Here is a 287,494-nt window from a genome sequence, read left to right on the forward strand (position 1 = left end):
TATGAAACACATGATCTGTCATTTGTAATTCAAAAATAAAAGTACTCTTTTAAAATAATAAACCCCTCTTTTCCTGTTTCTTTTTGTCTAGTTTCTGCGTGTTGAAAATGAATTATGTGGTTATTTTCACCTGTGCCTTCTTGATAATTTATTCCAATGAATCCCTCAAGTTGGTATTGTCCAGGTTGTTCAGGCTAATTTATTTGCTAAACTACTATAAATTGCTATTTTTTTTACAAGTAGCATACAAAATACACCAATGATCAAAATATAGTCATAGTAATTGGGCTATTTCTTATAAATTCACAAAAGTCAGTACAAATATTTGTTCGTGGCAAGGGCCAGCTACTGTGATTAATGACAAATACAAAAATAACCAAAACTCAATGCAGAAGGCGGCTTTGGTTTTGCATGGCAGATTTTGCATGGCAGATTTTGCTTGGCAGATATGGGGAAAACATTATGGATATATATACACACGTATATGTAGTTTCTATACCAATTTTCATGTGCTGGAAAACCAAAGTCAGGTGAAAGAGGGGTTGGCTAATACCTACTTATAACATAGAACCCACTCAGCTTAGATGAGATCTTACATTCCTCAATTATTTTTCCTTCCACTTTGTTGCTAGTCATCCTATGAAAGTTATGCTTCCAGAATAAATGAATTTTATTTGTTTGTTTATTTATTTAAATTTATTGACCAGCCAATTCTCCTGGAATCTAGTGGCTTAGAAAAGTAGGAAAACATAGAAACAGCTAAAAACATTGACTCGCGCAAGCAGCCCAGCCTAAAACAATTCAATCAATGGCAAAATAGGGGTCCTTGAACAAATAGTAAATATCAGTCCCAGGTCTGGGGCCAAAGCCAGGTTTCCAAAGATTTCTGGAATCCTAGGAGGGAGGGTGCTTTTCTTATCTCTGGGGAACTGCTATTCCTGAAGCTGGGGACCACAATCGAGAAAGCATGCTTCTGATGTCCCACAAGAGGACAGTGTTTAATGGAGGGGACCTTGAGTACCTCCACCAATATGATAAGTAGGTACCTCCAGTGCCTTGAATTGCTGGAAGCCAACCGGCAGCTAACGCAACTTGGGTTGCAATAGTGATGAACGGGCACCTATTACTGCCTGTGCCACTGTACTTTGAACCAGCCATAGCTTCTGGATGGTCTTCAAGAGTAGCCCCATGTAGAGTACATTGCAACAATCCAAGGTATGAATGTCTGAATAACTTTTTGATCGAAGAAAAGATGCAACCGGGTGTATAAGATGAACCAATGCAAAGGTTCTCCTGGCCACAGTTTCACGCAGAAGAAGGAGTCTACCAGCTGCTTTGCCCAAGGCATTTTGTAGCTGTGAAACATTTAGGCAGCCTCTGGAGAGCTCCTACAGCCTCCCTAGCCCATTAAAGCCTCCCCTATCTCAACATCAATCAATATCCAACTTTCCAGTATCTGGAGCACAGATGAGGCATAGAGCTCTGGCAGGCCATTGCTCCACTGGTTTCCCTGTCCTCTTCAGCAGACATAACACTAATGCTGCCTGACCTTGAAATTGCACTGGCCAGCCAATCCCCAGTATGCTCTTGCTTGTGGTCCAAGGCTCTGATATCAAACTTCAATCTGCCAACCCAACAGAGGCCAGCACAGGTCCTCCACTTCTGCCCCTCTGGATCTGGTGCTGAGAAGCCGCCATGGGCTCTGAGAATCCAGCTTCAGCCTCTACCAAGGCCTTGATCATCATCAGCCTCTTCTCGCCATCCTGCTACCATAGCGATCAGCCAGTCATCTTGCCAATGGAAGCCTGGCAGCTGGATATATAGACTAGAACACAGGTGTCAAACTTGTGGCATCATGTTGCTGTCATGTGACATTCCATGACATTTTCCTCCTTAGCGGAGCTGGGTGGCCGTGGCCTACGCATGACGCATCCGGCCCGCTGGCCACCAGTTTGACACCCCTGGACTAGAAAGTGCAACAAGAAAAAAATAAAAACAATATCCCATGGAATTCAGAAATAGAGTACTTAGACTTTCAGTGGAAATAATCTTGCTCAAAGAAGGATGGGAAGGAAAACAAAATAAAAATTGGGCCAGTCTTCTGTAAACAAGGCTATATCTTAAATGAGTGATGCTGCCGACATTGTGTTGGTTATCGCTTTCTAAGATTCTTCAATAAATAACATTTATTCTAAATTCTTGGGTTTTCCTGTGAACGTATCTAAATCCTGTTTGAACAAATGAAGTTAATAGAAAATGCAATATGCATATGAGATGAGTCTATGCATGGCTTAAGAAAACAGGTGTTTATTAAATTGGGGCCTGTCCTTAAGCAGAGTGGAGCAGCCATTTCAGAAGAAATAAGTCAGGCAGCCACAGTACACTTCAGAGAGGCAGAACACTGTGCAACTTTATTATGTCTCCTACGTGACCCGTCACTTATCACACATCAGTTAAGAATTACCAGTTACAACCTAATATGCAGTGGCAATCTAATTCTATACATATGAATATACGAATCTATATGTATATATAATACCTTTGTCTTCCAGCAGCAAAATACCTTAGACCTGCCAACAGTCTATAGAAAAAATGATCTCATGAAAACTATTTCTGCCCTTCTTGACCATTTTAAAATATCAATTTCCTATGTATTAAAGTGTATGAATTGTAAATTGGTGCTGTAATTCTATACTCACCTATTTACCTAGGAGTAAATCTGTGGAATTCGATGAATATTCCTTCTGAGTCAAGTACTCTGACTGCACTGCTATATACACTATTACTCACAAATGCTAATCTATTAAATAATTTACATAGGATCTGGACAGCATATAAGAAGAAACAAATCTTAAACCTGTGGTTCCATCAGTAAATTTTTATTTTAAACATAGCAGTAACATAAATAAACAACAGAAGAAACTGAAAAGAGAAATTGTTGAATGAAATTTAACAATATAAACCAAGTGGAAATACAAATTCTGTCAAAACTTTGAAATTGAATTTTATAAAATTCTGAACCAACTAAAATTAAACGTGATTTAAAAAATAAATTAATAACCACAAGTTCACTATTATAAATGCACACATACACACAAAAAAATCTATCAGGTTCAATTCAATGCCATTCAAAATTAATTTAAGACCAAAGCAGATAAATACCATATGCAAACAAGTGAAGTTCTCACTTGTGGATTTGAAGAAAACAAAAATAGAGATGTAAGGACAATAATAAGGCAATATTATTCAGTAATGAAAAGGCAACAATAAAATATACCTCCATCAATTGCTGTGAGCACATGAGATAAATCAATATTTACATAGAAAAGTTCAGAAAATAATTTAAAAGCATCTGTATTTTATAAAAGAAAACAGCAACAACGAACCGAGATCATAATCTAACAGTAAAGTAAGCCTGCTTAAACTCAAAAGATTAGAGAACTAAGCATCTTTAATTGTTAGACTGTGACACTCATTTTGGTTCCTGTAAAGTTTGTACATCCATTTGGTCTATTTTATTTACCATCTTTCCTTATAGGTTTAAAATTCACTCAAAAACATTTGCAGTTGAAAGCTTACAACCATCATCATAATGACCTGTGTTTTCTTAATGGTTATCAGAGGTATGAAAAACCTGTGCTATGTATTTATATCAAACACATTTGCATGGGGTAATAAGGTAAAGGTTCCCCTCGCACATATGTGCTTCCCGACTCTAGGGAGCAGTGCTCATCTCCATTTCAAAGCCAAAGAGCCAGCTCTATCCAAAGAGCGGTCCTGTGGCCGGCATTACTCAATGCCAAAGGTGCATGGAACACCAAAGGTGGTCCCTATTTTTCTACTTGCATTTTTTATGTGCTTTCGAACTGCTAGGTTGGCAGAAGCTGGGACAAGTAATGGGAGCTCACCCCATTACGCGGCACTAGGGTTTATAACCGCTGAACTGCCGACCTTTCGATCGACAAGCTCAGCATCTTAGCCACTGAGCCACCGCATCCCCTATGGGGTAATAAAGTGTAAGCTAAATTAAAAACAAGAAAAGTCAACATCCAGGTTTATATTAGCTAACATCCAGGTTTATATTAGCTAAAACCAATATAAAAATATTGATATTAAAATTTAACATCTGAGATAGATAGTATAATGCTTCCACATCGGTACCAAAGCATTTTCATTTATGTAAAGTTACATACTGCTCCCATAAAGAAATGTGGAACAAAATGGGGATCCACAGAAACCCAGTAAGGATTCGCAAATGTGAAAGGGGCAAGATTGTGCCCAAGGCTTTGTTACCCTATTATATACAATCTATGTTAAATAAATGGTGATTATATTCAAACTATTCTGGAGGGGGAAAAATACAGAATGAGGATTATCCAGTCAAAGATAAGCATTATCAAATCCCTTTGATTCAAAGGGGAGATATAAGCATCTGCTTAAATTATCTCCTGCTGAAAACAATGAGACTTAAAGAAAAAAACAAATATAACCCTGCCTGAATTGTTCCCTTATTTATACATTAATTCTAAGACCAAAAAAAGAAAAGAAAAACAACGATAAATTATTATCTTGTAAAGACAAAAAAAGGAAACTTAAAAAGTTTATTATTTAGTGCACAGTTTCCTATTATATATGTATTTATATAATTCAAACTTTATTAAATCATACTCATAAGTTAAAAAGAAAGAGTGCTCCATGCTACAAAATTTTAGTAATTGGCTAAAAGACAGAAAAAGTGTTGGGGGACAGAGAAGAAAAGCAGCTTTGTGTATCCCAAGAGATATCAGTGCAAGATACCATAGGGTAAACAGAGGCATTTTCAATAAAGTTTGCCCTCATTATTCATGTGTACCAGTGTAATAGTAATCCTTTCTTTTCTGGAAATGTGGGGGGGAGGGAGGGAGGGAGGGAGAGAGAGAGAGAGAGAGAGAGAGAGAGAGAGAATGAATCTGAAAACAGATTCCTAAATTGAGTGTAGTTTTGCTGGAGTCCATTCTTAAATTGAATGTCCCAATTTCCATGCTTACAATTTACTAAGTGGCTGTGTGCTTGGATTCTATCTGCAGAAATAAATTAACTGTGGATGCTCCAATGTAAGACCTATATCATTCAGTCACTTAGTCTTATTCACAGGCCTTAGGTCTAAAAACATCCACTAGGTTTCCAATGGTTCTTGCAGCCTGTTTAAAAGGGTGCATAAATACGAAAATATACTTTTTTTTTGTCTCCACAGGGGTTTGATTTGTATCTGAATACATCCTCTATATTTCAGTTTATGGTTTCAGTACCTCTTAACATTTCAGAAATGATTGACTCTATTGGTAGAGAAAGAAAATATTTTACTTAAAATGTAGTTATTAGAGCTGGCTGTTGTGTTGCACACAAAGAATAAAAATATGCATGCCTCAAAATAGGCTGCTCAGACTAATACCTAAATTATTTTAACAAAATATTAGAATAAACTTTACTATTTAAAAACCATGTGAAGGCACTAGAAAAAGAAAGCAGATTATTTAAAGAGCAATACACTCTTCAAAATGTTAAAATGAACTAAAATTTGACATATATACACCCACAAATGTAGATTTTAAGGATAAGAATATAAATTTTTGTGTGCTTCAATTTATGAACGTTTTTAAGCAATTTTTGAGTTTGGCCTGTGTCTTGCACATAGCTACATAATATCTTTAAGAGCTGATGATGGAAAGTCATATTGCCAAAATTTCTCAGGAAGGCAACTAAGAGTAAAAAACTTACATTTATCTCAATCACCTAATAAAACCCTGAAAAAATGATTTTTCTAATAAATATAATTATCAAACACAGGCAAATAAAAATAAAAGCAATATGAATTGAACATATTTTTCCCAAAATACATAGATGTTTTGTTTTTCTGATCAATTCAAGTATTATACTTTTACTTTTATGTAAAATGCTAAATAATTTATCATTTATATTTCACTCAGTGAAAAGTCAAAATATACACAAAGCATCATATTATATATAATCTCGGCTACTCTATATATTTCCAAAATGTGACATTTTACAGAATCTTGCCAAAATATAGCAGTTATAGTTATTCTCATAGGAAAGTCTAAATAAAATAAATTTTAAATTTAAAAAAATTGAAAATCTGAATTAAATTGGGAATCACTAGAAAAGTTTAAATAAAACAAGATTAACATCTCAAAACAAAATCCTACCAGACATTATAGCTATCCAGCAGTCCATCTTGCAATACTGAAACATAGATGTCCTTTTGCTTCATCAAAACAGGACAATGATACAACTTCAGAACAAATTTAGAACAAATTATTTCACTATCCACTCTACTATCCACTCTATTTGCTCGCAGCTGCCAACAAATTGCCCAGTATGGTTCTCAGCTACTATAAATGTTTACATGAGATATAAAAGATTTCCCACCAACAAGGAACTAAACTTCAACTAATCCTTACTATTTCTACTTAGGCACCTTCCTTTTTTCAAAAAAATAGCTTTCATATAGATAAATCTATTTGTGAAAGACCTAAAAAGTCCAGTTAATTTGTTAAAATAGGAATTAAGCCAGGGGACAGTTGTTATTTTCATTAGTCCTAGATGCCAATGCTATTCATTATCTAATGCTACTATACATCTCTGCCAAACAGTTTTATTTCACTTTATACAATCATTTTTTCCTCAAGATAAATGAAATGGGAATCTGCTTCAATCCTTGAATTTTTCAGATAAAGGTTGTGTGTACTGCCAACTAACCTATCTTATGTCAATATATATAAACTCAGTGAGATTGCTGATGTTCGACTGCTCTTCTCCCTCCCTGTCCAATAAAAACAAGGAGTCCAACAAATATCGCTGATCAAGATGTAAAATGATAGATACTTCTTTCCAAACTACGGCTACTTGCAGAAATTCTCTGTTGAGTCTGTCAGAATTTTACCCAAGCTAAAGGCCTGATTGTCTTACAATAAACCTTGAAAATTCATTACATTTGTACAATCTTCTATAATCTTTTGTTCTCTACGTGTAGATTACTGAAAAATACAAAAGCAGGACACTTGCATGTTGGCTGGAGGCAATGAAACATCCTGATGAAGAATTTGAGGATAATAAGAAAAATGACCTTGGTAGAAATATGCAAAAACCATAAGTTAAGGAAAGGGGGCTGAAACATTTTTTTTAAAAGTTCTGGAAAACAAGATATTTAACAGTGGATTAAGCAGACACTTCCCTGATCTGGTGGGGGTGGGGGGAAGGGAAGATAGAGCTGAACCAGACCCAAAGATTCTGTTGCTGTAACTAACTTCAACAAAAACTGCTTCCATTTTTTAAAATTCCTTTTAATTTTTTTAATAAAGTTATATAAAAAACAAAGTGAGATTACTTCCAGTCTTCTTGTGACACTGAGTTCTTGGTCTAGTCTACCCCACCCTAAATTGGGATGACAGGACTACAGACTATAGATACTGAGTTTGAATTTGCACAGTATTATAATTGTTATAATCATCCTGTAGCACAGCTGACTTGCCAATGTATATTTTAACTAGGACAAGTTATTACCAACAATCCCGCTGAAAACTAAACTAGCTTCTAATAATCAGACTCTTTTTTACATATGCAAGGAAAATCCTACAAGCAGTTCCTTATAGGGAGGAAAATCTAAAAAAAACACGCTTACAACTCACTTCTATAATGTGAGTTTATAACTTAAGCCATAGTGTACCTATGTGCTGTCTGCATTTACATTTTCCCCTGAATAACAACTAATGGGGGAGAGAAGTTAAGAACCCTAGATCTTATCAGCAATACCTAGACTAGAGCATTGCTAGACTTAGAGTTTTCTGTATCACTTTGGTACTGCCTTGTAGTTGTTCCAAATTTGCAGCCTGAATATGGTAATCTTACTCAAAAGTCTTTTAGATCATTCAGAAATGTAGACACAATTCAAAAAAGCCTTGCAGATCTTACCATATTGCATTATGGTGACAGGAGCAAGGAAAATGCCAGTCACTACTTAGATTTTTAAACCAAACCTTTAGAAAAACTTCAAAATTCCACCGTATTATAAACCATATTTGTCATTGAATAGATGGAACTGCAAGGAGACATTCAGCAAAAGAAAACTAAATATGGCTTCTGTGTTAAAGGTAAAAGAAAGAAACTCATTAAAAAAACCCCTCATAAACTGAAAAAACCATTAAGAGGTCAACAGGCCATCATGATGCACATTTTGCTAAAGAAAAATACAGTAAAAGTATAAACATATGGAATGAACTCAAGAAAACAACATCTCAGTATTGGCTTAATCTGGACACGGTTCCACTGAGATGCTCTGTAAAATATACATAGACAGAAATTCACCAATATTTTAAAACTTAGGGGGATGGGGCGGGGGAAGAAGTGAGGAAAAGATAACTGAGAAATTAAAATATATCCAAAATAGGTGTTCATTTCCCAGTTGTTCAGGATTGACTTTGAGAAACTTTGTAATAGCAATCTTCTGGATTGCATCTTCCTGCAGAGCCAGGTAGTCCCTGCACACCTGGTTCTCCTGGAGCTCCACGTGGGCCTTGCATACCAGTAACTAAACAAACAAACAAACAAGAAACTGCAATTAATTGTTTTAGTCAAAGATCCAGCAGTGGGTCGTGACTTTTATTTCAGAAGTTATGCATTACAGGGCAACTCAATTTAGTTGTTTTTGAATATATATATGATTGTTGTATTGTCAAGAATGGGAGGAGTTGTATTTACCTGTAGGACCAGGTGGGCCAGGATCACCTGGCAGGCCAATTCCAGGCTCACCTCTTTCACCTTTTTGTCCTCTGTAGCCTAGAGAAGATAAATACAAACAGAATAAGAGTGCCCTGAAATGACACTGTTAAAGTTTTGTTAGACTCTTTCCTCAAAGAGCATTTTAATTTATTTTCCCATTCAGGAAATTTAGGCAATATTGTACCTACTTCCTATACATAGAAAATTCCCAATGGAGAGGAGCAGAGGTTGACATAAAAGGTGCTGGCTAGATATATTTAACTATGTATTGGCATTAATTTTGCCTAATTTGGATTAAAGTGGATTTGAAGACAGGAAGGTGCAGTGAAAGGGAAAACAATGGATTCTTTTTGTTAGTATTTGAAAATAAGTTTAATGGGGAATTGGCAGGGAATTGAACAACTTTGCAGAAAGTTTAGAATATCATTAAAAGTGCTGAGCACAAGGCGTATTACGATATGACTTGCAACCGGAGATTTCAGCAGCAATGAACTGCCGAAACAAGTACAGGGTAAAATATAGCTTTTGTTTAAACACAGGAAATTTAGGTTCAAGTATCTGTGCTTAGTTTACCAAGGAATGGATAATTACAGAATGATGTAGCCATTGCATGCTTTATATGTGAAGGTTGCTGAAAAATTCAAGGTTATTCGGATATTGTATTGAGCTGGTTCACATACTGCACTAAATTCACAATATATCATATAAACATGATGGCTTAGTACAATATAAGAGCCTAACCACAACACAAGCATGGAGATCTGAATTTAAGTTTGCACTAGTATAGAGAATACCTACATCAGTTTTTCTTGATCAGTCACCGTTCTGACATATTTTATGTCCACACTGGGTGAAAATTCTGGGAGTGACAATCCCAGCACATCTGGACTGTGCTAAATTGGAAAAGGCTGCTCTACATGATCAGTGGACTATATGGAAAATAGTGATACATGTGGAAATTATTAAAAATAAGGTGGAGAAGCTGCTTCTTTGAGATATAAATAGCATTTTTTCCCTTGGGAATATTAGAATTCCATTTTGATAGACATGGAGAACATTCATAAAGATTTGGTAGGCCTGGGTGGATCTATGGCCTTAAAAATAGTTGTTTCTGAGGAAGACAAAATGGCCCTCCTGGTTGTTCCCTAAGACTGAAGTCCAGTTTTAAAGTTATATGAATATATTTCACCTTATGAAGTTGTATAAGCAATTCTGAAAAAAAGTTTCAGATGTCTTCAGTGAAATCAAGAGAAAGCTTATAGACAATTGTGCATCTTTATATTCATCCACATTATAAAGCTCCAATCTGATATTTGAAAGTGCTGTAATTTGAGATACAAAGTGGCTTTGTGAAAAAGCAGGATGTTAAAAAAAATTCCATCTTTTATTGCCAGAAAATGGGAAGGCTAATCAATGGTTCTGAAAAACTGTCAGGCACCAAAGGAATCCTCTTTTTGATGGACAAAAGGTTTAAGGGACATTACAGGAATTAAAGGATGAAGATAGATACATCAGATAGCTGAGAGAAACCAATTCTGAATTGCTTATTTCCAAATGCAGGGTCAGTTCACATTGTTGAGTCACACAATTTTAGATGGGTTGTCATCTAAAGAAGAAATATATTGAAATAAATGATAACATGGGTCAGAAATGCATATTTGAATGCATAAGTTGTAGATTTGAAAATGCCGAGGTCTGTTTTTACTACTTCTGGTTCCTAATTCTGTTTCTGACACTGAAAAAGAGGTTCAAACTGAAAATTACTTTGAATATAAAGTATGTGCGTGTGTGTGTGTACCCCAAAGGGCTTAATTTAGGAATGATTTAACTCTTTGTTCACTGTTGTTCAAAGTGATGCTCCTGATCAAACAGCATGACCACAATTTGAAAGGAGGCAAAGATGTATGTCTCCTTCTAACACACTTCTCTGCTTGCTTCTGAATAAGGAAAACAAATGTCTTTAGCAATACATTCAGAAAACACAGTTTGACTCTAATTGGGAAGCAGCATCCATGTAGGTACAATAGCATGCTAGATACTGACCAATAGAAGCCAGCTCACCCACCTACTCTTCGGCAGAACAGCCATGGTTTGCTTTATCAGTTGATTGAGTAAACAACATATATTTGAATTCATAATCATGCAAAGGTATAAATCATGATTCACAAAGGACATAGTTCACATATTTGCTAAACCAAAACTAAAGAAGCCATACCATGACTTAGAGGTAATAGGTGAATCCAGCCTGTGGCTCAAGAAAACGAAGAATTGCATCAAAAGCCTGTAGCTGAATTTTTTCTCAGCAAAGTGAATGCATGCATACATGCCAGTGCTAACATGAGATTAATGTTCTAGTGTTGTCAGATGAAGGGAATTAGAACAACACAATTATGGTTAAATGCGATTTCAATTACTGTTACCTCAACAAAACAAACATGTCAGGAAGCATGCACACCGCTTAGAAAATGACATATATTAAAAAACAAACTGACAGTGAAATGTAATATCTTCATAAATTAAAAAGTAATAAGAATCATTATCTTCATATATAATCTGGGAAACTATGTCTTGTTGAATAGAATTCCTAATGCCCTCCAATTACCATGATTAATTTAATAAACACCTTAGTCGGAAAGGTACATAATTTATTTTAATCACTACACTTTCTAGCAAGAGCATCTGTTATATTTGTTGTTTGTTATATTACCTTCCTTTATTTTACAATAAAAATCATTGCTCCAAACTAACCCTACTGAGCTGTAAGAGGCATCTTCAGGAAGGATGAATACAGTCCAGATTTTGGCTATGGCCTTGTGATTGAAATTCTGCTTTGTTTTTTTTTACAAAGGTGAGGTTTTGATTGTGCAGCCGTATCTGCCATCTTGATTATTTGGCCCCTCCTCTGCCCATGGGCACACCTGGTGCTATACATTTAAAAAGTTTTTTTCCCTTAGATATCCTCTTAGGTATCCACACTTGGATATCTACCATATATGTATCATGGCTAAATAAAACAGATAAATGAAACAATAATTTGGAACCAGAGGTAAACAAGAAATAAGGCAACCCAAAACATCTCCTGACATGAATATAAAAGTCAATTCACAATTTATGACTATGAACTCTAAAAAACAATGATCAGTCACATCCAAATTACATAAAATTGTTTTACATTGTTGAGCAGTAACAAAACATTTATGAAACATTTCATCAACGATTTGTAAATTTTGGCTTTATTTTACAGAGTCAAAACAGTAAGAAAAACACTTAAATATTGTAAGAGAATCCAGATATTCAAGAGCAATCCAAAACAAATATATGTCATTAACACAGCAGTTTTAAATATGAGGTATATTTTAGTAATTATTAAACTTCCAGAGTTTAACTTCATAGTCTACCTGAGTGACATTTTAAATTTATTGTGAAAACTATGGCGTTATTATAAGGTTTTAAACTCAAGTGAAACAAGGTATAACCCTAAAATTCTCGCAATTAATGTATGATGAAATATAGATAAGTTATTTCAGCATATATTTGATTTGTTAATTATGATTTATTGTAAAGATACAGTTGTAATATTGCAGTAATCAACCACATTGTTAGCCCTGGCAGCATTTGGGAAGTTTAGAGGCAAATGCAAAACCTGTTTAGATGAGTAGTACTTCTTTGGATGAGTAGAAGTCCAAGAAGAGACAAACATAGGCAGGAATACTTGAAAAAAAGGGATGCTGACAATAAGACATTGTATCCAATTATCAATGAATTTTAGGCTGCACATCTGAGTCTTCAGTCCTAAAGGTAACAAAAGTCCTGCTTCTTTGTAAGATCAGAATCTAGGCTTCCCATTTAGAAGACTTAAAAGGTGCAGAGTTCCTTATTCACCTACAGGTGGGTCAGCAATCTTTTCAGATGCCAGCACTCTGGCACAACTTTGAGTGATGTTGGAGATAAAAGATTTTCCAAGCTTTGGCTGTCTTGCAAGATTCTGGACATTAAAATATTACATTTTATATATTATATTATATTTGAGTTAGTACCATCTAGGAGGGCTGCAGAGGTTATGGTGCCTATGTACTGTACTATAAACCTCTTAACTCGACAAGAAACATTAAAATTGCTAGAAATTTCTAGAAGACCTTCTAATGCCAGGTGTAGGAATTCATGGCCATTAAAAAGACGCTTCTCTCTTTGATGTATGCATTTCTTTTCCTTCTAAATAGAAATGTTGGCATGTTTTGTCTTTCACTCAAAATCTGCCTTAGCATATATAACATTTTTTTGGTGTATATTTTTATTGAATGGGAAACTTATAGTACATTATAGTTCTCCACACTTGAGAAAATATTCTTCTTCCCTCCAGTCTGATGACAGGACAATAGATTAAAACTATGAAAATCATTTCTGGTTATTTATCACGGAACAGGCTATGTTTCTATAGTCCATTGCTCTGCCTTCTACTAAACTTAATAATCGGACAAGATGCATTTACATCAAGGTACTTTTTACTGAGAAAATTTCATGTTTGGGATTCAAGGTTTCAGAATATCTTTTAAAGAATTTGTTCTTTATCTTACAAATGTGGAGATCTTTGAGGAATATTATATATCATATCAGTGCATGGAACTAGTTAAGAACAAGATTGTTAAAAAAAGTCAGCCACTGAGACATGTTTTAGAAATCCATTCAGTTATCTGTTGTATTGAAAAAAAACTTCTGTAGTAATTTTACCCATTATTTTCATTTCAACAAAAGCACATATAACGTGTCTACAGAGGTAGTCCTCTGTGAACAAATGCAATTGACTATGGAATTTCCATTGCTAAGGAGTGCAGTAAAGTGTGTTGCCACATGATAAGAGTTGCCAAGCAATAGAAATTCTGGTATTCCTGGTTGACGCCAATAAGCAAATTACTGTGAGTTGTTAAGTGAGGATCTGGTCGCCATTTGTGACCTCCTGTCAACTTCCCCATTCACTTTGCTTGTCAGAAGCCAACAAAGAAGGTTGCAAATGGCTGACTTTGGGATGCTTTGATGGATGGAACTCTAAGGACTGGCTGTAAGTACCAAACATTCAGCGTTGTTGTAAGTCTGAATGGTCACTGAATGAGTGGCTGTTAAGTAAGGACCACTTACTTCTAAAATCATTCTAAATTGTGCAATTTTTCCCATTTGCAGATCCAGTTTCTGCCTCTATTTTACATACTCTGAGTCACCACCAAATGGTGCTGTTTCAATTGTACGAGATAAGCAACCGGTCACTTCCTTGGCTTTCCTGCTCTCCATCTTAAGCACATCACTAGTTGGTAGGAAAAGCATCCATCAATCATGCCACTGTTGCAGGAATAGGAAGGATGACTTCAGGTTTCTTTCTATCTTCCCTAGCTTCTTCCTGGGGTTTTCCTCCAACTCCCCATTGTACTCTGAGTAACAAACCAAAAAGTCATGCATGCTGAGCTGCAAATAGCACTTAGACTCAAGATTTCTCTCCCTTCCTTTTCCTTACACAGATAGTTCTTGACTTATAATCATTTGTTTATCCCAAAGGTGCTTTTTTCAAAAGGCAACTGGACTTTGTTTTTCCTTGAAGAAGTTTAGTTTCTCATCCAAGAAACTTCTTCAGTTCTGAGTTAGAACTGAAGAAGCTTCTTGGATGAGAAGCAAAATGTCTTCAAGGAAAAAAACAAAGTCCAGTTGCCTTTTGAAAAAAGCACCTTTGGGACAACCATGACCTGAATGACTGAGAATCCCCATCAACATTGAACTATTTGGTTAGGGTCTGTTCAAAGTTACAGTGGCATTGAAAAAAGTGAGTTATGACTAATTCTCATGGTCATGTGATCAGAATTTGGATGCTTGGCAACCAGCATATATTTACAAAGGTTGCCTAGTCCTGGGGTCATATGATCACCATTTGCCAACTTCTCAACCAGCTTCTGACAAGCAAAGTCAATGGGGGAAGCTGGATTCTCTTAACGACAGTGATCCACTTAACAACTTCAGTGATTTGCTTAACAACCATAGCAAGAAAAAGGTCATAAAATCAGGTACAACTCACTTAATAATCACCTTGCTTATCAAGGGAAATTCTGATCCCAATTGTGGTTGCTAAGTTGCAGACTACCTGTATAGACAATACATGTGCAAAAAATATTCCATATTCTGTTGAGCAGCCATTGGAAAACACTATTGTATGCATTCAGCCTTGTGAAAAGAGTTGAAGCAATTTCAATATTGCCAGCCTAGTGTTACTGCAAACTTCTGATTGGCCAGAATTTGAATTTACTGGCTTCCAATCACTTTCAATATTCTGTGGAAAATCTAAAAAAAATGACAACCTCATCTCCCATGTTATGAACTATGGGAAGATGTGTTGAACTCTTTGTAACCATCTGGAATTTGGCAGCTCAAATTGGGTAGTCCTACAGTCGTAATCTTGAGTATCCAAAATGGGAGAGGTGAACGGAGAAAAATTAGTTGGAAGCTACAGAACATCTCATGAGGTAGGGAAGGATGGATAGTGGGATTCATGAGTAATAATCTGATAAACTGGAGCTTTGTAAGAGGTTGTGTGACTTGCAACTACCATCTGGTGAATGGGAATGCTTCTCAGCAGCCATTTTGGAATAGTGTCCATTTAAATGCTCAATATTCCTAATATGCCATTTATCCCCAAAGGCTAAATGGCTTGTAGAAGCGTGAATGCAGTATTGTGCATTTAAAGAAAGCAACATTGATGGTAGATGTATTTCTCTGAGAAGCAGATTTTACAAGCTAGATCTTTTGGGAAGTAAATGAACCTGACTTAACTGAATTTTCAACTGCAGCATTAGCTCTGAATTACTGAAATGTTTACTGTGCAGGGGCACCTGGATATAATTCAAAGTACACATTTCGTTCAACATTTTAAAGCATGGCTGATTTAGGGTTGGTGCACTGGGGTAATATGCTATACTCAGCAATATTCTGCGATAATCTCTTTACAACTATAACACTAAAAGCAGCTTTTATTATTTCTGTCACTAGAAGCATTGTTTCTAGTTCTTCACATGCCAGTGGGAAATCATTCACATTATATCTTTGCTTTGCTGGTTTTTGTTTTCGTTTTTTTTACAGACATCTTTAGCTATTCACTCTGTGCATCCTGGTTAAACAATCTCAGCAACAGAGATATTCAAGTCGATTATTTACAAGAATTTGCATATTTCGTTGAGGAGCAAGCCATATTCTGAAAAAGCTCTAGTCCTCTGTAACAATGCTTGATCTTTTCATTCTGGTTCTTCTCATTCTGAGCTCTTTCTCAGTCTCTAAGCCATTATTCTTCTCCTTACAGCTTTGTGTTCCGCCCTTCTTCAGCTTTGCTTTCATGTTCTTCATTCCAGTCTGACTTGCTCTGATTCCAGAGCAGACCAAACTAACAAAAAATAATAATTAAAAACTACCTATACTTATATAGGGTTTATATCTACTACCCTAATCATAGTTTACAATACGAGCTTGAAATATCTTGTTTGTACATCTAAAATGGCAATATAGTCTGTTTTCACTGATTCACTGAGACTAATGAAATGTAATACTGAATAACTGTAAACATTCCTTTTCCCCCAGTTAATCAATATCCTGCTTTACAGAATTTTTCTTTAGATACTGTACAAATCTAATTACAAGAATATATGTATGTAGTTAAATTTACTGGAAAAGTAACAAATTGTAACATTTATAGTTTTTCATTTTGGCCCCACTTTAATTTGTATATATTTTGTAACAGATTGGATCCCTAAGATCAGAAACTCAAATAGCTGATTATGGGATAATCCTCTTATTACTAATATTCAGGTACTAATTATCCAGTTGGAATAATTGTAGATTAATAAAAGGAGCATATCAGTATCCTGATGTGATCAGTTATTAAGATTATGCACTAATTAGAAGTGTTTAATATACAACAAAACAGACTCCTAAACAAGTTAATATATTGGTCTAGTCTAGAAAATGGTAGTATGGATTTAAAAGTTAATTGTTAGAAAGCTACTACCTGTATAGTTTTACTCAACTCTGAAGATATTTGAATACTTCAAAAACAAAATATGCATATAGGAATGAGATTGGAAGCCCTACCTGGTGGTCCAGGTTCCCCAGGTGGCCCAGGTAATCCATCTTTTCCTGGAAGACCTGGCTTCCCATGAGTTTGGGAAGCTAGCATGGCAGCAGGCAACTTCAGCTGAGACACAAACTGAGTCATCCTCTCTTCATTTATTAAAAAAGCAACAAGGATAATAAAATAGCATTAAATGTCTTTTCAACACTTGGAAAAATATTTTTATCTATAAGTACAGTATTACAGTTTATAATTTTTCAAATTATAAGTGGTCATTAAAGTGATCATTTCTTTTTTTCACTTCTCCCTTTCTTCCTGGCCTGCTTTCTGATTTTTCCTGACCTGTGTATTTGAGTTTAGCAATATGTTATCTTTTTCATGTGTTTAATTGCCATGGGTGAAGGACCAATGAGAGAAGCTTTATTATTTTTAATTTTTAGCCTTTTAAGTAGGCTATTGTTGGGTGGTGATGGAGTCTCCTTGGTCTGAAACTACCTTCTAGAAGCATGAAAGGAAATAGATAAATCTATGTAATTCCAAGGGAGTTTTGTGCACTTCTCCCATACCCCCCCTTCAGCTTTCTGCCTCATCACTTATTTGAGTTCTAAGCTTGTGTGCTTTAATAAAATGATAGGGGAACTTGGCTGGGATATGAGAAGTGCACACAGTCTCTCTCTGCAATTAGTCTAGTCTGAACTGAAACCTATTCCTGTGTCAGGTATAGATGGAAGAAAACTGGGCCCTGTTATCTTTCAAAATCTTTGTGGGAATCGTGTGTGCAATAGATACGATTGCATTTTTATGACACCATAGTAATTATAACCTTTGATACAAAATGTTGCATGGAAGATATGTATGTTAATTAGCATCAACTCTTCCTAGAAAACAATCATGTATCTTAGTATTCTTTAATTCAAAGAACAAAAAGGAGTCATTCTTTAGGAAACCTCTGTGAGTGCCTAAGTGTAGGATTATTTTGTTTCATTTTGTTTATTCTGTGATTATTTTTTGGTCTCAGTCAGCAAAGAGAAAGAAAATGCTGAGAAAAGTTACAGATTGCACAGGCTAGTTACCCCCTGCATAATATTGATTGAAGAGGAGACTGGTATCAAAGACTTGGTGAGGAAGCTGGCAATATATGTTACTTTTCCTCCATTTTATTATGTTTGTGTAGCCTCAGAAACTGATGCTGAATATCCCCTCTAGCTCTATGTAGTTTCAATTGCCTCTGGTTTGGATAATTTCACTTTAGAAGAGGAAAGAGAAGAAAGTCATCAGTGGGTCTTCTTTTATTTGATTTTACTGCTTCACTTGACCCTGAGGGTTTTGCACATCAAGAACACACTAATGTGTTGCATTGTGCAGAGTGTTACAATATTTGGAAAACCAAGATTAAGACAGACCACCAAGTGCTTAAAAATATCCTTTTTTATTGTTTGTCCAGCACTGCAAGAAAATGTTTTTCAATTAACTTTTCCCTAGATACAATTCATCATATTTTGGAGGACATAGGATGGATATATAAAGGTGCTATAGGTTTCATTGCTATCTGCCTTTTAACAGGTGGGTATCCTTTGGGATTCCAGTACACATTCACCAAGCAGATCAGGGATGGGTTCTATTTACCTTTACTACGGTTCGCAATGGGAATGTGCATGCGCAGATCACCTGTGATGATGTCACGGCAGGTGGGTGAAGCCTCCTGATGGTTTTACTACTGGTTCTATAAAACCGAACTAAACCGGGGGCAACCCACCACTGAAGCAGATTGTTAGTTAAAGGTATTTTGAATGTCAACCATTATTTTTGATAGGTGACTTGGAAGGAACCTGCCTGCCTTAAGCATTTTAAATGTATTTGTATAAATGATGAAGCTCAGTGAAATTGTTTCAAATGATACATATCCAATAGAGCTATAATGCACAATTGGAAGCAAATATTTACAATGAATACATTTGCCATTTCCTTACCTTCAAAAACTCTAAGAACCTCCTGTCTGACATATTTTTTCATTTCCTCAAATGAAATTGAATCAGCCTGAATAAATAAAAATGAAATAAAATGAAATAAATGAAATAAATAAAAAAAGAAAGAGATTAAGAATAGATGGCTTGGGCTACAAAATCATCAAAGACTAAAACATATGAAGAACGGTTGCAGGAACTGGATATGTCTAGTTTAATGAAAAGAAGGACTAGGGGAGACATGATAGCAGTGTTCCAATATCTCAGGGGCTGCCACAAAGAAGAGGGAGTCAAAGCACCTGAAGGCAGGACAAGAAGCAATGGGTGGAAACTAATCAAGGAGAGAAGCAACTTAGAACTAAGGAGAAATTTCCTGACAGTTAGAACAATCAATAAGTGGAGCAACTTGCTTTCAGAAGTTGTGAATGCTCCAACACTGGAAATTTTAAAGAAAATGTTGGATAGCCATTTGTCTGAAATGGTGTAGGGTTTCCTGCCTGGGCAGGGGGTTGGAGGTCCCAAGGTCCCTTCCAACTCTGTTATTATGTTATAAAACGAATAAAATTGTCTTCCTGTTTCTATTAAGAGCTCTGCAACAATAAAAGTTATAAATATAATTCATGTAATGAAAATCTGCTAGCATCACTACCATCATAACCATAACCACCCCTGTCACCATATAAGCAATACTACTGCCTAGAAATACTTCTTTCTCAATGATTCTTTCAGTTTTATTTTGAATTTTTTAAAAAACAAAAGATGGCCAACTCCAACCAATAGACTGCATGTAGACCTGAAGGCCCAGAACTCCTTCCAACTGCAATTTCTGAATATAAAAATTGGATTTTCTTCTGGTGTAGAAAACATATACAAGCTGTTGTTTAATCTTTAAAATAGGCTTAGAATAGAAACCCACTTCATTATCTTTCCTCCTGTTGTGTCCTTCCCATTAAATAATGCCATTTTGCCCACTGTAGCTTTATCCTCTCCAAAATGTTAGGTGTGACACATAGCCAATGAAGGTTGTCCACACCCTTCCCTTCACCTTACCGGTATTCCTGGAATTCCTGGGACACCTGGAGGGCCCTTTTGACCTGGAGGTCCTGAATTGCCTTTTTGCCCTGTAGATCCAGTAGGTCCTAGGGGCCCTTGGTCTCCTGGTAAGCCAGGCTTCCCCCTTTCACCTTGTGGGCCCCTGTCTCCCGGTATACCTTGATCACCCTGTTGAAACAAACAAAAAAAAATGCTGTGTCAAATACTTTGCTTAAGCTTTCATTTATCTTAAATCTCTTGAAAATGAAAATATTAAAGTCAATTAGAGGGGTGCAGTCCTTTGTATTTCCAGCCAAAAACATGCCTCAGAGCTTTGCAAGGTGCTTACATAGCACCTTCTGCATCTTCCTACACATACTTATTTCCCCCTTAGGATTACACAGCCACACTATTTTTGGAAAAGAAGAGTAACCAGCTATGTTGGCATCCCTGCATGTTTTGAGCCATATTTTTTTTTTTTGCCTTCAAATTCAAAACACTTTACAGTCGTCCTTCTAAATAATATTTCTTTACACTATAGAATAACATTCTGTGAAAGAACCACATAGAGAAGACCGAGAAAACTGGAACCCATTAACAAAACAACCAGAAAATCCAATAAAGTTCTACTTTCTTATCAGCTATAAGGTTTTAGCACTACAAAAGAAAGAAAATATAAGAATATAGAGGGCTGAAGGACATGATGCAAAGAAAGGAAGATCCATATGAATTTCTATTCTTCTAATTACAGATTTTTTAAAATACCTCAAATGCTTAAAAGAGATCCTTCTTACTAAGTTTATCTTCTGAATTTTGGATAAAATAGGATGGAGGACACAGCAAACCCCCCCAAAAACTGCTTTTCTCTTTTATGCAAAGAAGTTTCTTTTGACAATGCCCCTAATGTGTTTATCGTAAGACTGTAAAGACAGTGTTGTCTACAATCCAAAAGAAAATGAAATAAGTCTTAGGTGTAATATTAATTATATAAAGTGGTCCATTACTCAAACTGTAATTATGAAGGTGACATATACAACTTAATTTATATATATATGTATGTATGTATATATATATATGTATGTATGTATGTATGTGTGTATATATATATATATATATATATATATATATATATATATATGTATATGTATGTATACACACACACACACACACACACACACACTTCTTCAACTGGTAAACAATGGGTAACTACATAAATCAGCCTTCTCCAAGCTCATGACCTCCAAATATACTAGAATTACAAAAATATGAAAAAATATCAAAAATATCCTGCTGCAAATTTTGGGAGCTGAATTCCTCATCCAACTGGAGGACAATGCTTTGTCTACAGTAGTATTACTGCCTGCTTATCTGAGTGTCGGCTGTTGGAGAGAATTCTAGACTTTTTATTTCCTTCTTAGCTTTTTTAACTGCCTTTTTGAATGGTGTATAAGCAATAAGCTGAAATGAACAGGATAACACTTAATAGGAGCAAATATGGGAGCAAATATATGATGGGGAAGATCTGGCTTGACAGTAATAAATGTGAAAAGGACAGATCACCAGTTGTACTGCAGCTGCTAAAAATTTCATACTATTTGGGGATGCCTTAATAGGGGTATGGAGTTCAGAGCATGGGAAGTAATATCCCACTCTAAGTCAGACCCCACTTAAAATACTGCATCTAGTTCAGGTTGCTTTGGTCAGAAACTTGGAATGAATTCATTAAGACTTCTAAATAACCTGCCATTTTAATATGTTTGATTTCAACTGTATTAATATTCATTGTAAGCTATAATACTTCAGTTTATATGCATTTATATCTTACAAGTATGCCATGTAAATTGCAAATAATAAGTTGGATAAATAGTACGACAATTGGCAAAATAACTTACGCGTTCTCCTTTGGGGCCTCTATCACCAGGTTTACCCATTAAACCCTACAAAAATGGAAAGTATTGCTAAAATATATACTCCTGCTGACAAAGGCCAAAAGCACAATTATATTCTGCATACATAAATAGTTTTCTTACCTGAGGACCAGGCAATCCATCTTTCCCACTTAAGCCCTAAGGGGGAAAAAACCATAATGATCCTCATATTACCAAATATCTGCATTTTGCTATCTGTATCTTAAGACAGAACAGAACATAAGCATAAAGCCCTCAGGATGCAAAATCTCAACTGATAAAGTGATTGAAGACAGTTGGCAGTTGCCCCAAGTCCTACTCATTCAGGTTCCAAAGGCATTCTTCAATCACATAACCACAAAGTGGTTGTAGTTGGCTGTTGGACTTAGAGTAGCATTTAATGCCTGTAAATTATTGGTAAAACTAACTTTTAAAATAATATAATAACATTACTCGTTACTATATAGCTAGCTAGGTTAGAGTATGCATTTTTATTATTGCGAGGTCAGTTTCCTTTACAGGTATGTTTAATTGCTGAGGAGAGGTTTCCCTCCTAAGTCAATGGAAAATCCCAGCAAATTTTAGTGGTTTCATTTTGAGGACCTGCAAAGGAGGAGGAAACAATAATTTGGTCGAGTAGCTTTGCAGGGACTTAATAATAATAATTAATTAATCAGATTATGGCATAAATTGTTTATGGTGGTCACAGGGATTATCGACACACTGGGTGCCATACCAAAAAATCTTGTATGGCACTTAGAAAAACTGTAAATGAATCCCTGTCTTAGGTCATACCAGAATCCCTTTTTAATTACTCACAGGTATTCCTGATGGCCCTTCTGGCCCTGGGAAGCCAACATCTCCAACAGGGCCTCTTTCACCCTAAAAGAAAAATAAAGAGTCTTTTATATTAACTGAAAACAATCAGAATACTTATACTATTATGGGAGTGCTGAAATCTAAGTCCTCTTACAGGTTCTCCAGGGATTCCTGGTGGCCCTGGAGTGCCATGCTTTCCCTGTGAAAATAAATACATAGAGAATCACTTTTAAAAATCAATTATTTAGTCTGCTTTGTAATTACAGCTGTTTTAATGTATATTACATTACACTATATTACACTGATATTGCCTGAGCAATGAATTCTTCCTTAATTATAAAAGCTGTTGGTTCCATTCTTATATATACTAAAACTATACTAATTTAGGCTATTCACGCTAAATTCAATGACACTTACTTCTGAACAGTAAAGCATGTTTTTCTAAAAATTATTAGAGATATCTTGAGATTGTTAAATCCTCTTAGGATACAAACTGACCCTCAAACACTTTTTAGATGGCATAAATTAAATGAAGCTTTAGTTATAAAAATATATCATAAAAAGAAGAGTCATGACTTAGGGGTTGCACGTGTTAGTTCTTCAACCCCAACATCCCAAAAGAAAGACAAATCCTGAAGCAAAACTGTCACATTTCTGTTTTCTATTCCCCCACACTTAAATCAAAGTAAGAATCAGAGCAGAAAACCCCCGGAAGGTGAATTCCTCCTATTCCTTACATGTGTATAAACTGGGTGAAAATGTATAAAGATTTTGTTATCACTCTTTCAACTGATAACATCACATTAATAGATGCCCCTGCAGATTCTCAACAAACCAGGAGGTTGATCTATAGCCCAGCCCATCTGAATGTACCCACTGCAGTAATACTATAAAATGGATTACAGATAGAACAAAGAAAAAAATAGAAAATATCAGATATTCATTCATTCATTCATTCATTCATTCATTCATTCATTCATTCATTCATTCATTCATGTGATTCTTCCAGGATGGATTTGTTAATTCTGAATATAAGTGTGGACTTGTTTTTTCATTGTCTTGTTATTTGTTTTAATTTCAGCATAAAATAAATAAGGAATAATTTTCCTTAAAATATTGATTTACTAACTACAGAAAATTTCCTCCAAAATTGAATGCTCAACACTTTCTAAATATGAATGGAGATCATTTGTAAGAAGAAAAAGTTAAGGTTAGCTATCAGCAGTGCAAATTGTTTGGGTATAGTCTACTTCCAGATTCTTTTGAAGATTCATAGTGAGAAGGCAAGTAATGAAGGAGGTATTTTATAGTAAGAAATGAGCATATAAGAAAAGATTAATGATTAGGTATGACAATGTTGATTCTGAATGTCCAGCAGAGTATTCGACTACAATTTCCCACAGTTTGTACACATTGTTATGTAATGCGTGTCTAGCAGACTTTATCCTTATTCCAATTATTGTGATAACTATTCACTTCCACAAAATGGAAACATCATTGTTAAGAGTATACTTACAGGTATTCCTGGAACTCCTGGAGGTCCCACTGATCCCTGATCACCCTAAAAAAGACATACTACATTGTAGTATTTCCAAAGTATATCTCTTGAGAAAATCCAGTGTCTGCTAAGAAGGCTTAATGAATTCACTCAGCATTTGAGGAAACAATTCTCACACATTACATGATCTCTTATTTATATGGGAAGCATTATCTGAAACAGCCTTCATCCTATTAAAATAAAAAGAATCTATTTGGATTTTTTCTTTGCTTCTGTCTCCTGAAATGGTGATAAACAATCACAAACATCCAGTTACTTCTGTTGAGCATGAATGATTCTCATCTCAGTTCTTTGTGGCATAAATTCTAGAGAACTGCTTAGAGAAGGAGGCAAATTCTATACATTACTCAGGACATGACACTTTGCCTTAAATTATCTTCAAGACAATGAACTTTTTACATGCAACCTTATGTTAACTGCATGTATGTATGTTACAATTATTTTGCCATATTCAAAAGGAAAACAAAGAAGTTTTCTGAGTTTTGGACTAACAGTACTGGAGGACTAGAAAAACAGGGTAGCTTATAGTCAGGGATAATATCTGTGATTGTTATAACAGGAACAACATGAGAATATTCAAAATCTTTCACCATACAATTAATTCTGTTATAATCCCACCTCGCAGGAATGGCCCTCCACACTACCGAGGGCCGGCCTCTATGACGGGTTTTGGGACCCACAGAGGTGGCATGCGAAAAAAAAGAACCTGTGGGGTTTTTTAAATAGGGAATTTTTAAGGGGCGGGAGGGGAAGGTCGGGTAATGGGGGTAGCCCGTCGGGGGGGGTTCTAAAGGGGGGGGGAGGGGATTGATGGGTATGGGAGGAAGCCCGTTAGGGAGGGTATGTCCAGTCCCAGTGCATGCTCACGGCAGGATTTCATCGGTTCCGAAGACAGGGGGGGAGGGGGATGTTCAAAGCGTAGTGTGTTATTCCATCTGTACGGTAAGTGGGAGAGGCAGATATGGCGGAGGCAAGGGGTCGTATCATTCTCGGGGAGCACGTGCTCGATGTCTTAAAGCGATCACGTGCTCCGGCCCCTCAGTCCTTACTCGTTCCCCGGATGGTCAGGATCCTCAGAGCTTGGGTCTTCGGCTGATGCTATGCAATGCCCGTTCCGTGGTTAACAAGGCTCCCTTGATTTGTGCTCTTATCCAGAGGGAGTCCGCGGACTTTACGGGCATTACGGAGACCTGGTTGGGCACAGAGAGGGGTGTTCCCCTGGTTGAACTGTGCCCGCCGGGTTTCCGTGCATTTCATAGGCCGAGGGCTCAAGGTAGGGGTGGGGGGGTGGCGGTTGTGATTAAAAAAAGCCTAGAGCCGAGGGAGTCCACTGTGCCTCAGATAGCTTGTTGTGAATCCCTCCTTGTGAAGTGGGGCCATAGGAATCAGATGGGTTTGTTGATCGCGTACCTGGCTCCTTGCTGCATGACTACAGCCCTACCTGAGCTGCTGGAGGTGCTTGCCGGGGTGGCAGTTGAGACTCCCAGACTTTTGGTCATGGGGGATTTCAACTTGCCATCGACCGGCTTGTCGTCAACGGTAGCTCAGGAGTTCCAGGCCTCCATGACGGCCATGGACCTGATTCAAGTAATTGATGGCCCTACACACACGGGGGGAGGCACACTAGATCTGATTTTTATCTCTGGACAGTGGATTAATGATCTGGAATTAGGAGATTTAGTGACGGCATCGGTGTCATGGTCAGATCATTTTCTCCTTCGCCTGGACTTTCGGACCGCCGCTCACCACCGCAGGGAGACGGAGCCAATACGTTGGTTCCGTCCCAGGGGCCTGATGGACCCTGAGAGGTTCCGAGCGGAGCTTGGGCAGTTCCCTGAGGATCTTGCCCACAGCATGACTGAAGAACTAGTTGCGGCCTGGGAACGGGCCGCGGCTGGGGCTTTGGACTGTGTCGTGCCTTTGCGGCCTCTGACCCGGCGTAGATCTCAATTGGCTCCTTGGTTCTCCTGAGCCAGGAAACCGCGTGGAGCCGACCACCGAGCTGCCGAAAGCCCTCCGCCTCTTCTTTAAGCTTTCCGGCGGCCGATGGAGAGGTTTTTGACCTCACTGGATTCTCGGCCGCCGAGAATGAGGCTGGAGGTATGACTGGGCAGCGGACGGCGGCGGCCATCTTGGGGGGTGCGGAACGGCGCTCCCTGAAGATTCGGTGGCCAGCTGGCTTTCCGGACTGCTGGCTGGCCGGACTGCAGACTTGCGGGCCTGTGGGCTTGCCGGCTGGCAGGAAACGGACGGTGCCGCTCATTTCGGGGGGGTGCGGTTCGGCGCTCCCCGGAGATGGACGGCCGGCCGTGCCGGCCCTGCTGGCTTGCGGGCCTGCCGGCCTGTTGGTTTCCGGCCTGTTGGCCTCCCGGATTGCCGTTTGACGCAAGTACCATCGGCGGCTGGAATTTTTCCGCTGGACTTAAGACCTAATACCATCCGCTGGACTTAAGACCTAATACCATCGACCTGGTCATGAGCCTGGACATCGGCTCTGTCATGAGCCTGGACACCGGCTTAGACATTGGCCCCGACATCGGCTGGACATTGGCGGCTTGGACGGTTTTTTGGCTTACGGTACTCACCTCACCGCGAAGGACATCAGCGGGATTATCATCCTAATGGGAACGACTTTGAGGGCCTCTTACCACCCCAGGCTTTAAAGGCCTAGATTATGGCTGACTTTAAGTTAACGATATTTGCCGCTATATCTGTCATCAGCGGCATTGCAGATATAATTGTTAACTGTCTGATGTAGTTAACTCCAAATATGGTCGTTCCTTACGGTGATTGCCTTGGCAGCGGTGTACCGGTCCGCTAACTCCATCAGCGGACTTCGGACAGTTCGATCCCCGTTTGAATACATCTTATACGGACAGGGGGGTCGGTTTTATTACACCTTTAGTGACCTGCCGGCTTGGCATACACTTCTCTTCCGTTGTTATCTGAACTTTTTATGAGTTACTCGGCGGTTGAGCTCTTACGGCTGCGAGGTTCCCCCGCCTCGCAGGAGTGGCCCTCTGTTTTATCGAGGGCCTACCTTAATGAAGGGTCTTGGGACCCAGAGAGGTGGCATGCATTGAGTTTGTACGCTTGGTGCGCCAGTTGCGCCCCTTCCTGGACCGGGATGCCTTATGCACGGTCACTCATGCCCTTGTCACTTCCCGCTTGGACTATTGCAATGCTCTCTACATGGGGCTGCCCTTGAAGTGCACCCGGAGGCTGCAGCTAGTCCAGAATGCAGCTGCGCGGGTAATAGTGGGAGCAACTCGTTGCTCCCATGTAACACCAATCCTGCGCAGTTTGCACTGGCTTCCTGTGGTCTTTCAGGTGCGCTTCAAGATTCTGGTTACCACCTTTAAAGCGCTCCATGGCTTAGAACCCGGGTACTTATGGGACCGCTTTTGCCTCCCACTGACCCGTATGCTCACACAGAGAGGGCCTTCTCAGGGTGCCGTCCGCCAAGCAATGTCGGTTGGCGGCTCCCAGGGGAAGGGCCTTCTCTGTTGGAGCTCCTACGCTTTGGAATGAACTTCCCCCTGGCTTACGTCAAGTGCCTGATCTTCGGACTTTTCGCCGTGAGCTGAAAACGCACCTATTTATTCAAGCGGGACTGGATTAAAATTTTATTGGGGTTATTTATATTTTAAGATTTTAAATTGTTTTAAATTTTCGGCCACATTATAATATGTTTTCTTTTAATTTCTTTTAATCTGTATATAGTGTATTTTTACTTGGCTGTACACCACCCTGAGTCCTTCGGGAGAAGGGCGGTATAAAAATCGAAATAAATAAATAAATAAATGAATAGATAAATAAATAAATAAATAAATAAATAAATATTTATTTATTTATTTATTTATTAAATTTTTATACCGCCCTTCTCCCGAAGGACTCAGGGCGGTGTACAGCCAAAATAAAATGAAATATATACAGTTAAAACAACATTTAAAAAAAGCAAATTATAAAGGCTGATAATTAAAAATTTAGATTTAAAATTTTAAAATATTAAGAAAACCCAATTAAAATTCATCGCTAATTATGCCAGTCCCGCTTTAATGAATAAATATGTTTTGAGCTCACGACGGAAGGTCCGAAGATCAGGCACTTGACGCAGGCCAGGGGGAAGTTCATTCCAGAGTATCACTGCCCCCACAGAGAAGGCCCTACTCCTGGGGGCCGCCAGCCGACACTGTTTGGCGGACGGCACCCTGAGGAGACCCTCTCTGTGAGAGCGTATGGGTCGGTGGGAGGCAAAAGGTAACAGCAGGCGGTCTCGTAAGTACCCGGGTCCTAAGCCATGGAGCACTTTAAAGATGGTAACCAAAATCTTGAAGCGCACCCGAAAGACCACAGGAAGCCAGTGCAGGCTACGGCGCAGCGATGTCACATGGGAGCCACGAGCGGCTCCCGTTACTACTCGCGCAGCCGCATTCTGGACTAACTGCAGCCTCCGGGTGCACCTCAAGGGCAGCCCCATGTAGAGAGCATTGCAATAATCCAGCCTAGACGTAACCAGAGCGTGAGTGACCGTGCATAAGGCATCCCGGTCAAGGAAGGGGCGCAACTGGCGAACCAAGCGAACTTGGTAAAAGGCCCTCCTGGAGACGGCCGCCAGGTGTTCATCAAAAGACAGCCGTCCATCCAGGAGGACGCCCAAGTTGCGAACCACCTCCTTTGGGGCCATTAACTCGCCCCCAACAGTCAGCTGCACATGCAGCTGTCTGTACCGGGATGCCGGCATCCATAGCCACTCCGTCTTGGAGGGATTGAGCTTGAGTCTGTTTCTCCCCATCCAGACCCGTACAGCTTCCAGGCACCGGGACAGCACTTCGACCGCTTCATTGGGGTGGTCCGGGGTGGAAAAGTACAGCTGAGTATCATCAGCGTACAGATGATAACTCACCCCGAACCCACTGATGACCTCACCCAGCAGTTTCATATAGATGTTGAACAGGGTAGGCGAGAGAATCGACCCCTGAGGCACCCCACAAGTGAGGCGCCTCGAGGACGACCTCTGCCCCCCTGTCAACACCGTCTGCGACCGGTCAGAGAGATAGGAGGAGAACCACCGATAAACGGTGCCCCCCACTCCCAATCCCTCCAACCGGCGCAGCAGGATACCATGGTCGATGGTATTGAAAGCCGCTGAGAGATCTAATAGGACCAAGGCAGAAGAACAACCCCTGTCCCTGGCCCTCCAGAGGTCATCCACCAACGCGACCAAAGCCATCTCCATGCTATAACCGGGTCGGAAGCCGGACTGGAACGGGTCTAGATAGACAGCTTCCTCCAGGTGCCGGGGAAGCTGCCATGCAACCACACTCTCTACAACCTTCGTCACAAAGCGAAAGTTGGAGACTGGACGATAATTTCCCAAAATAGCTGGGTCCAGGGAAGGCTTCTTGAGGAGAGGTCTCACCACCGCCTCCTTCAAAGCGGCGGGGAAAACCCCTTCCATCAAAGAAGCATTTATAATCCCCCGGAGCCAGCCTTGTGTCACTTCCTGAGCAGCCAGCACGAACCAGGAAGGACACGGGTCCAGTAAACATGTAGTTGCATGTAACCTCCCCAGCAACCTGTCCACGTCCTCGAGAGCCACAGAATCAAACTCATCCCAAATAACCTCAACAAGACGTGTCTCTGCCATCTCGGCTGGATCATCGCAATCTTGGTCCAAATTATCCCAAAGCTGAACGATTTTATTGTATAGATAACCGTTAAACTCCTCAGCTCGTCCCTGTAAGGGGTCATCCTTTTTGTCATTTATTAACCTCACTGCATTGATAGCACATTCTCTTTTCTTATATTTTTATTTCTACTACAATTAAGGCAATCTCAATTTCCTGCCAACTTGGTGTTTAGAAAACATAATAGAGGAGCCTATTGAAATAAAGTCAGTTGAATGTAAATTATTCCTGGAATATACCCATTAAGAGTCCACTACAGTAGTAATAGAACTTCTACTGTCCTGGCCACTCCTGCCAAATGCACTATAATTATATAATGTAGAGTATATAATACTCTAATAAACCAATTATCTGATTTGTTTCTCACATTCATCTCATATTGATATAGGCTTGCAGCTACAGGCAAAGTGACAATTTATGTGAATATGGATGTCCTTTATAGCACTTATCAGCTTTTCCTAATCTGATATACTGGTTTTTGAAAAGAATGCTCTGGAAGCACAAATACCCCCAAGTATAATTCAAATAGACCACAATGAAGAATCTACCAATTACAATCTCAAGACGTTCAGAGGACAGCAAGGTAGAACATGGTCACTAACGTTAGGAGAAGACACAATAGCAGCTTTCATTCTTTTCTTCTTCTTCTTCTTTTTTTTTTGGCCAGGGAAGGAACCATTCTAAATCAAAGCTATTTAATAGCAGGTATAAAAGAGTCTAACAAGTTGCTCAATAACAATTGCAGACAATATGGAAAGATAATTATGAAAGCAAAGTTTATACAGATTGAATCTACATCTTGTAATAGATGGATAAGCAATCATATGCTTTGTCTTGGTATGTTGTACTGTATGATCTTAGCTATGGTGGTTTAGAAACCAAGATTTATGTTTAGTGCTTTATGAATCCAGCCAATATTTTTCATAAAACATGGTTAACTAAGCCATGACGTAATGCTAGATATAAAATCAATATAGTCTTTTCTTCCCCCACGCTAAATTTTATCTGAATTTACAGTACATTCCATTTGGATTCATAGGCCATAGTTGCCAGCCTGGTGCAAAGCAGGTTGCCCATTGTCCAAGAATCATCAGCCAATATTTTTGTTGTTGCATAGCAATTTTTTCTTCTACCTTCAACTTATTCTGTGAAATTGCCCTAGCTAGCACAAACAGCAACATCCAATGTGCTTGGTGTTGTCATAACACTAAGGTGATATCTATTTGCTTAAAATACTCAGTTTTGCTGTAAATTTGTAATTATTTTGTTCTAAATGGAGGCATTTCCTATATGATTTTAAATATGTAAAGGAGAATTGGAAAAGAATGATTATTGTCAGTAGGTAAATGCAATCAATTTTCAATATGTATTTTTGTGATTAAAATGCTACCTTTTCTCCTGGTAGTCCTTCTAAACCTGGTAGTCCCATTGGGCCTGCTTCACCCTTGGAAAAAACAAAAAGACAATTATTTCTGATTTCAACACCCTAAGTAAATTAAGCCAGATGTATTTCACAAGCTGCTACTTGGCAATGACCATTTTTGCCCTGCTGAGCATTTTAATGACTTGAAACTAAAAAGTGTTTTCAGATTCAAGATTGCTTTCTGTGTGATGTCTGGCTATACAGTATTTAGGTTACACAGGGGCATAACACTTGTGATTACATTCTCTTGCACAAGTAAGGACTAATGGCCATTTTAGCTTCTTTTAAAAGGATCTGAGCCTAGTACTAAATTGGTTTCCATCATCACATCTGATAAGACTTAATTCCATAGTTTAACTCTATGTCATAAAGTGGTTCCTTTTATGAGGCCAGACTCTCTCTTTTAGCTTCATAAGTAAACCAAATGGTCAATGTTGGTTTCTAGTTTTGAAACTGGACAAAATGACCTCCACAAATCTCTTTTCCATCTTGACATTATGTTTTCTGGGGTCATTTGCTTTCTTTCCCCTACTGAGACTAACTATCCAGAGGGAGAAAAGAAGGTAAATGGAAACTGGAAGTGGAAACTAATGACCAAACACATCAGGGCACATTTTACAAATAAGGACACATTTTACTCATTACATACCATGGCTCCAGTCTCCCCCTTTGGGCCCTGTAAGACAGTAGGATACAGTACATCATTTATTTATGAGACTGAAACCATGAGATTGATCCAATGATTTTATGGCCTTTTATCAGAATCAACAATCTTCCACTATTGAATCAATTAGCCCATGAAATGTGATTATTTGTTTTTTCTTAGGAACCATCATTCCACAAATGTTCTGAGTCAAGGAAAAAATGGTATTTGAAAAATAATCTGGGGAATGCCTTTATTTCCATTTGCTATGACACTTTTATTCCTCAATATTTGCAGTGATCATTACAGATTATTTGTTTGTTTATTTATCATGTTTCTTAGCCTCCCATTTCCCCTCAAAGATAATTTATCATTTATCCACAATAATAAATGAATTCATGTTGATTCTGCTCTATAAATAAAACTCATGCATCCACTGGGGTTAGGGTTGGGCAAGAAACCCTGTGTGTGTGTGTGTGTGTGTGTGTGTGTGTGTGTGTGTGTGTGTATTATTTTTAATAATGACACTAACATAACTATCATATAAAACAAAACTAGATCTTTGCATCTTTATAAAATATTATAAAATATATTATTTTTGGAAATAAACAATAATCAATTTTAAAAGCCCATTTTTAAATGGAAAGAATGAGGTTGTAAAAATTTGGACAAACAGGTTCTTCAAATGGAATCAAGATTCTGAACTTCTGATATAATTTTCTGTAGTCATTTTGCACATTGATCTAAAATTCAGGGAGGGAATCTGACAGAAATCTTATTTTAAAAGAATAGAAAAGATACCTATGAATTACTCCTTCTGGGTACTAATGAGTCTGTTTAGCAATGAATAGGCTCCATCTCCAGATAAAAATTTGTATATCGTACCTACATCTGGGAAATCATTTTTAAAATATAATTTCAGAGAATACTTAAAATGCAATTCTTTATATGTTATTGCTCTCAATAAATTATTTTAAAAGGGAAACATATTTACATTTGCATCTTCCATTTAATACTTCTACAATTCAACTTTCCTAATAAATGACTTTAATATATTATGTCGGTTTGCAGTGAAGTATTTATTGAGTGTTCAATTTCTCAAAAATATTGGTTAAATAGCCTATCTGCCCTTTGAAATCACTGATAATAAATTTATATGCCATTCCTTAGTTAAATATTGATAAAAGCCATTTTTCACTTCAAAAGCATGTGTCAAAATATTTCCCAAAGCAACCACTCATAGTAAACAATAAGAAAATCAACTCTTGAGAATAATATTTTCTTGACAGGGCTGGCTTTGATAAAGATCCTAATATTTTTTATTCTTTGTAGAAACATCTCCACTGCTGTAATCAACTATTCTTATCAAATGCTTGCTTATGAAACATTACTCATTCCTGTGATTTCTTTCTTTTGAAATAAATCCTCATTTATTTTACTGTCATTAAAAAATCTAAACTATTTTACTAAAAACACATCTTTACTGCTATTCATTATCTGCTCTATCTACATGAAAAATTATGTGTTTATCTTTTCAATTAATTGTTCTCATATATATGTAGTTGGTTGGAAAACAGTATCATTAAAGAAATACTTAGAAACTGTTTGCATTCATCTCAGTATGTATCAGAAAATTAAATTTTCTCCTATAATTGTGTCAATTTTTTACTGGTTGATAAAAAACAATAGGTGATTCTAAAGGGATAATTTTAACCAGATTCCAATTTGATTTTTCATTTCATTTCATTCCTTTTTTTTTTTGAGTGATAAAAGTCTGGAGATTTCTTACCTAAGTTATCACAACTTCTTTTCAGAAGTCATTTTAATTTGTTACCGTTTTTACTTTTAATTGACAGCTTTTTCTGACAAATAATACACTAAAGACTAGAAACTCTTGGGAAATCAAAAGATGCTTAACTTCCATTATACTTTTTGATCTAGATTTGTTTTTGTCAGCATTTTAGCATTTTGTTTACCAGAAACACACCCTTCTCAATTTTCAGTCAAAACTCAAACCATTATTTGCTGAGGATAGACCAGAACCTGGCTCTCCCAGTGTGAATTCAACATCTTGAAAACAAAACTGCACTAAATTTATACAGGCCGGCATATACAATACCAGAATGCTGTGATGAAATCAGAACAATTGCAACCCAGTGAGGTTCATTGTGCACTATTTAATAATATGCTATTTTAAAAATAAAATTATAATCTTCATGTTTAAACTCTTTTGAATTTTTAAAAAAAGAAATTGAACATGAATCTTATTTCTAATTGTAAACTGGATAGACCAAGATTATGATACTCATTGGACTTGACAGGCTTGCCATCGCTAACTATGATGGTTATGATTTGATATTTTTAAAACTTTTTTTCCTTCCATGGAAAAAAAGCCAAAAATCACAATGTTTTTAAAAAAATTATAATGTCACATTGAAAAATACATTGAAAGATACCAAAATGAAGTGGAATCTAGGTACTAGTGAATATTAATACTATGCAAAATGCTATTCTTCTTCTTATCAGTCCTGTTTCTGGATAGAAACAAGAAAATGTAACTTCTACAAAATTGGATGTATATTCATATATAATAAATATCAAACTATAATAATGCCATACTTACAGGAGGCCCAGGGGGACCAGCATAACTAGAACTTCCCTGCAAAGGAAAAAATACTTCACATTAAATTAAAATTTAAGTCTTGTAAAGTGATTTGTACTTAGCTTAGTGCCGTTGGTCTTACTTTTTTAAATTTATCTTTTGTGGATTAAGAGACTTCTGTTTTATGTTATGGAATACTATATGTTTCAGATGTAAAAGCTGTAGATAGTTCTTAGAAGTTCTGCACTGATTTTTTTAAAAATGTAAATTATAAAAACTGATTGTTTCCCCATTTTGCTATTTTTACTCAATAAAAACAGGATATACATTCAACAAACAAAAAATGTTGTCCATGAAATACCTGTAGTTTATATAAGCTGCTCATGCCACTGCTTTCACTATATGACATACCCTGAAGAAAAAATAAAAAGACTATATTAATTAGAAACCTTAAAACTCAGAATAAGTCCTGATACCTTCGAAGATATCAGCACTACATATCCTTTATCTGAGGCAATAATATGAAAACAGAAATTCTCCTAAACCAAAAAACGGGATTGGAGAAATTCTGGATCTGCAAGATCAATCTTTAGGTTCCCCCCCTGTTCCTAAGTCACCTTCCTCCAATTGTCTGTTTTCTCCAGGACAGAGTAAACTATGAAGGATGATAGGAGGCAGAATGACTCTGGCTTGCATTTAGATGGCCTTCCACTGGACCATGCAAAAAGCAGTCCTGAAGCAGTGTAAGATTGACATCTCCTCCGCCAAGCCTTTTTTCTATGCAGTAGCAGATTGGAAAATATAATCCAAATATTTTCAAGGGCTATCACTGAATAATAAGTCTCCATTTGTTGCTGCATAGAAAAAAGGTCTCCATTAAGAATGAGAGGGGAGAACTTTCCTGCTTTGACTCCATGGATTATCTTTCTCCAGGAAAATATTGTTTCTGCTTATAGAAACATGTTAAGGCCAGGCGCTTCTCTAGGAATAAAGGGACTGACAACATTTGACCTACTGAAGCTGTTAGGAAATTAATTCTAATCCCGGATTAGGTTCAGTTCTTCCCTGATACAAACCTTTCCTGAGGATATATTGCCCTAACTTTGGGAATCTATTCCACCAAAATCATACTATGAAATGTTTTAGGACTTCAGCCACTTGTAAGAGAATTCAAATTACTTACAGGTGGTCCAGGCTTCCCAGGAGCACCCTCATTTCCCTAAACCAAAAAAAGAATAACATTCTGAAAAGACCTGTTCCACAGAGAACAGTAAGATTTTACAGAATATATACAGATAATACTTGCATTTAAAATGTGTAGTACAAAATAAATAATATTTAGAATTGCTAGAGCTCTTTCACTTAAAAATGTTTTTAAATGCTACCTCTTAATTCAGTGGTAATTCCAAAAGTTCTCTGCACTTCAGCTTAATAACTAAGTAATATTCTAATATAACCATGGGGACGATTACCATGCAATTTAAAAACTTAGTTCTATTCTTTTACTTGCAGTTTTTAGAATCTATTCGGAAGAAAAAGACCAAATCAACATTCTTGATGTGTGTGCTGTAACTACTTCACTGTGGGACACAGAATTTGGCAGATAGATTATTAAAGTTAATAAAGTTGAGAAAAATGGAGATATTTTATTGAAGATAAAAATATAAAAAATATTTTTCTAAATAACTGCCACCAGTTCCCTGTGACAAATTGTCTCCACAATGTAAAAAACTTTATAACAAATTGTCTCTGCAATATATAAATTCAGAATATAAAAATGAAAAGAAAGTGCATTGCTCTATCTTAAAAGATGGCATTGATGATGATTAATCTGTACTATCAAACAAATTGTTGTACCAGAAGGCACTCATTCTCAAATGAAGAACATTAAACCACAGATGGGTTATGAGAGTGTTGAGAATGCTGTTGATGTTGAAGCTCTCAGAACACTTCAAAACCAAGGTGTTTTTTTTTTATGAACTCATCTATTTTTTGTATACTTCAAAGAAATTATTTAAACATGTTTAAGAAGTCAGTTTTGGGGTTTACATGTTGATAAATGACCACATTTAGAGTCATAAACTTTCAGCAAAAAGATGAGATCAGAAGTGCTATAATTTCTGCTATCAGGAACAATCAATGTTTGGCCCCATATTTATTGAGGGTCAGGTACAAAGAATTTTGGAATTACCATTGAGATAAGATATAACATTTTAAAATACTTCTATGTGAAAGAGCTCTAACAAATCTAGTTATAACTTTCTTTGTATTGCTATGCAAACTATGTAAACCACAAATCTTTGAATTTCTATAAAATGAAAGATTCAATCTCAATAATGTTAAAGAGTGCACCTGGAATTCTTTATTTAACTAAGAAGAAATTAAGTAGAAACAATAAAAATGCTTTTAGAAGGGTATGTGTGTACTGTGAAGAGTAGCAGACCTTTTCGCCTTTTGTTCCTGGTGAACCAGGATGTCCAGGTCTTCCTATGGCGCCCTGTAAAACAAAGAAATTATATAAAACAAAAAATTCAATGTTATCATATTCAGGGTTTGAAAGCTGTGCTTTTGGAAAGTAATCTAAAAACAAATGGTTTTTGTGCAATTATTTGCTTAAACATGTATTTTATTTCAGCGGGCATGTCAGATATAAACCAAAACCAACACTGTAGTGAAACTCATTTTTCAAGTAAACCTTTTATCTGAAGGAAAGCAAATCCTAACATTACATTAATATCATCAGCATCCGACCTAGGAGTCACAGGGTAACATGTTCCTCAGGATTGGTGTAATTTTTGAGAAGGTTCTATACAGACTATAACATAACATAACAACAGAGTTGGAAGGGACCTTGGAGGCCTTCTAGTCCAACCCCCTGCCTAGGCAGGAACCCTACACCATCTCAGTCAGATGGTTATCCAACATTTTCTTAAAAATTTCCAGTGTTGGAGCATTCACAACTTCTGCAGGCAAGTCGTTCCACTTATTAATTGTTCTAACTGTCAGGAAATTTCTCCTTAGTTCTAAGTTGCTTCTTTCTTTGATCAGTTTCCACCCATTGCTTCTTGTTCTACCCTCAGGTGCTTTGGAGAACAGCCCGACTCCCTCTTCTTTGTGGCAACCCCTGAGATATTGGAACACTGCTATCATGTCTCCCCTAGTCCTTCTTTTTATTAAACTAGACATACCCAGTTCCTGCAACCCTTCTTCATATGTGTTAGCCTCCAGTCCTCTAATCATCTTTGTTGCTCTTCTCTGCACTCTTTCTAGAGTCTCAACATCTTTTTTACATCGTGGAGACAAAAACTGGATGCAATATTCCAAGTGTGGCCTTACCAAGGCATTATAAAGTGGCACTAACACTTCACGTGATCTTGATTTTATCCCTCTGTTTATGCAGCCCAGAACTGTGTTGGCTTTTTTAGCAGCTGCTGCACACTGCTGGCTCATATCTAAATGGTTATCCACTAGGACTCCAAGATCCCTCTCACAGGTACTACTATTGAGCAAGGTACCACATATATGGTACTGGTGCATTTTGGTTTTTTTGCCTAAATGTAGAATCTTACTTTTTTCACTGTTGAATTTCATTTTGTTAGATAGCGCCCAATGTTCAAGTCTGTCAAGATCTTTCTGTAATTTGAGCCTATCTTCTGGAGTGTTGGCTATTCCTGCCAGCTTGGTGTCATCTGCAAATTTGATGAGTTCCCCATCTATCCCCTCGTCCAAGTCATTGATGAAGATGTTGAAGAGTACTGGGCCTAAAACAGAGCCTTGGGGTACTCCACTGCATACTTCCCTCCATGTGGATGTAGTTCCGTTGAGGACTACACGTTGAGTGCGGTTGGTCAGCCAGTTACGAATCCATCTGGTGGTGGTGCTGTCTAACCCACATTTTTCTACTTTATCTAGTAGTAGGTTATGGTCTACTTTATCAAATGCTTTACTGAAGTCCAAGTAAATTATATCGACAGCATTCCTCTGGTCTACTAATTTTGTCATTTTGTCAAAGAATGCGATAAGATTAGTCTGGCATGATCTGTTTTGACAAACCCATGTTGGCTTTTGGTTATTACTTTGTTTGCTTCTAGGTGTTTGGTGATTCGTTGCTTGATTATCTTTTCAGAATCTTCCCGGTATTGAGGTCAGGCTGATAGGTCTGTAGTTTCCTGGATCTGTTTTTCCTTTTTGAAGATGGGAACTACATCAGCTCTTTTCCAGTCCTCTGGCAGCTCCCTGTGCTCCAGGATCTTTGAAAGATATAGTTCAGTGGTTCTGAGATCACGTCTGCCAGTTCCTTCAGAACCTTGGGGTGTAATCCATCCGGTCCTGGTGATTTGAACTCGTCTAGGGTAGACAGGTGTTCACTTACCATTTTCTTCCCTATTTTAACTTGTGTTTCTAATCTGTTTTTTGTAGTGCTGTTTTTGATAGGTTGGATTGTTTTTCCTTTTGTGTAAAGACAGATGCAAAATATGAGTTAAGTAGATCTGCTTTCTCCCTGTTGCTTGTCATCTTCTTGCCACTTTCTCCCAGCAATGGGCCAATTGTTTCCTTGACTTTTTCTTGTTTTTAACATGTTGGAAGAAGCTTTTTGTTATTTTTACTTTTGTCGCTAGCCTTTGTTCATTGTGAGCCTTAGCTTTCCTCACTTCATCTTTACAGGCTCGGGCTGTTGCTGATATTCTGCCTTAGTTATTTGCCCCTCTTTCCACTTTTTATATTTGTCCTTTTGTCTTTCAATTTGTCAGATAGTTCTTTATGCATCCATGCTGGTTTCTTTTGAGATCTATTATTTTCTTCTTCATTGGTATTGTGTTAGACTGTGCTTTTATAATCTCATTTTTCAAAATTTCCCAAGCTTCTTGAGTTGTTTTCCCTCTGAGGATTCTCATCCATTGAATCCTTCTCAAGCTCTCTCTAAGTTTATTGAAATTAGCTCTCTTAAAGTCCAAGACTCTAGTTTGACTTTGTTCTACTACTTGGATTTGCTTAATGTCGAATTCCAATATTGCGTGGTCACTTGCCCCCAAGGTTCCTGTAGCTTCAACACCTTCTATCATTTCGTCTCTGTTAGTGAGAATTAAGTCCAGTATGGCTGATCCCCTTGTCGCCTTCTCTATTTTTGGGAAACAAAGTTGTCTGCTAGGTTTGTTAGGAACCTGTTGGATCTTCCACTTGGTGCAGAGTTTGTTTCCCAGTTGATGTCAGGGTAGTTAAAATCCCCCATTACTACTGTGATGTGCTTCCTACATACCTTAGTTAGCTGACTAGCAAAAAGTTCATCTACTTCCTCTGTTTGGTTGGGTGGCCTATAGTATAGACCTATGGCAATATCGTTTTTCACCCCTTTTATATTGACCCAAATACATTCAAGATGATTTTCATTATTGTTGTGCTCTGTTTCTGTAGAGATGTAGTTATTTCTTATATATAGTGCAACTCCACCTCCTCTTTTATTTGGTCTATTTCTTTTAAATAATTTATATCCCTCTAGCTGTATGTTCCATTTGTCAGTTTCATCCCACCAAGTTTCCGTAATGGCAACAATATCATATCTGCCCTCATTTACTTGAATTTCTAATTCACCCTGTTTATTCCTCATACTCTGTGCATTGGTGTATAGACATTTGAGTCCATTTGGATTGACCTTGTGTTTACTGTCTATATAACCTGTGTTGACTGCCCCTACTTTCTTGCCACCTGTTAGTTTAGTGCACATGGTATGGCACTCACTGTTAAATGCTTGGTTTTGCTTGATAGCAGGGCTGTTAGTCTTACCCATACAGACATCTATGTTACATGCACTTATAACCCTTTTAGTGGGTTATACTATGCTACACTGCCTACATCAAAATCCTCTCCACTTGATCTGGGGATATATCTGATACAGCAAAAAACAGCCCTTCAAGTAATTTTTCCTAAACAAATGTGCAAATAAGTGCAAGTGCTACAGGATAAGTGAAATGCCACCCAAGGATCAGCATGTGCAGATATCCTTTGCACATTCAGGACTTCCTGAAGTTTCCAAAGTTTCTTCAAAGACGATCTTCGCTGTACTCCATATAACTAAAACACGCTTTATCCTTATACTTGAGGCAAAGTATTGTACTGCATCTTATTGATGCTGTACATCTTTGACATATTTTTAAAATAGAAAAAGTTGTTTTTCTGATGTCATTCCCTTTCTTTTCTCCAGCTTTGACAAATTATTTGCAATGATTCTATTTTAAAATAATGCATTTTTAAAAAAATATAACAATGCATATATGGTATTTAGCACCAGAGAGATAATCAAAAATAGTGGGACTTATGTTGGAAGTTTATGTTGGAAGTAGAAACACCAAGAAGGGTGTTCACTATTTTACCAGGTATCTAAGTTATCTTGAGGCTTTAAAAGAGGACTTTCATATTCCTTCCTTAACCAATTAACTCTTCTCAGATGCAGTACCCCAAAGTGACTGGAGCACTCAACTAGTTTTATATGTACTAACAACTGCAGTGGGTAGAGAATAATATAGAGTATTACATATACCTTTTGCAGATAATGCATTTTATACATCTCAGCATAAGATTGACAATTCTACTAAAAGAGAATTAGGGATATGACCACCATTTTATTGCAGTTACTGCAAAGCTTTCCAACATTATTTTCTCCAAAGTTATTGTATTATTTGTTTAAATTTCAATGCTGTTAACATGTTTAGGAATTATTAGATCTTCTTTTTATATTACAAAATAACATGGAAATCCTTTGCCCATATCTTCTTTTGAGGTGTTATTAAAATTGTTACAGCCACTCTCTATTCTTAGGAAGTCCTACTGATCTCCACTGAAGTACTAATCAGATCTGACCCTGCTTAGCAGGGAATCAACTAAGATATTTCCTTTTGCTGTAACCTATCAAGTACCATTATTTGCACTCAATTTAGCAAATCATCTTTTCAAGTCATATTAAGAAGAACATTGAGTGGCAGCTATCAGGTTATTAGGCTACAATATTTCATTGGCAAATATAAAAGCAAATACTTACAGAAGATCCTGGTGGTCCTACCACACCAGGTAGCCCTGGAATTCCTTGAAGGCCCTGAAATAGATCAAAATATGTGAATGGGAATATGTGAACTATGATTGTTTGTATGTGATATTTGTTTAAATCATTGCCAAAAATCTTTAACTAAATGTATAGAAAATGCAGTTATAGAGCAGTAAACATTTTCTATACACAATTAGTTCAGATAAGTCAAACATTATGCTAATTGGTAAGAAGAGTCATAAACTAATAGGAAAAAAAGCAGGTACTAATTCAAGTTTACAATAAAACTGAATATACAATAGAAGTTAGAGAATATTGAAGTAACATTAAAAAAAATCTAGAAACAGAACATATTTCTTGACACCATACTTTAATTTTCCCTTTTTGCCTGGGAAAAGAACCCATTTCTAGTACGTGTATACTCTCTCAAAATTCTCCAGTAGTGTTTATTCAAAGATCAGTGGAACCAGAAACATTTTCAGACAGGCTTAAGGTACAACCCTGCTTTGCTGATTTTGAAACTCTATTTTGTTCAGATACAATCTGCTGTCCTGGATGCAGGATTAATTTAGCCACTTGCCGTGCAATAGAATGTGAGAACCACTCAAGAGTGCTAGATTGACTAAGAAGCTTATCAGCTGTGCAGCAGTTTGACTCTTGCTCAGTAACCAAATGAGTCCTGGTGGCACCCTACCGATCTAATAAAAAGATTTGCACTCACTCTGGAGCCTCTTAAAAATCTAATTGCCAATTATAAACCAGCCCTTTTATTTGGATTTGCCATTTGCTCATGGGTTCTGAAGAGTGAGGTATTGTTAAGAAGCATTTGACGTCAGGTGTCTGGATTTTCTGCTATTGCTGCTTCTTTTACTGCACTGTAATGTAAAGGAATCTGTAAGGATATTGTGAGTCACCCAAATAAATATATAAATGTAATTGCTTTCCTGTGGTGAATTTGGAATAATTCTGCCTATTTTATTGAACAAGTTTCTGATTTAAGCTTCTGCTATATTATTGGTGCTATATTATACAATGCCATATTACTATATTTTTTTTATTTTAATCTTTGCTAATAGACATGAGAGCATAAGGCATTCATAGTTGTATACAGATGGAGATGTATTTAAGCCTCTGCCTATTTTTTTTTAAATCAATAAATATGTCTCCTCAAAGCAAATGTATTCTGATAAGCTATTTATCAAGGTATACATGATTAGCTCTTGTATGAGGACCCAGACTTGTAAGTGGATCACAAGCTTCCTAACAAACAGGAAGCAGCAGGTGAAGCTAAGCAAGATCACATCAAATACCTGTACAATTAGCACAGGGCCCCCCCAAGGCTGTGTGCTCTCCCCACTTCTCTTCTCTCTGTATACCAATGACTGCATCTCCAATGATCCATCTGTTAATGACAGACTCAATAATTCCTCTGTAGAACTGAATCAGCAGCTCCTTGGGCAGTATGAGCTTACTGAGTTGGCGCAGAAAGAACATTCTTTGTTGTCCTTTTTTAATGATGTTTTTGATGTTAGCTGTCCATTTTAGATCTTGCGATATGATAGAACCTAGAAATTTGAAGGTTTCTACTGTTGATACTGTGTTGTCAAGTGGAAATATGGAAGGGTTTCTCCTAAAGTCTACCACCATTTCTACGGTTTTGAGTGTGTTCAGTTCCAGATAATTAGAACTGCAGAAAAAATAATTGCTACCAACCTGCCTTCCATTGAGGACCTGTATACTGCACGAATCAAGAAGAGGGTCATGAAAATATTTACAGACCCCTCGCATCCTGGACATAAACTGTTTCAACTCCTACCCTCAAAACGACGCTATAGAGCACTGCACACCAGAACAACTAGACACAAGAACAGTTTTTTCCCGAAGACCATCACTCTGCTAAACAAATAATTCCATCAACATTGTCAGACTATTTACTGAATCTGCACTACTATTAATCGTCTCATAGTTCCCATCACCAATCTCTTTCCACTTATGACTGTATGACTATAACTTGTTGCTGACAATCCTTATGATTTATATTGATATATTGACCATCAATTGTGTTATAAATGTTGTACCTTGATGAACGTATCTTTTCTTTTATGTACACTGAGAGCACCAAGACAAATTCCTTGTGTGTCCAATCACACTTGGCCAATAAAATTCTATTCTATTCTATTCTATTCAGATTGTTGGGGGCAATATATTGACTGCTTAGGGAGGGCTGTAAAAGCACTGTGAAGGGTATATAAGTCTAAGTGCTGTTGCTATTTTTTTTTTTTTTTTGAATTTATATCCCGCCCTTTTCCGAAGACTCAGGGCGGCTTACACTGTATTAAGCAATAGTCTTCATCCATTTGTATATTATATACAAAATCAACTTTTATTGCTCCCAACAATCTGGGTCCTCATTTTACCTACCTTATAAAGGATGGAAGGCTGAGTCAACCTTGGGCCTGGTGGGACTTGAACTTGCAGTAATTGCAAGCAGCTGTGTTAATAACAGACAGTCTGCTGAGCCACCAGAGGCCCCTGGTTATTCATATTGCTATTCAGCTACTAAGTGGAGACATGGCCAATTACAAAATGTTACAACATCCACTGTTTCGGGTATGTTTTCTCTTTTATAGACAGAGGAGAAACAGGTGGCAAACAGAGCAAGGTAGGGGAAAAAAGAGGAAGAAAAGGAAAGAAAGGGAGAGAATGAAATGTAGAGAAAGACAGGCTGATGGAATAAAGGCAGAAAAAATATTGGAAAGAGATTTATGGAGAACAGAAAAAGCAAGGGATGTTTTATTCAGCTGAAAGCAAGAAATAGCCTTTCATTTAAATTTCCTAATTTAAAAATGTTTCTGAGGAAAAAAACACCCTCTCATTAAAAATCCCTTTATCCCGAAGATTCTTGGTCATGTGGGAATCTGTGAACCTGCAGTAATATTTTTTTAGACAGAGGAGACTTTTTGCCTTCAGTAATATGAATAAGGAAAATCATTTTTTGCAGGAGGTGGGGGAATCATGAAGTAAATTCACTTAGTGAGGAATGGATGGTGGAGAAATGCTTTCTCTATGCCAAAAATGACTGTAAGACTGCATAAGAGCACAAAAGTGCCTACCGTTCCTGTCCTATTGTTCTCTTTATTATATCTAATTAATATAGCTATGCATATCCTTTACATATATATATATTTCATGATATGTTTTTTTTTACTATGACAATGTTTATGTATACTGTTGTGACAAAATTAAATAAATAAAAAATGTCTTGCTTTCTAGGGCTATAGCGAGAGGGTTAATAGATGTGGCAGTGACAGCAGTGAGGCTTGTTAAATCAAATGCCTGAAAGCCTAGAATGAAGACTTGGAAGATGACAAGGGTAACACTAATAGGAAAACTATTCTGGTTACAGCAGGAGTAGATCTTCATACCTCATCGCCTTTCTCTCCCAGAAGACCAGGAAATCCACGTTCACCTTTGCTCCCCTTGGGACAAAGAAAATAGAGATTGCTTGGTTAATAAAACACATATATCAAAGTTTCAAGTAATGGATGACAAAATAGCACAGCAGAGATGGTAACACGCTCTGCTATTCCTTAACTCTAACAACTGCATTTAAGCCATCAATGATGGCTTAAATGCATATAAACATTTATATTTTGTAATCCAATGCACACTTGGAGTTGAATCCTACTAAATTAAAGAGAATTGTTTAATTTTCATTGAATTGCTGTATTGATGCCAAATGACAGAGTAAGAAAGATCACTCTGTATATTTGAATCAGCTCTTAAAAAATTTTGAAGATAATTTTGTACAGGAATTCTCCTTGGTACTTCATTGTTCCCACATTTTATGTAAAATTCAACATTAATTATGAAGTAAATTTTAAAAAATCATTTATCCATGATAAATCAAGGGACCAGACTGAGGGGTCTAATTATATGAAAATGAGTCCAATAATAAGCTAGTAGGACTACCACTAATGCAACTCAGAGGACTTGTGTGGCTCAAACATTGTTATTTTGAAATCAGATCAAAGTGTAAAATCTGTGAACTAGCAAAGTCTATTGCCTTGCCCAGATTCCTTTTCTTGTTTCCTTTATAAATTCTGCTCCTGTGTAGCCATCTCTTTAATTAAAAGACCAACTAGGACTGGTCATTTATTCTGAGGGGACAGTACAGAAATGTGGGATGCACATGGTCTTTTAATCTGCCAAAATGTTAATTATTTCTGGTAGTGATAACAATGTATTTACAATTTAAAAAAGCAACAACCTTGCACGTATAATTAAATAAAATCCACAAATTATCAAACTTCATTTTAAAAAGCTCACATGAGGAACTCACCTTTGACCCTTCTCTTCCTGGGATTCCTGGGGGACCTCTTGGACCAGGATCTCCCTTAATGGCACAAAGACAATGGTAGAGGGATTTTTTTTTTTAAAAAAAAGTAGCCTTGGGGAAAGTATTCACACAGGACATAATACTGGATATACTTCCTGACTTCAACATCTTGCCTATGATAAGTCTCCAATATTGCATTTTCTCCTCTGAGAAAAACATTCTGATCAAAATATCAAAAGCCTTGGTGATCACCTTCTAATATAGATCTTGATAATGTGAAACAGAGCTTAAGGGAGTGTTGCCTTATTTTGGATTTTTGTTTATGAAGTGATAAATTGAAGAATATGTCAGGGTATATAGATTTAATAGCTGTAAGCTGATTCAATGGGAATGAGGCAGCAGTGTTACTGCCATTTTAAGAAGCTGGGTAAGAGCTGTATATATAAGGGGAGCCATTAGAGGGTGTCTCTCTTCTCCTCATGTTCTCTCTCATTGTGTATCTCATTGCTCTTGTGTCAGTAGCTGTATGATAAGGTATTTACCACATATAAGTCTGTATATATTTAGCTGTAGATAAAACCACTGTTAATTATCTAAAGGCTCTGAGTGCTGTGTTTTGCTCCTGGGTTTATTTATCTCATAATACTAGTCACACTGCCTAAACTCTGACAGGTTATGGGCCCAGTCCAGAGAGAAGGCCATAGTAACTAGTGAGCCTAGAGAGAAGAGAATCCCAGTGTGAGCTTGCACCAGAGTAGGTGGTTTAAATCGTGGTTAGCAGGCAGCATGCCCTCCGTCAGTGTAATGGGAGGAGGTTTCCTGGTTAATTACCTCTCCTGGAATGGAATAGCATTAAATGTTAAATTTAAGAACTATTTGTAAACAGGGCCTTCATTACTCAGGGAGCTTCTGTAAAAGTTGCTAAAACAAAACTTTAGATAACAAGACTTTGAAAATGCATGTATATGATACATGCAGAAAAAAACATTAGTCATTTTATATTTGTATAAACGAATACGATGTTTCAGTTTGGCATAGTGGTTAAGGCATCAGGCTAGAAACTGAGAGAATGTGAGGCACAAAGGTGACCTTGGGCCAGTCACTTTTTCTCAGCCCTAGGAAGGAGGCAATTGCAAAAAACTTCTGAAAAACCTTGCCAAGAAAACTGCAGGGTCACTAAGAATTGGCCATGATTGAATGAAAGGGGGTGGGGGAAGAAACGAAATCATCCTCCACACAGAAGAGGCACTAAAAATCACAGGCACATGAAACTCTTTACCCTAAATAATAAACAATGGGTTGACTTACCATTCATGGCTAATAAAAATAGTGGATGGTGAATTATGAATAATGAGGGCCATTGATGCAGATCTTCCATTGCTTTTAATCATTGTGCCATCTACTGTATATGACTAGCAGACCAGTGCATGCCAAAGACTGATAAGACTAAAAAGGATCCAAAACACCAAGACTACGAAAATGTGTTTTTAAAAAATGAGATAGAGTGGCTACAAAAAGGCAATTACCTTTAATAAAGTACTTATATCACCAAGGAGAGGAAGAGCAACCTGTAATTAAACACATTGTTAGATTGGTGCTTACATGAACCCAAAACAATTTTTTTTCTTTACTGCATTTGTTTATTCCATCTGTTCAGATAAACAGTGTATGATACTTACAAGGACGGTTTACTTGTATTAAAATTTAGCACTTGTTTTAAAGTTAATAAGGTATACAATTTGTCCCTATTTTTGACATTGGGAAAGATGATCAAAAATTGCATAACGCAATCTGAATTTAACCTGCTGTTATATACATTGCTGTGAGATTTTATTGTTATTTAAATGTATTATTTTCTTTTAATGCTGCTTTTCAGAACTCTATTGTTGATTTTATGGGCCAAACTGAATAACTTAGGGGAAGTATCTAGGAAAGTAATTCAGTTGCTAGATAATGCTCTTCATAATTAGCTAAAATCATGACATTAGAGTAAAACAGCAGTGTCCCCAAGGAGGCTGGCTTTCAATCATCTACTAAATTCTTATAAAACCTAAATAATTGTGCCCAAGGGAAAAAAGAAGAAAGAAAAAGAGAAATGAAGGCTAGTTGTTAAGCTCTAGTCTTTGCAATTTTGACCTGGATGATTGAGAATTTTCATAGACTGGAGCCTTATGAATGATGGTATACATAATTCAGTTGGGATGCCTATATTTATTTGTTTTGAAATTTATTTGAGGGATTGTTGGCCATTCTTGTTTTTCCTTATATTCACCTTTTCAATTTTTATATCTAAAGGTTTGGCTTTTTAGTCTAATAAGTGAGCTTCTTATTAAAACTATTCCCATGGGCAAGGCCACATGGTTACACAGCTTCCCTTTATGCTTTCAACTTGTGAAGCCCAGCATTGCTACTTTTCTTTCTGTTTTATCAGGACTGAGCCTGTAGGACAAGTCCTTGGTGGAAGGAAATAACTCTGCAATTGGACTATCTTAGCAGGAGGCAGTTTATGATTATTATTTTTTTAATAGAAGAAACCTTGGAAGAGATACATGCAAGGGAGATTTTACATTAGATAACATCCTCAAAAAAACTAGGGGTTGCAGAGAGGGTGAGGAAGAAATTAAGTCTGAAATTCTTCAGATTTTCCAATTTCTCTTTCTAACCCAAACCTGAATTATTCCAAACCCTGCCCAATTCTTGGGGGGTGGGGTGAGACAAGGAATTTGACATTCTACATAGCACTAATTCTTGCAGTTGTTCATATAATATAATATATCCAGGAGACCTTTAAAAGACAAGTTATGGGGTGAGTTTATATCTTCAGTTTATATCTTTTCTAGCAATGTAGGGATCATTTAAGGAATTGATTCAAAGATAATTTCAACCTTTCAAATGTAAATAATTGACTTTTATACATACATACATATACATATACATATACATACATACATACATACATACATATATATATATATGTCTGTCTATCTGTCTGTCTGTCTGTCTGTCTTGGCATATTCGGGTCTTTTCCCATGTAAGGTTGAGAGTATCTTGGCGACGTTTTGACGAGGTCTCACTCATCATCTTCAGGCTGCTGCTTTCGGCTTTGTGCTTCTGTGAGCAAAGCGTGGTCGGAGCTTCTGTGAGCAAACCACGCTTTGCTCACAGAAGCACAAAGCAGCACCAGCCTGAAGACGATGAGTGAGACCTCATCAAACGCTGCCAAGATACTCTCAACCTTACACGGAAAAGACCCAATATGCCAAGACTCATACTATACCCGTGAAAACCTACAAAAACACACACACACACACACACACACACACACACACACACACACACACACATATATATATATATATATATATATATATATATATATATATATATATATATTTGTGTTCGTCGGTTTTCACGGGTATAGGTATGTAGGTCTTGGCATATTCGGGTCTTTTCCCATGTAAGGTTGAGAGTATCTTGGAAATGTTTCGATGAGGTCTCACTCATCGTCTTCAGGCTGGTGCTTTCGGCTTCTTGATTCTGTGAGCAAAATGTGGTCAGAGCTGCCGTCTCTCTATAAATATTGGTGGGGAGGTGGGCAGTGTTGCTGTGAGCGGGTTGGTTGGCTGCGTGGTTGCATCTTGATTGGTAGATGGAGTGAGTGTTTGCAGATTGGTCGAGGGGGAGAGTGTTGCTGTGAGCGGGTTGGTTGGCTGTGTGGTTGCATCTTGATTGGTAGATGGAGTGGGTGTTTGCAGATTGGTCAGCTGCCTTGCAGCATCCTGTGTGGGTGTGGTCCTAGTCTTTTGTTCCTGAGCTTTGGTGTTGTGGCCTCTGGAGTTCTGTGATGTGATGTCTTAAGCAGATGGCTGTGATGCAGCATCCCGGGCCCTGGCCTGGCTCCGAGTCCGAGGTCCTGTCATGTGTTCCTGGCATGTGTCAGCTTGCTTTGTGTGGGGATCGGAGGAGGGCGCAGTAGCCAGAGGTGCCAGCACGGTCTGGCTTCTGGATATATATATACAGGTAGTCCTCAATTTACAACCATAATTGAACCCAACTTTCTGTTGCTAAGTGAGACAGTTGTTAAGTTAATTTTGCCCCATTTTATATTCTTTTTGCCAGTTGTTAAGTGAAGCACTGTAGTTATTAAGTTAGTAATGCAGTTGTTAAGTGAATCTGACTTCCCCATTGACTTTGCTTATCAGAAAATTACAAAAAATGATCGCACTTTTGGGACATGGGACATTTCAACTGCAACTCTCATAAAAATGAGTCAGTTGCCAAGCAGCTGAATTTTGATCAGGTGACCATGGGGTTGCTGCAACGGTTGTAAATGTGAAAAATGGTTATAGGTCACTTCTTTTCAGTGCCATTTTAACTTTCAACGGTCACTAAAGGAACGGTTGCAACTTAAGGGCTATCTGTATTCAAATTTTAGTGATTTTAGATACATTTGCCTTCAGTGTAAGAGAGTCGAGCTAGTTTATATACATACTGGATCACCTGGAGGGCCTGGGATTCCTGGCTTTCCATCTCGACCTGGAATACCCTAAATGTACATAAAAACAGGGCAGGGTTTGTTGTTATTGTACTGTTTCTGTTCAAGAAGATATTACTACCATATATTTATTAGTACTTACATCAAGGCCAGGAGTTCCAGGAGTCCCAGGTAATCCAGGAGGCCCTCTTGGTCCCTGTGGAAGGAACATTTGGAGCATCAGGTATTCAAGGAAGACTTCCACAATAAGCACAATAAAAGTATTGACCCAGATTTCTTATGAAATAACTTACTTGGAATCCTGGTGTCCCAGGAGGCCCTTTAAGACCCTGAAAAACAAAGCAATGAGTGAATACAATCATCATCTTCTTCTTCTTCATTGTCAAAAAGAAAAAGGTGGGTTATTATTGCTATTGAAAACTTGCCCAAGTAAAAAACCCACCCAGGATTTCAAAGAGATAGAGCTGAGCCTCATGTCTGGTTATTCATCAGCACAAATATATCACTTGAGGCTAAGATTCTTCTTAGCCAGTTCTGTTGATTTCAGCAGAATACAATATTGGAAATCATGATAGGAAGCTGCTTTCACCAGTCAGCTCATTGTTGAGCCTAGTTTAGTGCCATCCATCCATCCAGATTGATAATTGCCCTCAGGGATCTTAGTATGGAGTTTTTCTTGCTCTGCTTAGAGATTCTGCAAATCTTTGCAATGAGGCACTCTACTCTGAAGACATGGCTCCTTGTAAGTGGGGAAGGAGTAAATTTTTTTAACATCCATCCATATATATCCATCCATCTATGCATTCCTTTCATATGTCATCCCTATTAACATTTTACTGTTGAGTAAAACTTCTCAAAATATTGGTCAAAGCCCTCTGTGGGTTATTAGCAACTTAGAGGATGAATGATTAAACTCCACAGACAAAGCAGGAGAGCTATCAAAATACCTATAGCTCAGGCCATCTGTCAAAATCCTCTGCTAGCAGTTTTTTAAATTATTATTTACTTAGCTATTACTTATTTACGAGGGAAGGTTACAGAAATTCATCCTTTCTTTTAGGAGGTTCTGGAATTTAAGAACTCTTGCTGAAAAGAGCAGTTTACTATCTGATTTAAGACTTAAATGCAAATGTAAAATATACAAAATATGACATTCATAACTGTATAAAATAACTAAGAATTCCCCCCCCAAAAAAAAACTACTCCTTTTCAAGTGACATGCTTGGGAGAATAATATGACCCAAAGGCATCTTTATCCCTAAGTAGGTATGTGCAGAACTGTGCTTCTGGCTTAGTTGCACTCTGGAAAGAGACAGGAACAATTGCCTTGCTAGGCAGCAATATATAATTCCTTTCTCTCTATTCCCTTGACAGTCACAAAACCCAAACAGCAACAATTCTATTTAGCCATTCTATTCAGACATGCTAGCAAGTGCAGTAGTGGGATCAGCCAAGACCCATTTTATCATTTCTTTACAGAGGAAAAGAAAAATACACACACAAAATCATATATTACAGGTAGAGCTGCCATCCGTGTTGCATCTATCAAGCAAATACAGAATGACATCCATATTAATAATAGGGTGAAAGGAGCACAAAACAAAATTTATACTTACAGGTAGTCCTGGGGTTCCATTCCCTGCTGACCCTATCTCTCCTGGAGGACCTTGCACTCCAGGGAGCCCTCTTTCTCCCTGATAAAAGAACAAACCTTTGTTTTTTTAAAAATCTTTGAATCAAAGCATAACTCCAAACAATTAAAACACAGGATCAGAATAGGCTTTCCTTACCTTAGGCCCTCGTGGACCTATTGGCCCAGGAATGCCAGCTAATCCCTAAAATAGGGAAAAAAGATGAAGAAAGTTTTGTATATTAGGGCAGAATGAGACCACACAAGCAATTCTGGATGCCCCAAGAAAGGTGAATGAAAATCTTTTGCTTCGTGAATTGTATTGGGTGCCAGTTTGCTTTTGTGTCCAGTTGAATGAGTTGGTTGTGACCTATAAATCCCTACATGACACAGGTTCAGGTTACTTATGGGAATCATCTTTTTTCCAATACATCAACCCATCTGTCTGGCAGAGAAGGTATGAAGGTAACTTTACCTGGTGGGGTGTAAAAAGACAGCTTTCTCTGCCCTTTCCCCTGCCATATGGAATATTCTCCCCCCGGAACTGAGACATGTTTCCAACTCTTATGGCCTTCCAGGAAGGAATTAAAACATGGCTCTGCTCATTTGGGGAGCTAAGAGGAAAACAGAGCTGTGGCGCTGGTTGGTGCCCTGAGAGCCCTCCTTCACCTTTTGAACTAGTTTATAACAAATCTTAATCATCCTTGCCTCATTTTAAATTCTAAATTTTCTAATTTAAGTTTTATATGCTGTTTTTATATTTTAACATTTATTGCACACTGCTCACAGACTCTCCCTGGGGAAGATGGGCAGTTCAAAAATGTGAAACAAACAAACAAACAAATAAATAAATATATTTTTGTGTAATTAGGAAATAATAAGAATTCTTAAATTGACAGGAAAAAATTCAATTTAAGACACAGGTGTCCTATTGTGCAAAACCAAATAAGATATCTTATAATGATAATTATTCACTTCTGTTTTAGTTTCACAATAATTGATGAGATAATTATTTATGAAAAGTAACAAAGGGAATCATGGTGGGGGAAGACTAGAAATGTGTAGAATTGAATAACTTACAAAATTGAGTTATCTGCAGCTGTTTGCCTCAGAGAGATCTTTTCAAAAAGCTCATTACTTATGGCTCTGAGCCATACAAGCACATCTTTGAAAATACTTAGTGCTAGGTAAAAGAACAATGAGTATTGTGTTTATGGAAATTCTCAATCATCCAGGTCATGGCTATCCCAAAGGAGCTTTGGGACATCAAAAGGCAATGCAAAGGAAATGTTGTATGGACATGGTGGAAGAAAGGATGATTTGCAAGAATAGAAAGGTAGGGAGAGATATAATAAATAGTGTTGGTGAAAACTAGTTTTAGCTAGGTTTCCTTTTGTGTCCAGTTGAATGAGTTGGTTGTGACCTATAAATCCCTACATGACACAGGTTCAGGTTACTTATGGGAATCATCTTTTTTCCAATACATCAACCCATCTGTCTGGCAGAGAAGGTATGAAGGTAACTTTACCTGGTGGGGTGTAAAAAGACAGCTTTCTCTGCCCTTTCCCCTGCCATATGGAATATTCTCCCCCCGGAACTGAGACATGTTTCCAACTCTTATGGCCTTCCAGGAAGGAATTAAAACATGGCTCTGCTCATTTGGGGAGCTAAGAGGAAAACAGAGCTGTGGCGCTGGTTGGTGCCCTGAGAGCCCTCCTTCACCTTTTGAACTAGTTTATAACAAATCTTAATCATCCTTGCCTCATTTTAAATTCTAAATTTTCTAATTTAAGTTTTATATGCTGTTTTTATATTTTAACATTTATTGCACACTGCTCACAGACTCTCCCTGGGGAAGATGGGCAGTTCAAAAATGTGAAACAAACAAACAAACAAATAAATAAATATATTTTTGTGTAATTAGGAAATAATAAGAATTCTTAAATTGACAGGAAAAAATTCAATTTAAGACACAGGTGTCCTATTGTGCAAAACCAAATAAGATATCTTATAATGATAATTATTCACTTCTGTTTTAGTTTCACAATAATTGATGAGATAATTATTTATGAAAAGTAACAAAGGGAATCATGGTGGGGGAAGACTAGAAATGTGTAGAATTGAATAACTTACAAAATTGAGTTATCTGCAGCTGTTTGCCTCAGAGAGATCTTTTCAAAAAGCTCATTACTTATGGCTCTGAGCCATACAAGCACATCTTTGAAAATACTTAGTGCTAGGTAAAAGAACAATGAGTATTGTGTTTATGGAAATTCTCAATCATCCAGGTCATGGCTATCCCAAAGGAGCTTTGGGACATCAAAAGGCAATGCAAAGGAAATGTTGTATGGACATGGTGGAAGAAAGGATGATTTGCAAGAATAGAAAGGTAGGGAGAGATATAATAAATAGTGTTGGTGAAAACTAGTTTTAGCTAGGTTTCCTTTTTCTTTTGTCATGCTTTTGAATTCTTTGACATATTATTTCTTTCTCCTTTCTGTACTCCGCAAAACATTGTTTGCAATGCAATGCTGGTAATTCCACTTGCGATTGGAATTCTTCTGGTTGACCTCATAGTGTTTTCTGCAATAGAATACTTAATGGTACTTACCGGTTTTCCTGGAAGATTTAATCCTGGAGGTCCTGTGTCACCTTTAGAACCTGGAGGCCCAGGTGGGCCTATTATTCCACCAGAGTCTCCCTATGTAATATAGATCAAAACAATGTTAATTTGATAGAAAGTTACAAGAGCCAGATTAATGTATCATATTTAAATTAACTGAATTATTTTATCTCCACATTCTTCCTGCATTGTCAAACCACTTGTCAACATAGGTAGCACCACCTCTGACTGACCCCACCCCATCTATTCTCTGCCTCACAAGTCCCAGTTGATCAGGAGGAAATGGGGATTTTGCAGTAACCTTCCTCTGGAGTGAGGAGGGAATGGAAATTATGTAGTATTCTTCCCCTGCTATGCCCACCAAGCCACACCCACAGAACCGGTAGTAAAAAACTGAAACCCACCACTGATGACCATGCCTTGCTTTGCTAGAAAGTCCACTCCCAAAATGAATAAAAATCAAAGTGATAAGACAAAGTGATGGCTGATGCTAGACAAGAAGTAGATTTAATTTCATTTTTTAAAAAATCAACTTCCAATAAATGTAATAATTTTCTATTAATTTTATTGTAACCATTAAAATTACAGTATGGTGGAAATTTTTGGAGTGCTCCTTTTAAACATATAGACAACTGAATGAAGTCAGATATTACTTTTGCTCTCTTCAGTTGATAGGTACTAAACTATCCCAAAATTTACCATTCAATTTGCCTCAGTTTAAAAATATTCAATGCAGTCATTTTTTTTTACAACAAATAAGATAGCAAAATATAGAATACTGAACCTATCTGAGGTGGACAAGATAAAACTCATACAGTAACTGGAACAGATATATTGAAAATACATGCAATTATTTGATATTGATTTAAAAATTACCTTTTCTCCTTTAATCCCTGGTTTTCCAGGTATTCCATGTTCTCCTGGTAAACCCTAGTTAATTAAAAAGAAAAGTATGTTGTCTTAGACTTTATAGTTAATTATCTATTAAAAGAGGAGTAATTCTGGAAAAAATACTTCTAATATATAGTGGACTTCATTAAAATTTTCCTTTCTTGTAATGACAGGCACAATTCAAAGAATATAAATTCCATTAAAAATATTTATGCTGTATAAAACAATGGAAGAAGAAGAATTATGTTTATCTGTGGCTTAGGAAAGTGGAAGATTAGCAAGATGGTTTCCATACATTTATATATTATGCAGCAAGGCAAATATAATTGTTTAGCATACAGTATTTAAGAGAAAAAGAATTGACTAAAAGATTGAAATCTGAGACAAGTAAACCATTAACTAATATTTAAGGTGTCAAAGAAAGTAAAGTGTGTCATCTTTATACATTATTTATCTCTATCTATCTATCTATCTATCTGTCTGTCTGTCTGTCTGTCTGTCTGTCTATCATCTATCTAATCACCGGAAATAGCAAAATGTGTCATACGAATTTACCAGAGAAAAAGGAATTATTTCCACTATAAGAAGAACACTTTTATTTCATTTCTGTGTAAGGTGAAACTCACAAACTTTGATTTCTTGTTGAAATCATTTATATATGCATAGGAATGTTAAAGAAACTAGTTCATCATATGAGGAAAAAAACTATGTTTCATCCTCTTACAATGAACCCAGAATAGCATACCAAGATATGTGTACCTCACTGTTTTTAAAATTTGTGTAAAATAGACTAGTGTGGTAACGTTTCACTCACCTAAAATTTCTGAGTGAATTTCATGAGTTTCTGAATTCAACTTATCTTGGCAGCTACAACCTCATAATCCATTTCTACAGATGATGAACTAGGAAGTCTAAAAACAAAATCTCTTTCTGAGATTGACTCCTCTTGGAACTGTAGCTAACATAAAAAATAATGGTGAGACAATTGAGAAGATATGGCCTTTAGACCCAGCTCAAAGGCTGTAACACCTGAGAAGTATCTTAATTAAATGAGTAATGCTTAATTATTCAGAGGCTGAGCTGTGACCGATCATCACATGTATGAATCATACATGTGAACTCCATATAAATATATTTATACAGGGAATCACAAATTTATATAAGAAAATAGGGCAGGAATGCGATTCAAGGAAATGAAAGAAAGTCTCTGGGCTTGGAAATGAATGCAACAAATGGAGCAGGAAAAGGAACAACAGGTCTAAAGGCCAGATGAACCCAAGACTGAATTTGGCATGTACATGCTGAATCCAATATCAAAAGAAAAAGGCAGCTACATAAATTCAAGGATAGTTATACAATTCAAATAAATAACACAGAGAGATCAAAAGCTTGAGTGTGGGAAGTGAAAAATCTGAAAAAAAGTGAAAAAACATCTTAGCAATGTGATTGCACAGAAAGAAATGAATATTTCAAAGTTATGTATTTAAGAAGCACTTTTTCATTTAGAAGATAATGTGTAAAGGGAAAAAAATCGTGATAAGCGATACCAGAAATATAGAAGTAGGACATTTCAGAATTTGTCTACTATTCCTGCCAGAAGTAAGAATTGGCCTCATGGCTTGTGTTACTGGAGTAGTGAATAGGTAGTAGATGAAAGGAAGTTGACCTGAAAACCAGGTAAGTGTTTGCATATACTTGGAGTTACATAAAATCAGTTTTAATTAATCACTAATGGATAGGCATAAGCCATTTAATATTGGTTTTCCATCTGCCAAGCAACAAACTGGGGATCTTAGCAACATTCAAGCCTCTAGCTGCATTCTTCTGGAAAAAATGTTTTTTGAACCAAAGTGCTAATAAAAATAGGCCAATCTATATTTATACTGTAAACTGTTAAAATAATGATTAAGGCTGACCTTCTTAGTAACAGTACAAAGACACAGAAATAGAATAGTATATTCATAACTACCCAAAGGTATAGCCATAAAGCTACTGAGACCTTCTACAATTTTACAGGATCACTAGCCGTTGTTGTGGTGATATAAAGACTGTCTGCCTTAGTGATTTATTACCACACTTGATGGGATGAGTGAAAGTGTGAAACCATAAATTGTTATCATGGAACACCTCAGTATGCCTGGTTCTAAATCTTTGCACATTGATTACTTCTCTCACATACCTTGTAAAAGGAGAACACCAACAATTTAATATTATTGGTTAATATTTTACTTGAATAATTCTTACAAAGAGAAGTATGATACTTGCCATTTCTCCTGAAGATCCTCTGGGGCCAGGTGGTCCTGGAAATCCCTAAAACATTATGATAAGTATGAAATTTTTAAGAAAGGGAGAGAAATAAAAATAACCCTCCATATATTTATACTGTTTTTTTTAATAAAAGGTTATATTTGAAGAAAATACATGAAAATGCTAGCTTCTGAATAACAGATATAAAATTCTGTACTGTTTAAAGATACAAAAAATCAATATACTGAAATTGGCACCAAAATAGTCTAATATTCTGAATTTGCTAATGTCTACATGCAAAAGGGAAAAACACTGTTCTAACTAGAAGACTACCTGATTTCCAGAAGCCACACCACTACATGTAACAGAAAATGTAATACAGGTAAGTCCTCATTTAGTGAGTGCCTTGTTTAGCAATGATTCAGTTACTATAGTAATTAAAAAGTAACTTTTAACCAATCCTTGCATTATGACCTACACAAATCTGTTAAAGAAAGTAACACTGAAATGAAATCATAGAATCATGACGTTTCACTTAGCAATTGCTTCGCTTAATGAGCTGCTGGTTACTAAACTAGGACTATCAGAGCAGGAGTGTCAAACTCGCATTGTCACAGCGGCGTCATGTGATGTATCATGACTTCCCCCCTTCACTAAACCAGGCATGGGTGTGGTCAGTGTGTGACACAACTGGCCTGCAGGTTGTGAGTTTGACAGCCCTGATCTAGACTTAGGTGTTCCTCTATGTCTGAACTCTAAATTCAAGGATAGTTATACAATTCAAATAAATAACACAGAGAGATCAAAAGCTTGAGTGTGGGAAGTGAAAAATCTGAAAAAAAGTGAAAAAACATCTTAGCAATGTGATTGCACAGAAAGAAATGAATATTTCAAAGTTATGTATTTAAGAAGCACTTTTTCATTTAGAAGATAATGTGTAAAGGGAAAAAAATCGTGATAAGCGATACCAGAAATATAGAAGTAGGACATTTCAGAATTTGTCTACTATTCCTGCCAGAAGTAAGAATTGGCCTCATGGCTTGTGTTACTGGAGTAGTGAATAGGTAGTAGATGAAAGGAAGTTGACCTGAAAACCAGGTAAGTGTTTGCATATACTTGGAGTTACATAAAATCAGTTTTAATTAATCACTAATGGATAGGCATAAGCCATTTAATATTGGTTTTCCCATCTGCCAAGCAACAAACTGGGGATCTTAGCAACATTCAAGCCTCTAGCTGCATTCTTCTGGAAAAAATGTTTTTTGAACCAAAGTGCTAATAAAAATAGGCCAATCTATATTTATACTGTAAACTGTTAAAATAATGATTAAGGCTGACCTTCTTAGTAACAGTACAAAGACACAGAAATAGAATAGTATATTCATAACTACCCAAAGGTATAGCCATAAAGCTACTGAGACCTTCTACAATTTTACAGGATCACTAGCCGTTGTTGTGGTGATATAAAGACTGTCTGCCTTAGTGATTTATTACCACACTTGATGGGATGAGTGAAAGTGTGAAACCATAAATTGTTATCATGGAACACCTCAGTATGCCTGGTTCTAAATCTTTGCACATTGATTACTTCTCTCACATACCTTGTAAAAGGAGAACACCAACAATTTAATATTATTGGTTAATATTTTACTTGAATAATTCTTACAAAGAGAAGTATGATACTTGCCATTTCTCCTGAAGATCCTCTGGGGCCAGGTGGTCCTGGAAATCCCTAAAACATTATGATAAGTATGAAATTTTAAGAAAGGGAGAGAAATAAAAATAACCCTCCATATATTTATACTGTTTTTTTTAATAAAGGGTTATATTTGAAGAAAATACATGAAAATGCTAGCTTCTGAATAACAGATATAAAATTCTGTACTGTTTAAAGATACAAAAAATCAATATACTGAAATTGGCACCAAAATAGTCTAATATTCTGAATTTGCTAATGTCTACATGCAAAAGGGAAAAACACTGTTCTAACTAGAAGACTACCTGATTTCCAGAAGCCACACCACTACATGTAACAGAAAATGTAATACAGGTAAGTCCTCATTTAGTGAGTGCCTTGTTTAGCAATGATTCAGTTACTATAGTAATTAAAAAGTAACTTTTAACCAATCCTTGCATTATGACCTACACAAATCTGTTAAAGAAAGTAACACTGAAATGAAATCATAGAATCATGACGTTTCACTTAGCAATTGCTTCGCTTAATGAGCTGCTGGTTACTAAACTAGGACTATCAGAGCAGGAGTGTCAAACTCGCATTGTCACAGCGGCGTCATGTGATGTATCATGACTTCCCCCCTTCACTAAACCAGGCATGGGTGTGGTCAGTGTGTGACACAACTGGCCTGCAGGTTGTGAGTTTGACAGCCCTGATCTAGACTTAGGTGTTCCTCTATGTCTGAACTCTAAATTCAAGGATCCTTTTGTCAATTGCTGAGATGAAAAAGGAAACTAAATCTCCAGACTGATCATGGATTAGCTGGAGATTTCTTTTCAATTTTTAAGAAACATGGGGAATAGGAAGTGATGGAATTTATCCAGTACAGGTAGTCCTCAACGTATGACTGCAATTGAGCCCAGAATTTATGTTGCTAAGTGAGAAATTTGTTAAGTGAGTTTTGCCCCATTTTATGACCTTCCTTACCACATTTGTTAAGTGAATTACTACAGTTGTTAAATTAATAACCTAGTTGTTAAGTGAATCTGGCTTCCCATTGATTTTACTTGTCAGAAGGTCCCAAAAGGTGATCACATGACTCTGGGACTCTGGAACCATCATAATTATGAGTCAGTTGCCAAGCTTCTGAATTTTTACCACATGACCATGGGAATGTTACAACCGTCATAACTGTAAAAAATCATCATAGGTCACTTTTTCAGGACTGTTGTAACTCCAAATGGTCATTAAATGAACTGCTGTAAATAGAGGACTACCTGTATTAATTTTCAGAAGCTGTCCTCACACTTCTCCACTTTATGAGGAAAAATGGGTATTAAACAAAAAAGGCTTTTCAGCTGTAGTATCATTCTTATAAAATGTTCATGCCATGGAGCCATTTCTGCCTCTGAAATTGATGCCTCCCTGCATGTAATCTAGTAATCTCTAATAATATGGCTGACATTGAATTTATTATTTCAACCTGATGTCATATTTTTTGTGCATTTTTATAAAACAATTTCAGTTTTATTTTAATTGGTGAGTTTTCTGTTAACTACCTGTGACTACGTATGCAAACTGAAGGTTAAAATACACATTATTCTGTAAATAGAATGAAATAAAATGAATTTTCTTCATTTTGGGAAGAAGTAGCATTCTAAACTTCAGTTTGGGGTGGAAAATCTGTGGGCCTCCAAATATTGCTGAAATACATGGCATTATTGGATGGCATATTTGGTTACTGTAGTTTAGCAGAACACTTCTCTTGATAAACTTTGAGGATTTCTGGAGGAGTTATGACAATTTAAAAGATTGTAGGAGAATAAAGTTGTCACTATCTTTAAAAAGTCGAATGAGAAAAGCTTGGAAAATATAGGTATCGATATTGAACAACAATCTCAAAGGTATTTCCAACTGTGCAATTATATAAACATATGTTCAATTACAATCAGGTTGGATTTTAAAACTGTTATGGAAGATCATTATGAAATTTTATACATTTGCTATATTATTTCAACTATTATCAGATTGAATTTTTAAAATGCTAGTAGGAATACTATGAACATTTATATATTTTAAATATATTTTGGCATTTTGTACAGGTGTAGTTAGGAAACATACAGAGACAGAAACATACAGGAGTTTAATTCATTCATAGGACAACAAAACTGGCTATCAATGGTTCCCATTACTGAATTGTAAGAGAAATTCATACACTGTTCATTGAATATAATTTACATACCGGAGGTCCTGGATTTCCAATAGACCCTGGAAGACCAGGCTCTCCTACTTCGCCCTAAAACAACATTTTAAGAAAGATAACTTATAAATCTTTAGAAATGAAACTGTAGAGTTGATAAGTATATATACTAATGACACACTGCAGTATGTTTCTAATGTCTATAGATCAATTTTATTCTAAAAATGGATGTGAAATCACTTGCAAGCCAAATAGTTTAACTCCTGAACCTGTTGGTATAATTTCTTTGCAATATGTTCCCAATGGTGATATACTAGTGGATGATTTCTATTTACATACAGCAGCGTATCCACTTATGTAAAAGTGGCCCTTGTGATCCATGGCTTTGCATAAATGTGGATGACAAATCAAGATCAAGACAAGCTTATTATCTATGGTAAAGGCTTTTGTGTATCTTCCGTTTTTGGTTTGTAGTTCTGCTTATAAGATAACTTTTGAAGTGTTTTCTTTGCAAATGTTACATGTGTACTTTTGTCCAGAACGTGTTATCTAAAAGTGGTATCATCAATTAGTCATAGTTCCCATATGGCTAAAATTTAGCTTTTGGGAACTACTATAAGCATAGGGAACATGCCCCAGAATAAGGATAATATTGGATATAATTCATCACTTTCACTGGAAGTAACCATGATCAATAAGTATCATCAGAAGAAAAGAATCCTTGAGCATTTGCTCAGATCAGTAATTAAGGAACTGTCATTCCTGCACAAATACTTCTAGAGCAAATAAATGCTTTGATCTGTAAATTTGGCAAGATGAAATTAATTTATATTACATTATAATTGAATTACATAAAGTAGTGATAACAAATTCAGCCGCCAAATCTGTCAGATGTATATACCTTATAGGTATAAGGCCTATACATTTAAAATCCAAGGCACAGAGTTCCATGGATGAAAACAATATAATTTCACAAATATTGGCATAACTGGAATCTAAGCATAGATCCTTATGCAAATGTCTCATTGAAAAAAAATATATATGAAAGAATGCAAGTGCAACCAATAGGTAGGTCATGAACTGATTTCTCCAAGTTATGGATCTCCTCCAGAGATAATTGTCCAAACTAGATTACACCCTATCTTCCTATAATTGCAATTACTTGGGTATGTTGATAACACATCAAGATCAAGACAACCTTATTATCTATGGTAAAGGCTTTTGTGTATCTTCCGTTTTTGGTTTGTAGTTCTGCTTATAAGATAACTTTTGAAGTGTTTTCTTTGCAAATGTTACATGTGTACTTTTGTCCAGAACGTGTTATCTAAAAGTGGTATCATCAATTAGTCATAGTTCCCATATGGCTAAAATTTAGCTTTTGGGAACTACTATAAGCATAGGGAACATGCCCCAGAATAAGGATAATATTGGATATAATTCATCACTTTCACTGGAAGTAACCATGATCAATAAGTATCATCAGAAGAAAAGAATCCTTGAGCATTTGCTCAGATCAGTAATTAAGGAACTGTCATTCCTGCACAAATACTTCTAGAGCAAATAAATGCTTTGATCTGTAAATCTGGCAAGATGAAATTAATTTATATTACATTATAATTGAATTACATAAAGTAGTGATAACAAATTCAGCCGCCAAATCTGTCAGATGTATATACCTTATAGGTATAAGGCCTATACATTTAAAATCCAAGGCACAGAGTTCCAAAGATGAAAACAATATAATTTCACAAATATTTGCATAACTGGAATCTAAGCATAGATCCTTATGCAAATGTCTCATCTGAAAAAAAATATATATGAAAGAATGCAAGTGCAACCAATAGGTAGGTCATGAACTGATTTCTCCAAGTTATGGATCTCCTCCAGAGATAATTGTCCAAACTAGATTACACCCTATCTTCCTATAATTGCAATTACTTGGGTATGTTGATAACACACAAACTTCACATTTTATCTACAAAGAAATTCTAAATGTATTGTTAAGTATTAGAAATACTTACAGTTTCCTGTAAACATAAAGGGAATTTTGAGCTGTACTTACTGAATCCCCCTTTTCTCCTTTTTCAGAAGATTCTCCCTGTGACAGAATACAAATTAAACAATTTTTAAAAATCAGGACACTTTTACTCAAATCCAGATTTATTCTCTGTTTCTAAAGGTTTTGGCAAGAATGAAACCCATTTTTAATTTCCAGAAATTCCATATAAAAAATAAGCTAAACAATCATAACTATCAATAGCAATTGATTACTTACTTTTTCTCCTTTTGCACCTTTTAATCCCTTTTCATCTCGAAGACTCTTTCCCAAAAAAGAAAATAAAGATAAATTCTTTCTAATTTGTTAACAAATTAGAGATCAATTTCCCCAAATCTTCTTCATAATGGTTATCTAATATTCCTTTCATGAGCAATTTACACTATATAATTGCAGTCTAAATACTGAGGAATCATATTTAGAATAGCAATATATGCATCTCTGCATTTCCGAATGAATGTAGCTGGCATATTTCAAATTACTTCGAATTGAAAAACTGTTTTAAAAGTCAAGGGTAACATGCCAACAGAGTTCAGTATTGCTCAGTCTCGAAATATAAATGTGTATATGTAAGTATATGATATGCAATAATTGTGTGGGAAGGGAAGGGTTGTATGAATGATATATTGGTTCAAAGTGTGGTGCCCTGGATGGAGTAACCTACTTTGCAGAATAACTTCTATATTGATTGCTGATTATCTTTTCTGTTCAATTCAAACTGGTAATGTTTTTCTATAAGGTACAACAACTATAACTCACTCCCACTTACTTTGGGACTGTCTTGTTTGATTAGAAGCCACCTATCCTGTGTGATCATTCGATAGGGGTTGTTCAGGATCCTCACCCTATGGGAAACCAAGGAGATCAGGGACCAGAGGCAAACCATCTTTGTGGTGGCACTGACACTATGGAAGAGCTTAGCTTCTCATTCATTTTTGGCATTTGGAAAAATGAACAATCTTATCCTGTTTAATAGGTATTTATGAGTTAATGGTGATGATAATGGTGCCTTTTGTTTTGTCTGAATCTGAATATTATTCAGTGTTGTTGCTGTCACAGTTGTATGAAAGGAGATTAAAAGATGCTAGGATTTTGTGTTGTATATAGTCTATATACTCCTTGCAACTGGGTAGCATACAAATTCATGTAATAAAAATTATGAATATATGTATGTGTGTGTCGAGTTCGGCTGGCAACCCTGACAACACGGACTCAACAGTGTGTATAGAATAGAATAGAATAGAATAGAATTTTATTGGCCAAGTGTGATTGGACACACAAGGAATTTGTCTTGGTGCATATGCTCTCAGTGTACATAAAAGAAAAGATACGTTCATCAAGGTATAAATACGTATAAATAACATAACATAATAACAAAACATAACATATTGGCAATTGATTTCAAAGTATTACATTCATTTAATCTTTCTTCCTGGCATTTTCGCTTTGAGAAGTCTGGTTCTGTATGTATCTATGTTTTGTGCATATGTGCACTCTCTCCCCCATGTGTACAATATATACATGGTTTTCATGCACATATTTGTTATATATATTTTTTAATCTCCCAAATTGATTTCAGTTAAAACTGATACCTTTAATTGTCATGCTAGGTAAATCAGATTACAGTATAAACTATTTTTAAGAATATTAATAAATTTTCCTATCTGATCTTCCTGTGAATAATAATCATGTGGGTGTAACAGTTTTTAAAATTCAGGGGTGTTTTTCTTTTAGGTAGTTGCAACCTGAAACCCTGGTTCCAGCAAGTCTAAGTACTTAAAACTGAAGTTTAGACTGGTAAATCATCTTCCTAAATACTAAACTTAGTGCTTCTTTTCTGGAAAGCTGTTTGCTTGAGAATAAATCATTAAATATTTTGCATTGGACAGCTGAAGGAGTGTATTTGTACACTACATGAGGGTTAAAAGATGATTAATTTCTTGAAGGCGAAACAGCTGGCCCCCATGTTTTGCCAGAAGATATTAACTGGGAAACATGATAAGGCATAGGAATTTGAAAGGTCTTATAATTGTAAGAAACATGAATCTGGCAGACAGATGCATATCATATCCTGAGGACCTCAACTCGGGTTCATGTCACCTGCCACAAACTTAATCTTAAATAGAAATTAAGAGGCTACCAAAATATGCAAAATATACCAAGAATGATTGCAAGAAGTAAGTTATACATAACGAAGAAAAAAAATGCTTGGATATAATTAATTTTCTAGGCACAAAAGATTAAGAAAAACTGAAACATGGCAGTTCAATCTATTGCTCAGTCTCGAAATATAAATGTGTATATGTAAGTATATGATATGCAATAATTGTGTGGGAAGGGAAGGGTTGTATGAATGATATATTGGTTCAAAGTGTGGTGCCCTGGATGGAGTAACCTACTTTGCAGAATAACTTCTATATTGATTGCTGATTATCTTTTCTGTTCAATTCAAACTGGTAATGTTTTTCTATAAGGTACAACAACTATAACTCACTCCCACTTACTTTGGGACTGTCTTGTTTGATTAGAAGCCACCTATCCTGTGTGATCATTCGATAGGGGTTGTTCAGGATCCTCACCCTATGGGAAACCAAGGAGATCAGGGACCAGAGGCAAACCATCTTTGTAGTGGCACTGACACTATGGAAGAGCTTAGCTTCTCATTCATTTTTGGCATTTGGAAAAATGAACAATCTTATCCTGTTTAATAGGTATTTATGAGTTAATGGTGATGATAATGGTGCCTTTTGTTTTGTCTGAATCTGAATACTATTCAGTGTTGTTGCTGTCACAGTTGTATGAAAGGAGATTAAAAGATGCTAGGATTTTGTGTTGTATATAGTCTATATACTCCTTGCAACTGGGTAGCATACAAATTCATGTAATAAAAATTATGAATATATGTATGTGTGTGTGTCGAGTTCGGCTGGCAACCCTGACGGATCCCCTGGGCGGCCAGGAACATCTGGAATGTAGAATAGAATAGAATAGAATTTTATTGGCCAAGTGTGATTGGACACACAAGGAATTTGTCTTGGTGCATATGCTCTCAGTGTACGGACTCAACAGTGTGTATAAATAACATAACATAATAACAAAACATAACATATTGGCAATTGATTTCAAAGTATTACATTCATTTAATCTTTCTTCCTGGCATTTTCGCTTTGAGAAGTCTGGTTCTGTATGTATCTGTGTTTTGTGCATATGTGCACTCTCTCCCCCATGTGTACAATATATACATGGTTTTCATGCACATATTTGTTATATATATATTTTAATCTCCCAAATTGATTTCAGTTAAAACTGATACCTTTAATTGTCATGCTAGGTAAATCAGATTACAGTATAAACTATTTTTAAGAATATTAATAAGTTTTCCTATCTGATCTTCCTGTGAATAATAATCATGTGGGTGTAACAGTTTTTAAAATTCAGGGGTGTTTTTCTTTTAGGTAGTTGCAACCTGAAACCCTGGTTCCAGCAAGTCTAAGTACTTAAAACTGAAGTTTAGACTGGTAAATCATCTTCCTAAATACTAAACTTAGTGCTTCTTTTCTGGAAAGCTGTTTGCTTGAGAATAAATCATTAAATATTTTGCATTGGACAGCTGAAGGAGTGTATTTGTACACTACATGAGGGTTAAAAGATGATTAATTTCTTGAAGGCGAAACAGCTGGCCCCCATGTTTTGCCAGAAGATATTAACTGGGAAACATGATAAGGCATAGGAATTTGAAAGGTCTTATAATTGTAAGAAACATGAATCTGGCAGACAGATGCATATCATATCCTGAGGACCTCAACTCGGGTTCATGTCACCTGCCACAAACTTAATCTTAAATAGAAATTAAGAGGCTACCAAAATATGCAAAATATACCAAGAATGATTGCAAGAAGTAAGTTATACATAACGAAGAAAAAAAATGCTTGGATATAATTAATTTTCTAGGCACAAAAGATTAAGAAAAACTGAAACATGGCAGTTCAATCTATTGCTCAGTTGGTATAAAATACAGCAAAAACTATTGAGTTGTATAGGTGCCTAACAACCCAGAAATATAGTGATCTTCGGCAAATTTGTTTGCACATAGCTAGTCATAAACTGTTTTTCCACAGACTGAGGAAATGAGCTCATTCATACAAATGTATGATAAAATAACTCAATTTTATTTAATACATTTTTTAAAAAAATCTAAGGTTAGTCTATTGTTGTAATTAGTAAAGCACCATTACTAACAGTGGTGAAAATAGAAAGAGGCAGAAAATTAGAATTTGCCAAAAAGGAACGATGAAAGTACTAGAAAAATAATGAAACGGAGATTGGAAAATTATAGCTATCAAAGTTTATTACAGTTTTGATGGTACTGAATGGATCAGAGGAGCAGAATGGTTAAAATTGCAGTGATTTTAAGAGAAAGATGAAAAAGTGCAAAGGGAATAGATAGCTTATTTTGGAATACCCACTGTCCAAATCAAAGGAAGTATCATTCTGGTTGATTACCCATCCTTAGATATTCATGCAGGATATAGTTTATCATTTAGGAACAGACTTTTGGTCAAAAATTTAAGTTAGAATAGTCACCTTAGTTTAATAAAATTTGAAGTAAGGAGTTACCCAGAACTGTTCTGAGTCAATGATATAAAGTCCAAACTGGCAAGCTATTGTTATGGATTTTGTTGCCAAACATTGATAACAAAACTGAATTTGTAATAAGTAAAAATAAAAAGCCTTAGAATTCCAATTAATTTGAGATAATAATACAAAGACGAGTTAGAGGAAAAAGATAAGTGAAATTGCCAAAGTGTGTAGAGCAGGGGTGTCAAACTCGTGGCCCACGGGCTGAATGTGTCACATGCTAGCCGTGCTCACCCCTGTTTTAGCGAAGGAGGGAAAAAGTCACAATACGTCATGTGACAAAAAACATGATGCCGTGAGTTTCACACCCCTGGTGTAGAGTATATGATTAAGTTTGTCTAAAATGTTCCTGAAAAATTTTAGCACAATGCCCTGGGATCTCAAATTTACAAGTGAGTGAGTGAGCGAGCAAGCACGCTAGCTGCTAGATTTAGTCTGCAATACTTAACAACATAAACAACTCATACCATTCTAGGATTCTGAGAAAAGGTCAACAACTTCAATATCATCTTTGAATACACTCACTCCTTATTGAATGACCAAATTTAGTTCAACAACCAGGATGTTAAGCAAAATGGTTGCTAAGTGAACATATGAGGGAGAGAGAGGGAGAGAGACTGGGAAGATCATTGGTTGGTGCCATCTCATTTAGATAAAGTTTTTACATGCAGCTATGCCAGCATTACTCCCACTCTGACATGCATTTTTGTCAGGTGCCTGAAATATGGTCATAAATGCACACAGTGGTTGAATTTTTTTTTAACTACTAACACATTTATGATGGTCACTAATTGAAAATTGTCACAAATGACTAAATGAGGAATGGGTGTATTTATAGTTTTGGAGAACTGAGTTCAAAATATAGCTGAGAAATTGAATGCATTTGTATGACTTTTACTACAGAATGAAAACTGTTAAAAAAGCTTCCATGGAAGAGCTCTATTAAGGCTCCAAAGAAAGAATACAGAAGCGGAACAGATTTTTTTTCATAGAAATATGATAAGATCATATGATCTTTTGTCATAGAAAGCAAGAGAGGTGGTTAAACATGGTGAAAAACAATCCTTTGGTTCTGGAACATGAGAAACAGACTCATGTCAGAATGAAGCAAACCCAAGACAGTGATTGAAGATGTGTCACACAGTTTATTTAGATAGGCAAATGAATAGTAAAAGTTTGAATTCACTATGGCAGTAACAGTTGTTAATCCAAGAGATGACAAGAGAGCTTGTTTTTTAGAAAATCAAAAGGCTGCCAGCTGTTTCAATGAATTAAAGCTAGGTGATTAAACATTACAAAAACCCTATTTCTGAAAGATTAATTTAGCTATACAGATTAAAGGTCATATCCAAATGATGTAACGTGTTCACTTATTTTGTGTTAAAAATACAAAATAACAATTAGATCTTGTTTTCCATCAAAGTTCTAATTTGGCCATTTAAAAGGAAATCTTGTGAATTGTCAGGATGAGACAAAGTGGTAGTCAGAAAGAAATGAATATTTCATCTGTAATTCCCAATTTTCTCATACTGCAGCAGGACGTCTAATTTAATTATCAAAGATGAGCAAATTTCTGACTTGTATAATCTACTTTGTTCCTTATTAGAAACTCAGAGTTACCCAGGAAAGACCAGCACCAAATACTGAATCCGTTTGGCAAGCATATTTATGAATTTAGTAATTTGTCAATAGTACCGGAGCTAAGTTTTTAACTCTTTTCATATAAAAAAATTAGTTTCCTGCCACCCATTTCTTTTTAACAATGTTATTTCAGGACAATGATTGAGAAGCACCCAAAGAGCTATATCTTTTTAAAAAAAAAGTTTTATTGGATTTTTATTTTTAAATATACACCAGTATCAATCCATGAACAGTGTGGCCTCTGGGTATAATTAATTTTGTTATAAATAGCAATAGCAATAATAACAACAATAACAACAATAATAACAATAATAACAACAACAACAACAACAATAATAATAATAATAATAATAATAATAAACAATAACAACAATAATATTGGTTACATTAATCAAATTTATGTAATCCTAGTATTAATATACATGTTTGTTTTAGAGTAGTTATTCAATATTTCATTGTTCCACTTTAACGCCAATGATATTATTAAGCATACATAGTAATACCATCTTTCAACCTCTAATCTTTCCATATAGTTATTACTTGTATTCTATTATATAAAATTATATCAGCTAATATTCCCCCCATTTCTTATTTCTACCTCTATTCTAGCTTCTAGTCAGGCTACCATTTCTAATCCTAGTGTTAATACACATGTTTATATTAAGACATAGTGCTTAATTATTTGGTTATTTAATGTCTCAGTACACAATTCTAGTACCAATCATCCTATTATTTAAATATACCTAATAGTACAATCTTTCAACCTCCAATCTTTCCATCTAACTATAGCTTTATATAAAGGTGTGTATTCTTATTTCTACTTGTATTCTAGTTTTTAATCAGGCCATCATTATATTAGAAAAAAAGAAAAAATAATTCCTTTCTATCCATCATCTCTTGCCCATTTTAATACTTCAATTCTTATTCATTTTTTAGCTTGCCTCCCATACTCCTCTCTTGGATCTTTGTCTCTATCAGCATCTGTGTCTTCACCATTCAGTCTGAATATTTCTCCCACCTCTATCCTCCTAAGCTGCCAAGTCTCCAGAATGTTCACCCAAGCCCCATCTCCCTTTCAAAAGTATCTTCCAGGTTATCCAATTCCATTTTTAAATCTCTTAAGGTACTTTTCTTTTGGTTTATTTCATAATTCATAATTATCTTTATCATCTTCTCCTTCTCATCTTCTTGCTTTATTTGCTGGTTTGTCTGTTCTAACTTTTCCTCCATTCTTTCTGCTGTCTCCTCTCTTTCCTGGACTCTGATCTTCATTCATTATCAGTTGTAGGATATTTTCTATTTTCCCATTTATGCCTTGCAGTAGGTTCTTTATCTCTCTGTGATTCTTTGTCATAGTATCCCTAATGCTTTAAAACATCAGCACGATTTCTTTTGAAATCTCACTCATTTCCCCCTGGTGGAGCATCTTGTCTTATTTTAGTAAGTCCCACTCTTAATAGTCCCAAAACAATATATTCAAGTCCAATGTTGCTCCTTAGAAAGTTCAATAATCATAGTTCTTTACATCTCAGGATTATTAATCAGTTCCATTTAAGTAGTCCAGGCAGCTTTTCTCAAATCAAAAGTCACTTTACTTTACTTAAGAGTCTTCCTTATTCTCACAATAGAGTCTCCAATAATCATAAAGTAGATAGTTATAGAACAGTAAGTATCACCACAGTCCTCCAGATGAATGTTTATTTTTCTTATCAGGAATTTTCCCAGGCTTGTAGGGGTACAGTATATTTTCTATTCACCAGTAGATGGCACCCTCAGCTTAGGTTTCAGCATTGTTTCAGGTCTGATAAATTGATTAATCCAATTTTAGTTCAATTTATGGAAACAAAGTTGGCTATTCAAGTAGATAGTTCCAGCATTTTATAATGCCTTTCAAAAACAACACCTACCCAGTTGAAAAATCCAATTTCTATGTTTTAAAAGGTCTTTAGCTTTTCTCCCCTTAGTTCCTTTCGTTCGGGTTCGAGGGTTTTTATCTCTATGGTTGTTCGCTGCTTTAAGAAATAGTTCTAAGAGTCTCTTTTCCTGGATTTTCCTCTTTTCTTTCTTTTAAAGTTAGGGTCTCAATAAAAAAGAAATCTTCTCACCCAGCTCCAATCACTGTTCAACTGTACCGCTCCTGTACATTTCTTTGTTGCCTCCACTGCCCCAGTTTCTTGGCAGCCATGATAGCTGCCTCTTTTCCTCATCATGGATGAGAGGGAAGAAGCCCTAAGTTGAGCAGAAGAGTTGCTGCTCTCCGTGACCTGCAGGGTGCTTCTTCTTTCTTCACCATCCCTACAGGGTGGCTTTAGCTCGTTTCAGAGCCCTCCAACGAGGTGAATTTGATGCGGGAGTGTGGAGACCCACTCCTCATGTCCGATCTTGCTGTGACATCAGCTGGAAGTCCCCAAAGTTCTATCTTAATAGACCCAAATATATATCCTGTCCACCCTTGTTTTCATTCACAAAGAAAGACACAAAATATGTGTCTTTCTTTGAAAAAGAAAGACACAAAGTATGACTATAACTTGTTGCTGGCAATCCTTATGATTTATATTGATATATTGATCATCAATTGTGTTGTAAATGTTGTACCTTGATGAACGTATCTTTTCTTTTATGTACACTGAGAGCATATGCACCAAGACAAATTCCTTGTGTGTCCAATCACACTTGGCCAATAAAATTCTATTCTATTCTATTCTATTCTAAATAGATGCTCTTTGAAATATAAAAATGCAATTAATATATTCATGTTAAAGCCTGTTCCTTCTACTTTCTGCAAAACTTTCATCACATGGTTATTTTCAAATTCATGTTAATTACACTGTGGACTTGGATAAGGTCACTAAAGTACCAGAATATCAATTGCATGTATGCAAAAGTTACTGTAGTTATATTCTCAAACATGACCTATTATTTAGAGACAAAACCACTTAACTCATTGGACCTTCCTTCTAACTGACTATTAAAAATCTAAAGAGAGTGAATTAGACAAAATGTAATTTATCACTTCACTGAATTGATTCAAAGCAGCAGATTGTCCTACAATTTATTTAATTTTCTATGCTCCTTTTGCCAATGAATTGTTGCAGTTGTATATAATCAAACATATTACTACATTAGTTCACCTTCATCTTTATATGCAAGCTAAAAGTCAAAATAATTATCACAAACAACAACAAATAAATTAAGATAGATCTGATTTCAGAAAATAGGAAAGAACCTACTTAAAACCTATCTAGCTAAACAAATCCTTGTCAGGGAAGGTGGGTGGTATAAAAATTTAATAAATAAATAACTTAATAAATAAAAGGTGCCTGTCCTTCAGTCAATTTTAATTAAAAGGGTTAGTATTGTTATGGAAACATCATTAATAAAATAGATTAATTTGTATTTGTATTAAATATGTGAGTTAGTAATTATCTTCAAAAGAATTAAATCAGTATTTTTGTAATACAGAATTTGATTTTTCACATGCAAAAGATATAAGTATCTGAAAATACTTCCTGAAGATAGGAAGTTGCTGAACCGCATAATACTGAAATACCCATAATATACCTGATAATTCTGCCCTTTAAAGGAATATTGAAATCCTGGAACACCTGGAGAGCCCTAGACCAACGCAATTATTAAATTTGCAGATGATGCGACAGTGGTGGGGCTCATTAATAAGAACAATGAGTCTGCTTATAAAAGAAGTACAAGGGCTGACATTGTGGTGTAAAGAAAATAATCTTATACTTAACATCAAAAAAACTAAAGAACTTATAATTGACTTCAGAAGGAAGAGAGATGTACATTTACCATTTTACATAAATGGTGAGGAGGTGGAGAGGGTTGGTAGTTTTAAATTTCTGGGTGTTTATATCTCAGAGCACCTCTCATGGACTATGAATGCTGATATGCTTGTGAAGAAGGCACAGAAGAGGCTGTACTTCCTGAGATTGCTTAGGAAGATAAATCTATCTTAGCCTCCACTTCTGTCCTACTATCGCAGCACCATTGAGAATGTCCTGACATACGGCATTCTTGCATGGTATGGGAGCAGCTCTGCAGTGGACATAAAAGCTCTACAGAGAATTATTAAAACTGCCCAGAATATTATCGGGCTCCAGCTACGAGCCCTGGATGACATCTTTGCATCTCGCTGTTTGAGGAAGTTGCACAACATTCTCAGAGACTCTTCCCATCCTGCTTACAATCTTTTTTGACTGTTGCCTTCTGGCAGAACAATTAAAACTCGGACCACACGTCTTCCGAATAGTTTTTATCCCAGAGCTATAATTGTACTCAACAATGACCTAAAGGGCCACCATCAATGAGCTGTTGGATGGCATTATTTGGTCTGCTGTGTGGATGCTTGGGTGGTTTAGGGGTGGGGAATTTTTGATGGGTGGGGGTGTTTCCGGGGATTGTCATGTGTGTTGGGCTTGGTCTCTGGGTGTTATGTGAATTTTATTGTATGGGTATACTATGTATTGTATGGGTATACTATGTACAATGAGAATAAACTTTATATATATAGAATGGGGGGAAAAATCAAGAATATATTTTGTCAGGTTTGAAGATTATTTTTCTTAGAAATATACATTCAATGAATCTGTTAGTTGATTAAGATACCTTTAAGACAAACAAACACATATCATTTTATTATTGCTTATATTTCATGGAAAAAACATATGTATGTATTTATGTATTTGCTACATTTATTAGCAAACCCAACCATTCAACTCTGATTGGCATACCACAAATTAAAATAAATAAATAAACAAACAAATAAAAAACCCAGCTAACACTCCCTCCCATAAAACAGAAAAGGAAACCACATATAGTTGTACAAATACCTAATTGGAGGAATCATTATTTTTAACCAATGAATAGAACTAAGGGTTTGATGAAACAAGAAAATTATTAACAACGTTATGAAATGAACTGTCTGTTTTAAAAGGTTGTCTGTTATGGGGGGAAAGGATGGTTATTCCCTCTAAATTAGGGAGGGAAGTGCTGGAAGTTTTGCATGAGGGGCATCCTGGTATTCTCAGGAGCTATGTCTGGTGGCCCAAGATGGACCAGGACATTGTGGAACGTGTAGCCACCTGCTCTCTGTGCCAGGAGCCCTGACTGACCCCCCCTGCTACCCCAGCTAAAACATGGGAAACACCCCAGGCACCTTGGGCCACGGTGCATATTGAGTTCGCAAGGCCAGTAAAAGGGCAAACATTTCTTATTGTTGTTGACGCTTACTCTAAGTGGTTAGAAATAGTCCTAATGACTTTAACCACTGCTGAAGCTGTCATTAAGGCACTTAGGAAACTGTTCACTATGCATGGCCTCCCTGTCGTGCTAGTTTCGGACAATGGCCCAGAATTAATGGCCATCCTCTTTGAGGCCTTTTTGGCTGACTTGGCATCAGACATGCATTGGTGGCACCATTTCATCCGGCCAGTGAGATTAGTGAAATTTACTAAGGAAGCTTTGGCCAGAATGGGCCCGGGGGACTGGCAGGCCCAAACTGATAAATTTTTACTAATTCAACATATCACCCCTTGTGTAGCCACCATTAGAAGCCCCTTGGAGCTCCTCATGGGACAGAGAATCTGATCACAATTGGACTGATTGCATCCAAATTATATTGCTGACAGCCCCACCCCCGATTTCTGGCATGGTCGTGAAAGTATCTGGTCCTCACTCCTACAAAGTTGAGCTTGAGGACAGGAGACTGTGGCATCGGCACTTAGACCAACTCTGAGGCCGAATTTCAAATTCTCCACTTCGCACACCAGACCAAACTCAATTCTACAAGCGGCCAGACCCTGACTATCCTAAACTGTTAACTCCGTTGTCTAACACTAACTCAAACCCGATTGTGCAGCTTGATTGCCCATCTATGGAACCAAGACTCCAGCGCAGACTTCTAGAGGGGTTGGGCCTTCTATCTCTTACCACACCCCGCAACATGTTCCAGGAGGTTCCATTGGTGGGTTCAGAGACTGCAACTAATCCACCCACACAAGGCAGCAAACTGAACTGCGCAGGTCAACTAGGGCTCACACCAGCCCTGCCTACCTGCGGGATTACGTCTGTAAATATGTACATATATTAAACTAAGTAAATGTATTCTAGGAGGGGAGCGGGGTTATGTACCATATAAGGAATGAGCTAAAGGCTTCACTCAGAACCTCCAAAATGGCGGGAAAATACTTAAAGCTCCTTTGTTAAACTGTCTGACAGCCCTCTATAAAAAAGGATGCTGCCAGACAAGCAAGTTGTTGGGTTGTACTGCTCTACTAATAAAGAGCTGTTGTTACTGAAAGAGCTTTGTCCGTCTCTTCCATCATTCAATCTAACAGTATACATCTATGAATGTAATGAAAAGATAGATCAATATTGTTTTGTGTGGTTAAGGTTTAAATGATCTGCATAAAAGATACCTGAATTATTTCTTATAAGCAACATAATTTATCTTCATTCTTTTTGCTGGGTTTTTTGAGCGTTTTTCTTTTTCCCCTTCTTTTTATACATTAAGATAATGGCATCTAAAAAGAGCTCAATAATTACTCAGATATAAGTATTTTGAATTAATACCACCAACTACATTAAAAAATACTAGATATCATTGATTTATTATAACATCTGAAAATACACTAGCACTTCTGGAATAAATGGGTTTTTTGCCTGTTTATGAAAAAATGGATCTACATGATGTGTATGTCTATAAAAAAAAATCAGATCTATATTTCTAGAGGTAGAAGACACCAGGAAATACTTTCTTGCATACAGCAGTAAAATACAAATAGTATTAATATCTCTCAAAATAATTTGTCAGAATCAATAGACAAAACATTTATTAAAAATTAAAACCTTCAACATGCAGAATATTATTCTGGGGAAAAAGGGAGACAAACATCTATTAAGTTGAACTATATTTACAAACTTGTCGGTGAAAAACATTTATATATATTAGCACAACTTAGTGCTCCACATTCTCAAAGTAGATTGGGCCATCTATTTTAAATTATTTTCACTAACAGTCACTCAAAAGGATAGGTTGAAGTTAGGCCATTATATATTGCAAGATGCTCTGTAATTCAGGAGTGCTAATATGGCTAATACAGCTCATGAAATGTACTTAATGACACTAATTGGTACCTGAAATTCCATTGACATAGGTCTAAGTCGGAAAAAAACCCCATATGGTCATGCCATTTAGTGATAGCAATTGTTGCAGTCCTAGTTGCTTTCATTAAGTGAGGACTAGGCAGGTTGTTAAGCAAGGTCCTCATGTAGCTGTGACTTGCAACTCTCTGCCAGTTTCCCCATTGACTTTGCTTGTTAGAAGCCCACTAGGAAGGTTACAAATGGCAACTATGGGACCTTAGGGACTCTGCGCCAGCCTTAAATATGAGGACTGGCTGATCACTCGTTGTACAATTAAAGTGTATTATAATAATGCTTTCTTTAAGTGGAACTCAGTGTTTTATTTCCATGTCCAGATTAGCTCTTGAGCTTTTAATACTTTTGAAACCATATTAATTCCTGGGGGCTACATGGAGATGATATATATAGCAACGATATAGAAAAGATTTGCTATTCTTTTTTTCCAAAATGTTTTTGATTTCCCAGTCCAATGTATAACTCTGATACTTTCTAATGGACTCTATTCAATGGCTGTAATTTCTGGTCTAGAAAAACAATTTTTGCATTTTTGTTTTGTTTTGTGGTATTATCTGGTAGCCGTCCAAGCTTACTCAGCTTTTTGAAATCAGCCATCTTGTTTGATTTAAATCGAGGTGGGTTTCAGCAGGTTCTGACCAGTTCCGGAAAACTGGTAGCAGAAATTCTGAGTAGTTCGGAAAACTGGAAGTAAAATTCTGACTGGCCCCACCCCTATCTATTCTCTTCCTCCCAAGTCCCAGCTGATCAGGAGGATAATGGGTATTTTGCAATAACGTTCCCCTGGATTGGGCAGGGAATGGAGATTTTACAGTATCCTTCCCCTGCCACGCCCACCAAGCCATGCCCACAGAACCGGTAGTAAAAAAATTTGAAACCCACCACTGATTTAAATAGTATATTTTTTATATATATTTATGCTCAATTAATCAGAACTGGAGGCACCCAGATCGAGAATTCTACATAGCGGCTTTCCGAACAAATATTATCTATATACAATAGATTATGTTCAAGTGAGTGATTATATGAATAACACCAGCACATCATTTTCTTTTATTTCTATGGAATGCAGGTGAAAGCATTGTTAAATCAAAATTAGTTAAGAACAGGGACTAGTTAAAATTAGTTAAAAACATCCAGTTTTTCATCAGCTAGCTAATAAGAGGCAATACTATCGTGATATACTTTGCTACAAATTGCAGATCTCAAAATCTAGACATTTCATTGCTTTAATATTTGAATAGTAGCATGTGGTATGTCTGAAAAAAATATTGAATAAAGCCGAATTTGGTTTAATATGTACTGCAGAGGCTTTAGAATGAAAATGCCAAAGGTATTGAAATATAATTTTGAGCTTTAATCTTTCTGCTTCTTGTTTAGCACTGTAGCCATGTACTGGTTTATTGTATTAATATATAGAAAAGCATAGTTACATTATAAAGTGATTTTCAAATCATTATCTAAATCATTTTTTAAAAAGAGATACCAAACCAACATTGAATTGTTGGTTTTCTTTTACTGAGAATGCAAATACAGTGGAAAAAAAATTCCCCTTAATAAAAACTTGGCAAATTTATTAAAATAATTAATTACTATAATAACATTTATTCTTTCTTACTTGTGAGATAACTAATGAAGTTCTAAGATCGCTTGATGGTCTGTTAATAAAGATTTTTCAGCACCACATAAGAGTTTGAAGGGATATAAAATCACTAGAGGGAGCTGCTGTTCCATTCAAAATGAGGTTCTTGAATAGTTTTTCAGCTTAAATGACCCATACATTGAATAGAATAAATTCACAGCAATATAATAAAGGGACCACCTCTAAAACAATATAAGTGACACTAAAATAGATTCCCAAAATGTTGTGCTAGAAAGAAAATCACAAATTATGGTGATAATTTCTCATTCTTACAGGCATTTGAAGAAAAGCATAAAAGTAAACAGGGGAAGTACCACAGTTTTGAACAGAAACAATTATATTGTTTATTCCTTCTATGGAACCTAAACTTAGTCGAGTGAGAATTAGAGAACTCTTACAGAATGGATTAAGCAAAGTCACCAGGTCTGCTTACTAAATTATCAGTTTGCTCTTAGCTTGTTAAGAGGGCTGGAAATTAAGTACTTTCCCCTGCAAATGATGAAATGGTTATAAAACAACTTAGCATTTGTCAGAGCCAGAGTTCTGGGCTCTGAATTTCAATGGGAACAAAATAAGAGTATACAATACTCTGGCTTTACTACAAAACATGTCAGACAAACTTCAATATCAGGTAGCTTTAGCAATAGCAATAGCACTTAGACTTATATACCACTTTACACTGCTTTACATCCCTCTCTAGGCGGTTTACAGAGTCAGCATATTGCCTGCAACAATCTGGGTCCTCATTTTACCAATCTCGGAAGGATAGAAGGCTGAGTCAGCCTTGAGCCTGGTGAGATTTGAACTGCCAAACTGCAGGCAGCTGGCAGTCAACAGAAGCAGCCTGCAGTACTGCACTCTAACCACTGCGCCATCGTGATGCTGTGAAATTGATGTTTGTTCTGCTATCTATTGTTCTACACAGTCACTTCTGAAACCATGAATTAATTTAGTGCTTGATAAAAATTTCCCATCCCAGTTGGATAATTATGAGGAATAATAATTACTCCCATAGCCTTAGGTTCATCAACCTGCACTGAGCTCAGTAAAATATATTTTTACTTCCCTTGTAACAACTTACCACCCACCGCTAGCAGACTTATTCACTGAAGCCTGTGATTGCAGATGGATCTTCCTACTCTGTCAGGATCCAGAAAAGTCTATTTTTGAAGTGGGAGATAAGCATAATGACAGCTGGGGCAGAGAAACCTTATATGAGATATATTTGTTCATCTTACTTAAAGCTATACCTATCATAATATGTCTTCCATCAAAACAACTATTTATTTAAAACATGTATACTGTATGTAATTATTAATCAGGTTGATGGGACTCAGCTTTTTCAAAATCAGCTTAAATGGGCTAGGTGTTACCAACTCTTATTCTATATTGTTCCATCCTGCCTGTGAAATGCTTTATTACCTTGATATAAATGAATACTGCATATTGCCATACAAACACTGTCACATTGGATAGGGACATACAATAGGGCAAACAAGAAGCCTCTGAGCATCTTCTTTTTCTGCTTTCCTTGTATTTTAATAAAGCCATGTATCAGGATGGAATATTTCTATTCTTGGCGTGAGCAAACTGTCTCCAATTATTTTCCTGTTTAATATAAACATATTCACAATCCAATGTTTAAAAAAAAGAATCAGAAGACAAAGGCAGCATCCATTGTATGGCTTGATACTTAGCTCTGTAAAACCTACTCATGACATCTCAACCAAAACCCCATTTAATGCTAAATGCAAGTGCCATGTTTACAATGTTCTTAACACACAAAGAAGTCTGGTTACTTCATATATTCCAGTTGTAAAAATTACAGTACAATAAGATAGGCTGCTAGTTAGTTCAAGTTCAAAAGACTCCAGAAAGTTTAAGAGGGGTATCTTGTATAAGAAACCTCAGTGGAAGACTATTCTTGTATGTTTAGATATTCAAGCTAAATATTCAACAAAAATATGTTGGGGTCTATAGGACACTTCTGTGACGTTAGAATAGGTGACACCTGGCTCAATTGTAGTAACTACGAGAGCCATACAGATGCAGATTAACAGAGCTGGAAGGGACCTTGTAGGTCATCTAGTCCAACCCGCTACCCAGCAGACCCTACACCATTTTTGATAGATGGCAGTTCAGTCTCTTCTTGAAAGCTTCCAGTGATGAAGCTTCCACAACTTCTGAAGGCAAGCTGTTCCATTGGTTGATTGTTCTCACTGTCAGAAAGTTCCTCCTCATTTCTAGGTTGAATCCCTCCTTGTTCGGTTTCTATCCATTATTCCTTGTCTGGCCTTTGGGTGCTTTAGAAAATAGCTTGACCCCCCTCCTCTCTGTGGCAGCCCTTCAAATATTGGAACACTGCTATCATGTCTCCCCTGGTCCTTCTCTTCACTAGATTATATATGCCCAGTTCCTGCAACCATTCATCGTATGTTTTAGCCTCCAGTTCCCTAATCATCTTGGTTGGTTTTCTCTGCACTCTTTCCAGAGTCTCAACATCTTTTTTATAGTGTGGTGACCAAAACTGGATGCACTACTCTAGGTGTAGTCCTACTAAGGCTTTATAGAGTGGTATTGATCTTGATTGTATCCCTCTGTTAATGAAACTTAGGATTGCTCTGGCTTTTTTTGTCAGCAGTGTGCTGCAGCTGCTAAAAAAGCCAACACCATCCTAGGTTGCATTAACAGAGGGATAGAATCAAGGTAATGTGAAGTGTTAATAACACTTTATAATGCCTTGGTAAAACCAACTCTTGGAACTCTACCTGGAATTCTACATCCAATTTTGATCACCATGTTATAAACACCTTTGTAAGACCATACTTGGAATACTACATCCAGTTTGGTCACCACAATATAAAAAAGATGTTGAGACTTTAGAAAGAGTCCAGAGAAGAGCAACAAAGATGGTAAGGGGACTGGAGGCTAAAGCATATGAAGAATGGTTGCAGGAATTGGGTATGTCTAGTTTAATGAAAGGAAGGACTAGGGGTGACATAATAGTAGTGTTCCAATATTTGAGAGGCTGCAGCAGAGAAGAGGGAGTCAAGCTATTCTCCAAAGCACCTGAAGGAAGAACAAAAAGCAATGGAAACTAATCAAGGAGAGAAGCAACTTAAAACTAAGGAGAAGGTAGAACAATTGATCAGTGGAACGGCTTGCCCCAAAAAGTTGTTGGTGCTCCAGCACTGGAAGTTTTTAAGAAGAGATTGGACAACCACTTGTCTGAAATGGTATTGGATTTCCTGCTTGAGCAGGAGGTTGGACTAGAGCAGGGCCCCCAATCTCGGGCCACAAAATGGCACCGTCCCATGGCCTGCCAGGAACCAGGCTGCGCAAGCGAGCGAAGCCCCATCCATGCACATGTAAGATTCAGTCTGCAAAAAAACCATTTCTATGGAACCAGTACCTGGCACCCAAAAGGTTAGGGGATTGCTGCACTAGAAGGCCTCCAAAGTCCCTTCCAATTCTATTATTCTGTTTTAAGAAGAAACAAGTAGGTTCAGTTAATTTCCTGGAGATAAGGCATTCATAATCCAACATTGATTCATATGATAAATTCATGTGCTGTAAGAAATCTGTTTTGGACAGAAACATCATTTGCTTGACCATTTTTGAAATCGGGATTGCAAGTACCGTACCTGTTTATTACTATGTAGGAGACACACTATCATGACATACACTCCTACACACTCCTACTATGTAGGAGACACACACTATCATGAACTTAAGAACAACAATAAGAATGATGTTCAGAACACTTCTCTATCACAATTTCATTTCATTAACGAATAATATGCCCCAATCTGATAGTGATTCTTCATTCTGAAGGTTTTTCATTTTCAATATAACTATGTCAAACCCAATTGTTACATTCTTATCCTATTTTTTCCTATCCTATCCTTTCCTTATATCCCATACCTCTCTATATGCCTTATCTTTGTTTCTCTGTAGAGAAAGCAAAAGAATTGTTTACACAACCTCCTCAGGGTATCTGGTATGGATTACAGACTAAGCTGAGTTTGATGCTATCCTTGTGAATACTCACAGGTGGCCCTGGTGGTCCTGCTTTTCCAGGGAGTCCTGGTTTGCCTCGTCGTCCCTAGATAAACAAAGACATATAAGATCAAGAATTATTGGGACAAAGAATTATTTATTTGTTTAAAGAACATGGTTTTGAAAAATATCAAGTCTTTAAGACAGAACTATTCTCTCTATCAAGGAAATTTTCCAGGACAACCATTCTAAGAACATTACTGGAAACGTACGGTCCCTGCATCTTACTCCACACTTTTCTTCTGTAGAAACAGATTTGAACAAACTGGCTTAGTGCCTTGCACAAATTATTCTGAACAGAATGTTTCACTTTAAATGAAAAAAAATCATTTTAAAAAAATGATGTTAAAAACATCATTTTAAAAAATTGCTCCAAATAAAGTTGAGCTTTCAAGATAAGTTCAACTTTACTTGCTCAGAACTGCAATCTGCTACAAGAATGAAGGCAAAAGTGTTCTTTTTACCAGGGCTGATTTATTCAGGGAATATTAATCTGAATAGATGATGCCTTTTTCATATGAAAAAGGCATGTTCATATTCATTTTACAATCTTCTGTTGGCTATTTTCATCCACATGGCCAATACAGAATGTTAAATAGGATTTGAATTTACTCAATGACACTAATAAAATGACACCTAAGATTTAGCCAGCTAATAGAAAATGACAGTCAAAGAATTGATTAAAGTCAATATTGAATTCTGGGGAGAAAAATCAAAAAGCTTTACTTTTAATCCTTTCAGTGGACATTCCTAGCAAGGACCTATTTATAGTTTTCCCAGTCTATATCAAAACTCTCTGAAGGCACAATTATGTACTGTATATTTGAAAACTGATACAGCAGTAACTGTGACAGATTGAAAAATCTTCCTGAACCAAAGCTGGAAGTCCCAAAGAATTGGCTGTAAAGCAGAAATGATAAATGTCATGAACAATGAAGTAACTTTAATCATTTTAAGATTGTTTTCCCCCAAAACAAAAAAGGTTTGCTTCATCAAAATTTTTAATTAGCACTTGTTTTGCAAGTTATGGATCATAGATAAAAGCATTTTCATGTGATATTTATCAAAATACAGCAAACTCAGATGAATTACCATAAAGGAACAGACAGGATTGGCAGTGGAAGAATTACAATACGCTTACCATCCTAAATCTTAAAAATAGGCTGTGCATTACAGATTTACAGATATCCTGCCTCCATTTTCTAGGCTGATTTTCAATTCTTCTGTAGCTGAACTGAATTATGCACTTCTTACTTATTGATCTCCATTATTCAAATCAAAACTATCAGAGATTCCCTGTCAACTAATCTGGACTTCATAAATTGAGCAATTCTATGGGTCCAAGATCAGGAAACAGTGGATGACAATGTTTCAGAAGCCATGTGTCTCCTAACATTTTTCATATGTTTCACATACAGCATCCATATTTAGATCAATGTGCTTTTTGTTAACCTAACTATAGCTATAGCTTTTGATGATTTTGGTTTGATGTCTTCCACATGTGCATTTGTATTTTAGGAGTAAAAATATGTGAAATATGTAAACATTTTTCATCCAGATGTTTATTGCATCCCATAACTCTAAACACACTGAGTACAACTTCTTATAAAATAGGGTTGTTATTATCAATATTAATATAGTCCTTTGGGGTATTCAAGGTGCACAGAACGTCACAACACACATTTGTAAAAAGTAACTGGCTGAAAAGTATTTACTGTGGGTTTTTTTGATATTGCTTAATATTTCTCTATAATGTAAAAAGCTTCATGTGTCACAGTGTACATGCAATATTAAGTTCAGGTGAGTCTTTCAGAGAAAAATGCTTTGCTACATCACTAAAGTGAAGGAATATGCTCGTGTAGGCAATGGAATCTATTGGTATGCATGATCAGGGCTTCTAAATCAGAAATTTTATTATATGAACCTTGGTTTCCCATCAAAGTTATTAACTAAATGCACCATTTGAAGTACAGAATGAAATGTGAGATTTCCATTCAAAGCAATTTGAATTTGTTAAAAATTTAAATATTGATGAAAAATCAGATTCTCTTGATTACCTTTCCAGTTTCTGACTGCTTAACATTTTAAGTACCGTATATACTCGAGTATAAGCCGAGTTTTTCAGCACGTTTTTTGAAAAACGTCCCCTCGGCTTATACTCGAGTCTACGTCTTCGGGAACCCCGCACAGGAGGGGGTACCGAACGGACTCCCATGGGAGGGACGGGGAGCGGGCCCGCCGAGGTCTCGCGGGATTTGTCGCCCCCAGGCCGGCCCCCATTCCCGTGTCTGGTGGGCGGACGGCGCAAACTTGGCGGGCTGTGCATTGGCGCGGGGAAGCCCTGGTGGTGCAGTGTTCCCGTTCGCCCTGGCCTCCGTCCTCCGATCTCCTGCGCTGGGAGGCGGCGGCGAGCCAGCGAACGGGCACCGCGGACTTTGGCAAGGAGGAAGGTGGGAGGGAAGCGGAGCTGCCGGCTGTGGGGGTTGAGGCGTGCAAGAGAGTGGCGTGGAAAGGCCTTTTGTGTGTGTGTGCGTGTGTGCGCGCCTGTGTGCCTAGGGAGGGAAGCGGAGCTGCCGGCTGTGTGGGGGTTGAGGCGTGCAAGAGGAGCGAGCGTGGAAAGGCCTTTTGTGTGTGTGTGTGTGCGCCTGTGCCCTAGGGAGGAAGCGGAGCTGCCGGCTGTGTGGGGGTTGAGGCGTGCAAGAGGAGCGCCTCCTCCTCTTCCTCCACGCCGCTCCTCTTGCACGCCTCAACCCCACCATCCCCCACCCTCTCCGCGCGTGAAGGTCACCTCCTCCCTCTTCCAGGCGGCGGCGGCTTGGTCAGGCGGGCGGGGAGCCAGCCTTCTCGGCTGAGGAGGAGGTTTCCCGAGCGGTGGCGTCGGCCGAGAAGGCTGGCGGCTCCCCGCCGCCGCCGCCGCCGCCGCCTGGAAGAGGGAGGAGGTGACCTTCACGCTGGAGAGGGTGGGGATGGTGGGGTTGAGGCGTGCAAGAGGAGCGGCGTGGAGGAAGAGGAGGAGGCGCGCTCCTCTTGCACGCCTCAACCCCCACACAGCCGGCAGCTCCGCCTCTCCCTAGGGCACACAGGCGCGCACACACGCACACACACAAAAAGGCCTTTCCACGCCGCTCCTCTTGCACGCCCCTCAACCCCCACACAGCCGGCAGCTCCGCTTCCTCCCTAGGCACACAGGCGCACACACGCACACACAAAAAGGCCTTTCCACGCCACTCCTCTTGCACGCCTCAACCCCCACAGCCGGCAGCTCCGCTTCCTCCCACCTTCCTCCTTGCCAAAGTCCGCGGTGCCCGGTTGCCGTTCGCTGGCTCGCCGCCGCCTCCCAGCGCAGGAGATCGGAGGACGGAGGCCAGGGCGAACGGGAACAGCCCACGCTCCGAAGAGGGAAAGGGAGCGAGTGGGTGGGTGGCTGGGACGAGACCCCCACCACAAACACACACACACGCCCCGTGAGACGTCTTGCTTGCATGTCACACACGCACCACTCGCTGGGAAAAAAAAGGATGGATGGATGGATGGAAGTAAGGAAGGAAGGATGGATTGATGGATGGAGGCGACCGCTTTGAGCGCAACCCTTCTCCCGCAACTAAGGGGGGTCAATGTTTTCCCCAATCCTAGGGTGTGGAAACAGTCATTCTTTCTTCCCCCCTACTCTCTCCCGAGATCGCACTGCAGCGCCCATCATCCCCAGCCGGCAATCTGAGCTCGTGCCATGGCCGGCGTGGAGGGTGTGGTGGTGGTAAAACGGCCAGGAGAAAGCTTTCGCTCTTTTCGAGAGGTTCTCTTGGAAGGCTGCCTTGGAAAGGGAAAGTGGGAGGGGCAGAGATTTCTCCTCAAGGTCCCTTGGAAGGCTGGGTTGGAAAGGGAAAGTGGGAGGGGCAGAGATTTCTTCCTCGGGTCCTTCTAGAGTCCTTGAGAAACTGATATCATACAAGGTTAATAAATTATACTCCTCCTCCTCATTGATGAGTTTTCATCCTGAAATTGATTGAAACATTGTACCATCATATGCTGCCATAGTATAGTGTTAACAACATCTGTAAAGATGATATATGAGCATGACACTAAGTTTTTTCTATATTTCCCCCTTTATTGAAAAACTTCCATCATGCTTCTTTCTGAAAACAAAGGTCATTATAATATACCTCATTATATATTTGATTTGATGATATTTCAGTTAATAAATACCATTTAAGGTGTTAAGCTTCTTTTCTTTTTCAGCAGCAAAGTGAATTACAACTTTAAAGAACTTTATTACTTTATATTCATTTATTTTAAGTATAGATTTTAGATTTTTAAACAAATATGTTTAGAGCTTTTATATCTTTCAAGTTATTCAAATTATCCCCTCAGCAGGTATATAATGGCATCCAATTCCAATATCATGTTGGGGCTTTTGAGCAAGGGAGGAGGAACGTGAGCACCGCCTTTCGCGCTGGCATTCCGGGATTTCCCTTTGTTTAGAGCTGGGAATCCTCCTTCCCCCTTTTGCACTCTCTCCTCCTCATTGATGAGTTTTCATCCTGAAATTGATTGAAACATTGTACCATCATATGCTGCCATAGTATAGTGTTAACAACATCTGTAAAGATGATATATGAGCATGACACTAAGTTTTTTCTATATTTCCCCCTTTATTGAAAAACTTCCATCATGCTTCTTTCTGAAAACAAAGGTCATTATAATATACCTCATTATATATTTGATTTGATGATATTTCAGTTAATAAATACCATTTAAGGTGTTAAGCTTCTTTTCTTTTTCAGCAGCAAAGTGAATTACAACTTTAAAGAACTTTATTACTTTATATTCATTTATTTTAAGTATAGATTTTAGATTTTTAAACAAATATGTTTAGAGCTTTTATATCTTTCAAGTTATTCAAATTATCCCCTCAGCAGGTATATAATGGCATCCAATTCCAATATCATGTTGGGGCTTTTGAGCAAGGGAGGAGGAACGTGAGCACCGCCTTTCGCGCTGGCATTCCGGGATTTCCCTTTGTTTAGAGCTGGGAATCCTCCTTCCCCCTTTTGCACTCCCTCCCTCCCTCCCTCTCTCTCTCTCTCTCTCTCTCTCTCTCTCACACACACACACACACACACACAGACTTCTAAAGTCGATTGGCACAATGAAAGGCAAAGACCACAATTGTTTTAAGAAAGAAGCTTTAGCAGGGAGGGGGGATGGGAGGGTGTTTTAAGTTTTGGCAAACAGCCAGGCCAACTGTATTGGAGAAGGTCACACAACTGGCCTTAACATTTTAGCTGCTGTCTTTTTCCTCACACTTGGGTTTAATGATATTAGAGACCCTTATTGCCCTGCCAAAAAAAAAAAAAAAAGAGCCACCCCAACGTCTATGAAAATTAACCTTCTCTGCCAAGAGACACTGTGCAGGGTATTTTCACTATTGGTGTGCATACAGGCTTAGATTTGTGCTGGGTTCTTAGTGCTTAGAGCACTGACCTTCAGAGGCACCCTGGTCCCTTGGAAGCTAAAGGAGGACTCATTTTCATGCTTGCAGTTGTATTGTCAATTTCTGTGAGACAATGTTGTTGAAGTAACTCACTCACTCATTCATTCATTCATTCATTCCTTGTGTGTCCAATCACACTTAGCCAATAAAATTTCTATTCTATTCTATTCTATTCATTCATTCATTCATTCATTTTATTTTGTCAAATACATATTAAATAATTATATAAATATAAGCATGAATTGAATACATAAAAGGAATACAACTAAAGGGAACATTAGGACAGGGACGGTAGGCACGCTGGTGCTCTTATGCACGCCTTACAGACCTCTTAGGAATGGGGTGAGGTCAATACTAGATAGTCTTTGGTTAAGGCTTTGGGGATTTTGGGAAGAGACCACAGAGTCAGGTAGCACATTCCAGGCATTAACAACTCTGTTACTGAAGTCACATTTTCTGCAATCTAGATTGGAGAGGTTCACTTTTAAGTTTGAATCTATTGTGTTCTCGTGTATTGTTGTGGTTGAAGCTGAAGTAGTCATTGATAGGAAGTACATTGTAGCAGATAATTTTATGAGCTATGCTCAGGTCATACCAAAGGCGGCGTAGTTCTAAATTTTCTAAAGCTGGGAATCCTCCTTCCCCCTTTTGCACTTTTATTGTTTTTCGTTCAAATAAATATTCATGTTATTTTACTTGGCTCTATCTTTATTTTTTACATTGACCAGTAGCTGCCTCATTTCCCACCCTCGGCTTATACTCGAGTCAATAGTTTTTCCCAGTTTTTGTGGTAAAATTAGGTGCCTCGGCTTATATTCGGATCGGCTTATACTCGAGTATATACGGTAAGTACAAAATAAAGAAATATTAAGCACATAGTAGGATTTGACCTGGCATGGACAAATGTCATTTAGGTGCAGAATGCAGAACTGAATTTTCTGTAACTTATATTTGTAAAAAGGTTTGCTAATATAATTTACAAAGTATAACATTTTTTAAGATTGTTTCTATACCAATTACTGCCATTGCCCATTGTAGATCCATTGTGGACTTCAATTCCCAGAATTCCTCAGCCAGCCATGCTAGTTGGGGAATTCTGGGAGTTCACATTCATATATCTTAAAGTTGCCAAATTTGGAGACCCTGAGTTACAGTACAGTACAGTACAGCCTGTTCATCACATTTGTCTAACTTTTTATGACTCGCAGAAAAGACATCGTATAAAAAAAGTAAATCCATTAGTAGTTGATCATACATAGTACATTCACTAGACATTCTGTGAGAACTATCATCAAAATAATTAGGTATGCATGTCTTGTTCCTTATTAAATAATGAATGGTTGGAAAAATACAAAACCAAATGTAAGGTTTCTCACAAGCCTTGTTCCCTACATAACCTACATATCAAATACCCTAGCATTATGTTCAGATCACCTCTCTAAGTAGAATGCTTAGTCGTCCATTCTTATAAGATTTGTGCTATAGGAAAAATCGATCCACTGAGCTCTATTAATAACAAGAAATGTGAAGGTATTTATTTAGGAGCAACAGGAGATGCTAGCAGTCCAAGATATTCTTGTGAAGTGATTGCATCTCTTTCTACTTACAGATTATTTGTAACAAAGAAAACAGTGAGGAAAAATAAGGGAGGGTTGTAAGCCGCAGGTTACTCCTGCAATAATCAGTAAATAAAAGATGATTGAATAATGGTAGTATTATCTAGAAATTCCCCAGGTGCAAAGGGTATGGATGGGAAGGCAAAGGCACCAGAGCAGGGCTGTCAAACTCCTGGTCCATGGGCCGGATGCATCACACGTGGCCATGTCCACACCCAGTTTAGCGAAGGGGATAAAAATTATGTGATGCCACCGTGACAATGTGAGTTTGACACCTCTGCACTAGAGCATCAAAAGCCTCATGCTAGATAAATATTTCGTCTTTGCTATTATGCTATGTTGAGGATTTGAAAATGGTTTGAAACCCTAGTTAATTGGGATAATCATAGGGTCCACAGTAGTTGGGTGGCAAATAAAATAAAAATGATATTGTTGTTCAATCACTAAATTGTGTCTGATTCTTTGCGATCCCATGAAATATAGCACACGAGGCCCTCCTGTCCTCCACTGTCTTCCAGGGTTTGCCCAAATTCATGTTCATTATGTCAATTACGCTATCTAGCCATCTCATCCTCTGCTGTCCCCTTCTCCTTTTTCCTTCAATCTTTCCCACCATCAAGGTTCAATGAGTCCTCTCTTCTCATTAGGTGGCCAAAATATTTGACCTTCAGTTTCATTATCTGTCCTTTCAAAGAACAGATAGGTTTGATTTCCTTTCAGATAGATTGATTTGATTTTCTTGTAATCCAAGGGACTCTCAAGAGTCTTCTCCAATACCACAGTTCAAAAGCATTAGGTGATATTAACATTTTTCAGTATCTGCCATAACATTCAATGTTTGCATCAAGATGGTATGTGTGCTTTCCTGAATTCAATTTCTTTTCCATTTATGTCTGCTGTTTTTCAATAGTAAAATGTTTACATATCGGCAATCTGAAGCTCCACATGATTTCAGTATGTGCAGTTTCTATATTGAAGGGGAAAATACTCTGTTGTTCTTGTTCCTCTACAAATGTGTATTAGGTAGTTTTTAACCCATGAAAGTCAAGCTATAGCTTCTCTTTTAAACCATTAAGTTTGTGAGATGTGTCTAGTTTGGCTCTTTGGGAAGGAGGGGGAGGAGATGCCAAAGGGAATCAAAACGTTTCCTTCTGGAATCAAGAATGCTCTGGGAGAGTTGGGCTTTATTCTTGGAGAGCTGTGCTTGGGACCATGAGGGCAGCTCTGTTTTGTTTTTTTGTTTTCACCATGAAGCCAGCCAGCTCTAATACTCCAGGTCTACCCGGGAGCATGGGAAAAGGGGCATTTTAAGATGCCGCTGCTGAGCAGCTGCCTTTAGCATTTTTCTTCATCTTTGTAAAGGGCCAGGCTGGGTGGCCTTGTGGAAGGTACAAAATGATGAAGATCAGCAGGTGTGGTAGAGTGCAGGGCAGCAAGGGCAACTGGGATGGAGGTTGCTTGCCAGGCATTCAGTACTTTATGGGGTGGGGGTGCTTTGTGCTGTGGTGGACTCTTGGATCTCCCAGGAATTTGGAACTTCCTGTGGGGCAGCTCCTTTGTACTCTGCTGTGAAGGCTTCCCAGATATCCAGCTCTTTGTGTGAGAAGGTGCAGCTGCTTTGTGTTGTGGTATTGAAACTTCTACTTCATTTAAGGGCATAGATGTGGGGGGGGTGTTACATAAGCAGGTGGGGGCCAGTCATAACTGCAGGTGGAACTGCCAAGTTCCCAAACTTTGATGACATGACTGCAGCAGGGCTGAGAATCATAACTTCAGGCACAATTTAAAAGTCCCTTTGTATAGTACCATCATAATTTTCAATGTTCACTAAACATATCTTCCCAGATATGACTGGTTTATCATAGGTATCGTTGCATCACAAATATATACTCCAAGCAGTCTAATAAACATTGTGGTGGTGGTCATGTGGTGGCGCTTTCTGTTAAGCCAAAGCAACCATTGGATTAATTTAATAATTGATTCTTGGAGGGGTTTGGGGACAGAAGGATTTTTTTTTATAAGAAGAGTCCTTTTCATTAACAAGGACCTATTAAATGGATCTAGAAAAGTTTCTCATTTTTCATCAGTACATGTACTAACATCTCTGCTTGATTTCGTCTAGGGTATTGCAAGCTTCATTTCAGCTGTGTCTAAATGAATCTGAACGGAGATAATGCGATTTGAAAGTTCAGTGCAATGAAAGTTTCGCATACTTGGAGTTCAGATAAAATAAATGCTCTTTCATGTGGTTTCCACTAAAACTGCAATTGTTCCATTACTTCTCTAAATCGGTTTCCATGTTCATTTTACTTACAGTAATTTTAAATGGGGAGAGGTGGGGGGAGGATTCATGGAAATGGCCACGCAAAATGAAGAATGCTTCAAATAACATCCTGGCTCAACCCTGAAATCCCTGAAAGCTAATTAGGCTTGAAACTACTAACATGTGTATTAAATAATGCACATGCAACAATAGAAAGGAGGATATAAGCTATTTTAAAATATTTTGCCAAAATGTATTATTACTTGGTGTTGCCTCACTTCTGTGCACCTGTTTGCTATTGTTCGCCTACACAAGACTCTCTGAAAAGGCAAAAAATTATGTAGAATTAAATTATATCTTCTTAGTATATTCCACATTCTTAGGCAAGGACTGTTACTCTGGCTGGGGATGTAAGAACACTGTGGTTATAAAACTGGTTTAATTATATATGACCAAGGATAAAACATCTACCTCATGCCAAGGCCTAGCATAAGGCTGTGGGGAAATTGGAGAGCCATTTAACTGGGACTTTACTCTTAAGTATGCTAATTTATTTTACTTAAAAATACTCAAGTTGCATCTTTACTTTCATATGTCATAATTTTTAAATTTTTTATTATGACTAGGGGCCTCCAAAGTCTGGATCATTCTACCTTTTCAAATGTAATATTTAAACATATGCCCACTCTTCAAGTAAAAAGCTAATACTAAAATTGTAAACAGTAAGACAGTGTTATTTCTTCTTCCCTTCAGAAGTTTTAATTAGAAGTTGCAGTATTATTTGAACAGAATCTAATCTCCTTAGAATCTGGTGCAGAATAGAAGATGATTACTTTCTTTAACACTATTTTTTTCTTTTCCAAAGTGATAATAATAGTGAAACTAACTTTGATAAATTCAATTCCCAGGGAAATATTGCTGTAATATTCATATATGCAAAATAGTAAGAACAGCAAGCTGAATACTTTTTCCAATCAAATCAAAGACTAAGCATTTAAATGCCTCCTAAGAAAAAGTTCCTTATTTTAAGTTTCTTGCTAAACTGTAACACATTGATAGGAAGAACATTTCAGAAAATAATGTTTGCCTGACTATTTTTCCTGTTGGCACTGCATTGACCTTTACATTTGTTTTCATTAAAAATAAATCTTCCCCTTAGCTAGAAACATCAAATTATGTAAACTTTAAACAATGCTTCAGGTGTTTCACATGACAATTATAATATATTTAATAGGTTCAATCTAAACATATTTTTCATGTTACCAGTTTCATATGTTTCAGTTACCAGCAATTATTGCATACTTTTGCAATATTTTCCTTGGCCACTTTAGCATTACATAATTTGAACAGCTACTTGCTGATTTATGTTTTTTAAAAGAATGCTGAGAGAAGTCAATGGGTTGTTCATGCATTGAAAGTTACCTGGAAGAAATGCTTTGGGCCCAGTGTAAGTCTGAGGAAAAAGGTAAGTGATAAGTGGATTCATTAAAGTAACTTCATCCCTTTTTCAGTCTTGCCCAGAAGCCTCAACCATATTGAGCCACTTTAAAGAAGAGGGGGTCAACCTATTCTCCAAACTCCTGAAGGCAGGACAAGAAGCAATGGTTGGAAACTAATCAAGGAGAGAAGCAACCCAGAACTAAGGAGAATTTTCCTGACAGTTAGAACAATTAATCAGTGGAACGGCTTGCCTTGCAGTTGTGGGTGCTCCGTTACTGGAAGTTTTTAAGAAGAGATTGGACAACCATTTGTCTGAAATGGTATAGGGTCTCTTACTTGAGTATGGGCTTGAACTAGAAGGTCCTTTCAACTTTGTTATTTTGTTATTCTGCAGTGTGCTGTTACATGTGTTTGTGTTTGAGGTCCAAAGGTTTTTCTAATAAACCAGTTTTGAAGCACAGACAGCATGATAAATTAGTATCTGCCAGTTGCTGCCATATTTACTTACCCGCTGACCTTCTTTTCCAGGTGGGCCTTGAGGACCTTCTATTCCTGGCATACTCTGTAAATATAGAAAGTTTTCAAATGTTACTGCCCTCATTAATATAGCTTAAAGTAGCTGCTCATATTCCTAAAACAGTAAGCAAACTTTCATAATTAAAGTTTAATTTCAAGCAGTATTCATACAGGTTCTTATGGCTCTGGCTAGCAGATGTTAAAGAACATAGAAAGATCACACTTTAATTTGAAAGGTAGTTTCAACTCTGGATTTGAGCAGTTCTTGCTTGATATTTTTTAAATAAATGCTACAGGCTAAGTTTTGAACTGGATAGACTTGATGAAAGAATATGTGTCTGCTTTATGGTAACCTCAATATTGGAGGGTTATTTTGTATATTAATTTTTGCACATGGACATTTCTATATGGTCTCCACTATGCTGAACGATGAGAGGGCAGTCTTGACTATCCAGATGTCTCAACATGATTGCAACTTTCATCATCTTCAGTCAGCATGACCACTGATCCAGAAACTAGCATGCTTGCTGAGATACACAAAAGCAGAGCACACATAAAAATGATGAAGAAATTGTCTGGAAAGCAGGTTACCTTTCCACTTGGGAAAGTATTTGAAAAGATTTCAGGCTTTGTTAACAGACATTTCAAATCTAAAAAGGAAACTGCAGTCACAGAAAAAGGAGGAATGGGAAGGAATGCTATAACAAACCAAATTCAAATTCCGATTTATTTATTGCAACCCCGGGGCCATATACAAACAAGATATTGAATAAAACATTGAATAAAATAGATATTGAATAAAATGAAATATTCACACACACACATACATAAATGTATGTTAAGAGACATAGGTGGGTAAAAGGAAATCAGTAACTATAATAATGGAATCTAAAAATAATGAATATAACTACTAAAATAAAATCAAATAAAATACTATTTTAAGAAGTTCCAATCCTAAGTAATGGCACAGCATATCATAGAAATGATAGCACAGAACTGAGTAATTTAAGAGTTTATTTTCGAGTCATTGTCTCAGGGTAGTAGCATTAAATAGAAATCACACTCCCCATTTAAAAATTTCTTCAAGACAGGATATATATATAAACAGAAGAATGGGGATCTGTAAAGCAGGGTGAATTCCCTCCAAATTTCTGGGATAAAATAAAGCTTAGGACAACTCTATATAATAGGGAAATGCAGAAGAGATATTAAATCAAAAACTATAATTATAAGAAATCAAGACTTCTATAGACAAGGACACAAGAGCTATAGAAACCTATATTCTTAATTAGTAGAGCCAAAGGAACATTGTGCACCTATCTGCTTGTGTAGAAATAAATGTGTGTAACTTAGAAATGATCTTTGTGAAGTGGTTCATTAATAGTTTGGCTTCAGTCATTTTCAGTTTTTACCTTGCAATATTTATGAGATAATTATGATCTTTGGGATGAATATTTAACACCACAGACAATACATCTATCATTCAAAAAGACCTTGATCATCTAACCGCTTGATCTAAAACTTGGCAACTCCAAATCTCAACCAGCAAATGCTCTGTCTTACACACTGGGAAAAAAATCAGAACATTAAATACAAGCTTGATGGACATTACCTTACAGATGACCCCCACCCTGTTAAAGACCTTGGAGTTTTCATATCCAATGATCTAAGTGCCAAAGCCCACTGCAACTACATCGCAAAAAAGGCTTTAAGAGTTGTAAACCTAATTTTGCGTAGCTTCTTTTCCAAAAACACCACACTACTAACCAGAGCATATAAAACATTTGCTAGACCAATTCTAGAACACAGCTCGCCTGTTTGGAACCCTCACCACATCTCTGACATCAGTACAATTGAACGTGTCCAGAAATATTTTACAAGAAGAGTTCTCCATTCCTCTGAAAACAACAAAATACCTTATCCCACCAAACTTGAAATCCTAGGCTTAGAAAACTTGGAACTCCATCGCCTTCGACAAGACCTAAGTTTAACTCATAGGATCATCTATTGTAATGTCCTTCCTGTTAAAGACTACTTCAGCTTTAATTGCAATAATACAAGAGCAACCAATAGATTTAAACTTAATGTAAACCACTTTAATCTAGATTGCAGAAAATATGACTTCTGTAACAGAGTCATCAGTGCTTGGAATACTTTACCTGACTCTGTTGTCTCTTCCCATAATCCTAAAAGCTTTAACCAAAAACTTTCTACTATTGACCTCACCCCATTCCTAAGAGGACCATAAGGGGCGTGCATAAGCGCACAAACGTGCCTACCATTCCTGTCCTATTGTTTTTCTTTTCTTCTTCCTATATATATATATATATATATATATATATATATATATATATATATATATATATATATATATATATATATATATATATATATATAGGTCTTTGGTTGTTCGGGTTTCTCCCGTAAAATTGGAAGTGTCTTGGCGACGTTCGGACGAAGTCTCATTCGTCATCTTCAGGCTTCAGCTTCGTGCTTCTGGGAGCAATGTGTGATCGCAGCTGTTTCTTCCTTTTAACTGCTAGTGGGGGTTTGAACTGATTGGGTGGGAGCTTGGCTGTGCTCTGATTGGATGGGGTTTTTCTGTGCTCTGATTGGCTGGGGTGTGTCCTGTGTTGGTGGGGGCTTGGTTGTGCTCAGTCTAATCTGTGCTGCAGGGGATTTGAGCTGGTGAGCTGCACTGCTGCTGTTTGGCTTCGTGTTCGTGGTCGTATACATCTTCATAGTGGGTGTCAGTCTGCTGCATGTATGGATTGGAGGGTTTGAAGTGGCTAATGTTGCAGCTGCGGTCTGGCTTCTGGTCCTGGTCGTGCTTCCTGATCAGTGTGGGTTTGGGTCTGCTTTCTGGGTGGATGTGTGGTGGTGACATCCTGTGTGGACCTCGTGAGTGTGGGTCTGGTGTCATTCCTCGTGTTAGGGACACGTTTGTCAATAAGGGCAGGTTTCAAATGGCTGGTAGGCGGAGGTATCATCTCGTTTGTTCATGCTGTGTGGGCGTTTTCTATCCCAATGGCTTCTCTGATTATTCTGTTGTTAAAGTGTTCAGTTTTGGCGATAGTTCTGGTCTTTTTAAAGTCAATATCATGTCCTGTGACTTTAAAGTGTTGGACCAGGGAAGAAGTTGGTTCCTCTTTTTTGAATGAGTTCTTGTGTTCTTCAATGCGTGCACTTATTTTTCTGTTGGTTTGTCCAATGTATGTGGTGGGGCAGGCGGTGCATGGGATTTCATATACTCCTTGATTTTCTAACTCAATTTTGTCTTTGGGGTTTCTTAGGATGGTGGATATTTTTTGGTTTGTGCAGAATGCTGTCTTGATGTTATGTTTGTGGAGGATCTTGCTGATTCTGTCTGTGGTGCCTGTGGTGCCAGTTCAAACCCCCACTAGCAGTTAAAAGGAAGAAACAGCTGCGATCACACATTGCTCCCAGAAGCACGAAGCTGAAGCCTGAAGATGACGAATGAGACTGAAACGCGTCGCCACGACACTTCCTATTTTACACGGGAGAAAACCCGAACAACCAAAGACCTATATACAAACACCCGTGAAAACCTCAGAAAACATATATATATATATATATATATATATATATATATATATATATATATATGCTTATACCTCCTAATATTTACTCATATATATGTTTGTATACAATATAATCTTTTTGTATGATACTTACATATATTGTTAGGACAAAATAAATAAAAATAAATAAAAATAAGGAGGTATCTTGGTCTCATAGCGCTACATGTTGTCCTGAGTAATCTCAAACCAGTAACTTGAGAAATCTCTAGCTGATTTTAATTAAAGTCTATTACTTTGGATGACATGGCTTTGGGTTCATGTCTTCATTTGACTTTGTTTTCAAACTTTAGATCAATACACAAGATGCATAACCCATTTTTTCCTCTTTTAAATCAACTTAGTAAGCTATGTGACATATATTTATGAAGCCAACAAAAACGTTGAGAAGGGAATCTTTTTATTCATAACTACAGAGCTGTTTTCTGTCTTATTCATAGATACATAATCAAACCATTTTTTTTAAAAAAAAATTCTCTATAGCCAAATAAGTTTTGCATATTTTAAAGTAAAAAAAATGGTGGTCAACTTTAGATGATTTATCACTCCTACCAAACAAGACCAGTTCCTTTATCCCTGGAACAACATTTCTCTTTTATCCAAAAGAGAGGTATAAATTAGTCCCTGAAAAAGCAGATTCTGGTGGAGAATGGAGCATTTAAATAAAATGCATAGGTCATACATGATAACTTTCTTACATTAGTATATCTCAAATTCTTCCCAGCTTGACTAACTTGATCTCTTAATTTCAGACTTGATTTCAAACTGTACTCATACACCCAATAATGAAATTGATATAAAATTGAAATGAGCTTAAAAGATGCTTAAATAAAACTGCCAGATGATCTGTCTTAGCTGTATAGTACAGCTGGATTCAATTAATATTGTAAATATTTTAATAAAGATTATTTATTTCATAGAGTTCCTTATCTCAATTTTATATTTTTCCCTCCCTGACTTACATGCTTAAGAACATTCTTCATGCTTAGTCCATTAACCATAAGCTACCTGAGTCCTTCGGGAGATAGGGCGGTATAAAAATTTGATTAAATAAATAAATAAATAAATAAATAAATAAATAAATAAATACCTACATTATGAAGACATGTAATATGAAATCACAGAATTTAAAGTCTCCTCTGGGGTCACACACTTCCTACCTTCCTATTTCAAATTTGGCTAAGGGGAAACTGACAGTCTCTGCTTCTTTTTTACATCACTAGAAGTTTAGCGTATTGCCCAAAATTTATGACACAAAAACTGCAATTCACAATGTCCCTTTTCTTTCCATGTGCTGTTTCTCTAGCTATTGTCTACTTAGCTGCTCACTTACCATCTCTTTCGCTCCTTCTACACATTCCACCATCTCTCCTTCTGGCAAATTTCCAGATTTCCACATTCATCCCTGCTGAGGAATTGGCTTCAAAGGGGTGAGGGAATTGAATATTTACCAGATTACAACACCCTTCTGAAGATTTGCAAAGCAATTTCCATCTGAGTAATTTCCATCTGAGATAGCAGTGAATTTGTTATCTGTAATGGTATATGGGAATGAGCTTGAGAGACAGGAGGAAGACATTTATCTAGACAATAGTCCAATAAATGATTGAGTGTGAAGGAAGAGAGGTGGAGAAAGCATCTCAGAAGGGACCCTCCCTAGTTTTCAGCAGAGCAAAAGTAGCGGGTGAGAAGTACTTTCAAATTTGCCAGATTCTCTTAATCTAACCATACAAATAGGATAGCATTAGTACTCATGGTTGTGCTTCTTGTCTGGAGTATCACAAAGGGGTAAGTATTTTATTTAATAAAATAATTAGGTTATAATTTGGTAATGAAAGCAACAGACAAACTTTTCTGGACTTCGGTAAATCAATTACTTCATCTTTTAAGCCATGTTCTACTCTTAAAACTCACATCTGTATTAGCGGTGCTTTCCTTTATTTACAACATTTCATAGTCTATCCAGGTGATGTATATCTTAGCAAACAGGAACATGTTATCTTGGCTTGAAATTAAGCAGGGTCAGGTCTAGTTAGTACTTGAATGGCAGACCTCAAGGGAATACCATTGGCTAGACTTGTGGTAAAAGAACAGTCTGGGAAAGGTACTACCAAACCAGTTACTGCTAGCAAGAAAATTCCATGAATCAGTCCATAAAGTCACCAGTAACTGAGCTTGATTAGATTAAGAATTTATCTGTATATAATCCATTTTCCTTTGCTTCTTTGTTCTTTTGCTTCTTTCCAAAAAATCCTTTCAGAAAGGAAAGTCAAGATAACTGCATAATATGTTTTAATTACTAAATTAGGAAGCACTTGTCTGGAAACACACTACTTTATGTATAATGTGAAGTAATTCTATTTTTGAAAAAATATTTGTAAATATACTTAAGAAAAAGGAGGAAGGAAGGGTGGGTGGAAATTAGAAAAGTTTTATAAAACAGAAAAAATGGGGAAAGTCTATTATTATATTAAATTATAAATTAGAAGAAGGTATAATCATAAATTAAATAACCACATATCTCTATGACCCTTTAAAAACTATTAATAGAATTAAGTCAGAGATTACAAAAAACAGGAATAAGAATTATTAGTCAAAATATTGAAGAAATAACAAGAATGTCTAACTCCTGGTAATCTGAAAAAAATTCCGTCATTTTAAGTTTTTGAAAACCAGACAGAATCTGGTGTTTTAAGACCTTATTATAAGAGAAAGGCAAACCTGAGATGTGGTAAAAGTCTATGTACAGAATTACAGTCCATAATCCGATATAACACCTTGTTAAAAATGTAAGAAGATTTATGGCCTACTTTTAAATCTTTAACAAGATTTGATGTAAAGCATTACTTGAATTAACTAAAGCCATTTCATCTGTGAAATTAAATTAATATCCAAATAAATGTGATCATATCATAACAGTTTTTGAAGCATGATAAGTAAATCAACCATTCAGACTTTTTTCTTAGAGAAAAAATGTTTAAATCTATATATAGTCAATTTATGTTCAACTGTAGAAAGTACAAACTCATGCAAAGGATAAACAGAGAACATAATGAAGAATATTACTTCAATAACATCTAGAGAATTATAAATCCCTTTCTCTAGATTAGACTTTGATTCTTTTCAATCTTTCTAAGCTTTTGGTGCACTGCTTTGCATTAGATCCAATCCTTACTTTTGGGATGCATCTAGAAATGATGCTAGGAAATTACTGTCCAACCCTACTTTGTTAAACTATGGTGTTCCATGGGACGTTATCTTGTTTCTATGTTGGTTTACATTTACAAAGCTGACCTTTGGGACTGAAGAAAAACCTATTTGCCATGTGTTTGTGTTCCTTCATATAGACCAGATTTCTTGATCCATAGTGGTTACTGAATTCACAGATGATAGCTGTGGCAAAGAGTGTCTTTGTACAACTATGTCTAGTGAGACAATTGGACCCTTTATGAGCAGGTGAGATTTTCAATTGTTATCTATCGCTTGATCATATTCCATCTAAACCATCGTAAATGCTTTACATGTGTCTGACTCTTAAAAAATGTCTAGAAATTGCAGTTGGTGCAAAATGAAGAGTTTAAATTGCTGATGGATTATATGATGCCTGTAGTGAAAGACCTCTACTAATTGCCAGTTGTCTACCAGACATAATTTAAGACAAGGTATGGCCTTTCATTCTATGAACCTGCCCAGTTACTCAGATCAGTAGAAGAAGCACTTTAGAAGAGGCCCTTTTTGCCAGAAACTCATCTATCTGGACCTACTTCTTTGTGAACTCAACCTAGGATATGGAATGAATTCCAAACAATGTTAATTTGGCCCCTATTTTCCCAGTATGTGGAAAAGAACAATAGTAAAAATCTTTTTCGTCAGACATTTAACTATTAGTTGAATTAAGTTTTTATTTTAATGATACTGATTTTAACTTTACCTTGATTTTAATTGCCTTGATTTTGTATTCATACATTTTATAATTTTTATTAATTGTGGTAGATTATTTCTGAACAGAGATAGAAATAGTGGAAAGTTGTGCTGGAAGAAAAAGAAAAAGAATTCATTGATTTTATTTCTCTCTGATGATATCCATGGTACCATTTACACAATTACAGAGGGGTTTCAAAATTCTTTAGAGCAAATCTTTTGAGATGGAGAATCTGGAAAAAAAATGGCATCTATGTCTTCCAGACACAAGAGTGGAATTCTGCTGAAAAAGCACCTTTCTTTGAGGGTGCAAGGCAGAGGGTAAAGCACAATGTCTGCTTTTTCTGTAATTATACAGTACCAGCTTGATCAATAAAATGAGGAGGCTATCTCTGATTCCAGCTATGGAATATAAAAGATCAACAAATTGCCATTGATCCATGTTATTATACTATCAATGATAGGAAGAGGTGTTTGTGATATTCTAGGGTCACATGTGTTAAAATAATTACGATGCATTTAGATAATCTGCACTTGGCTAGAAGGGTAGGAGAGTATCATATACTGCTTGACTTCAGGCAACAAAAGTATCTTGGGCTAGTTCTGTCTTGAAACTCCATAATGCCACTTGTTAATTGTATTTATATGTAGCAGTAACCACAGAACATGTCTCGGTCTGAATGACTAACTTCTTCGTTCTGTTTGCTTTATACCAAATGTGTTATCTGATGCTTCATTTAACCAGGTCTCAAGGAATATAGAACCAGTATTTCAAGTATCTGTTTAGTAAGCACATTTAGGTACTTTTGCTTGTGACAGACTTAACCCTTGGCTTCTGCTTAAGAATTTGGTGCCATCTGGATGAGTATTTTATAACTCCCCAAAGGGATAGGCCTACAGGAACGTAAAAATGGATGCTCATTTTCCTGGAGAACTAAAAGCTGTGGATCAAATGTCAAGAGGAATAGTTTTCATATACTTTATGAGAGAGATCACCATACCACCTTCCTTCACCTGTCACTCTTGTGACATGACATCCAAAGGCTTAAGCTCTGGATACCAGAAAGGAGAGAGAAGCTTAGCCAACTGTATCATTTCAGAGAAAAGCCCCTTACTCCTTCTGCCAATTCAGCACCTTGACAAAACTGTGAAGATAAAGCTGTCATCCCTGAAGTTCAGTCATTGCATTGCTCTTGCAGGATGTGAGAACAACATCAACCATTTTAGTCCATTATGTTATTTTATTAGTATTATGTTATTTTAACATTAGAGAAACAATCTGCATTATGTGGAAAATTAATGTTTAAAGTCAAGATGTTATGCATATTAAGTAAGGAATTACCCTATCTTACAGCCATGTTCATGTGTCTCTATGATTTTTTTAGGGCAATTCCAAATACTTTTCTTAGAAAATAATGTCCATTGAAACCTTTTTCAATATTTCTCCATGCCCAAATAAAGAATGGACAAAGCCAACTCTTATCACATTCCCAGGACCATTAGTTAAAGTTTAATTGACTTATTAGGATTGTAAAGTGACAATAAAAACAAAGTTTTCTCCATAAGTGCCCAAATGAAATAGTCACTTCTTATTGGGCCTCAGTTTTCAAAAATATGACTTTATGGAGGCAGGTTTCAAGCCCAGTGTTTAAGAAGCAATTCGGGAGTGAATGTAGGTTCCGATAAATAAAATGAATCTTAAATCAGGATATTGCCAGACATCCGATAGCTCTTTGCAATTAGTCTACGATTGAGCAAGGATTGCTAGACTCCAATGTCAGTTTCCCATCTCATATTACATCTGTCATACCTATAGTGACCAGACGTCCCGCTTTTGGTGGGACAGTCCCGCTTTTTAATAATTTGTCCTGCATCCCACTGCATTTCAAAAAAGTCCTGATTTTTTTAAAAAAAAAAAATTTAATTTTTTTTTAAAAAAAAGTCCCACCTTCAGACGCAGACTCCATTCACTCCTATTCTGAAAATGGGAGGCAGCAATGCAAGAGGAGGAGGAGGAGCTGGAGAAGGGGGAGTGGTGGAGAAGGGGGCGCGAGATTGCCCTCTGGAGGCTGCCTGGAAGAGCCGAGAGGAGAGCTGAGGAGAGCCGAGCCTGCCTGGAAGAGCCGAGAAGCAGAAGCCACTCCTCCTCCTTCAGCCAGGTGGCGACACTCAGCGCGCATGCGCAGGTCCCCCCCGGTCAATGGTGTCCCGCTTTGCCATTGTTGAAATCTGGTCACTTTAGTCATACCCCCAATAAGCGCTGAGAGATACATTTGGCTGCTTAGGGGAAATGCAGCATAGGGGATTGATTTTCTAGATCTTTTCAGGTGTGTCCATTCTCCATATGACTAATTTTAATGCCACAAGGGAAAATGATCATCTACTTCTGCTAAGAAAAAGGCACTTCAGTGTCCTTTTGAACACATTACTGCACATGAAAAATGATAAACAGAGTGACATATTCTTTTTACCTTGTTTTGCAAGTGTTTGCATGACCTTATGTCACACAATGATATAGCCAGAATACTTTTGAAGAGAATGAAAGTAGACTGTGTTCAGCTGAAAAAAAAATCTAATATTCCTTTCACAAATTGTATAGGTTGCTAAATGTACATTTTGTGCAACTGAGGAAGTATGCATTTCATTTAGATAGGTAAATTATCAATGGAAAAAATCACCATCATATATACAAGCCAATATTTGGAAGAATCCTTCATTGTTTTCAAATACTTACTGCAAGGGCAGCAGGTCCTGGAGGTCCCACATCACCCTATAATATTAGAAGGGAAGCAAAAAAATAACAATTTTGTATTAGTGCAATTTTTCAAAATGCCACTTCACTTAAAATACTTAACTTGACAACTATGGTCCACTTAGCTTCATTTGAAATACTTAATTCAATATATATAATCTCTATTCAATTTACTTTAGAGAAATATGATGATATAGTGAAAATTAAACTGCTGAACAACTCAAGGTCAGCAACCATCATCTGAGGGAGATTCAGGCTTAGAATGGGTAGCTCAGTTTTCATGATATTTTGGTTAAAAATTCAAGGGTTGGCTTATCTGCAAATAGGCTTATACATGAATATATGTGATAAGTCTGTTCAGTTCCTTTTCTGCATTAATTTCTGTAACAGTTTCTAAAACGTCTGTCATGAAACTTGGTTTGCATTTCTTCTACAATATTTTTGTACTCTTTTTCATCACATCCTTCTATATGAAGGTTTCCCCCCCTAATTTGTACATTTTTTGGCAAGTAAATTTCATAATGCTTTATTGAACCCACTTGGTAAGCTGTATGTTTTGTACATTGTGTGTGTGTTTGTGTCAGACTACATTTGTAAATTCAGAGAATTGAGTCTGTCATCAAGGAACGATGCCTCTGCTCATGTATACTGCTGGGATACCCCCCCAAAAAAGTGAACAAACAAACAAAAACTCTGGATGGAGATGAGGGGAGGGGAAAAAGTAGTTGCAGAAAAGCAAAAGAGACAGTTATCCTGCTTAGGTAAAACTCAGCAAATAACATTTTCCAAGCAGTTGTAATATTCAGACTCATATTCAATGGCATCTACACTAGAGCACTGGATGCAGCCCCTTAGTAGTTCTTCTTCGTTCTTTTATTGTCAGCAATTTCTCCTCTTCTTTTCATTACTCAGGTTTTTAATTTTCAGCTATCAATTCAATATAAGTGTTCACATGTGGACACATGTGCATACCTTTTCTCCCTTTGCACCAGTTATTCCACAATCACCAACATCACCTTTTAAGCCCTATGGAAGAAGGAAAAAAAGATAAGGAACCATGTTTAATATGTATTAAATTCTGTAAGTAAAAAATATAGTGGTTAAGCTCCCAGACTACAAATTGGGAGACCATGAGTTCTAGTTCTGCCTTAGGCATAAAGTCAACTAGGTTATCTTGGGACAATCCCTCTCAACCCAAAGGAGAAGCAAGGACATGCCACTTCCAAAAATTTTAGTCCAGGCAGTTGCCAGGAGTCAACAGTGACTTGAAGGTGCATGTGCTTGTCTGTGTGCATGCATATGTGTGCGCGCACACACAGAGACAGCCTTTTTCAAATCAATCTCAACTCTTTTTGGTATCATGGATATGTTTTCTTGGCAACAAAGAGTGGTTTGCCGTTGTGTTCTATGTGTTTTCTTCAAGTTCCAATCTTATCTATAGGCCTGCCATTTTATGTATATTTCTCATCCACATAGTAACCAGGTCTGAATCTCGCCCCTGGTTCAGATACAACAAGCACTAAGATATCATTTAATAAACCTGTACACTATTACGAACATCATCAAAATAAAGCCTTGGAAATTCATATATAAATTCTATCAAAGTAGAACTGAATAAATTACCTGACATAAAATAATTATACTTATGGAAATATTATGACATTTAGGAGGAAATTCATCTCAGATTATTTTTACACAATTTTCTGTTATAACGTTTATTTTTGTAATGTTTTCTTTATTTCATTTTTAAAAAATAAATGGAATTAAAGTCACTCTGGAGACAACTCATAACTGTGGTTTGTATCCAGCTTGTTCATTCCCAGTTTTTGAAACTGGGAATTTGACATTTTTGAAATGTCATTTGTTTTTATATAAATAAAAATTCACAAATGAAAATACCTCTATATCTGCTGAAACAAACATGCAATTCTTAAAAGTAGACTCATTAAATTTGCCATCCATCTAAAGGTTTCCCTAAAATTACTACTTGGTTTTCGTGACAAATTTAATTGAGAAAAAATTGATGTTAAAATGATAAGCAACATCTCTCCCACTTCAGGCCAGAAACTTTGACAGAAAGTATTCAAAATACTTATAATTGGACAAATTCACTTTTTACAAAAATTACATTAATTCAACATTTAGAAGAAATAGTTACAGCACATTAGCATTTAAGTAGCCATTTCAAATTAAATGATGGATTTTAATAAACTTGATTTCACATTAATGCCTAAAAGCAATCAAAGAGTTAAATCTAAAGCAATATTTGTTCTGTCTGAAGAAGACAGACCAGGCAAAGAGAAATGATTAGGAAAAAAAATCTGCCTTAATGCTCATGCTTGAATAGCGTAAATACAAATTATCCTATTCAGTTTTCTGAATGGATTCAGATTTCCAACTGATTTTTTGTGGACTATAAACAAAAATGGTTATGAGATTTCAGAAAGCAAATGGAATATTTATATAAACATACATATTTATCATGTTATTCCCTTTCAGGGTGTGCAGTGTTATGCAGTGGGCATGAAAGAAGTAAAGAAATAAAAGAAAGTAGTTGAAACTACTTAATACCAGCACTATTTATATATCTTTCTATCCTTGCAAAACATCCTTGCTTTCTCCACATCCTTATGCTTCTTTGTACCTCACATAGATCATTTCTCTCATTCTGAGGTTCACATTAATTTCATTCCATCACTGTATTCTTGGACTGCTTCTTTCTCTCAACCCATTCATATTTTCTGCATAGATTTGTTAAGCAATTCATTTGGTATGATTAATTCAATGTTTGTACCCAATGCACATTTACTCCAAACCCATTCCTTCTTGACCTGATTTCTTCTTCTTTTACTATACTGCTTTAAAAATATTCCCACCCTATTCATTTTATTTGTTTCTTTTGTGTTTCTTCTTACATAAAATCGACTCATGTCTATATACACAGGTAGACAAAAGTATGCTACTACGCACAGCCAGTTTTAGTTCTCTGAACATTTCCCTTCTTTGCAAGAAACTATCTACTACCTTTCTACCTACATTTCCTCATCTCAAAATTTTTCCATTCATTCAGAGTATATGACAAATAGTGCTAAATAATCATGGGGATCAGTCTGCATTGCTTTTGAAGTGCATTGTATTGTATTGTATTGTATTGTATTGTATTGTATTGTATTGTATTGTATTGTATTGTATTGTATTGTATTGTATTGTATTGTATTGTATTGTATTGTATTTTTTACTTTACGTATGTATTTGTATCCTGCCTTTATAACTTTTACAAATAACTCAAGGCAGTGATCATATCTGATAATCTTCCTCCTATTTTTACCACAATAAGAACCTTGTGAGTTGAGTTGAGAGAGTGTGACTAGCCCAAGATTATCCAACTGACTTTCATGGCTAAAGTGGGATTATAATTCACAATCTGCCGCTTTCTAGCCTGGTGCTTTAAGCACTAGACCAAACATTTTATGTAGTTTTTTTCTGGGATTACATTTTTTTGGTCTGTGGACATAACAACTTAAGGAAAGTTCTTTATCTTTAGAACTAGAAAGCAGGATTTTTTTTTAAGTTTTCCATCAATCTCTTTACATAAATAAATTATCTGAAAATAACCTTTTCTCTCATTCTGACAATGGATGATTCCACTGGATTAAGCAGCCTTGTTGCAGGAGACTAGAATGACCTGTTTCTTACAACTAAAAACACTTAGGCTAATTGGTGAGTTATCACATTTTACTAAAAAAATGAAAGAAAGAAAGAAAGAAAGAAAGAAAGAAAGAAAGAAAGAAAGAAAGGGAAAAGAAAACTACAAAGGATAGGAGAAATAGATTTTCCCATTTCTTTTTTTAGGTGATTGCTTAACCAAATGGTCCAACTGTATAAATTTATTAAGCTGTTATTTCTTCATTAGGATTTAATGTACAATCACTCTTTACCTTGTGATTATCCACAAAGAAATTAAATAAAACATACATATCAACTTACATCCCTTCCAGATATGCCATCTATTCCTTTTTCTCCTTTTTCACCCTAAGAGGAAATCAAGCAAACACCAATTAACATATGTGCGTAGAGAAATTATCTTCTTGACTTCCGGTATGGCTCCGCTTCGTGGAGAAGCAGCTATAATTAGGCTGCTAACTCCCTAGTCTGTAGAGCTGTCAGGACATCGTAAATCTTGGTCCGACAGCTTGGAATTCTCTCCCTCGGGCAAAGAGGGAGAGATGAGCATTCAGGCTGAAGTTGAGACACCCAAATATAGCCACAGAAGCTTCTGAGGCTGACGGGGAGTTCTCCTTCCATAGCCTGATAAGCTCCTGGCTGGGGAAGGCATCTGCCTTTATGGCAGACAAACGAAGCGTCCAATTTCCACAGCAGGAATTGATTTATGATGGATTGTAACGTGGACGGAGCAGAAACTGGAGTTCTAGCATTTGTTTGTAAGAAGATTGCAAGCCCATGAGGATATATTTGTTGCGAAGATAGGAGAGAAGAAAGCAAATGGCGGTTTTGTGGAATGTGTGTACTGAAAACGAAAGTTAAAGAAATGCTTACTAACAGCTAGTGTCGAAATAGAAGATATATAGGAAGGTATTGAATGGAAGAAATGAGAATTTTATGATTTATATTTCTTCTTCTTCTTTGGGATTATAGTGATTTAGAAGAAAAGTTTTTTGAATTTTTCTTTTCTAATTTTTCTTTTTTTTCTTTTTCTTGGTCCGTTATTAAGTTATATTTTTTTAAAAAATGGCTTTTAAGCAAATAGTGCCAAAAGTCATTAAAAACTTTGAAATTTCTTCAGTTCAGATTCAAAAATTAAAAGAAGAAATCAAAAAGGAATTAAGAAATTCTTTACAGGAGTTTTTGGAGAGTCATTTTTTAGAAATAGATCAAAAATTTGATGAAATAGAGAAAGAGATGTTGGATTTTAAGGAAGTGGTGGAAGAGCAGAAGAGGGAAATGAAAATGGTAAAGGATGCAATTGCGCAAATATTAAGCTCTTGTATTCAGATGGAGGATGATCTTGCAGAAATTAATAAAACTAATTTAGAGTTGCAAAGGAAAATAGAGGAAATTCCAAAAAATCAAAACAATTGGAACTTAGATAATAAGATGGAAGATATACAGGCAAAGGTAGATAGGGCAGATGAAGAAAGAGTAATATTACAATATAGATTAATGGAATATGCTATAAGGGTGAGGGGTTTGAAGCAAAATAGGAAGGAAAATTTAAAAGAGCTTTTTACGCAAAATAAAAGATAAAGGGTGTGGAGCCGGAAGATTTTGAGATTAATATTGAAAGAATTTATCGTGTTAATTCTTGGTGGGCAAGACAAAATAGAGTACCGAGGGATGTGGTTATTTATTTTACAACTAAAAAGGCTAGGTATGAAATTTTGCAAGCCTTTTATAAAAATAAATTTCAAATATTGGGACAAGATATAAAAATGATGAAGGAAATTCCTCCTAAAATGTTAAGAAAGAGAAGAGAATTTGTTTTTTTAGTGGATGAGTTTAAGAAACATCAGATATATTTTAGATGGGAAGTTCCAATGGGTTTGTCAGTGAATTTCAGAGGCAGAAAGTATTTTCTTAATTCAGTTATGAAAGCAAGACATTTTTATATTAATGTTTTAAAGAGTGGGAATCCTTTGTTGTTAGATACTAAGTTAATTGGTTTGGAAATGATGGAAAATAGAATGGGAGAGGGGAGGAATGTTTAAGATGTGAATATGATGATTATGGTTAATTTTTGGAATTGATTTGTTTAGGATATAAATTATAGGATTTTTATTATTATTTGTATGGTATATTTTATTATATACCATATTATTTGTATGGTATAAATCTATGGGATGATATTATTTAATTGTGACGGATGGAAAGTGAAATTTATGAATTTAGATAATGTGGATGTAATGATATTAACTGTTTACTGTTATATTATGGATGTAGTTTAAATGATTATTTGTTTTAATTGAGTAGTATTGGAAGATTGGATATTAAATGTTATGACAATTGAGGAAATATATAAGTGATGAAAATTTGAATTTGAGAAGCTGGATTGTAATTTAAGAAATGGACTTATGAAATTTGAAGGAATATACAAGTGGGCGAAAAAAAAATTGAATTTTAGAAGATGGACTAATTTTTAAAATGGACTGTAAGAAGAAATAATATGTGAAGTTGGTATTGCTTCTTTTCTTTTTTTCTTTTTATTATTCTTTTCTATCTCTTTATTTTTATTGTGAGGGGATCTAAAGTTTTAAATTTTTAAAGGTGGGAGGTTATGTATATTTTGTATACTTTAGCTTGTGATTGTTGGTCATAATACCCGGTATTTGCTCTGGGAAGTCTGGGGGGGGAGGAAGGGGGAGGAGGGGGGAAAGGGGGGGAAAATGATACATGGATTGATTATTAATGTACAGTAATTTTTGAAGATATGAAAATAAAATTTAAAATGATATTGGGGATGCTCGACTGCCATTTCAGAAAGAAAAGGAGAGAGAAGTAGAAGGAGGGAAGAAAGTAGGTAGGAAAGAGTAGAGAAGGAGGAGGGGAATAAGAAGGTTAGATAGGGTAAGAAGGGAGGAGTGGAGAAGGAGGAGAGGAAGTAGTAAAGCGAAGGAGAAGAAGGATGTAAAAGTAGTAGAGGGTAGAGAGGGAGGTTGTGAAGAAAGGAAGTGACAATCGGGCAGGCCTGAATCAGTAATAAATGAAAATTAATGATTAATGATGGATAATAGTTTGCACATAAATATGATGTTGGAAAATGGAAATAAAAATTATTTATATAAAAAAGAGAAATTATCTTCTTGGAGACCATTATAGAAATTGAAACTTCAGCATAATTTGTACTCATCACCTACAATACTATGTTTTTAATTTTCATCAATTTAATTCTGCATATTTTTCTCATGGAATTAAAGTCAAGGAGTTAACAAAATGATTAAACAAAAGTGCAGCTAAATTTGTTAATGATGTTTTCATAGATTGTAAAACATTTGTTTCCATCTTCCATGGCATCATTCTCACTTCTGAAAAATAAGACTCTAGTCCAGGGGTAGTCAACCTTTTTATACCTACCGCCCACTTTTGTATCTCTGTTAGTAGTAAAATTTTCTAACCGCCCATCAGTTCCACAGTAATGCGCCATGTATCGTCATCTGCGCATGCCGCTCGCGCATCGTGGATTGGGTTTGGGGGGCGCCGGCTACCAGCTCTGCTTGTCTGTTACAGCTGGGTGGTGTGGGGGAAGATGTGCAAGCTATTCTGGGATGAGGCTCTTTTGTTTGCGGTTGAACTATAGCACCATTAAGTTTCACTTACGTAACGTGAACTAAACTTATGTGCGGGCGATACAAATAATATATTTTCAGAATTTTATGAAAACCTAATGAAAATGTTTTTAAATAATGCTATGAAAATTTTTAAAAAAGTCAATTAAATTTAAAAAAAGGAAAGTGCTTCAGTGTCAGACTGAAGCAGACAGTATCAGACAAAACCCCCACCATGAAAGCTGGAACGCCCACTAGTGGCAGTAGGGACCAGGTTGACTACCACTGCTCTAGACCATACAAATATATGACACCAAAAGATTCAGTGATTTTATTATTCCAATAGCACCTGATAATATTTCATTAATTCAACTGAGATGTATTCTGTATAATCAAAAGAACCTTGAACTGCAGAAATGGTAGCAGACTATGGAGCCGTGTCTTATTCAAATGATCTTTCTTTTATGTACATTTCAGCCTTTATTAGACAGTTCATTTAATTCTTACTCAAAGACAATAAATCAAAACACATGTATCAATGCCTTAAGAGGAGGATATAATGTTCTTCTGTGATAGTCTTGCCACATAATCCAAGTCACCACTAAAACAAAAAAAATCAAAGCAGATATCTAGGGAGAGAATGTACAGCATTTGAATAATAAATTAAATGAAACAAAGTAATATAATCTTGAATGGCTTTAATAACAATCCTCTTATTTCCCCCTTTTCACCCTTCTTGTAAAGGTTAAGTCCTTGGCACCCATAGGCAAGTATATACACCCGAAGTATGTGGGTACACCCAAATGTATTCACTAGCCCAATATATGAAATGCCACTTCCCAAGATACAAGGGTGTGGAAAGTTGATATCTAGAACGGTTTGCTTATTTGAAAATTCAGTGGATGACATTGTATCTTAATAGTAAATCAGTGAGACTTATTGAAAATTAAGTGTACCTAGTACCATAGCCTAAGAGTTCTTCAGCATGTATTGGGGTGATCCAATGAAAAGGCCATAGTTAAGAACTGCATGAAACAGCATCATGTGGAAAAAAAATCCAAAATCTTAGCTGCTAGCTCTCTGAAGTAAGATTCATATTTTGTAGGTCAATAGAGTGAGCCTGGACACCCAGATAATCAAGAAAGGTTGTTTGGGTTGAATAAATACCATGCTGCTCAGAGAGAAGATGATCCCAAATTTAAGATGACACTCATAGAAGGAAGAGTAGACAGATAAAAAATAGAGACAAAAATCCTGTGTAATTCCAGCTTCCTCCCTTTGTCAACATTTTATACAACCCACTAAATACCAGGTTTATGAAAAGGGCAAATTTATAAAACACCAATAGTAGTGATTTCTAACTATTTCAGACTGATGCACCACAAATGTGGAATCCTAGCTTTCATTTTGAACCATCCAATAACTTGTATGAGAGAAAAATCAAAGGAAAATGAGAACAATATGCTAGGGAAAGAAAGAGAATAATTGGGGGGGGGGGGGAACCAGAGAACAATGAAAGAAGAACTGTTAGAAGCTCTATGTGTCCAATAAATATTGTGCATTTTCCTTCCTTTGTTTCATTAATTCTTCAAACAAATCCAGCCTCTCCTTTCCTTTTTCTATACATAATTCATAGTTTAAAGATCAAAGTGAAACATCTTTCCATAATTTATTATTGAATTCCTGTATTGTTGTGTAGTAAGAAATAACATAAACAATACAGCTTTCTCACAAAAGATTTTTTCCCTTCCTATTTCCTATGCTGTACAAGTCACCCCATTTATTAATCACACCAAGAATATGTATTTTTACATTCAATTCTCATAGTTCATATCTCATATCACTTGTAATGCTGGTCTAAGCCATTGAGTCTTCCCAAAGTCTACAAACAGGGACAAAGAACACCTGCCCACAACCTGATTATGACAAACAGATGGACTACTTGTCATTTTAGGTCACTTCCAGGACTAAATTCTATTATAAAATTGGCATTTTCAATATTATCAATTTACAGCACTGAATTAATTGGAACCACATTACTGTAATACTCAGTATTCCCCTCCAGATGTTCAAATTTAGCAAATTGGATTACTGAGCCGAAGATATAGGCCTTTCAGCTTTTGTTCTGGTTTACAGACAGAACTCCAATATGTAGACATTCAAGCTTGGAAGAATCTTTGGATGGTATTCATGCAATTTGGAAACATGTTCTCTCATTAATAAAATTGAAGTAAAACTTGAAAGTAAAATATTAAGATGGACAATGTTTCTTTTCCCTTTATATTAGCAAAATACCAGGGAATGGGCAGATATACAGGTCTTTGAAAGTCGATGATATAATCAGTCTCCTAGAGAAAACAAGTTGAAGTGGTTCTTATAGGTTCACACCATAGGGTCAATATTTAATCTTATCTATAGTTTGATTTTTTATTTGATTTTTCTCTAGCTGGAAAAGATTGAGATGGAAGAGAACTAGCTCATTCCCTTTTCTTTTTATAGCTAGTGAAGAGCCAATTTTTTTTTCTGTCAGCAGATGACAAATGGAATTACCTTCGTAGAATGCATTTTTAAGACATCTATACTTTCTGGGGCCTTAGTACAGCGATATTTTTTTTTAAAGAGGCCAGCATGTACCATGCAATCAGGGATTACAACCATGTCAACTAGGCAGTAGACTGGGAAGTTGTATTCAGTTCATTCTGACTTCATAACTTCAATTTCATTTCATAACAGATTTGCTACTACTCTGCCTCTCAGTTCATATTCTTCACTTGAGTATTTTTACATTTTTATCTCAAACTTGGTCAGGGTGGGGTTGGGGAGCAGTTTTCTCCCAGTGGGAGAACAGCACATCTTCAGGAATATGTGGGTGTGTTCTTAGATGTGTAACAACATCTAAGTCCAGCGGTTAGAGATATAATAAAATATTTTGTCTCTAGTACACTGAGGAAGTGGCCTTATAAACAGGTAAATAGTGTTATTTCAAACATTTGTTGAAAGTGTATAAAGACTGCTGTAAGCATAATCTATTCATCTTTTATTGTCATTTTCCCCAGTGGTGAGATTCAAGTAATTTAACAGCTGGTTCTCTGCCCTAATGATTTCTTTCAACAACCAGTTTGCCAAACTGCTCAGAAAGTTAACAACCGGCTTTCCCGAAGTGGTGCGAACTGGCTGATTCCCACCACTGATTTTCCCCCAAAGAAGTAAATTCTTGCAGTTATTTAGCTAATATACTGGACTTTTTAAACATTGAAGTCCTAGGTTGACACAACTAATAACATTAGGGTTTGTTTCCAAATAAATATGAAACAGGCTTAGCCTATGCTTTTCTTTTTAATCATTCCTTTTGATTTAAACCGAAACCCCCATAGGCATTTCTGAGAGCAAAAGAGTTTACTGTATGCTACTTTTCTTTCTCTATTTTATTTCAATTTTTATTTTCTCAAAATGTTATGGATTCCATTATTCAGGAGTGGAAAATCAATATTCTGCTTTAAGAGTATTGTGCAAGAAGTCATGTTCTTTGCTAGAAGTACAATCTTGGATTTTATATAGATTGAATTATTTCTCCAGAATATTTAAACCTGGATGTTCACTTTTCCTTTTTCATCCATTTTCAGTTCCACAACATCTTTTTCCATATCACTTTATAATCTAACATTTTAAAAACTCCAAATCCACAATCAGTTCAGTCTCAGTGTGTATTTTATCCAATAAAATCTATCATTCTTCTATATCCTTTGCTATTGTATCACATGAACTTGTAAGTAACTTCTGAGTAAATTGTTCCCAAGCAGCCTTAATTTCTTATATAGTTAAATAGTGTTGCTCCATTGTATTAATGGGTCTGCTCTCCTTTAAGAATAATCCTTTGTTCTCTCTGGTTCCCTGTAACCAGACTTCAACATCTCCTCTTATCATCTGTTTATTTTCCAATCAAAAAGGCTTTCCCACAGGAGGATTTTTTTCAGTATCAAATATTTTATATATTGTTTTAGAAATTTTAAAACCCCCATAGGAAATATTTTTTTCAAATCCATCCATCCCTTAATTTTCCAAAATCAACATTCCAGATCCCATTTTGCTGTTTTCCAAACTTTAATGTTTTTCTTGTTAAACTTACTTAGAGATTCTAAGGATAGAAGAAAACTCTCCCAGTGTAATAAGTAACTTCCTAAAGTAACTAACTGTCAGAATAGGTTTCAGGCAGTTTGGGAACTTAGCTATGAAGGTGATTCAGTCCACAACCAGACATTATTCTTCTACATAACTAACATGGTAGGCATTTTCTGAAAGTGAAATGGGGTGGGTATAGAGCAGTGGTAGTCAACCTGGTCCCTACTGCCCACTAGTGGGCATTCCAGCTTTCATGGTGGGCGATAGGGGTTTTGTCTGATACTGAAGCACTTTCCTTTTTTTAAATTTAATTGACTTTTAAAAAAAATTTCATAGCATTATTTAAAAACATTTTCATTAGGTTTTCATAAAATTCTGAAAATATGTTATTTGTATCGCCTGCACATAAGTTTAGTTCACGTTACGTAAGTGAAACTTAATGGTGCTATAGTTTGACCGCAAACAAAAGAGCCTTATCCCAGAATAGCTTGCGCATCTTCCCGCACACCACCCAGCTGTAACAGACAAGCAGAGCTGATAGCTGGCGCCCCCCCAAACCCAATCCACGATGCACAAAAGGCATGCGCAGATGACAATACATGGCGCATTACTGTGGAACCGGTGGGCGGTTAGAAAATTTTACTACTAACAGAGATACAAAAGTGGGCGGTAGGTATAAAAGGTTGACTACCCCTGGTATAGAGCAAGGACAGATATAACATGAGACAGAGAAAAATGTTAAAATTGTTTTCCAGGGATAGTCTCAAAATAAAGTTAAGAATTGGGTCTCAAAACCCTGGAGCAATGTTTCTCAACTCAGCAACTTGAAAAGTGTGGACTTCAACCCCCAGAATTCCTCAGTCAACATGAGGCATCATCTGTATGCATGAGAATATACAATGAACAAGAGAATTAAGCATAAGAACAAATAAATGGAATGGAAGAAAAAGCAGACAAAAACCTAAATAAATAATTTGTATACAAAATAACAAGAGATGGATATCAAATAAAGTTGAAAATTATTACACAACATCAAGCAAAATCAATTTGCAAAAGTCAATATAATTTACCTTTTCTCCCATTTCACCTTTGTTCCCTTTCAAGCCATGTTCACCCTACATTTGAAAGAAATATAAAAGTCATTATTGTTTTTAAGTTGCTATATAGTATTTAAGTGAAAATTCTGCTTAAAGATTGTTTTTAAACAATGACCAAATATACTTTTAATTCACATTAAAAGAGATAGACTTCTTTCCATCTCTTTTTTTATCATCTTCATCTGGAAAAATGCTAAGGTTATACACTTTTTGCATTATTAAAACAGAATGTTTCAAAACATAATCACTTTGAACAGAAAACAAATCAATTTCACAGAAAATTTCCACTATATTTTGATAACAGAAAGTTTTCCCTGAGTAGATTGAAATTTTTCAACATGCCAGAAATATACCCTCTAATTGAAAGAGCTTCCATACTACAGTCCAGTAGCATTTCACTATTTTCTTTCTCAGTAATTTTTTTAGCAGAAAAAGAGAGAAAAGGAGTTATGGAAAAACACACAAGGATTCTCAATGGAAGATGGCAGAACTGTGTCCTCTGTAAAATTCTGTGAGGGAGGCAGAGAGATTTTACAATAAAAATCTCATCTAGAAGGCTATACTGTTTTACTGAAGTTATCACAACAAATAGAAACCTTTCTTTCTCTGGGATTTTAAGATGGACATTTTAACTTGAATGTATACAACTTCTACAAATAATAGAATGAAAAGTTATCTCTTGTTGACGTTTGGACTACTGTAACTTGTTCATTAATATAAATAATTGCACAATAACTATAAATGTAGTGAAGGAAATGGAAGAAATAAGAATGGAATCTCTAAAGGCGATAAATTGTCTCCACAGGAAAAGTACCCTTCCTGATAGCTACATCAATGAGTAATATTAACATAGCTTGCTCCTATATTATAGCAAATGATGCTATTTAAACATTTTTTTCCAAATCTTTTTAATAAAACTGTGATATTGAAGATGGTAAAGATTTTGTTCATTGTAGATAAATCAGGTATTACTTGGTTTATTAAACTTTAATGCTATAATTCGGCCAGTAATCCTGGCATGAAATTACAAATTATTGATCCTGTAAAAACTACTTTCATATAGGCAGTGCCAGGCTTGGATAAGATTAGATTACCAAAAGTCATCTGAGATATACATTCACATAAACTAGAATTGGCAGAGGTGTCTGAAGTTAGATGAGGCTTTCAGTTTGATGCCATGCAAATTGCTATAGAACATTTTGGCCAAATATGGATTTCCTCCTTTTTTAATTGGATTAGAATGTGATATTCTAATTGAATTAGAATTTGATATTCTAAACTTTCAGCCAAAGTTATTAGAAATTAAATGATTGGAACTCATCCAGGATACCATTTATTTTATGCTATATTTAATTTGAATTTGGACCTTTGGTTTATCTTAGCAGGCAATCAGAATAGATTTTGAGCAAAAAATAGTGGGAATTGAATCACACTTTTTATTACATAGTAACAATGTTATACCATCAAAAATCTGTCTCTCTTTTACATCAAAATAAATCAAGTGATGAGAGTAGATTGTGCACCATCACTTGCATGTTTATTGGAGAGAAACCTTGTTCAGAATATTGATTTCAAAAAGCATTTATGGAACAGGTCACCAATAAATTTTATTCTCTGTTCATAGATAAATTTGAAGCAGTTGAATCTGGCTAGCTACATTTCTGGCATATAACCAGCAAAAATATAACTATAAAAATCTTCCTGCTATCTGCTTGAAATACACCCCACATTTATGCGCTTGAGACCTATTTTATACCCCATTGCTGGATATAGATTTCAGTGCTCTCCCCAAAATCTAGCATCACAGGAAAATTGAGGACAAAAACTGCTGTTTTGCCCTGGAGCCTAAAGTGAAAGAAGGGAAGTTCTGGATATTAGAGAACATTTGTTATGTTAAATGTTTGTTCTTCCTAAAGTCCTGTCGTTCTGCCTCATTGCAGTGGAGTTAGGAGGTGTAACACTGAGCGTAGCAACTCAGCACAATGAAGATCATCCCAGTTACTCAGTTAAACCAAGTATGCACCTATATCAGAGAGCAGTGATGGTGAATGAGGATGATCACTTTCGTGACCAAAAAAAATAAAATAAAAAATGATGCCAAAGCATTATTTCATAATGCACAGGAGAAGAGATTAGTAAATCACCCCTGAATTTAACCAAGAAAAGCACATGGGTGGATAGGTATTGGTTCATGATATAGTACTGAATGATGGGCCCTCTAGCTACAGAGTTTGGAATCATGCAGGCAGAGGGTTTTTCTATGATATTTTATGGAAACAAAATCTGGATTTGGCAGAATGGAATGGAAGTGATGAGGCTTTTGAACTTTGATATTGGAAAATATTCCTGAGACTATGATAAACAACCAAGAAAAGAAATAAATCAATTTACAGTTCTCACTTGAGGCACAAATGTTTTTCCTCAGCAAGCTTGATTTTCCTTTTTTAAATAATTGTGACATTGTTTTAATTACTGATTGTATGCTGCCCAGAGGCACATTCAATGAAATGGGTGGCTACATAAGTTTGTTGAATATTCATTGATGAATGAGCTCAGATTATCGTATTTTGGACACATTATGTGAAGAACTCTTCAGCATCGATAATGCTGGGGAAAATAGATGGAAAGCAAAAAAAGAGAACAACCAAAAGAAAGGTGGATGGACTTGATTATGTGGTGATGGAAGCACTGTTGGACGATCTAAAGGGCCAAGTCAGGAATAGATCATTCTAAAGAAGGTTTATCTGTGGAGTTACTATGAGTTGATATCAACCTGGTGATACATAATTATAAAAATCATGAATGTATTTGTATTTTCTTCTTAGTTTACTTGGTATTTGATAATGTTAAATAAATAGAATATATTTCCTATATAAAAACTTGTGGTAAAAAGGGAAGATGTCTGCTATTCTCACAGCCAAATGCAAACCATGGACGCAAAGGTTATATATGTACCTTTTCACCAGAAGTACCAGGAACACCAGGAACACCAATTAGACCATCTTCTCCCTAAAACAAATTGTAAATGGCATCAACTCTTATTCATTGGTCATTAAAAGAAGTATTGCATTATGAATAAATAAAAATAATTGTCACAATAACAAAATGTTACAATTTCTTATTATTATGGACTATTAATATTTTTAACTAAGAAAACTGTCACGCTAAGTAAGGTTAATGATCTTCATGTTTGCCAAATAGATAAAATATTTTACCTATTTATGACAGAATTTGGCCTGTTTTTCAAGACAAGCAATTCTAAATAAGAATTTGATAACTAATACATAATGTAGCATCTGTAACATTCAGTATTTGTATTACTCAGCTTGCATTTCAGGACATTTAACAATGTTTGTCCACTAAGTGAATCACATGTGGAGATGTTGAAAATACAGTGCAGGGCTCGTTATGTGACTTTACAGGTGTCCTGATGAGGATGCCTTCTATTTTAATTCTCTGGTGTTTTTCCACTGCTTATACTGTCATTTTTCTTACTACAGTAAATCTATTGTGGAAGATAAAACAGAATACTTCACAATAACTAGTACTAGCTGCTATTCATAACCCCTCCTATCTTAACAACTGAGATTTCTTTCTTTCTTTACTCTTCTTTAGGAAACAAAGCCATATAGTGAGGATTAGGAGTTAAAGTTCTTCCTGTAGCCTTCCCTGTCCTTTGCTTTCCAGCAGAATATCAAAGACACAGCAAGGTACATGGTATCTCCAGGACAGAGAAGAAACATGACCTTCTATTGCTATTGGAAGCTTGGAGAATAGTGCAAACATCATAAACCAAATATCATAAATATTGAAACGTCAGATAAAGGACTTAAATCTTTTGCACACTGTGATGTTTAGTGTTTAGAACCACTATCTGTCTAACTTGGGAATAATTTCATACAAAAGAATAATTTACTTCTTGAAGAATTCTCACTGAATTCTAAACAACTTTCATAGGATTCCATTATTAGGCCAGCTGACATCTCATCTAGGATGAAAAAAATCCTCAATTCTGTAGCAATGCATAGAGCAGACTTTTGTAACTAGATATTCTCCAGTTGTGTGGACTTCAGCTCCTAGATTTTTTAACTCCAGCTGCTTGGAGAGTTCTAGGAACTGATGTCTACATATCAGACAGTTGGAAAGGCTGATATGAATTGCTAATATTGATTCTGAAAGGGAAAATGTTTATCAATTTAAAGTTAAAACGGTGATTAGGTCTAACAGAAATCATAAATGAATTGATTTTTCTATCCATAATATTTTTATTCATTGCACCATTACTGGGTTTTTTTAACATGAAATTATAGAAATGACTAGAATGCAATTTTGCAATATAACTAACACATTTATATGAAATTTTTTAGAACTGGCTTGTAGCATTGTGGTGACTGCAGTTACTGTTCACACATGAATGTGCTTGTTTGCTCCTGATCGTACTTGGAAGATTTAAAACTGCCAACTTAAAAATAACTCCAAAACTCTTTCTACTAGACATTTTTCCTGATACCATCAGACCTTTCTAAAAGTAGTGAGGAAAAAAAAGGAGACATCTGGCTGGAGAGTGTGTTGCTTGTTATTGATTGATTTAGATTTGTAGGCCATTTAATCAGAAAATTCTAGGCAGCATACATAAATATTTTTCAAAAACATATAAAACATACAGAGAAGTGCAGAATATTGGGTGGGGGTAGGGGATAGGTAATACACTCAAATACCAATCATCCAGTCAGGATCACAAATCTGGTCTGGTCTGCTTAAAAAGCCAGTTTTTAAGAAATTTTCTAAAGGATGGCAAGGTTTGAGCCCAACAAACTTTTGAGAGGATAGTATTCCAAAAGGCAGGAGCAATAACAGAGTGGTAATAACTCTGCATTCTTCAAGACAGCAGTAATTAATTAATGGGAAGTGGAAAATATCCATTCTGTCAGATTTGATTGGATGGGCAGATCATGCCATAAACAACCTGCTCTGAGCCCTATAGACATAATAGCTGACAATCACCAGTTTGAATTGCAGCAGGACATCCACTGACAATCAGTGCAACACAGAGAACAAGAGGTCTTAGATCAAAATATCAAGATGCACCATAACCGCTTCTGAAGCCAAGTTCTGGGGTAGTTTCTGAGTGGTCTTCAAGGGCATTGCATAACAAGAATCCAGATAAAAGGTGACTATGAATGGGATTTTCCAGCCCCACAAAATTATTTTCCAATAATGGAAATATTATGTAATTGATACTATTCAAATATTAAATATCAGCAACATTAAAATCTGCCCTGCATTCCCTGTCCAGCCTATTTTTAAAAATGTTCAGAACTGTAGAGCCTGGTTGTTTACAGATTGATTGTTTCAAAACTGTATAAATATTCCTTTCATTTAAATAAAATCTAAGTAGCTGTAATTTATGTTCATTGCTTTTGGTCCTATTGGTTCTGAAAATGGTCTAAGAGCTCCTTTAAGATAGGAATCCTACCTTTGTTCCAGGTAAACCAGGAATGCCATTTTCCCCTTTAGCTCCTTCTTCACCCTATATAAATTAAATGTATTTAGGTAAGTCCCATTGCTCCAGTTGTAAAATATTTAATAAATCCAAATATTTAATAAATCCAGAAAATCCAATGCTGATAAAATCTTAGAAACAAGATTAATAACTATTGAACAAAACTTAGATAAAAGATTACTAGCTAACAAAACCTAGAAAAAAGAATACAAAATATTGAACAAAACTTAGAGAAATGTTTTTTAACAGTTATTGAACAAAGTTTCACAAACTTGATAAAACAAATTTCAACACTAAAAAATGAAAACCCAAATGATCTAAATCTCTTCCCAACTCATCTATCATCACATAATACACAACCTAATACACAACCTACAACTCAACCTAGACAACTAACTAATACAACACAACCTAAACAACAAATAACTACCAACCAACTAATCAGAGATGCAATGGAGAGAGGACAAAAAATAAATAATGCAATATTATTTGGACTAGAAAACACTAACGAACCAGATATCAATAAGATTCACAACATAATTGGAAATTATAACTCATCAACCATCTTCCCAAATGAAATAATTGCTGTCTCCAGAGATGGACCAGAATATAAAAACAGTGATGGGTCAACAGCACCAAGATTTTGTAGAGTCACATGTATAAATGAGGACAGCAAATGTAAAATCATTTATACCATAAACTAAAACCCGTTTAAAATTAATAAAATTTCCCATTAAAAATCCAATTTTAGCCCCAGCGAATAAAGAGATGTGTCTTTAGTTCATGACGGAATATCCGAAGGTCAGGTATTTGACGTAGACCTGGGGAAGCTCGTTCCAGAGTGTGGAGCCCCACAGAAGGCCCTTCCTGGGGCCGCCAGCCGACATTGTTTGGCGGACGGCACCCTGAGAAGTCCCTCTCTATGGGGCGTGCAGGTGATGGGAGGCATGTGGTAACAGCAGGCGGTCCCGTAAGTACCCAGGTCCTAAGCCATGGGCGCTTTAAAGGTCGTAACCAACACCTTAAAGTGCACTCGGAGGCCACAGGCAGCCAGTGCAGTCTGCGCAGGCGGTGTTACATGGGAGCTCCAGTAGCTCCCTCTATCACCCCAGCTGCATTCTGGACTAACTGGAGCCTCGAGTGCACTTCAAGAGCCCCATGTAGAGAGCATTACAGTAATCCAGCGAGAGGTAACAGGCGCGCGAGTGACTGTGCATAAGGCATCTCGATCAAGGAAGGCGCAACTGCGAACCAGGCGAACCTGGTGGAAGGCCCTCCTGGAGCGGCCGTCAGATGATCTTCAAGCGACAGCCGATCATCCAGGAGGACACCTAAGTTGCGCACCCTATCCTTTGGGGCCAATAATTCGCCTCCAACAGCCAGCTGCGGCTGCAGCTGACTGAATCGGGATACCCGGCATCCACAGCCACTCCGTCTTGGAGGATTAAGCTTGAGCCTGTTTCTCCCCATCCAGACCCGTCGGCTTCCAAACACCGGGACAGCACTTCAACAACTTCATTGGGGTGGCCGGGGTGGAAAAAATACAGCTGGGTATCATCAGCGTACTGCTGGTATCTCACCCGAAACCACTGATGATCTCACCCAGCGGCTTCATGTAGATGTTGAACAGCAGGCGAGAGAATCGGCCCTGAGGGACCCCAAGTGAGGCCCCTCGCGGTGACCTCTGCCCCCTGTCAACACCGTCTGCGACCGGTCGGAGAGATAGGAGGAGAACCACCGATATACGGTGCCTCCACTCCCAATCCCCAACCGGTGCAGCAGGATACCATGGTCGATGGTATCGAGCCGCTGAGAGGTCTAATAGGACCAGGGCAGAGGAATAACCCTGTCCCTAGCCCTCCAGAGATCATCCACCAATGCGACCAAAGCTGTCTCCGTGCTGTATCCGGGTCGAAGCCGGACTGGAGCAGGTCTAGATAGAGGCGTCTTCATCCAGGTATTGGGGTAGCTGTCGCGCCACGGCCTCTCTACAACCTTCGCAACAAAGCGAAGGTTGGAGACTGACGATAATTACCTAAAATAGCTGGGTCCAGGAGGGCTTCTTAAGGAGGGTCTCACCACCGCCTCTTTCAAGGCGGCAGGAAAACCCTTCCAACAAAGAAGCGTTGATAATCCTCTGGAGCCAGCCTCGTGTCACCGCCTGAGTGGCCAGTACCAGCCAGGAAGGACACGGGTCCAAGTAAACATGTCGTGCGTGCAGCCTCCCCAACAACCTGTCGACGTCCTCGGGAGCCACAGGGTCAAACTCATCCCAAATGGGCTCAACAAGGCGTGCCTCCTCTCTCGCTTGGATCATCCCAAATTCGGTCCAGACCGTCCCTCAGCTGAGCGATTTTATCGTATAGATAACCACTAAACTCCTCGGCTCGTCCCTGCAGCAGGTCATCCCGCACCTCCTGATGTAGGAAGGCGGGTCACCCAAACAGGGCGGCGGGCGGTTATCTGCCGACGCAATGAGGGTGGAGGCATAGGAACGCCTCGCTTCCCTCATTGCCACTAGGTAGGTCCTAGAGTAGGATCTAACTAGTGTCCGATCAACCGGAGCGACTGGACCTCCAGGTGCTCTCCAGGCGTCTTCTCCGGCGTTTCATCTCCCTCAGCCCCTCGGAGAACCAAGGGGCCGGACGAGACCTCGCGGGTCAGAGGCCGCAAAGCGCGACACGGTCCAAGGCCCGGCGCGGCCTGTTCCCAGGCCACGACCAGTTCCTCAGCCATGCCGTGGGCCAGTTCCTCAGGAATGGCCCAAGCTCCGTCAGGAACCTCTCGGGGTCCATCAGGCGCCTGGGGACGGAACCACCGTGTAGGTTCCGTCTCCTCTTGATGGTGAATGGCGGTTGAAGGTCTAGGCGAGAGAAAATGATCCGACCATGACATTGGTTCCGTTACTAAATCATCTAACACCAGATCATTTAACCACTGTCCAGAGATATAAATCAGATCCAGTGTGCCTCCCTGCAATGCGTAGGGGCCATCATTTACTCGAATCAGGTCCAAGGCCGTATGGAAGCCAAGAACTCCCGAGCTGCCGTCGATGACAAGCAACTGATGGCAGGTTAAAGTCCCCATGACTATAAGTCTGGGGTCTCAACCGCCACAGCAGTGAGTACCTCCAACAGCTCGGGCAGGGCTGTGGTCACGCAGCAAGGAGCCAGGTACGCGATCACCAAGCCCAACTGATTCCTATAGCCCCACCGCACATAGAGGATTCACAGCCGGCAATCTGAGGAACAGTGGTCTCCTCGCCTAGATCCTCCCTGATAACAACTGCCACCCCACCCCTACCTTGGGCCTCGGCTGATGAAATGCTCGAAACCTGGAGGCACATCTCAACAAGGGGACCCCCCTCTGGGCCCAACCAGGTTTTGTAATGCCCATAAGGTCGCGGACTCCCCTGAATAAGATCGCAGATCAGGGAGCCTTATTAACCACGGACCGGGCATTACATAACATCAGCCAAGATCCAAGCTCTGAGGATCATGGCCACCGAGGAACGGGTAGGGACTGAGGCCGGAGCACGCGATCGCTCTCAAACATCGGCGGCTCCCTCAACTCAACACGGCCCCTCCCCCGCCATATCTGCCTCTCCCACTTACCGTATAGATCGAGCAACCCTCTAAACCTGGAACGCCCTCCCCTGCCTTCAGACAAGATGGAATAGTGTCGCGAACTAGCACAGGGCTGGATCCCCCCGACGGGTTCTCACCCCCACCGTCAAATCCCCCTTAAAAACCCTTGTTTAAAAACTATTTAAAACCCACAACTTCTTCTTGGCGATACCACCTCTCTGGGTCCCAAGACCTTTAAGGTAAGCCCTCGATAATTTGAGGCCATTCCCGAGGCGGGGAACCTCGAGTCGTAATAGTTCGCAAACGAGTATCTCATGGAAATAGTCAGATTTTACCGCTGGGAACGCGCTGCTGTTGTGGTGACCAGGCCCGCCACCCTCTCGCCAATGGAAAAGCAACCGGAAGATGTAAGCCGTTGGTGAAATAACGGCATTTTTGGCAGGCCTTGGCAAAAAGTCAGCAGTGGGGGGAAGAACGATGTTCCGGGCCATGAAGGGAGGAAGGAAGGAAAGGGGAGGGGCAATAATCATGCCCGTACAGGCCCCACTCCAACCACCGGTGTTACCTGCGGTCCAACACCAGAACACAGCATACCGCCGTCGATCGATGTCCTCCATCCTTCATCGATGTTTGGTACTCCCCAGCCGTTGATGACATCCGGCCGAAACCGACCAAACAGCTGGGTCAGGCGGGCATCTCATCGCGCCCCAGCATGGCCGCCGCCATCCGCCGCTGTTCAAGGACTTCGGCTCCGCACTCAGCAGCCGAGAGCTCAATGAGGTCCAAAGACCTCGCTCTCGGCTGCCGGGAGAATCACACAACCGGAGCCGGGACCATGTGGCGCTTCCATACCCGGCCATCCTCTATCTCTACTAGATATGATTTTGGTCCTGTTATCTCTAGGATTTTTCCTGCTAACCAGGTCGGGCCCTCGCTGTAGTTGTGTGCCCACACTAGGTCGCCTACTGCCATCCTCTTGTTTTACCGTGCCCCTTTGTAACCGCCTGGTGTGTAGTTTGGGTTTAAACGGTCTAGTGGCCTAAGCTTCCGACCCATTAATAGCTCTGCCGGGCTGCGCCAGTTGTTACACAGGGGTTCTGTGTTGGACTGCTAGGAATGTATCGATTTTTGTTTGCCAATCGCCTGGCCTGATTCTGGACAATGCTTCTTTGCGCTCCGAACGAAACGCTCTGCAAGGCCGTCGTCGCGGGGTGGAAAGGCGCCGAGAGGACATGCCGGATGCCCTCCTCTGCCAAGTACCCCTCAAACTGGGTTGCCGTGAATTGCGGGCGTTATCGGAGACTAAAGTGTCGGGCAACCCGTGGGTTACAAATAGGTGCCGAGGACTGAAATCACGGCCTCGGCTGTCATGGATCTCATGAGAATGATTTCCAGCCATTTGGAGTAGGCATCGACTACTACCAGAAAGGTTTGGCCGTGGAAGGGGACGGCAAAATCGATATGGATCCTAGACCAAGGGCCCTGGGGTCTCCCATTCGAATCGGGGCCGTTGGGGTAGCGGTCTGGACTCCTGGCAGGCCTGGCATTTCCCTACCCTTTCAGCAATTTCCGTGTCCATTAAGGGCCACCACACATAGCTTCTTGCTAGACCCTTCATTCTCACGATCCCTGGGTGGCCCTCGTGAAGGAGCTCCAATACCTTTTCCCTCAATTTCTCCGGGATCACCACTCGATCCCCCATAGCAGGCACCCCTTGAGCTGAGAGTTCCCACGTTTTTACAAATTCTTTAAACTCGCCGCGAGATGGGCCAACCTCTTTGTACCCAACCAATTACAGTCCTTATTGTAATGTCCTTATACTGAAGCCGAGCCACCTCTTTGGATGTGACTGGGCCAGAGTCCAAAGAGTCAATTAGCAGAACTGGTGTCCCGGAGTGGGGTCTTGATAGTCTCTGGTAACGGGCATCTGCTCAGGGCGTCTGCATGCCTAATTCCTTCCCTGGCCGGTGTAGTAGTTTGTAAGAATACGCTGCCAGGAAGATAGTCCATCTGGTCAGTCTGGCGAAAGTGCCACGGGCGTTGGGCGATCGCCTGCCAACAGGCCTAGCAAGGTCTATGGTCCGTGATGATTTCAAATCACGACCAAATACATATTCATGGAATTTCTTTACTCCGGAGACTATAGCCAAGGCTTCCTATCAAGCTGGCTATAATTCCTTTCAGCTGATGACATTGTTCGGGAGTAATATGCAATAGGGGCTTCTGTGCCATTTGGCAACCTGTGGCTGAGCACAGCCCCACCCCATAGGGAGATGCAAGCTTAACACTAATGGCAGCGTGCCATTGTATTGGATAAGGAGGCTATCACCGATAGGAGATTCTTTACCCTTGAATGCCCTAGCTTCCGCCTTTCCCAAGACCATGCAGCCGTCTTTGCTAGTAATTTATGCAGCGGCTCGGCTACTGTTGCCTTATTTCTTAAAAATACCGCAGAAATTGACCAGACCTAAGAATGCCTGCAACTCCGTTTTGTTCTTTGGAACCGGGGCCTTCCTGATGGCCCGTACCTTGCTCTCAGTGGGTGAATCCTTCCCTGTCTATCCGGTAGCCCAGGAATTCCACAGATTCAACCCCGATCTGGCATTTGTTCAGTTTAACTTTGAGACCGGCAGACCGGAAAATGCCCAAAACTTTTCTAGCCTTACCCTAATTCCTCTAGATTCTCAGCGGATACCAGTACATCGTCAAAGTATGGTACCACCCTGGTAGTCCCTGCAATAGCCGCTCCATTAGGTTCTGAAATAACCCTGGAGCCACACTAACCCCAAACTGTAACCGGGTACACTTAAAAGCCCCTCTGTGAGTCACAATTGTCTGCGCCGCTGTGCTGCTATCTACAGGCAGCTGTTGATAGGCTTGGGCCAAGTCTAGCTTGGCAAAACTGCCCTTGCCCCATTGAGTGCAGTAAGTGCTGTACCACCGACGGGTAAGCACTCTTTTGCAACGCTTTGTTAAGCGTTGCCTTATAGTCAGCGCAACCGGACCGACCCGTCCGGTTTGACTGGGGTGACTATAGGGGTCTCCCACTTAGCATGGTCAACTGGCACTAGAATTCCCTGGTTTACTAGCTTGTCCAGTTCCCGGTCAATCCTGGGCTTTAGGGCGAACGGGACCCTCCTAGCCTTTAAGCGAATAGGGCAACTTGTGGGTCTAAGTTAAAGAAATAGGGGTCCCGTGTACTTGCCCAGGCAGTCTCTGAAAACGCCCCAAATTCCTTCATGAGTGCGTCTTTGAGGTTGACTTCGTTTCTGAAGATTCCAGTCACTCCCATGCCCAATGCTCGGAACCAGTCCAGTCCCAACAAGCTTGGCAGGGTCCCATCGACTATGGTGATGGGCAGAGTTTTCTTGTATTGTCCAAACTCGACGTGGACGGACGTACCCTCGAACAGGGATGCGATTCCCTTGGTAGTCTTGTACCTTTAATTTCTGTGGTTTCAGCTTGCGCTGCGATGGCGGGTAAGGCTTTCACGAGTGTCCCAGGACATGATCGTGATCGCTGAGCCGGTGCCCACCTCCAATCGGCACGGCACCCCCTCAATCTTTGTTTTTGTAAAGATTTTTTTCTCTAGGCGTGTTGCTGCGTGACCCACTCTCACGACAGTCTGATTCAACTTCGCGCCTTTTTTGAATTGACCAATCACGGGCCGCTGCGTTCAGCTCTGATTGGTCAGTTTGAATTTTTGGCGGGAAGGTTGGGGTGCTCGACAGACCTGTGCTATGTGCCCCTTCCTTTCGCACCGCCGACAAGTCGCATCCTTAAATTTGCATTGTTGTCGTTGGTGTTGCCCTCCACAACTCGCGCAGTCACCCCGGTCTTCTTTCTCCGGCCTCCGGTGTGGAAGACTCTTCCTCCTCCTCACCGTCCGACTCGGCCTGGACCTCTTCATTGTGGACGGGGTTGATTTCGCACCAGCCGTTGATGCGACCTGCTTTTGTAGGGTTTCCGCCGCTTGGGTAGACATCTCATGAGCCCTGGCTTCATCCAAGGCGTTTGCCAGCGTCAAGTTGCTTTTGGACAGCAGCCGCCGTCGCAAACGGATGTCCCTGACCCCACGAATGAGTTGCTCCAGCAATGCCTCTTCCAAGTCTCGGAACTCGCAATGGTTCGTGGCTTTCCTCAGGGCTGCCATGTATCGCTGATGGACTCGCCTCTTGCTGCCTACGCCCCTGAATTCGTACCATTGCACATACTTGGACGGCGTTGGTGCATAATGGGCTTTCAATACGGTCTGTAGAGTCTGCCACGGCACCGATTGTACCGGTGTTGGCTCCAAGATTCTGCGGTGTCGAAAACCTCTGGACCGCAGTGGCTCAGGAAATCGCTCGCTTCCTGTTGTCTGAGACTCCTTGAAGTTCGTTAGCCTCGAGGAAACACTCGAAGCAGCCATGTATGACCCCCATTTTTCCTTAGCTGGGTTGAATGGCGCTGGCGGTGTGTAGCTGGACATCGCTGCTTTCCGCCCCTTGTTTGCTGGGTTCGCGTCTTCCTGGTGAATTCAGCTTTTTCCCTGGCGCTCCTAGCCTCGAGATCCCATCCTCGTCGCCAGTGTTAAATTCGGGCAATAACGAGGCAGGAGACCAGGATAGTGACAACAGCTCTTTACTATATGGTGAACCCAGCGGCTCAGGCTGGGAAAACCCTCTCTTTATATACAGTTTAGCCAGAGGCTTCATCCAATCAGCAACGTGCTTTTTCCCGCTCAGTTTTCCCTCCAAAACTCTTAAAGATACATTACACCTATAGACATAATAGCTGACAATCACCAGTTTGAATTGCAGCAGGACATCCACTGACAATCAGTGCAACACAGAGAACAAGAGGTCTTAGATCAAAATATCAAGATGCACCATAACCGCTTCTGAAGCCAAGTTCTGGGGTAGTTTCTGAGTGGTCTTCAAGGGCATTGCATAACAAGAATCCAGATAAAAGGTGACTATGTATGGGATTTTCCAGCCCCACAAAATTATTTTCCAATAATGGAAATATTATGTAATTGATACTATTCAAATATTAAATATCAGCAACATTAACATCTGCCCTGCATTCCCTGTCCAGGCTATTTTTAAAAATGTTCAGAACTGTAGAGCCTGGTTGTTTACAGATTGATTGTTCCAAAACTGTATAAATATTCCTTTCATTTAAATAAAATCTAAGTAGCTGTAATTTATGTTCATTGTTTTTGGTCCTATTGGTTCTGAAAATGGTCTAAGAGCTCCTTTAAGATAGGAATCCTACCTTTGTTCCAGATAAACCAGGAATGCCATTTTCCCCTTTAGCTCCTTCTTTACCCTATATAAATTAAATGTATTTAGGTAAGTCCTATTGCTCCAGTTGTAAAATATTTAATAAACATTTTAACCCTCCAAATGTGGTTCTTCTCCTTGATCCTGGATTGTTATTGATAATAATATTACAAGGACAAGAACACAATGAATAATCTGTAATTTTATAGTGACTTGAAAAGTGTTATAACTCTGAGAATGTAGATATGCCTTTTCTACTAAATGATATTTTCTAAAGTTATATTTTGTGGAATGTTTTGCAAATTCATAAAACTTAGATTCTGTTGATTGCAGGCAGAGGTTGACCTCCTGATTAATCTTATTCCTTACAATGTACCTTACTTACCTTGCACTTAGAAATACACAACCTTCTCTCAAATAAACAGTTTGGCTTCAGGAAAAAATTATCATGCAATTTACAACTTCTCCACTGTAAAAACCTATGGACTACAAATCTTGATCTAGGTAAACCAATAGATGCAATATACATAGACTTCTGTAAAGCTTTTGACTCAGTAGTACATGATAAACTTCTCCTAAAATTAAAATCCTATGGCATTTCAGGACCCTTACACAACTGGATATCTGCTTTTCTGTCAAACAGACAACAAATAGTTAAAATTGGTAATGCTCTATCAAATCCTGTTCCTGTCAAGAGTGGTGTTCCTCAAGGTAGCGTTCTTGGACCTACTCTCTTTATAATATACATAAATGATCTTTGTAATCATATCTCAAGTAACTGTGTTCTCTTTGCTGATGATGTCAAACTTTTCAACACCACTGACAATACATCCACAATTCAAAAGGACCTTGATCATCTAACTGCTTGGTCTAAAATTTGGCAACTACAAATCTCAACCAGTAAATGCTCAGTCTTGCATATTGGAAGAAAGAACCCAATCACAAAGTACATGCTTGATGGACATTGCCTCTGAGATGACCCCCACCCTGTCAAAGACCTTGGAGTTTTACATCTAACGATTTAAGTGCCAAAGCCCACTGCAACTATATAGCTAAGAAGGCTCTAAGAGTTGTTAACTTAATTTTCGTAGCTTCTTTTCAAAAAACACCACGCTACTGACCAGAGCATATAAAACATTTGTTAGGCCAATTCTTGATTACTGCTCTCCTGTCTGGAACCCATACCATATATCTGACATCAACACAGTTGAGCGTGTCCAAAGGTATTTTACGAGAAGAATTCTCCACTCCTCCGAAACCAATAAAATACCTTATTCCACCAGACTTGATATCCTGGGTCTAGAAAACTTGGAACTTAAAGCCTTCGACAGGATCTGGGTTTAGCATATAAAATCATCCGTTGTAATGTCCTTCCTGTCAATGACTTTTTTAGTTTCAATAACAATATCACAAGAGCTACCAACAGATTTAAACTCAATGTCAACCGCTCCAGTTTAGATTGCAGAAAACACGATTTCTGTAACAGAATTGTATATGCTTGGAATGCATTACCTGACTCTGTGGTTTCTTCTCATAACCCCAAAGGCTTTACTCAAAAACTGTCCACGGTTGACCTCACCACTTTCCTAAGAGGACTCTAAGGGGCGTGCATAAGAGCACAAACGTGCCTACCGTTCCTGTCCTATTGTTTCTTCCCCTATGTATATATATGTTTATAGTACCTCGTTTCTCCTCATATATACGTTCATATATTATATAACCCTTTATGCAATGCTTGTATATATTGTTACGACAAAATAAATAAATAAAAAATAAATAAAATAAATGTCCAGTGACCTCCAATAGAGAAGTCAGAACTGCCTCCAGAGTAAGAAATCCGGAGAATTGATAATCCAATAAGGATGTGTTTTTCTCTTGACTGTCAACTAGCAACCAAGAAATAAAGGTGAAATATTAAGAAGGGCAAGTCTTCAGATTTTTCCAGGAGTCTTCAGTCTGCCCTGACTGGTCGTTTAATTTTCCATGAAAAGTAGGGTTCATCAGATGTCTTCAGCTGAGATCTTTTGGACCAGAAGAGCCTCAAAGTCAAAGACTATGCTATGTACTATGTTATACTCTTCTTTCTATACTATATCCATATTTTTCTAACTATGATTTACCTCTTTTCAAAATTTCAAAATTCTGGTTTCAATTCCAATTGGGTCAAACTGCAACTTCTTTTTAAAAAATTGTGGCAAAAATGGAAAAGAACAGGAAATGTGGGCCAGTTGTTTATCTTGGTACAGTAATCAAGATGACTGTATGATCATCCAAGTCTGCATTTGATTTGCTGTGTAGTAAATTACCAGATAAGTACCTGTTGTTTGTGCTGGACATGGCTCAACATTTTATACAAATACATTAACTAATTTGTTTCCATTAACAATATGATTAATTGCAGTTTATCCAGATTCGACAAACCGAGCAAGTGCTGTTAATCATAAATGAAAACAAACATTTTCCCCCTCAATACTGAAATGGAGGAAAAAAAGAAGGTCATAGGCACAATAGTAGGGATGGTCTGTTTTTTTTTATCATGCTAAACTTTAATTTAGGTTTACATCCAAACCAGTGAAATGATTCAAACATTTCCACAAGAACTTCAGAAAAGACACTTTTCCTTAATAAATACATCTTTCCATAAATGCATTTAAAAGGTAAAGGTTCCCCTGCACATGCATGGTAGTTGTTTCCGGCTCTGGGGCAGTGGTCATCTCCATTTCTAAGCCGAAGAGCCAGTACTGTCTAAAGATGTCTCCATGGTCATGACTAAACACCAAAGGTGAACAGGGCGCTGTTACCTTCCCACCAAAGTGGTCCCTATTTTTCTACTTGCATTTTTTACATGCTTTCGAACTGCTAGGTTGGCAGAACCTGGGACAAGTAATGAAAAATCACTCCATTATAGGGCGCTAGGGATTTGAACCGCTGAACTGCCGACCGACCTTCTGATTGACAAGCTCAGCATCTTAACCACTGATCCACCGTGTCCTCTGTACATTTAGGGAATTATTACATTTAGGCCAAATCTAATCTTAACATTTTATAATTCATTGGAAACCAATGTAGTACTAACGTTTCACTTAATATTTCTTATTCAGCCATGTGCTTCTGTAAGAAAAGTTATTCTTTTAGCATCTGCACTACTAAAGGGATATTTAAAACATTAGCTATAATACTTTTTTTACCAGCATAGCAGTAACAAATTAAATGAGCAAAATCCACAGTCCATCATGAAAATAAAGACAGAATCTGCAACAAAATCTGAGATAAGCATTTTATTTTATTTTATTGCAAATTTGGCAATTGGGGCATATTTCCAATCCTTATTATTCCTAAAAGTATGTGCAGGCTATAATTGGTAGAAAGCAATTAGCCAAGGGACAAAAGTTCATATTATTTTTTAAAAGGCATTTCTGCAAGTCACTATGTTTTTTATGTACAGTAAATTGCTTCCATAGACAACATCCTGCAGCTTTTATACCTGCCGTCTTAAATCACACTTTTCATTCACAGAAATTCAAAGACTTGCACCTGTAAAATCCAGCTGGCAGCCCTTATTTGTTGGCATGTGAGCAGGGGGTTGAGCAAATCAAGTCACACATGCTGCACTCGCTCCAGAAATTCAAATCCAGTGAATCAAAGTAATGATGTTTAGTGCTTTCCATTGAATGGTTTAAATGTAAGCATGTTCAGTTGACTCACTCTCATCAGCAGGAAAACATTTAAATGACTGTATGCTATTAGCAAGCTCTACAGTATTTATAAAAAAGAGTAACATGGGCAGAAATGACTTGTGTCAGCTTTTTTGCTACCCACAGAATCCGTTTTACATCATGTTCTACTTCCTGTATTGTTTCCAGATATTTTAGCCAGGCTACAAGCCTGTTTGATATCAGTATTGGTACATCCTGGCCAGAGATGGGATTCAAATCCCAGCACTACTAGTTCGCTATTGGTAGCACATGGGTGTGCTCGCTCGCTTTGGTAGTGCGCGGCACTTCTCTGCATGCGCAGAGCGTTTTTGATGACGTCTGGGCAGTTGGGCGGAGCCTCCCACCACCGCCACTACCAGTTCTCCCGAACTGGAGCGAACCGGTAGAAACCCACCCTTGATCCTGGCATCGTCTGAATTTATGCACAACTCTGATACTCATATTTAAAAAATAAGGTTGATTATCGTAATAACCAAAATGATACTAAATATGCACTCAGTTGTTTCATAACTATAACAAATAAATAAACTTTGGTTATTAAATGGCTAGTAAAGGAAAAACCAAAAATGAAGTAATTCATTCTATCTTGCAACTGTGATACTTAAAAGATCAAATTTAACCAGGCATTCAGTTCACCAGTACCTGATCTACGATAGGATACTAACTTTGCCAAAATGTAGTTTTGTGCCATATTGGTCATCCTTTTTTGACAGTTATTATTATTGTAGCTTTCATAAATCACAATACAAAGTACAGTAATTTCCTAAACTTTAAAAATGGTAAAGTACAGCTCTGAATAAAGTGATAGGCTTTATGCTATACAGTATACCAGCATAGCCTGCAGCTCATTCAGATTTCAAATTAAAAAGTACAAAGTATTTAGAAATGATAAAGCTTGAGTAATGTAATAAAATATGTGCTATTTTTTTTCTTTTGAAAACAAGATTATTGGCATTTTTCAGTCTGCTAATGAATGAAGCTATCAAATTATTTTAAATGAACCAAAGTTAAAAGGGAATATTAAAGTAAAAAGGGCATCTTAATTGAGTGAAATGTATGCAAGAGAAAAGTGAGCCCATTGGGTTATGGGATACACAAATATCATTTCATGTATATGTTGATTCAATCTGAGTGGGCCGTAACAGGAATATTGAGCTAGGTAACTTAATGAAAGACTGAAATGATATGCAAACGTTATGAAAAAGGCAAATGGTGCATTCAAGGTCAATAAACTGTCTTTAAACAAATCTGCCTACTACACTTGGAATGTTATTTATTTATTTCAACGTATATGACTGTCCATCTCAAATTCATAACGCTGGGCAGTTAATATTAGTTAAAGGTAGCAACTTTAATATGGTTAATATAAAAGCCCGTAACAGTAAAAAATATATATAATTGACAATCAAGATAAAATCTCAACCAACAAATCAACATAAACATCATATGGATTCTGCCATGCAACTGTAATGTGCAATTCTGCTCTCTAATACCTGGAAAAAATATTAAAGGATGGAAAACATGGGGGGGAAATGACAAAAATAACAAAAAGCCTGAAAAATCATTAAAATTTGATTTTTTAAGCTTTCAAGACAAAAAAGGCAAATAATTTGGATTTTTTGTTGTTGTACTGCCTCTCTAAGATTGAAAAAAATTCAGAACTATAGCTACTGGATGAGTTTCCCTTCAATCAATTTAAAAGAAAGAAAACCTATTCCCAACTTTATAAGATCTATTTTTTTTCAATTTTTTATTTTTTAAAAAACGTATCAATGCATGAATAGTGTGGCAGCTGGGTGTCATACATTCTAATACAAATAAAACTAGTAGAATTAATCATAGTTATTACATTCAATCAACTTATATATTACTATTAATAATGCACATTTATATTAAGTTGCAGTCTGTCATTATCCAATTATTCCTTGTTTTCTCATTATTCCTTTTATTTTATTATATAAAAGTATATACACTAATATTCCCTCTTCTCTTATTTCTCTCTTATTCTAACTTTTAATCCTGTCACCCTTTATTAAAAAACATTTTCTTTCTATTCTATCTAACTTCTAGTCATGTCACCTACCTAAATAAAGAAAAGACAGAGAGAGAAAAAGAAAAGCAAATCTGAACAACAAAAAAGGAGAATTATCTATCCATTGTCTCTTGCCTGCTTCAGTACTTTAATTGCTATGCTTTTTTTTGACTTGCCTCCCATATTCCTCTCTTGGATTTTTATCTTTATCTGCATCTACTTCTTCAATCTAGATATTTTTCCCATCTCTATCCTCTTCCACTGCCTAGCTTTCAAAATTTCTACCCAGGCGCCTATCTCCCTTTCAAGAGTATCATCCTGTATCTCCAATTCTCTTTTCAACTCTTTTAATATGTTTTCCCCCTCATTTAATTCATCAGTCACTGTTATTTTTATTGTTATCTCCTTCTTGTCTTCTTCTTTTATTCTCTGGTTCTTCGGCTCAATTTTTTCCTCCATTTCTTCTGTTGGCTCCTCCCTTTCCTGGGCATCTTGGTCTTTACTCATCATCCCTTGTATAGTGTTTTCTATTTTTTCCGTAATCTCTTTAAATCCTTTCTCCATTATGTCCTTTTTGTTTTGAAAAAATAATGCCATCTCCTTCAAAGTTCCACTCATTTCTTCTTTGTAAAGCATCTTATATTGTTTTAAACAATTCAACTTTTGTCCAGCAGTCCAAGAACTATTTATTGAGTCCTAAGTTGCCCTTCAAGGAGTGCAATAATCACAGCTCTTTATATCCCATAGGTATACAATCAGTTCCATTTAAATAGTCCCTGAGTTTATCAAAAGCTTCTTTGCATCACCTTTACAGGTTCAATCTTCTAGCATAACATTCAGGGGTCCCTTTAATTAAATAGCTTCCTTATTTTTGTATTTGAGTCTCCAGTAATCATGGGGTAGTTAGGAATAATCCAGTAAATATTTTCACTGGCACTTCATATAGGTATTCCCAGACTTGTAATTTTTCCTTTCGTCAGCAGGTGGCACTCTCGACTTAAATTTCAGCATTGCCAATAGTCAATTCTCATTTAAGTTATAAATCTATTATAAAAGCATTATAAAATTTTTGGAAGTAAATGATTCCAGCATTTTAAAATGCCTTCCCAATACCACGTCTTTCCAGTTTAAGAGTCCAATTTTCAAAATTATTTCAAAATTTATTATTTTTTTCTCTTGTGTCTTTCACTTCCGGTCTGATATTTTCTCAGAATGCTTAATCACCGCTTAACAAATAATTCTGAGCAAATAGTTCTAAATTATTCCTTGGGGTTATGTTTAAGGCAAAAAGGAATCCTCTCCCCCACTTTCAGTCACTGTTCATCTACTTCGCTCCAGCACCAGTCTTAGTTGTTCCTCAGTTGTCCCAGCTTTGTGACAGCCATCTTTAGGCTGCCTATTCTCCTCTCCCTGGCTGAGAGGAAAAGAAACCCCAGGTCAGACAGGAGAGCTGAGACTCTCCACAACCTCATAGGGTGCCCTTCTTTGCTTCACCGCCCCTACAAGGCAGCTTTGGCTCCTCTTGGAGCCCACAAACAAGGAGATTTCAGCAAAGGGAATTTGGAGATCTGTTCCCTGTGTCTGATATTGCTGCGACGTCAACCGGAAGTTTATAAGATCTATTTTTGTAACTTTTTTGCAACATATAGCAAAGAGGTGACTTTAGAGTTGTTTCTAAACAGTTTAAATGTTATGCTTATGTGAAACTGATTTAAATAAACCTTTTTAAACCATTTAGAAAGATCCTCTTTTATAGAAAAAAACCCTGTTTTGTTTATATTTCAATGCAAAATAAGATTTTGAAGGTTGATAGCACTTGATTGCTACTTTAAAGGAAAGCTTTGATCTCTGGGCTTGTGAAATTATTAGACATTTTTATATTGGAAAAAAATTGTCACCAAAAATGAATACACTCCTTTGAAGACCCACAAAACAGACTGTAATGTGGACTTGAATGATTATTTAAAAATAAAAAAGATATACAAATAATGTACCAAAAGAGCAATGTGGTCTATACTTTTAAACTATAATATGGGAGATTTATTGGAGTTCCTTATGGAAAATACAAATGCACCTGGGTAAAACTGATATGAATGTCAAGAGAAGAAGCAAGGAGACTAGGAGAAAACAGGAAAGAGAATTTTAACCATGGTATTTAAGGATGCCTGGGAGATAGAAAGGGGAAAAAGGTATGGCATTGATTTATTTGACCATGGTTAAATGAGTTGCTTAATTCATTATATAAACTCACCTTGAAATGTAAAAGATTATGAAAGTTAAATTTAGTCCTTGACATTTAACAGAATTATTACTAAACATTTTTTTAAAAAATCCTTTATAGAGTTCCTTTCTAGCTTTCCTTTTCCAGATCGGTGATTGTGATTTCCATAGCTTTGTTCTCTGTAGAGCAGATGGGAAAAATATAGAACCTTAAACTCATTTTTAGTTTTTCTTCCCATGCAGTTCTAGACACAAACAAGTTTTTCTTGCTGAATTCCAGACAGCCTCAAATTAGGGATTAAATATGTTGCATGGATCATTGGGCACAGCTTATTATTCTTGATCAGTCAAAGGTCATTTTAGGCAGTGTGATCCCCAGTGGCATAATTGAAAAAGGAGAAAGGAAGGTGTTAGTGAAATTTGACACATAGAAAATGCTGATGATATTGGGGTATTTTAACAGTATTTTAAATACCTACTAAAGCACCCTTTATTTCGATTTATATTTAGCACAATCAAGACAGAGTTGTTTTGAATATATTTCTCACAATTTCTACCTTCCCTAGAAGGTTACCTTTGCAACAAAAATTGGATTTAAATTGGCCACAGCAATACTAATGGAATGTTGACAAGAGAAATATCTTGGGTTTTTATGGTATCTTACTATAAGCCTACAAAATTTGAGCTGAAAGTGAGAATAGAATAGAATAACAGAGTTGGAAGGGACTTTAGAGGTCTTCTAGTCCAACCCTCTGCTTAGGCAGAAAACACTACACCATTTCAGACAAATGGTTATCTAATATCTTCTTTAAAACTTCCAGTATTGGAGCGTTTACAACTTCTGAAGGCAAGTTGTTCCACTGATTAATTGTTCTAACTGTCAGGAAATTTTCCTTAGTTCTAAGTTGCTTCTCTCCTTGATTAATTTCCACCCATTGCTTCTTGTCCTGCTCTCAGGTACTTTGGGGAATAGTTTGACTCCCTCGTCTTTGTGGCAACCCCTGAGATATTGCTATCATGTCTCCCCTAGTCCTTCTTTTCATAAGACTAGACATACCCAGTTCCAGCAACCATTCTTTATATGTTTTATCCTCAAGTCCTCTAATCATCTTTGTTGCTCTTCTCTGCACTGATTCTAGAGTCTCCACATCTTTTTTATATGATGGTGACCAAAACTGAATGCAGTATTCCAAGTGTGGCTTTACCAAGGCATTATAAAGTGGTATTAACACTTCACGTGATCTTGATTCTATCCCTCTGTTTATGCAGCCCAGAACTGTGTTGGCTTTTTTGACAGCTGCTGCACACTGCTGGCTCATATCTAAATGGTTGTCCACTAGGACTCCAAGATCCCTCTCATAGTCACCACTATTGAGCAAGGTACCATATACACTGTACCTGTGCATTTTGTTTTCTTGCTAAATGTAAAACATTAAATTTCATTTTGTTAGATAGCACCCAATGTTCAAGTCTGTCAAGATCCTTCTGTATCTTAAGCCTACAGGTAGATGCAGTTCCATTGAAGAATACATGTTGAGTGCGGTTGGTCAGCCAGTTATGAATCCATCTGGTGGTGATGCTGTCTAACCCACATTTTTCTACTTTATCTAGTAGTAGGTTATGGTCTACTTTAACAAATGCCTTACTGAAGTCCAAGTAAATTATATCGACAGTATTCCTCTGGTCCACTAGTTTTGACACTTTATCAAAGAATGCAATAAGATTAGTCTGGCATGATCTGTTTTTGACAAACCCATGTTGGCTTTGTGAGAGAGTGAGAGAGAGAGAGAGAGAGAGAGAGAGAGGGAGAGAGGGAGCGAGCTATAGTAGTAGACTATGCCAATATATGTAGTCTTTATGCAAATATATTAAAAAAAATATTTTTGCAGGGTGGGGGATATATTGTATAGGTAATTATCTCAGATTAATGTATCTGAGCTCAATTGGCACTACATGCAAATAACATAATTCTATTCAACTGATTTTTTAAAATTGTGGTTTTAGAATCAGTGATTGTTTTGTTTTTATCCGAATAGTACTTAGCAATTTTTAAAAACTTTATAAAGCATGAACCTAACAATTATTTAGAATTAAATTCAAACATGAGATAACAGATTCTGAATTATGATGGCATAGTCAAAAATGGAACAATATAAAGTCAAAGTCAACTAGAAGTAGCCCTTACAACAGTTTGTTTAATGACCATTTGAAGTTACAACACTTATGACTTAGTGTTCACTTATCACATGATCAAAATTCTGACGCTTGACAACTGACTCCTATTTATAACAGTTGCAGTTTCCCAGAATCATGTTTTTGCAACTTGCTGACAAGGAAAACCAATGGAGAAGCCAGATACATTTAACAACCATGTTACTAACTTAACAACTGTAATGATTCACTTAACAACTGTGGAAAGAAAAGTCGCAAAATGAGGCAAAATTAACTTAACAACAAAAATTTGGGCTCAGTTTGTTTTGTTTGTTTGTTTGTTTTGTTTACATTTATACCCCGCCCTTCTCCGAAGACTCAGGGCGGCTTACAGTGTGTAAGGCAATAGTCTCATTCTATTTGTATATTTTTTACAAAGTCAACTTATTGCCCCCCCAACAATCTGGGTCCTCATTTTACCTACCTTATAAAGGATGGAAGGCTGAGTCAACCTTGGGCCGGGCTTGAACCTGCAGTAATTGCAGGCTTTGTGTTCTTAATAACAGGCTTCGTAACAGCCTGAGCTATTCCGGCCCCGTTGTGGTCATATTTAGAGGGCTACCTGTATTAGCATTCTCAGAAAAATATCACAAAGATATTTAAAATATATTCAGGGAGTGAAAATAAATATATTCCAGACAGCTCGTATGGTTTAGTAGTTAAAGTGTTGCATAAGTTCTAGTCCTCCCTTTGGCATGAAAGTCAGCTGGCTGACTTTAGGTAATCATTTCTTTTCATCCTTTAATTAACAAACTCTGAAACAAACCAACTGAAATATCTATTAAAAATTACAGGTGATCCTTATTCAGCGACTGTTTGAAGTTACAGCAGCATTGAACCAGGGTTCCTGTAGCTATAGCTGTTGCAGCATCCCACATGACTGTCATTTGCTATATCACTGCTGGCTTCCTACAAGCAAAGTCAATGGTGAAACCCAGTGGTGGGATTCAAGTAATTTAACAACCGGTTCTCTGCCCTATTTATTTCTTTCAATAACCAGTTTGCCAAACTGCTCAGAAAGTTAACAACCGGTTTTCCCGAAGTCGTGCGAACTGGTTGAATCCCACCACTGGTGAAACCATCAGGAACTAACAAATGACGATCACATGCCCAATGATCATATGAGATAACAACAGCAACTGGAATCACTTGAACTGCTGTCATATGTGGTCATGTGACATTTTACAACCATATAGTTTAGCAACAGAGTTTCCAGTCCCACTGACCACTATTAAATGAAGGCTATCGGTTAATATCATTTATTGATCACTTTAATTCAAGAACTGTAATAACAAGAATCCAAAAGAATCAATCTGTAACAAATTATAGGAACATCATATACGAAGGGTGGGAAATGAACACTTGAAAGAAAGCTGAGTGGGCACAGAGAATTTTGAATTTTGGAATAGAGAAAATGGAAAAAAATATGAAGGTCTGATTGAATAGAGAGGATTTGGCAGGAAAAGTTGCTGCTGAAAAATTCTACCTTCTTTTGTTGTTTTAGTTGCTATTATTTATTTCCCAATTGTTAACAACAAAAATTTGGGCTCAGTTTGTTTTGTTTGTTTGTTTGTTTTGTTTACATTTATATCCCGCCCTTCTCCGAAGACTCAGGGCGGCTTACAGTGTATAAGGCAATAGTCTCATTCTATTTGTATATTTTTTACAAAGTCAACTTATTGCCCCCCCCAACAATCTGGGTCCTCATTTTACCTACCTTATAAAGGATGGAAGGCTGAGTCAACCTTGGGCCGGGCTCGAACCTGCAGTAATTGCAGGCTACTGTGTTCTAAATAACAGGCTTCGTAACAGCCTGAGCTATTCCGGCCCCGTTGTGGTCATATTTAGAGGGCTACCTGTATTAGCATTCTCAGAAAAATATCACAAAGATATTTAAAATATATTCAGGGAGTGAAAATAAATATATTCCAGACAGCTCGTATGGTTTAGTAGTTAAAGTGTTGCATTAGGAACCTAAGTTCTAGTCCTCCCTTTGGCATGAAAGTCAGCTGGCTGACTTTAGGTAATCATTTCTTTTCATCCTTTAATTAACAAACTCTGAAACAAACCAACTGAAATATCTATTAAAAATTACAGGTGATCCTTATTCAGCGACTGTTTGAAGTTACAGCAGCATTGAACCAGGGTTCTTGTAGCTATAGCTGTTGCAGCACCCCACATGACTGTCATTTGCTATATCACTGCTGGCTTCCTACAAGCAAAGTCAATGGTGAAACCCAGTGGTGGGATTCAAGTAATTTAACAACCGGTTCTCTGCCCTAATTATTTCTTTCAACAACCAGTTTGCCAAACTGCTCAGAAAGTTAACAACCGGTTTTCCCGAAGTCGTGCGAACTGGCTGAATCCCACCACTGGTGAAACCATCAGGAACTAACAAATGACGATCACATGCCCAATGATCATATGAGATAACAACAGCAACTGGAATCACTTGAACTGCTGTCATATGTGGTCATGTGACATTTTACAACCATATAGTTTAGCAACAGAGTTTCCAGTCCCACTGACCACTATTAAATGAAGGCTATCGGTTAATATCATTTATTGATCACTTTAATTCAAGAACTGTAATAACAAGAATCCAAAAGAATCAATCTGTAACAAATTATAGGAACATCATATACGAAGGGTGGGAAATGAACACTTGAAAGAAAGCTGAGTGGGCACAGAGAATTTTGAATTTTGGAATAGAGAAAATGGAAAAAAATATGAAGGTCTGATTGAATAGAGAGGATTTGGCAGGAAAAGTTGCTGCTGAAAAATTCTACCTTCTTTTGTTGTTTTAGTTGCTATTATTTATTTCCCAATTGTTAACAACAAATTAAAATATGCCTAAGATTCTAACAGAATGGACATCTGCCTACTACAAACTGAAAAATTACACTTGCCAGTCAGTTAAATAACACTGCATTGAAAGTTAAATTAGAATGTTTTTATTTAAATATACATACATACTACATTCCTATATATCTCATTTTTAAGGCATTAAAAAAAACTCAAAGCCAGAAACCATGTGGTTAAAAAAGAAAAAAAATCACACCCAGCTTCAAACCAAACAACATCCCTAGAGAATTCTTGCCCTGAAAACTGAAGGTGCTAAAAACAAAGACAAACAAACAGCCCAATTTAAACAAAACTCTTTTTGCTTAAAAAGAGTTACTTAAATGATATTATTATTATTATTATTATTTATTGGATTTATAAACCGCCCTTCTCCCGAAGGACTCAGGGCGGCTTACAGTGTATAAGGCAATAGTCTCATTCTATTTGTATATTTTTTACAAAGTCAACTTATTGCCCCCCCCAACAATCTGGGTCCTCATTTTACCTACCTTATAAAGGATGGAAGGCTGAGTCAACCTTGGGCCGGGCTCGAACCTGCAGTAATTGCAGGCTACTGTGTTCTAAATAACAGGCTTCGTAACAGCCTGAGCTATTCCGGCCCCGTTGTGGTCATATTTAGAGGGCTACCTGTATTAGCATTCTCAGAAAAATATCACAAAGATATTTAAAATATATTCAGGGAGTGAAAATAAATATATTCCAGACAGCTCGTATGGTTTAGTAGTTAAAGTGTTGCATTAGGAACCTAAGTTCTAGTCCTCCCTTTGGCATGAAAGTCAGCTGGCTGACTTTAGGTAATCATTTCTTTTCATCCTTTAATTAACAAACTCTGAAACAAACCAACTGAAATATCTATTAAAAATTACAGGTGATCCTTATTCAGCGACTGTTTGAAGTTACAGCAGCATTGAACCAGGGTTCTTGTAGCTATAGCTGTTGCAGCACCCCACATGACTGTCATTTGCTATATCACTGCTGGCTTCCTACAAGCAAAGTCAATGGTGAAACCCAGTGGTGGGATTCAAGTAATTTAACAACCGGTTCTCTGCCCTAATTATTTCTTTCAACAACCAGTTTGCCAAACTGCTCAGAAAGTTAACAACCGGTTTTCCCGAAGTCGTGCGAACTGGCTGAATCCCACCACTGGTGAAACCATCAGGAACTAACAAATGACGATCACATGCCCAATGATCATATGAGATAACAACAGCAACTGGAATCACTTGAACTGCTGTCATATGTGGTCATGTGACATTTTACAACCATATAGTTTAGCAACAGAGTTTCCAGTCCCACTGACCACTATTAAATGAAGGCTATCGGTTAATATCATTTATTGATCACTTTAATTCAAGAACTGTAATAACCAGAATCCAAAAGAATCAATCTGTAACAAATTATAGGAACATCATATACGAAGGGTGGGAAATGAACACTTGAAAGAAAGCTGAGTGAGCACAGAGAATTTTGAATTTTGGAATAGAGAAAATGGAAAAAAATATGAAGGTCTGATTGAATAGAGAGGATTTGGCAGGAAAAGTTGCTGCTGAAAAATTCTACCTTCTTTTGTTGTTTTAGTTGCTATTATTTATTTCCCAATTGTTAATAACAAATTAAAATATACCTAAGATTCTAACAGAATGGACATCTGCCTACTACAAACTGAAAAATTACACTTGCCAGTCAGTTAAATAACACTGCATTGAAAGTTAAATTAGAATGTTTTTATTTAAATATACATACATACTACATTCCTATATATCTCATTTTTAAGGCATTAAAAAAAATCAAAGCCAGAAACCATGTGGTTAAAAAAGAAAAAAATCACACCCAGCTTCAAACCAAACAACATCCCTAGAGAATTCTTGCCCTGAAAACTGAAGGTGCTAAAAACAAAGACAAACAAACAGCCCAATTTAAACAAAACTCTTTTTGCTTAAAAAGAGTTACTTAAATGATATTAAGGTCAGTGGCAAGCAAATCTGTCTGGAGAGAACTTATCTCCATTAGGACATTATACCAAAGAAAGTTCTCTTCTTAACAAATATGGACATGTAATTTTTATTTTATTTATTTATTTTTATTTGTAAACAACAGTATATATAAGCGTAAGCATGAAATAACTATACGATATATAAGCATAAATATAATCATAAGTATGTAATAGCTATATGAAATTGTATACAATCAAAGGGAACATTAGGACAGGAACGGTAGGCACGTTGGTGCTCTTATGCACGCCCTTTACAGACCTCTTAGGAATGGGGTGAGGTCAATAGTAGACAGTTTTTGGTTAAAGCTTTGGGGATTTGGGGAAGAGACCACAGAGTCTGGTAGTGAATTCCAGGCATTACATATTTTCTGCAATCAAGATTGGAGTGGTTCACATTAAGCTTAAATCTATTGTGTGCTCATGTATTGTTGTGATTGAAGCTGAAGTAATCTTCAACAGGAAGGACATTGTAATAGATGATTTTATGAGTTAAACTCAGATCATGTCGAAGGCAACAGGAAGCCAGTGCAGTCTGCGCGGGAGAGGTGTCACATGTGAGCTACGTGACTCTCTATCACCCGCAGCTGCATTCTGGACCAACTGAAGCCTCCGAGTGCATCTCAAGGGGAGCCCCATGTAGAGAGCATTGCAATAATCCAGGCGGGAGGTAACCAGGCGTGAGTGACTGTGCATAGGGCATCCCGATCAAGGAAGGCGCAACTGGCGCACCAGGCGAACCTGGTGGAAGGCTCTCCTGGAGACGGCCGCCAAATGATCTTCAAGCGACAGCCGTGCATCCAGGAGAACACCCAAGCTGCGCACTCCTCCTTTGGGGCCAATAACTCGCCCCAACAGTCAGCTGCGGCTGCAGCTGACTGTATCGGGTGCCGGCATCCACAGCCACTCCGTCTTGGAGGATTGAGCTTGAGCCTGTTCCTCCCCATCCAGACCCGCACGGCCTCCAAACACGGGACAGCACTTCGACAGCTTCGCTGGGGTGGCCCGGGTGAAAAGTACAGCTGAGTATCATCAGCGTACAGTTGATATCTCACCCCAAAGCCACTGATGATCTCACCCAGCGGCTTCATATAGATGTTGAACAGGAGGGTGAGAGAATCGACCTCGCGGCACCCCACAAGTGAGGTGTCTCGCGGTCGACCTCTGCCCCCTGTCAACACCGTCTGCGACGGTCGGAGAGATAGGAGGAGAACCACCGATAAACGGTGCCTCCCACTTACCGTACAGATGGAACGATTCTCCACTCCTGGAGCAGACCCATCCCCTCTGCCTTCGGACCAGATGGTAAAATGCCGCGAACAAGCACAGGGGCTAAATCCCTCCCCGACGGGTTATTCCCCCCACCCGTCGTATCCCTCCCTCCCCTTAAAAGACCCCTTAAAAGACTTATTAAGGTCAGTGGCAAGCAAATCTGTCTGGAGAGAACTTATCTCCATTGGGACATTATACCAAAGAAAGTTCTCTTCTTAACAAATATGGACATGTAATTTTTATTTTATTTTAAAATTAAAATTGCCAGGCTAATAGATATATATCTGACATAAGAATACTTTAATGAGACAAAAGAATGAAAATAAGATATATTCTAGTGCAAAATATCTACTGTAACTTGATGTCTTCTATATTTGTGAAAATTATATGCAAATATCATTATTTTAATTGACAATGCTTTATGAAAATTGCCTGGATCAAGGGCTTAAATGATATTAAGGTCAGTGGCAAGCAAATCTGTCTGGAGAGAACTTATCTCCATTAGGACATTATACCAAAGAAAGTTCTCTTCTTAACAAATATGGACATGTAATTTTTATTTTATTTGTAAACAACAGTATATATAAGCGTAAGCATGAATTATACGATATATAAGCATAAAGTGTAATTTAATGGGGTTTTAGTTTTATATATTTTAAAGTTTTTTAGGCCAATTATAAAATAAGTTTTTTAATTTGTATTTTAAATTGTATATTGTATTGTTTGTTTTTATTTTTGGCTGTACACCGCCCTGAGTCCTTCGGGAGAAGGGCGGTATAAAAAATCGAATAAATAAATAAATAAAATAATTGTGTAATATGCCAGAGCTCTGTCTAATGGTAGTATTACTGATAGAAAAGGGAAGTACTTTGGGTGATACCTACAACTGCTACCACAAACCCTACGATGATTTTGCACTTGTTGCTCAAGAGGTCTAAGCTTATGTTTCTGATTGGAATAATATTGGATGATATTAGAAAAACCATTTTCTCTAATGCAGGGAGAAACAGTCTTATACCTTTATCTCCTTAGAGTCAGGAATAAGTGGCTTTGCAAAAGCTGCTGAATTACAACCTGCGCTATCCTTCATTTAAAGCTACAATTGTATGGACTGATAGAGGTTATAATTCAGCAAATGGAGCTGATTATTATCAGCCTTGGTGCACACAACCATACACATGTACAAATATACCCAATGTTATGTATTCAACTTTTCCACTTTATTTTATTTTAAAATTAAAATTGCCAGGCTAATAGATATATATCTGACATAAGAATACTTTAATGAGACAAAAAGAATGAAAATAAGATATATTCTAGTGCAAAATATCTACTGTAACTTGATGTCTTCTATATTTGTGAAAATTATATGCAAATATCATTATTTTAATTGACAATGCTTTATGAAAATTGCCTGGATCAAGGGCTTAAATGATACCCTTCTAGTAAGGACAGATGCGATTTCTGTGCAATGCATTTGTTATTGATTCGCAAGTGACTGCTGTCACACTGATATACAGACCTGTTTTTGCTCCCTGCTTCTAATGTACTTAAAATGTTTATGGGAAATGCTGCTGTCCAATGTCCTCATATTGTTTTGTTCATTGTTTTAAAGTAGAGGTTGCAACAATTGACCTGGGCTATTAAATGACCCAAATTCTTCCATGTTGGTCAAGATACTTAGCCACTAGCTCAAGTTACGGATGACCCTGCTAATGTTTTGAAGAATGGGTTCATAAATTAACATTTCTATAAACAATCACTCATACTGTTTGGATATTTCATCATTGCAACATAACCTGCAGAAATATTTTTCCAATCAATTTGGAATGATGATATCATACTTTATTACAGTAGATTTGTAAGCTGTTAACTTCCTAGTTAGTGTCATTCTTGTTAAAGGTAACCATCTATGAGTTTTTGTAATAAAAAAAATCACATAAAATACAGACTTTGGATAACCTTGTACTATTTTAACTCACACCGTCATTCCCTTTGCAATGCAACATTATGCCTCTATAATAGAATAACAGAGTTGGAAGGGGTCTTGGAGGTCTTCAAGACAAACCCTCTGTTCAAGCAGGAGACCCTATATCATTTTGGACAAATGGCTGTCCAATTTCTTCTTAAATTGTTGTTGGAGCACCCACAACTTCTGAAGGCAAGCCATTCCACTGATGAATGGTTCTCCGTGCCAGGAAATTTCTTCTTAATTCTAAGTTGGTTCTCTCTTTGATAGGTTTTTATCTGTTGCTTCTTGTCCTGCCCTCAGGTACTTTGGAGAATAGGTTGACCCCCTCTTCTTTGTGACAGCCCCTCAAGATTGCTATCATATCACCCCTCGTTCTCCTCTTGCCTCTCATATGCATAAATCAATTTCTAGAAAAGCTTTTTCCTAACCATATCAAATTATAATTATAATTTCTAGACAACATGGCCATTGATCATGAAGACTTCAGATTATGAGAATTGTGGGCTGACACATCTACTGTAGATGATATAAGGCTATAATAAAACAACATACTGTGCAGCTTTCTTTAATGTTCAATAGCGTATAAAAAAGAACAACAGTACAAAAGTCCAAATAAAAGGTTAAATCTGCTCAAAGAACTATACATTTAATAGATCATATGTGAAAGAGTATAATAAAAGAGGATTATACCTTGTTCTGAGAGCAAAAACATTTTTCTTCAGGATTTTTTTCCATTATTGGAAGAGCTTGTATTTTACCAATGTGACCAATTGATGGTGATGCTGCAGTAGTTTTCAAGCTTTTCTCCAAAGGATGCTGAAATTATGAATACATATTAACTGGACGGAAGTCTAATTCATTAAGATCAAATTATATTATCTATAGCACCTTCTGCATCTTCAGAGACTAAATTTCCATGGTGTATTTTTTAAAAAAATAACTTGTGTTGACAAGTTCAGCAAACTCAATTGAAAATCTGGCAATAACAATGTAATGGAATTACAGTAAATGCTGCTATTATTTTAAATAGGTGTTAGTTTATATTTACTTAATTCATAGGTTTAAGTAAACCACTATGCTACAAGCAAAATGCTTAGAACATATTCTCTACTGATAAAGCCTCTGAAACAGCAGCTCCAGTGCAGATCCCCTTCCTGTGATACTGATGTTCTTCTGTTACAGTGATTTGAACCTGTTATTCTTATTATTTGAATGGTAGATAAATTTCAAGATTTTTTTACGAGTTTAGGAAGAAGTGCCATCATTATTCTTCCAGATTTTTAAAATACACTTCTTTTTGCTTGTATTTTTATGTCTATTGTATTTATTTTTAAAATAGATGTTTCACTGTCCACAAGTTCCCAGAACATTAAAGGTCTGGGTAGAACATAGATTTTTTTAAATGAATAAAGATTGCATCATCAAAATAAGGAAAAAAAATCTTTCAAATAATATTTTCCCCCTCTTTTGTTCAATCATCCCCGTTTTTCAGAAACTACCCTGAGAAGTCCATGCAGTTTTTTTGGCAACACTTTTCAAAAGTGGTTTGCTGTTGCTCCTTCCTAGGGCTGAGAAAAAGTAACTAAGCCAAGGTCACTAGCTGTTTTGGGCCTAAGACGGGATTAGGTTTTCCAGTTTCTAGCATGATGCCTTAAGTACACCAAACTTGCTTTCTTCAAAGGATAGGCCATACTAATAATGCCATGCAATTTTGTTACATTTTGTTACAAAAAAATAATACATTTTTATTTTCCAAACTTACCACATGCTCAGATAATTCACAACAGTTCTCCTGAGAAGCAAGGCTTGGATCGCAGTGTAAGATCATGCGGCCAAGTTCAATCTATTTAATAAACATGATGATGCTTATCAGTTGAGACGTAACAACACTGAAGCCTCTGTAGCCGAAATCCATCACACCATTAAATAATTTGACCCCACTGAAATGATGCATGTAAATATCTCTAACAGAGTTTGGGATTTTGGCCATGAACTTTGAAAAAACAAAGACATTTTAAAATACTCCATTTGCATTTATTATGTTAGTTATCTGAGCAACACACAGATTCTAATCCAATCATACCAACTCTAATTTGAACCCAACATAGCACTCTGTATATCTTTCTATAAAAGGAGCTGGATTTATGACAATAGTTACTGCCATTTGATGCATTCTTCTGGCCATTTGAAGGATTTATTTTTACTGATGGAAGTTACCTCTCTCCAAACTACTCTACTTAAAGTCAATAAAACTAGAGTTTTATACAAATTCTACTAGCTATGTTATTAATTTATCACTATAAATAAGCCTAGGAATAATAAATTAAAACTTGGGTCATAACCTTGCTTTTGTTGGTTGAGGCAGTGTCACTGAAGCCAAATAGTGTGGCCTCATGAGATAGCACTATTGCTTATTGCTTTGTTGTTGTGAATAGTTGTTGTGAACAGTGAATAGGAAATACAGCAACTGGTCTTGCAGCTTTTGATAGAAGACCAGTTGAAATCATTGAGCTGCAACTATAGAAGCACTGCAGGAAGCAGGACAATAGCAAGGGACAATATTCTTGGAACTTTCGTAAAACTTTATTTGTTAAAACGGGGACTTAGACAAATCTCAGGCCCTTTCTCCCTCTCTCTTTCCATATCATCCCCAGAATTAACTGAATAGTCCCACAGAGTTACAAGTTTATTTTAAAATATCTATTTTCTTTGGAAACCTAAAAAATCTTTGAAAAAAACCCTCTCCGTTAAGCTCTCTTTACACCCCTTCTTCCAATTGGTTTTGTTTGTAATTTAGCAATGCAGTCTGGTTTACTATATAGATTTGTAGTATCCTCCCATTCACTCCATGACTCTGGTTGGCTGAATTGATTTAATTTTCCTTTCACTGATACCATCTCATAGACCACTACAATGGGCTATATAGCACTGTTATGAAAAGGAGCAACATGAATTGACAGGGGTCTTATGTTGTCCAACGCTTTGCTTACTAACATACTTTAAAACTATCCCCAACAGATAGCTGCCTAGCCTGTTGGAAGATCTCCTGCAAGCAAAGTGCACTATTATTCTAACTAGACTGTTCATCTGGTCTTACCATAAGGAAATTTCTCTTTATATTTAGACTGATATTCCTCCTTTAATTTCATCTATCTGGTCCTTGTTCTGCCTTTAGTTTCAATATTTAAATAAGGCTGCTTTCTTTTGTATGTGTCAGCCCTTTGGATAAATGTAAATTGGTGTTACATCTTTACCCTTAGTCCTCTCTTTTGAAAGCAAACATACTCATCTCTTTCAATGTACCTTTCAAAGACACTTTATTATTGTTGTGGTTCTCTTCTATTTGTCTATGGGGATTCTCAGTCATCCAGGTCGTAGTTGTCCCAAAGGTGCTTTCTCAAGTGGCAACTGGACTTTCTTGTTTTTCTATGAAGACATTTTCCTTCTCATCCAAGAGCTGAAGAAGTGGCTTGGATGAGAAGTGAAACATCTTCAAAGACAAATAAGAAAATCCAGTTGCCTCTTGAAAAAGCACCTTTGGGTTCTCCTCTATTTCTCTTTTGGCATCTCCATATCCCTTTCAAAATGCAGCAACCAGTACTGGACACAATATTCTAGGTGTGGTTGAGCCACCACAGAGCACAATGAAATCCTGTGATCTAGATGTACAGTCTTGTTTTTGCTAAAGAAGCCTAAGATTTTTTAGCTACTTGCCTTTGTTCATCTACTAATCCACTAGTCTCCTAGATTTTTTTTACATGTCACTAAACCAGGCTGCTCTATTTGTCTTTTCCTACCTACAGTTTTTAATCTGTCCATCCGTCCATCCATCCACCCATCTATCCATCCATTTAATAGAAGCAATGTTTTAAACCTGAACACTGAAAAAAGAAAATACCTAACATGCTCTTAATAATATATTAATTTGAATATATTTTAGTCTAGGCCTGTGATGGTGAACCTATGGCGTGTGCCAGAGGTGGCATGCAGCCCTCTCTCTGATGGCATGCAAGCTGTTGCCCCAGTTCAGTTCTGCTGCGCATGCGCACACACCTCCTGCCATCCAGCTGGCCTTCAGGTCTCTGCCGTGCATACGCAGGGAGATGGGGTATGTGGGAGGTGTGCATGCATGGCAGGGCGGTGGGGCACATGCAAGGGGTCATGTGCACATGCGCAGGGCTGTGGGTGTGCGTGCAGGGGGGTTGTGTGTGTATGCGAAGGGGCGGGGCATGCACAGGGGGGCACATATTGCATTTTGGGTGTGCACACGTGTGTGTGTATGCACTTTGGGCACTCGATCCAGAAAAGGTTAGCCATCACTGGTCTAGGCTTTATATAGAACCATCTGTACAATACAAGAAAGCTTGAACTTTCTATACCTATAACTGACCTAGGGGGATGGGGGGAAAAGATAATATTTTTAAATTGCCTTCCTTCTAAGAAATAAAGCATTTTTTCCAAGAGAGGATTTTTTCATACATAGTATACTCTATATACTATGTATATGCTGCAGCAGACTCTTTATATGCTAACTATTCTGTGAGACATTTATTTAATCTCTGGAAAAAGAAACCAGATGGAAGAGTCTATGATGACCTTTGAAAAAAAAGAAAAGGATTAAGAAATGAAGGAAATGTGACAAAAACCAGAGGCAATTGGCAAGAAGGGTACAATGATAAAAAATGAGGAAAGGATAAATAAATAGGAACATGCTATTTTTTTTTCCTCTGTACTCCTACTGTGAAAATTAACTGAATGAACAATATTGGAAAGGTTCATATAAGTTGGTTACCAAGTTATTAAACAAAAGTATTAAATCATCCATCATATATGAAACAATTGAAGTGCTGTAGCTATTTGCTCACACCTATTTTCCTGTGAAGAAAACACAATTTCCTTAAACATAACTAACAATTTACAGTATATGGAAAGCACTTTTATCTATCTCACAATCACTATGCATGTTAAAAACTTCAGACTACATCAATTAAATCTTTCAGCTTTCCTCTAAACATTTTTCTTTATATGTCATATATGTTATGATGTAAAACTATCAGTAGAATTATTTCACCTTTATTTTGGGCAGTTTTTGTTTGATAACATTGCTTTATAAATTAATTCTTTTGGAGTAATCACAGATTGGAAGAAGGCACAGCTGTTTGGTCAGATTGCAGCAGACGATCCATCTGGAAAAATGCTGAGTAGAAAACCATGGCTTTTAGAATGACCTTGGAAAAAACAAAGTCTCAGAAGAATGCCATATGGTCCAGATAAAAAACAAGAACATGATGGATAACCAATAAAAGCAGAGATATTTCAATGCAGCTGAGGAATTAGGACAAAAAGTAAGAAATATTATATCCTAATACAAGTGAAAAGTAAAAAAAAAAAAACTTAGGAAGGATCATAAAAACATTTTGTCTCTAAAAAATGATGGATAGTCTTTGCATAAAACACACAGCCTGATTAATTGAAGTCATGGCCACTAAAAGCTACTTTTTAAGATAAAAAAAGGTAAGTAGGGGAATAGCCATAGGTCCAAAGGGTTTTGACCTTAATTCAGGGAGAATACAGTAGAGGATCTCCCTTATTGTAGAAATGGAAGGGAAGCTGGAAGACAGAGATATGTAAGTTCTTTCTTTATCAGTAGGCCGGAAAAAAGAGAAACATCTTTCCTAAAAGAAAAATAAAGTAGAGTTGGCAATATAATAATCTCTTTTAAATAGAGAAGACAGACAAAATGTCATAAATATTACTTTAAAGGATTGAACTGCTACCTATGAGGGAAGTCCAGAAAATATCTTTTATTTGATTGCATTGGAAGCCCTAATGAAAAATTAGGAGCTAATGACAAGTTTATAATTCAATCTACTTCATTCCAGAGAAATTGCAAAACTAAACTAAACTCTCCAAGTTAGAAAGCAGAGGGAATCGGGCTTTATGTGGAAATCTGACCCTGATAAATGGAGAGTGGATTGAGGCAGTTCCAAAGGTGGAGATTCTCATGATGGGTGAGGCAAGCCACAATTGTCAAGGTTATGGAAGTGTAACAAAAAAGCAGTTGGTCAAGTTATTTTTGATCTTTTCTAAAACATAAGATGTAACATAAAAATAGGGTCTCTAAGTAAAAAAGAAGAAGAAGATCTCACAAAAGATTGGGATTGTAGCTATTTCATCCTGCTATGAATAATCCCTGTTATTATTCCATGCAAACAAAAATCCCTTGGGTTATTCTAGAGGATGATAAGGTCCATCTCTGATGGATATAGTATCCATTTGTGTTCTAGAATGGCTAGTTTGAATGTAATGATGCTAGTTGAATGTGATGCTTTATACCTGGATCAGACATCTCAGCTGCAGAGGTCTTCAAAGTAAGTACCCATCCAGATATGGATAAATAAAGAATAAGGATATTATTAGAAATACTTCTCTGAATGGAAATCCATTGGTGATATTGTCTGTATCCAGCCATCAGTGCAATAATTCTTCAATGCAGTTTAGAACTGGGAAGACAAATTGCCCTAAAATTGTATCAGGAAAAGCAAAACAGCCTCTAGAGAATGCACCTGAAAATCAGGTGAAGTGAATGACTGAAATAGCAGCTATCATACATATAAACTAGAGACCACAGGTTCAATAGCAAAGGTTCTAAAAACTAGTTTACAAAATAATTTCTGAGGATTTCTGGGGAAGGTATATCAAACTGAAGATGGTTCTGTGAAGGCGAAGCAGATAACTGCAAGGAAGAACCAAAGAATCTGTGAGTAGACTTGTTTCTTAGAGCCTCTTTGGATAAGGAGAGGATGAGAAAGTACCCACATATGCACTGGACAGCTGTTCCCCATGAGAAAAAATGCAGGATGGTGGTTTTCCATACATTGGAGTGCCTTTAGACAATGGGATTAGCCATTTTGCTCAATTGTAAACACTTTTAAAAGGATACTGTTTGCCCACTAGCCATATTAAACCTATCAGGGACCTCTAGAATACAAGTTTGAAAAGTCTTCATTGGGTGAGTTTATTCTCAAACCTGAATAAAATTAAAAATTAGTTACAAGTTAAAGATTTTAGATAGTCATTAAAAAGCTAAATAAGATTTTGATCCAAGGAAATTATAAACAAATTAAGAGTCCAGAAAAAATAGAATATTGACATTTATTTTGGAATTAACTATAAAAAAATAAACAGCTTCTAATGGGAAACAGACTTATTTTGGCTCTCCTGCTATTACAAATTGTAACAAAGATAAACAATGATTTTAGAAACTGGACACTAGAGGAGACTAAAGAATTTCAGCAGAAGAAAAAAAAATAGAAACCTGTTCTTTATGTCAGTTAATATGGGACTTTACAAAATAACACAAAACATTGTAACATAGGAAATATTAAAAGAGATTTTTGGTGAATAGAGCCAGAAATTAATAACTATAATATCAATATTGTTAGTAATGTGACATTACTAGCATTCTTCTGCTTTTAGGGATAAGCTATGACTACAAGATGCTAATGAAAGAATAAAAGATGTGGAATAATTTTATCTGAGAAAACAGAAAAAGTACAGAATGTGGATTTGAATGACAGGTCAAGAGAATGATTTGGAAAAGGACACTTTACTGGATATACAAAAGAAACTGGCTGATGTTTTAAAAATTAAAAGGGAGATACAAATGATAAGTCAGGAGAATGACCTGAAAAATGTTTTCTTATTGGATCTATATAAGAAGACTTGTTAAAGTCTTGAGGAAATCTGTTAGAAAGGATAAAGAAGAATTGAAGAGAAATGAAATCCTATTATAATATTTGATTGAATTAAAAGGAAGGGATATAAAACTGGTTTATCTGATCAAGGTCAAAATAAGACTTTAAAAAAAATGTTCTGGAAAAAATTTAGTGGTTTTCTGCTGACACCAAAATTGAAAAATTAATGTTTTATGTATTTGCTTATAAATCTGTTTAACCTTATGGGAGTGGTGGTGAAAATTTATTAAATGTGTTTATACTTGTGATGAAGGTTGAAAGTCACTTCTTTATATATTTCCTTTTCCTTTTTTCCTGTGTTTTTTATTCTTCCTTGCCATTTACTTCTCTTTCTCAAAGTTTAGATTGCATTAATTTTTACCGTTGTAAATAAAATTCTTAATAAAATTATATTAAAAAGAAAATTTCTAAAATTATTTTACTGTATCCTCTTTATGGTAACTTAATTTCTACTACATAAGTGTAGAATACCTTAAGTTAAACCTGAGGTTGTATTTATATCTGCAGCACAGAAGAGATAACACTCTAAAAATATTAGTTGCTTTTAGGATTCAGACTTCATTTCTAAGGATCTCAGGGCATCAAAATTGCAAAATGTCTGCTTTCTAAACATATATAAAATAAATATGTCTGGATTCAGATATGATATTCTATAGATGCAAGGCTCCTTTCATTCAATGAAGTACTGGTAATTATTTTTTCTGAAGAAGCTTCTACTTGAAGAAGAGATGAGGGAATTTTGGTTTATTCCCACTTCTCTCCTTCAGTTCTAATGTTTCCAATTATTTTTGAAGGGTTCCAAGCTTTCAGAATAATGTTTTAGGGAGAAGGAAATTATAGGAAGAGGAAAAAATAAGAGATAATTATTTTCCCTTCCTTTTCCAGCAATGTGTCTCATCAACAAAATGATCTAATACATAAAAAAAGAAATAATTCAAGTTTTTCCAGCTTACCAATTGGATGTCATTCATTCATTGTCTATCTATCTATCTATCTATCTATCTATCTATCTATCTATCTATCTATCTATCTATCTATCTATCTATCATACTACCGTCTTAAAAATTCAGAACAATAAACAAAAATAACATAACAATAAAACCCACAACTTCATTTTCCATAAAAGCAGCATAAAACCACTTAATTCATTAAAACGTAGACATGAACACTTACATCTACAGGTTTACCGTCTAAATAATGAGTAGCAATGAGAATTTTTCCTTGAGTGTCAGGGCTAGCTTTTTCTTCAGTCATCCTTTGTTCAATTAAACTGCAGTCCACATAAAGAGAAATCTTCCTTGATTCTACACTGATGCCAAGCTTATGCCATTGACGGTCAAAGATAGGATAAATTTTGCGGCTTTTAAAGACATAGTGCAGGGAGTTCCGCTGGGTGGATTGAATGACATACTCTATAGCTTTTTTTAAACCATCAACTGAGATGTAAGCCTAAACAAAAATATATACACACACAAATTTCAGTGCTTTCAAAATGAAATAAACTTCAAGAAGAGAATAAAATCATAGAAGTCAGTGCATACTTGTACTTTTTGAAATCACAGGTCAAGTTCTCTCAGATAGTGAAGCTTTCTCACCTCCTCCTCCTTCCTGATACAGCCGCTCAGCCCTCCAAAAGCTCCCCAGAAGAGCAGGGGACTCTATAGTACCAATAGTGCTCTGTGTGATTTACAGTATCAGTATATTTTCCCCAACAATCTGGATCCTCATTTTACCAACCTCAGAAGAATGGAAGACTGAGTCAATTTTGAGCCCCATCAGGATTGAACTCCAGGCTGTGGGCAGAGTTTGCCTACAATACTGCATTCTAACCATTGCACCACCAGGGTTTCAGTAAGAAATGGGGTGGGATGGGATGTATTAAACTATTAAAAATTAAACAATTTTTCAATTGATGGAAGTCCAAACTTTTCCAGACACATCTGGATGCATCTTTTACTTGTTCAAGTTTTCTGAATCTGTCTTTTGCATATTTATTCATGCAACCTTATCACTGAGCATCAAACTCAAACCTTTCACTTTTATTGTTTTTTTATTTGTTATATTCTACAGGTTTCAATCTTCTTCAAACCAAAAGACAAAATGTTAACAGAACAGAACAGAATAGAATAACAGAGTTGGAAGGGATCTTTCAACAAATGGTTGTCTAATCTCTTCTTAAAAGCCTTCAGTGTTGGAGCATCCACAACTTCTGGAGGCAAGTTGTTCCACTTCCCAACACACATCATCCTACGACTCCATTACTGATATGTAAATCATCCTCTTATTGCTATTTGAAAAATGACTAATATTGTATCCGAGCCTCATCAATAGATGCATAATCTGGAGGGGACTATCTAGCAATTCACAAAACTGTAGGTATCATTTTATTGGGGATGGGAATAGGAAACAAGTGAACAAATACAAATAAAGAAGTAATAATACCAAATAACTGAATTTGTTCTAACCTGTGGCAAATTATGGTGATCTAAAATCTGCAGTAAATACCAGCGTTCTCGTTTGCTGTTTCTTCTGACACGGAATGTGGCTGTTAAGGAGTATTCCTCTGGGAACCCATTTGGAAACAATTGCCTAAAAGTTGAGGTGGAGGTGGAAAAAATTGTCTTATTAGACCAATTATGATAATTTTTATAAAACATGGCAGCAAACAGATGTTGAAGTATACAGAAACTAATTTGGGGTTCATAGGTACTTAAGTAACTCTATTGAATTCAAAAGACTGTTCCATCTCTTGAGGTTACTATAGTCATAATTGTTCAGGTCTAATGCTACCCACAAAACCACACCCTGCTGGAAATCTATTTTTCATCATCTTTATTACATTTCATACATATGTTGCTTTTAAAATTACAATTAAAAATGAACTCATTCCCATCTTTTTGCCAGAAAAAACTTCCATCATGAAAGTCAACCTTTTCTTAATCAGGAAAACCACTGTCACAGTAAAAAGTAATCATTCTAAAGCTAATTGAAAATTTATTGCACACTACGTACTAGACACATCCCCTATTTGCACTGTGGCTATAGAATCCTATAGAAAGTATGTGGAAAAAAACCCCACTATATTTCAGGCTTCATTATTTAAGTTTTAAATCAGACAACATGTTTTAAGCTACATTTTGCTCAACCATGACTTGTTGGCTAACCCAAAACTGGATAGTTTCACAGAACTCACTAAATCTCAAACAAACTGATCATATTTTGGTCTAGTGTTCAATGGTTAATACTGAAACAAAACATTTCATTTCATATAGCACACAAATTTATTTTTTTACAAACAAATTATTTATAAAACATGCTATTGTATTTCTCACCAATGAAAGGTGACCTGGCAGTGGCACAAATTCAGATCAAGCTTTTATATTTTAAACCTTTACATAGAATAGAATAGAGTTGAAAGGGACCTTCGAGGTCTTCTAGTCCAACCCCCCGCCCAGGCAGGAAACCCTACACCACTTCAGACAAATGGTTATCCAGCATCTTAAAAATTTCCACTGTTGGAGCATTCACAACTTCTGGAGACAAGTTGTTCCAGTGATTAATTGTTCTAACTGTCAGGAAATTCCTCCTTAGTTCTAGGGTTGCTTCTCTCCTTGATTAGTTTCCACCCATTGCTTCTTGTTCTACCTTCAGGTGCTTTGGAGAATAGTTTGACTCCCTCTTCTTTGTGGCAACCCCTGAGATATTGGAACACTGCTATCATCTCTCCCCTAGTCCTTCTTTTCATTAAACCAGACATACCCAGTTCCTGCAACCGTTCTTCATATGTTTTAGCCTCCAGTCCCCTAATCATCTTTGTTGCTCTTCTCTGCACTCTTTCTAGATCTTTTTTACATCATGGTGACCAAAACTGAATGCAGTATTCCAAGTGTGGCCTTACCAAGGCATTATAAAGTGGTATTAACACTTCACGTGATCTTGATTCTATCCCCGTGTTTATGCAGCCAAGAACTGTGCTGGCTTTTTTGGTAGCTGCTGCACACTGATGGCTCATATTTTAATGGTTGTCCACTACGACTCCAAGATCCCTCTCACAGTCACCACTATTGAGCGAGTATACACTGTACCTGTGCATTTTGTTTTCTTGCCTAAATGAAGAATCTTACTTTTTTCACCATTGAATTTCATTTTGTTAGATAGCACCCAACGTTCAAGTCTGTCAAGATCCTTCTGTATTTTAAGTCTATCTTCCAGAGTGTTGGCTATTCCTTCCAGTCTGGTGTCATCTGCAAATTTTATAAGTTCCCAATCTATCCCCTCGTCCAAGTCATTGATGAAGATGTGGAAGAGGATTGTGCCTAAAACAAGACCTGGGGTACTCCACTGCATTCCTCCCTCCATGTAGATGCAGTTCCATTGAGGACTACATGTTGAGTGCGGTTGATCAGCCAGTTACGAATCCATCTGGTGGTGATGCTGTCTAACCCACATTTTTTTACTTTATCTGGTAGTAGGTTATGGTCTACTTTATGAAATGCCTTACTGAAGTCCAAGTAAATTATATCGACAGTATTCCTCAGGTCCACTAATTTTGTCATTTTGTCAAAGAATGCAATAAAATTAGTCTGGCATGATCTGTTTTTGACAAACCCATGTTGGCTTTTGGTTATTACTTCGTTTGCTTTTAGGTACTCACTGATTCATTGCTTGATTATCTTTTCCAGAATCTTTCCTGGTATTGAGGTCAGGCTGATATGTCTGTAGTTTCCTGGATCTATTTTTTTTTCCTTTTTTGAAGATGGAACTACATCAGCTCTTTTTCAGTCCTCTGGCAGTTTTCTTATTTATTTATGTATTTATTTTTGTCACAACATTATATACAAGCACATATAATGAAAGAAAACAATAGGACAGGAACGGTAGGCACTTTTGTGCACTTATGCATGCCCCTTATAGTCCTCTTAGGAATGGGGTGAGGTCAATGGTAGATAGTTTTTGGTTAAAGCTTTTGGGAGTTTGAGAAGAGACCACAGAGTCAGGTAGTGTGTTCCAAGCATTAACAACTCTGTTACAAAAGTCATATTTTCTGCAATCAAGATTGAAGCGGTTAACATTAACACCAGTTCCCTGGTGCTCCAGGATCTTTGAAAGATATAATTCAATGGTTCTGAGATCTCATCTGCCAGTTTCTTCAGAACCTTGTGGTGTAATCCATCCGGTCCTGGCAATTTGAACTTGTCTAGGATAAACAGATGTTCACTTACCATTTTGTTCCCTATTTTAACTTGTGTTCCTAATCTGTTTTTTGTGGTGCTGTTTTTGATAGTTTGGACTGTTTTTTCCCATTGTGTAAAGACAGATGCAAAAAAACTATTTAAGTAGTTCTGCTTTCTCCCTATTGTTTGTCACCTTCTTGCCAGTTTCTCCCAGCAATGGACAATTGTTTCCTTGACTTTTTTCTTGTTTTTAACATATTGGAAGAAGCTTTTTTTTGTTGTTGTTATTTTTTACTTTTGTCACAAGCCTTTGTTCGTTGTGAGCCTTAGCTTTCCTCACTTCATCTTTGCAGGTGTGGGCTGTTTGCTGATATTCTGCCTTAGTTATGTGTCCCTCTTTTCACTTTTTATACTTATCCTTTTTGACATTCAATTTGTCAAGAGTTCTTTATGCAGCCATGCTGGTTTCTTTTCAGAGCTGTTATTTTTCTTTTTCACTGGTATTGTGCTAGACTGGACTTTTATAATCTCACTTTTCAAAATTTCCCAAGTTTCTTGAATTGTTTTCCCCTTGAGGATTCTCATCCATGGAATCCTTTCCAAGCTCTCTAAGTTTATTGAAATTAGCTCTTTTAAAGTCCAAGACTCTAGTTTAACTTTGTTCTACTACTTGTGCTTGTGTAATGTTGAATTCCAATATTGCATGATCACTTGTCCCCAAGGTTCCTGTAGTTTCAACACCGTCTATCATTTCCTGCTGATCCTATTCAGACATACATTTGGGTACAAGACATGAACTTCCTTCCATATAATCAGGAATTTTAGATGTCCAGAGAGATTACAGGTAGATCCCTATACGTTTAGGCACTGATCTATAAATACTGATCTTATACCTATAAACTGATTTGAAGATGGAGAAATGGAGAATCATGTGTAGGGCCAAATTGCTAGTGTTTGAGTAGGCATATATATGTTTATTGGGAAAATGGGAAAACACCACCAGATAAAAGGTAGATAAATTCTTCGATATCTGTAATTTTATGAAAGTTCTGCGTAAGTGGACACTCATTTTATGACTCTTCCATTAGGATTTTCAATGTACTGTTTGAATTAAGATGGCTGGTCCAGAAGTGCTGAAATTATGCCTGATCTCTGTGTTTAAAGGATACCACATTTCTGACATCAATACAATTGAACGTGTCCAGAAATATTTTACAAGAAGAGTACTCCACTCTTCCGAATACAACAAAATACCTTATACCACCAGACTTGAAATCCTGGGTTTAGAAAATTTAGAACACGCCTTCGACATGACCTGAGTTTAACTCATAGAATCATCTATTACAATATCCTTCCTGTTAAAGACTACTTTAGCTTCAGTTGCAACAATACACGAGCACACAAGAGATTTAAGCTTAATGTTAACCGCTCCAATCTTGATTGCAGAAAATATGACTTCAGTAACAGAGTTGTTAATGTTTAGAATACAATACCTGACTCTGTGGTCTCTTCCCAAAATCCCAAAAGCTTCAACCAAAAACTATCTACCATTGACCTCACCCCATTCCTAAGAGGTCTGTAAGGGGCGTGCATAAGAGCACAAACGTGCCTACCGTTCCTGTCTTATTGTTTTCCTTTGTTATATCCAATTAATATAGTTATTACAAACTCATACTTATATATATGCTTATATATTGTATAATTATTTAATGCTTATGCTTATATATACTGTGTGACAAAAATAAATAAATAAATAAATAAAATGGTTACTGAAAGCCAAAAACAGGAAGCTCAAATACTCAGTCATCTTTGCTGGCAGCAGTTCCTGTCTGTTGCTTCTTCACCACACCCTACACTGAGGGGTTCTTATCTTTCATGGGATAAATAATTGGGCAAGGTGCCCATTCATACAGCACATTTTCCAGAAGATATTCCTGATTAGCCTGGTGCCTGGGCACAAGACTTAGATATGACTCTCAAGTGCAATCTGATAGGCAGTTTTTCACTGGCTTTCTGCCTAAACACGAATTTCACCCCAGGTGATCTCTGAATACAGACCAAAAAGTCTGTTATAGCCTCTAATTCAAATTAAGAAATACGCTAGCGGCTAGTCAGGTCAATAAGTTACACATACAAGTTAATCATAATTTCTGAGAAAGGCCACACTTTTTCTGTCATGACACCTAATTACTATTTAGAAATAAATGCAGATGAACAGAGGGGAACAACATTACTAGACAACTCTTTAAACACTTCCTTCTCATACTGCTCAAATATGTATCGCCATATTTGTGTTCATATAAAGAACAACAACAAAAGTTAGTATCTGAAGGAATAAATTCACGTTGATCATGTGAACAAACCAACTGGACAAACAGAGCTGGATTCAAATATGTTAACATAATAACAAAATAACAGAATAATAGAGTTGGAAGGAAACTTTGAGGTCTTCTAGTCCAACCCCCTTGCTCAAGAAGGAGACCCTATACAATTTGAGACAAGTGGCTGTCCAGTCTCTTCTTAAAAGCCTCCGGTGATGGCATACCCACAACTTCTGAATGCAAGCTGGTCCACTAGTCAATTGTTCATTGTTAGGAAATGAACAACCTAGTTCTAGGTTGCTCCTCTCCTTGATTAGTTTCCACCCACTGTTTTCTGCCCTGCCCTCAGGTACTTTGGAAAATAGGTTGACCCTTTCTTCTTTGTGGCAGACCCTCATATATTGGAACATTGCTATAATGTCATCCCTTATCCTTCTTTTCACTAGATTAGACAAACTCAATTCCTTCAACCATTCTTCATAGGTTTTAGCCTCCAGCCCCTAATCATTTTTATTGCTCCTTTCTGCACTCTTTCCAGAGTTTCAACATCTTTTTTATAATATGGTGACCAAATCTGGATACAGTATACTAAATGCGGCTTTGCTAAGGCCTTATAAAGCAGTACTACTTCATGTGAATATGCCTCCCCCAACTCAAAGAGTTTCTTCAGTCCACAAAAAGGTCACGAATCTGGTAGAGATACCGCTAGAAAAACAAGAGGTTATCCCCACAGATCCTTCTTTACTTGCAGCAACCAGAATGCCTTCATGGATGTTCTGGAGAACTTCTTAACCTTCAGAAGGAGAATGTGAAGGGACGTAGAAGAAAGATGTGTGACAATTTTCCGTCCCCATCAGTTCTGCCAATGTGAATGTCCTGGAGCAGAATTCTACACAAGAAAAATCCAATGTGCCCTTTGTAATCCTTGACAGGGCATTCGGATTTCAATGTAATTTTAATGAACAGTTTAAAATCAATTTGATTTTAATAGAGCGAACCTAATTTTAGCCAATATAATTGTAAAGACAAAATACAGTTATCGTATGCCTGCAAAAATCGGGGGGGAAACAAAGCTTATCAAGATAAGGGGCTGAGAAAAACTGGCCTAACACTTAATGATGATGAACTTGTATTAAATGCTATGAGTGAATAGTTTGTTGCGTTTATTTTAGTTACCGGGGAATAAAACATTTCAAAAAGTTCAAAACAAAAATTTGAAGTGCTTTTACATTTCCTCATTTTAATTTTCTGGCAGTAGAAATAATTATACCCCATCTTTTACCCAAGGCAGGGTACCTAATGTTCCTGTCTTCTATTTTCCCCACAACAGCCTTGTGAGGCGGATTGAGCCAAGTGTCTGGGCCAGAGTCACCCTGCTAGTTTTCCTGACTAAGGGAGGACTCAAATCCTCAGTCAGTTGATTTCTAATCCAGTGCCTTCATCACCACGCAAAATTGGCTCTTTTTATATTCTGGAACTTTCCTCAAGAAGTTTAAGCTTCTGTGGTGGCCATGAAGCTGAAGGAGGGCAGTGTATTTATACCCTATTCAATTGTCACTCCCTGGAACACTGAGGTAAGTCTGAACCCTCTGTACTAGTCTGGCAGGGAGGCCTTAAGTCCTTAGAAGCTTGGTCAGAGAGAACATATATTCTCTTAATTTTAAAAAAATATTCCTATTTACCTCAGCTGCAGGAAACTCTTTTTACCTCCTGCAAATACTTACACAATCTCCCTACTCAGAATGCTCATTGCTTTAGTAATGTTTTTATTAGGTTTTTTAAAAATAATTTTTGTTTTGCGTTTGGCAAGCTTTTATCAAATATTGACAGAATGATCTTCAGGGCCATATCACTGGAATTAGCCTGACCACTTTATTTATGTATGTATGTATGTATGTATGTATGTATGTATGTATGTATGTATGTATGTATTTATTTAGTTGCGTACATATTAAATAATATACATAAGTATAAGCATGAATTGAATACATAAAATGAATACAATTAAAGGGAACATTAGGACAGGGACAGTAGGCACACTGGTGCTCTTATGCACGCCACTTTGCTTGATTTATCCTTCCTTCCTTCTTTCCTTCTTTCCTCCCTCCCTCCCTTCCCCATCCATCACCCCTACAAGGTGACTCTGGGCAGCTTGCCAGGAGAAGCAGTTAGCTGGGTCCCATTTTGGGGAGGTGGCAAAGCCAAGGCCTGAAGATATATTTCTGTCAGTGGCCTGAGCCTCTAAAATGGCTGCCTGCATTTGGCCCCAGTGCCGATCGCCTGCCAGAAACTTCTTAAAATCCAGCTTTTCCAGACGGTGTTGGGGGCCGACACCAGATGCCTCTCGGAGTTTAGGTTTGTCTATTTTTTATGTTTTACATTTTCACTGCTAGTGTTGTTTTTCTTTTACGTTATGTGACACTGAGAGAATCTATGTACAATGGTAATGGGGCCTAAATGTGTCAGCCCTTCAAAGTAGACCAGAGGAAAAATAGAACGTTTTACTTCACATTTCTGAACCACCCATCTCCCTCAAAAAGGGACTTTACAGATAGTCCTTGCCTTACAACAGTTCATTTAGTGACCATTCATAGTTACATCACTGAAAAAAGTGACTTATGACCATTTTCACACTTATGACCATTGCAGCATCTCCATAGTCACATGATTAAAAAAATCAGACAATTGGCAACTGACTCACATTTATGATGATTACAGTGTCCTGGGATCATGTGATCCCCTTTTATGACTTTCTGACAAGCAAAGCCAAGTCAATGAGTAAACCAGATTCACTTAACAACCGAGTGACTAGCTTAATAACTGCAAGGATTCACTTAACAACTGTGTCAAGAAAAGTCATTAAATGGGGCAAAACTCACTTAACAAATGTCTCGCTTAGCAACATACATTTTGGGTTCAGTTGTGGTCATAAGTCAAGGACTACCTGTATTTTCTATTCATTACTTTCTAGATAGGCTGCAGTGACAGATTGCAAGACTCTGCCTTTTATACCCCAGAGAGTTGGAATATCTGAATCTCTCTGGTCTCACTAGAATTAACGCCTGATCTTTCTTCCCCTTGTAAAAGTTGTAAATCATACAGAAATTTCAACAAGGAATGCTCCAAAGCCCTTTTCCCTGCTAGCAGGGGCGGTCTTCCATTTTAGGACTGTAACCTTGCTAAATGTACATATTTATGGCCATAACCCTCAGAGCAAAGGAAAAGCTACAGTCAGAATATATCCTAATAGCACAAATCTCTGCCTGTTTCAATCTCAAGTATGCAGGATAATACCTGAAGAGTTCCACAAACCAGAAGCCTAAAGAAACCTTCCATCTTTGAATGACTTAGTAATGTACATTACAATTGTTATGAGGGCCACTGCTAGCAAACGGGCAAATTAAGCAAGGCCTACATTTAAACTTGGTATCATTACAGAGTTTGTCACAGTCACATGGTACAAGAACGGAATGCAGGACATGAGAAAAAAAATTAGCAAAACACATTCTTAGTGGCTCCACATCCTGTACTAGAAAAGCTTATAAGCCTTGGGTTGAATATGGAAGAAACGGAACAGAGAAGCTGTTAGTAAAAAAGTGTTCTGGGGTGGTTTCTAACTACTCTATGTCTGTTATATATTTTATTTTTCATGCTCAGTTTAGAACCTAGCTGAACAAGGATGTTCCTTCACAGCTGATTTTGGGTTTCCCAGTTGTTGTTTTTTCTACCTACTTATTAGCAATGCATGTTGCTGACAGTACATAACAAATGTTAATTTGGAATTTGTTAATCACCTGCTTTTACGTAACAAAACTTATTTTCTGGAAGACTGCAGATTTTTTTACTTGCCTTTAAACTGTTCTTAAGAGCAATTGAAGCAATTCACAACAATAATAGAAAATCACGCTGCAGTTCTGTCTTGAGGATGCTTTGATATACCTTGCTTTGGTTATTCTGACATAACCCTAGAAAATAAAGGTTTTCTATGACCAATAATCCTTTTTATGCAGTAATTTTCTCTGAGCTGGTCATGGTAAAAATGCCAGTTTTGCAATTAATTATTCCCTACCTGCTGCAGTTAAACATTCACTTTTTGTCTTAGAAGATCAAATATGAAGCATGTCCTCTGAAACAATCGTAAATGACTTATGTAACTTGACACCAATTAATTGGCTGGAAACTTACTTTTCCTTTGACATAAGCACCACAATGTCATTGGTACTTAAAAAAGTAGATTCCACGTTGTTTTAAAGACCTGTTTTAATTTTGTCTCAAATTTTATTGATTTCTTAAAATAGATTTATAAGTCCTCACAGATTACTTATGGATATACTTTTTGTACTAGTCTAAAATTGTAATAAGCTGATTGTGACTGAATCCAGTATATTTCTCTTAGGTGTAGTATCAGATTTGTCAACTGTGTACAGGTACCAATAAGAGACAGCACATTCTTTGCTTTAAGCTGAAGCAATTTCAGTTTTCATTATTGAAACTGCCTGGGATAGCCTCAGAGCTGGTGGGATTCATATTATCACATAGAGATAAATTATGCTAATTGTATTGTTTAAATGCAAAGTTGTAGACTTTGGTTTTAATGCCACCAGAGAAACAATTCTTTAGAATTAAAATTGGTGGCCTAAGTCCATGGACATTAAAACAGTGCACTGAATGTTTTTATGTTTCATTTTTATAAGTTTAATATGTTTTGTACGTTGTTTTAACTTCTGATTGAAGCCACCTAGAGTTGGTTATAAGATAGATAGTTATAGAGATGTTTTAAATAAATAGATAATAAACAGAGAATATAGCTGGAAGAGGGAAGAACTAGTAGCTCAATGAAGACATGTTCACAGAAATATGGCAAACAGCAGATTACTCTGGCCAGCTTCTGTATTGGGGATACAGAAAGCACTACACTTTATAGCTGAAGTTACTTGAGTTAACAGGTAAGTGAAGTAAGTCCCACGTGAAGGCATGGTACAAATTAAAACAGGCTACCAATGCTAATTATCTTCCTTTTAGCTTTCCTTAAGTGTTCCAGGCTTTCATACCTGACTCTCAATCAACCCAGCAGAGTCATAATTGAAATATAGGCAGACTGAGTGGCAGGACTATTTTTGAGAAGTGGTAGGAAGAGGTACCCCTATCAAATTAAGTAAGGCAATCTTTATTTACCTTTCAGATTTTGCTTTAAAAAGCACTGGTGGAAAAAAGCTGCTATTTTTAAATGTTATGAACACTAATTCACCCATGCTGAATGAGACCAAATTAGAGGTTGTGATTAACTTCCGTATTTACATGTATCAATGGGGCCTCTAGGTTGCTGAATGTCTTCCAGGAAAAGAAAGCTGATCCAAGTTACATTTCCTGAGAGTGAAGTGAGAGATGTTTGGCGTTAATGGAAAGACATTTTGTCTTCCAGCTGACACCTACTGTCACCTGTCATCTTGCAAATAATTTAACGATCAGTAATTATGAAGCTGCTAGTGTGAAAAACCTTTGTTCTAAGATGTGAGATGCTGCATTTAATGCCACCTTAAATCAGAATTTCAGTGGGTTTTGCTTGTTGTATAATCTCTAGCCTCCGACCAAGAATTACTCAGGAATGCCAGAGCTCTAAAGTCTCCCAATAATCATCCTTTTGCTAATTTTGTCAGTAGCTTTTATAATAGAAATTTGGAATAAAAATTTGCAAACAAATTGTAAAGTTTAAGGGTTTAAAAAAACACTTAAAAGTTGTTTTTTTTTTAAAAAGAGCAGTGAGCAATTAGCAAGCTGCAGCTGCAACTCTTTATCACCATAGAACACTTCAGTGCTTATTCAGTAAAAATCAGGATTAGCTGTTACTCAGAATAAAATTAGAATCTGGAGAAATCATCAAGCAGCTGGTTTAAACACCACTTGATTCATTTTTCTATATTTTAATATTATAATTAACAACTTGATGATCCTTTTACATTGTGTTGTATCAGAGTCATCAAGCCACATAATGATTGCACATTTAATAGGAAGCTGTTGGACAGAATTAGGACAATCATGATATTTCTCCAGATTCAAATTGGTAACAAATAAAAAAAAATATTGGAAATTAACTTATAAGGAGTCACATTATACTATATATAAAAGAAAAGTACTGCTATCCAGTATTGTTCAAAATTTTTATAATGATTTTATATTTCTGTGATTGTGTTCTGATTTTGTAATAGTGATTTCAAACTCTAGCAGCTATACTGGATGTTTTAAAGTTCAGTGAAGCTCAAGTACTGTTTTCTGATTATTTTCAACATTCCATCTTGCTGGTCAAAAAGGCTTTTTTCAATCCTAAGTACTAACATACTAAAAATTTAAATAAGATATGAACTACACTAGTTTAGCCTTTTGAATCTGAAATCTGCTTTTCACGTTTCTCTAGTATCTAGAAGCTTCAGTCCATAGTTTCAGTCCATAGAATTTCAGTCCAGTTATAGATCCTTCTGCAATGGTTCTAATGGATATAACTTGCAAGCATAAATCCAGATTTAAACAATTTTAAGAGTTCAAATGTGTGAAATTTTAAAAATTTTAAGAGTTCAAATGTGTGAAATTGTGTTCTCTTCGCTGACGATGTCAAAATATTTAACAGTACCAACAATACAGCTACCCTTCAAAAAGATCTTGACTTTGTGTCAGAATGGTCAAAAACTTGGCAACTCCAAATCTCAACCAGCAAATGCTCTGTCTTACACATTGGAAAAAAGAATCTAAACACTAAATACAAACTCGATGGATATTACCTTACAGATGACCCCCACTCTGTTAAAGACCTTGGAGTTTTCATATCCAATGATCTAAGTGCCAAAGCCCACTGCAACTACATCACAAAAAAGGCTTTAAGAGTTGTAAACCTAATCTTATGTAGCTTCTTCTCCAGAAACACTACACTGCTAACCAGAGCTTATAAAACATTGGCTAGACCAATTCTTGAATACAGCTCTCCTGTCTGGAACCCATACCACATTTCAGACATCAATACAATTGAACGTGTCCAGACATATTTTACAAGAAGAGTTCTCCCCTCATCTGAATATAACAAAATACCTTATGCCACCAGACTTGAAATCTTGAATTTAGAAAACTTAGAACTCCGCTGCCTTCGACAGGACATGTGTTTAACTCATAGAATCATCTATTGCAATGTCCTTCCTGTTGAAGACAACTTCAGCTTCAATCATAACAATACAAGAGCAAACAATAGATTTAAACTCAATGTTAACTGTTTCAATCTTGATTGCAGAAAATATGACTTCTGTAACAGAGTTATTAGTGCTTGGAACACACTACCTGACTCTGTGGTCTCTTCTCAAAATCCCCAAAGCTTTAACCAAAAACTCTCTACTATTGACCTCACCCCATTCCTAAGAGGTCTATAAGGGGCGTGCATAAGAGCACAAACATGCCTACCGTTCCTGTCCTATTGTTTCCTTTCATTATATCCAATTAATATAGTTATTACATACTTATGCTCATATATATGCTTATATATTATATAGTTATTTTCATGCTTATGCTTATATATACTGTTGTGACAAATAAATAAATAAAATAAAACAGTGAGGGAATCAGATTCCATGCATGCTACTATCCTCCAGAGAGAATGAATTAAATACTTCCTGTCTGATCTAAGAAGCTGATTTGGAAGCCTTTGCACCCACATCTAAACCTAGGTAACATAAGACAAGGCAAATGAGGAGCAAAAAGGAGCAAAAATACTATTGCTGCTTCCAGTTGCTAGTGTCAAATTTCTTGGAACTAATCTGACACCGTAAAATAAGTCAATTGTATTCAGATAGGAAGCATGCCAATACATTAAACATCCACTATCTTTTAGTGTTGGAAATAAGATTGAATGTAACATTTTAATGAAAAGAAAATTATATTTAAATTAACAGATTAATTTGTGAGTAAAGTGAAATCTCATTGTAAAAGATTAATTGGGAAGAGGGAATGACCATTATACATGAATACCAATATATATGGACATACATGATTGCAGTGATTTACATCATTTATGTTGTAAATTATATTTATTTGTGTGAAAATCTGTAAAGTTACCTGTAAAGGATTATATCTGAAACGGTATGTGGGAGTGACCTTGAGAGACAGGGCAAAGAAATGCAACCAAGGAAACATCAGATAAAAGGCAGCTCAGCCCACAGCAGAGATGTGGATGGGGGAATGATAAGTATTAGTTTTGTGCTGAAAATATTGCAAATTCATAAAGACTTTAAATACAAGGTGAGTATTTATCATGGCTACAGTAGTTACTAATGTAATATGTTACATTAAACAAAAGGGCTGAATCCACCTCCAATTAGTACAGTCTGAGAATGGAAAATAAAAAGCAAGCAGGATGGTATTTGTATTTCATGAATATTATTTTACAATCATTGCTCTAATTTCAAGAGATCCAAGAATTAAAACTGTAATTTTGTATATATTAAAATTGTTAAAAATAATACATTTTATTAATAAATAAACATTTATTTATTTATTAACATTAATTATATGCTTTATATATAATTAATCATGACCTTACAAACCTCAGACTGTATGATAAACAGCTAAATGCAAATGTTGCCAATGAGAATGATTTCCAAACCCTTACAAAAAGCTTTGAATGATGTTTGAGTATGGGAAGCCAAAAGGTAACATGCACAAAGGATCCATTTTCTCTCTGTATAACTAGTTAGTAGAACTGTTAAAGAAGACATAGTGTTTACTTGCTGTCCAATAATTAGCATATAAATCCTGATTTGACTTAGGACAGCTGTTTCTTTGCTTAATATGATTCAGATAGAAAAATCATGTTGGAAACATGAATAATGTGTAAATGGCTATTAATAGGCTTTTAGTTGAATCAGTGTTTTTAATTTTGGTTTATTTTTCAAATATGTAAAGTTATATTGAGTCATGACTTATTTTCTCAAAAATTAACAGCCTGAATCACAAGATATTTTTGTTAACTGCTCATAATCAGACTGCATAATACCAGTTAAAGAATAAAAAAAATCATTTATAGGGGATCCATTTAGTAAGATAATAATTTAGTCCAGTTATCAAAAACACTTTGTTGAATTAGATTTGTAGTATGTCATGATAGATGAGATTGAGAACCATGTTGAGCTGATTTAGTTGAATTTTAGTGAACAAGGCAACTGAGGTGGCTGTATTCCTAACAGAGTGAGCCCTGGTAACTCCCAAGGTAGTTGTAGAATGGAATGGGAGAATTCGCCAAGCCCAGATCGTCATGGCTAACTTGCTATGGGCAATTCACCACAGCCAATTCAGATAACTCACTGCAGAACAACTGGCCAACAGGCCAATTTAATAATTCAATTTAATTATTTAAAATAATTTAAAAATATTTTAACTTTTTTCATTCATATTTTATTTTGTCCCTCTTTTGGCATCCTTTCTTTAATTTATTCCACCATTTCTTTGATATTACTGTAACGGTTGTCCTTTGGCAAATTGTCCCATAGTGAGTTGGCCATGGCAAGTTGTCCTGCAGCGAGTTGGCTGTAATGAATTGTTCTAGTCCTGCAGTAGAACAGGTTTTGTAGCAGTGGGCCATGTAAGACACCATGATCTAGAAAAGACTTCCTGGAAAGAGGCAAAAATTATCCCAGTCTTGTTGGTTGTCTTCAAGTAAAGTTTCATGTTTGGGGGGGATAGTCACTTTGTGATATCTCATAAATTGAGAGGGAACTGCATGTAGATAAAATGTTGTTAGACCTAGAGTTTGTGCATTTGAGAATTAATTTTGGATATGAATGTAGAGCCCGTAGCTTAAATCATAGTTTGAGAAGATCACATAATTTCTTTCTGGCCAATATGACTGCCAATTTTGACCCCATATCTGGATGTTAATATAGCAACAAAAATCCCAGAGGTGCTTTTTCAAGAGGCAACTGGACTTTCTGAGCTGGTCCAGCTGCCTCTTGAAAAAGTACCTTTGGAACAACCATGACCTGAATGACTGAGAATCTCCATAAACATATAGCAACAGTTCTTCCTAGATAAAAAGTGTGATGTCTGCTTAAATGTCTTTGGGATCAACAGAGGTCCCAAAAGGGAATTCTATGAATAGGCGATGGCTTCAAGAAAGTAATTTCAAGCAGAAATTAGCATTTGTTTGGAGTACCAGGGCTTTGGGGCCAGTTGGAAACCATCTTCAAGTGTCTGATCAGGAAATTCCTACAACAGTCCAAACAGAAATCCAAACCTTGTCCTTTATGAAGTGATCTCTGCTGTTTTATAGGCAGTTATTGAAGACAGTCCTTAGGGGAAATGATATGGAAAACTGCTTGGGCAGCCCTCATGTTTCCTGCTAAGGCCATTCCTTAGAATTGTGTCCAAGAGTAGTGTTTGAAAACTCTCTTATATGGCCAAGGAGAGTGAAGGACTTGAACCATCTGAGGCCATAGTAGTTCACCAGAGGAAAAATGGTACAAGAAAGCAGAAAAAATAGAGAAGAACAGAGAAACAAAAGTAATGGATAAGGTTTAGCTTAGTAGTCCTATAGTCAGATGCTCTCTAGAGTGAGCAGAGCTGAAGCAGTTGCTGTGAGGATGTAATCTTGAGATTATAGCAGGACATTGTTCAGTCCTGATTGCTAGAGTTATGGAAGGAACTACCAAACCAAGGATACAGAAAAAAATCTTACTCAGAGTTCCATGTAGGGATCCTAGTCCATGTTGCTTGATGAACAGTTTACATATGTTGAATAGAAAAACAGATTTAATCCTGTCTTTTAGGGCGACAAAACACTTAAAACATATACATATAAAGACCATATGAGAGAGTAACCAGGCTGAGTATTAAAAAAAATAATCACATGTCTGTCATTTAGTTGAAAAAAATAGTAATAAGGGAATTTGCTTTCCTTTAAAGTACAGTAAATGTAAGAGGCAGAATTAGACTTGGGGGAATTGCTGCTTGAGGTAAGAAGGTAATATCACAGTGGGAGACAGCACTTGATTCCCTGCAAGCCAACTTAATCTTTTGAAAATATAGAGAGCTTATGTTTTCTAGTCAACCTTCATCGATATTGAATCATTTGCCTCATAGCAAATATGTGAAATGCTGGCTAATAGTAACAACTCAATTACACAATGTAGAATGCAGAAGATTACCAACCAACTAATCTTTTCAGCATCATGTATATACCATCAATTTGTTTAGTTATATTTGGAAGTTTAATATTAGAGGTACGAATCAATTAAACTACTACAGTAGCTAAGCAGGCTTGGAGCTGTCTCAGTCACATCATCCCTTGAGGTTGGATGATCATCTGGATCATCTAGTACAAAATGCTAGATTGTTGAATGTGATAATTTACTCCCAACATATTATATCTGTTCTGAGGGCACTGAATTTGCTACCAGTTTGCAACCAAGTGAAATTCAAGATAACCCAAAGACCTTTGTGATTTAGGATCTTGATTTCTTAATCTATGACATTTGTTTGTGTATACTGTTGTGACAAAAATAAATTAATTAAAAAAAAAAGCTTTGGGCTATCAGCTAAACAACAGCTACGCCCTCTTGAAAGTGCCACATCTGCCAAGGTTCATTAACAGTTAATCTGAGAAAAGTATCCTTCATACAAGTGAGCCATCTGTGCAGTTCCCTCCTTACTTATGGTTGTTGCCAAAATTTTTAATATTTGGCATCAATGTAAAACAAATCTTCTCCCACAAGCCTTTTATTAAGCTACTATGTGCCTTTCTAGTCATGGTAGCTACTGTTCTTTTTAATTGTTCTTAACTTAATGTAAATTGTCATTTGAAGATCAAGCTTTTCTTTGACAATATGTGATAAAATGTATAAATATATTTCAATTGCCGACTCTCTCATTTCCTTTTTCTTCATTGCTTTCAGTCTTCCCTTTTTAAAACTTAGAGGCAAAACATTGAACACTGTTCAGAATTGAATCTACAATAGCAGAATCTATTTATTTTTGTTCTATTTCTTAAATGTAACATTTTAAAAACATTTCTATTGTTTTTTGAATTCTAAAAAAAAAGATATTGCCATTATTTAAGCAAGAGCAGATTAAACTTTCATCCAACATTATACCAATGGAGGCAGAGATACTATTCTTTCTTGGTATTAAGAAATATATGCTAAATGTCATTGCCTATAGACTAAGAAAACACGGTTTTCTATGGTCAGAAATTTGACCTTTGAATGGCACGCCAAGGGCTACTCCAAAAAGGAAACAAACAAGCCACAACCCCCCTTAATTCATATTTAAATTTAATGATTGAATATCCCACATTTTGAAAGGTCAGGAGTTCCCAAATTCTGTACCTGCAATCTGGATGTTAGGGTGAGAAAACACCAACCTTTCTGCTTAGTATGGCCTAAATTTATTAAGCTAGCAATAGTCTGTCTGCTATTGTAGCTACTGAAGCAAGCAAATTTGTTTGTGATAACTCAGTTTCTGTTGCCTGTATGTGCACATGTGAAAAATAATTTAATTTGCAAGTTTGCACAGAGATCCATGATGTAATTTAATTGACATATACACTCACCAGACTAAAGATGCATTATGTGCAGATTTAATTTGTTATGGAAAACTGAGGAAGAAAATTGAAATCTGAAAAATAGGAAGCAATCCATATAAGTACTTAAAACCATTTTGAAATGTCTTTCCTAAAAGCAAAATGAAAGCAAAAATTTTGCATAGACAGATAGGTTGCAAAGTATTTGTAATTCCTTAATGTTGGTGTTATGAAATATGCCTAGGTATCAAGATTTTTAATAAACTGCATCAGATTGTGCAACGAGTACTTTAAAAACCTAATCATATGAGACTGTAAGATTCCGAGTCCATAAAAGATTCAAGATGTATTTAAGAGTGCAACATATGACTAATAGGTATAAAACCAGAAACTCTCACCAATTGCACAGCATTCTAAGTTTGCTTATTAGAATACTTCATTGCTTCCAATTATTTATTTTAAAAGTTAACAAACAGTAATATTTTTAAATGCTGGGTCTGATAGCAAATTTAGTGTTTAATTTAATTAAAATAAACAAGATGGCACAAATATTTCCATACATATTCACAACTCATTGCTCTTCTAGCCTTAGGCCTTAATCTATTCATGACATTAGCAATGTGATTAGCAATCAAATTATTTTAAAATAAAGTAGCTAAGAACATTGGGGAAAGAATTTAAGCCTTTGTTCCCAGCAAAATCACTGCCACATCTGAGATTAGCTGTAGGGATTTTTTCACTAAATGCTAAGTTTCACAAAATAGGGGGTTTTCTTTCAGCTTGCTGATAGGAAAGGAAGCCCCAAAATCTCTTTTGCTAATTAATTGCTAATCACATCACTATATTAATATTATGTATAATTTAACTGTAAATCTTCACTTGGGAGAGTAGATCAGACATTCTTAATTTAACTGCGGAAGAAAGATGGGAACTTTATTTTATTTATTTATTTATTTATTTGATTTCTATACCGCCCTTCTCCCGAAGGACTCAGGGCGGTGTACAGGCAAAAATAAAACAAACAGTGCAATATATAATTTAAAATGCAATTAAAAAACTTATTTTAAAATTGGCCTGAAAATTAAAATATACAGTGAGCTAAAAACCCCATTTAAAATTAATTAATTAGAATTTTAAAAAATTTGATAAAATTCAATTTAAGACAGCCCAACTTAACTTTCAAGTGTGACAAACGATGACAGAATGAAAACAATTGCAAGCAGCAAATCACAGGCCAAAAGCTTTACTAAATGGCCAGATTTTAATGAATAATTTAAATGTAGTGTATTTTTGCTAATACAAATTCCATGATGATGTTGATGTTGTCCACATTTCTGTCAACTCTTAGCAACTACATAGATACTTTAGAAAAGAATAACAGAGTTGGAAGGGACCTTGAAGGTCCTCTAGTCCAGGGGTCACCAACCTTTTGGAACTCAGGGACCACTACATTCATAATTTTAAATCCCGCGGACCACTAATATGATCTGCCTAATGACTGGCTGGATAAGCATGGCTAGGTGGCCATGTGACTGGGTGGGCATGGCCAACTCAATGTCACTCATATTGAGGGGTGCCTCATCGGCCTCTACTTGCCTCTCCCCTGCCAGCCACTCCTCGCCTCCCTGCCCAGGCTCCTTAGGGCCCCAACAGGAAGCAGTTGTTGGTGCTAAGCAGCCACCATGAGAAAGAGTTGGCAAAATAGAGTTGGCTCAGTTCAAATTGGATCTGACTGAGAAGGAAGCTTAGCAGAAACACTTCACTGAGGACTATGAGCATAGGCTTTCCAAGCAGAGGGAAGACCTGCAGGAATGCAAGGCCAGGTGCCAGCGCCTGGAAGCTCAGCGGGCTGATATAGTCAGCCACTTCCAGGTCATGATGCAGTCCCATTGGAACAAGACCCTCCAGCTCTTCGCCATCAGCGGCACTTCCCTCCAGCCTTCGCCCAAAGCCCTGCACCAGGAGGCTGAAGCAGACCCCAAGTCAGAATTTCTGCCCCCCTCCAACCCATACAAAAAAACCCCAAATGGGAGACTGCAGCAACACAAATATTCATTGCTGGTATCTAGCCCAGGGGCCGTAGTTTGAGGACTCCTGATTTAGTGCAATATAAAAAATGCCAATAATTTTTCTGTGGACCACCAACATTTTCTCATGGACCACCAGTGGTCCATGGACCACCAGTTGGTGACCGCTGTTCTATTACAACCCCCTGCTCAGGCAAGAAACCCTATGCCATTTCATAAAAATGGTTGTCCAATCTCTTCTTAAAAGATTCCAGTGTTTGAGAATTCACAACTTCTGGAGGCAAGCTGTTCCACTGATTAATTGTTCTAACTGTCAGGAAATTTCTTCTTCATTCTAGGTTGCTTCTCTCCTTAATTAGTTTCCACCCATTGCTTCTTATCCTGCCCTCAGGTGCTTTGGGGAATAGTTTGACTCCCTCTTCTTTGTGGCAACTCCTGAGATATTGGAACACTGCTATCATGTCACCCCTAGTCCTTATTTTCATTAAATTAGACATACCCAATTCCAGCAACCATTCTTTATAAGTTTTAGCCTCCAGTGACAGTCCCCTAATCATCTTTGTTGCTTTTCTCTGCACTCTTTCTAAAGGAGGGCTGTCAAACTTGCATTGTCACAGCACCATCACGTGATGTATCAGAACTTGTTTCCCCTTTGCTAAACCAGACAGGGATGGTATTGATGGTATTAACACTTCACATGATCTTTTACCCCAGGATGATCTATCCTCAAACACAGTGGTGTATTTATAGCCACTATAATCACTACAGCTGGTTGTCTTCCTTTTTCTTCCACATTTGCCAATATTATAGTTTTTTTTAAGAGAGTAAGTCATTTACATAAGGCTTCCAAAATATGATGAGTCTGATCATTCTGCCTTGAGAACTCTTGTTTAATTTGCTCCATGATCCATTATTTTTGGTTTTTTGCCTATGCATGATATTGTCAGAAGTGTTCTCCAATGCACATATTCAAAACTATCAATTCTCTTTCATCCTGCTTCTTCAAAGTCCAACTTTTAATCCCATAGAGTGCCAAAAGGAAAACCATGGCCTGCATAATTCTGATTTTTGTACATATAAACATGTATATTAGTGATGGCTAACCCTTTTGTCATCACGTGCCAAAAGTGGGGGAAGTGCGGGGATTGCACACACATGCCCACACCCATAATTTTATATGCCCTGCCCCCTGCACATGCACGCGTGACCCCCCAACGCTCCCCCTGCTTTTGGCACGTGATGGCACGGTGGACTCAGTAGGCCCGTTTTTCGCCCTCTCCAGGCTCCAGAGGCTTTCTAGGAGCCTGGGGCGAGTGAAAACAACCTTCCCCCTCCGGAGGCCCTCTGGAAGCAAACTGCCCATTTCCAGCCTCTGGAGGGCCTCCAGGAGGGTGGGGAAGGGCTGTTTTTGCCATCCTCAGGCTCCTAGAAAGGCTCTGGAGCCTGGGAAGAACAAAAAACTGGCCTTCCCCACCCCCCTGAGGCCCTCCAGAGGCAGGAAACAGCCTGTTTCCCTATTTCCGGTGGACCCAGAAGGCCCGAAAATCAACTGAGCTCGTGTGCCCACCGATATGGCTCCACATGCCACCTATGGCACGCATGCCATAGGTTAGCCATCATGGTTGTATATCATAAAACTATGTATCTTTCCTAACCCTTTACTGCTATTTTACCAAATGCTAGACTGTAGCAGATTTCTTGACTGCTAGTTTCTTTATTGTTGATAGTAAAACCTAAAAGGTAGACACTATCTACTGCTTCAATATCTTCACTGTAAATTTTTTAAAATTTACAGAAAAATCTAATTTTTCCCATTTAAATTGGTGATACTATGCTTCATATTCTAGAAGGCTAAATAAATCCCATCAATAAAAAGGTACTTTTTTTTTGCCAATACCACAACTAGAGTTGAAAAGACACTGCAGAGCTAGAGCTGGGACTCAAGACGGGTCCCTTTGAAATGGACTAATTAATTAAATTAATTTACTCTGGTTATGAGGTCATTCAGATTGTCTTGTATTGCTAAGTCAATGGAAACATAATGCAGGGACCAAGGAAATGCAGAATAGTGGTTTAAGTTCCCAATTATATGTGATAGGATTCAGGAAAAGTCCTTCGACTCAATTCAGGAAAAGTCCTTCGACTCAATTCTGAAGTGATTTCTCCTTCCCCTCAGTTTTTCCAATAATAGTCTATTGTAAGTAGTATAGTAGCCTGCCTACTTAGTACAGTCTTCTATTGTTTGTGTAGAATTAGGAGTCGGTTTATAGGGGCATCATCCTCTATTTCTATCAACTGCATTATACATCTGAATCCATTGTATTGTTTAAGGAAGAGGTTTTACATATCTGTATGTATTTTAGTTTCCAGGTAGAAATAAATCCCAATGGGCCTCATAAATGAGTTTAAAACTAAAGCCATACATAAATTCCTATTGAATTCACTTACAGAACAATATACAATTGTTCTGTTAAAATTCAACCGTTATTTGCATTTTTAGTATTTCAAAAGAAAATGATATGCATAAAAATGTATGTCCTCTTTTTTATTCATACTTACTGGTTTTATGCAGAGAAACTGCAAATTGAAGACCACTTATGGATTTTAATTTTAGTGCGATGAACATAGTTTAAATTGCTATTAATCTGTACAACGTGGGAATGGGAAATCATAGTGCTGACAGAAGAAATGGTGAAAATTCTTTCTCAACACCACTTGACAGAAAGCATCCAAACTATTATATAAATGTAAACGTTAACATTAAGGAGAGTCGAGTCTGTTAGAATATGTGTTAAAACTCTTCTATGCAAATGATCCTCTTCTTGAAAAATATGTACTTTCAGAAATATTTTAAATGGATAATTAAATTTAAATAATAAAATAATACATTAACACAATATTTTAGGTTTTGGCTTAGTGCGTTCCACGTACCCAACAAACTATAATTTATTCAAAAGCCATGGTTAAACAAGACAATGTGCAAACATGACAGTATGAGACACTTCTACTCATTGAGAAGGAAAACAAATTTCTACTATTTATATCATGCTGCAGTTTCATTTTCTGTGTCATTCTGGAGAAATTGCAGAAGTCTTGGGAGAAGAGACCAATGTGCCTAACAGGATAAAAACTGATGAAGTCCAATACACACTGTCTGTACCTAGACATACAAAAAGAGACTCTCCTTACAAAAAAAATAAAAAAAGAACCAACTGGAAAAACACTGAACTGTTTCATTCTAGCTCAGAAATTTTTCTGATAATCTCATTATTGTATCAGAAATAGTTTAAATCGTTGGAAGGCACATCAAAAGCTACAAATCACGGCATTACTTATGCAACTTCCAGTTCCCTCAGTCAGCTGCAGGCTCTGATTCTTCATCTTACATTAGTACAGAGGGACTGTCAGCCTTCAGAAAAAAAATGGGAGGAGCTATAATTCACCTTGTTTGACTGTAAGCTACCTAGAGTCGCCTTGGCGAGATGGGCGGCATAGTAGTTTAATAATAAATAAAAATTAAAAAAACTAATTTGAAGGTGGAGACATCTTTAAGCCATCATACAAGTGGAGTTCTACTTAGAGTTCTCTAGAACTATTCTTTGCTTATGCCATCAGTCACATAACACACAATGAATGTATCAGAAATAGCATTGCTTTTGTTTCCATATAAATTATAGATATGTTTAAAAAAATCCACAGTCCATCACTTCCTGCCTTATTGTGGGAAAGAACAACTTTTTACAGAAACACCAATAGTTGTAAGTCCCCACTGAAAAATAAAATGGCATCACGCAACAGAATAAGCCTAGCATAGTTTACAGTCACTCGTACTATAGCTGAATGAGTGAAATGTAAGGGGATATTTGCCAAGCTACTTGACCCTTTCAAGTCAGCTTAATCAGATACCCTTTCATTTCCTGTAGTAGAGAGACCAGTATTATGCTACTCACTATATACCAGAATCTATTTACATATTCTAAGAGAAGAGATAAACTCTCAAGGTGTGTCATTCGGTTGCACTTCTGTGTCTTTTAAAATCAAATAATCTGTGTAGGAAAAGGAGCAGCCCAGTGGTGGGTTTCAAATTTTTTTACTACCAGTTCTGTCTGTGGCTGTGGCTTTGTGGGTGTGGCATGGCTTGGTGGGCGTGGCTTGGTGGGCGTGGCAGGGGAAGGATACTGCAAAATCTCCATTCCCACCCCACTCCAGGGGAAGGTTACTGCAAAATCCCCATTTCCTCCTGATCAGCTGGGACTTAGGAGGCAGAGAATAAATGGGGTGGGGCCAGTCAAAATTTTTACTACCGGTTCTCCGAACTACTCAGAATTTTTGCTACTGGTTCTCCAGAACTGGTCAGAACCTGCTGAAACCCACCTCTGGAGCAGCCCCCAAAAGCAATATACTATAATTCAGCAAGCAAGATAATATTCTAATTGCAGAACTATAAGTTCCTAAGCATTTCTTTATAAGCTCATCTTATTAACTGTGTGGTAGAAGTTTAAAAGTGTACAGAAACATACAGATTTGAGGCTTTCTTCTTCAATAGCACTGTACACAGATGATGGATTCAAAAATGATTTAGGTATATAAATTAATGCACTGTGTGCAGACTGATGTCAGTTTCCTTTTAAATTGTCCTTTTATCAAAAGCCACAAATCATATTTTTTGTTTAGGATCACTTATAGAGTAATCAGATCTTTGAGGAGGAAAGATAACAAATAAACAACAAAATCTGCAGAGCAGTTGGCATTGGGTATGCACACATATGTTAAACTGTTGGCTTTATTATGTTCATTTATTCATTTGTGAAGCTGTTCATAAAGAATGGAGAAAAATCAGGCAGCTTTATACATTTTTTCTTTTCGTAAATGTTCTTTTTTCCAATTTATATTGAGTGAGTGTTGGGGAACAATATATACAAACTACAATTTCACTAGCAGCAGAGGAGAAAAGTTAAAATAAGCTGATAGCCACCATGGAAAGTTCTATTCATATGAAATAATAATCTGTTCAGCTACACTTAATGTCAACTGCTTTAATCTAGATTGCAGAAAATATGATTTCTGTAACAGAATCATCAGTGCTTGGAATACTTTACCTGACTCTGTGGTCTCTTCTCATAATCCTAAAAACTTTAACCAAAAACTTTCTATTATTGACCTCACCCCATTCCTAAGAGGACCATAAGGGGCGTGCATAAGCGCACAAACGTGCCTACCGTTCCTGTCCTATTGTTTTTCTTTTCTTCTTCATATATATATATATATATATATATATATATATATATATATATATATATATATATATATATATATGCTTATACCTTTATATACTATATAACCTTTCTGTATGATACTTACATATATTGTTGTGACAAAATAAATAAATAAATAAATAAATAAATAAATAAATACATGATCTTCTCTCTCTATTCTCTCTTCTCTCTACAAAACATATTGAAGTTTTCCAAGACCTATATTAAAATTGAAATTGAATTAGACTATTTCACACATAAAAGCTTTTTATTTCATTATTTGTAAACAAAACTGAGAGAACTGTACATGACTGTCCACAGTTTACAAACAAATAGCTATTTTGGAATTTGCCTGGCTGAAATTCCAACTAAAAATTGCAGAAAAAGCAATTAATCATTGCAGGAGAACGGAAATTCAAGTTGCAGAAAGCATGGAATAAAGAAACTCAAGGAAAAGTAACAATGAATTTGAAAAAGAGAATTATGGAAGAATATAAAAGAACATTTCAAGATCATAGTTATCAATGGCATACCGAGAATGTTTGAAGCAGATCATATTTTAATACCCCTCCACCCTTTCCGTTGCTTCTGTGCCATGCCACCCACAGCCAAACAGCTGATTGAAATGGTGGCAGCAATGATCTTGCTTTTTCTGCAATTTTTAGTTGGAATTTCAGCCAGGCAAATTCCAAAATAACTCTCCAGATACCTCCTCATTATCCACATCACCAGGCACTGCACTCCCTTATTGTCAGCACCTATGGCGGACGGTTCCTACTAACCCATACTTTATTTATATACTTTATTTATTTAAAACATTCATACAGCTGCCTATCTTTTAACCAACTCTGGACAGCTTTCAATCACCCTGCTTTCAATTGCCACTGGTAGTTATCCAAGAATAGGGTATTTGATTACTTACTGAGAATCTTTGATAAGAGGTGCATTCCCCAGTTTAAAACATGGTTTTTCAACTCCACATGAAGTCTGCCTCAAAGAGAAGCTTTCTGCTAAATCAAAACCTGAAAGATGTAATCAAGCTGTATCATCAACTGCCCACTTAGTATAATTTATCAAAAAAGAGAAAATGGTTGATATAGACCACAATAATATCCAAATCTCAGTTTTCATTGTTAATAGTATACTCATAGGAAATTCTCCTAGTAGTTGACTTGGCAACCTCTGGGGAATGTACTTGTCATTTCCTTTTGCATATGAATGAGCTTGAAATGCTGCTTTCATTCTTTCATAGTAATTAAAGCAAGATGAATTAAAATAAGAAAGTTGATTCTAAACTTATTTGCAACACTCCAAATAAAATGTTCTCCTTTCATTAAACCAAAGATTAAAGGCAAAATTTATTATTAAAATCAAGGTATATAATGTTGGATAATATCTTATTTAATATAAAGAAAACTCACCTGAAACTCTTAAGTTTTCTTTGCATAGATGGGTGAAGTGATGTCCTTCTGCTTTCAATATTGGACATTCAGTAGCTAAAAAAAAAAGAATATAAAATATTCTAAACTTTAAGAAAAAACTGAAACAGTAGATTCCACTGTCTGCTACAATATGTCTAACTTTCATATAAGAAATAATCAGTGGTGTGCAAACTGAAGATACTTGAACTTCCAACCAGCTTCTCCAACAATCCTTGTAATTTCTTTGTAGTTGGTATGGTGTATAGAAAATTTTCAAAATAAGCATTAAATATCCAGCTAAATAGCAGCATCGAGCCAATTGTGACTGATCTTGAAAAAGCTGAATCAGATCTGCAAGTAGTCCTCAGCTACAACCACAATGGAACCTAGATTTTTGGTCATAAATCATTGTAGTTTTAAGTTGAGGCACCAAGTGACCAGACTCAATTTTGCAACCATTTTTATGATGGTGATTAAGTCAATTACCACAGTCATTAAGCTAACCACATGGTCATTAAATGAATTCAGCATATACAATGGGCACTTTTTTCCGCTTTCTGCCAGAAAATGGCAAAAAAGTCACAAATTGTGGATACATGCCTATGGGTTTCTCCAACCAATTGTAATTCCGATCTGGTTCCCAAGCACCCAAAATATAATCACATGTCCCCAGATGTATGTGTTTGTGTCTGAGGCAACATTTCTGTCCATCTAAATCTGTAATCTATACTCACTGCAGTCCACTAAAACAAAAATAAATGAAGCCCTGATTGCCCATTCCAGAACATTATTAAAGTGCAAGCTTGCTATTTTTTTTTAAATACTAGTAATATCAACATAGAATATGTGGCCCTTTACACTGCCCTGAAGTGTGTATTCTACAGCATTTGAAACTGAAGAGCAAGATGATGAAAGAAGTAAATGAGATTCAATTTATATAATTCACTTTAATATACACTTGAAAAAAGCCTGACTTAGGGGAAAGATGGGAAGGGATTTGAAGGAAGAATGATGGTATCCTTATTCTTAAACAGAAGTCAGTAGCTAAAGGGTAGAAGAAAGAAAAGCTAAAATTCTTTTAAGAGGAAAAAAAATGAAGAGATGTGGGTAGTTAAACTGGAGATCTTAGGTAGGACTTGATAAAAACTGACAACAGCAGGATATAAAGAGAAAGGGAACATTAGAACAGGAACGGTAGGCACGTTGGTGCTCTTATGCACGCCCCTTACAGACCTCTTAGGAATGGGGTGAGGTCAATAGTAGATAGTTTTTGGTTAAAGCTTTGGGGATTTTGTAATATTGTAATCAATATTACAAGTTGAATATTACTTTAAATATTGATTACAATCCACTCCAAATTAAGTAGGTTTTAGTTCTTATGATTTCAACATAGAAGTTATACTTTTACTAAAATAAGATAAACTACATATTTTTTAAAAACGATACATGCTACATTTATGTAAGATAAATAAATCTTATAATTGCATTATCAAGGCTAGGACCAATTATTATTTATGAGGAAGAGTATAAGGTTTGTCATAATGCTGAATTAATACTACAATGGTATTTTGGAATTCAACTGCTTTAAAACTCATTGAATTTGGTACTCAATACATTTTGACACAGTACATTTTGTTTCGGAATTCATCATTTGTTTGGTACTCAACATGCAAGTTAGAACTTGTGAGTCTTGGTTGCCTTGTGATTCACTAAATTATTCCTTATGGGAAAAATTTGTTTGGTGCTCATTGCACCTCCTAGAACTGATTAATGATAGGTATTGAGGTACCATTGTATTGTGCTTATTGACTAGTGTTAAGCAATGGCACCAAACACAGTTTTACTATTATAAGGATTGATGTAAACATAATTCCAATATAATAAACACTTGGAATGTTCAAACACAATTTGTTTAATAATTAAGTGCAATATAATATACAACTTGATTTCCAAAATCATACTGTAATAAAAATGTCATTGCCCATGGTCCAATATTATTAACAACCATGCGCTCCAAACTTAGGCAACGGCACCTGGACAACTGTCCTAATTTTTTAAAGACTCAGATTTTAATCTTACACTTATTTAAGAGAAGCAAGTACCATTAAACATTCTGATTTGTTCAAATATGCACAAATATATTCAATCTTTTACTTTCAATTTCCCTGTTAAACTTCATGACACAGTTCATCACTAAACCGAATTTCTCTATCCCAGCCTCTCTCATCTGGGGATCCATAAGAGACCATGATTGAAAAAAAACCTTTATTGTTTAATTTTACCTGCCACACACTGGCTGCTATCCTGTCAGATTCCAACCTGACTTTCCCTAACTTATTAATTTCGCAGAGTTTTTTCTCTATGATAATATTTTTAAACACTGAGATGTAATTACATGTGTGGGGGCTCAAGTCAATTTAAAGCAAGAGCCAAAATGTCACTGTTTGTCACTGTCATACCTATATACGTACAGTATTTTAAAAATAAAAGAATTGCTAAATAAATATAGCACTTTCACATCAAATGGTTTACAGAAATTTGTACAGAGGGATGTTGCAGAAAAAATAAGAAATTAGCTAGTATACTATTTGCCATTTCTATTCTTGTGTGCACAGAAGGGTTAAGGATGCAATAACCAAAAGCCATTCTCTCTGCAACTATTTATGTTCATTACTCACCAAACAGTTTCCAATGGCTCTGTAAAGTCCTGCCCTTTTTGATACAGAGCTATAATTAAATTTGTGTCTGTTTATATCCTTTGCTGCCTGCTTTTGCCTGCCTTGCATTCAATTTTGTCAGTTAACGGTTTTTAATATTTGATGTTTAATAAATCAACAAAACAATGTTTTTACCAGCTATTCTGAGTAACATGTGTGCTTGCTCTGATCTGGGCACAGGGACTGATGAGAACAAAACTGGAATAACTAAACTAAACTGATAGTTTTCCAACACAAATGACATAGACCAGAAATGTTCTACTATTACTGCAATACTACTTAAAGCAGTGACCATGTGTTAATTATTAGAGTTCAGCTCCAGTCTTCTCATGTAGTGGTGACTAAATCTGTGCTGAATTTAAAATAGGAAGTTTCTAACAGCAAGGGATTTCCAAACAAGCATGGGATTAAAAAGAAAAAACAAACTAGTAGTGTGGGAATGCTTTTAAGAAATACAAAATACTCAGAATTAAAAATTGCATGGACTATTTGCATAGCTGATTTTAAATGCTCCAGTTCATTATTTATTGTTGCATTTATATGAACCGACTGTTTTCTCTCTGTAGTGCAGGTAATTCTATTCACTTTATTTAAATATATACAAGAGCAGCTTATAACAATAATATCACACTAGATCTGAAATCTACATTGGTGAGGACAGGAGATCTCTAGGCGGCACCTTACTTCATTCTCCTCTAATAATATTGCCTAGCAGCGTTCTTCCCATTTAGGATCTAACCATATTAGCCACAGATACCATCTTGCCTGCAGCAGGAGACAAAACAAAGCACACCTGAATTCATCTGTCTCACCCAGAGAGAACAAGAAGTGGCATATGAGATTGTTGGCATTCCATTCATTAAGTTCAGTCTTACAAGCAAATTATTTAAACTTAGAATATGACAGGCTATACAGTTATATTTATGTAGGCAGTCAATACTGACTATGAACCATAAATAGGGTATGAGTTGCAACTGAAAGTCCTGAGAGCATTAACTTTTCATCGACATTCACTGTGCAGTATAAGTCAATGTCTTCCCAAACCTCCTGAGTAATTCCAAATGTAAATGGTAGCACAGTCATGAATAATCCTAATGAATTAACTGAGGAATGATTCATTGGTGCTATTTTAAGAATGCCAATAGTTTTCAATAATTCAGGGAAATTAAAACAATATAGCACTGTGCCATTTTTCTATATATTGCAAAAAAATATTACAATGCATCAAAATATTACAGTATGGGATATTTTTAAATAAGTTATTTTAATTATAAGCAGTGATTAAAGCAATTATTTTGAAGTAACATTCCTTTTTGCCTGTTGTCTAAATTAACAGTCCATTTATTTCTTCATTTCTGTCATTTTTTTTTTGTCCAGGATGGTCAGGTTTTAAATTTCGCATGTAGGAGAGGGAGTTTTGACAGTTGCAGCTTGCCATTTAAAGTAAGTAGCTGTATCTGCTATACTTCTATCATTTTATTTTTATCTTGCAAACTTCTATGCTGTTTCAAATAAAAATAGAACCATAAAACTCTAAAACACAGAAGCAATAATCAAAATTAAAAAAGTATACAATAAGTAGACAGAACCAGTGATGCATCTTCAGGGCAAGAGATCAAAATCTACAGAATCTAAAGATTTGTGGATTTTTTTACAAATCATGCAGATTTTGAACCCACTGAGAACTCCAATGCAGAATTAGTAGAACATAGCAGTAGAGCCTCCAGCTCCACCATAAATTACCCAAAAGCCCAGTGAAAGGATTATTTTCACTTTCCATCCAGAATGTTAGCAGGAAGGAAGCCATCAGTACTTTGGAAAGCACACTAGCTATCAAGTGAAAAGTGTGTTTTCTGGTCCCTGCTCTTTTAGTTTCATGGAAACTGGATTGGAAATACTCAGCATGCATTCACAAACAACAGGGTCTACAAGCTATAGAACATGTAGCTCCAAAGGCAATCAGGGCTCCCACAAAATACTTTATAGATAATAATCAATATTCTGAACAGCAGGAATCTACAAGTGAACAGGACAGTAACATCAAAAGAAGTATTACTCTGCTGAAACAACTAATAGATTTCACACATAAGCTGCTACATTTTATAATAAACAGGTTTTGGAATAGCTTTCCAAAGCAGCCCATGTTGCAGTCCTAACATGAATTGATAGAGGTCATTTGTGAATGTTGTTTTTTTTCTTTCTGCTTTTCTCTCTCTAATACACTTTCTCCTCCTCTTTAAACAATACTAAAACAATGGATGCAATGAAAGAAAGAAAATGGGAAGGTATTACTTGGATATTTATTTTGGATCAGCACATGACCCACTTAGAAAATCAATGAATTAAAGACCTTCTTGTAAAACTCAAGTGGGATTTGCATTAAAATTCACACCTATACAACTTCCATCTACATCTCATATATTACTTATATGAGCAATACCATGTAGCGGAAACACAGGACATACTTCCTTCGATAGTACCAACTTTTAATTTGTACAGCCTGAATCAAATTAGTCATTGCAGAATGAAATGTATTGATGTGAGAAAAATTGTTGAATCAATCAATATATTGATTCAGAGAAAGTGTATCATAGAGAAAATAATATGCAATGTTTGAATGAATGTAGAGACATTTAAAAGTCAAAAAAAGGCTCTGACGATTGCATGGCTCAGCTGTGATCGTCAGAGCCATTTTTTTACCTTTTAAAAGCATTTTTTTACAATCTATTCGGCCACATAGGTTGGAAAAAATGCTTTTAAAAGTAAAAAAAAGGCTTTGACGATCGTGTGGCTCAGCTGTGATTGTAGAGCCTTTTTTTACCTTTTAAAAGCATTTTTACAACCTATTCCTACCATTCAGGTAGGAAAAACGAGTGAGCTGGAAAAAAGCAGCAAGCGGGCAACTGGGCGATTGGGTGGGCCTGGGCAGAGGGGGGGAGCACGGATTTTTGCTATCGGTTCTCTGAACCACTCGCCACCATCATTACCAGATTAGCCGATCCAGTCTGAACCGGGAGCATTTCACCCCTGAAACAAGGTGCACCCAAATATAACCCAGGTTATATTTTCCTTTGCTGACTCTGTAAACCGCTTAGAGAGGACTGTAAAGCACTGTGAAGCCATATATAAGTCTAAGTGCTATTGCTATTGCTATTGCGCCTTTAATTTCTTTCTTTCATTGTTTATTTTTTTACTTCTTTTCTGCAGTTTGTGTAAGGTGATTTACTCTGAAAGGAAATAATATGTATCTTTATATGCATGTAACCAATTATAGTTAACTAAGGCTAATAACACCATTTGCAAATGGTTATTTAGATGTAGTCCTGCTATCTTCAGTGACAATTACTCCTGTGTGAATATGCATTTGACTCTTTGTATATGTGCCATAATAAGTACTAAGTTTGATTTATGATAAAGTTTTGATGGCATATATAAACCAATTTTCTTAAGTCTTAGACTTTTAATATGACTTATGATAATTACTAAGCAACTATGCAATCTTTTTAACAAGCTACTAGGTAACCTCCAATCCATTGGGTCATCATTTGAGACAAACTGTACTTCCTTACCTAAACAGGTAGGTTAAGAATGAGAAGGACAGGCAAAAAGGCAATGGGACAGAAGTGACATCTGACTTCCTGTCAACTTCCCCACTGACTCTCCTAGTAGAAAACTGGCAGCCTGGTGGCACTAAATGGGTCACAACTTTGCCAAATTTCAATCCCGCAGGAGTCATAGATCCCAAATTTTGATCATATTCCATAAGTTAGCACATTTGAAGTACTTCAGTTCAAAAATTGTTGCCCTATGAGGCACTATCCAACTGAAGATTACAAACAGTCAAACATGGCAGTGTCAATAGTATATAGATTGTATGAAAGTTGGGATATATGATAATCTTTGTGAATTCAAAATAAATGATTAAATCTAAATGTTTAAACACAGGGATTAAAATAATTGCAAGAAGCACGTAAATTGTTGATAACATGAACCTCAATATGGTAGGTCAATCCTTTCTTTTAGTTTTGTTATACTTTATTTTTAGCAGTAATCACTTTCTCCAAGTAAGTAGTTGCTATACCAGTGGTTCTGCATCAGTGAAAATAAAGGGAAAATTGCTGTGAGCCAAAAAGCTATTAGCATACCCTAAAAGAAGCTACTGCAAGTCTCATCTGCTATTCCACAATAGCTTCCTTTTTTCCTGTCATGCCGTTTCCTTAATTAATACAATATTAGCTAATTAAATGAAACCATTGCCCAGACTCATCCAGGATACTAAATAGGAGAGGAACTTTCCTCTTTTATTCATAATAGTACACACATGTTATCTCTCATTCTTTTACACAAGTAAGTGCCACCATATTCAAATTCCATTTTAATAATCAAGGTTAATTGGGAACTGCCTCTGAAGCTCCATGTGTTCTTAGAGTCATTTCAACATGCTTTAGCCACTGTAAGCAATTTGTAAGGATCTCAATCCAAACCAATCTTAGACCTCTAAAATACAAAACTTTGTAAAACAGATCATCTAAGCTTGGAGGAAGCAGTGGGGAAGGGTTAACAGTAGTAAGAAGAAGGAAAAAAAATCCAAGGCTGAGCATGGCTTAGAAAGTTGAGGCATAAAACTTGGTTAGAAATTTCACCGTCCTTTGATATGCACACCTCAGCCTTTCTTTTTATATTCATGACTTTGACTTTGCTCACTGTTTTATGCTGAACTAAGGAAAATGCTTTTCCATGCGGCATCCCTTGATGTCTGTCTCTAAAATGTTCAGAAGTAAGACATATGTTACAAAAAATTGTAGAAACTCAAGGATGTCAGATTTATTTTAATTGTAAGACTTTTTTTCCTGGTAAATGGTGACTTTTACCAATGGCAAAATCTCATTTTCTAACACATGTTTTTGGGGTGGTATTTTCAATTGTATATTTAGCTATTCAATTAAAGATAAATTTTGTAATCTCACAGCCTCAGCAGGCAAGGAAAGGATAAGGGATATCCAATAGTTTACCTTTCCTTTTTTCAGGAACTGGCATCAGCAAGTCTTAGGAAGTCTTTGCTGTTTTAATAGTTTGAGAAAGAATCTGAACTGCAAGATTTGCTAATCCACAGTTCTTACTGTGCTTCAGCACATTATCGATCATTTAATACTGATTGATATGCCACAACTCCCCGATGAACAATCCTCAGGTTTGGACACTTGGTGATCTTTAATTAGTATTTTGATATTTTAGATTTCTATTTTGAATAGGTATAAAGTCAGTAGCGTTTAATTTCTATTCTCAAAAACTCATAATAAGTAAATGCATGACAACCTTTCCATTGAATTAAACCAAACCAAACAAAATTGTATAATCTGTTATAGTAATAGCAATAGCACTTAGACTTATATACCACTCCACACTGCTTTTACAACACTCTATGGGCAGTTTATAATGTCAGCATATTGTGCCCAACAATCTGGGTCCTCCTCATTTTACTGTCTTTGGAAGGATAGAAGGCTGAGTCAACTTTAAGCCGGTCACGATCAAACTGCTGGCAATGAGCAGAGTTAGCCTGCAATACTGTGGTAGCACAATGGTTATTGTGCTACCACACATAAGTGATATTCCACAGCATATTTCACCTTATATTATAATGATCACTAGAAACTCTAAAGGTTTTTTTTTAAAAGGCCGATACCTTTATTTACATAGTTTATTTCTTTAGTGGTACTTTTAGGCAAACCAGTAACAGAACCTGTGGTCAGAAGAATGGTAAATGGCTCAAAATACTGTATGGAGGAGGAGAGATGAAGGAGAGATGTATAAAGGCAGCCCTTTTAGAATAAAGAGATGTTAACATGTCAAGTCTTTATTACCATCATAGATCAGTATAAGGAGGGTGAGATACAATTTTTTTTAAAAAGCATAAAATTATATTGAAGTCTAATTTTTAAAAAGCTAAAGTATTGAAAGCATATATAAAAACAAAAGACAAAAAAGAACATAAAGGGAGGGTAGAAATATTAAATGGCTATAGGTTAGTTAGTTAGAAAGTTAGTACAGTACATGGCAAACTAAATTTATCACAGTACAGAGCACTTTCAAATAATGAACTATAAGTTAAAAGGGAATAAAAGAAAAAGAAATAGCTAAGTGTGGAATGAATTCTACTTGACTTGCATTTTTAAACATTCAAATATTTTCTTTTTCATTTTAGATAGCTTATAATTTCCAGGGCATTATTTATCCCAGTTGTCAGACACATAGGAGCATTCTGCTTCTGGGGAAAATTTTAAGAACTGCACAGTTGCTTCTTTCAAGGTCAGCCTTCACTTCAGCTGAATTTACTTTCATGTAAGTGAATTATCACAGCTAAAAGACATAACTTGAAAACAAGTCCTATTAAAACCAATTGCATTGATATTCTGTAATAAATGCTGTTCTGATTGTGGCACAGAGCATGTACAACTAATGGAACAAGACTGCACTTATGAGTCTGCTCGGTTTCCAAGCCCAGGATTGGGTTCTTTTTGGAATTGTAATTTAAGAAAATGAGGAAGTATCAATAACAGCACAACATAACTGTAAATGAGGGCATGCACGTTCTAAATGTAGGCTCCTCTGAGTGATTAGGAAATGGAAATATTGCTGGTGGATATCTTAGGTGAAAATATATTTCAGTGTAATTATATATTCCCTAGATCAGAAATACTGTTTAGCTCTCAAAATTCCACCTAACTTTTAAAAATATTTGTCACAGTTTAAGTAAACTATGGTTCTCCACATAGTATAGCTACATTAGAACCTGAGGGTTTACATAAACATAAGCTGTATTTTCCATGTAATTGTAACTATCCAACAGGATAAATATCCCAACAAACTTTCTGAATCCTATTAGAAGGAAAATAAGGAAATACCTGGCTTGTCAGTGACTATGGTAGAATGAGACATAGGAAGGAGGAGAACTGCAAACCAAAGCCATCCTATGCAAGATCCAATAGCCTTCATCTCCTCTTGGACACATGTGAACAAATGACCAGAAATCTGAAAAGAAAAACAAACATGATTACAGACTCTCTAACCATGCATATCTGGACATCTGTTACAGATGCATAGCTGAATCATATATAACATCAACAGTATAATTATGAATAGCCAAAGGGTTAGGAGTTTCCCTACTTTTTGAGTTATTATCTCATAGCTACTGGTTTTTAGGAAGAGAGGAGAGATGATTGGGCTAAAATAGGGAACAAATAAGGAAAAGTGTGGATTTTACATCTATCTTTTCTGCTGCATGGCCTGCCCAAATGAAATTAATGAGGCAGGCAGTGCTGACCATGATTTCAGCTTGATAGTCTATTATTAAATGGAGCATGGTAAAAAGAATAGCTTACTTTGTAACATCCATTTAACCAAACAAGTAAAATTAGTGTCGAATATTTCCTTCTTTCTTTTCTTTTTTCTTTTTATAAATTAGGTGTTATTTTTTCTAAAGCTATAAAAAAACCATCTCAGTCAAGGAACTTCTTCCTGTACCCACCCATCCTCATAATTTAAGCTATACTGTAGTGAGTGATATAAAACCAGAATAATTATGAACAATGGGAATAAGCTTTTCACACGCACATTTATACAGGCTTTACTCATAAACGCATCCAGCAACATATCCTAGAGAACGAAAAAGGTGTGTGTGAGCAATTACAAGCTAGAATTCCCTGCTATGTATTAATTATCATAAAGATCTAAAAATGGAGATGAAATGTTTGTATATTAGCCAAGAACATCTTGATGATCAAAAATGTATCTTTTTTCTTAATTGCTAGAGCTAATCCTCAATCATTTTTCTGTGTGTGAAGGAATGGACAATCTCCAGTTTTTGAGAAATGTGTTTTTAACTGTAACAGCTGTTCAGAAATCATTTGTTCTCAGCCTTGTAATTATATTATTTAGATAGTTTTTGTTCATGAGGCTACTTTATTTTATTTTCTGGGAGATTTTTTTTTATTTAGGTATGGAATTATCAAATAAATATTATCAATGTTTTACATTTTTGTTACAATTGATCTACTATAATTATAGAGTATTTTATTAATGTTGCTTATTGAAATAACTCATGTCTGACAGCAGTAGAGCTGAAATTAGCTTGCACTTTTTTATAGCATTATAAAATATTGTTAAGTGGAAACAAAGAAGAATCTATTTTAAACTATCTCTATCATCAGGGTGACAGTAACACTATAGAAATATAGTATAGTATAGTCATTGAATTTTACAGAGGGAATGATGTTTCTCAATTACTTTTAAAAGACTGATGAGTAATAAGTTTCAGACAGCTGCACAAAGATTATATATATTTGGTCAATAAACCATTAAATAAAATTTGGTCAATAAGCCATTAAATAAAAATAAATAAATAAAATTATTAGTAACAGCAGATTTACATTTTTATTTTAGAGTTTTTGCCTTTGTTATTTAAATTTAAACAGAATGCACTCACTATAGTAAAATGCTGAGCTAATCATCATATTAGACTGGAATGTAGCTCTCCTATATTTAGATTTAAAGGGGTAAAAAGAGTAGCACAAACTTTTCTTTTTCAAATTCAACAAAAGTTAAGATTTGAAAGTATTTTACAAATCACATTTGTTCTCTAAACATAGTTGTGACTTTTGAGAGTGTTATAATGAATAAAAAAACAACCCTGGTAATATATATTTTATACATAATATATAATATATATTATATATATTAGGGTATATATACTGTATGTATGTATGTGTGTATGTATATACACACACACACACACACACATATATATACCCTAACTCTATGAATATGAAAATTATGGTACTAGAAAAATTTCCAGTCTTGGAGCATTCACAACTTCTGCAGGCAAGTCATTCCACTTATTAATTGTTCTAACTGTCAGGAAATTTCTCCTTAGTTCTAAGTTGCTTCTCTCCTTAATTAGTTTCCATCCATTGCTTCTTGTTCTACCCTCAGGTGCTTTGGAGAATAGTTTGACTCCCTCTTCTTTGTGGCAACCCCTGAGATATTGGAACATTGCTATCATGTCTCCCCTAGTCCTTCTTTTCATTAAACCAGACATACCCAGTTCCTGCAACCGTTCTTCATATGTTTTAGCCTCCAGTCCCCTAATCATCTTTGTTGCTCTTCTCTGCACTCTTGCTAGAATCTCAACATCTTTTTTACATCGTGGCAACCAAAACTGAATGCAATAATCCAATGTGGCCTTACCAAGGCATTATAAAGTGGTACTAACACTTCACGTGATCTTGATTCTATCCCTCTGTTTATGCAGCCAGAACTGTGTTGGCTTTTTTGACAGCTGCTGCACACTGCTGGCTCATATCTAAATGGTTGTCCACTAGGACTGCAAGATCCCTCTCACAGTTACTATTATTGAGCAAGGTACCACATATATGGTGCTTGTGCATTTTGAATTCAGAACAGAATACATTTGTCTTTAATTTTGGAAACCATATAAACAAAAATTAAAAGCAGTGAAATCCAGAAAAATATCTTTTGTTTAATTTCCAGAGGAATAAACAGAGTTCTAGCTATCATTTTCAATTTATGGGCGCACAACTCGCAACAAAATCAGACTCACCTATGTTTGAGAGGCTTCACACCCCTTAATTTAAGGTGGCCCAGGCCTTGTTTTACAATCTTTTACTTGAATGGCTGCCAAAAGATGGTCTAGACTAGTGCTGATAATATTACTTAGTTTGGAATGAAATGTCTGTAACAAAACAACCAAGGTTAGGGAGCACCAAGGACTCTTCATTTCAACCTTAAACTACAAATATTCTCCTTTATTGTCTTTTGTGTTGGGTGTCCTCTTTTGGAAGTGACAAACCATTTTCTTCCTCTCTGGCAATGAAACACATTCATACCTGCCCAGACATCTGTGTATATCATATGCAGACTGATGTTTCTACTAATCTGAAACTGACTCTCTCTCTTCATTCCTACCACAACTCCTCTGTTACAGGATTTGCACAGGAAATCATCTGAAGGAAGCTAGCAACATTATTCTTCCCCAAACTCCTGAAGGTTGATTGGAAGTTGATTGGAAGTTCTCATCCTCCAAAAAATACTATCCTTCTCCATGCCACAGCACAGTTAATTTATTCTTTACATTCTGGTTCTTTATGCCCCAGTAAACTTCATTGCTTCTTTGAGTTTGTGTAAACTTCTGCTTATGTTATTAGTAAAAATATCTAGATGCCCAGTGTTTTGTCAGCCTCTTTTTCCATTGCCTTCAATTTTTCTATGGAACAGGATCTTTCCCAATGATTCTTATTATTGTATTATGAGTCCAAAGTATTTTAGCTTTTGCTTCATTATTTGAGTAGGTATTCAGTTCTATTTCATCTAATACTGAATTATATGTTGTTCTTGGAACCCACAGCATTATCAATATTTTTTTTCCAACACCACATGTCAAAAGAATCAGTGTTTCTTCAACTTTCTGATGGTCCATCTATGGGAAAAACCATAGTGATCAGGGCTGTCAAACTCCTGGCCCATGGGTCAGATGCATCATGTGCTGGCCATGCTCACGCCCGGTTTAGCGAAGGGAAAAAAAGTTCCAATATGCCATGTGAGGCTGCCATGACGACCTGAATTTGCACCCCTGATAATGATGGTGGCAATCTCTTGCTTAACAAACAGATTTAGAAGCTTAATACATATCTATGAGATCCAGCCTTCCTTCGCAGGTAAATCTTGGTTGTTTTAAATTTAGGGGAAGAATTCATACAGAACCTGTGAAAGAAAGTTAGAAAAGGAAAAGACTCATTCTTCCATTCCAAATGAAACAGAAACTCTGCTTCCAGGGGAAAAAAATATTACTTCTGTAGAAATAGATAAATATGTTCTAGCTAACATTTGCCTTAGACTCTTTCTTTCTGCCAAGTCTCATAGTCCAATGTGTTTATTTATCTATGAAAATTATGAAAATGAACCTCAGCCTTTTATTCATACTCCACACTCCACACTACATGGATATAGTAACATTTTTAGAATCTTCTTGGAGTTTGTATATTAACCTGGAATACCTTCCTGGAGTTTACTACATAAATTCTTGTGTGTAGCAAACCACTACCTTCTTGTAGTCTGCCCTGAGCATTTATGTTTTTTTTAAGCAAGTAGCATTTATTTCTTCCAAGACTGAATGTTTATTATTTTGGAAATTTAAAACATTTTTTTCAAAGTTTATATTTTCTTTTCTTTTTTAAAAAAATACAGTTTGATTTTGTTTATTTCCTATGGGATCAGCTAATCTTCCACAGGTAAAATGAAAGGCAGTAATTTCTAGCCATGCATAACCAGGATTTTACACTGCTGATATTATTTCAATTTCTTTGCAGTTTTTAGAGTTAATAATTAGAAAGTGGGCAGTGATTGTGAAAATTCTCTCTCTTTTGCATATGTGTTTTATGGGAAGTGCACCATGTAAAGTTCCCTGTGAAAAATAATTGTTGGCAATGGAAAAAAATAATTTTTTAAATAGATTATCCAATTGTTGCTAATTGAAATATGGTGGGGTGATCTAGCCTCATCTTTCATTCCTGATCAAAATTCTCTTTGGAATTTTTCCCTGGAAAGGCAAACAGCAGTTGAGAATAGAACATTACCGAGAGTGCTAATGCTGATGAATGCAGCATTACTACCATAAGACCCATTTTTATTTTTTAAAAAAACTGCTGGAAATTAATGGTTCATGCTTAATATAGCAAGTCTTGAAAATCAGTGCCACCTATATGAATCTCCAGATTTTAGTTTCCTGTACTATTTTACATTATATCCACCACTTTAGGTGTGAGACAAGTTGTTTTAAGTCTTCCCTGAATCTGGATCAATGCATGATAATATTATTATTTATTAATTAGGTGTATGTATGTTGTATTTCCTCTAGAAGTTCAAGATGATGTTCATGGCATGTCTTCCTTCAATTTTCTTCTATATAATCTTGTGAGGTAGGCTGGACTAAGAGTGGTCGATTGGCCCAAAGCCATCCAAGGAGTGCCCATGACTAACGGAAGTTTTTTTGGTTTACTGATACTGGCAGGTCTGAAAAGAACGTTAAATCCATTGAGAAGGCAGAGTTCTGTACAAACACCTGCCCTTAGATGTTCCAATGTTCTTTGCAGAACTGAAGGAGAAGAAAACAAGAGGTTTTTTCCACTTAATTCATAAGAAGCATCTCAACCACAATTATGATAAATGTCTCATAGTTTTCTGGAAAAATTGCCTGCCAAGTGGTTCTTGTTTTAACTGTTTAAAAACAATGAGAATCGTGTTTAATACATTTTGGTTACACTTCTTTCCTTGTGCTCCACTTTATTATTTTTTCTAGCCCAAAACACTTTTACATGTGAAATTGAATGTTGCAAGGATAACTGAGTGGGAAAAAGTGTGGGCTTAAATTCTTCACTGACCCTAGGGCAAAGAATCTTGTACAGAATTCTACAAATCTATTAGCCTATGGCCATTTTGATACTTAATCTTCTAAGTGAAAGACATTAGATGAGTCAATACAGGTAATCCTCATTGTATGAGGACCACCCAGAATTTCTGTTGCTAAGTGAGACATTTGTTAAGTGAATTTTGCCCCTTTTTATGAACTTTCTTGCCACAGTTGTTAAGTGAATCACTGCAGTTGTTAAGTTAATAACATAGTTAGTAAATGAATCTCTCATTGACTTTGCTCAGTGGTGAAATCTGAACTGGTTTACTACTGGTTCGCTGGCCGCGCATGCGCGGTCCGTGCACGCATGCACAGTGCACATCATGCACCAAATGCGAGTTGTGTCCGCGCAATGCACACCAAAAGAAGGCATGGGTAAGTAGAACAGTGCGTGGGGGGGTGATAGCTGTGGCACGCAATCTTTTTTACTTTTAAAAGCATTTTTTTACAACCTATTTGGCCGAATAGGTTGTAAAAAAATGCTTTTAAAAGTAAAAAAAGGCTCTGACGATCGCGTGGCTCAGCTGTGATTGTCAGAGCCTTTTTTTACCTTTTAAAAGCATTTTTTAAAAGAACTGGCAAGTGGGCAAGCGGCCGACTAGGCATTTGGGTAGGCATAGGTTGGGGGGGGGCAGGGATTTTTGTTACCGGTTCTCTGAACCACCTGCCGCCATCACTATCGGATCAGCTGATCCGGTCCGAACTGGGAGCCTTTCACCCCTGACTTTGCTTGACTGAAGGTCACAAAAAGCGATCATGTGACTCCAGGACACAGCAACTGTCATAAATATGAGTCAGTTGCCAAGTGTCTGAGTTTTGATCACATGACCATGGGGATGCTGCAATGATTGTTAAGAGTGAAAAATGGCCATGTCACTTTTTTCAGTACTGTTGTAACTTTGAATGGAGTGTTGAAACACTAAATGAAGTGTTGCAACTCGAGGACTACCTTTTGATGGAGAGGCTAGAACAGGTATCACTTAATCTGTGCAGGTGCAAAATGTATTTGATGGTGACTCTCAAATGAGAGGAAAGCAACCCGATGTAGGCGAAGAGATCTCCTTTAGCAGAGTTGACACAATCATTTTTAAGCATAATAACTGCATATTTAGCAACAACAAAAAAAGGTAGCAAAGCAATCACCATGTCTGTAAGCAGGGAGAATACTCTCCTGTTGAATTTCTACTTTAGGAGGCATTGATCTGTTAAAAACAGGGAAACTTTCACAGAGGAAAAAAGAGTTGGCAATCTTAGTTAGTCAATATAACTACTTGCCATGTGTCAGGGTAAAGATCAAGCACAAAAGACAGAATCTAGTGCTATCTGCATTAATTCCTATTTTACATTTGTTCCCTTACCTGAGCAAGAATGTTCCGGTACATTCCTTGACATGGGAATATGTTCCCTTTCCCTTGACATGGATCCCCTTACCAAGCTCCAGTAGTCAAGCTAGAGTTTCCTCTTCTGCCTTTTGCCTTCCTAAGGCACCCATGACCAAAGTTGGATTGGAAAAATGGTCTATCGCCCAGCCTCTTGCTCTAGGATTGCAGCTGTGTAGAGTGGGGAGGGCGCTGCCCATGTGCCTGACTACTTCCCCAAAGTCCCCAGGGAGGCCATACTCAGATAAGGATAATAAGGAGATATAAGCAAGCTAGCAGCAACCAATCCCAGATTGAATCATTTTAGATTGCTAGTGCAAGTGCTTATTTCCCTCGCGCCCTCAACTCATTGCTTGCAATTTCGTTGATCTGTGGAGTTTGGCTGGTCCATCTTCCCATTTAGGCCTGGCTGATACAGGTAGCAGATTAATATAGTAAGGAGGTTGTAGAGTATTTGGGGGTGGGGGGAAACGGGACATAGATGCTATATGGCTCTGATTCAAATGGCATGGGAAAAGTCATGCATTTTAAAGGTCTTCCACAATTAAACTATTTATTTACAAAGAATCAAGAGGATTCCAAAAAGGCAAGTTTCAACATGCACGTATCACCTTACCACAGCTTTTATATCTCATTTAATCAGAGGTATTTTGATCAGGCCTTAAACCTTAAAGTAACTCAGTAAAAGTCTTCCACTGATGTTTTAGTAGCTGGTGCAGTTATCATGCCTTCTTATCCTTATCTTTTTAAAAGCAGGCAACGACTAGCGCGTATGTGCGAGGGAAATCTTTACCTTTACCTTTATAGAAACTTTTTGGGGAGGGATTGATACCAGTGGTCATCAAGACAGGAATGTTTTTACCTCTTTAATAAGTACAATATATCTTGTCTTTAGTATTTTTAACGTCACAAAGTAGAGCCGCTAAAAAGAAGCCAGTGTGTCTTCTTGTGACTACTTCCTTACTACCAAAGTGTACAAAGACCTTGATGTTTCTATTTTAAGCCATTCACATCCTGATTAACACCACCCAACACCTTTTCTATTGGGAAATCACATGATTTCATCACAGTTCTCGTAAATCCACAATGTGAACATGTGGCCCAAACTGAGGACAATTTCAGTTATGCTCATATGTCAGAAAAGTGTGAACCCTGGGCTAATTTCAGCCACAGGCTAAGACAGTGGAGCAATTTTACAAGGAATCGAGACAAAGATGTAGGATAATTCACAGGTTTATTTTTAGGCATCTTGGGAAGCAGACAGAGCACAGCTTCAGATCTTTATAAACATATGCCATTCTTAGGTAAAACTCAGAAGAACTCATCCTTGAGAGAATTTTTTAACATTGAGACAAAAAGCAAAGTGAAAAAAGGACTCACACTTGCTATAGCTTCTGCCTCAGGAGGCCCTCTCCAAAACTATGATTAAAATAAGGGCAACTCTATGGCTACAGAAAGGAGCTAGGAGAAAAGAGAAAACTACTTTCATGGACTTTATACATTTTTAAAAATAGGTTTGTCCTCTATGAGTGGTAAACCAAGCACATCGTGGAATAGCTGAAGTAGGGCTCTTATACCTGACCAAGAGGTGATACGAATCAGACCTACAATTATTGTGGTGTGAGGTATAGGATGGGAATGGCTGGGTATCTTTTCAGCATAGCAAAGTGAAGTGAACTGTGGAAGTATAGAAAGGTTGTACTCTGAAATCTGCAAACATCTTTACATTTTGTTTTTTACTAATAACAAAGAGAAAAGAAGCACAATCCAAATAAATGGTAGCCTATTCAGAGTTTCAGATTAGAATATGTCATTTTAAATTCTTCCCCTTCATAGGAATGGTATTCTCTAACCTTTGCTGAAAGCAATGCCCTAGATACATTTGTGATTATGCATAACAGCAACACAACACAGCAGAATAGTAAAGTCTTCAGAAATAGCATCAGTAGGGAAAGATACCATTTCTACTCAGAATAAAATCACAAGAGAAATGGAATGACTCCTTTAACTGAATACTAGAAATTCATTTACAAATAATGATGCACTTTACCCTGTTTGCTTCGCCTCAGAGAGATCGCTATTCATGATCCCAAATCTTCAAAATAGCATAGGAGACCGAGAGAGTTTGACCCAGTAACAATGCAGAAACACTGTAGTTTCTCATGGGAAACACAACCCGTTAAAATTCCAGCATTCCTTTAAGCTATACCTTTATTCCACTAAGTGTCCTACCTACACAATACACATTTCAGTGTTGTGGTCCAGCTATGAAAAAGAGCAACAGCCAGCTCAAAACACATATAAACACTTAAGAACTGTTTACTTTAACGTTCTAGAAAGTGAACGAAAACTCTCCATAGAATCCATTCTCACTCTACCAGTTTGTATACATTAAGCCTTAGTTTTCAACTGTGTCCTATTCTCTCAGAAGAGGCAACACATTTTCAATCAAGGTTCTTGCGCAAACAAACGCTTGTTCTGGTATCACAAAACTCAGCAAGCTGCATGACATAATCAGCATCAAAGAAGCAATCTATTTATCAGCAGGCAATCTATCACAAAATTCACCGAAAGCTGCATTAAATGCTGACAAAACTCAACAGCAGAGCAGACATTACTTGTGGGCTAGGCTTGGCATAAATCAGCTGGTCATAAAGAAGAGGCTCTTACCTTCAATTTTTATTTATTAGGTTTCCCCCAGAAGCAGAGTCAAGGCCAGTACAGAACTGCTGAGGAGTTGCTGGAGTCTCTAAAGAAAGGGAGAAGGGGGATGCATCTCTGTCCTTATTAGTCTCACACAGTGTGACCCTCCCACTCAGCGGAGACTGAGAATCTAACTGTATGACAGGGCAGCCCTGAACTCCGGCACCGGTTTCTACAAAAGCCTATGCTAATAGCTTGCAAATCTGGTAATAATATTAAAAGAGTTAGGTTTATGTCACAGAGAGCCCTGTCTGGGTATGACTGCTGCCTGAAAGAAAGGGTGTCTGGTTTCACCACGCTGCCTCTGAAGTCCCACACTTGATCTGGGCACAACAGCAGGGGAGTCTTCTCCCTCACATTAAATGTAGCCATATCTCATCAGTTTGTCAGACTTGGTCATACCTTGCACATCAACTGACCAGAGGCAAGCTGCCCTTACTTACGGCACTGATGCTGCAGAGAAGCAGGGATGGCTGCTATCTGGTTTGCTTTGGGGAAGCTCATCATCGCAAGGCAGAGGGTTCGTATCCTGCAACATCGCTGACAGGAAGAAAACGGTGTGCTCCCTGTTAATTCTCCCTGTTAAAGAGTGCTTCCAGAGAATTCTCCTGACAATTTCTATAATTGCCTTTTCCCATTTAACTAAAAAGATAAAAGGAGAGTGAGAAAAATGAATTGATTGTAACACATATCTAAGGAGAAGAACAGGGTCTCAGCAGATATAATATATACCCCTATATGGAATATTTCCCTTAAAAATTCTGCACTTCACTTTTACAATCTTGCCTATTTTATTTCCTGCTCTCCACAAACGTCAGTTATCCTGAGTTTCTGATTGTGTGTGTGTGTGTCTTTCATTCAGGGCAGGATTACATAATGTAAGTTGCACTACATGCACACCTGTGTAATTCAGAACAATTATTTTCTGTTTTCCCAATATTTATTTGCTTTTCAGTGCTCAGAGACTTTTGCCTACATTAGTTTGTATTCCTTACAATGGCCCCTAAGGCAATGAGGCTGAGAGAGAGGGACTTAGGGACTCGTAGCTGAAGGAGTACTTCACAGCTCAGTTGCTTAACCATGACACTCTCTGAATTCTTATGGGCATAATATCTTACTCACAGCTAAAAGAAGGAATAAGACCAAACTAGACACGCTGCGAGAACACCGTGTGCAAAGAGTTTATATACAGGTAGTCCTCGACTTATGACCACAACTGAGACCAAAGACAGTTCTTAACTGAGTTTTGCCCCATTTTATGACCTTGTTAATTGAATCACTGCAATTTTTAAGTTAATAACATGGTTGTTAAAGGAATCTGACTTCCCCATTGACTTTGCTTGTCAGAAGGTTTTTTTTTAAAAAAATCACGACCCCGAGAAATTGCAACCATCATAAATATGAGTCAGTTGCCAAGAATCTGAATTTTGATCACATGACCATGGGGATGTGGCAATGGTCATTAAGTGTGAAAAAGTCTTAAGTCACTTTTTTCAGTGCTATTGTAACTTTGAACAGTCACTAAACGAATCATTGTAAGTCAAAGACTACCTGTACTTCTGTGTATGCGTATGTACTCCTGATATATATGAAATGGTCTGACTAGGAAGAGGATTCTATTTACATAAACTGTAAATAGAATGCACAGAAAAGAATCATCTAAGTAGAATGGGAGAACTTCACCTGGAATAGGACCTGAGGATGTGATGGCCCTTTATTCTTTTTATTTATTTATTTATTTGCATTTATATCTTGCCCTTCTCCGAAGACTCAGGGCGGCTTACAGTATGTCAAGCAATAGTCTTCATCCATTTGTATATTATATACAAAGTCAACTTTTATTGCCCCCAACAATCTGGGTCCTCATTTTACCTACCTTATAAAGGATGGAAGGCTGAGTCAACCTTGGGCCTGGTGGGACTTGAACCTGCAGTAATTGCAAGCAGCTGCTGTTAATAACAGACTGTCTTACCAGTCTAAGCCACCAGAGGCCCTTGATTCTTGATATCTCTGGTTTCTTTCTTTTGTTTTGTTTTCAAGAACTGGCTAGCAGAGTATACAAAAATACCCTTTTTTGCTTGAGATTCTAGCTTTCTCAACCTGATCTTACTTGCTAATGTAAAATACAGACTAACTTGGTGGAACATTGATAAAATCAAAATTAAGCTGAGTTCATTAGGACTGTGATCACAACAGAAGTGGTCTGCCCCAAGCACTTCCTAAGATGTTTTTACATTTTCCCAGTGTAATTTACAAATGGAATTCTTGAATGTCTTCCCACCCATATTAACCAGGGTCAATCTGGTTTAGTTTCTGAGAACCACTCATATGGACTATATGTTGCCACATGAAGAGGTTTTAGAATTTATGACCTTCTTATCATTGTTAGTTTGCTCAGAAAGACAAGAGTATTTTGGATGAAATTTTACTGTCAAAATAATAGAACATTCAAACTTACAGGAACATGAGATGGTCTTTTAGCCTTTTCTTTAAAAATGATTTCAACCTAATAGCTGTTATGGCACACTTTAGAATGGGATTGAAATTATCCCTGAAAATAGTAACCAAGTATTATTTCCAGCCTGTAAAGACAAAAAAAGTTTAATAAAACATATTAAATCAAATCAATCTTACAATCTTGACCACCACAGATGCATCTAGTTTGACAATACACCTTAATATTCAGTATATGTGCAAGTAAGATGTTATCCAGTAAATTTGGAGATACAAGAGTAAAGTTTCTTTTAAAATGTCATCCCAATTTAAAAAGGGTGACCAAAAAGCCTTGAAGATTTATTGAAATTACTTTTACAGGTTTGTAATTAGAGGTACTGAATCTAGATTCATAAATGAAGAGTCATAATTTGTAGCTTGCATAAGAGTTATTTTGGAATGTAAAGCATGGTTTAAGACAGAGTGAGCAACTTTCTGATAGCCGAAGACTGATCTTAACATTTTGGGGGCAGGGACAAGGGAGAAAGCCAATATTCCACATGGACAGGATTTTCTGATTTAGAAGAGAGGTTTGTGTTGCAGGGAGATTCTTTGATTCCACCCCCCCTGCAATTATATCAAATCTACTTTAAGTCTTCCACTACACAATTTTCATGACCTGCCCCTGTTCTTAGTTAAATGTATTTAAGAGATGAGAGGGAATCTCCCCACCTTCCTCTCCAAGATGTAGTTTAGGTAGAAGTGAGAAGATTTAATCTCATGCATTTTTTAATAAATCTACTTTTTATTTCATAGACACTTCTGGAGGTCCCTAGGATGGCATATGTATCATCACTGTTATGTCAGCTGCATTGGTTGCCAGTTTGTTTCCAGTTCCAATTCAAGCATTTAAAGCACTTCATGGCTTAGGCCAGTTGTCTGAGGCATCATCTTGCTCCAATGGGATTGGCTTGGCCCATCCTGTTCGCACTGACAGAAGAGGTGTTCCTCAAACCTCATCAGCTAACAAATTTTCCATAGCAAGGTCAATGAGAAGAGCCTTCTCTGCAATGGCCCCACCCTGTGGAACAACTTGCCTTCTGAGATGACATCTACTTCCACCCTTCTGGTTGTCCCAAATGTGCTTTTTCCAAAAGGCAACTGGATTTCCTTAGTTTTTTTCCTTTGAGAATGTTTTGCTTTTCATCCAAGAAGCTTCTTCAGTTCAGTTGAATGAAAAGCAAAATGTTTTCAAAGAAAAAATTAAGGAAGTCCAATTGCTTTTTGGAAAAAGCACCTTTGGGACAACCATGATGTGGATGATTGAGAATTTTTTTTTTAATTTGAATTTATATCCCGCCCTTCTCCGAAGACTCAGGGCGGCTTACATTGTGTAACGCAATAGTCTCATCCTATTTGTATATTTATATACAAAGTCAACTTATTGCCCCCCCAACAATCTGGGTCCTCATTTTACCTACCTTATAAAGGATGGAAGGCTGAGTCAACCTTGGGCCTGGTGGGACTCGAGCCTGCAGTAATTGTAACTGCAGACAGCTGTGTGTTAATAACAGGCTGCATTAGCCTGGTTAGCCACTTCCCAGCCCCTCCATAGATATCCAGCCTTCTGGCCTTCTGGCGGAGCCTTAAAACATGGCTCTGTTGATTAGCATTGGGTTTAGCAATGGGCCTGTGCTATGCTGGAGCTGGAATACAAAGACTTTTGAAATGCAAAAGTCCAATATTTCTTAGGATTCATCAATAGCTGAGCTAAGCTCATGCTCTGCCTCCGAAATGACTCTTAAGTATTTTATTCTTATTTTTAATGAGATATTCAACAGCTAAATTGCTCAGTATTCTTTCAGCAACCTGAACACATCCTCTCACAAGAATTACTGCTGAATTCAAATCAACAGCAGTTGGTTGCTGGTAAACATGGAACGGAGAGGATGTTACATTTTCAGCTATTTGCTTCTCAAATGTCTTTGTAGCATGTTAAATTGCAAATAAAGATTTTCACTTAAGAAGCAGGTAGTAATAGCACTTAGACTTATATACCAGTCCATAGTGCTTTACAGCACTCTGAGCTGTGTACAAAGTCAGCAAATTGCCCTCAACATAACTGAAAACATTTTAAAAAGAAAGAAAAAAGATCTTATATCTCAGATGGAGGAAATGACAGAAGGGCTAAAAATATCACCTAGCTGAAATATCACAGCAGGATCAAATGGACATCAACATTTAGAGCAAAAGCCCAAGAAGACAAATATATAGAGAGATTTATTCCCAATTTTTCATCATGAAAACCAGCTGTGCATGGGTCTGATTGGCTAGCATTTCTGAGGTTGCCAATACATTGTTACCCCCAGTCATCAAAGCAGAATTTTAATCAAAAGAACATTTAGATCACAATAACAAAAAGGGTAGCTTAATGGTTTTAAAAATGTAAGCATTGGGAAAAACAAAAACAATGGTTGAGGAAAGCCTGGATTTGTTTCAGTTAGGAGACAAGAAGAAGCCCTAAAATTATTGTTTTGTTTTTTAATTTATGACTGACTTAAACCCTTATTCTTTGCAAAAATTAAACCAAAACATATTGGAACAGTAATCATACATTGTTCAGGCAGTGGTTCTGAACTTCAGAGCAGAGGTATTTTTTAGTCTGATGACTGTATACAGTGATGGTAATATGCCCACCCATACCTTGTCCCTTGGCAAATCTACATAGCATTCTAAAAAGCAGAGACATCAGCCTGCCAACAAAAGTGTGTATAGTCAAGGCTATGGTTTTCCCAGTTGCAATGTATGGCTGTGAAAGTTGGACCATAAGAAAAGCAGAGCGCCAAAGAATTGAGGCCTTTGAACTATGGTGCTGGAGAAGACTCCTGCGAGTCCCTTGGACCGCAAGACAATCAAATTGGTCAGTCCTAGAGGAGATCAACCCTGACTGCTCTTTAGAAGGCCAGATCCTGAAGATGAAACTCAAATATTTTGGCCATGTAATGAAAAAGAAGGACTCACTGGAGAAGAGCCTAATGCTGGGAAAGAGTGAGGGCAAAAGAAGAATGGGATGGCAGAGAAGAGATGACTAGATGGAGTCACTGAAGCAGTAGGCATGAACTTAAATGGACTCCAGAGGATGGTAGAGGACAGGAAGGCCCGGAGGAATGTTGTCCATGGGGTCATGATGGGTTGGACACGACTTCGCAACCAACAAAAACAACAACCTTGTCCCCATCTTTTGCATTCTCAATGTAGCTAACTTTGCTGAAAAAGAAAATTTAACACAGCTGGGCCCCTCCCAATCTACCAATCTTACAGCTATTCCTAATTTTCTAGAAGAATCTGTTTCTCCTGTACGCTGCTAAGAGAGTCCAAAGCAATGGGTTGTTAACTTCATCTGATTGGCCTGAGACTGAGTTGAATTTGTTTAAACACACCTCCTCTTCCTGTTTAGCTCCAGTTTATTAACTCAGTCGGCCATAGAGAGACTACCTCCTTTAGCTCCATTGCTTTTGACTCTTTTATCAGCTCATAGGACTTCAATAAATTAGGAAACATTCTTAAAAAAAGTTTTTAAAGTGCCCAATTGTTTTTCTTGACTGCTGGGAGCCGGAGCGGCAAGGAAAGAGGCTCGCGCTTCGCGCGCAGCCCAGCGCCGCTCAGCTGAGCCGCCCGAAGGCCGGCGGCCATTTTTTTACACTCCAAGCCTCTCAAGCCTTGTGGAATCGCCGGATTGAGGAACGGACATCGCTGGACCTCACCAAACTGTAAGTGGAGTGCACAGAAGCCGTGGTGTCGGCTTCGCGCTTGCAGGGGTGGAGATAAAGATCCGTGGTGTCGGAGGCTAGCTCCCCCTGCCAACGCTGCAGTAAAAAGGCGCTTTAGGAGCAATGGTGCCTGCTTCGCACCATTTGGGGACCCCCCCCCACGCAACCCCCAGGCAGCTTTTGAATGCTTTGAATCCAGCTGTGGTGTCAGCTTGGTGCTAACTGGCCCTTATTGTTTGATCTTATTCCAGGATTCTCAGATCAGGGCCACTATATTATTTGGGCATATATTCCAAGGCCTCTGATAACCACTAGGCCTCATTTCCAAGATGGCGGATCGCAGCAGTTCTCCTTCCCGGACTTCTGCCTCGCCCTCCCAAGGACACCTTACTAGCGTGGCTCCTCCCCCTCACAAGAGCAGATCCAAATCAAGGGCTTCTGCCACCAAATCTAAGTCTTCTACTTCTCTCCAAACCTCTGCTGCTGCAGAGAGAGATGCCTCAAGAAGACAACGGCCTTGGATAGGCAATTTGATATAGCAAAACAAAAACTAGCAGAGGAAGGCAGAGAAACTTCTGTTCCACTAACTGAAGATTCTTCTCTATTAAATCAGCCTGGATGGTCTCCTACTATCCCTAGTGGTTCAGGAGAAGACCAGGAAACAATTTGTACAGTTTTTGGAGATTCTTCTAGATCCATGCCTGAGCCTCCACATCAGGCACCTTCTGCCACCTTCACTCCCACAGCAGCGGGAGTCTCCCACAGAGAGGACAGTATTCCTGCCACTCCTCAGGATATACGTCATCTTATCATGCAAACCATTTCTCAAGGCATTGACAATGCCTTCACTCAGAGAGGTTTCCCAGCTCCATCTCCTTCGGGCAGCTCTGACCAAAGACTCCATTCTGATAGCCACCCACCCAGACTACGCGCACTGCGCACACGCTCTCCAACTCCTTCACACCATAGTGAGGACTCCTTTTTGGGGGAGGAAGACAAAGCAGAGTATAACCTGTCTGAAGACGAAGAGTCTGCCCCAGACAAACCTGCTCCCACCGGCCTTTTTTGCCATGAGCTTTTCTACACATTACTACACAAGGCAAAAGTTACAGCCAACATGGGGGTTGCCTTACGCCAATCTGAGGGAGCTTCAGATCCGTCAGACCCCAACAAATTCCTCTTTACTGAACCAGTCTCAGAGCAACAGGTAATTCCTTCACCCAAGCTCTTCTTAGACACCATCCAATGTCAATGGGGTCACCCTGGTGCCATTCCTACTCCTAGTGGCTCAGACAAAAAGATGTACACAACGGATCAAGATCTTGAGGACCTCCTCAAGGTTCCTACTGTAGACACCCCAATTGCCACTTTGGCTTCTTCCTCCAACATTATACCTTCAGGTGCAGCAGAGGGTCTCCGAACGGAGGACCGCAGAGCGGAACTGTCCACCCGCAAAACCCATCAAGCGGCTGCCTGGGCTATCAGATCTGCCACAGCAGCCTCATTCTTTGCTAGAACCTCTTTGATATGGCTCAGACAAATGCAGGAGAGGATTCCTCAGGATGACTCCAGATTACATCAAGACATAAATAAATTGGTAGCGGCTGCTGAATACACTGCAGATGCCACCCTTAATTCTGCAAAATTTGCATCCCGAGCCCTTGCCTCCAGCATCACCTCCAGGAGGCTGTTATGGCTCAGACAATGGCAAGCCGACATGAAGACCAAATGGCGGTTAGCGGCTGCCCCATTTAAGGGTGGATCTCTCTTTGGTGAAGCCCTAGACCCTATTTTAGTTGAGGGAAAGGACAAACGTAAGATCCTTCCCTACGTCTCTAGACGTTCAGATAGACGTCCTTCTCTTCCTTACCGCAGACAGCCTTTTCGCACCCAGGATCCCGGGTTCCAATCCCCGGTCTATCAACGTTCCTTCCAACCTCCCCCTGACAGGTTTCAGGACAGACAGTCCTTTCGTGACAGGACCAGGCAATCCCAGACCAGACGTCCCTCCCGTGGATCAGGTTTTCGACCTTATCGCAGGAACAAATTACTATCCTGACCAGGATCCCATCGGTGGTCGTCTCACCAAGTTTGTCCCTCGGCCCTGCACGACAACCGATGCCTGGGTACTGCAAACCATCACCCTTGGTCTCTCCCTCGAATTCAATTCAAATCCTCCGAGGAGATTCATCCAATGCCAGATTCCCAACGAACCCACCAAGAGGGCTCAAATGGAAGACGAGATTCAACACCTGCTGTCCATCAGTGCCATAGAACCGGTTCCCACGCCTCACCAGGGGACCGGCTTCTATTCAATTCTTTTCCTAGTGGACAAAAAATTAGGCGGCACCAGAGCCATCTTAGACCTGAAGCAACTGAACCTTCATATCAAATATTGCAGATTCAAGATGCACTCCCTCAATTCAATCTTAGGAAGCATCAGAAGAGGGGACTATCTAACATCCATCGACCTCAAGGAGGCCTATTTACATGTACCCATCAGACCAGCCCACAGATGCTTTCTCGGGTTCAGTTATGCCAGAGCCCACTTTCAATACAGGGCCCTGCTCTTCGGTCTATCTTCCGCTCCTCGTACCTTCACCAAGATTCTGGATGCTGTGGCGGCCCACCTTCGCACAATTCCAGTAAGAATGCAATGTTACCTGAACGATATATTGATTCTGTCGTCTTCCGCCCAGCAGGCATTACGGGACTTACAGGTAACAATTCAATCCCTACAGGATCACGGCTTTTCGGTCAACAGAGCAAAGAGCCATCTAGTGCCTACGACCGAAATTGTCCATCTGGGAGCGAGAATCAACACCAGATCCTGCCAGGTGTTTCTTTCCCGAGACCGTCTCCTCAACATAAGAGACACGACAAAAAAGGTAAAGGCACTCAAGAGGGTTCCACTTTCACTGCTCTCACAGTTATTGGGAAAGATGGTCTCTTGTCTGTCGATCGTGCCCTGGGCACGTCTTCACTCACGACCCCTACAATGGTTACTTCTCCCACACCAAAGAACAGGCAACAGCCACACCGAAACCAGAATTCCTCTGCCCCCAAAGGTCAGAAAGTCTCTACAGTGGTGGCTGTCTCCAGCCCTGACAAAGGGCTGCTCATTCCAGGAACATTGCTGTCTTGTCCTCACCATGGATGCAAGCTTCTACGGCTGGGGTGCCCACCTATTAGACCAGGTGATTCAGGGTCATTGGTTCCCCAACGACCTCAAGAACAACATCAACTGGTTGGAAATGAGAGCTGCTCATCTAGCTCTCAGGTACTTCCAAGTGCAGCTATCAAACCATCATGTGCTACTGCTGATGGACAACACTACCACGAAGGCCCATGTGAACTGTCAAGGAGGCACCCGATCCCGCATATTGATGAAAGAGGCTGCAGCCATAGGCCTGTGGGCAGAAAAACATCTTCTCTCACTACAGGCAGCCCACATATCCGGAGTCACCAACACACAAGTGGATTGGCTGAGCAGGACGACCATCGATCAAACAGAGTGGCAACTGCATCCGGATCTGTTTCTCAATCATGATCAAATTCGGGCAACCCATAGTAGACCTCTTTGCCAGCCCAACCAACAAACAACTTCCAAGGTTCTTCTCCAGGTTCCAAACCAGAGGAGCAGAAGGAACAGATGCCCTACGATGTCAGTGGCCCTGGGGCCTTCTTTATGCCTTCCCCCCGACCCCCCTTCTGCCACGGGTCATACGAAGGATCTTGGAACAGAAGGCAGAAGTTCTCCTCATAGCCCCTTACTGGCCTCGACGGAGTTGGTTTGCAGATCTGGTGAGCCTGTCCGTCAATCCACCTTGGTGAATTCCACCGGATCAGATTTCTCTACGCCAAGGAGCCATTCTCCACCCAGAACCTCAATGTTACCAACTAGCCGTCTGGCACTTGACAGGGAGATACTAAGGAAAGAAAAGCATTCCATGGGGGTCATCTCCACCCTTCTGGCTTCTAGATGCCCATCCACAACGCGTATTTACGAGGCCACATGGTCATCGTTCCATCGCTGGTGTCTTAGACATCGAATAGAACCTACTTCTGCCTCCATTAGACATATCCTGCAATTCCTCCAGGACGGATTGGACAAGGGTTTAGCCACCAACACCATCCGTCGGCAGGTTGCAGCTCTTGCCACTGTTTTATTCTGTGACGGGACCTCCACACTTCAACACCCCTATATCCGACGTTTTCTGAGGGGAGCTTACAATCTGCGACCGCCTCCGGTACACAGATACCCTACCTGGGACCTAACCCTTGTCCTTCAGAAGCTTACGTCTTCCCCTTTTGAACCCTTGAGCTCCTCCAGTCTTAAGCTCTTAACCTTTAAAGTCGCTTTTCTCATAGCCATAACCTCAGCCCGCAGGATCTCTGAGACCGCTGCCCTTTCGGTCAGGAAGGACATGCATTTTTCACTCTAACAGAGTCATTCTCCGTTTAGACCCTACCTTTCTTCCTAAAATAAACACAAACTTTCATAGGTCTCAAGAAGTCATCTTACCGGATTTTTGTCCTCATCCCAAGCATCCATCGGAGCGTCGATGGCACACGCTGGACGTAAGAAGGGCCCTGCATATTTACCTCAACAGAACAGCTCCTTTCAGGAAGACAGAATCCCTATTTGTTTCTTTTCAACCAAGGGCTCTTGGCACCAAAGTCTCCCCATCCACCATAGGCAGGTGGATAAAGGCCTGTATTTCCATGGCCTACGACCAGCAGAAACACCATCTTCCAGGCCGCATCACTGCACACTCCACCCGCAGTGCGGCCACCACAGCTGCCTGGGCCACCCAGGCCTCTATCTTGGACATTTGCAGAGCAGCCACGTGGGCCTCTCCTTCACCATTTATTAAAAACTACAAGATGGACCAATTTGCCTGAGCCGAGGCCTCATTCGGACGGAGGGTCCTGCAGCGAGTTCTTCCTGTTGCTGAATCTTCCTAATCTTTCTTTTCCCGCCCTAGGGATATTTAGCTTGGGTATATCCCATTGCTTTGGACTCTCTTAGCAGCGTACAGGAGAAGGAACATTGGCTTACCTGAAGGTTCCTTCTATGTACGCTGCGTGAGAGTCCAACCCCTCCCTATTTTACTTATTGTTTTTTTCTATATACAGGAATCTGGAGGTTATTATTCCGTTTTTTCCAGTTTTCAAATTGAGTACGTCTTCTCCAATACCGCTTCTTCGTTAATAAACTGGAGCTAAACAGGAAGAGGAGGTGTGTTTAAACAAATTCAACTCAGTCTCAGGCCAATCAGATGAAGTTAACAACCCATTGCTTTGGACTCTCACGCAGCGTACATAGAAGGAACCTTCAGGTAAGCCAATGTTCCTTCTGCTAGTCCCAGGGATCATGCAACTTTTCAGTGGAGAAATCATAGCACTTAATGCAACTCAGATATTACTAGTTGATATATTTTCAAGTAATTAAAACCAGCTCAAAGATGATGATCAGTAGGCTGGTTCAGAACGGGTAGTGTGTTGTGAGATACTTTTCCTTTATTAGCTTCTACAGCCTTAGTTACCAGAAATTTTTCATAAACCTGCTAGGGCTGCCCAGATAGGAGTAATCATCTCCACACTGCCCTAATCCCTCCCTCCTTTTTCTTTTTCATTTCAATTATGATTCTGTTGGAGGGGAGAAGTTTACATTCAATGAAGAAAGAAATAGGGATAGAAAAATGGAAGACTGTACTAAGGTTGACTAGTCAAAGGGAAAGGAATAGAACTGATAAAATATTTGAGTACCATACCATTCCTGCAGCAGCAATGGTGACGTGAGCTGGTATCATTCATGGCAAGAGCAAGAAAGAACCTACTGCCAGGAGATGAGGCAAAAATATTAATGCTTGGGCATCAACCCATTTCCCTCTGTTAACAATCCAAAGATTGATGGTTAGGAACAAAAAAAATCCTGGCATTTGCTGAAAATGAGTATGTGATGCCAATGGTGATCTAGGCAAATCAGCCTTACTGTCAAATTGGATATGCTGTGGCCCAAAGGAAGCATGATATGGTAGCACTTCAAGTTCACACATCACTATTCATTCAATGCTGGCTGAAATCCAGACAAGATAAGGGTTAAGGAAGAGAACCACTCCAGAGGGAATGTTAAAGGTAGCATCAAAGGTTTGTGCAGCACATGCACGACTATATTTACATAATTGCAGGCAGAAGTCTGATCTGTTGCTTAGATATGCATGTATAATCTATACATGCTTTGGTTTCTTTTGAAGTTAGTGTTCAAGATGACTTTATATATGCAATGTTGTCTTCAAAAGTCTCCAAAGGCTTTACAGTCAACAGGATAAAACAACAGAGTGCACAAGCACAGCTAAACTCAGCAAGCTATCACTGATATAAATTAGATATCATTTCCCCCCAGCAGTATTATGTTGATTGCTTGTTTTGATTTGGTTGCTTCTTGGAGTTTTTGACTTGGGTGTTCATTCATGTTCATTCTCTTATATTCTGTGTAATTCATTCCCTTGTATCTTCTGCTTCATAAACTTTAGATTATACAGTATTTTAAAAATGCAAAAGAACCCCCTAGCCTTAGGAAGGTATAATCTGCACATACCTTTAATTTTTCTTGCTCTTGAGATTCAGGATATTTATTTATTGAATTAGTAACCCATTTTTATTATTTTTACAAATATCTCAAGGTGGTGAACATATCTGACACACTTTCCTCCTATTTTCCCCACAACTCTGTGAGATATATTGGTCTGAGAAAGAATGACTTACTTATGCGTGAGCGTGGCATATCAAAATGAATTCTGAAATTCTGCAGTCCACAGGACAAAGAACTTACACAATTACACTCTAACTTCAGCAACAGTGTTGTTTTTTCCCCTCTAAACTTCTCTGCTGATGGTTTATATTGGTCTGGAGTCTTTCATTCGATTGTTCCCTTTATTTGTGGAAGAGAGTATTTTTAAAAATGTGTTGTCTTTGCTGGTGGGGGGTGGTACTTACATGCTATTACTGTTGGTTTTATTTTAGTCTTCTTTTCACACCATACATTTGGAAAGATTTGGTCTTCCTAAACAGATGATGGAGTGCAATTCACCAGTGTATACACTCTTTGGACCCAGAACAGTTTTCTTTTTTGAGGGATCAATTTTAAATTTATGAAACTGTACAAGCACAAAGATCTGTGTTATATATAGATGGACCCCATGTCACTTTATGCAATCTTTGGTTTGCTCTTTGTCCCCTTTATTTTTAGTTGCTGAAATCAACCAAAGAATATAGACTTCATTCCTGAACAAGCTTTCTTGGGAATACTGACCAGTTTATGTATTTTATTGTTTATTAGTCTTCATTTCAAAACATTTTCCCAATTTCCACAAAGAAAAAAACTGATTGTGGTATAACTAAGAAAACCAAAAGGTTACCATTATCTGTTCTCAAAGTAAATCTACGAAACAAGGGCTACCAGATCTGAGCTGCAAAATCTGGTTAGCAATATCTCCAGAATGCAATATTGGAATGGGTTACTTCTTTTCATTAGGTGATTGCTAGATGGATCAGGAGCCTTCATATCTTCTGCCTTTCTAATGCCAGAATCTTTGAGAACAAACATGGAAAAATGAGACTTGAAAATTTTGTATCCGATATGGATGACCTTGAATGGGAGTGAACATAATCTGCTCAGTTTAGAATTGAGTCAGGTCTCATGCATTTCATCTGAATCAAATGCCTAAATGAAGTATACCAGCCAAAACCCACAACAGAATACAAATAAAAACTATAATATAACAGGAATAAACTATGCCATTTACACAGTTGTGAAATTCAGCCGGTTCAGGCAAACTGGTAGCGCCGGTGGTGGAAGGCTCTGCCACCTGCCTGGATATCATCACATCCTGTTTTTAACCCTCTGTGAATGCACAGAAGGCTGTGCGCACGCGTGGAGGAGGTACGCAAGCTCACATTTGCGAACCAGTAGCAAAGGTAAGTGACTTTCACCCCTTCATTTACATCATAAACTATACATCTACACCATAAAAATAGGAACTATTAAAATACCATTTAACTAAGTATTAAAAAATTCCTTTTGAGTTCTAAAGGAAAGTTTAAAAGTCCTTCTTCCGATGTGATCTCTTTGACTCATTCACTGCAGGTATTCTGAAACTTCTCTGCATTTTGCAGCAATTAATTTTCTTCTGGTCAACTCCAAGGGCAGCACCATTTGACTTCCATTAGCCCTTCCCCTTATGCCTCCTGGAGGAGGAGATGGAGTGTCCTAATGCCACTTGAATAACAGGGGGAAAGAGAGCTTTTCTGCCAGGCTGTCCTATCCATCCATAAACAAATTATTTCCTGGCTGGTTCACATGGCCTTATAGAATGTATTTAATTTACAGGATTTGTACGTGCTGAACCTAGTGTTTAAACAGAATGTTTCATTAAAGAGGCTAGATAATTTAGAGAGAAACGGAGAAAAAAAAAAAGGAATTTTTAGGGTTAGGATTTTATTTCCTGAAAGCATTTTACCATGTTTTCCTTTAAAAAGATCTCAGGATAAGGAAAAAAAAGTGATCCAACCATCAATTACAAAGCTACAGGTGATCCTCTATTCACAGTTTGTAATTTCAGTCATAAGTCAAAAGAGTCATAAAGCTCACCACATATCCTTGCTGGATTTTATTACCTTTTTCATGGCAGTCATTAAATAGACCCTCTGGTGTGTGTTTTTTTTGCTGAAAACCAGAAGCAAATGCTGCAAATGGCTGTAAATGCAGGATGGTTGCCAAACATCCAAAATGTGGTCACACAACTGCAGATGGGAGGGGGCAGACATTGAAATTTTGAATCCAGGCTGCAATTGAAGTTATGACAGACCCTCCCCTATTGAGTGTCTATCATAACTTCAAACAATTGCTAAGCAAATCATCGTAAGTCAAGGATTACCTGTATGTACCATGGACCACATGATGATGCTCTTTCTCAAGCTACCCAACAGAATGGCTGTTGTAGATCATTACAGAATGATGAGTCCATCTTGATTTTTGTCAACCCTACTCTTTATACCAACTGAAGGAGGAGGCCGAGGGACTTAAACTTGAACAGTGAGAGAAAGGGAGCTCTTCTTACAAACAGATTGCAAGTTTATTTAAAGCCAATTATATCCTACTAATTCTCCAATGTATTCCAATCAGGTTGTAACACATAAATATTTAACTTTCAAAACACCTCTTATAAGGAGATAAGCAGGTTATAAGTAGGTTAAAAGATGGTAAACAGGGCTAAGCAATAGTGCCTGAAGCTATAAATGTGCTTGGAGACACCTTCTTTGCTGCCTGCCAAGCTTACTGTGTAGTTTCATTTTAGAGTCTCTTAATTAAAAAATAATTAAATGGAAAGCTAACATATTGAAATGCAAAGTGCACACCTCAACATTATTTTGAATAATGCTGCTATGGTCCCATAGGCTTTTTAGGAAATAAATGAGACTAGTAGCTGCAACCCAGTATTTTGTTCTACCTCATGGGGAATAAAAGATTAAAAAAATTGAGATAGTATTCACATTTGCTGCAAGTAGGAGGGTGATAAATTTGCCTTAAAGAATTTTTTTATTGACTACACCACTATTTTAGGTAGGTAGATTGGTTTCATAGTACAGTATCTATTTTCTGAAAACATCAAAAATTCCAGAAATATCAAAAATGAACAATTTCCAGAGGTTGCCATAGCCACCCATATAGCCATTTCCTATATAAGAAAACATTCTTGCGTATTAAGGACCAGAGGTTGACCTTAAATGCATAGTGTCCATTAAATATGAGTGGAATGTACCGTATGCATATTTAATATATTTTATGCAAATGATTGTATGGGTCTCACAACACAGTAAGATGCTGTTTTGCTGTCCTTGCTGTGATATGCCTTATGCATGGTCACTCATGCCCTCATAACTTCCTGCCTGGATTATTGCAATGCTCTCTACATGGGGCTGCCCTTGAAGTGCACCCGGAGGCTGCAGTTAGTCCAGAATGCAGCTGCGCGGGTAATAGTGGGAGCAACTCGTTGCTCCCATGTAACACCACTCCTGCGCAGTCTGCACTGGCTTCCTGTGGTCTTCCGGGTGCGCTTTAAGATTTTGGTCACCACCTTTAAAGCGCTCCATGGCTTAGGACCCGGGTACTTACGGGACCGCCTGCTGTTACCGTTTGCCTCCCACCGACCCGTACGCTCTCACAGAGAGGGCCTTCTCAGGGTGCCGTCCGCCAAACAATGTCGGCTGGCGGCCCCCAGGGCCAGGGCCTTCTCTGTGGGAGCTCCCACGCTCTGGAATGAGCTTCCCCCTGGTTTACGTCAAGTGCCTGATCTTCGGACCTTTCGCCGTGAGCTGAAAACGCACTTATTTATTCAAGCGGGACTGGCCTAAAATTTTATTGGGTTATTTATATTTTAATATTTTAATTTGCTTTAAATTTGGCCACTTTATAATATGTTTGTTTTAATTTCTTTTAATATTGATACTGTGATTTTTTACTTGGCTGTACACCGCCCTGAGTCCTTCGGGAGAAGGGCGGTATAAAAATTGAATAAAATAAAATAAAATAATAAATAAATAAATATACCATTGCTTTCTTCCTAGGGCTCAGAGAGACTGACTGGTCTAAAGTCATCTAGCAGGCTTCATGTCTAATAGAGCGATTAGAATTCACAGTGTCCTGGTTTCTAGCTGGTGCATTTAACCGCTACTCATTTAACTGTACCCAAACTGTTTCTTATCACATCCATAGCAGAATAGTATTAGAAAGAAAATGCTAATCATGGTAATGGACAAAGCTTAACTTTTGTATCTCTAAAGCTACAATTTTGCCAAACTTTATAGTTGTACTCAAAGTGGTGGCTGAGAAAATGGCCTTGAGGGACAGGAGGAAATGCCACTAGAAAGACCATAGTTAGATAAAAGAATCTTTAATGTAGAACAGAACTGTAACCTGAAAAAGCATCTCAGATAAAACCCTCCCAAGTTCTTACAAAGAGAAGTGGGAGATTGCATTTAGACTTGCAAGAGGTCATTAAGAGTTGAGATGGACTCAAAGGAGCCTTGACTTTATAAATGATATTTTTAAAAACTCCAGATGTCTACTATTTGGGTTACAGCAAATCATGAATAATCTTATATAATAAAATTTGAGGAGCAGAGAAGAAGAGAAATGGTGCCATGCATATTTGTTAATCAAGCCATTGAACTGTGAATTGGAACAACTGCCCCAAACCAGGAATCTGGGTTCTCCTGGACAAGAAGAAGGTTTGTCTGTTTAGGTTAGGCCTTACTTAAGGGGTAGTCAACTGCTGTAACATCAGACCATGTATACTTGGCTTAGTTTATAGTTCAATGTGACATGGGAACCCAGAAAATCAAGTTAACTTAGAAAACATGGTTCAATTTAATATGAGTATGCTTGTTATGCAAATATAATCATAGCCTTTCATGTGCATTCTTGTGTGTATGTTTTTGCTTACTCATCAGGCATGACTTGTATCTTTATCCTTTGGTCTTGACAGCTGCTTTGTTCTTGGCTCTAACATCTGACATCTAACTTGGTTTTGACTCCTGTTTGCTTCCTGGCTCAACTCCCGCTCTTAATTCCCAGCATCTGACTCACATTTGATGACTGCTTACAGCCAACTTGATTGAAAGGGGAAAAATGGGAATTAAACACCAATTTCCAGTCTATATTCTAGAACATCTCTACAACTTATAGTGGTGACATTTACTGTTTTCTGTGTAAAGTAAGATAACACTAAGGGCTAAATTAGGCAAAACTCACCATGTCCTTCAGAGAGAGAGATGGGGGGGGGGGAATGTCCGTAGGAAATTACAATAAAAAGGAACTACAAAGTAAGTTTCTTATTACTTAAAATCTCTTTTTATTTCTTATACACCTATAACATGAAAATATAAATACTGTATAAGTAATCCTCAATTTACGATCAAAATGGGACCCAGAATCTCAGTTACTGAGCAAAGAGATTAAGCAAGATGTAACATAACCGCTTGCAGCTGTTGAGGTTGTTAAACAACTGCATAGGTCATTAAATGGATGACTGGAAGAAGGCATAGTGTTCATTTATATGTTTTAAGAAAAAGAACTACAACGGTTTATCTAACATAGTCTCCTTTAGCAACTGACTCAGACAAACAACCATATGCATTTAAACAGTGATGGAAAAATATCTTTGTGACTAATATCTGCATCTACAATGTTCATAGAGTCTCTCTAAGTCATGTGTTCACCATTATATCAGTTAGTATGTGTTGTCCAGTGCCTGACTCTTTCTCCCCCACCGCAGAATGGAGAAATTGCCTAAACAAACTATCTGTCAACTTCCCCCAGTGTAGAGAGACTAGACCAGTGGTGGGATTCAGCCAGTTCGCACCACTTCGGGAGAACCGTTTGTTAACTTCCTGAGCAGTTTGGTGAACTGGTTGTTGGAAGAAACCATTAGGGCAGGGAACCGATTGTTAAATTATTTGAATCCTACCACTGCTCTAGACTGATGGTGAATTTGACCCATCCCACCCCCAGGCTCACCCTGGCTGTCTGCTACAATTATTCTACAATGTCATGAAAAAGGGGACATGTGTTTTACTTAAGACAGGCAAAATATTAGCATATAATAATATAAAAAAAGAGCCACGGTGACACAGTGGTTAGAGTACAGTACTGCAGGCTACTTCTGCTGATCACAGGCTACCAGCAGTTTGGCAGATATAATTTCACCAGGCTCAAGGCTGACTCAGCCTTCCATCCTTCCGAGGTGGTAAATATGCTGACTCTGTAAAACCACTTAAAGAGGGCTGTAAAGCTCTGTGAAGCGGTATATAAGTCTAAGTGCTATTGCTAAATGTAATAATAATATGTTTTACTAATGGAGGTTGATAACACATGGCTTAAAAATGGATATTTTTATAATCAATAAAATATTTTTTAAACAAAAACTAAAAAAATACAACACCAAATAAAAATAATAAAATCCTCACTTTTACTTTTGAGTTCAAGTGTTAATTATAGCACTGTTACTTACTAACTATGGTAATCACCTTGGAATAATTCTGCTGGTAGGAATGTAGAATCTAATTATCTTTTTGTAAGCATTACTCATCCATTGATGATGTAGCAATTGAAAGGCACAAGGGAAAAAAGTTCCAAAGGATGAACAAGCCAACAAGTTTGTAAATTCTGTATTATGTTCTTAGAAGTAAAGGAAAGATAATTTAGGTATTTACAAAAAATTCTCTGAGAATCTGTTAAAATGCGAACAGAGAAAGAAAAGGGGAAGTGGGAGAATCACTTTGTATCTCTGCATTTCATATCAGCAAGATTGCAAAGTAGAATCACAGAGATACATTCATATAATCTAAATCTAAGGTTCTAACTGATGTCCTCCAATCAAAATCCTAACCAGCAAAACAAACTTGCTTTGCTTTTTAAAATCAGACAAGGTTGATTAGATGTTTTGCCTGGTAATTCACTTTGGAAATGGATACATTAATTGGATAAAATATAACATGTAACTTGCAAATAAATTTCATTTTTATGAACAGGTAATCAAGGTAGATAAGTATTAAATATAATAGTTTAATTTTAAATTAAAATGCACAGGTCTGGACCATAAAGATGCTATGCTGAATAATCAGTATATTTTCATTTTAAAGGTTTGTAACTTTAATAGCCTTCCATCAACAAAATTAGGGAGCATGGACTTCCTCTATTTTGTGCTAACAAATACTCAGTGAAGTAGATGAGGCTGAGAAAGAGACATTCTTCAGATTATGTCCAAATGATTTTGATGACCAGAAATGGATTTGAACTCACTGATGATGGAGTTGATGATAATATTTACTGATTTGGTTTGTTTAAAAATTATTTATTAATATATCTGGATAGGATATTTTTGAAAGGTAGTCCTTCAGAATAGGTCATGATTATTGGAGCGTGCAAATTTGGATTCTTTGTCCCAAACCATAAAGGGATAAATTGCATGGAAGCGATATTAGTAGTTAAATCTGAAGTGCTTGTCACTGGAAGCAGTTCTTTATATATGGTATCTTTCTGGAATGGCTCTGTGGCTAGGGATTTTGTTGTCCTGGTCCACTTCCTTTCTCTGAGGCCATTAACAGTCAGTATCAATTGGGAACAATAGATCCAACCCTCGGCCCTTTCTTTATGGGGACTTCAAGGGTCAGTACTGTCTCCACACCTGTTTAACATCTACATGATGGCACTGGGGAAGATCATCTGTCACCAAGGGGTGATATATCATCAGTATAATGATGATAGCCAGTTGTACATTTCCGCCCATGATGACTTAAGCAATGCCACAACCGCCTTCTCGGTGCCTGGAAGCAGCTGAGGTCTGGATAGGGAGCAATGGGCTGAAACTGAACCCAAGCAAGATAGAGTGGCTTTGGGCTCAGAGTCAGGGGTGGGTTCCAAATATTTTTACTACCGGTTCTGTGGGAGTGTCAAGGAGTGCCTTGCCTGGCCCCTCCCCTTCCAGCCATTCCTTGTCACACCCAGCCTCAACGTATCTATAGTTCTGTAAAAATGTTGTTCACCTTTTTTCAACTTTATTATCTACATACTATAAATGCACTTTCATGGACCACTGAAAAGAGGAAATGGCTCACATGCTTTGCCCAAGAGTGTGATAGGCAACAGGCTTTTAAGAGGCTGCCAGAAAGAAGGGGGCGGGCAATGTATTTTCCAAAGCACCAGAAGGCAAAACAAGAAACAATGGATTGAAACTGAACAAAGATGCTCCAGTGACGTCACCGCTCCTGCCGGGTGCTCTAACAGGGCACTCCGCGTTAGAAGATTGTAAAAGTCAGTGAAACAGTATAAATCACTGTTCACTGACCTTAGCATACCCTTTGGGCATAAGAGGGTTTATGCAGAGTTGTGGGGGAGTGGTAGATCTAGACAGGGGGTTTGCTCTTAAGAGCGAAATTTCCTGGATTTATGGTCCCACCGAACTTCACTATCTCCGACTTCAAACGCGCTCCTGTTTTTTTTTTCAGGAAAAAGGAGTAGGGGTCATTTCTGCTCAAAAGGACTTATTAAATTGATTGATTTTCTAAGCAGACGGGAATTTCACAAGCGTTCGATCTTTGAAGTAGAATCAACACGGCAAGTATACCGACTTTGAAATTTTGAAACCTCTCTTTGTCTCTGATTAATTGATTTTTAAAATGGCGTCTGAAAGTGAAAGTGAAATTTTTTAGTACAACAAAGTAGCATTATTTGTGGATTGTTACAAACGGAGTTCTCTTATACTGAAAGGAGTAAAGGAAAGTTGAAAGTTTAAATTCCTGATTCTTTTGAAGACAGAATGGCAGCTAAACCTTTAAAGCCTTCTGGAAGAAGGGGATCTGAACCAAGTCTTGAGGATATATTGAAAGTACAATTAAAACTTTCTGAAGATAGGCAAAAAGAGATGATGGAGAATTTTAATGCAAAAATAAGAGAAGATATTCTCATGGCTGTTCAAGAATTGAGTAAAAAAATTGAGGGATTGGAAGAAGAAATGCAACAGATCTCTCAGTCAAATAAGCATTTAGAAGACAAAATGCAAGGTGTTCAGAAAAAAGTGGATCAAAATGAAGATCAGGTTGTGATATTACAATATAAACTTATGGAAGGAGCTCTTAGAATCCGTGGTATGCAAGAACAGCAAGGAGAAGACTTAAGAAAAATTATATCAGAAGCATTGGCTGAATTTATTGAAGTGGAACCCCAAGAGGTAGCTTACCAAATTGATAAAATATATAGAGTTAACTCCTGGATCGCAAGACAGAGAAAGCTTCCTCGGGACATTGTGGTTTATTTTGTGAAAAGGACTATGAGAAATCAGATTCTGCAAGTTTCATATCAGACAACTTTAAAAATTGGAGAACAGGAGTTGAAGGTGTTGAAAGAGATTCCTTCCAAGATGTTAAGAGATAGGAAGGAATTTGTTTTTTTTACACAAGAACTTAAAAAACATCAGATTCAATTCAGATGGGAGGTGCCAGTTGGACTGACAGTATTTTATCAAGGAAGGAGATATAGAATTGACACTGTTTTAAAGGCAAAGGATTTTCTTTCTACAGTTTTGAAAGTCGAAATAGAAGTGATAGAAAAACTTCAAGAGATTCAAGAAGGCGTGGTGATCCAAGAGCCTTCATTGCTGCCAGCATCAGAGGAACCACAAGAGCAAAGGGTGACAAGAGGAGCTCTTAAGCGTAAAGAAGAGCAACAGTCTCAAAGTAAAAGTCAGGATCCCAGTATGGAAGCTGTGGGAGGAGCTAGACGGAAGATACCGGAGGAGGATCTTCCGTTGTTTGCTTCAAAGCTTCAGGAGGCCAGTAATGGCAAATAGAATTTTGTCATGGAATGTTAATGGCTTGAATTCAGCTCAGAAAAGAAGGAAAATATTTCACTACTTGAAACAATTTAAAAATGATGTGATTTGCCTGCAAGAGACACATATAAAATTATCAGACCAAAAATACTTAATTAACTCAAAATTAGGTAAACATTTTGTTGCATCAGCTTTGGAAAAGAAGCATGGAATTGTTGTATATATCAGGAAGGATATACCAGCTAAGTTAATTGAGGCAGATATTCAAGGAAGATTTATTGCTATTGAACTGGTGATAGATGCAAAAAAGACTTTGCTGATAGGTATTTATGCACCTAATCAGCAACAAGAAAAGTTTTACAAAATGTTACATGAGAGGTTGACCCTCTGGGATTATAGTTCGTTTATTTTATTAGGAGACTGGAATGGAGTAATTGATACAAGAAGGATAAGAGAACCTCTTCCAAGAAGATACCTATACATGCAAAACTACCAAAATCCTTTTTTGAAATGATGGAAGACTTTGAGTTTAGAGATATATGGAGGTTACGGAATCCAGATGAGAGAGATTTTACTTTTTTTCCCGATAGGCATCAATCTTTCTCACGTATTGATTTTATTTTAATTTCTAATGACTTGCTTTCTAGGGTGAAGAAAATGAAGATATTTCCGAGGTGTTTAACTGACCATAGCCCAGTATGGATGGAATTATTACAAGGGAAAAAAGATGGTAGAACATGGAGGTTGAATGAAAATCTGTTTAGATATGAGGATAATGTAAATCATTGTAAGAAACAGCTGAAATAATTTTTTGATTTTAATATGCACAAAGGGACACCTATAGGAACTGTGTGGGAGGTGAGTAAAGCTTTTATTAGAGGTATATTGATATACTTGGACAATAGGCAGAGGAATAATAAACAAAGGCAGTGTAGGTACTTGGAAGAAGAAATTCAAAAGAAGCAACAGTTATTAATTCAAAACCCACAAGATCACAAACTTAAAGAGGCTATAAAAATATTACAGAGTCAATTTAATATGTTAATGGCAGACCAGGTGGCAACGAATATACAATATGCTAAACATAATACCTTTTGTAATGCAAATAAACCCGGGAGTTGGTTGGCATATAACTTAAGGAAAAAACAGAAAGCACATCTCATACAAAAAAATAGAATATAAAGGTAAAGAGATATACCAACAGGATAAAATTAAAAAGGCATTCTCAGAATTTTACACTGCTCTATATGCAAAAGACAAAATATTGAATAGGGACATTTATGATTATTTGAAAGATTATAAGGTTAATACTCTAACATTAGAACAGAGGGAGGAGCTGAATCGGCCGATAGCTACTGGAGAAATAGTGGAGGCAATTAAACAATTAAAAATGGGGAAAACCTCTGGTACAGATGGTCTTACAGCAAGTTATTATAAAAAATTACAGGATGAAATATTAGGCCCACTTAAAGAATTATTTAATCAGATACAACTAGGGTGGGAATACCCCATCATGGAAAACATCTTTTATTTCACTGATACCAAAGAGGAGCAAGATTGCTCTAAACCCGGTAACTACAGGCCGATTTCACTTTTAAATAATGATTATAAGATTTTGTAAAATAATAGCAAATAGATTAATGTTAGTTTTACAACAAAGAATTCATACTGATCAATCTGGTTTTATAAAAGGGAGGCAGATGAGGAATAATGTTAGACAGATTATTAATATATTGGAATATTTGGAAAAGAAGAATACTTCAGCAGCACTTATTTTTTTGGATGCAGAAAGCCTTTGATCGATTGCATTGGGATTTTTTATTTAAATTAATAGAGAAAATGCAATTTGGAGATTGTTTTGTTAGAATAATTAAAGCGATTTATGGAGAGCAAACAGCTCAGATTATAATAAATGGTAGTTTGACAGAAGTTATTAAGATTGCGAAAGGAACAAGACAGGGATGTCCCTTATCACCATTATTGTTTGTTTTGACTCTGGAACCATTATTAGATAAAATACGAGAATTAACGAAAATAGAGGGAATTAAGATTAGACAATATGAGTACAAAGTTAGAGCTTTTGCAGATGATGTAGTGGTTACTTTAACAAATCCTATAAATTCAAGTAGATTTTTGTTGGAAGTAATTGATAAATATGGAAAGGTATCAGGATTTAAAATAAATCAGAATAAAACAAAAGTGATAATTAAAAATATGTCTATACAACAGAAACAAAAACTAGAGGAAATGACAGGATTTGAGGTGGTAAAAAAGGTTAAATACTTAGGGTTTATATTAGCTCATCGAACAAGAAACTTTATAAGAATAATTATGACTTGCTATGGCAAAAAGTTCAGAATGATATGAGTGTCTGGAAAAAATTGCAGTTATCGCTATTGGGAAGGATTGCGGCTATTAAAATGAATGTGTTACCTAGATTTTTGTTTCTGTTCCAGATGATACCAATAATTAAAAGGATAAAAATTTGGAAGATTGGCAGATTGGGATTAATAAATTTATATGGCAGGGTAAAAGGCGAGGTTAAAATGAAAATAATACAGGACTCACGGGAAAGAGGTGGTTTAAGAATGCCTAACTTTAAACTATATTATGAAGCAGTAGCCCTTTCAGTAATAAGTGACTGGTTTAATTTAACGGAGGAAAGAATTTTGAATATAGAAGGTTATGACTTGTTATATGGATGGCATGCGTATTTATTTTATGAAAAAAAGTGGATAGGGCTTTTAAGAATCATGTGTTGAGAAGTGCTCTTTATGGTCTGGAAAAATATTCCTATAAATTAGATTACAAGATTCCTATATGGCGAGCCCTAGACATGCAATAGAGAATATAAATATAGAACAGAAACAGGAAATGATTACTTATAAAGAACTTTTGTATGCTGAGAAAGCCTTTGATCGATTGCATTGGGATTTTTTATTTAAATTAATAGAGAAAATGCAATTTGGAGACTGTTTTGTTAGAATAATTAAAGCGATTTATGGAGAGCAAACAGCACAGATTATAGTAAATGGTAGTTTGACAGAAGTTATTAAGATTGCGAAAGGAACAAGACAGGGATGTCCCTTATCACCATTATTGTTTGTTTTGACTCTGGAACCATTATTAGATAAAATACGAATTAATGAAAATAGAGGAATTAAGATTAGACAATATGAGTACAAAGTTAGAGCTTTTGCAAATGATGTAGTGGTTACTTTAACAAATCCTATAAATTCAAGTAGATTTTTGTTGGAAGTAATTGATAAATATGGAAAGGTATCAGGATTTAAAATAAATCAGAATAAAACAAAAGTGATAATTAAAAATATGTCTATACAACAGAAACAAAAACTAGAGGAAATGACAGGATTTGAGGTGGTAAAAAAGGTTAAATACTTAGGGTTTATATTAGCTCATCGAACAAGAAACTTTATAAGAATAATTATGACTTGCTATGGCAAAAAGTTCAGAATGATATGAGTGTCTGGAAAAATTGCAGTTATCGCTATTGGGAAGGATTGCGGCTATTAAAATGAATGTGTTACCTAGATTTTTGTTTCTGTTCCAGATGATACCAATAATTAAAAGGATAAAAATTTGGAAGATTGGCAGATTGGGATTAATAAATTTATATGGCAGGGTAAAAGGCGAGGTTAAAATGAAAATAATACAGGACTCACGGGAAAGAGGTGGTTTAAGAATGCCTAATTTTAAACTATATTATGAAGCAGTAGCCCTTTCAGTAATAAGTGACTGGTTTAATTTAACGGAGGAAAGAATTTTGAATATAGAAGGTTATGACTTGTTATATGGATGGCATGCGTATTTATTTTATGAAAAAAGTGGATAGGGCTTTTAAGAATCATGTGTTGAGAAGTGCTCTTTTGGTCTGGAAAAATATTCCTATAAATTAGATTACAAGATTCCTATATGGGCGAGCCCTAGACATGCAATAGAGAATATAAATATAGAACAGAAACAGGAAATGATTACTTATAAAGAACTTTTGTATGCTGAAGGAGGTAGATTGCAATTAAAATCATTACAGGTATTAAATGAAGAAGGGAGGAATTATACTTGGTTTCAATATGGGCAAATAAGTGCTAGATGGAAAGAAGATCAAAAAATTGGTATAATGCAAAGGGAGGAAAATTTAATAAAGCAAATTAGAAATCAGACCCAGGAGCATATAAAGAGATTGTATAATGTGTTGCTTGAAATAGATTCGGAAAAGGATTTGGTAAAGGACTGTATGATAAAATGGGCACAGAATATTCAGGAACCAATAATGTTGGAAACATGGGAGAAAATTTGGGTTAGAAATGTTAAGTTTACACAAGCACAGAATTTAAGGGAAAATTTTTTATAAGATGTTTTATAGATGGCACTTAGATCCCAAAAAATTATCATGTATGTATCCTAATATCCAAGCGAAATGTTGGAGGTGTGATTGTGATGACGCTACATATTTTCATATTTGGTGGACTTGCAAGAAAATTAAGGTCTTTTGGATAAGAATTTGGTGGATTATTCAAAATGTACTGAAGAAGAAGATAAAGTTCCTGCCACAATTTTTCCTTTTGGGAATTATAACGGATTGTACAGGGATTGAGACTAAATTGATTCTGAATTTAATAACAGCAGCAAGACTGTTGATTGGACAATACTGGAAGAAAGAAGAGGTACCTACAATAGAAGAATGGATATTGAAAGTCATTAATTTGGTTGAGATGGCTAAAATCTCAGCTTTTTTAAAAGACAATACGCAGGAAAGATATTTAATTGAATGGAAAAATGGATTGATTATATACATAACAGATATCTGATAAAGAATTATCAGATTGCCTTTGAATAATTAGAAAGTTATTTTATGTAATGGGGAGGGGGTTGGGAGATGAAAAGCTTTGGATGAGGTTAATTGGATTGGAAGGGAAAATTTTATTCTATGTTTGGTTTATGTATAACAATACCTTGTGATTGACCCGGGAAGCCGGGGAAAGGAGGGGAAGGGGTTTCTGGGAGGAGGGGGAAAAAAGGGGGGGAAATGTTTTTGTTTTTTTTAAACTTTTTCAATTAAAAAAGAAAGAAAGAAAGAAACTGAACAAAGAGAGAAACAACCTAAAATTAAGGAGAAACTTCCTGACAGAATGAACCAATATAGGTGCAGAAATATTTCAGTCATAATTTCACATTTAAAATAGCCATTCGTGTAATACAACCTGCAACCTGTTTTGTTTCAAAAGCATTACATTTTATAATTCCTTATCCCGTTGGCCCATTTCCCTCCTCCTTTGGGCTTATTAGTCAGGCCCTCCAGGGTTTCAGCTAATCCAAGTTGCCTCAAAGGAATATATCATCTCTCTCTTTGGTTTCTCAGATGACTTCCTCTTCAGCACCTCCTGTACCTCTCCATACCTGTCCATTACACATCTACATAGCATCTCTCAGTTTTAAGTAATATCTCTGTGCATCCTCAGCAGGCCCCTCTCCTATGCCAAACAACAAGATAATACCCACATGTTCTTCTCTAAGCATATGGATCATAGGCATGGAAAGAAATTTCCACAAAGATATAATCTTACATTGTAAAACTCAGTCATATATTCTAATCTAGACCTACATCCCCGTGCAAAAGACAGATTCCTTCCTTTTATCTTTCTAATTGGCCACTAATTAGTCCCCTATTAACTACACAAAAGGTGTGTGGATTGTTCTTGTAGTTTGAGTTATGTACCAATTCCTGAGGAAACAGGGTGGCATTTAAGAAAGGAAAAAGTATTTATGAAGGATTTAGATCTTAATGCAGGAAGGATACAATTGATTTCATACATATCATATTTTTCGGAGTGTAAGACACACCGGAGTATAAGACGCACCTTAGTTTTTGGGGAGGAAGATAAGAAAAATGCTGATTGGCAGGTGGATTGGCCTCCCGGAATACCCCCCAATCAGCTATTCCCAGAGATGAATTTTAGCAACAGGTTCCTTGGTTGTGAGCTCTGTACCTTGCTTTTTTTGGCTTTTTTTCCCCTGCCTCTGAAACTCCATTTCAGAAAAAACTTTTTTCTGCCTCTGAAAGCCTTCAAAACAGAACTTCAATAAAAAAGCCTCTGAAGCTGTTTGGGAGCTTCTTTTCTGAAGCTCTATTTGCGGGCTTTTTTTCTAAGCTCCGTGAAGCTTTGCTTGGGGCTTTTTTTCTGAAGCTCCATTTCTGATGCTTTTTTCAGCCTCTGAAACCTCCGTTTCAGAAGCAGTGCGGGGCTACATTTGGAGTATAAGATGCACCCAGATTTTCACCCTCTTTTTTGGGGGAAAAAGGTGCGTCTTATATGCCGAAAAATACGGTATGTTTTACATAGGTACATGTATTATAAATGCTTAACAAATGCTTAAAAGGAAAATACTTTTATAGCAGCATAACATATATTATATAATAGAATAACAAGTTTATTACTATTTCCTTCATTACTATTTTATTTTTGAATTCCCTTATTCCCTATGGGACAGTATAAAATATTAACATATGATAAATAATGGAACAATTAAAAATAATAGCAGAGTTTTTTTTTTCTCTCTCTCACACATACCACACACAAACACTCTCTCTCACACACACACCTAGTCTGGGATGAAGTGCTCCGGTGAACTCCAGAGCAGCAGCAGCAGCAGCAGCAGCAGCAGCAGCGAAAGAAGGAAAAAAGTGGTGCATCACCCAAGGCCGAGCACACCAGGCCCAAAAGGCGAGTAAGCCTCGCCATGTCCCCCTGAGGTGGCTCTTTGGCCAAGTGCAGCAGTCTCCCTCCCCCACTGCCAGTGTCGGCCTTACCTTTAGATCTTCCACACACACCTAGTCTGGGATGAAGTGCTCCGGTGAACTCCAGAGCAGCAGCAGCAGCAGCAGCAGCAGCAGCAGCAGCAGCAGCGAAAGAAGGAAAAAAGTGGTGCATCACCCAAGGCCGAGCATGCCAGGCCCAAAAGGTGAGTGAGCCTCGCCATGTCCCCCTGAGGTGGCTCTTTGGCCAAGTGCAGCAGTCTCCCTCCCCCACTGCCAGTGTCGGCCTTACCTTTAGATCTTCCACACACACCTAGTCTGGGATGAAGTGCTCCGGTGAACTCCAGAGCAGCAGCAGCAGCAGCAGCAGCAGCAGCAGCAGCAGCGAAGAAGGAAAAAGTATTTATGAAGGATTTAGATCTTAATGCAGGAAGGATACAATTGATTTCATACATATCGTATTTTTGAATTCCTTATTCCCTATGGGACAGTATAAAATATTAACATATGATAAATAATGGAACAATTAAAAATAATAGCAGAGTTTTTTTTTTCTCTCTCTCACACACACACACAAACACTCTCTCACACACTTCATCTTTCTTTCTTTGTCTCTTTCTTTTCTCTCTCTCTCTCTCACACATACCACACACAAACACTCTCTCTCACACACACACCTAGTCTGGGATGAAGTGCTCCGGTGAACTCCAGAGCAGCAGCAGCAGCGAAAGAAGGAAAAAAGTGGTGCATCACCCAAGGCCGAGCACACCAGGCCCAAAAGGCGAGTAAGCCTCGCCATGTCCCCCTGAGGTGGCTCTTTGGCCAAGTGCAGCAGTCTCCCTCCCCCACTGCCAGTGTCGGCCTTACCTTTAGATCTTCCACACACACCTAGTCTGGGATGAAGTGCTCCGGTGAACTCCAGAGCAGCAGCAGCAGCAGCAGCAGCAGCAGCAGCAGCAGCAGCAGCGAAGAAGGAAAAATCGCTAACTGCCCCAGTTTGGGTGGGGGAAAGACTTTAAGCGTTATTGATGTTTGGCAAAACAATTCTATCAGGGGACAGGTTTAGCTGAGGTTAAGTGAAGTCCAAGTTCGGGGGGAATTCGTATGGAAAACCGTCACCGATGTTTTTAAAATACGAGTTTTAGGGACCGCGCCGAAGTAATGGAACATCCTTTAAAGTGCAGGGGCGAAAAGTAAAATTTGACCAAAACGAGGATAGAATGTGACCCAGATGTTCAATAATCACGCATAATCGTAAACTACCATCACATGAGTTTTCAGTTTGTACATTAGAGCCAGCAGTAGTAGTTTTTCAAACTGGTTTAAAAAAATGTGAAGGACAAGCCGTCTATTACAAGTCAAGCCACATGTAATAACTCAAACGACAGACGTTCACTGATGATCAGCATTAAAGCCATTGATACATGATCACAGTACATAGGGTGACGGTGCAATGATGAAGGGGTTCCCATACAGGGGGCGGTACACGTTCCGAAATGTAATCTTCAGACCAAAAAAAAACTGTATCGTTGAATTTCGCATGCAGAGGCAAGTTGAAGTGAGTCCAATGACTCACCGCTAACATACCATATGTGAACTCTTATGGCTGAATGTTGTAAAAAGACAACGTGGTGTACATGTACCAATTCCTGAGGAAACAGGGTGGCATTTAAGAAATAAATATTTATGAAGGATTTAGATCTAATGCAAAAAATGATTTTACAAAATTTTCAAAAGAAAAGTATAAATGAAGTTTTTAGGAAGATAAGAAAAGCTGATTGAGGTGGATTCAATAAATCAGCTATTCCCAGAGATGAATTTTAGCAACAGGTTCCTTTGTGAGTCTGTATGCGTTGCCTCTGAAACTCCATTTCAGAAAAAACTTTTTCTGCCTCTGAAAGCCTTCAAAACAGAACTTCAATAAAAAGCCTCTGAAGCTGTTTGGGAGCTTCCTGAAGTAGCCAAGTGTGAAGCTGTTTCCAGATTTCTGATGCCTGCCTCTGAAACCTCCGTTTCAGAAGCATCACATTTGGAGAAAGATAAGATTTTCATCTTTTGAAAAAATGATATGTAAAATATGTTTTATAGGTACATGTATTATAAATGCTTAACAAATGCTTAAAAGGAAAATACTTTTATAAATAGCATAACATATATTATATAATAGAATAACAAGTTTATTACTATTTCCTTCATTACTATTTTATTTTTGAATTCCCTTATTCCCTATGGGACAGTATAAAATATTAACATATGATAAATAATGGAACAATTAAAAATAATAGCAGAGTTTTTTTTTTCTCTCTCTCTCCCTTCCTTTTTCTTTTTTCTCTCTCTCTTTCTCTTCTCTCTCCCTCCCTCCTTCCTTCCTTCCTTCCTTCCTTCCTTCCTTCCTTCCTTCCTTCCTTCCTTTTTTCTTTCTTTCTTTCTTTCTCTCTCTCTCTCTCTCACTCTCTCACACACTTCATCTTTCTTTCTTTGTCTCTCTCTCTCTCTTCTCACATAACACAAAATCTCTCACAACAAATAGTCTGATGTGAACTAGGCAGCAGCAGGTTGAAGGAAAAATGGTGCATCACCCAAGGAAGACATTCACTGTGTTCCAGAAGTGCCTGTTCAGCTTTTGACTGAGTGCAGCAGGTCTCATTCCACTGCCAGCTTCAGCAAGGTAGATTTGCGCCTCAGGGCTGACAAGCCAGCCTTCAGGCAGATGCTGCAGCCACTGAGCTGCCAGATGCAGCAGCAGCAGCAATATTACCAGCTCAAACAGTGATCAGACACTGTCATAGCTGCTGCAAAGACATTTCAGTGGTTACATGAGATGCTTTGTAGAATCACTAAAATAGGGCTGATATGTACTGAAAACAGCTTCAGATGCTTTGGTGAAACTCCCGCCCCAAGCTTACACTGGCTGCTGAGAGAATGATCCCATCTCCACTGCTGCTGCAAAAGAGGCGGCTTTGAGAGCCACCCGCCCCAGCAAGCTTTGTAGCATGTGGCTGCTGTGAAGCTTGTCTAGCTGCCCCTGTCCCGTCCTCACCGCAGCTGCAAAGGCAGCAGCTTTGGGAGCTACTGGTCAGTGCAAAAGGGGCTGCCTGACCCGGCAAGCTTTGTAGCCATGTGGCGTTGCCCGAGGCCAAGTGAGCCAGGCCTAAAAGGCGAGTGAGCCTCGCTATGTCTCCCCAAGGTGGCTCTTTGGCCAAGTGCAGCGGGTCTCCTTCCCCACACTGCCAGTGTCGGCCTTACCTTTTAGATCTTCCACATGCCTCTGGAAGAAAAGTGGCAGCAGCAGGAGATAGTAGCAGCAGTCTTGGTAGGAGATGGCAGTGGCAGCAGGGAGGGCGAAGCCAGAGGCCCAGCAGCTGCAACGGTGATGGATTCGGAGCTGTTGGCATATGGGGAGGAGGCTGCATAGCCCGGCAAGCTTCACAGCCATGGAAAAAGCTCCTGCCGTCGCTGCCATGTTCTTCACGCAAGGGCATGTCATTGGACGTGCAAGGCAATGGGACATGGCGGCAACAAACATGGCATCCGGGGTGAGTGAGTGGTGACTGGGGGATCAGTTTGGGGGCATGGCCAGCCAGCCATTACTACCAGTCCGAACCAGGAGCAACCCACCACTGCTCAGAGTCCCTTGGTTCTTGGAAAATTATTGGTATCTCTGGTAATGGATGGGACTGAAATGCCCCAAACAGATCTGATGTATAATCTGGGATTCTTCTGGACTTGTGACTCCTGCTCAAGATGAATGGCAATTATGGCCAGAAGAGTCTTTTCACAATGTTGAATTGTGTGCTAGTTATAACCATTCCAAGATGAACATGCTCTTCTCACAATTACCCATGTCCTGGTCACCTCCCATTTGGACTACTGTGATATGTTCTACATTGTGCTGCCCTAGAAGAGTATCTGGAAACTTCAGTTGGTTCAAAATACAAGCAACACACAGTTTTATGCAAGCCTAGATTTGTGAGAGCTGCATTAGTTCCTTATTTGTTTCCAGGTGCAAGTCAAGGTTCTGGTTATCGCATTTAAAGCCCTAAATTATTTGGGACCAGGTTATTTAAAGCACCACACCTCCCCAATTGAATCTATCAAGCCCACCTAGATGGGAAGGCAGCGCATATTTCAGGTCCCATCCATTACGGAAGTATACCTGGTGGGACCAAGAAAAAGGGTTTTCTCAGTGATGACTCACTCCTTATGGAATATTATTCCCTGGAGATATAATTGGTCCACATATTTGTTATATAATTGTTACTTTTCTGGAAGGTCCTGAAAATGTAATTCTGTCATTTTTCGGTTTGTGAAAATATCCACCATCCTAAGAAACCCCAAAGACAAAATTGAGTTAGAAAATCAAGGAGTATATGAAATCCCATGCACCGCCTGCCCCACCACATACATCGGACAAACCAACAGAAGAATAAGTGCACGCATTGAAGAACAAAAGAAATCAGTCAAAAAAGAGGAACCAACTTCTTCCCTGGTCCAACACTTTAAAGTCACAGGACATGATATTGACTTTAAAAAGACCAGAACTATCGCCAAAACTGAACACTTTAACAACAGAATAATCAGAGAAGCCATTGAGATAGAAAAACGCCCACACAGCATGAACAAACGAGATGATACCTCCCGCCTACCAGCCATTTGGAAACCCGCCCTTATTGACAAACGAGTCCCTAACACGAGGAATGACACCAGACCCACACTCACGAGGTCCACACAGGATGTCACCACCGCATCCACCCAGAAAGCAGACCCAAACCCACACTGATCATGAAGCACGACCAAGGACCAGAAGCCAGACCGCAGCTGCAACATTAGCCATTTCAAACCCCTCCAATCCATACATGCAGCAGACTGACACCCACTATGAAGATGTAGCACCACCACAAAGCCAAACAACAGCTATGCAGCTCACCAGCTCAAATCCCCCTGCAACACAGACTAAATTGAGCACAACCAAGCCCCCACCCAAACAGGACACACCCCCAGCCAATCAGAGCACAAAAAAACCTCCATCCAATCAGAGCACAGCCAAGCTCCCACCCAATCAGTTCAAACCCCCACTAGCAGTTAAAAGGAAGAAACAGCTGCGATCACACATTGCTCCCAAACCTGAAGCTGAAGCCTGAAGATGACGAATGAGACTTCAAACGTCGCCAAGACACTTCAATTTTACACGGAGAAAACCCGAACAACCAAAGACCTACATATATATATATATATATATATATATATATATATATATATAAGTAAAAACGATATGCATCAGCTATATTAATTTGATATAATGAAGGGAACAATAAGACAGGAACGGTAGGCACTATTGTGCTCTTATGCACGCCCCTTATAGTCCTCTTAGGAATGGGGTGAGGTCAATAGTAGACAGTTTTTGGTTGAAGATTTTGGGATTTTGAGTAGAGACTATGGAGTCAGGTAATGAGTTCCAAGCATTAACAACTCTGTTACGGAAGTCATATTTTCTGCAATCAAGTTTGAAGCAGTTGACATTAAGCTTGAATCTATTATTTGCTCTTGTAATATTGCGATTGAAGCTGAAGTAGTCTTTTACAAGAAGGATATTGCAATAGATGATTTTGTGTGTTAAACACAGGTCATGTCAAAGTCGACGGAGTTGTAAATTTTTTAGCCCAGGATTTAAAGCCTGGTGGTATAAGGTATTTTGTTGTTTTCGGAGGAGCGAAGAACTCTTCTAGTAAAATATTTCTGGATGCATTCTATTGTATTTATGTCAGAGATGTGGTATGGGTTCCAGACGGATGAGCTGTATTCAAGAATAGGTCTGGCAAATGTTTTGTATGCTCTAGTTAGTAGTGTAGAGTTTTTGGAAAAGAAGCTGCATAAAATTAGGTTTACAACTTTTAGAGCCTTTTTTGCTATGTAGTTGCAGTGGGCTTTGGCATTTAGGTCATTTGATATGAGAACTCCAAGATCTTTGACAGGGTGAGGGTCGTCAGTAAGATAATGACCATCAAGTTTGTACTTGTTGATAGGATTCTTTTTTCCAATATGTAAGACTGAGCATTTGCTGGTTGAGATTTGGAGTTGCCAAGTTTTAGACCAATCGGAAACTAAGTCGAGGTCTTCTTGAAGGGTAGAAGTATTGTTAGTGGTATTAAATAGTTTGACATCGTCAGCAAAGAGAACACAATAACTTGAGATGAGGTCACAGAGATCATTTATGTATAGTATGAAGAGCGTTGGACCAAGAACACTACCTTGAGGAACGCCACTTTTGACAGGAACAGGATTTGATATAGCCTTGCAAATTTTGACCACTTTTTGTCTGTTTGACAGGAAGGCATTTATCCAATTGTGAAGAGGTCCCGAAATGCCATAGGATTTTAGTTTGAGGAGTAGTTTATCATGTACTACTGAATCAAAAGCTTTGCAGAAGTCTATGTAGATTGCATCTATTGCTTTTCCTTGATCAAGGTTGGTAGTCCATATGTTTTTGAAGTGGAGAAGTTGTAAGTTACAAGACAATTTTTTTCTGAAACCAAATTGTTTATTAGAGAGAAGGTTGTTTGTTTCAAGGTGTAGTGTAATGGATTGGTTTATGATGGATTCCATTACTTTGCATGAGACACAACATAGAGAGATAGGTCTGTAATTTTCAACTAGGCTTGGATCTCCTTTTTTGAAGATAGGGATGACTGTGACTAGAGACCAGAGTTTTGGAAGGACCAGAGTTATGAAGGCTTTATTAAAGATTATGCTTAGGGGATCAGCTATATTAATTGAAAGTTTTTTTAAAAAGTATGCACATAGTCCATCTGGTCCAATAGATGATGATGGTTTCAGGTTGCGAAGGGCTTTTTCAACATTATCTTCTGTGAAGTCTATATGTGTTAGGTCGTTGTTATCTTCTATGAAGTCTATATGTGTTAAGTCGTTGTTAATATTATTGGTACGATTGGGGACTGTTGGATATGAGCCATCACTGTTTACAAAGACTGAGCCGAAGAATGTGTTGAAGAGGTTTGCTTTAACTGTTTCGTCAGTACATTCTTTGCCATTAGGTTCTATTAGTGGTGGGATGGATCTTGTTTCTTTAAGTTTATTGTTTACAAAATTATAGAAAGCACGATTGGAATTAGTGCGTAGAAGGTCTTCTTCTTGTTTGGTGTGGTAAGTGTTACATTCTGTTTCTATTTGGTTGCAAATATTCTTGTAGCGGTTTTGAAGTTTGCTACATAACCCTTTTTTTTTTTCCAGAGGGATTTTTTTTTGGATTGCAGCTTTTTTATTGATATGGGTAGTTTGCTTTTCCTTTTGATTTTAGTGGTGATTTGTGGTATGTATAGTTTGATGATTTTATTGATTTCAAGTAGGAATACTTCATAGTGGTCTTCTACAGTGATACAGGTTGAGAATAGATTTTGCCAGTCAAGAAATGAGAGATCATTGTTTATAAGGTCATAGTTGGCTTTTTTAAAATTGTAGTTTGGAGTACTATTGTTGTTACGATTTATGCGAGGGCATAAAAGTCTATCATGCAGTGGTCACTGTTGGAAAAGGGTTCTTTTACTTGTAGTCCATAAATTGAGTTCACGTTATTACAAAAGATGAGGTCAAGGCAATTCATGAATCTAGTATTGTTAGTTACTAGTTGTTCAAGACCTAGGTTTGTAACTGCGTTGTATAGTGTAGTATGGATTGGTTCGGTTGTACATTCATTTGTTATCCAGTTTATAGGAGGTAGATTTAGGTCTCCCAGAAAGATGAGAGGATATGGGCAAGAGGTAGCCCATGTTAGTAGTGAGGTTAACATATTTGCATGAGTGATGTCGTAGTCAGGGGCTCTGTAGCATAGTATGAATCTAAGTGTGCTGTTGGTGGACAGGTCACATACAATAGTTTCAGGTAGAGAGAGTTTGTGTGCAACTTGAATATTTTTTAAGTTCAGTGATTTTTTGTAAAAAATAGCTACTCCACCACCTCTGCGGTGTTCACGATCTGATTGAAGGACTTGGTATTCGTTGTTAGAAATAATAGAGTCATTGAAGGATGAGTTTAGCCATGTTTCGCAAACAAATATGATGTCAAATGTACCATTGTTTAATAAGAGGATAAATTCAGGTAATTTGTTTACAATACTTCTTGCATTTATTAATTTACATTTGAGACCTGTAGTATTTAGTGTAGGAGAGGTAAGGGGCGTGCATACCTAGTTTTGATTTGTGGTTGATTGAGGGTTTTTTGTAACAGGTGGTGGAATGCAGGTTGGTTGAGCAATGAGTGGTTGATCATTGGATGATGGAGGTTTTGAATGGGTGGTTGAGGATTTGCAGGTTGATCGATGGATGAATGGGTGTTTCAATTTATAGATGGATGGATGCCTTGTTTGGTGGATGGTTGAATGATTTGATTGGAGTGTGGTTGAGTGATGGGGGTTTGATTGAAGGATTTTGTTTTTATGCAGTCAGCACGATAGTCAATGTAAAGGTTAGTTTCTCCTTCTTGTCGTCGTTTGAGCTCTGAACGAAGTTCACGGGATCTAATACGTTGTAGGAATGATAAGTCTGGTCTAGCTCTAAGTTTGTTGTAGCTGAGGTTGTTTCTGGCAATTGTGTTTATAGTATAAATGAGATTTCTTTTGCTGGTTTCATTTTTGCATATGATTCTACAGAATTTGGGTTCTACTGAACCATCGTTGTATTTGAATTCAGGTCCATCTCTGGAGACTTCAATTATTTCACTAGGGTCAAAGGTTGTTAATTTGTAATTTGAAATGATGTTTCGTATTTTATCAATATCTGGTTCATTTGTAATATCTAGACCAAATAATATAGCATTTTGATTTTGATTTTGATTTGATTTGATTTGATTTTGATGACTGATTGCCCGACTTTGCCTAGTACGTGTATATATTCCTTATAGATAAACCACTATTTGAAAGACAAACCTCCGTTTACTGTATTTTGCTCCAGGGTTGTCTCAAAATAGACACACTGTGCGCACTCTGATATATATAGTTTAGCACACTGTGTTAATCAATTCAGTAATTATGGTTAAGCTAATCATAGCTTAGTGTGATATGTGAACCCATCTCATTCTGGTCACTTTTTCAAGAAGTTGCTAGGTGGGGGGAAAAGACCTATCTGGGTGAATTTATTCATATAATCCCATTTTTGGAAGTCATTATAGCTCCTGATTTCCAATATGAGTTGAACTGTATCTCATCACTTAAAAGTCACATCTCTTAAGTTTCCAACTTCAGAAGTTCAGTTGAACTTCAGTATTTCCAATGGAAGCCACTATGAAATAGTAATTACATTCTGCATAAACTTGCAACTTACCTTTCATCCTTTATAAGAGAAAATATTAATCTAATTAACAAATTGTATATTTATTATTCATGACTCTAATAGTATACATCTCACTTATATACATGTGTAATATAAATAAAGCATTTAAAACATGTATCTTAGAACAGATAACAAATAATTGTAAAACTGGATATATAATACGGGTTATTTGGAGAATGTAAGAATCATTTGCAGTGGTATTCGTGGCCTTTATTACATCGGAGTTAAAATTTCTACAGGCAAGAAAATCTGAGTTCACTTGCTGTAAATTGACCTACTGGCCTACACCCACAGTAGATCAATGCCACAAGTAAGGTTGTTTATAAAGCTATTTTGAGGACCTCAGGAACTAGTATATTAATATACTATAACATATACATGTATCATATGTCAACATTGAGATGAATCTGCTTATTTTCCATATGATTACACAGTAACTTTCTTCAAGTCTGGCTTTATATGAAGATATTTGACCTAGTTTATATGTGACTTTAATTTATCCATATTTTGGAAGGAATCCAGTTTTTAACTGAAAACCAGTTGTAATTCAGCTTTAAATCATTCCCTGCAAAACAAATTCAGTATGCTTATTTGGATGACTTGAAACTGAAATAATTCATTTATTAGGCTCTTCCTTTGCTTGAACTTAGGTAGTCTTCTCACCCATATCTAAAATAATTGTACAACAGTAGTCTTCAAGTCTCTATGAGTAAGATGGGTGGCTTCTAAATTTCATAAATAAATAAATAAAGGAATAAACCTTGAGGTTTGCAGAATAGAAAAAAAATTAACACACCAAAAAAACTTCTTCCCCACCAAAATATTTTGGGAAATGAAAAATGTGAAAGGTCCCTTTTTTTTTTCCTCTAGCAACTCTGACATTTGCAAAAATAAAATCACAAAGTTCAAGTTATCCCTGATGGTGTTCTGTTGATGTGCAATAATGAGTCTCAGTGTGGCTGAAGAGATGATTGTATCATTTATGCCATGGGAATAGGAGCAGTGTTATGGTTGAAATTACCTGTGATCGGAGAGGATGTTTTCACACACTGTCTTGTCATACTGTGATTTTTTAAAAAATCAGATTAGTGCATTGTGTGAATCCAGCATGTGATTTCTTCAAATAGAGCAGAACCTGCTGTAAAAGCCTATTATATGAACACTATAGTCCTTTTTGCCATCGCATGCCAGGAGGGGAGGGGGATCGTGCATGCGCATGCCCACACCCATAATTCTATGCGCACTGCCCCCGTGCATGCGCATGCGACCCCCTGCTCCCCCCGTGATGGCCCGGTAGGCCTGTTTTTCTCTCTCACCTGGCTCCCCTCTATGGAAAGGGCAAAAACAGCCTTCTCCCCCGCCCCGCCCGAGGCCCTCCAGAGGCCAAAAACGGCCCCTTTTCCAACTTCTTGTTGGACAGGAAGTGACATTTTTTGCTGTCCCCAGCCTCCAGAGACTCCTAGAGAAAAGAATTAAAATTGCTTATTAGACTTAAGAGCAGATTTTGATGAATTCCAAGGGAATGAGAAGAGTCCATGAAGAATGTAAAATCCACTGAAAGATATCAAACTGCATTGCACCAAATTCCTGTAAAAAGGAAAAAAAAATTGAAGAATTTTAAAAACACCAGTATGAATACCTGCAGAACTTTACTGCTATAAAAAAAAGATTATGCGTAAGAAATAGAAAGCGGGACATATAATACAAGGTGTTTTCCAAAAACTAGGAATTGTGTCAGAAAAGTTAAAACTCAAAATGACTCGAGGCTTGTAAAACACTCAAAAACAGCAAAAAAATCCCTCTTTGTTTGAAATAAAAGAAAAACCAACAGGAATATATGTTTATTGTGAGAAAACAAATCAGTAATTAATTATTGGGAGAAGGTAGGACTTCTTATCTCCTATTTACATGTCTTTTTTCAAAACAGAAATGGTCATCATTATGTCAGTGTAGCTAAGGATAGCCAAGAAGAATATCCACAATTAGTTGGATTACATTCTAAGAAATTGAAAGAACTAGTGAAAATTTATCCAAGAACAACTTTGTGTAAGTTTTGAGAATTCTTGCAAGTCCCAGAAAATTGGAAGAGTGCATCTGTTATTCACCTCTTCAAAAAGGGGAAAGGTAGGAAATTATAGACATATATCTTAAAATCTAAATTGGACAAGATTTTGAAATAGATTCTCAAACAGCAAGTCTGTGATCACAATTAACAGGGATAGATAGATAGATAGATAGATAGATAGATAGATAGATAGATAGATAGATAGATAGATAGATCATGCCAGATTAACTTTACCGTATTCTTCGAGTCACTTATCATTATTTGATAAAGTTTAGTAGATCAAAGGAATGCTGTACACATAGTGTGACTAGATCTCATGAAGCCTTCAACAAAAAACTTCACAACACTCTTCTTAACATGGGCTTGATATTACAATTGTTAGTAGGGCAATTGCACCAAAGAGTGTTCATTCCCTTCAATTCATTGGAGCCTTAGAGCAGGGGTCTCCAACCTTGGCAACTTTAAGACTTGTGGACTTCAACTCCCAGAGTTCCTCAGCCAGTCTTAAAGTTGCCAAGGTTGGAGACTCCTGCCTTAGAGGGAATCATTGAGTGGCATGCTACATTGGTCTTCCCTAAGCCAAATGGCATTCAATGTTTTTATCAATAACTTAGATAAGGGAGTTAAGGGAATATATGTAGCTGGCAGATGACATAAAATTGGAAGAAATGGCTATTATTTTAGATGAAAGAAAAAAGATTCAAAGAAGTTTGAACAGTGGGCTGAAATTAATATGATGGAGTTTAACAAGGAAATATGTAAAGTTCTAGCTGGGTAAGAGAAATTTAAGGAGCAACTACAGGACAGAGGAAACCTGGCTTGGCAGTAGAATATATCAGAAATGTATCTGTATCCTTGTCAGTCACAAATTAAACATGAGCCAGCAATGGAATGCAGCCGCTGAAAAAAAAAAGCAAATGCTACCTTGGGATACATTAGCAGGAACACAAAATCCAGATCATGAAAAGTAATTTGTTCCATTTTCCTCTGCCTTGCTCAGACCTCATTTAGAATACTGCACCCAATTTGAGAGACACCACAATTTTAAAAAGAAAGAATTCAGAGGATTGTTTTCAAGATGATAAGAGGCCTTGAAACTAAGAGACGTCTGTGGGGAGATGGTAGTATCTTTTTAAATATCTAAAAGGTTGTCACTTAGAAGAGGAACTGCAAATATTCTTATGAAAGACCAACAAGGGTGGGGCCATTGCGATCTCTGAGGGAAGAATATTCTACAGAGCAAGGACTCCTGCAAAAAAGGCCTGTCTTTTAGTCCCTCTCAGCTGACACTCTTTGGCTGATGGGATCTATAGCATGTCCAATCTGGTAGATTGAATTGGATGGGTAGAGACTCTGGTAATGTAGGGCTTTAAAAGTAACAACATGGTAAAACTACTGTTGCTTTATAATTTTCCTTACATAACTCTGAAATTTAGTAATATGAAGCTTTATTTTAATGGGAGATAGAGGAATCACCTATTTTTAAAGTATACTTTACAACCAAACCATCTTTCGTACAACCAAAAATACAGGTATTTTATTGGTATTATTTTATTTTTATTCTTAAAACTGCAACCTTCCAAAAGGTTGAAAGTCAGGCCTAAAGTGACTAATAAACCCAGTATTTTCTTTGTCAAGATCAGAAAAAGTAGACAAATTCTTTTTTTTTTATTGAAAAAGTTTTTACAAAAAAAAAGCTTTCCCCCCTTACCCCCCCTCCCCCCCCCCAACTTCCTGGAACAAACACAAGGTATAGTTAAAAATAAAACAAACATATGCTAAAAATTTTTCCTCCTAACTCAATTATACTCCTGCATTTCTCATCAAATCCTAACCTCCCCCAATGCAATCAGAAATAATACATCCTAATCATTCAAAGGCAGTCTGATATCTCTTCATCTGATATCTGTTTTGAATATAGTCAATCCATTTTTTCCATTCATTTAAGTATCTTTCTTGCGTATAGACAAATTCTTAGTTACAGAAATCTGCATGGCAGGAAAAAATTAAACACAGAGGTTAGATATAGTATTAAAATTTTAATCCTTTAATGAATAAAATATATAATTTATTTTAATTGGGATAACCTTTTAAAACTAAATTAATGAGCAAAACATTTAATCACAAAAATGTTTCTGAATATGTTCTTAGAAGCACTGAGGTCTATAGATATACTTGTCATAAACAAACAGTAGAGCTATTCCATTAGCTGATAACAGGTTTGTTATCTGAATTCCCCAGTCTGAATTCTCCAAAGAATAGAAAGAACATAGGAAGAAATAATTACAAATGTTCAAAGATAATTATGTCTTTTATGTTTATAGTTTTATTAATTATTAAGGAGCCTGTTATTAGAACACAATAGCCTGCAATTACTGCAGGTTCAAGCCCGGCCCAAGGTTGACTCAGCCTTCCATCCTTTATAAGGTAGGTAAAATGAGGACCCAGATTGTTGGGGGGGCAATAAGTTGACTTTGTAAATATACAAATAGAATGAGACTATTGCCTTATACACTGTAAGCCGCCCTGAGTCTTCGGAGAAGGGCAGGATATAAATGTAAAAAAAAATAAAAAATTAATCCAGTTTCATTCATTAACATTTAAAAAATGAAAATATATATTTTTATTGATTGGAAAAATAGGATTTGTTGGGAAATTTTGAGGAAGTTATGTAAATTTTTCAGTTCTTTGTGGTATGTGGTAATGTTTGGTTTCAGAAAATGCATAATTAATTAGCACAAATGACATCAAGGGGACTATTTTCTCCTGGCTATTTAATCATTATAAATTAATGATGAGAAATGCAAAATTGACACAATTGTGCATAAAAATAACTATAGTTACTTATTTTTAATTGAAAGAATGCACAGAAATATATGCATTATGCAGAATATCAATTTGCTTTTAAAGGAAGGTTTACTACTAAATCCCAAATTTCTATTTTTTAAAGAAAGTTGTTCCTTTCCATTGCAGATATGACCTACTAATTTTCTCTTATACCATTCAATATCAACTCCAAATATATATTTCTTAATGTAGGCAAAACCATTTGGGAAAAAATATGCACATTCAAACCACATGCCTTTTTGCAATGAAAGCAGAAGTATACAACTCTCTATCTCTCCACTATACCTATATAATACATCTCTGCTAAGTGAACCACAATGATTACCATTTGGCTTCCAGCAATTCAACCAGCAATTGAAGGTGCTGATAAAGCTCTACAGAGCAGAGGTCAGGTCTACCAATCTTCCATAATACCTTCATTTCCATAGGACTGGCTTCCTTCAGGCCCTAGCAATAAAGCAATGCCATCTTCTGGAAACCAGGAAGTGGAATATCTCCATTTCTGCATTTGCCCTTTGGAAATAAATGCCCCCGGAAATACACACCATCCCTACTCTGCTCACCTTTAAGCATTCCATAAAGATCAGGTTTTCTCCCCTTGAGTTAAAATAAATGGGTGGGCCCCCATGAGTTGAGGAATATGGATAGTTGCTTTTGTTCCCTTGAATGGTCACTGTTTTGTGGATGTTTGTTGTAGGTACTGTTCCTTTTGAATTTGGGGTATTGGCAGGTTGGGGATATAGAGGTTTGAAGAGCTATCAAGCATGCTGAAAGTGGGAAATACTAACTAAGACAAGTGGACAAGTTCAGTGGCCACTGAAAGTTTATTTTTAATAAATAAATAAGTAATTGTTCATTGTGCAAGAACACAGGTTTCCGGGGGAAAAAGCTAGTAGTAGCCAGCCTTGAATTCTGAAGAAGAGCATTCCAATGCTGCACTTTTTCTTACAAGTTTTTCTTTTTCTTCCTGTGATGGGTTTTTATTTTCTATTTCATCTCTAGCTCTTCCATGTCATGGGTTACATCCATTTACTTGAGAATATAATGTTGCTTTAAAGTGCATTTTTAAAGCTGTGATGGTGCAGTGGTTAGAATGCAGAACTGCAGGCTACAACTGCTGGCTGCAATTTAGCAGTTACCGTCTCAACCTTGACTCAGCCTTTCATCGTTCCGAGATCGGTAAAATGAGGACCAGGATTGTTGGGGGCAATATGCTGACTCTGTAAACCATTTAGAGAGGGCTGTAAAGCAATGTAAAGCAATATATACCATATTTTTCGGAGTATAAGACAAGATAAAGAAGGTGAAAATTTGGGTGCATCTTATATACCGAATGTAGCCCTGCTCACCCACCGGCCCTCACCCTTTGGCCTCTGCCTCCCAGCAATTTGCCTCCTTGCAGCAAGCAGCAAACAGCCTGTTTCAGTTTTAGCTTTAACACAGCACAAGCAGCTGATTCTTGGTTGGATCGGCCTCCTGACCATCAGCTGTTTCAGGCTGCAGAGATTGCCATTGCCTATTACCGCCTCTGCGCTTCCCGTTTTCGGCCTCTGCGCGCGCCATTTTCCGCCCATTCCTATCCCTGCCGCCTGGAACTGGCGGAATATGAAATGGGCTGTTTGCTACAAGGAGGCAAATTGCTGGGAGGCAGATTTTTTTCTTGTGCTAATCAGGCTGTACTGAAAGTGAAACTGAAACAGGCTGTTTGCTGTTGGCTGCAAGGAATCAAATTGCTGGGAGGCAGAGACAGATATTTTTTTTCCTGTTTTCCTCCCCAAAAAAGATAGGTGTGTCTTATCGTCCGGAGCTTCTTATACTCCGAAAAATACAGTAAGTCTAAATGCTATTGCTATTTTACTTCCAAATAAGATTGCACACCAAGTGAGGAAAATAAGGGAACAAGTTCTTGTTTTACTATTATTTGGATTGTTTATAGACAATTTCTCTGATATCTGAACATTATTATAATAAGATATTGGAAAATTCTAAATTCTGGGATATAAATATTAACTCCAGGCTTGTCTTGACTGACAGTGAAAACTGTATTTACTAGATACCTGGTAAGGCAGTCCTCCATTAAACCAGAAAATATCTGTGCAATTGTTTTCAATCCCTATATTTCATTTGTCTTTACCCATCAGACAGTTGTCCTTGCTGTTCTGTTACAACTCCATATTTTGTTCTGAATAAAGAAAGTTGCATTCAATTCCTACCTGTAATTAAATCGACTAAGAAACATGGTTTGAACTTTAGACCACCTCCCAATGCATATCCAAGTATCTCTGGATTTATTGTGGTGTATTTAATCCATAGACTATTATTCTTTCCTGCTTAGACAGACAGATACAGATGTTGGCACTGAATTTGAAATGTGTTTGAAATTGTTTTTGTAGTTATTTGGAATAAATAGCTTCACGTCACTCACACAGGAATTTCCTGTTGGTTTTTTTTTAAAAGTATTTTTCAGAGCTAGCCATGCCATTAAGCAAAGTATTCCCATTACTCGGGCAGCTGTTTTTGAATTTCATGAAAGAGTAGAAAACTCTTGCATATTTCTTATTATTGAATTGTTTTTGCTTTTGCAGGAGATGTGAACATTGGTAGGATTTTATGCTTCTGGTGACAAAATAAATGGCTACAGCTTGCAAACGATATACATTGACATAGGGTAAAGGGAACATGTCTCATCTTTCATCTTTTGACTCCTTCTTGGATGTGACAATTTCTCCCCCTGTTGAATTGTAAAATGGATGGGGAGGAAGAAGAAGAGGACGCCTCACACTTTACCATTTTTCTCCATTATTTTAACTAAAGGAAAAGTGGCAGGATGCTGTTCTTCTTTCTCTTGGTTAGGCAATCAGGGCAAAATGGTAGAACTTTTGTAAAGCCAACTAGTTAAAAAAAATCAGAACTAGAGAGATAAAGAGGAGTGTTTGTACGTGAATTTGTTAAAAAGCCTTGCACTATTCCACAGGTAAAGAGAATGGCCCTGAGGATAGTATGCTCTGTGGTGAGAATGGAGGGGAAGTTCCTGCCACAGTGCATGGTAGTTGATTGGAATGTGAGAGTTTGCCTGCAATAAAATGAAATAAAACAGGCAAACTAGGCAGCTCTACTTGAGCTAGTACAAGTCAGAAAAGATTATTTTTGACACAGAGCAGGAAAAGACAAGGAGAGTTTTCCTTTCTAATAGGCTGTTCAGACCATCTTAATCCAGCCATAGCAAGATAGAAACAACATGATCAACTGGAAAGGAGAATGCAAATGAGTAATCTATTATTAGAATGTGGAAATGCATCTTCTAAACAAGAATTTTGAAAAGGATAATAAATAACTATGGAAGATAAATGCAGTGATATTTTGGCTCTCAAAAAAAACCTCTTAGCCCTTCAGGTTTCATCATTAGTCACAAGATGCCAAGGAAATGATATCTTCTTCCCATAACTCAGATACTTTGCTGGAAAGAATAGTACTAGTCAGTTGCAAAAGAGAGAACATAGTTTAGCTTTACTTAAAAAGTATCCTGTACTCAAAATAAATAAATAACAAACAAAAGGACAAAAATAGGTAAAATTATTTTTAAAAATTCCAGGTAGATAAGTATCATATTGATTGTTTTGTATTTATGGAGTCTACATTAAACAAATGTATTGGGAGATAACTTCCTGCAGCCTTCAGATACGTATCACGGGGAAAGAAATTCTAGCAGTGCTTTAAAATTATTATAGTGCTTTGTCATTTCTATTATAATGTTTAAGTAGAAATTATTCTTAAACACCCAAAATAGAAACTATAGGTTAAAAATACTCTAAAATATAAGTATAATCCTCTGAACACTACATTGATTCAGGGAAGTTTATATTCAAGTAATCCATGCATGGAATCAAGTTAGCAAATTTTTATATAGGTTCTAATATTTCATCCTATCTTCCCCTTTCCACTTTTTGCTAAGTGTCAGTCTGGTATTACTTTTCTTCTGTTTCTTTGAGTCTGCCAGAGGCAGGCACAAAAACTCACAAGGAAGTTAAAAGAAATAAAAGAACACATATGTGGGTGAGTGTATATTGTGCTCTGCACGCACAGTTTCTCACTATAGGCTGAATGTGCCAGATTGGTTGGACTTCGTATTCCAACTGAAGAAAAGAAATTCCCAGTGATAGCATACATTAATTCCTTCTTTCTGCTAAAAAAAGTAATTTTATAAACTGTGATAAAGTACAGATTGTTACGTTTATCAGCACAGTGGCACAGTGGTTAGAATGCAGTACTACAGGCTGCCTACCGGCTGCCTGCAATTTAGCAGTTCAAATATCACCAGGCTCAAGGTTGTCTCAGCCTTCCATCCTTCCAAGGTGGGTAAAATTAGGACCCAAATTATTGGGTGCAATATGCTGACTCTATAAACAGCTTAGAGAGAGTTGTAAAGCACTGTAAAGTGGTATATAAGTCTAAGTTCAGTTGCTATTGCTAGTATTGTCATAGAAAAGTGGAGGTTTGCAAAGGAAACAAGTTTGGGTTTAGGACAACGTGGTATTGCACAATTCTATTGTGTGTACCTGCCTATCTACTTAGCTAATCACCTATCACATGCAACTTCCATTTTTTTACCTAAATTCTATATGCTGCTGAGTAAATCTTAACTTTTAGAAGATACCAATCTTAGCAACCTCCCACCAGCTCAGAAGAGCAAAAAAGGCAATTGTTCTCCACAGGCAACTAAATCCTCAGTATTTCTTTGAAATAAATTATGTCATTAACTTCAATACAATTTATTTCACATTATTGTTTAACTTGTGTTAAGCAATACATAGAGTATATTATGAAATGGTGGGGAGAAGAGGCTGGAAAACTAAGAATTTGTACATAGTGACAGATATTGATCTTCCTCCTCCTCCTCCTCCTTCCATCAAACTGCAGCAGAGATATACCTTGCATCAGGAGGCCAGTGCAGTCAGGCTGCCTGGAGTAGGGGCAGTGGTCCAATACCAGGAATCATCTTGGTCCTCCCCAAGAAGAGTCACAGTTGAACGAGAAGGAAGACTAGACAAGAGCACCTCAATCCTGGTCAGGTCATCTTGGACATTGCTCAAAATCAGTCTGGGACAATTACAGGATCCACTGTAGGAAGTTCAATTGGCACTGAAAGAAAACTTCAGTCCCAAGAGTGAATTCTGGTAGTAAGCCAGCTTTGGAAGCATATGCCTGCTTTACAACTGCACATCTGGATTCTACCAGAACACACATTCTTTCTGCTTGGACAAGCTGACAAGAGATTTGTCCAGGCACAGCGGGAGCCTTTTTGACTGAGAACCAGTTTTGTGATTGGAACTGTAATTCACACAAATTCATTTACACAGTCCCTATCCTGGGAAACAAATACATAACCTTCCCTAGGAGACCCTCCATTTACCGTACATCTTAAATATAAAGGGCATAAAGTACATAAAGCTTTAAGTTAACAGAACAAAAAAATAATCATGAGTCACACATGCAGTCTTACTTAGCAAAGCAGCTGTTCACACTTGAAGTGCTAAAGGAACAGGCTGAAGCACTGCGGTGAACTGCCCTCAAACTAACAAAATACAGATGTGCTACTGCAGCAAATGCATCATGAACACAGTCCAGAGCAAACTCAGTAAACAGAATCAGCTATGCTTATCAGATCAAGTAGCATAGTCTTTCTGCATATTTAATTGCACTCTAAGGTCCACACATAAAATGATATGAGAGAATGAGGTATATAAGTATAATCAACAATACAAAAGCCAAAAATCCAGAAAAAGCAATCAAATCAAAGGAAATTATCAACATGAAAATTCTAGGGAAATAAAGTTAACTTAGATGCACTGATGAGGACCTGCTGAATTTTTGGTAGGTATTTGTCCTCTGTGCAAGTTTTTTTATATGTGCATTTGTTCAGGATGCAATGGTTTGGGAGAGCCATTGTATTAAGAGAAAATGTATTTTTTCAAGCAACTTGATACCAAAATACCGTATATAGGTTACTGTTAAAAAATTATAAATTTAGATTTATAGCACATCAGCAACAAATGCAATTCTTTCAACAATAGTTACTCTGGTACCCTATATCATGTCTGCTGCTAGACTGTGCACTAGCCCCATCTAGAGTGCTTAACAGTAATAAAATTGTGAGTTATGATGTATGGATCACAGTAGCTAAGTTATTCTTGCCAGTATTGGACATAAATCAGCTCTGGAGACAACTGCCGAGAAAATGTAAAAGATAAGTCACCCAATAATATCCACAGAAATCCTTCATCCCTTTCTCAATAAACACGCATGAGATTAGCCTAGACTGTTTAAGTCTCAAAAACAGTTCTAAACCCAGTGTAAGATGATCTAGAAAACCAGTTTCTTCAAAGATTGCTTGGAATTCCATTCTCACAAATATTTTTTCTTAGAAGACTATGGCTGAAAAGTACAATTAGATTATAATCATTCAAACTTCTGAGTCCAGTACAGATTTTTTTTTTTTCAGGAAAGGCCACTCAACTGTATCTTTAAGGATGACCAACACTGTTCTCTCAGACAGCGACATGTTCGTTATAGTCTGGACTGAACCAATCCATCAGCCATGATGCATATGATTTAAGACAAGAGGTTCACGGCATTAAAGCTATAAACTCATTGTCTGTGTTCCCAGGCCACAAGAGAGGGCCACAAAACTGAGAGGGATGGTACATTAAATGCTCCACTCAAATGCACATGAAATCTGGTAACCAACTCAGCATGAAGGCAAGTGATTTAACCTCCAATGTGCTTAGGAAATTTATCACATAATACTGTAAGTTCCTGTAACCCAGCCTCCAAGGTTGAATTATACCATACAGTTCTACTGAGGATATCATGGAGAAAGTAAACTGAGCCTTTATTGCAAGCTGCATTGCTGTGGAATATCTATAGGTAAGCTGCAGAGTATATTTGGTCACTTTCAGGGCAATTGTCTATTATAAGTGCTATTGTCATTGCCAGCCTGTTATGTCATTATTCTGAACTGGATCCTGCCACAGAATCAATTATGTTGGTATCTTTAGGGTGTAGATTATTAAACAGTCTTATGTGTTCCAGAAATTCTAAATGAATAACCAAAGGGTGCATTAGTTATTATTTGAGAATAATGATATCAAGGTAACCAAATAATAAAGTCGACAACTTATGAGAAATGTAAATAAAAAGAATATTATTTATTTATTTATTTATTTATTGTTTATATTTATATACCGCCCTATCTCCCAAAGGACTCAGGGCGGTTTACAGGCATTTAAAAGCAAGAAATACAATAAATACAATTCTAAAAACAATTAAAAAACTTATTCAAAAGCCTTAATTAAAAATATAAAAATTAAAACCCAAGATAAAACCCATAAACTAAAATCTAACTCAGTCCTGCGCAATTAAATAGATATGTTTTAAGCTCGCGGCGGAAGGTCCGAAGGTCCGGAAGCTGACGAAGTCCTGGGGGCAGTTCATTCCAGAGGGTGGGAGCCCCTACAGAGAACCCTTCCTGGGCGTCGCCAGACAACATTGCCTCGCTGACGGCACCCTGAGGAGTCCCTCTCTGTGAGAGCGCACGGGTCGGTGAGAGGTATTCGGTAGCAGCAGGCGGTCCCGTAGATAACCCGGCCCTATGCCATGGAGCGCTTTAAAGGTGGTCACCAAAACCTTGAAGCGCACCCGGAAGGCCACAGGCAGCCAGTGCAGTCTGCGCAGGATAGGTGTTATACGGGAGCCACGAGGGGCTCCCTCTATCACCCGCGCAGCCGCATTCTGGACTAACTGCAGCCTCCGGATGCCCTTCAAGGGGAGCCCCATGTAGAGAGCATTGCAGTAATCCAGGCGAGACGTCACGAGTGCGTGGGTGACTGTGCACAGGGCATCCCGGTCCAGAAAGGGGCGCAACTGGCGCACCAGGCGAACCTGGTAAACGCTCTCCTGGAGCGGCCGTCAAATGATCTTCCAAAGACAGCCGTTCATCCAGGAGGCGCCTAAGTTGCGCACCCCTCCATCGGGCCAATGACTCGCCACCGATGGTCAGCCGGATTTAGCTGACTGTACCGGGATGCGGCATCCACAGCCACTCTGTCTTGGAGGATTGAGCTTGAGCCTGTTTCTCCCCATCCAGACCCGTACAGCCTCCAGACACCGGGACAGCACTTGATAGCTTCGTTGGGGTGGTCCGGCGTGGAAAGGTACAGCTGGGTGTCATCCGCATACAGCTGATACCTCACGCCGAAACCACTGATGATCTCACCCAGCGGCTTCATGTAGATGTTAAACAGAAGGGGCGAGAGGATCGACCCCCGCGGGGCCCCCCAAGTGAGGCGCCTCGGGGCCGACCTCTGCCCCCCTGTCAACACCGACTGCGACCGGTCGGAGAGATAGGAGGAGAACCACCGATAAACGGTGCCTCCCACTCCCAATCCCTCCAGCCGGCGCAGCAGGATACCATGGTCGATGGTATCGAAAGCCGCTGAGAGGTCTAATAGGACCAGGGCAGAGGAACAACCCCTATCCCTGGCCCTCCAGAGATCATCCACCAACGCGACCAAAGCCGTCTCTGTGCTGTAACCGGGCCGGAAACCGGACTGGAACGGGTCTAGATAGACGGTTTCATCCAGGTGCAGGGGAAACTGATATGCCACCATACTCTCTACAACCTTCGCCGCGAAGCGAAGGTTGGAGACTGGACGATAATTACCTAAAACAGCCGGGTCCAGGGAAGGCTTCTTAAGGAGGGGTCTCACCACCGCCTCTTTCAAGGCGGCCGGAAAGACACCCTCCACCAAAGAAGCGATCGTAATCGCCTGGAGCCAGCCTCGTGTCACCTCCTGAGTGGCCAGCACCAGCCAGGAGGGGCACGGGTCCAGTAAACACGTGGTGGCATTCAGTCTACTCAACAACCTGTCCATGTCCTCGGGAGCCACAGGGTCAAACTCATCCCAGACAATGTCACCAAGACCACCCTCGGACGCCTCACCTGAGTCACTGCAATCTTGGTCCAACCCGTCCCGAAGCTGAACGATTTTATCGTATAGATAACCGTTAAACTCCTCAGCACGTCCCTGCAGCGGGTCATCCCGCTCCCCCTGGTGAAGAAGGGGCAGTCACCCGGAACAGGGCGGCTGGGCGGTTATCTGCCCGGCGCAATGAGGGAGGAGGCGTAGCAACGCTTCCTCAATGCCACTAGGTAAGTCCTTGTATAGGACTTCACTAGTGCCCGATCAGCCTCTGAACGGCTAGACCTCCAGGAACTCTCTAGGCGTCTTCTCCGGCGCTTCATCCCCCTCAGCTCCTCGGAGAACCAGGGAGCCGGTTGGGACCTGCGCCGGGTCAGAGGCCGCAAAGGCACGACACGATCTAAGGCCCCCGCCCGTTCCCAGGCCGCAACAAGTTCCTCAGGCGTGCCGTGAGCCAGACCCTCAGGAATGGCCCAAGCTCCGTCCGGAACCTCTCCGGGTCCATCAGGCGCCTGGGGCGGAACCAACGCGCGGCTCCGTCTCCCTGCGGTGTTGGGTGGCGGTCAGAAAGTCTAGGCGAAGGAGAGAGTGATCTGACCATGACAAAGGTTCGTGACTATTTCCTTTAAGTCCAGATCTCTCGACCACTGACCAGAGACAAAATCAAATCAGTGTACCACCCCCGGTGTGGGTAGGGCCATCAACTACTTGCGTCAGGTCTAAGGCCGTCATGGGAGCCATGAACTCCCGAGCTGCTGTCGATGACGAGCCGGAAGAAGGCAAGTTAAAGTCCCCCATGACTAAAAGTCTGGGGGTTTCAACTGCCAACCCAGCAAGCACCTCCAGGAGCTCGGGCAGGGCAGCTGTCACGTAGCAAGGAGCCAGGTACGCGACCAGCAAGCCCATCTGACATCTATGGCCCCACTTCACAAGGAGGATTCACACCCGACAATCTGAGGTACAGTGGTCTCCTCGGCTCCAGCCTCCCTCTAATCACAACCCCCACCCCCCCACCCCTACCCTGGGCTCTCGGCTGATGAAATGCACGGAAACCTGGTGGGCACATCTGCACCAGGGGCACGCCCCCTTCTGCGCCCAACCAGGTTTCCGTAATGCCTATAAAGTCCGCGGCACCCCCCTGAATAAGGTCGTAAATTAGGGGGGCCTTATTGGCCACGGACCGTGCATTACATAACATCAGCCAAGGCCCAGGCTCTGAGGGTCTTGGCTATCCGGGAACGGAGAAGTCTGGGGCTCGGGCGCGATCGCCTGCAAATATCGAGCGCGTGCCCCCTTAACACGATCCGAGCCCCCGCTTCCGCCAAATCTGCCCCTCCCCCAAACCGTGCAAATAACGCCACCCTCCACCAATGGAACCTGAACTCCCCCCATAACCTTGGACCTATTAGCTCACCGCCACGAGCATGCGAGGAACTGATACCCCACCGGCGGGTTTCCCCCAACACCCGCCCTACCCCTCCCACCCCTTAAAAATGCCCTATCTAAAAACCCCCAAAGGCTCTTCCTCTTCGCATGCCACCTCTGTGGATCCCAAGATCCGTCATTGAGGCCGGCCCTTGGTAATAAAACGGGCCATTCCTGCGAGGCGGGGGCACCTCGCAGGCGCAAGAGTTCCTGTACCGAATAACATAGGCGAATCGTGAAATAATACTACTTCGCTAGGGAAAACAGTCGCGGGAGATGATCATTGTCCAGGATGGCAGAATATTAGTCCATAGTGCTTCACACGGATACCCATCGTCCGATGGTGGCTAATAATGATAATAAATAGGCTAAAGATGGAAAGATGGAAAAAATAGCCCAGTCCAAAAATCCATGGGGGAAAACGAGGTGGGTGGGTAGATCTTCTACCACCCTCGGCACTGTCTACAGCTGTTCCTGGGTATATCCACTGCTAGATCTCAAATCGGTCTCCAAGTCTCTTCCACAATAATTCCAAAGAGCAATCCTGGCCAAAGGTCCCAAAAGGCCAGATAAGTGCAGATGACAGTGCACAAATAATAGTGAGAGAAACAGGTCTCAAATGGTCGAGACACCTCCCATAATCACCACGCCAATTCCTTCATTAAGATGGTTAAGATGGTTAAGATAGTTAAGATGGTTAAGATGGTTCAAAGATAAAAATCCTCAGGCAAGCCCCAGGCGAGCCCCACATTCCAAAGGCTTGGCCACTCCTCAGATCCAGGGCCTTTCCCAGAAACCGGGCCAGGCACCTCTGAGGAAGGCCGGCCAGATGTAATAGGCCGTAAATCCCGGATACGGCATAAGTGGGGTAAAACGTCCTCAGAGCCCCTCCTGCAGGGAAGGCAGTGGAAAGCCGCAACGGAAAAGCCGGTAGTGGAGAAGCCGGTGAAGTCAACCCCTTCGTCCCGAAATAACCAGGCTGGGGAGAAAACGTACCAAAGTAGCCAGCGCTCAGCAATCGCAGTCCACAGGCCATGATGGAACGATCCGCGACGCGCCTCGCCCGCACCACGGCCCAGGAAATGGCCGCCGTTGGCCGCTCCTCACCCGGCCTCGCTCTCGGCAGCCGTGTCACCGAAAAGGCCGCAGACCTCTCCCACGGCTGCCGAGAAGCTGGCAAAGCGGGCGGGGGTATAGACTGCGCGTCGCCCGCACCACGGCCCAGGAAATGGCCGCCGTTCGCCGCCCTCACCCGGCCTCGCTCTCGGCAGCCGTGTCACCGAAAAGGCCGCAGACCTCTCCCACGGCTGCCGAGAAGCTGGCAAAGCGGGCGGGGGTATAGACACCACGGCCCAGGAAATTCCTCACCCTCGCCTGCAGCCGTGTCACTGAAAAGGCCGCAGACCTCTCCCACGGCTGCCGAGAAGCTGGCAAAGCGGGCCGGGGTACAGGCGGCTCGGCAGCCGTCTGGGTAATGCCATCAGCGTCGATCATCGTCGGCCCGGCTCCGTTCACCTAGCGAGCCGCCATCTTGCGCATGCGCAGAGCCAAAATATTAAAACTCAATCCAAGAAGAAGCAGTGATAATCTATGAATAAATGGTGCTTTACTCACTTCAGAGAGTAGCACAGTGAATTTGAAGAGAAAGGCAAGGGAGAATAACATACTGGACTCAATTAAATAAAGAAAATTCAGAAAATGGCAGGAGAAATTGGGGAAGATTAAAGAGGTTTTCATTGTATAGTGTTCAGGTATAGAAGAAAATAGAAAGAGAAGCACAGAGACTTTTTCTCTAACAAGAAAACCAGAAATTGGGAAGCTTCCTGCCACAACAAAGAGGGAAAGATGCTTATAAGATATATCCAGCTGCCTCATGAAAAAGCACCTCCATAGAATCTCTATAAACATTTATAAGATATAATATTCACATATACCTGCATGTACTAAGGACACTTTTGGGTGGGCACTATTTCACTTGGAAGTGGAGACGAAAATAAAAATAATGTTTCCGGATTGAAGAGGGGTGGGGTGAATTCCTTTTCCTTTGCAGCTTGTGCCCAGGATTCTGGTCTTTGAAGGCAGACAGATTCTCAAACAATGGAAAGAAAGGGAATGTGGGGATTCCTAACAATAATTGCTTTGCAATGTGTTAAGGGTAAACTGGTTCACAACCAAGATTGTGCACTGTTGAGCAGAGTACCCTACGCATGAAAATGACTGAGACTGGTTGTATACAATAACAGTCACTTGCAGACAAACTGGGGTTTGATATTCCTTTACTTTTAGGGAAAAGGCAAAGTCATAGTCCAAAAACAATTCCAGGTCATACACATATAAAGTCAGTCAGTCAGTCTTACCAATGTAGACTTGTAAAACAAACAAGGTCTTCTTTCAGTTTAGTTCAGTTCAATTCACAACAGTCAGTATCTTAAGGAATCAGTAACTAGCTATGATCAAGCAACGATCATAAAGCTCAAATACACAGTTGCAGCATGTCTTCAGTTTACAATGCTGTAGCGTCCCTGTAATTCCTCACAAGCCATAATTTAATGGTCCTTTTATACATTGGCTACAGAGCTCAACCAATCAGGATGCTTGCAATGATGCAGCACAGCCTTAAAGTAATATCATGCCTTTCTTACTGAAAACATACATACTTAGTTTATATATTGCCTGGCCAGCTAGTTAGGCAAATAACAATTTCCTGACACAATGCTCTTTTGGTTCTTCTGCTCACATGTGCCCCCTTGTTTCTTGCAGCCATATTTCCTGAGGTTGGGATTCAGATCAGTTCTAAGGATGGATATTCCATTCTTTTGTCTGTGTCTTGATTTAACCACTGAGTAGATAAAGCCAACTGGCTGTTCCAAACTGTGAATCCCAATTCAACTGGCTTGCTTCAAGTTTTGGTCATCGTGATATAAAAAAGATGTTTAGGGGACTGGAGACCAAAACATATGAAGAATGGTTGCAGGAATTGGGTTTAATGAAAAGGACTAAGAATGACACAAAAGCAGTGTTCCAATATCCCAGGGGCTACCACAAAGAAGAGGAAGTCAACCTATTCTCCAAAGCACTTGAAGGCAGTATAAGAAGCAACGGATGAAAACTAATCAAGAAGAGGATCAACCTAGAAATAAGGAGAAATTTTCTGACAGAACAATTACTCAGTGGAATGGTTTTCCTTCAAAAGTTGTGGGTGTTCCATCACTGGGTTTTTTAAAAAAGATTGGACAGCCATTAATCTGAAATGGTATAGGATATACTGGTTGACAGTTCATTTTGGTAGGTGACTGGTTTCAGAGGCCAAAAAAAAAAAAAGATTTTATCTTTGAGATAAAAACAAACTTGGCAAGCAACAGGGAAACCTCAGGGCACCCTGGCTATCCCATTTGGTGATTCTTCTGAGTGTCTCCAGGTGACAATGGAAAATGAAAAAGAGATTATATTTGAGCAATGCAAGTTTGCTAAATGAGATTTCCTTCTCATTTCCTAAAAGATTTCTGTTTTGAGGATAAATAATCCAACCTAGTCCCAAAGATGCTTTTTTTCAAGAGGCAACTGGACTTTCTAGTTTTTCTTTGAAGATGTTTTGCTTCTCATCTAAGAAGATTCTTCGTCTCTAGCTGGATGATGGGGAATGGAAGGATTTATACTCCTTGCAGACAGTTGGTTATTTGTATTCTTTTAGAGACTCATTGAAGCCACCTGAAGGTTTATCTGTGTCGTCACAGTCACCCGAGTAGTGCAAATATGGAGCCTTCTTGGAACTGTTGAAAGGACCGTGTTGTAGACTGGAGATAGATGATGTCATAGCCTTCCCCCTCTTGAGAGAGGACTGTTCAATTTTGATATAGTTTCTTGGATGATGAGAAGCGATATGTCCTCAAAGAAAAACCAGAAAGTCTAGTTGCCTTTTTAAAAAAGCACCTTTGGGACAACCATGACCTGGATGACTGAGAATCTCCATAGATATAATCTATCCTAGGAAAACGGGGAGAAACAAAGGTGAACACAACTAACAAAAAAGGATCAGAAAGAGACAAAACTATGAAACTGGAATTTAATTAATTCTCCTCCTCCAGATTACCTCCAGCAAAAGATGTCTAAAAGTTGATGACCCTAAAAGTTTGTGTTTTTTTTAAAAAAAAACTCCTTGCGCTTCTTAAAGAAAGTTAAAGCAAGAACTAGCGAGTCTATTTGATTCCTATTGTTGCAATTAACAATATGAGTTAATGGACCTGTCATTTATTTATGAAGATACAGTAGTGGCCAAAACTGTGGAAACCTTTTGGGAAAAGTATATTTTCTAAAACTAGCTAATAACACCACTTTTTTTTTAAGTAGTACCATAAAATTATATATCAATGGAAAGATAATTTAATAAAGAATGTAATGCAATAACTTTTATGAAGGATTTGCTATTAGAATAGCAGTTACAGTATAAATAAGAAAAGTGAAACACGTAGAAAAAATGAGATATACAAAAATTACCACATCAGTTAATACTTAGTTGGGTAACCTTTAGCATGAATTACGGCCTTACAATGTCTTCCTATGGAGTGAACCAAGTTTTTTAGTTCTGCAGCTGTTATAATGTGAAACCAAGATTGAATGATTGCTTCTATTAACTGGGTTTTATTGCTGGGTCACTTCTGACTAACAAGTTTCTTTAGTCGGCTCCATAGATTTTCAATTGGGTTAAGGTCTGGGTTATTCCCAGGCCATTCCACCAGTGGAATATGATTATCTTGAAACTCCAAGAAAAAGTGGTGTTATTTATTTATTTATTTATTTATTTATTTATTTATTTATTTATTTTTCAAATTTTTATACTGCCCTTCTCCGAAGACTCAGGGCGGTGTACAGCAAATAAAACACAATAATAAAAAAAATTTAAAATACAAAATCTGGTTTAAAAATCTAATTCAATCGCTGTATGTTAAAAATATTAAGTAAGAAATTTACAAAAATAGAATAAAACCCCTATTTAAAAGCCCACTAAAAACCCACAGTATTAAAATCAATCAGGCCAGCCCCGCTTGGTGAAGAAAGAAGGTCTTGAGCTCGCGCTTAAAGATCCGAAGATCAGGGAGAAGACGGAGTCCCACCGGCAGATCGTTCCAGAAGGCCGGAGCCCCCACAGAGAACGCTCTTCCCCTGGGGGCCGCCAGCTGACATTGGTTGGCCGACGGCACCCTAAGGAGGCCCTCCCTGTGAGAGCGGACTGGACGCACCGGACGATGGGAGGTAACTGGCGGCAGCAGGCGGTCCCGTAAGTATCCTGGTCCCATGCCATGGAGCGCTTTAAAGGTGATAACCAACACCTTGAAGCGCACCCAGAAGACCAGCAACCAGTGCAGCCTGCGCAGGAGAGGTGTTACATGGGAGCTACGAGGTGCTCCCTCAATCCCCCGCGCGGCCGCATTCTGTACCAGTTGGAGCCTCCGGGTGCTCTTCAAGGGGAGCCCCATGTAGAGAGCATTGCAGTAATCCAGACGGGAAGTAACGAGGGCGAGTGACTGTGCATAACGAGTCCCGATCCAGGAAAGGGCGCAATTGGTGAATCAGGCGAACCTGATGAAATGTTCCCCTGGCGACGGCCGTCAGATGGTCTTCTAAAGACAGCCGTGCATCCAGGAGAACGCCTAAATTGCGCACTGATTCCCTGGGGGCTAACGATTCGCCCCCCCCACGATTCGCCCCCCACAGTCAGCAATGGGGTTAGTTGACTGTGCCGGGACGCTGGTATCCACAGCCACTCCGTCTTGGATGGGTTGAGTCGGAGTCTGTTCGTCCCCATCCAGACCCGCACGGCCTCAAGACACTGAGTCATCACATTGACAGCTTCGTTGGGGTGGTTCGGGGTGGAAATGTACAACTGAGTATCGTCAGCGTACAGCTGACAACTCACCCCGAAGCCACGAATGATCTCCCCCAGCGGCTTCATATAGATGTTGAACAGGAGAGGCGAGAGAATCGACCCCTGCAGCACCCCACAAGTGAGTTGCCTAGCAGTCGATCTCTGCCTCCCGTCAACACCGTCTGCGAACGGTCGGAGGGGTAGGAGGAGAATCACCGCAAAACGGTGCCTCCCACTCCCAAACCCCCCAACTGTCGCAGCAAGATACCATGGTCGATGGTATCAAATGCCGCTGCAGATCCAACAGGACAAGAACAGAGGAACAACCTCTGTCCCGTGCCCTCCAGAGATCATCAACCAACGCGACCAAAGCCGTTATAAGCCATCAAACCTCAAAAATACACTTTCCCCAAAAGGTTTCCACAATTTTGGCCACTATTGTATACTTTGTGATACCTGCCATGGTTTTACCAAGAACTAGCAATCAACTATGCAAATAAGGAGTTAAAGAGGGACGTTTGTTCAATTTTAGTTTGGAAAGGCCATGATTGGATACCTTTAATAATATTTTTATTTGTTCTATTAGCACTGCTATGTCAATTATGGATTGCAACTACTAAGAGTACCCTGTTTTTCTTCAACTTGGTATGCCTGTAGTCTTCTTGGGCATAATGATACCAGTTTTGACTGAATGATGGATTTGATGCTACAGATCAATGTGGATTGAATGCAGCATCTAGCTTGCCCAAACCTGAATGGAATTGTGTATAACTTAGAAAGGGAGAAGCAAATAACTCTACTGTGTACTAAGGTGCCAGGTTGGAGATAGATCACTAAGAAGTGATCTTGTCAGTAATTCATCTCATCTCTCCAACCAATGCCAGAACAGGATTTCCACAAAGGAGTCCCCAAGAATTTTCACAAAATTTGCTGGAAATCACCAGATTTCAGAAGTCTAAGGAAGTTAATATTAACTGCTTCAGGATCCCATTAGAGAAGAATGTCACAAAGAAACAACCTGCATGATAATTCAGCCACTTAACACCTCCTATCTTCAGATTATCTTTCTTTGTCCAGGTACAAATCTATATTGGAGGTATGTTTCCTCACAGTAAGCAGTTTACAGTATCTAAGTTTTTCCCCCACTAAATCATTCTGACTGCTGCATTGTAGAAGGACTGAGGAGACTGGCAAAAGTAGAGACAAAAGCAAAAAGGATATAAAGTACCATGGAAGTATTTTTACACAAAACGTTAAAAATATGACAGCTCTTCAGCTCCCCTCCCCAAAAAAGACATGACTAGCTAGAAATATGATAGAGGCATATGAAACCATAAAAGCTTTTGAAAACATTAGCAGAGAACAGCTGCTCACTGCTCTACACAAGTATAGAAGAGAGCATCTGATGGAATTAATAAGCAAACAAAATTAATGGTAGTATGTATGTGAGTGAAATACAGGCAAAAACATGTCAAGCTGATACAAAAGAAAGTATACATCTGAACAGGGTAATGATCAACAATACAGAAGTATAAATATGAAAATCTCACTATAAATTGTCTCTGGCAATAAAAATTAAACCTCAAATAGACAATATATGATGTCAGAAATCCATTCCCTGAAAATACAAGAGAACATCTGGTGTTGTTTCTTATCAAGAATTCTATAACCAGTTCATACACTGATTTTGTTTGGTAAGAATGGCTGGAATATGGAGGCCATCAAATATATCTTTGGAGTCCTGAGGTTCAGAATTCCTGATTTTACTTAGTTGTACTTTTCCAAAATATGAAAATCAATAATAAAAAATATGATAATGATGGGTTGTGGGTGAATATGCCACAAGAAAAATATTCTCGGTTTCTCCTCCAGCCTTTTTTTTCAAATGTGAAAGATGTCCTGCAGTTCTGGGCTTACTTCTTTGTCCTCCACCCATTTTTATTGACTTGAATCACAAAACAAAGTAGAAGAGCACAGCCAATCCAATCTTCCCATTGTATTATAGAGAGGCTCTTCTCAAATCAATGGACAATACCTTTTAACTCAGATCAAAAATAACCCTGTTAAAGGTAGAAGAGAGCAGAGGCAGCACTTTTCCTTTCAATACAATAGAGGACCTGGAAACAATTAGCTACCATCTCTCTTCTGGGTTGGATCCCAAAATTTGAGGAAAAGCAGACCGATACCTTGTACTCTAAAAATCAGAGAATTATGAGAGATGACTTTAATGAAGTAAAAACCAAAACCAAAACCAATAAATCCCACTTACCTTATTGTTGATAATATGTTACAAACTGACTTGCTGTGCTGTATTTGGCATTGTCGCATCTTTTTGTAGCCCTGAATTGGTCTGAAAGTGGATGTGAGAAAAGTTGCTTCTAGAATGCTCTTTTTATTAATTTTAAATTTTTCTTTTGTTTTGCTTTTTAATTTTTTAAGAAATTCTTTAGATATATATATAGTTCTCCTTCATTTTTGCTTTGCTTGCATGTCTTAACCAATAACAGATTTAAAAAAAAATTAAAAAATTCAAATTTTTAGATTACAGTCTTTTCAATAACAAATAATGTTTTGAAATGATTTTGTTTGTTATTGGAGGCACAGTGAAATTAACACTTTATTTTTTATTTTTGGGCAAAGAAAATGGACTTAGAATCTAAAGACTTAGTGTTCAGAAAGACAAATGTATGATTTAAAAAACTGATTATTATAGATGGGTGAAATCTAAAAATTTCCCCTACCGGTTCTGTGGGCGTGGCTTAATTGGTGGGCGTGGCTTGGTGGTCAGACTGGGTGGGCGTGGCCAATAACAATAAATAATAAAAATAATAAACAAAGTATAAAAAAACAATAAGAGGTACCAAAACCCAACTTTCACACTTTATACACACACAACAGAACACAACTGACTCACACACAATGTAAAAGCAGCTGCACTTCACACTTCACACAGCCACAAAAAGCTCAAAAACCAACTTTCACACTTTACACACACACAACTGACACACACACACACACAATACCACATACAGCTTTCTGAGATTTTGTGTTTGTGTAGTTAGAGTGAAACACTACAGAAATGCACCAAATCTCAGAAAGCTGCACAAATATTTTATTTTATTATTTTATTTTATTTTATTTTATTTTATTTTATTTTATTGTGGACTTCAATTCCCAGAGTTCCTCAGCCAGACAGCATTAATCACTCAGTGGTGAAATAGATTAGCTAAGTTTAGATTAGTTCAGTCTAGTGCTAAAAGCAAAACTGGGGCTTTCCAGCTGTGAGAAAAGCCATGAGGTCGATCAGTAATCAGGTAAGTGGCTTAGACTCTTTTAAAAGGAGTTTTTCTACATGTTTTCTACAGAAAACATGTTTTTTAAGGTTCTGCTGATGAGGAACTCAGGTGAGATCCCCAGAGTAGCCTTTAAATTTATAATTTTTTAAGTTTAAAGGCTGCCGATCTCAGCTAAGGGGCGGGATCCTCAAAGGCTTTTTTTTACTTTTAAAGGCAGGTTTTGGCTGAAGCAAAACCTTCTTTTAAAAGTAAAAAAAACCCCTCTGCTGATGGTGCGGCTCAACAGAGGCAGGGGGGCGGGGCCAGGGATTTTTGCTACCGGTCCTCTGAACCAGCAGCCGCCATTGCTACCAGATCGCGTGATCCCATTTGATCCGGGAGCAGTGATTATAGATCAGTGATGGATCTTCTCTTTTACCTTTTTTCCCCTTCTATAATTTTGTATATTTTTCTGTTTTTTGCATAGAGTTATTTTTTTAAAAAACAGTTCAGGCTACCATTGGTCATTCAGACTTTCCTAATTTAGTGTGAATTGGACAGCATTTTTATTGTGAGGTCTCACCATAATGAATAGGTATGACATTCTGCTCCACAAACTAGCTATTAATACAAGTCTAGATTCTTGCATAAACCCAACCTTGTAATTAAGGTTCAATGTGTTGTATGAATTAATGGCATCATTGTGACCAACTTATTATATGAATACTGTTTAAAATAATGCTCAATACACACATGCTCCCTAAATATAATAGATTTTCTGTCATTCTGATAATCAAAAAGTTTCTGCTGCAGACAGAAATATAGTAAGAAAATAATCACAATAATAATGGTCATGCAACAAATTGTAGTATGTATACCAACAGCTCAAGCAGAAAGTAAAGGGCTATTGCTGAATTCAATTAAAATACTGTGTTTGTCTTGAAATATTTTTTCAAGAGAAATAGGCAAATACAGTATGGTGGAACAAATCTCTCCAATTCTGCTCACTCACCTCTACTCCACTTTTTCAGTTTAAATTGTGGATATTTCTCCAGACATCTCCCTGTTTTCTTCAGTGACACTACTTTTTCTGTGGTATTTTTCTTGTTAGCAGATCTTCTGATTCCACCAAATGCATCAACAGGATTTTGTACGTACATTTTTCCCAATATTGAAAAACAGATAAAACTCTGAGTAGCATTCATTCAGCCAATCAGTTTGCTTTGCTTTTTCTTTGTGAGATCGTGCTTCATAATAGTGCTGACAGGTAGATTAGCTCACAAAGGCGTAATAAATAAAACTTTTTGGTGGGCTGAATGAAAACTATTCACTCAGAGATTTGTCTCTGTGTGTGTGCTGGGTGTACTGCTCTTTACTCATCGAGGATTGGTAGCTTAGATCTGGTTTTGTTTTTATTTAACTGCATTCTCCTGTACGCTGCTTAGAGAGTCCAAAGCAATGGGTTGTTAACTTCAGCTGATTGGCCAGAGACTGAGTTGAATTTGTTTAAACACGCCTCCTCTTCCTGCTTAGCTCCAGTTTATTAACTCAGTCGGCCATAGAGAGACTACCTCCTTTAGCTCCATTGCTTTGACTCTTCAATCAGCATATTTGGACCTTAAATTAAAAGAAAAAAATTCTCAAACCTCTCCAAAAAAAAAACAAAAAAACCCCCACACCTTTTCTTTATTATTCCTTGCTGCTGGGAGCCTGAAATAAGCTGAGTGCTAGAGCAACGGCGGCCATTTTTTTTGGTCATTTTCCTGAATCCAAGGCTCTCAGGATCGTCCGGACTGCCTGAGACATTGCTGGACCTTCAAAATCGTGAGTTGCAGCCAGCGGAGCGCAGGAGAAGCCGTGGTGTCGGCTTCGCGCTTGCAGGGGTGGAGAAAGATCCGTGTTGTCAGATGCAAGCTCCCCCTGCCAATGCTGCGGTGACTAGATGCCTGAGAAGCAGTGGTGTCTGCTTCGCGCCATAAATTTGGGGACACCCCCCCCTTGCACCCCTCCACACAGCTCAAAGGCACTTTTCAAGCCGTGGTGTCGGCTTGGTGCTAATCAGCCCTTTTCCTCTCATCTCATTCCAGGATTCTTGAATCGGGCCTATAGTGACTTGAAAATTTATTTGAGGCTTCCACTGACTCCAGGCGTCTATTCCAAGATGGCTGACTGCAGCAGGTCTTCTTCCCAGGCTTCTTCCTCACCCTCCCAGGGACACCATTCCAATGTGGCCCCAGCCCCTCATAGAAGCAGATCCAAATCTAGGGTACCCTCTACCAGATCCAAATCTTTTGCCTCTCATCATACCTCTGCTGCTGCAGAAAGGGATGCCTTAAGAAGGCAGTGTGCCCTGGATAGGCAATTTGATAAGGCCAAACAAAAATTAGCAGAGGATTGCAGGGAAGAGCCTGTCCCCCCAGTGGGCATCAGAGACTCTACCTCACCTCAGCAGACTGAGGCTTTTCATCAGCCCCTGTTAAACCAACCTGGATGGTCTCCCACTCTCCCAGGTGGTTCAGGAGAAAACCAGGAGACAGTCACTGCAGTATTTGGGGACACTTCCAGACCCATGCCAGAATCACCTCATCAGGCACCTTCTGCCACCTTTACCCCCACAGCAGCGGGGACCCTTCAGAGAGAGGACAGCAATCCTAGTATTCCTCAGGACATACGCCATCTTATTATTCAAACTATTTCTCAAGGCATTGATTCAGCCTTTACTCAGAGAGGTTTTCCAGCCCCTTTTCCAACTGGATCTTCAGGCCAGAGATCCCACTCTGAAAGCCATCACACCAGACAACGCGTTCAACGCACACGTTCTCCCACCCCTTCCCACCACAGTGAGGATTCCTTTTTTTGGGGAAAAGAAGACATGGCAGATTTTAACTTATCAGAGGATGAGGAATCTGCCCCAGACAAGCCTGCCCCCAATGGGCTTTTTTGCCATAAACTTTTTTATACCTTATTACACAAGGCCAAAATCACAGCCAACATGGGGGTTGCTTCACGCCAATTGGAAGGTGTTTCAGATACATCTGACCCCACCAAATTCCTTTTCACTGAACCAGTTTCAGAGCAACGGGTAATTCCATCACCTAAGCTCTTCTTAGACATCATTCAGGGTCAATGGGGTCACCCAGGTACCATTCCCACCCCTAGTGGTTCAGACAAGAAAATGTACACAACAGATCAGGAGCTCGAGGACCTTCTTAAGGTTCCAACCATAGATACCCCCTAGCCACCTTGGCCGCCTCCTCCAACATAATTCCTTCAGATGCAGCAGAGGGACTTCGAACCGAGGATCGCAGGGCGGAACTCTCCACCCGTAAGACGCACCAAGCGGCTGCATGAGCCATTAGATCAGCCACAGCAACCTTATTCTTCGCAAGGACCTCTTTACTCTGGCTTAGGCAAATGCAAGCAAGGATTCCTCAAGAGGATTCCAGATTGCATCAGGACATAAATAAATTGGTAGCAGCTGCTGAATTCACTGCTGATGCCACCCTTAATTCGGCAAAATTTGCATCTTGAGCCCTTGCCTCCAGCATCACTTCCAGAAGATTGCTTTGGCTCAGACAATGGCAAGCCGACATGAAAACCAAGTGGCGGTTGGCAGCTGCCCCATTCAAGGGCGGTTCCCTCTTTGGGGAGGTCCTAGACCCAATTTTAGTCGAAGGGAAGGACAAGCGGAAGGTCCTCCCTTATATGTCCAGAAGATTCGACAGATGGGCTCCTCTCCCCTATCGCAGGCAGCCCTTTCGTTCCCAGGATCCTGGGTTTCAATCCCCGGCTTACCAACGATCCTTCCAGTCGCCCCCCGATAGAGCACCTGACAGACAGTCTTTCCGAGACAGGTTCAGACAACCACAGACCAGACGCCCCTTTCGTGGATCCGGTTTCCGGCCTTATCGCAGAAACAAATGACTATACCGATCAGGATCCCATCGGCGGTCGCCTCGCCAAATTCGCTTCCATTTGGCACAACACGACCACCGAAGCCTGGGTGCTCCAGACACTCACACTAGGCCTAACTCTCGAATTCAACTCCGAACCCCCAAGGAGGTTCATCAAGTGCTCCATTCCCAAGGAGTCCACCAAAAGGGCTCAAATGGAAGCAGAGATTCAGCACCTGCTGTCCATCAGGGCCATAGAACCGGTACCCCTACCTCATCAGGGGACTGGCTTCTATTCCATTCTATTCTTAGTAGAGAAGAAATCAGGAGGAAGCAGAGCCATCCTGGACCTAAAACAACTAAATTTGCACATCAAGTATCGCAGATTCAAGATGCACTCCCTCAGTTCAATTTTGGGAAGCATCAGAAAGGGAGATTATCTAACATCCATCGACCTCAAAGAGGCCTATTTACATGTGCCCATCAGGCCAGCCCACAGACACTTTCTCAGGTTCAGCTATGCAGGGGCCCATTTTCAATACAGGGCTCTTCCCTTCGGCCTCTCATCTGCTCCTCGCACCTTCACCAAGATTCTGGATGCAGTGGCAGCCCACCTACGGTCAATTCCCATCCGAATACAGTGTTACCTGGACGATATATTAATCCAGTCGTTTTCCTTCCAACAGGCACTACTGGAATAACAGGTAACGATTCAAACCCTACAGGGTCACGGATTCTCTGTGAACAGAGAAAAGAGCCATCTGGTGCCATCACTCGACATAGTCCATCTGGGGGCGAGAATCAACACCAGATCTTGCCAGGTGTTCCTCTCTCGAGACCGTTTCAACAACATCAGAGACACGATAAAGAAGGTAAGGGCACTCAGACGGGTCCCACTATCGTTGCTATCCCAGTTACTGGGAAAGATGGGGTCTTGTCTTGCAATCGTTCCCTGGGCACGCCTCCACTCACGACCCTTACAATGGTTACTTCTGCCAAACCAAAGGGCAGGCACCAGTTATACAGAAACCAGGATCCTCCTGCCCCCAAAGGTCAGGAAATCCCTGCAGTGGTGGATGTCCCCAGACCTAGCAAAAGGCTGCTCTTTTCTGGAACGTCACCGCCTCTTCTTTACCACGGACGCAAGTCTCTACGGCTGGGGTGCTCATCTCCTAGATCAGATGACCCAGGGTCGCTGGACTCCCAACGACCTCAAAAACAACATAAATTGATTGGAACTGAGGGAAGCCCATCTGGCTCTAAGACACTTCCAAGCACAGTTAGCGGGCCATCATGTGTTGTTATTGACGGACAACATAACCACAAAGGTTCATGTAAACCGTCAGGGGGGAACCCGCTCTCGCCTCCTGATGAACGAGGCAGCAGCAATGGGCCTGTTGGCAGAAAGGCATCTTCTATCACTACAGGCAGCACACATATCCGGAGTTGCCAACACATAAGCGGATTGGCTGAGCAGGACCACCATCGACCAATCAGAGTGGCAACTAAATCCGAATCTGTTTCTTTCCATCACGAACAAATTCGGCTTGCCCATAATAGATCTTTTTGCCAGCCTGACCAACAACCAACTGCCCAGATTCTTCTCCAGGTTCCACACCCCAGGAGCAGAAGGAACAGATGCCCTACGATGTCAGCGGCCCCGGGGTCTTCTTTACGCCTTTCCTCTGACCCCTCTTCTGCCAAGGGTCATTCAGAATATCTTGGAAAGAAGGTGGAGGTCCTCCTCATAGCCCCTTACTGGCTTCGTTGGAGTTGGTTTGCGAATCTGATGAGCCTATCCATCACTCCACATTGGCGAATTCCACCAGATCAGATTTCACTACGCCAAGGAGCCATTCTTCATCCAGAGCCTCAATGTTATCAACTAGCCGCCTGGCACTTGACCGGGAGATCCTAAGGAAGGAAAAGCATTCCGCGGGGGTCATCTCCACCCTCCTGGCTTCTAGACGCCCATCCACAACGCGCATTTATGAGGCCACATGGTCATCCTTCCACTGCTGGTGTCTTAGACATCAAATAGTCCCCACTTCTGCTTCTATTCAGCAGATCCTGCAATTCCTCCAGGATGGATTGGACAAAGGCTTGGCCACCAACACTATCCGTCGGCAGGTTCAGCTCTTGCCACTGTCCTGTTCTGTGATGGGACCTCCACACTTTCTCAGGTTCAGCTATGCAGGGCCCATTTTCAATATAGTTCCTTCCAGATCACAGTTTGAGAGGTATCATAGAAGAATTATATGGATTATATGCAAGGTTGATATTGTTTTTAAAGGTCTGTTTAGAGTATTGATTCCTTACAGATTTTTAGAAGTAGAGGAAGGACAGCAAAGGAGCGTTGGTACTTACCTTATACGCGCCTTCTCGTTGAGTGGAGACAGCAGCCAGAGTGGGTTGTACTCGTCGCTTCAGATTGGAGGACTGAGTCTGATGAAGCTGTTAAGTCCCGCCTCCTGTGACCCGGGAATCCAGCTTTTGACGAAGACGAAGAATCAGACTCAACGTGTCGGAAAACCACAACTAAAACTTTATTAAATACAACCAGGAAAACCAATAAGCTCAACCCAAGAAGACAGCAACACGACTGTAACTAGATCATACAAGGGTGGGGCTGGCTGCTGTTTCCACTCAACTAGAAGGCGCGTATCAGGTAAGTACCAACGCTCCTTCTTCGTATTGGTGGAGACAGCAGCCAGAGTGGGACATACCAAAGAATAGTGTCCCTAAACACGGGGGGAAACATTCTGGTTCGGTCCGTCTGACAATGTGACCACCTGTTGCAAAACTCTGCGACCAAATGCCACCTCAGCCGAGACAAACTTGTCTATTTTATAGTGTCTAATGAAAGGAGAAGGCGATGTCCAAGTAGCAGCTATGCAAATCTCCAGCCAAGGAGCCTGAGTAGCCCAGGCAGCCGAAGTAGCTGCGCTACGAGTGGAATGTGCAGTGAGAAGAGGAGGTCTTGGCAGAGAATGAAGTTCTTTTTTTTTTTTTTTTTTATAAAAAAGTTTTATTTTTACAATCTTATCAAATAATTCATCCAATGTACAGTTATATACAATTAGTCGGGCCTGCCCAGTCACCACCCCCCTTTTTAACCTTCTTCCCTCTTCTACCTTCTTCTACTTTCCAAACCTTCCTCTCCTTCTCTTATCTACCTCCTCTCCTCCCTCCACCCTACACTCTTCTCCCTCTTCTACCCCTCTTCCTTCCTCTTCTCCTCTTTCCTACCTCCTACTCTCTCTTTTTTCCCTCCCCACCGTTCTAAAATGGCAACTGGTCAGACCCGACCCTACATTAATTATATTTATACATCTTCAATAATCCCTGTACATTAACCATCACTCCATCACTAACCTCAACCCCCAATTCCTTCCCTTTACCCCCACCCCCACCCCGACTTCCCAGAACAAAATGCAGGGTATCAAAACTAACAATCATAATCTAAAATAATTCCTAAATTATAATCTCTAGTCTCTCCACACTTATTCACACTCTCAATTCCCCTCTCCTTCAAAAATATATCTAATACAAATTATTTCCTAAATTTACTCATATGCTATTTGATATTTTTTTATCTGATACTTATTTTGAATATAATCAATCCACATTTTCCATTCTAAAATATATTTTTCTTGTGTATAGTCTTTCAAGTAAGCAGAGATTTTGCCAATCTGCCTGCACATTGGACACCCCAGAAATGTGCTTCGCCACCAGAGAGAGAAGATGCCGTTCTGCCCAAAGGAGTAACCTCTTCACTTCTGTCATCAGGGTCTTGGATCTGGTGCCCCCTTGATGATTGATATGAGCCTTGGCGGTAATATTGTCTGTGAGTACCAAAACATGACTGTTCGCCAGATTGTCCTGGAAGGAGCGCAGGGCCAGGAAAACTGCTCGTAACTCTAACCAGTTGATAGGGAAACGTTTCTCTCGATTGGACCACCTGCCCTGTGCCACCTGAGACTGAAAATGAGCTCCCCAGCCGAGGAGACTGGCGTCTGTTGTCACCACCAGCCGATGAGGTTCGTGGAATAAGGAACCTTTGGAAATTGCTGGGGACCGCCACCAGGAAAGGGATCTGAGCACCTCCTTGGCCACATGAACCTTGGTGGAAGAGTTGCCTCTGCCCGCCTTCTGAAAAGGCAAAAGGAACCATTGGAGATCTCTAGCATGTAATCTAGTCCACGGCGTGATGGAAATAGCCGAAATCATCTTACCCAGAAGTTGAGACAATAATAACAATGATACCTTGCGTTCCAATTGAATCTTACGAGTCAGAGCTTTTAAACTATCCTGCCTCTCTTGGGACAAAAATACTCTATCTTCTACAGAATCAATCACTGCCCCTAGATGGAGTAGACGGGTTGAGGGAGTCAAATGACTCTTCTCTATATTAATAGAGAAACCATGTCCCGTAAGGACTCGAATGGTGACTTGAAGATCTGTCAATGCCTGATAAACTGAAGGTGATAAAATCAAAATATCATCCAGATAACAATGGAGCCGGACCGGAATAGATCTAATATGAGCAGCCAAGGCAGCCAGAACCTTAGTAAAGGTTCGAGGAGCTGATGATAGCCCAAAAGGCAACACCCTATACTGATAATGAACACCCCCATAACAAAAACGGAGAAACCTTCTGTGATCAGGATGGATAGGAATGTGAAGGTAAGCCTCTGTGAGGTCAATTGAAGTTAGGAAGTCGCCCTTCCGAACACCATCGAGAATAGAACTAAGTGAATGCATCTTGAACCTACGAAACAACAGATATTGGTTTAATCTTTTGAGATCCAGAATAGGTCTCCACCCCCCTCACGATTTGGGAACCAGAAATAAGAGAGAATAGAACCCTCTTCCCACTTGATCTCCAGGTACCTGCTGAATGGCCCTGATATCCAGAAGGTGTCGGATAGCCAATTCCATGAGATTACGTTTGGTCTTGTCCCTGGATATCGGACAGCGAAGAAAGAATGTCAGGGGGGTATTGATAAACTCTAGAGCCAATCCATACCGGATAGTGTTTTTGACCCAAATATCTGAAGTAATCGCATCCCATTGATCGGCAAAAAGGGCCAATCTACCACCAGTGGGAGGACCAACAATGCGCTTATCGATGGCGTCGAAAGAAACAACTTCCTCCTCCTCGAAAGGGGCGTTTAAAAGAGGAGGATCTACCCTGGGATGCTCTATTGTGACTCCCCCTATGTCTGGAATAAAAGGATCCCTGAGATCTAGAATGACCAGAGCTCCAATCAGGACCTCGACAGGAAGGTTGACGGGCAAACGGGTTATAACGGGCTTCACCCCTCTGATGAACGGTAGGTAAAATCTTTCTTTTGTCCTTGGTCTCGACAAGGAATGGCTCCAATGCAGTACCAAACAGGAAACTTCCTGCGAAGGGTGCAGACGCCAAGTGCCACTTGTGACGGGCATCTGCCTGCAATGCCACAACCAAAGTAAACGACGTGCTGTAATGGTAGATGCCATGGACCTTGAAGCGAAACGCATTGAGTGTAATGTGGCATCTGCTGAAAATTGGACCGCTGCAATTATTTTGTTCAGGTCCTGGTGAATCCTAGTATCATCTGCAGGAAGCTTCTCCTGGAGTTGACGAAGCCATAGGAGGGTCGCCCTATTAAAAAATGAGGCAGAGGCCGCTGAACGGACAGCCCAAGCTGAACCCTGGTGCGCTCTCTGTAGACACAGCTCCGCCCTTCGATCCTCAGGACGTAAACCTTCTTCAGGTTGACCGGGAATCGAAGAAGAAGAAACCAAGGCAGCAACCGGTGCATTTACAGCTGGAACCTGCAGAATGGAAGACAACTCGGTCCCCACATTAAAGAAACGTTTATCAGATGAAGAAGGCATAGTAGATGAACCAGGTGAAGCCCACTGACGTTTGACTACGTCCACAAAAAGAGTGGGTGTTGGAACCACATCTGCTATTCTTGTGGGTTCAGAAAAAAGTGGGTCTGAAGAACCCTTGGCAGCTGCAGCTGCCTCCTGAGGAGCTGAAGGTCCTAACTGAGCCACGTTAATGGCTTTGAAAAGTAAGGACTTAAAAAGATTAGGTGGGAAAAGCCCTGTAAAGGCTGGTTGATCTGGCAATAAACCTTCATCTTCTGACAAATCTGGGTCCCCACGTTCTCCCTCTTCCAAAATGGAAGGCTGACTGACTACTGACTGGGTTGGAGACCCTGGTTCCACCTGTGACTGAAACTCCTCCATCTCGGAATCCTCTAATATTACTGAACCCGCAGAGCGTACTGAGAGAGCCTGTCCCGAGAACTGAAGACCAGACTGCAAGGTCTGCTGAATGGTTTGAGTTATAATATAGTGGATATCTGATGCTAGGACAAACTGTTGATCCGGCCCTTGGGCAACCCCTGTGACAGAACTGGAAGTCCCTGGTTGAGGATCAACACTCAAAACCTCTGCAGGTGGTTCATTTGTAGTAGGGTTCATTGACATGGGAGCCCCTCCCCACAATGCTGAGGTAGAAATAGTCATGGAAGAACCCTGCAATGAAACTTGAGCAGGTGACTCGACCACGGTGTGTTCCATAGAAAGGGGTTGCGACTGAATAATAGGAGTCTGGTTAGCTGGGGAAGAGACCGACACCACAGGTGCAGCTTTGCTGCAAATTCTCTTAAGAGCAAGATCTCTCCTTTGCTCATCCCTAAGGGATGCTTTTGAAGTCAGCTTGGTACGGCTGGATACTGATGTATGCTGGGCCGCCTGACTGCTCCCAGTAGAGGACGTCTTAGAGGCATTTGAAACAAAAACAAAAACCTGGGCAAAACATTCATTTTTATAGCCGCTATTCTTCCCAGCAAAGATAGTTGTAACTTCTTCCAACTCTCCATTTCTTTCCATACCTTCTGCCACAATACCTCATAATTATTTTTGTATAATTTAACATTTGAAGCTGTAATATATATTCCTAAATATTTAACCTTTTTAACGATTTCAAAACCTGAAGTTGCTGATATATCCTTCTTTATATATATAACTAAACCATTTTTTTTCTCCAAAGAGGAGGCAACAAAATGTACTCCCAGTTTTGAATTTATCAAATATTTCTGGTCTAAAGATCTAATATGTATTTCTTGTAAACAAGTAATGTCATTTTTAAATTGTTTCAAATAATGAAATACTTTCCTTCTCTTCTGCGGTGAATTCAAACCATTAACATTCCAAGATAATAGTTTAATTGCCATTATCGGCCAAAGGAAACTTTTGGAACACTAGCCGCAAATCACATTTTGCTTTAGGCCTTGCTCCTCCCACTGTTTCCGTTGTAGTAGTTGCCAGTTGTTGTTGTGCCTTCATCTCTTGTTCCTTGCGTTTAGCAGCAGCTCTTGTCGGCCTTTGTTCTTTTGAATCTGGACCCGTCATAGGTATTTCCAACACTTGTAATAAATCTTCTTCCATCGCAATCTGTTCTTGAACCTGCTTCACTTCTCTTTCCTTCACTTCAGTCTCCTTTCTTCTAGCATCCAGTGGAGAAAGACTTCCAACTTTTAATGCCTCAACATAAAATTCTCTCGCTTTTCCAACTGTATTGAGACGATGTACTTTCCCTGCATAATATACTATTATACCAGTTGGAATATCCCATCTATATTCAATCTGACGTTTTTTAAGTTCATTCACCAGGAAGGCAAATTCCTTTCTAGCCCTTAACATTTTTGGTGGAATTTCCTTTAATATTAAAATATCCTGACCAGCAATCTGAATCTTCTCCCCCTTATATGAGGCTTGCAAAATCTGATTTCTCACTGTTCTATTTGTAAAATAAATAACAACATCCCTTGGCAACTTTTTTTGCCTTGCTATCCAAGAATTCACACGATATATTTTATCAATTTGATAAGCCACATCTGCTGGACGAGCTGCTAATATCTCAGCAAATACTTCAGAAAAATTTCCTTAAATCCTCTTCTTTATTCTCTTTCAGACCACGAATTCTTAGAGCCCTGCGAACATCCAGGGTATGCCATCGCCTCTCCAAATCTCTAGATGGTCGGGGACAAAAGTCTGGAAGAATGAGTTCCTGCATGCGATGAAAAACAGAATTAACCTTAGGAAGAAAGGAAGGATCCAACCGGAGTACCATTCGATCCGGGTGAAAAACACATAGATCACTATGAACAGAAAGGGTTCAGAGATCGCTACTAGGAATACTACCTTGCAGGTTAAAAGGCGAAGACTGGTAGTACGTAAAGGCTCATAGGGAGCTCCAGTCAGGGAATCCAATACTATAGAAAAATCCCAGGTGGGATATCGATGTATTACTGGAGGTGACAAGTTAGAAACCCCTTTAAGAAACCTTTTAATCCTAGGATGTTGGGACAATGAGGCTAACGGTCCACAAGACAAAACTGTGGATAAAGCGGCAACTTGCCTACGTAATGTGTTGGGCGAGAGACCCTTGTCAAAACCATCTTGAAGAAATTCTAAAATATGGGTCATGGAAACCTGAAGAGGATGACCCCCCCCCGTCACACCAAGGACAAAATTCTCGCCAGGAGGCGGAATAAATGCGTTCGGTGGACGGCTTCCATGATGACTGTAAGGTCCTAATGACCCTGTCAGACAAATTGTCCCCCCTCAGAGCATGCCGCTCAATCTCCAGGTGGTCAGCTGTAGCCACTGGGGATCTGGATGAAGTAAAGCCCCTTGACTTAGCGACACCCTGAGAGAGGGAACTCTCCAGGGAGGGGCCACTGACAATGATTTGAGGTCTGCAAACCAAGGCCTCCAGGGCCAATGAGGGGCGATCAGGATGACTTCCGCCCGTTCCTCCAGGATACGCTGCACCACCCTTGGAATAAGGGGAAGAGGAGGGAAGGCATAAAGAAGCCCCCGTGGCCACCGGCTGCGGAGCGCGTCGACCCCTTCTGTGTGAGGATTTGGGAACCTGGAATAGAAACGAGGAAGCTGTGTATTCTGGTGGGTCGCGAACATGTCTACTACTGGAGTGCCAAACCGGACCGAGATCTGTTGAAACAATTCTGGATGCAGACGCCACTCTGCCTGGTCGATGACCTGGCGACTGAGCCAATCCGCCTGCACATTGGACACCCCGGAAATGTGCTCCGCCACCAGAGAGAGAAGATGCCGTTCTGCCCAAAGGAGTAACCTCTTCACTTCTGTCATCAGGGTCTTGGATCTGGTGCCCCCTTGACGATTGATATGAGCCTTGGTGGTAATATTGTCTGTGAGTACCAAAACATGACTGTTAGATGCTGCAATAGTCATAAATGCAGGGACTGGTTGTAAAGCTATTATTTTTACACAAAACGTTAAAAATATGACAGCTCTTCAGCTCCTCCCAAAAGACATGACTAGCTAGAAATATGATAGAGGCATATGAAACCATAAAGCTTTAAGTTAACAGAACAAAATTCGCCAGGAGGCAGAATAAATGCGTTCGGTGGACGGCTTCCGTGATGACTGTAAGGTCCTAATGACCCTGTCAGACAAATTGTCCCCCCTCAGAGCGTGCCGCTCAATCTCCAGGCGGTCAACTGTAGCCACTGGGGATCTGGATGAAGTAAAGCCCCTTGGCTGGGCAACACCCTGAGAGGAGGAACTCTCCAGGGAGGGGCCACTGACAATGATTTGATGTCTGCAAACCAAGGCCTCCGGGGCCAATGAGGGGCGATCAGGATGACTTCCGCCCGTTCCTCCAGGATACATTGCACCACCCTTGGAATAAGGGGAAGAGGAGGGAAGGCATAAAGAAGCCCCCGTGGCCACCGGCTGCGGAGCGCGTCGACCCCTTCTGCATGAGGATTCGGGAACCTGGAATAGAAACGAGGAAGCTGTGTATTCTGGAGGGTCGCGAACATGTCTACTACTGGAGTGCCAAACTGGACCGAGATCTGTTGAAACAGTTCTGGATGCAGACGCCACTCTGCCAATGGTTGATGACGTCACCCTGCGCCCCAAGGACACTGGGAGGAAGGAGACAAACAACGATTCTGTTCTCCGGAGATCTGCTGTTCTCTTAATATAAATTCTTAGAGCCCTGCGAACATCCAGGGTATGCCATCGCCTCTCCAAATCTCTAGATGGTCGGGGACAAAAGTCTGAAAGAATGAGTTCCTGCATGCGATGAAAAACAGAATTAACCTTAGGAAGAAAGGAAAGATCCAAGCGGAGTACCACTCGATCCGGGTGAAAAACACATAGATCACTACAAACAGAAAGGGCCGCTAGTTCAGAGATCCGTCTAGCTGAGGTAATTGCTACTAGGAATATACCTTGCAGGTTAAAAGGCGAAGACTGGCAGTACGTAAAGGCTCATAGGGAGCTCCAGTCAGGGAATACTATAGAAAGATCCCAGGTGGGATATCTATATATTACTGGAGGTGACAAGTTAGAAACCCCTTTAAGAAACCTTTTAATCCTAGGATGTTGGGACAATGAGGCTAACGGTCCACAAGACAAAACTGTGGATAAAGCAGCAACTTGCCTACGTAATGTGTTGGGCCAGAGACCCTTGTCAAAACCATCTTGAAGAAATTCTAAAATATGGGACATGGAAACCTGAAGAGGATGAACCCCCACCCTGTCACACCAAGAACAAAATTCTCGCCAGGAGGCAGAATAAATGCGTTCGGTGGACGGCTTCCGTGATGACTGTAAGGTCCTAATGACCCTGTCAGACAAATTGTCCCCCCTCAGAGTGTGCCGCTCAATCTCCAGGTGGTCAGCTGTAGCCACTGGGGATCTGGATGAAGTAAAGCCCCTTGGCTGAGCGACACCCTGAGAGGAGGAACTCTCCAGGGAGGGGCCACTGACAATGATTTGATGTCTGCAAACCAAGGCCTCCGGGGCCAATGAGGGGCGATCAGGATGACTTCCGCCCGTTCCTCCAGGATACGCTGCACCATCCTTGGAATAAGGGGAAGAGGAGGGAAGGCATAAAGAAGCCCCATGGCCACCGGCTGCGGAGCGCATCAACCCCTTCTGCGTGAGGATTCGGGAACCTGGAATAGAAACGAGGAAGCTGTGTATTCTGGTGGGTCGCGAACATGTCTACTACTGGAGTGCCAAACCGGACCGAGATCTGTTGAAACAGTTCTGGATGCAGACGCCACTCTGCCTGGTCGATGACCTGGCGACTGAGCCAATCCGCCTGCACATTGGACACCCCGGAAATGTGCTCCGCCACCAGAGAGAGAAGATGCCGTTCTGCCCAAAGGAGTAACCTCTTCGCTTCTGTCATCAGAGTCTTGGATCTGGTGCCCCCTTGACGACTGATATGAGCCTTGGCGGTAATATTGTCTGTGAGTACCAAAACATGACTGTTCGCCAGATTGTCCTGGAAGGAGCGCAGGGCCAGGAAAACTGCTCGTAACTCCAACCAGTTGATAGGGAAACGTTTCTCTCGATTGGACCACCTGCCCTGTGCCACCTGAGACTGAAAATGAGCTCCCCAGCCGAGGAGACTGGCGTCTGTTGTCACCACCAGCCGATGAGGTTCGTGGAATAAGGAACCTTTGGAAATTGCTGGGGACCGCCACCAGGAAAGGGATCTGAGCACCTCCTTGGCCACATGAACCTTGGTGGAAGAGTTGCCTCTGCCCGCCTTCTGAAAAGGCAAAAGGAACCATTGGAGATCTCAGGCATGTAATCTAGTCCATGGCGTGATGGAAATAGCCGAAATCATCTTACCCAGAAGTTGAGACAATAATAACAATGATACCTTGCATTCCAATTGAATCTTACGAGTCAGAGCTTTTAAACTATCCTGCCTCTCTTGGGACAAAAATACTCTACCTTCTACGGAATCAATCACTGCCCCTAGATGGAGTAGACGGGTTGAGGGAGTCAAATGACTCTTCTCTATATTAATAGAGAAACCATGTCCCGTAAGGACTCGAATGGTGACTTGAAGATCTGTCAATGCCTGATAAACTGAAGGTGATAAAATCAAAATATCATCCAGATAACAATGGAGCCGGACCGGAATAGATCTAATATGAGCAGCCAAGGCAGCCAGAACCTTAGTAAAGGTTCAAGGAGCTGATGATAGCCCAAAAGGCAACGCTCTATACTGATAATGAACACCCCCATAACAAAAACAGAGAAACCTCCTGTGATCGGGACGGATAGGAATGTGAAGGTAAGCCTCAGTGAGGTCAATTGAAGTTAGGAAGTCGCCCTTCCAAACACCATCGAGAATAGAACTAAGTGAATGCATCTTGAACCTACGAAACAACAGATATTGGTTTAATCTTTTGAGATCCAGAATAGGTCTCCACCCCCGACGATTTGGGAACCAGAAATAAGAGAGAATAGAACCCTCTTCCCACTTGATCTCCAGGTACCTGCTGAATGGCCCTGATATCCAGAAGGTGTCGGATAGACAATTCCATGAGATTATGTTTGGTCTTGTCCCTAGAAATCGGACAACGAAGAAAGAATGTCGGGGGGGTATTGATAAACTCTAGAGCCAACCCATACCGGATAGTGTTTTTGACCCAAATATCTGAAGTAATCGCATCCCATTGATCGGCAAAAAGGGCCAATCTACCGCCAATGGGAGGACCAACAATGTGCTTATCAATGGCGTCGAAAGAAACAACTTCCTCCTCCTCAAAAGGGCCATTTAAAAGAGGAGGATCTACCCCGGGATGCTTTATCGTGACTCCCCCTATGTCTGGAATAAAAGGATCCCTGAGATCTAGAATGACCACAGCTCCAATCAGGACCTCGAAAAGAAGGTTGACGGGCAAACGGGTTATAACGGGCTTCACCCCTCCGATGAATGGTAGGTAAAATCTTTCTTTTGTCCTTGGTCTCGACAAGGAGCGGCTCCAATGCAGTACCAAACAGGGAACTTCCTGCAAAGGGTGCAGACGCCAAGTGCCACTTGTGACAGGCATCTGCCTGCCAATGTCGCAACCAAAGTAAACGACGTGCTGTAATGGTAGATGCCATGGACCTTGAAGCGAAACGCATTGAGTGTAATGTGGCATCCGCCGAAAATTGGACCGCTGCAATTATTTTGTTCAGGTCCTGGTGAATCCTAGTATCATCTGCAGGAAGCTTCTCCTGGAGTTGACGAAGCCATAGGAGGGTCGCCCTATTAAAAAATGAGGCAGAGGCCGCTGAACGGACAGCCCAAGCTGAACCCTGGTGTGCTCTCTGTAGACACAGCTCTGCCCTTCGATCCTCAGGACGTAAACCTTCTTCAGGTTGACCGGGAATCAAAGAAGAAGAAACCAAGGCAGCAACCGGTGCATCTACAGCTGGAACCTGCAGAATGGAAGACAACTCCGTCCACACATTAAAGAAACGTTTATCAGATGAAGAAGGCATAGTAGATGAACCAGGTGAAGCCCACTGACATTTGACTACGTCACAAAAAGAGTGGGTGTTGGAACCACATCTGCTATTCTTGTGGGTTCAGAAAAAAAGTGGGTCTGAAGAACCCTTGGCAGTTGCATCCACCTCCTGAGGAGCGTCCTAACTGAGCCATGTTAATGGCTTTGAAAAGTAAGGACTTAAAAAGATTAGGTGGGAAAAGCCCTGTAAAGGCTGGTTGATCTGGCAATAAACCTTCATCTTCTGACAAATCTGGGTCCCCATGTTCTCCTTCTTCCAAAATGGAAGGCTGACTGACTTCTGACTGGGATGGAGACCCTGGTTCCACCTGTGACTGAAACTCTTCCATCTCGGGATCCTCTAATATTACTGAACCCGCAGAGCGTACTGAGAGAGCCTGTCCCGAGAACTGAAGACCAGACCGCAAGGTCTGCTGAATGGTTTGAGTTATAATATTGTGGATATCTGATGCTAGGACAAACTGTTGATCCGGCCCTTGGGCAACCCCTGTGACAGAACTGGAAGTCCCCGGTTGAGGATCAACACTCAAAACCTCTGCAGGTGGTTCATTTGTAGTAGGGTTCATTGACATGGGAGCCCCTCCCCACAATGCTGAGGTAGAAATAGTCATGGGAGAACCCTGCAATGAAACTTGAGCAGGTGACTCGACCATGGTGTGTTCCATAGAAAGGGGTTGCGACTGAATAATAGGAGTCTGGTCAGCTGGGGAAGAGACCGACACCACAGGCGCAGCTTTGCTGCAAATTCTCTTAAGAGCAAGATCTCTCCTTTGCTCATCCCTAAGGGATGCTTTTGAAGTCAGCTTGGTGCGGCTGGATACAGACAGGGCCTTTGATGTATGCTGGGCTGCCCGACTGCTCCCGGTAGAGGACGTCTTAGAGGAGCCTGGTTCCTCTCGTGATGGAGAGTCAGAACGTTGGCCCTCTTAGACTTAGCCAAGGCTTTAGGCATGATAAATCAGTTTTCAAAAAGGAGAGGTAATAAACCTCTTCCAATCAAGAGCTCCGGCTGCCTGAAAAAAACAGACAAAGGAACCAAATCAGTAAGCCCCACCCCCCAAAAAAATATATCAGCCACGCCCAAGATGGCGGCCGCCAGCTATAAGGCGGGAAAACAAGGGGCGCGGTTTTCCTCAATCGTGTTCAGCAAACTCAGGCAGGCTGATCCATTGTAGGCATGCTGTGGATCAATGAAAAACTGCGCTTTACCTCAGGCGCTACTCTCCTCACACACCCCATATTAATCAACTCAAGTCAGAATAAAACACCATCGGGTTAAATTCCGCTCGTAAATATCCCAAATGAGTCCCAAAATGGCGACCGCCATGTGCAAGCTCATGGAGGGGGGGGGAAAGAGGGAGCAAAGTTCCAAAAAGGTCTCCCACAGCCGTTATAAATTCTTTACAAGTGATAAATTCCATTCGGCTGTAAACTAATTTAGTCGATCACTAAGGGAGACAGAGGGCTGAAATAACAGGCAGGCTGTTTAAAACGGGAGCGAACAGCTCCACTGCGATCTTAATAAGGCAGGCAGTCAATCTAAAGGGAAAAAGAAAGTAAACAGACCACCGCCCAGCAAGCCCTCGGCAAACAATTCTGCGTTGCCCAAAAAGGAGCTGGGAGGTTAAGAAAACTCCACTCTCCTATTCTCTGCTGCTTTCGGGGGCGTTAAGAAAACCCCACCAA

The 287,494-nt window shown here is 38.3% G+C and overlaps 1 protein-coding gene across 1 annotated transcript; it reads right to left on the minus strand.

The window, feature by feature from the left end:
• Positions 1 to 2,975: 2,975 nt before the first annotated feature.
• On the minus strand, positions 2,976 to 195,855 carry COL19A1 (collagen type XIX alpha 1 chain). Its single transcript, XM_058176483.1, has 46 exons — positions 195,707 to 195,855; positions 186,088 to 186,162; positions 185,589 to 185,688; positions 159,808 to 159,931; positions 158,516 to 158,791; positions 151,348 to 151,428; positions 150,276 to 150,401; positions 122,427 to 122,480; positions 119,906 to 119,959; positions 116,924 to 116,968; positions 108,442 to 108,486; positions 105,427 to 105,480; positions 104,437 to 104,472; positions 94,175 to 94,228; positions 82,849 to 82,902; positions 63,920 to 63,964; positions 63,707 to 63,742; positions 61,687 to 61,740; positions 57,788 to 57,832; positions 55,508 to 55,561; positions 54,620 to 54,709; positions 52,169 to 52,213; positions 51,995 to 52,072; positions 50,672 to 50,707; positions 50,521 to 50,574; positions 50,376 to 50,429; positions 47,410 to 47,451; positions 45,887 to 45,940; positions 44,970 to 45,023; positions 41,542 to 41,595; positions 36,952 to 37,005; positions 35,692 to 35,727; positions 34,870 to 34,920; positions 34,530 to 34,565; positions 31,913 to 31,939; positions 31,231 to 31,284; positions 24,109 to 24,153; positions 22,747 to 22,791; positions 22,593 to 22,655; positions 21,897 to 21,932; positions 21,759 to 21,803; positions 19,885 to 20,055; positions 18,841 to 18,907; positions 16,891 to 17,019; positions 8,755 to 8,832; positions 2,976 to 8,584 (listed from the first exon to the last, which is right to left on the minus strand). Exons 1-46 carry the CDS (start codon positions 195,795 to 195,797, stop codon positions 8,463 to 8,465), a joined length of 3,123 nt encoding a protein of 1,040 aa, XP_058032466.1. The 5' UTR covers positions 195,798 to 195,855; the 3' UTR covers positions 2,976 to 8,462.
• Between the last annotated feature and the right edge of the window lie 91,639 nt (positions 195,856 to 287,494).

This window comes from Ahaetulla prasina, chromosome 1 (assembly GCF_028640845.1).
Source record: "Ahaetulla prasina isolate Xishuangbanna chromosome 1, ASM2864084v1, whole genome shotgun sequence".
Lineage (NCBI taxonomy): Eukaryota > Metazoa > Chordata > Lepidosauria > Squamata > Colubridae > Ahaetulla > Ahaetulla prasina.

Coding starts and splice junctions, on each gene's coding strand:
- COL19A1 (XM_058176483.1), bottom strand. CDS start 195,797: ATGAAGGCTATTGGATCTTGCATAGGATGGCTTTGGTTTGCAGTTCTC. Junction 57,833..61,686: donor TTGGAAATCCAGGACCTCCG/GTATGTAAATTA, acceptor ATAATGTTTTAG/GGATTTCCAGGACCACCTGG. Junction 41,596..44,969: donor TGGGAGAGAAAGGCGATGAG/GTATGAAGATCT, acceptor GATCTATTTCAG/GGCCTTCAAGGAATTCCAGG.